The sequence below is a fragment of the Desmodus rotundus genome, chromosome 10 (genome assembly GCF_022682495.2).
Source record: "Desmodus rotundus isolate HL8 chromosome 10, HLdesRot8A.1, whole genome shotgun sequence".
Taxonomy (NCBI): Eukaryota; Metazoa; Chordata; class Mammalia; order Chiroptera; family Phyllostomidae; genus Desmodus; species Desmodus rotundus.
Window position 1 is genome coordinate 83,359,409 of NC_071396.1, and position 288,358 is coordinate 83,647,766.

Here is a 288,358-nt window from a genome sequence, read left to right on the forward strand (position 1 = left end):
GACTAAATTTTTTTCTGGGTGGACAGCTTTAAGTCAAAGGTGTCCCCTTTCTGGGAAATGACTCAGTCATCCTAAACCTTCATGTCAGTGATTTGGTACGCTCCAAGTGAGCTGGGATTACGAACCACCTCCTTTTAGATGGCACCGTGGAATACCGTCACGTGTAATGAACACATGGAACTGTCAGGACGGTGCCCAGAGCGTGTTAGCTGACAAGACAGCCTTCCTGTCAGCGGTGTGCAACAAACTCCTGCTCCTCTGTCACCCTGAGCCATAGAGGCCCCTGCTCACAGGGAGTTCTTGGCCTCCACAGTTCAACATCATTTCATGAGTTAATTTTCATAGCCTCCTCTGAAAGCCACTGTGAAATGGTCGTGAATGTTAGAAAAGATCTGAATACATTTCTCTCCCTGGAAACTCTAATCATCCTAAGAAACGTATCTATTTTCTGCTCTTAATTTCCCTCCAGTTCTGTCTTCTTTGGGCTGCCGCTGCCTGTGTGTCAGGCTTTCTCTTGGTAATGGCTTCTTGGGTCATTCATAATGCCAGTGTAAGAAGGAACAGGGGAGGAAGGAAAAGCTACAAAATGATGGCTGTGAGTGACAGAACGAGAATGTTTTCTGGGGACCATGCTATCAGTGCTCACTGACCAAGGACAGCCTACAGGTAGCCCACAGAAAGGATTCCCCATTCACTAGGACCCATTTAAACAGACCACTTTCTGCAGCTGTCACCACTGTGCTTATCTCCCGGCTAGTAAACGCCCAAGCTAAGATTTGACCAGGACCTTCTGACTCAGGAGTCCATGCATTTGACCACTGCTACGTGGCAGAATCTCTGTGAAATGAGGAAGAAATCATTGTTGTCCCTAAAGATAGTATAGTCACTGCCAGCTAGTCATAGGCGTCTCAGTGGGATATCAGAGCAGTGAGAAAGATAAACTCTGGAAACAGCTGAGTGGGAAGTTGACCTTTGGCTGCATCATTCAGGACTCCCTGGGTTGTAAGTGAAGGAGTGAACAAGTTTGTTTAAGCAAATGAGGATTTTATTGACTTGAAATTTGGACCTTGGGAAGGCTGCCCATCAAGCAGGCCCAGGAATGACAGGAATCAGAAACACACAGCCACCAGGACTTCCTCTAGTCCTCGCTTCTCCCATTCCCACCTCTCTGTGTGTGTTGGCTTTATTCCCTTCTGTGGCAGGGGATGTGGCGCTGGTGGCATCAGACTCAGGTTCTAGCAGCTCTGCCACAGACGGGATGTGGTGCTTTCTGCCTCCAGCTCCATTTGGAAGTGTTGTGGAGAAGGAGTTTGATTGCCACGACCTTAGGTTCTGTGCCAACGCCTGTGGCCAGGGGTAAGGGGTTGTGATTGGCCCAGGATGGCTCAAGTGCGCACCCTTGTGGCCAAGGAAGGGGTGGAAACATGGCTGCTGGGAAATCACTGTGAATTGGGTCCCACTCTATTATGTGCCAACTGATACTGGAATAACAAACAAAAGATAAGGTTGTGTTTTTCAAGCAGTTATGCTAAAAGCCAGATTCCGTTCTTTCACCAGTTGACCATAGAACTAGACTCATTGATTATCCTCTTTTCTACTTGAACAACAACAAAACAAGACAGGCACTGGGGAGAGAGTCGGGAGGATACCTGCCGGCCATCCTCCTTCTGCAGGAGACGCGCAGCCCTGACCCCCAGACGCCCCGCTGCTCCACCACCCACTCACAGGCCGCACGATTCTTGAAAACTTCAGATAAAGAGAAAGTAGTTAATAGTCCCCCAAAGTTGGTGACTCCTCATATATGTCCTAAATAGTTATTCGTTAGAGATTTTTTTCTAATACATTAAAAAGCTTGAAAAACTGCTATAATATTTAGCATTTGAATTTCTTATACTTGATCACATGTTGTTCTTTCCATTTAATCTTAAAAACAGTGTATATTAAGATTTGTAAAAATGAAAAAATTGCTTAATTTAGCATTGAGGATAGTCTTATTAGACAGAAAAAAACCCGCAGTTATCATTTGAAAATTTTAATGATAGTTCAGAAGAAAAAATAATTATGAAGAACTAAAAAAAGCAAACATTTGAATTTGTATGTTTGATTAGTCTGTCATTGGAAAATTTAAAGGAATCTATCAAAAATTATCAGAGGTAATAAATTCTTCTAATTGTATATATAAAATAAATTTATAACATTTATTATTTTACATGTGAATGCCATAATGCTAAAATATTCAATGATAATGAAAGTTCCTTTTTTGTACAACTGTCAAATAACTGAGAATTAACTCAGGACACACAGCATTTAAGAAAATTGTAAAATCCTCACATGAAAAATAAAGGAGGACAAGAATAAATGGACAGATATGTAATATTTGCAGTTGAGAATTTTAAACAAGGCAGATAATAATTCATAACTAATATAATACAAAGGCTTATGCATCATTGATGTATTATCAGTGGAAGTTACAACAAAATAGAAAATAGAACTTGACTTGATAGTTGTCACCTAGAGGACTAAAGGACTCCATATGCATTTACAAACATATATACATTTACATGGCATTGTTACATCATATTTGAAACATTTTAGAAAGTAATGAAAACCAGAACATTATAGTACTGGGTTAAAAGGCTAAATTGCCCAGGAAAGTCTACTTTATTGTTCATATGTTATACAATCGATCTATGACAAAACAGGTGCAATGTGACAGCTGAGGGGTAATTCTGCCCTCACCTTGCTTCTCTGCCTCCCTGCCTCCAGGTCTGAGCTTCTTCTATGCACTTGGCTAAGTGGACTCAGGGCCTGCCTGGTCTCTCTCTTTCTTACACACACACCCGAAGGTGCAGCTCACTGCATTGCCGTACCTTGCACCTGGCTAGAGTGTGGTATTGTCTCAGGTTTTGGGTTTAGGCTTTTAGCTGGGAGGCCCAAGTTGTATGCTCCAGCCCAGATTCATCACGGGGATATACTGGGACACTGGACGTGAACTCAGTTCTATCACAGTGGTACTTTCATCTTGACCAGATGGCTCAGTTGGTTGGAATGTTGTCATGTACACCAAAAGGTTGCGGGTTTGATTCCTGCTCAGGGCATATACCTAGGTTGTGGGTTTGATCCCCAATCAGGCACTAATGGGAAGCAACTGGTCAATGTTTCTCTCTTTCTTTCTCAAATCAATAAATATATCTTTGGACGAGGATTTAAAAAGTTTTCTTTTTTTTAAAGGTACTTTCTTATTTGCTATTTTCTGTAGCAAATTCCTTGGGAGCCCAGGGTAGCAGGGAAGGCTTAGAGGAATATGGCTGACAGAGGTGGATTTGAGAATTCTAGCGGAGAGTAGAATGGTGCTGGCAAAGAGTGTGGGGTGAGGGAAAGGGAAATTTCGGTCAACCGGTACAAACTTCTGGTTTTAAGATAAATAAATTCTGGGGATGTAATGTACAGCGTGATACTATAGTTTACAGTAATCTATTATATACTTGAAAGTTGCTAAGAGAGTAGGTCTTAAGTGTTCTCACCACGCACAGAAAGGTAACCATGTGAGGTGATGGTGATGGGGGTGATAACTAACTCTTTTGTGGTAATCATTTCCTAAAATACACGTGTATTAAACCATTGTGTTGTATGCCTTCAATTTATACAATATTACATGTCAATTATACCTCAGTAAAACTGGAAAAGAAGAACTTAAAGTAATAAATAGTATTTTTGTCTTTTGCCTCTCACTGCTTCTGTAGAAACTGCCACCACCTTAGAAGGCTGGCACAGTAGATTCTGAGTGTCTCCAGGGGTTTTCTTGTATGAGCTCAGCGGCCTGTGGCTTCACCCCCCACCCAGCCCCCGCTTTCCAGTTCAGCTCCCTCAGAGTTTCTCCTACTGTTACGGGCTGGACTGTGTCTTCTAAATTCATATGCTGAAATCCTGACCCCAGTACCTCAGCATGTGACTTTATTTGGAAATAGGGTCCTTCTAGAAATTAATTAAAATGAGGTCACACTGGAATAGGATGAAACCTTAATTCATTATCACCGATGTCCTTATAAAAAGGATAATTTAAACACAGATACACATATAGGGAAAATGTCTTGTGAAGATGAAGGCAGAGATCAGGGTGATGCTTCTACGGATGAAGGCCACCAAAGATTGCAGTAAACCACCTGCACGAGGGAAACAGATTCCTTCTCATAGTTCTCAGAAGGAACCAACCCTGCTGACACCTTGACCTTGGCCTCCAAACTGTGAGCCAATATATTCTGTTGTTTAAGCTACTCAGTTTGAGGTACTTTATTATGGCAGCCCTAGGAAACGTCTACACCTGCCATCATCTTGCCCTGGCCTAGCCCAGGGTCGAACACTGTGCTCAGCCAGCCTTTATTGAGTGATTGCCTGGATCTCTCTTCATGCTGCTATCAGCACCTGTAGGTTGGTGGTGCAGCTGGGGCACGGTGGCTAAGCTGTGATTCTATGCCGAGTCGGATGGCTGTCACCAGGGTGTCCTTTAACAGAGGTCACTATGCTGCCGTGGCTGTGCTAGGGCAAAGGCCTGCTTCTGCTCACAGTCACCAGCTCTGTGTGGCCGACAATGCTGGAGCTGCCCTGCATTCTCTGAGAGCAAGCTGGACTGTGTGGCAGCGTGACCCCAGTTACACAGGGATCTTAGAGAAGGATAATTCTTTGTTTTTTGTTTTTTTTCCTGTGCATTTCACTGTGTGCCTAGGACTTTGGTATGAGTTCATGACAGCTTCCTAGAGGGAAAATGCCAGACTCACTCATACTCTGCAGATCTCAAAATTCCACCTTGCCTCCCAGAAACCTGGTACTGTTTTTTAAACCACTCCTGGGCTTCTGTAGGGTGCTTGCTCAGCAGGTGCCTTGACAGTCCCTTGGTTGGCCCATCCCTCTGGCCAGCTATACTTGCTCCATTATCTCTGATTCTACAGGTGAGGACTGCTTCGGTGAAGCTTCGGTCCTAACTCACATTTCAGCTCCCCGGGGTGACTGGTATAATGGCACTGCAGTGTAACTTATGTTGAACAGCTCACTGAGAAATTATTTTCAGTGTCTGCTACTAAATGCAATTACATAATCCATTTCATCCACCTATTCATTCGTTCATTCATTCATACATTCATTCAACAAATAGTTTCAAATGAAAACGTTTTGGTTCTTACGATGATTAGGTTCATCACCTAGATAATTCATTTGCACGTGGCAGTGAATGAATAGTTCCTTTGTAGCTCAGCATACTAGAAATAGGCTACATGAAATGACTGGCTAATTTCATTGTTCTGCATGTGGGTTTGGAGTCTTATAAAATGCCAATGGATGCAACTCAACATGTGAGGAGACAATACTCTCTGAGATCTATGGAAAACGTCCAATATTCTTTCCCATGGGATTCTTATCTGTGTTATTTAACAGCAGCCCCGACCCCTTCTTTTTTGACAGCAAACTGAAGGAGAAGCACTTAGAAATCCTTCAGAAACAAAAGGAGTACATCTGTAGAAACATGGGGTATTGCTATCTTTTTAAAAAACACAGCCTAAAAATTCCATTTTTACCCTTCTGTTCAAATCCGATTGTCCATCTGCTCTGCATTTCTTGCTTCCCCATGGCTCACTTTGTACCTTTTCCCGGGTTTATTAACACTTGTCATTCAGTCATCTGTCTCTCAAATCAGCAGCAGCCGGAGTTTAATTTAACAGCTAAATGACTGGCTGTTCCTCTGGCTTTAATGTGGCTAATTTGAACAATCTGCAGTCCTGTCTCTTTTATTTGAATTTTCAGCCTTCTGTGGATGTTACCGCCTACCGCAGCAGAGGACGTTTTTTGTGTTTGAGCTCAGTGCAACAGATGCCCTGCTGATTTGCCTGGAGAGGAGGCAACCAGGAGCACTAGAATGGGGTGGTCTGGGGGGCTGGGGGAGCCGGCACGGGCCGCGTGCTTCTGTGACAGCCGCGCAGCTTTCTCCGACCTCATCCCTAGTCGGAAAACCGAAAACACAAAATGAAGAGGGGCGTGCTCTTTTGAAATACGGGATGTTGCATTAAAATGTTCAAGAACACATGGCTAGACACCGGGTTTTAGGACGATGAGGTTCCTGTTCATCTTTACAACATTCCTAACCACCCCCTCATCCAAATTCTTGGAAGCACTCAGTAAGTATTCCTGGAATGGAGTGGAGTAGATGAGCACAATTTAAGGAATGGGAAAAGATAACAGTGCCTTTCAACTGTTTTTTTAGAGAGAAGCTTGAAAGTAGAAACAATATTGAATTTGGATTATTATTACTAGCAGTAAGGCCTAAATAATATTCATGGTACATTTTTCACTTGTCTGTCAGATATAATTTGCCATTTTCTCATAGGGCAGTCCTTCCATTTGACATTCGGCTTTAGAAAATGAGCAAAACGCATCACCCTAAGTTTTACATCTTCATGAAATTTGAACCAAAAAGCCATAAACTTATGACAAAAGACACTTTTTGATAATCCAGAATTTATTTTCTTACATAGTTTATATTATTCATTGTTTAAGATTTTTATTATTATAGGTTGATATTTGGGTAGACTTAGGTCAAGTTTCAGAGTGGCATGGGCCTGGTTCTGCCCATGACTCTCGTCGAAGGCTCCGGGGCGTACTGGGGCTCATTTATGAGAGGGCAATGAGCATCCTGTAACACTCCTTCCCCCGGGGGACAATACTAGATATTGATTCAGGCCTAATATGGGTGGGGGAAAAGTCGGTGGAACGTGAAGATTCGAGAAGGAGAAAGTGGTCTGGCCACAGGCTTATTTGAGAATATCCTGTGGATTTATCATCTGTCCATTCAAAACTATCATTGAGCACCTTCCATGCCCCAGGCACTGTTCCGGGCTTGGGGATACAGCGGGGAACAGAACAAAGTTCTGGCTTTCTTTGAGCTTACAGGCAATCCGTAAAACCATTAAGAAAATGGTAAATTTTGACAAATGTTAGGCAAAGTTTATATAAAAGAAAACGACTGGGTGGCTACTCTGTTTTGAAGGTGACAATTCAGTGGAAATGCGAACACATTACAGCACTGAACACAGAAGATACTGAGAAACACCTTGGAAGCAGGTATTCTTTTGGAATATTTCTGAGCGAGTGCTTGAGATGAGCACTCCGAGGAAGTGCTGAAGGCTAAAGTCCTACTCTTGGGAACTTCTGCACTGTTCCCACCTATTTGCTATCCTCTTCTCTGAAAGTCCTTCTGGTACTTTCTGTGGGTGTGCTCTCAGCATTCTGTGTATATGGTGTCATAGAGCTGAGAGCATCGGATGCACCGATTTCCTTACGCGCCTATCTCTTGTTCTTTTCTGTCAGTTCCCGAGGGTACACTGAAACCAGAAAAAACTGGCGTTTGTGCTGCCTGTCACAGACCGAACCCTGTAAGCAGAGACAGGGATTCAGTCTTTATGGGCCCTTCATTCAGATGGCCAGCGAGCTGAGAAGATGGAGGGTTCATACTCTCACAGACCGTCTTAAATTCCATTTTAAAATGGCCCTTTTTATAAGGAGAACAAAGTGTAGGTAAGGGGTTTGGAATTCAGGGAAAAGTTAATTGGATTAAGAAAACTGCAGAATTCTTGAGCTGGGCAGTGGTCACCTCACCCAGGAATAAAATGGCTTAGAGCCCATTGTGAATTGCTTGCAGTCCCTCCTAAGGCACAAAGGTGGAATGGCTTATGGCCTCCTGGAGTCAGGGCGGGTCACACCTTCAGTTCCTGGAACAATAGCTTCTACATGCAGTGATTTCCATGCTTATTAGCTATTACTTACACTAAAATTTTCCAACTCTTCAGTCCCCTATCAACACTTCATGTCTTCCATTTTTTGGTTTTGTCTGTGGCTGGCAATCCCTGGCGTGGGGGAAATATTTAATAAATGCAAGTTCAATGAATATATTTGTTTCATCTCCACAGTTAGACAGAAAGGCAGCATTATGTCTTGTGTGATTTCTAATCTCCCTGAGTGCCCAGAATTAAGAGGTACGGAGTAAGTGGTGGGTAAAGATTGCCAACTGCAAGTTCTTGGACAGATGCAAGCTTTGCTCAAACTCCACTTGGCCTCTGAGCCTTTGTTCCAAGGGTGAAATGAAAAGTTAGGCATAGCCTAGTGTTACAGAACAGACCAGGGCGGGTAAATAGTAAATGATATACTATTACCAAAAGGACCTCCCTTTTTCTCCGAGGGTTCTTCCCCCTGCCCCCTCCCCACTAGGTTTACTTTGCCTGCCTCCTGGGGAAAGATGTCTCTCAATGCCAGAGATTGGTGAAAAGGAAAGGAATTATTTATTTGAAAGTTATACAGACTTAAAGTAATGACTTAATGTCTGCATTAAAATACTAAAGTCCTGTAGAATACCCACAGATGCACACAGTCCTTCCTTGTCCCTCTGCCCAGTCCCGGGTACCGTATCTCAGGAAAAGAAGTAGAAGTCCATGATTCAGGCTCCTGGCACCATCAGCTGTGTTGCCGCCATGATCTCCAGTTAATCCAAAGCCCTGTGGCAGCTTCTCACGGCCCACCAGCAAGAGTCCTTTCACCCCTTTTCTTCCAGGCAAAGTCTCTCCTGCTTCCTAAGCCGTGTGGCAAAAGGAAGCACCCCAAAGCTGAGTGGTCCTGCCTCTCACCCAGGCCTTGTGGTCCCCCCACTCCACATGGCTGCTGCGCCTGGATTTAAATCCCAGCGCCAGTCTTCCTCTGCAGCCCCATTTCCGACTCCCTCTACAATCAGTTACACCTGCCAGCATCCCCGTATTCTTCCAGCTTTACTGGGCTGCCATAGTAAGTCTGGGCAGGTGTGGCCCCATGGCTTGGAGCCAATCATCTCCAAGCCCTCATGTAGGCATTGTAACCAGGGGGAGTTGCCTCCCAGTTACATCTTGGGTGGAAGTCACTTCCATCCCCCTGGTTCAAAGAATGGCCACAGCTATTTAACATATCCATGAAGCCAGTTAAATGTTATAAATATGTTAAATGATCACGCCAGAGGTTAGCTGTAAAGCTGTTGCCATATAAAACAGCTCTGAATGGCCCTGCTCCATGTGTCCCTTCCCCCAGCTCAGGCTTGTGGGGGTGAGGACATCCTATATATATATTTTTTCTAATATTTCCTGGACACCGTGAGTTCTGGACCTCATTACAAATCTGTATTTGGGCCCCCTTCCCCTGGCTGTACCCTGTTACACTAGGTTAAAGGAGATTTAGACAATAGTCAGATTTTTGGGAGTGTTCATTGAAATTTTGAGTAAATCAAAGTTGGAACTTAGGGCTAGGTAAAAGAGAGAGAGGAAGGAGATGAGTGAGGAGTTTGGGGTTGGGGGTTGAGGTATTAGATACTGAATATTTGTGAAAAAGGTCAAATGATGTTTCCAAGGATAAAAAATGTTTCTAATAAAAGGCAAGCACATTTTAATACAAGAAAATGATGACACAGTAATTGTGCTAGTTTGGCTTTTTGTTTTCTTGCTAATATTACATCACTGAGTCATACAAGCGTGGTGAGGAGGGGAGAATAAAAATAAGTTATCAACGCACTATTAACTCAGCGTGTTCTTACCTATTAATAAGACATTGATGTCTCCTCTTATGCGTGTCCCATCGAGAAGCACTTTCTCATTACCTCCAAGCAGCATACACAAAATGGCTTTTTTAATATACTCATGCCTGTGGATGCTTGGTGCTAAAGACTTGTTTAAATGGTCAAAGATATCCTATTTAAAAAACAGGAAACACTTACACTGCACATTATCAACATTAGAATAGGATCTCATTATCCGTTAGCTGGTATTTGTGCAATTTATCACTCACTTTAGATTGAGTTCTGCAGAATTTCATGATCTTTGCGACATTATCAGCTGAAAATGTAGGTGCTGTGCCTTTGCTCATCAGTTTGATATTATCAGCTAGGATTATGGTCTGGTGTTTTCCATACTGCAGAAATCTTTTAAGAGATGCTGCTAATTAACTATTAAATAAATGCTTGGATAAAGTTATCTTCATAACAGTAAGCTACTTGGAAATTGCTTTCCATCAAGTGCAATGAGTTAAATTTCTTTCTATTTTTATTAACCTTTGCCTGTCTTCTCTAAATCTCAGACAGAAAACTATACTGTGTATTTCTTTTTTTTTTATACTTGTACTCTCTCAAACTTTGGAAAGAAGGAACTGGTAAAGAGGTCCTCTCTGAAAAGGCCTGTGGGAAGGAAAGATGCTTTAAATGACTCCCGATAGTCTCTTTGCATTGAGACAAATCTGGCACAATGGGTCTGGTTATTCACACAGGAAGAGAAGGAAACCAAAGAGAAGCAAATGTTTCAAACCACAGAAAGTAAATCACATTATAGCTTAGAGATAATTATATGTTCATTAAGTTGTACATTTTTTTCTTATCATTTTCAATGAGAAAAGGAAAAACTAAAAAGCTTGGAAAATTGGATGCTTTTTTAAAAAGCCGTGACAGATTATTTCATCGGACTGGAAACTAAATGTAGGCTTCAATTTTAAGTACCAAAAAGATTTTTTAAATGTTTAGGTAAATAGCTATTTAAAGACATTTATTACTTCTGGCAAACATTTATCTTCTTTTATAGAAACACTACTTAAAGAAGAGTTTGTTTTCAAAAGCATGTTTAATTTAAACATTACATTAAATGTTTAATTTGCGTAAATTCACCAATCTGACATCATTGATATTTATCAAACGTGGCCAGGGAGGGTCAGGCTGAAGGGCAAGGGTGGAGCAGGACTGAGATAAAGAAGACAGGGGAGCTTACAATCTAGTAAAAAAAATGAGAAGCTTATACCCAAATTCATCTTCTGGAGGAGAATGGCCCCTTATGGTACTAATATGAGAACACACATGCTGATTCTGAGGCAGGACAGTGAGAAGCTAGGAAAATCCCGTGGCAAGTGGAAAAGGGAAACAGCCGAACACAACGGCCGAGCACTTTACAGCCAGATACAGAAGGTCACCTCCCTGAAGATAACACTTAGGCCTCAGCTGTATTTCAGCTCCAGGCCCAAAAAACCAGCAAAACCAGGAGGGCTAGGCCAGGACCAGCTGCAGTGACTAATGACCCCCTGGCGCTGACCGTCACTGGAGACCACAGCTCTAGGAAAGGCACACCCAGAAAAGCTGATGAGTATTCTGTTGAAACCCTCCCCTGAGACCTCCCTTAAGATTCCCCTTTTCAAGAGAGAGATAAAAGCCTCAAGACAAAGGATGGTTGTGCTGCTCCCTCCTCTTCCCTCACTTCTCCCCCTCCCCACCCCCAGGCAGGCATCTCCAAAACCCCAAGGGACCCCACAGGACTTGCAATCAGGAAGCAATGGGCAGTGGCAGCTGCCTGAGAGGCTAATCATCAGAACCTGTCTCCAGGGCCCCCTGTTCTCTGACTTCCTGGTGAGCTCAGGCAGCCCAGCCTGGGCTCTCCTGCTGCTTCTTCCATGCTGAGCCCTTCCTTGTTTCACTGTCCCCAGCTTTCATGAATGTACCCACATAGTCATCTGGACTCGTGTTGTGAAATCTTTCCTACATGAAGTCAAGAACCTACACACTACCAGCTGGTCCTAGGAAGGCCTATGCAGGGCCAGGCCCCTGTGGAGTAACAGTTCAACCATTACTGAGGACAGGGCCAGGGTGAGGCATCGTGTGACAGAGACCAGGAGTAAGAAAAAGACTGCTCTGGTAACTGCATAGAGACTTCATTTCTTTACTATGATGTTTTATCCTTTCTTTCCTTGTGACTCAAACTGGCTTCGTCCAGCTCCCTGACTCACCTGCCTCCTTCTCCTCTGCACGTCTGCTCCCTTAATCATTAAGCCCTCAGGACAACGAGGTTCTGGTCAGAATCAAACAGTGTTAGGGACAGAGCCGCGGGTCTGTTGACTCCAGAGACAGAGTTCTAGTCAAATGAGAGATGACATCCAGGCCTCAGCTGAGTTTCAGCTCCAGGCCCAGAAAAACGAAATCACACAAAACGACACCATGGCTGACCTCAGGACCAGACGCAGTGATCGACTATCCCTACCCTAGCACTGACCAATCAGCAGAGACCACAACGCTGACCACAGAACTGAACATGACTCTAATTCCTTTAGTCCCACAATTAATGATTTTTCACCTATATAACCTACTCCCTGGAAGCCATGGGGACCCAGGTCTTTGAGAATTAGCTCACCTGCCTCCAGGCACAGGCCACTTCCTAAAAATAAACCCGTGTCCTTCTTTGCTGCAAACTCCTGTTGGTGTCTTCTTGGGCTCTGAGGTGTGAAGGCAAGCAGATCCCTTTAGTCTGGTAACACTCTAACACTGAAGAAGAAGATAGAAGAATCTGCTGAATTTAAATCCACCGATCAACCCAGGCAGTCAACCACCCATCAAATAACCAACAGCTACTACCACACATCCCCCACCGGCAAATCGCTGTAGAGAGTAAAGACATGAAAGACCTAGCTCCTGATTCAGAAAAGCAATCTAAATGCCAACTCTTTCCTTGCAATGAAAAGGTCAATACCCTGTTGGCTCCTCATCTTGCTATCTTACATAAAAAAAAATGAAAAAGAATCTCCTTCCCTCTTTCTGCTAATATACAAACCCCATTGCTTTTTCCTTTGGGCTTAACTTCCCTCTTTTAAATGTATGAAAGCCTGGTTCTTGCTTCTCAAAGGCAATTATATTTTTCCAATACTGTTCCCAATGACACCGGACTATCATCTAAATGACCCCAACATCTCTCACGGCTAAACTACGATACAAGCTATGCTCGCTTGCAGGAACGGAAAAGCATTCCTGATCTCAAAATGAAGAGAAGAGGGACGAGTGCAAAGGCGCCGAAGGCGATGAGGCACAGTGTGCAGAAAGGACTGTGTGCAAAGCGGCCGACTGCAGCACAAGAATAACTACGCAAACCTACAAAGAGTTTGCTCATTCCACACCTCAGCCCACAGCTACCGAAGGCTCCTTCCTGGCCGGGGAGAAGGTGCTATTAGACCATGAGCTTACTCTTCTCCATTCCTTGACCAAAGAATAAAGTTTGTGCTGGGCTTTATGAAATGGGTCAAAGTCAAAGAAAATTAGACATGGACTGTCCTACATAGAGAGGTACACTGATTCACACAGTGTGCTTTGTGGAAGACACGGCTCTTTTTTTCCCTGTGATGGCTGTTTGCCTTCCATTCATGGGGGTTGTGGTGATAACGCTCACATAAATACAGTTTGGGATGAAAGTGGTAGGATGGGGAAAGATACATTAAAAACCACTTATTTGCCTGGACCCAAGGCTAAAGAAATTAGCTCCTTTATTATTTCTGTTTCTTGCTTATACCATCATATCATTCTTGTCAACTTCCAGAGATGTCAACAAAAAATTCTAGTTGAGAAGATCTCTGACCTTGATCTGAGTGTGAGTTTTGTTCCCATTCTTAGGTGTTTCCTTCAGCGTGGAGTACTGGTTAGATTGGTGCTTGCTGCCTGTGTGTGTCCTTTGCAGTAACCTGAGTAGCTCCTATTCCAGCATTTGTTCAAGTTTCAAAAACTCCCCCAAAATTGACAAAAAAAATGACAAAAAAATTAGCAGTAGAGAAGTAGATGTCGGGTTTCATCAGTCTGTGGCGGGTGCCTGGGTCGTGGCTCTGCCTGCCTAGAGAGTATCTCTAAGTTCTGGATGAGCTTTGTCAAATTCATTCATTCATCAACCACTATTTCAACCAATCAGCCAACCAGGCTCTACTGTAGTCCGTGTATTATGTTATATGTTGAACACACGTGAATTAATAAAACATGATTTTCTTTCCCAAGGCACTCAAAGACTGGCTGCTTTAATTGTTGTACTGTTTTAAAAAAGGTTTGCTTTAAATTCTTCTTCGAGTGAGTCTAATTTCTTATTTTCACTACATTTGATACTAATTTGACATAACTCTTTCCCCAACTCCCAACTAGTAGGGGAACGGTGTTGAGATGAGAGAACACTTTTCTGTTTTAGCATTTTCTTTTTTTAAAAGATTTTATTTATTTATTTTTATACAGAGGGGAAGGGAGGGAGAAAGAGAGGGAGAGAAACATCAATGTGTGGTTGCCTCTTGTGCACCCCCCACTGGGGACCCAGACCTCAACCCAGGCATGTGCCCTGACTGGGAATCAAACCGATGACCTTTTGGTTCACAAGCCCGTGCTCAATCCACTGAGCTACACCAGCCAGGGTCATTTTAGCATTTTCATATGTTTATGCATGTCAGCAAGAAGGGCAAACATATTTAAACTAGCCAGTGACTGCTGCTTTTGAAATAGGAAAAAGCTAAAAGTATGAATCATGTATATCTGGTCTTTATCCTGTTTGCGAGAGACGAGCTATAAAGCTTGCTGGGCTCAATACAAAATAAAAATGTGGAGCTCCGTGTTCAAAAATTAATTTCAGGATGGCCAAGTGGGGCATTAACCCAAGTGTGGGGCAGTTCTAAGCATGAGGCAGGCCCTGCGTGACTGCACAGGTTGCACGCCCAGCAAACGGGCCTTGTACTTCCTGTTACATGGGGGGGGGGTGTCATAATTCTTATATCCTGCTAGCAGCTTAATTTTTAGTGAACCGCATGGCCAATAAGAACTAACATAGATAATCTCAAGTTACTGGCTTACACCAACATTTCCAAAGCTGTTGGAGAAATGTTGGGTTAAGTATAATCAAACAGGTTTCTACTGAAAGTTTCTCAGAGCCTTTCATATACTAATAGACATTATGTGTTTCCAGGAGCTGCAATAGAATATACCACATTTGTCAGGAAGTGTCGATGGGTTTGAGAGGACTGCAAATACAAGCATGAATGAGGCTGTGATCCCAGACAGATAATGACCTAAGTTCCAGAGCTGAGTTCTGTCCTCAGCTTCTGACTCCCATACTAAATATATCTCTGGCAGGATGGCCGCACACCTGCAGTCAACTTTGGGGAGGGTGCGTTTGCCTTGTGTAAGGGCCTGTGCTGATACTGCAGTTGCTTATTCAATGCCTGATCTCTTCTTGCTCAGAGCCCTGATTTGTTCTGGCTTAGAAATACTCACCTATGTGACTCCTGCAGCTTGGGGTGGACATGTGACCTAGTTTTCGCCAAGTTGAAATCTGTGGGGCAGGGCTTGTGGGAAATATGTTTCCTGATTAAAAAGAGACAGAGTCCTTTGATATGTGTCTTTTGTTCTTCCCACTTCCAAGCATGCGTTCTGCTTCCAAGTCAGGAAACATGCTGGTAGGTACAGGATCCAAGTCATGAGCATGAGGACAAACGCCACAGGTGAGGGCCTGGGAGCAGGGCACTGGCAGGACCTGGTTCCTGGGTGATAACCTTGAGCAGCTGTGCAAGTCCTAAGTTGCCTTCTTTTGGGCTTCTTGTTACTTGAGAGAAACAAACTTCTACTTAGCTGAGCTGCTGTAGTTGGCCTTTAGTTCAGTGCAGCCACACACAGGCCCCAGTGGTAAACTTGAAGAGCAGCTCACCCAAAGCTGAGGCAGCGTCTCCTTCCCTCCCTGTTCCTCAGTGTCTTTTCTATCCTGTTGCCCTAGTGGACATTCTGGATGCCATCTGCTGTCCCACCACTGCCTCACTCCTGGCATGCTGCGATCCTTCTTCCACAGCAGCTGCTGAAGGCGCTCTGGGCACAGCCGGGTGGGCTCCGCAGCCCTGAGCAGCAGGAGTGCAGCCTCTAGCACCCCTGGGGAGCCGGTCGCAGCAGCCTCTGACTTTGGGGAAATCCCAGGCATGCCGTGGTTGCGGTGGCCAGTGTGGCAGGCAATGGGACAGCAGGATACCCTAGTTAGGGATATCCCCGTAGGTCCCCACCCAGCTCATCCTCTGAGGGACCTGCGTGACTGGGTTCCCACGTCATCCTTCTAAGCAGGAAAGGGTCCAGCGGAGATTCTGCCTTGAGTATCATCATTTGCAATAAAACTAATATCCAATTATTTCTTCTCACATCTAGTAGCCACCAGAATATTATCATGATATTAGCTTTTTATTCTCCCTTCCCATATTGCATTAAGAGGGGGAGTGGTGGAAGTGTGACAAATTTATAGTCATGTGGGGCTTCGAAAAGCTTCAGGCATGGGCTTCAAAGATAAATACTAGCTGCCACATTTGATCAACCACCAAATCCTTTGGTTTTGCCCCCTAAATTTTGCTCTAGCTGGTCCATTTCTGTACATCCTCATGGCTGCTACCCCATCCAGGCTCCCGTGCCACTTGCATGCGTTTAAGTGTGACTTCCCAATTACTCTCCCGAGCCCAGGTTTGCTTCCTTTCAACCCATTTCCCACCCTGCGTTCCCAGTGCTTCTGTCTGCTCATGTCGCTTCCCTACTTCCAATGATGAAGTTCCTCTCCTGACTTCAGGATGAAGGGCAGACTCCCTTGCCTGCTTTGCAATGACGTTCATGGAGAGGCCTTTGGCTACTGCTCCATTTCTCACTAACTTTCTTTACCTGTTACACTCCAGTCTGCTGAGTAATTTCTGTAAATGATGCTATGCTTTCTCACATCTCCACCACTTCAAAAATACCATTTTCTTTCCTCAAATATTCTTCACCTTCTTCCTCCCTCCCATTCCTCATCCTAATTCTTGCTTCTCTTCCAGGTTCCTGCTTAGATGCCACTTCCTTCAGGACACTGACTGAGCTTCACGATGCCAGGATGTTCTGCCCTCCGAGCTCCCAGAGCACCTTGTACAAATCCCCGCACGACAGCGTGGACACTGGGTCAGAAAGACTTGGGTTTGAATTCAGGGTCAGTCACTTGCCACGTGACCTTGGACAAGTCACCCTTTTTGACTCAGTTTCCTCATCCACAAAAATGGGACTAACACTAGCAGCTGCCTCTCATTGCTTCTGATAATGAGACAGTGCATGTAATTTGCTATGTTACAATGCATGAAACGCAGTAGGCACTCAATAAGTGATTTTATGACTGGCCTAGCTGTCTATAAATCATCAGCTTGTGTCTTACTCAGCAGAGCAGCTTAGCACCCAGGTGCATGCTGAAAACAACATACGCTTCGACAGCCCTTGCTGAATGAATGGATGAATGGAAGGAATATGTAGTTTATTCCCACCGCCACCTTCTCCCTCATTTCTAAAGGGGCTTAGTTATATTTCAAAACAGAATTAAGTTGTACTTTGAACTTAGTGTTATTTCAAGATGCTCATATGTATCAACTCATTTAATTTTTATAACCACTCTGAGAAGTTGTCATTATTCTCATTTTATAGGTGAGAAAAGGAGGCCACAGTCACACCGACAACCAGGAGCAGAGATCTGATCCCTGTTCAGGGCTGGCCGACTCCAAAGGTGTTCAGTTATTGGCACTGAGGGTGCAGTGGTGAAGAGGCCGGTGGTTCACTATGGGCCCGTTTCCCCAGGGGTCTGAACTCTAAGACTCTGAGAGAACATGTGTCTGTAGCGTATGTGGGTGTACCTGCTGGACACCTGGAATTATAAGAAAGCACATCTGTAACTCACACTAGTGGAGCAGCTGCACACAGAAGGTTTATAGTGATGCTGGGGACGGGCGGGGACAGAGGAGGATGGAAAGTGCCTGTATGTGTATCTAAAGTGGCACCTGTTTGCAGGAGCAGCTGTCTAACCTGAGGCCATGCCCAGGACCCAGGTGGATGAAGAGCAGCAGGGGGTCAGCCTGGCAGGGCTGGGTGCAGGGGCCAGGGCTGAGAATGAGAGACAGTGTTGGTCAACCTGGGAGCCAATGAGACCCACTCTCCCCTAAACATAATGGGCGTGTCCCATAGGGGCATGCCAGAGGGCTGGGGCTGGCTGATCAATATTTTGTTGATACTAAGAGTAATTTCAAACCTGTCTTTAACATTTGTGCATGAAGTATTAGAAAGATAACTTTTTATTGCTGGGGAATAATAGTAGGCACTTCTCTCAAATTACCTCAAATAAAGAACCCACACGACCTCACACCAGCTGCCCTGGCTTCTTCCATCTGACTGTGAGATCAACCCACTCTCTCCACTGTTGTTTACCTGCTGGGTCTCTGGCTGTAAGAACAGGTGTAGGAAAATCAGGTTGGAAAATGCATTAAAAAAAATCCTCACAAGAGGACTTGCTTATTGATTTTAGAGAGATGGGAAGGGAGGGGAAGAGAGAGAAACATCAATCGGTTGCCTCTCACACACTCCCCTTCCGGGGACCAAAACTGAACCCAGGCATGTGCCCTGATTGAGAACCAAACCTGCGACCTTTCAGTTTAGCAGAGGATGCTCCAAACAACTGAGCACACTAGCCAGGGCAGGTTGGAAGCTTTAAAACATCATAATGAGCTAACTGGAAAATGAGATAGCAAAAGAGGAATTCGGGGAAATGTGAAATTTGGGCTAAGTCTGGGTGAAGATCTAAGAAGTTCTGGGGAAAGAAGTGTGAGGAGAAAGCCAGAATAGGAGAAGACAGAGTAGCCGGGGTCCTTCATTACCGTAACATCAGACCTGCCGGGGGCACTTGGGAGAGCACGCGGCTGAGCTTGGTCAGGAGATGAAGTGAAATAGGTTGGGTGACCCACAGCCCGGAACACCATGCTGGAATTGCTGAGGGCTTGCAGGGTGTCGCATTCTCATCCCCAGCAGCCACTGCTTTCCCCTTCAGAATCCCACACTGAAATCATACCCTCGCATTGGGTTACAGTCGGAAGGGACGAAGCCTGTGGATGCAAGGTGAATACTCTAGTAATGGCCAATACTGGCAACATGGTAAGGCAAAAAATAAACACCACATCTCTCAAAGAAGCCGACAAGGGTATAATAATAGCATTTTATCCCTTGAGCATTAATTCTGGTAAGATATACCTAATAGTTAATTGAATAAAGAGAACATGTACTTCATTTTCCCATTCCATATTTCAGACTGTTCCTTTACAGTTCATTATCTGTGAAAGATAAGCTAGTTATCTCAACCTTCCGAATAACAAACTGAATGATTAACTGATTCATGGACGCTGGTACTGTATAAATTACTATAATCGTGGTATTTCCATACCCCTTATTCACCAATCACTGAAGTGCGACTTAAAACAGGTTAAGCCCTGGCCGGTGTGGCTCAATTGGTTGGAGCATTGTCTGGTTTGATTCCCAGTCAAGGCACATACCTAGGTTGAGGGTTCGGTCCCCAGTCAGGGTATGAACTGGTCAATGTTTCTCTCTCACATTGATGTTTCTCTCCCTGTCTCTCCCTCCCTTCCTTTCTCTCTAAAATCAATAAGCATGTACTTGGGTGAGAATTTAAAAAAAAAAAACAGGTTAAGTATGGTTATAGAAGAATCTTTATTGGAAATTATACTGTTTCAAGATGGCAACCTAAACTAAAACTGAAATCATAGGTCATTTACTAAATTTGTAACATCAGTCATGTCCTTAAAAGTTGAACTGAAAGAGAGACGTCCTATACCTTGTCAACAACTGTGTTAGTTACTGAGAGTAGTAACAAGCGTAGAGAATGAACATATGTATGCAAAAATGCAAGTCTGACATCATCTTTGTTAGAATTCGTATTTGCTCTGTTCTTCCTTCCAGGCTCAGTTAGGCAGGCTCAGGGTTTGGCTGTGAGGTGAGGGAGGATTGAAGGAGATGTGCTTTTTCAAGCCTAACTGAACGTCAGTTTTGCTGTAATGATACTTGATCGATTTTGTTTCTGGCTGAGGGTTTTGTTGCTCAAAACCAGCCATGGAATTTAAAAAATGAGGTATAACTTCTCACTCAAGAGCTTCTGATTTGCACAATTCACTTTCAAAATTCCGGAGACTCAAACCCAAAACGGGGAAAGGCTTCTGACAGGTCAATTTTTTACTTTGAAAACCCCCTCTCTACCCTCTTCTCCATGGACATATGGCTTGAAAAACTCTATGTGCCCCACTTTCAAATTCCTCCTTCTTTGACCCACTTCTTTCTGTTTATTGGTTTCCATAACGTCAGCATTCTCATGCTTTTGGCTGACTGAAAGAAGTAGAAAAGTGATTAGTGGGAAGACAGAGACCACCAATATGACTGGACTTGAAATTTACCTCTGTGCTAATCCTTGACTCACCATTGTGCTTCATCGGAGTTGACTGGACTAATCCTGGGGTAACCTTTAGCCTGTTAGAAAAGCCTGACACCATGCGGCCATGTTCAGTACTACAGCTGCTTCTTCCCCTACGTGGCTCAGTTTGTAAATTCTTCCTAGGGGCTTGCCCTCCATCTCTAGTGAGATGAAGGTGTGTGCCCTCTGTGATTTTACATTTTACAAATCTTATATCTGAAAGCGGCATATCCTAAAAAAATCTTATACCTGTTTCACTTATATCTCCAGAGTCATCTTTTTTGATGGAAAAGCAGGAGACATGTCCAGAGCTTCCGTTTTATAAGCAGAAAAGCAGGGGAGGTTTCTCTTGATTTCCAGCTAGGACTTCCTAGGGTACATCAGTTCAAGATGGTCTCCTTTCTCTCTCTCTCTTTTTTTTTTTTTGGCCTTGGGTAGGGCATTCCAAAAGCTAAACAAACAAAAAACCCCATTAAATGTTATTTAAAAAAGTTAAAATTTGAAGAAATCAGGAGAGAGTATTTCATTGGAAGGAGTACAAAACAGGGAACCAGGAGATTGTATTTCTAGCCCTGGTTCTGTTGCAAACCTTTTGTGGTCTGGGGGTATCATGTACCCTCTATGGGTTTCATTCCTATAAAGTTAAGATGTTGGACCCAGTTACTTCCAAGGCCCTCTGTGGCTCTAAACGTCTCTGATCTGCCCATAGATGGCATTTCCTTCCACCTGCACAAGGCCTCCTGGCCAGGTGTGCTTCTGAGCACCCTGAAGTGGTTTCTTATCTTCACCCACCACTGCCTTGGTCCTGGGATCACTCTTAGCTTAGGTCATCCAACCTTATCTACTACTTTTCAATCATGTGTGTCTTTGAGGGCCAATTTTTGAGTCAGTCCACGGGAACACACTGATCTTGTTCAGTTCATCATGTCCATAAAAAAAAAATGAAGTCATTGGCTTAATCAAACCGTTAGAAGAAAAATGTATTCATTGGCAAATGATGCAAACTCAATCTGGGATCACAAGTTAATATCTTGCTCTTTTATTCTACTCATAAATTTTACGACCCATACGAGTTTCATGTATACCATTCTCTTCACTTTAACTTGTTCTTATCCTGTGGCTGCAGGATCGTGACCTTGGTGGCACAAAGACTGGCTGCCATCAGAAATGGGATGGCATTCATGCCGACATTCAGGAGAACATCCAGTTGCATTTACTCCTGAAGATGTACAGTAAAAGCCATAGGCCCTGACACCAAAGAGCATACAGTGTCCAAGGGGTCAGAGGTACGCACGGAGAGCTCTGTCGCACAGAGGAGCGACGGCGGAGCAGCCTCGGGGTGCTGCTCGGCAAGTGCTGGAGGGTGTGTGTATAAGTGAGGTAAGCAATCAGGGGCTGAGTGGGGGCAAGGGCTTAAGGGAGAATCCATTCCATGAAATAAGAATTTACCCAGTACTCACTGTTTTCAATGATTTGGCTTTTTCTCACTTCTGATATGCAGGATTTCAAACATATTTGATTCTAACCCAACTTATTTCTCAGCTTGAATTTACTTTGCAGTGTCCAGTTTGGGGGAGTCGTATGTCCTAGTGTCTATGTGATGTAAGCACTCACAGGACCGTGAGGTAGAAGATCCTTGGACGTTTTAGGCAACCTCTGTGGATCCCATAGTTTCTTCCAGGAAACTGGTCACCTATGGGTTTAGTCACAGGTGTTCTCCCTGTGGAATAGGGCAGAAGGGTTGAAGGCAGAAGTACTAAGATAGAATGAATGATTTGGGGGTGCACTGTCTAGTAAAAGAAAACAGTAAGACTTTCGTTCCAATGAGTCCCCATCACTCAGGAGGAAAAAGCAGGTATGCTTAAATGTGCCAGCTGGAGTCAGGCTCCACGCTCCTTCCATTGCTTCTCAGGCCCCTGGTTGTCCTCTCAGGATTTAGGGCAGTGGTTCTCAACCTGGGGCCATTGTGTCCCCCAGGGCACATTTAGAAACGTCTAGAGACGATTTTGATGGTTGCGACTTAGAGGAGCTGCTACTGGCATCTGGGTCTGTAGAGGCCACCAAGCTGTGAAACATCCCACAGTGCACAGGAAGAGCCCCCACAAAGAACTATCCCCTCTAAAACATCAACAGTGCTGAGACCTAGAAATGTTGGGTTAGGGGGTACCCAGTCTTCCTTTACCAATTTTATTTCTCTTACCAAAATTATAAGTAGTCGTTAACATGTAGGGGGGGGAAAAGGCTTTTTTTTTTTTCCCAGTGTGACGCTGGTGGGGTGGGCAGGGGGAAGTTCCAGCCGGCCTCGGGACATCTGATCTCAGGTCTTCCCCTACCTTCTGCCCTCCCCCAAAGCCCTCCCAATCAAATGGCTTCATACACGAACGAACAAACAAAAAACCACCAGAAAAATTTAGGGCATAAATGCTGGGAAGCTATTCGTCTCGCACTATTTGGAGTACAGTAAAAGCCCTCTTAATCAACCTCTACTTGCCATTTACCCACCTCTCTGTGCAATTTACAGATGGGTCCCACAGCTCTTGATTTTCTCTAGCACCTTCAACCATTTCTGCTCACTGGTTTATGCTAGATGTAATTACGTAACTTAAAAACTTAAACCAAAGAGATCCGGTGAGAGAAAAGCCGCAGACAGGCACTTGTGCTATCTTTCTCTGTCCGAACACGCTCGCCTTCTGTAGAGCCCCTCAGTTCATCTCCCCTGGTCCTTTGTCCTAGCTCCTGAGCCCACAGGTACCACCAGGCTCTGCTAGAAGGCCGTGGCGTTACTGCTTCCCAGCTTCTGCTCCGCACAACAGCCAGAGTTTTCAGTCTCTTGTTAATACAGAATGGACTTACTAGTGAAATGAGCCAGTCGGTGAAAGACAAATACCTGTGATCTCACTTATAAGAGGAGTCTAATGAACAAAATGAACTAACAAGCAAAACAGAACCAGAGGCACAGAAACAGGGAGCAGACTGACAGCTGTGAGAGGGGAAGGGAAGCGGGGACTGATTGAAAGAAGGGGAAGGGACTAGTCACAGAACATGTATGACGGACCCATGGACATGGACAACGGTGTGGAGATGGTGGAAGTGGGGGGGCGGTGGGTTGGGTGGAGGGGGGGGCAAAGGAAGAAACAGTGACAACTGTAACAGCATAAACAATAAATATTAAAAAAGAAAATGAGGATAATTGATAAGTTCATTACCTTAATTGTGGTGATAATTTCAAGGGTAAATGTATTTGTCAAAATTAATCAAATTGTATGCTTTAAATATGTGCAGTTTATAATCTATCAAAGTATATCTTAATAAAGCTATATTTTTAAAGGTCAAAAAAAAAAGAATCCCTTTAGACAAGTTCCCTTCTCCTTAATGAGGATGGGGAAGAGAGTCTAGAAAACTGTACACTAGGTATGACTCACTGAGGAAAAATTGCAAGAAGAGCAACTTTTAAAATTTCTTTATTTATAGACATTTCAGAACCATTTAGATCAACAATGAATTTTTAGACATAACATACCATGTTTATCTTGAGGTACACATTGGGCCCACTAGATAATGCTCTGGGAAGTAATGCAACTGTTAACTGGTAGTTAACAACTTCAGTTTTCCAAGCAAAGAAACAGTAAAAGGTTATAAGATTCTTTGAAGAGAATACACCGTTTCCATTGAAGTTAAGGACAATGCCGCCATTTTTAATGGAGTTCAGTTTTTAGGCTTAGCTCAGTTTTAGAGCATTTTAAATGGAACTTAATATGAAAGTGGGAGAAGGGGTTTATAGCTGAGAAACAATCTGAGCCCTGCTACATGAGATTGTAAACAAAGGAAATCTGTAATCTGGTAAGCTCATTACAAAAATCATAGCCTAAAAATTAGAGCAGCAAAATTACAGAAGATAGTTCTATATAGTTTTAACTGAAATCACGTTTACCTCTGGCTTTCACAATTAGACAAATGTTAAAACACCAAATTTTAAAGACTCAACGATGCGATTTGACAAGAAGTGGCCACAGAAATTCCACACTACTACGGCCCCACACCAGAAAAGCCCTACTCTCCACTGTCCCACTGTGGGCATTCCGCTCCTCTTGCCCTAGCAGCCTGGTGCATTTATATTACTAGAAAAACAGTGGGAAATGAGCCAATGGATGTAGTTCTGAGAGTCTCATGTGTCCAATATCAGAACTAACTCTTCTGGTGGGCAAAGTTAAAATTTTCTTTGACTGGTTCACGAGGTTCTTTGGAGAACTGTTTTGTTTTCCAGTTTGTTATTCAAAATGTTAATCTTATACTCTTGAGGCACGATGACTAGTGACTTGTTAACACAGTGTTTGGAAAATGAAGGACCCCCTACCATCCACACTTACCCCGAGCTCCGTGAGGAGCTACACGGACGACGTGCAGGTGGTTCTGGAATGTGAACAAAGGGTGTTTGTGGATGTGTCTGAGAACAGTTGGGATGGACTGTCATAATATTTTCCCGTAAGATTGTTGTTTTACTTCCACATGAGACAAGAATAAACACTGCAATGGAGTCAAACGGGCAGCTTGCTGCAACTTCATAAACTTAAATGGTATATGTGGGTTGAAAGCGTATAAATGTAAATTTCACAGTTCATAAAGTTGAGCCGCTCAACTTCAAGGAGAGAGGCGGTGCGGGCGTTGGCAAGATTCTGAAAAGGAGTTGACGTGTGTTTGAGTTCTCCCCACCAACCTGAGCCAGGTCCACATTTTACATTTCAGCTGCTTGGTTTGGTTTATTGCTGATTTTCTTGTCTGATGGGGCCATGATGATTTTAGCCGTGAATTTAAGGACTCCCAAAAGGGTCCCGCGTGGACAGACACTTTGCCCCAAGCACCGCGGTCGCTGCACTGTCTACAGGGAACTGACCAGATGTCCTTGGTCCTGACCTGGTTGGTTGGAAAAAGTTCTGCCTGTGGGGAATATCTACCCCTCACTTTTCATGACAAAAACCACAGCTATCAGATGGGAAAGGCTGCTTCCTTCCTACCCCTGCTCTGATTTCTTGTCTTCATTCTCTCTGGTTAAGCATGCCTTCTTTAGCCAGGGTCCAAGGTCCCCTACGGACGCACATTCAATTCAGGAATGGCAATGACATTTGTCTGTGGCTTTAGAGATGCTGGAGAAACTTATTACAATTAGAAAAAATCCCAAATCAGTCAAAGAGAATACTAGCCAGTGGGAGTCAGAGTTGCTTTCTGCCTCCAACACATTCCAAGTTGCCATTGTCTTGTGGTATTACATTTGTTTTATTCCCCTTTAATAGAGGCCATATTTCTTTCAGCCGTGGGTTCTTTAAAGACAGGACACACTTAATTCTCCATACCTCTGACTGCCTAGAGGGTTTCACGTCTCCCCCCGCCCACATTCATAGTCTCAGCAATTGTGATTTGTAATGGAAATATTATAACTTCCAAGAGGGCAGGAGCTGTGGCCTTGGGCAGCATTGCCGAGCCATGCCAGCCCAGTGCCCGGCCCAGGAAAGAGCTTGATGGATTTTGAACACACAAATCAAAGGCCAGAGTCCCTGCCTTGCCCTCAAGGAGTCTCTCTGTTGCCATCAACACAAACTCAACCTAAGTGTGACAAGACGAAAACAAACAGAAACTATTTTGTGTAAAGTTTTTGCAAAAAAAGATAAAAGCAGTCAGTGGTTTATGTGGGGTGACCACCGTAGTAAACCCAAATTCACCCTTCCTCCCGCCTGAACTTGAGAACTGTGTACAAGGGCTACGTGTATAAAAATGGATTTGGCGAGAGTTTGCCAGAAAAAGTGCAGCTTTTCAATGGCATCCTGTCTGTTTTTATTTTAAAGGGAAACTTCTGAGAGGTTAGCATTACTAAGTTGACCCTCAGAGAGAAGGATGCTCTCTCCATATAAGAGTAGCTGAGAGGCTTTCTGCCCAGTGAGTGCACTACTGAAAACTTCTATGCACAATTTTTTTTAAAAAGACATTTAAGATGGAAAATAAAGAGGTATCAATTCATCTCAATTCTAAACCATGAGATAGATTACAAATATCTTGAACACCAAGAAATAAAGCCATATTGCACAGGTATGCAAAATTAAATGGGTGGGTCTTGCCTTTCGTTTTTTAAATTTATTTTGGTGAGCAGGAAGAGTGAGTAATAAGATATAAGCAAATCCTGCAAGTCACTGACACCTTCAGTCACAGAGTGTCCCTACATCCAGAATTTGGGGACATCCTCCAAGGCTTATATGGTGACAGCTTGCTTGGCGAACGAAAACTTTGCTAAGATATATATTCCTACAAAAAGTGAAAAATGACGGCGAGGCCATTATATTTTGGAATATTTAATCAATTTGGCAAAATTTGACAGAATAATGTTCTGAAATTCTTTATAAAAGTATGGTAGTAATGTATTTTCTTTGGAAGGGAGGAATGAAGAGGTTTATGCACTAAACAAATACTCTTATTAATACTTTAAAAAATGACTCAACAGATGTGGCCCATATAGTAACAGAAGATGGTTGTGTGATATCTGAGAGCACCTAACACACTCGGGGAAATCTGTTCAGGCCTCACTTCAGAAATCAGGAGAATAAGACCCTTAAACCCGGGAAGAATTGTCATTGGACAGAAACTGGCATTTCCCCAGACACCGGAACGGGAGTATCATATGTCAAACCCAGCCCCGCATGGGCTTAAAATCAAATTTAACCCTTCCATATAGACTCTCTACTGATTCCTTCCAAGGTTTTAGTGATGAAGCTCTAACAAGTCTGAGCTTCACGGTGCAGGGTTCTGAGAACCTTTGGGCCATTCTGTCTACTCTTCCTAAGAGAGTCAGCTAGGTTAATGGCCCCATACCTCAGTGGATATTGGGAAGTGAACAGACATTATCTAAAATATCAGACTCAAAGTTATGTTTAAAACATATACATTTGTATCGTGTATACACACATGTGTGGTACCTATTCTGTTTTTCTCTTCTGCTCAGCAAAGTTAGCAGCAGTTACAGATCACTGTTGTGGTCATGGTTTGCACTATTTCTAAGGAAGTCATTTATCTTCTGTCAACACATGCCTTTTGGAAAATGCCTTCTGATGAAAAGATCCCCACCAAGCATATAACATTAAAGTGTCATTTCAGATCACTAACATTGTCAGGCACAAGAGTAAAACAATTAGCATCGAGTAATCCAAACAACAGAGCACAGAATAGAGTTAATTGTCTAAAGTTGATTCTCCCCAAGGGAAGGAATTGTTGTTCAAAAGTGTGTGGGGGGTGTGTGTGTGTAAGATTCTTATGTCTTTCAGCTTTGGCTATTTTGTAATAAATATCATACCTTCTCGCACAGGCCTATTGGGTGAGAATTACTTCTCTGAACGTGCCTTTTGTTTAGCAGCTGTTGAGTGTTGAGTGGCGTACAAGGCACACCTCTAGGTGTTCTGTACAGCATTCTTACTGACGTACAAAATAGCCTGTTCACCATTCAAAAACGGAATCCGTATAGTAAGAGTTTCTCTTATCCCTATTTACAGAGAAGGTTCTTAGTGCAAAAAACATGAAATCGTGTCCCAGCCCACCCCTTCTAGCGCACACGTGTATCAGTTTTGTTCAATGCTAGCTGGGGTTATTGGTCTATATTTTGGGCCTCCAGCCGTTAATGAACTGCATGATTTTCTTCACCTGCAGTTTGCTTAATTTGAAATCCTCTGAGAGGATTTCTTCTGTTAGTTGAACAAGCAAATTCCCATCAATCTTTTCAGTGACGAAGAACGATATGACATCTTCAGACAAACCAATAAACCGTAAGGACTTGGACACTTCTTCTATTGAGAGCCCCGAGAGGTCGGCGGGCGGCTGCCATGGGGAGCCATCACCACAGGACCTGGGGGCCAGCTGGAGGTGGAGCGGGGATGAGAAGGGGTAGGAGACCGAGAATATGTCCTGCATGCCCTTTTTAACAAAATACTGGTCCTCAGAGAGGTCCGGGGACCCAGACTTGGGGTCTTCCTCAGCACCATCGATTTTCAGAGGCAAAGGGGAAGTTCCGGAGGAGGCTTTCTCTTCCACTGGTTTGGGGGCCCTGGGCGGCAAGGCAGGGCACGAGATACTCTGCTTGGTTGTGCCGACTGCAAGACTTTTCCGATCTGTGCTCTCCAGGCAGTAGCTGGCTGACTTGGGACAACCGGAGACGCTGCTACTGGGCTCTGCAGGGGCTGGGCTGGTGGGACAGGCCAAGGGCTCAGGGCCTTCAAAATCAAAAGGTGCTGGGCAGTTTCTCTTTGGTGTGCCTGGGGTCTTCTGCCGAGGATAACTATAACTCCGGCTTGGATCCAACAGGAAGTCGCTCCTGGTCTGGCTCTCTGCTGCTCCGGAGTAATGGTTAGGCCACGAGAGCCGGGAGGAGAGCGCGTCGGCAGAAGGACTTCCGGAGGGGGACTTCAGGTCCACAGAGTCAGCTTTCCCTCGGTTACACGGATAGCAGGAAACAGGAGCACTTTCAGAAGGACTGGTGTCGCTTTTAGTAACGCTGCTTCAAAGCAAGCAGAGAAAAGAGATTAGTTAAAAAAAGAGGTCCAATCCCACGCCTTTCTTTCTCCCATAGATCTTACTTCTGATTAGAAAAATGTAGTTAGAAAAATACGTGATATTTCTTAGCATGAATTCAGTGAAGTACCTGCTAACCTCATTGAGTTTTAAAAACAGAATCTTTAAATTACTAAAAATACTGATAATTATGGATATAAACATAATGATTTAAAATGCTACAGTGGAGATAGCAAATATGTAACTTTTTTTTTAACTAGCAAGAAAATCTTTGTTAGTGGATGCCTAGATCTTTATGATGAGAAAAACTGTTAGGCCACGTTTGGGCATATCATCAACAGGCACTGTGATTGATTAGTGATGTCTGCAGGGGGTGAGGGTGGGGTGCGAAAGCAGTCTATGGTCCTCGTGCTTGCCATCCTTGCACTAGTGACATGACTGCATCACCACCACCCATGACTCTATTTCCATCCAAAAGCCTGAGGGAGGAGGAGATGCTGCAAGTACAATGCTTACACTTGCCTTAGTTTCTGTGCAGTGAGTCACAATAGCATAAAGATTTAAATGTCTGGAGAACAAAAAATACCTGCAAAGGTGAGCTACTTGAAACTGAAAAGATCAGCAGTGGAGTCATGTGAGTGCATTCAGCTCTGGGGCCATAGTTTAAGAGTGACAGTGAGGCCAGAGTATGCTCGGGGGTGGCTGACCAGACAGTGACGTCCGGGGAAACTGCTACAGGAACTGAGACGACTTACATCCTAGCTGACTTTACATTTCCACAGGCTGACAAAGAGAGGTAAAGGTGGACCTGTATTTGCTTCTCTAGACATAAGACATACTTGGAAATTACATGGAAATAGATTTCAGCTCGATGTGATGAAAGATTTCTAAAAAAAAAGTGACCTGCACTTGCCAACAGTGAAATGAGCTGCATGGCAAAGGAATGAGCTCCCAACACTAGAAGGATCCAGACCGAAGTGAATGACTACCTGACCATGATGGTCGAGAAGGGCTTCCTGTCCTGCGTACAAATTCCAAGGAGAGAGCAAGGCAAAGGTCCCTTTCAATGCTAAGTCCCAGGTGAAGGTGCTGTCTGCTTGTGTTGAAGCGGAAGTAGAAGGAACTCCGCGCTGGTGTGTAAGAACTGAGAGCGGCCTGTGGGCTGCTTCTAAGAGAATTCAGTTGGCCTCTATCACTGAATTTCTCACGGACTCTGAGATCTTTTCTACCTAGGAGACTGGCTCTTTCATCCTAGCTCAAACTCAACATGCTGTTCCAGGAAAACTTAAGACCATAAAGAACATTTCCTTTCCCACCACCTGCCTTGTGACAGCTACCTCAACAAGGCTCTCAAGACCCCATGACCTGGTCGACGAGCATGGAAGAGGGCCCTGGCGTGAAGACTTACATGTCGTGCAGCCCTGACGAATAGTAGGACAAGGTGGGGCTGGGAGAGCGAGTCTGCTGCCGCGCTGGCTTGACTGAGCGAGGAGGGATGGAGGGACTGGTGGACAAAGGCTTTGTGCTCCGGGGTGGAACAGGTGGGGCGTTCAGGAGCCGGCACTCTTCCCTGACCTGGCGCAGAAAAGAACACTCTGGGTTAGCAACAGACCAACAAGGCCACGGGGCCGGCTCCGCCCTGCAGGGCCAAGCCGCTGCTCTCCACTGTAACTGCAGGGCTGTGGGGACCGAGAGACAAGACCAGAGCAAACAAGAGTGCAGGGACACACAGCAGCTGCCGGAGGTAAAACCGATGCCTTCCATGTCCTTGCTGGGACAGAATGGTTTTAAAAGATACTGCTTGGCAAGTGCCAGCTGCTGCAGAAATTCAGCAAGTCATGTGAAATACAGCCAAGTGGAAGATGTAGTGTTAGGCGAGCATGTATAAACCAAGAGTATTAAGAAAATAAGGGCATAAGGAAATCATGATGTTAACAGGGGATTAAATTCTCCTACTCAATTCTGTTTATTCACTCTTCAGACTGAATTCAGTTTGATGTAAACCTTAGAGCACAGGGGCCTTCTCCAGGGTCAAAGCTCTTCCCGAAGTTACACTCAGGGCCTCTCACATGCATGTGGGCACGTGAATTGCTGGGGACCTTGGGAGGGGCCTAAGACTCTGCATTTCTAACAAGCTCTCCAGAGATGCTGATGCTGCTGGACCATGGACTACATACACTCCAAGAAACAAGGCTGTGACTGGAGTCACAAGGCAGATCTCCAAATCCCTCAAACAGTACTTTTCTTAATGCCTCCAACACTCTCGTCCTCCCTCCGTCTTCACATCGGAGAGGACCTAGGTGACCTGCCGTGTCCTTGGCTTCTGCGATAAGCCTGCATTCACTGCGGGCATTCAGCTTCTGACGCTTTTTAATGAAGTGGATGTTTTTATGTACTTCTCTGTGTCAGACAGCAGGGGTCAGCTTATACCTGGTTCTGCTAGATCACCCTAAACGACAGTTTGTAAAAATAGAGTCAACTGTGACTCCGTCAGAAATACCCATTGCCTGCTTTTTAGCTGTGACCCCACCAATTTCTTCACCTTTGCCTTCACTTCCTTTCTGCCCCAGAACCTCTGGGGCAATAGAGACAACGAAACAGCCAGCTCCTGTTAGCTTGGGTATTGAGTTTGCTTAAGACCAAATGAAACGAGTGCATGTTGCATTATACCTTCTCCCACCTACACTGCACATGGGGGGCTCTAACCGGCCTCCCAGGCCTGAACCATGTGCCAGATGGGAAATCAGATGGGAAGAAAAGTCATGTGTCCACGGTGACCCGGAAAACCTCAATTCTAAGTGAAATGGAAGCAATTAAAAAAAATCAGACACACTGGATTTCTTCCTGGGGCTGGGGATCACTGCTTGCACCTGGGGGACCCCGTGCCCTGCTTGTTGGGACCCACCGGTCACAGTGTTTTTATCAGGAGAGCTCCTAAGGCTAAAACAAAATACTCAGAGCGGAAGATTTTCTTCTTTTGGGTTTTCCCCTTTTGAGCTTTCAAAAAGGGTGTAGTGGTGGGTGACTGCAGAAAGAAAACCTGGGAGGAAAAGAGGTTTGGATGAAGAAGAGAAAGAATTGTTCAGCTGGCTCTTGTACCACTTTGGGGTCTTCTCAAGAAGATGAGAACCAACTAGGCCACTGGAAAGTTCTGGCTGGGTCATCCCCCTCCCTGGATTAGGAGTATATACTGGTTACAGAATAAGTAATCAATACACTGTTGTCTTGTTTCTGCTTCATTAGTGAATTGCAAAGTAACCAGTTATATTTCTTTTCTTGCTTAGGGAATGTCTGCAGAATCTAGGATAGATGGGTGTAACTTTATTATAGATGTTGGTTGCGTTTATGCTTACAGTATTAGTTATTATGAAAAATGAGAAGATGAGAAGTCTGTCAGCTAACTTTTTCATTTTAAAAATAAAGACGGAGTCATCTCTCAATGTTGGGTTAAAGAGGAACATGGGGAAAACACGGTTAATGCTGAATCTGATTTAGAACTTTCTAAAGTTTGTAATTAGTCATCTTTAAGTGCAACACTTCATCAGAGACCGCTTACCTAGATGCCAATTTTAATATGCTGAGATGTCAATTACAAGGCCCATTTTAATTTAAAGTAATCAGCTGACCTAGGTCTCAGAACACACAAAGGCCAGTTGTTGTTGAATCTGACCAATGAGAAGTCCTCTCTTTCTATTCTTAAAACCCACCCCGGGCACTCGAGGTCACTTAGACCTGGTTCTGCCACCTCCTTCCATAAACTGGGCTTCCTAAAGAGCTTTCCAGTAGGTTTCCCACATGAGAGGAGAGGGAGGGAGGGGTTGTAGTGAAAAGAGGCATTTATTGGCCACAGGACACGGGAGGTGAGCTATGGTGAGTTGGGAGTGTTTTACAGCTGAACTCCAAACAGCTCTAGAGATACAGAAAGCTTTCGGGTGGCTACACTCCTGAAAGGAGCTGAAGAATGAGAGTGTGTGTGTGACAGCCTGAGTGCATGTGTGTGATTCTCACTCTTGGGGGGAGGGACATGGCCAGCAAAGAGACAGTGATCTACAGCCAGAGATAAACTTTCTGCTGCTGTGGATAAGGCAGTTTGGGTATAATCAAGTGAGTTCAAAGGGAAAGAAGCAGGCTTATTTGAAACCCATTTTGGAGAAAAGGTAGTGAAGACAAAAAAAAAATGCTTTAACAGGGTCCCATCCGTGACAAGAACTCAGATGTCGTCCTGTCAGGGCACCGAACATGCTGCACCAGGCAGGTGGCTGGGGCCCCTGGACCCTGCGCGCACATCTCCCCATGCTACTGGTCCCTCCAGTGCAGTCACACTTCGCTGCATTTTATGGGAAAGATGATATGCTTTGGTGGGATGTATATATGTTGGGATTCAGAAGTTATAAATCGTGAGGGTTTACGGTACCATCTTACTTCCTCTTACATCCTGTAACAGTAAACATTCTACCTTCTCTTACTCCTCAGTTTGATTCAGTGTGGGACTTTATACCCAAGAAAAACATAGCTGTGCTTGAAATAAATTTTATCTAACAACAAAAGGCAGTTTACAAGACTGGACGGCCAATCACCCCATTTCCAGTTTCCTCTCATATTCAATTTCACGTTCAAGTGCTACATTTTCAGCACATTCTTTCTGAAGGTCTCAGCATGCGGCCTTCCTCACGTTACTCCCCATCGCCAGCGGTACCTCTGATAAGTGGAAAAAGGCCAGCCTGTCCAGCCTTCCACTGGGGCCCCCTGACGTCTTTCTAGCTAACTCTTCTAGCTAGAAGAAATGATTCCACCTTATTCACCTGTCTAGTTACTTTGCCCACTACTCTATATTAACACACAGGCCCACGCAATGTGGTAGATTCAGTGTCACCTAAACACCTTGTGCTTTGCCGCCACCCACTGTTTTAATTCTCACTGCCCATCCCCACAGAAATGCCAGTTCCGAAGTCCCAGCCCCAAATGCTACAGGCTCGGTCAGGGACCATCACAACTCTGGACTCTGCTGACACAGTCCACAGTCACTTACTTTCCGCGTATATTCAACTAACCTGAAAATGAAAGTGGCAGGGACTGTCATTGGTATTACTGCCCTGTGGAGGGCAGAGTTTGGGGATTTGTCACCTCTGGCATGAATATGTCACACAGAATGCTAGGCAGACATTAACAGATGCCACCAAAAAAAACCCTCCACAAAAAGGCATTTTTATTTTTAAATATAAAATATACCATAAGAATGCCTTTTGTATCTTTGTGTGGAACTTGCTATTGATAAGTCATTTGGACTGGGTGTGACTGCTTGTGTCCTCACAGTAGTGTCAGCTTAGGGGAAAAACGGTGCCAGCAGCCCTGGCACATATGACCACCATCAGCTCCACCACCAGGCTACACTCCACCATCACTCCCACCCCTGACTCAGCATTACAGTGAGAATGACAGTGATGACGCTATAAACTGGCAGGCGTGGCTTTCTTCGTCAGCAACCCCAGAGAAATTAATCACTGTTCTAAGATGAGGATGTAACAGAACCCATGTGCCTGTGGGACTGGAGTGCCTCTCTCCGTGGCCAGTGAGGCTTTTGGGGCTGCGCTCCACCTGGAGTCCAGGGAGGGAGAGGTGTATGGAGTAGCAGGAACAAACCTCCACCAGCTCTGCGGCTACACGGGGGCAGGCGTTCTGTTTTAGGGCAGGTGCTACTATGCATTGCAGGTTATGGTGACCTTCGCCTGGGTGTTTGCAGAGAGTCTCCTGGCTCCCCGTTCTGACAGGGTCAGCGAGCACAGCGAGGGTTCGGAAGGCAGCAGGGAGTCTCTGGTCTAGAGCTGGTCTTTCCAGGCACCGTACGTTCAGCATAAGTCTCTCCTCCTTGCTCCTTCACACAAAGTCTTTCCCTTGTCTAAAACACTCAGTAATTCAATTCTTACGACACAGCAGATCCCACTCCCCAGGATTAAAACAACTGTCCTTGTTTTTCATGCAGCAGTTTGCTAACCCAGGGCTAAATAGAAAGCTAATTTATTGAAAAATGATGAGTTCTGCTCTTTCTAGATCTGCAATTTTTCTTAAGTCTATGAGGCATACAGGGTGGGGAAAAAGTAGGTTTACAGTTGTTCGTATGGAAAATATACAATAATTAATCAGTAATGATACAAGAATAAACTCTGTGTTTCACATACTCACAACTGTAAACCCACTTCTGCCCACCCTGCATTCTTAGGGAGGCATATTCAGTCACTGCCACCTAACACGGTGACACAATTTAATGGTGGGGGTTTGAAGTGCGCTATAAAAGGCGCCTCTCCTGGGGGCTCCCAGCCAGCATCACAGTCACCACCCACTCCCACCATCCCTAAATTCTGATGAACATGGCCGTCACTTTCCCTCGTCCTACATACTACATGCATTCCATTTTTGCTATTGATTTGTTGAGATATACGTGGCGTGCCTGTCCTATGCTCGCTGAGTTAGTTAGTGTCGAGTACACGAAAAGGAGCAGCTCATGGAATTGTTTGGGGGACACACACATAATTGAGATACAAACTGGCTGTGCAATAACAGAAGTAGGAGCAAGGGTTAGCAGGGGCACTGTGAGTTTATTCAAGGTGTCAGAAGAAGAACAAATTCATTGGACGTTTTACTGAGAAAGTCTTGAGGAAGAGGGAATTATGGGTGTCAAAGGTACAGAGGCATGAAAAAAACCACCAGATGCTCTGGCCTGGGGGCGTAGATGACGACATAAATGCTGGGGCCCTTTATCAGAAACTTAGAAGGAAGAACAGGGCTTGGGAGACACCAAAGAATTCACTTTTGAAATTACTGAGCTGGCGCCGGACGTTCTACTGATAGAATCTGGAGTTGTGAAGGCACTGGGCTCTCGAACGAGAAGTGAAGAAGGCCAAGGAGGACAGGCAGGTGAGGAGACAAGGAAGGAGAAACACAAGTGACCACACCTTACCCCTTACAAAGAAGAACCGTTCTTAAAGGGTGTCCAAGAAGCCAGGGGTGGGGTGAGGACGGCAGGAGACAGAGTAAAAGTTAAAGGATGTCAGGAAGTCTGGAAAGGTCTGGAAGTTGTGCAATAGTTAGCAGGTCACTGCAGTTCTGAGCAAGTGACGCTTGCGTCACGTCGGGGGAGCAGAGGCCAGATTCCAGTGAGTCAAAGCTGGAACAGGAGGCGAGGGCAGAGTTAGCGAGGACAGAACACTTTTTTCAGGAATACTAGCTGGCAAGTGAGGCAGAGGTAGGTACTGGAAAGGGATACAGGATTGAGGGAGGCAGGTTTTCTTCTTTTTGACTCAGAGGAAGCTGGAAAGACGTTCCTGGGTTTGTGTTGTGCATGCACACAGGTGACCTGGAGGTCAAGTGCATGAGGACTCCTGGGCCTGTGCTCTCTTTTCATGTAAGAGAGAAAAGAGAGCACACATCTTGCGACTGCTCCCTGCCTTTGCTGTGCCATCACGGGCAAAGCCAGAAAAGTAATGGTGGCTTATTATCTAACAGCTAAAGCAGAGATGGAACACGTCCAACGGAATAAGTGACTCTGGAAAGCTTTCTATTTCTAAGTGGAGGCGGCCAGCAAAGTCAAAACCCGACTCCAGTCTGTGGTCAAATCAAATGTATCACTGAATAGGGCTGTTTTCTTTATTTTCAGAATACTGTCCAGGAAGCTTAACTTGGTGGCCTACCACCCGGAACAGGCATTTCACCTTCCTTTGCCCTCTGCACTTTATACATCTCTAGCTCTTTTTAGCTGGGAGGGAACTGAGCACACACACAGGGTAAAGGACCCACAATGTGTGAACAACGGCAGACAAGGTCTTCTCACTCAGCAGCCGCGTATTACAAGTAATGCATGAGAACCCGTTAAAAGCACAGAGCTCATTGTTGCAGGATTGGAAAACAGAGTTACACGCAGATGTTTAGAGGACATGAATTTGAACATTACATACAATTACATGCAATACAACTGGAGTATTTTATACACAGTACCTATGAAATTCCTTCCTTGTGACATCTGTGACATTAACTTTCTCCGCTCTTCCTAGGGACCGGAAGAATACACAAAACAAAACACACACATGGTGTCTATGAAACAGCACAGTGTGGGAATGGGGGCTTTTGGGTATGACAAGGTTTCTTGGAAAGTCCTTGTTTCTTGGAACTCCCTATTCGACTTCTGTGGGAGAAACGACACTTTCACACCCCTTCACTAACTGAGCCAAGGAGACAGCTTAAGCAAAGTAGATGGTCTACTTACTATGACATGTTTTTTGCTTTAACTGTCTTTAAAAAAATCAATTTCATAGCACTGGTTACTCAACTTTGAAATCAAAGGCAAAGGATCTGGAGACACCCATTGAGAAGGCCACATGCTTCCTGTCTGTAGAGCCGAGCACCCCTCGCCTGTGGGGGAAAATCTCCTGTCTCAAAGGATGGTGGGTAGTCCCGAAAGAGACCCTGGAACACTCAGGGAGAGTAAGGGTCGTTTTTGCTTCCACGCAAAAACAATTCAGGAAATACATCCACTGCACAGGAGCTTGATCTAAACTTGGACTCACCTTTATCATGAGTTTTCTTCTCTAAAAAGCCAACTTCGGGATAATGCCAGCAATCTAAAGAAAGGAGTTTTGTAACATGCTCCCTTGAACTTTGTAACTTTGCCTTCACTGGATGCCCTCTGCCCTGTATTTTACATTTCTTCCCACACTCTCTCTCCCAGATAACAAAATCATTACAGCCTTAAGAAATCTTATTTATAAAGAGGCTTTTATACAAAGAGTTCATAACCTTGTCATGTGCCCGTCAGCGATATTTTCAGTCAAACAGAAATTAAAGTTTTATAATGACAAAATGGCAGTAAACGAGCCTCTATTTGATTAATGACACAAGGGCAGATGTGATTTACAGTCACGATCCCGATTCTCAGATGCATACGTTTCTTGTTCCAATTTCCTACACTGATGACAAGGACCTAGGACAGACCTAAGTCTGAAACGGCCTCCAGTTTCCAAGCCTCAGGGGAGGGCGGCAGAGGGACTGCAGGAGGCCCCTTACTGGGAGGCAGAGGGCAAGTGGTTCTGAAAAGACCACTTGTCTGAATTCCAGGGTGCTTCCATGGGCTCTGAGAAAGAACTGTCATTGGGGCCGAGAAGAAAAAGACCTTTGCTGAGCAAGGAGTGTAATCATACATTATATGTATATTTAAATGGTCTGTAACTCTCGTATTAATGGGATTATATGCAAACGTTCTTTGATAGTAGAAATTTAAAATAAAAGCTATCCCAAAGAATATTATAATTACTTTATTAACACTGTAATCATTGAGACTTTTCATGGTCACAGGAGAAAAAAATTTCTTGGCTAGAAGGTTTCTTTTAAAAACAAATAACCTGAAGGCAATTAGTTTCAAAATTACTAAAACACAACAATAATTTAGTCCTTATTTCAATTAACAAGTGGGAACATAGGTATATGGCTTGCTCACAGAGTACTCCTCAAAAGTTGCAATTAAAATTAATTAAATGTCAAATGCCTTAGGAGACTTCATTAATTAGTGAAATCCTGAGTGAATCCTTTTGTAGGGCAACTATTTTGAAAAGTAAATAATCACTTCCAGATTAATATTATTAGTGCCAAAACTTTATTATTAATATATCAGTTTTATTTTTAAAAATCTGCCCTTTAATGCATTTTCTAATATTAATATTTGACAGAGGAAAAAAATCCAAGGACAGAATAAAATAAAACTTCAGAGTAGAATCAATTCTCATAGCCACTTTCCTCAGTTGATAATGAAACATTTTTACAGCTTGTTTTTTAAACCTTGGATAGTCACGTGAGACCCCGAACTCTGTAGGGTGGTCACGTCCAGGGCTGTGACCTCTGGCAGCACCATGACCTGGCCTAGCCACGCTCAAGGAAGAACCAGTCAAGGCCACTTCTCAGCTTTCATATTGCTGTACAGGTTTGCCTGGAAATTTGTTTGTGACACATGTTTGCAGCCTTCCAGCCTCATGCAGCTTTGTCAGAGCCACACTAGTTCTTCAAAACCCCAATACTCCATTAAAGAATTACATGTTATTCGGGTGCCCAGCATTTCTGGGGCTCATTTTTTGGTTTATCACGATTACAAATTTGGCTCCACTGGTAGGTAACTATGACATAACACCCAGCTTATCAAGTAGACATTTTGTAGTCAGCTGAAAAGAATGTTTTGTTATTCGCTGGATACCTGGCGAAATGAAATTATCACATGCACTTTGGAATGCGGGGACAACCCGCCGCTGCCTGGGCGCAGGGCCTCTGGGCCTGGCTGGGGAGGGAGATGCACCCACCCCCGTCAGCCTCTGCGACTCTTTGGAGAGGCTTTATAACTAGGTAGGAAAGAAGAGAGGAAAAAATTCCCCCCCAAATCATTTTCTGTGTGACTCTAAATCAGATTCCATCTCATATTAAGTTACTGCTCCTATTTGTTGAATGCTTACAAGTGCCAGGGAAAAATGCCAAGTACTTTGTACAATACAATAATGCAATGAAGTTATTATGCCCCCAGGAAATGACTCAGGGGTATTAAATATTTTGCCCAGGGTTCAAAGTTACTAAGCAATAGATCAAGGATTCAAACCCACACGTGGGTCTTAGACGCCATGCTATGCACATCTCTCTATGCATCATGTAGTTTGACAGATCTCCCTGCTTCCAGTTCAGTGCCACTGAGGGGAGACAAGAACACTCCCAGGAAGCTTGGTACTTCCTTTCATTTTCTCATCAATTGGACAGCCTGTCTGAGGCAGATGCAAACACACCAACTCACGTCTGTATAGCTCAACCAAGCATTCGCTGGACAAGGTCCAGTCAATATGGCATGAAATTTACCCTTCAATTCTTATTTTTCTCAAACACCAACAACACAGTATGTTCCGTTACAGGAACTTTATTTACGATGGACTTCCAGCCTTATAACAATGAACATGTGCTACCAATCTATCTTGTAACTCAATCCCCACACTCTGCTTCTCGTAGGCTTGGGGGTGGGGGCATCCCTGTCCATCCCAAAGGTTAACAAATTTTTCATGAATGCTGGGGGAAAGGCTGGTTTAAACCAGCAGTTCACAGCCTAGAGCTCCTTTTGTGAATCTCAGGAATTGTTTTGTCAACTACTAACCCAGAGTAAACACACTTGTTATTGAAGATGAAGGACATTAATCTCTGGGTTCTGAGAGGGGATCACCCATGCTGGAGACTGCTGCGCCCACGGTTTTAGAAGAGCTGTGGCCCTGTGGTTCAATAATCTGTAATTCACCACACGGACCAGAGTTGTCTGGAAGTCAAATGTTTTATTTATGGAATTTCATGGAATATAAAGTCTTCCCATCATTGCTCTCCAAAATGGCACTTCTAAAGAGGGGTAAAAAAAAAAGAACAGCTCTTGCAGACTGTCACTCACAGAATTTAAGAGTGTGTCTGGGTTACTATTTTAGACATATCAGCCAATACTCAGAAAATTGAGATTATCCCTTGTGGGACAGACGCCCACAAGGTTATGCAGTAGAGGATGTGTTTAGAATAAATGTATGAAACAATAGTGATAATCTACTTGAGAGAGACTGTCAAGTCATTCTGATTTAAGGGCACTTTGCACAATTAAATAAAATGACAATGTCACTGTTTAGTGGGCTGGGCCTGCTCCCCAGCTTCGGCTCATCTGCAACAACTCTGAGAGACACACGTGGCTGCTTCCCCACTACACCCGGGACCAGGAACTCTATACTTTTCCCTGGGACACTCCTGTTAGGAAGGGAACGCCCTCTCATATATCCTGGAGAGGTAGTGGCAATTTTGTTTAAAAAATATTAAACAATATTAAACAATCTTTACAAAAATACATGAGGATGAGAGCATAATTATGAAGCGCCATATGAAGTACAAAATATGTTAAGGGGGCTAAGCCTCTGAGGATCTCTGTTTGGCCCCACAACCTAGGGTTCTGCCCTACAATACGGGTGGAAAGACGCCCACCCAGAGGACGCCGGAACCAGGCACCCTGCAGGGAACACAGTAAGCACTATGGTTGAAGGGGCAAGATTTCGTCTCACTTATACAGACAGAAACAAAGACCGTGGACATTTGCTGCAGAGAGAGCACAGACAGGTCTTATACCTCAGGACACTGCAGCAGGGAGTGAAGAGGAGAATCGGGAGGAAATGAACGGACTGACATACACTGCAGCGGGGCCGCTGACCTCTAGATCTTGACTGGGTCACAGACTGCGGCCAGTCAGAGTTCACTGGCCCGTTACCAGCTCTGCTTCCCTTACTGTGAAAGACGTGCTTTCTCTGATGCTGTTCCAATGGCTCCAGTACCTTCTATTCCTAAAGACTGGCTTGGGGTTGTCCCCTTCCCAGATTCTGTCCCACCGGAAAGCTGATGACCATCCTTAACGACCAGGAGGAATAGCTGTTAGATACGTGGCTGTCTCTCCCCCAGGATGTACTCCACTGTAACTATCCAAAGACTTTTATTTAATTCTGTAGGAGCCCTTGAATGTCCCATTATGCCCCATTAAAGCTCTCTTTTGAAAATTACAAGCTGAAGCCACATCTAACAATTATGACGTCCTTTGGATCCCACACACATCCTAAAGATGGAAAATTCATTTCATGGTCAAGAACCAACAAAAGAAATGACTTCATTTCAAATGTCTAATTTTTTAAAGTAAATTAAATGATGTCAGGTGTTTATAAAAACCTTTATGATCACAGCATTCTATAAACACTGGACATGCTCTGAGAAGACTCTCTTACTTCATCGGAAATCACAGCTTAGACTGTAGGCCCGAATCTTTTCTTTTCCTGTAAGATTTGCTTCTAGTTTCAAATTTAGCATTTTTCTTTTAATATCAAGGTCAAGATAGGGCCTCAATATTTATGGTCTTACTCATCTTATGCACCACAGTGGGGGAAAAAATGGGTTTCCTACCTTTAGACTTGGCTGCATGAATGACTCTGGGTGTGCCCATCACGTGTGACTCAAGCAATCAGTCAGCAAACATGAGTCCTAACTACGTGCCAAGAAGGGCCAAAGTTCTATAGGAACAGCTCTGTGCTTCAAGTAGCACCCAATATATAGCTGAGTGGACAAATACCTAAAATCGCCTAGAGTCCTTGCCAGCAAGAGTGTTCCTTTACTTTTTACCTGACTTTTGGGGACCATCCTCTGACTTGAACAAAAGGACCGAGGACGCTAACGCCACCAAGACTAAGCCCAAATATTCTACAACCCCTACTGGGTGAAGGGGTCTCTGAGCTTGTGCCTTCAGGTCACTGGGAGAGCCTACAGGGAGCAGGAGAAAGTCGAGATCTGCAGTTTCTGGGGAGTTCTTATGTCCTGGAACAAGCAGACAGAAGTGGGTCCTCTCTCAGGGAACTTTGCAGCAGTGAGGGCGCTGCACGGACAGCTGGCATGACACCTGGTGCCAAGTGCGGCCTGATGTTCAGAGCTGTCCCCAACCTGGCTCCTGCCTCTCAGCCACCACTGCCCTTCATGCACCCTGTTCAACCCTCTTCCACTGGCCCAACAACCCGTCCTGGTTTTCCTCACCTGTCTCAGCCTCCACACCTCTGCTCATGCTATTTGGAATGTCCTTCTTTCTCATCTCTCTGCTTCTCCAGTTCCTATACATTCTCTCTGCTCATTTAAAATGTCACAATCTCCATAAAGACTTCTCTCATTCATCACCCCACTAGAATTTTCTTTCTCCTCTGAATTCCCACACACATTACCTATGTATAGGTCTCTTCCATTGATTAGCACATTTTAACTTCTATGAGAGTCGTCTCTTTTCATCCGTTACCTTCCCTATCATCGGAAAGGTACTAGAATTCAGAGTCCAGTTCTCACTGACGGTCATACTTCTAGCATCTCACACACTAAATACTTTCATGGTTTTGAAACGGGGTTTTGCAGAGCCCCCGGGTTTCACAGAGGTGTCCTGTTACCCCCTGGTGGGATCAGAGGTCACTCAGGGCACACGGAGACCTTCTCCTCTCAGTCTGTGCTTCAGTCAGATGGGTTTTTATTTTATCTTCTGTTTGTTCTGATTAATATAAGTTTTTTTGTTTAAGCATTCTGCTGAAGATGGGAAAAAAACCCCACTGCCATAGACACTGTCAAATAAATGAACAGAATTACACCCAATACCTCTAGTGCTTTCTCCCTTCACATACAGTGAAATCCAACAATCAAAAATGAGTAGCAAAGGTTCGGCGAGCCTGTCACTCAAAGATCATGGTAGGAACAGAGGGCCCTTTCTCCTCTCCTACACTGACCTTTTACATTAAAATTGGATAGAAGCCTCCTCAAGCTCTGGCTGGGTTACATTTAAGGAATTAATAGAATCACCCTGGCACCTGGTTCTGCTCTGGGCTGTGCATGTGTGCATGTGTGTGTGTACATGAGCACACTCACTACCAGGGGTGTCCAACTTTTTGGTGTCTCTGTGCCACACTGGGAGAAGAGTTGTCTTAGGCCACACATTAAATACATTGCGACATGAAATCACAAAAAAATCTCAATGTTTTAGTAAATTTACAATTTTGTGTTAAGCCACATTCATAGCCATCCTGGGCCGCATGCAGCCCACAGGTCGCAGGTTGGACACCCCTGGTACGCTCTGATCTCAAATGTAACTTCAGGCATGTAAGAAACAGGGACAAATTATGCTGATGTCTCTTGATTCCCCCTCCTCCCCCCTATAAGCCTACTCCTCCTTCAGTCTTCCCCATCACTATAAATGGTACTAATATCCATTCTGTTGCCCAGGGTAAAAATCTAGTTTTTCTTGATTTCTCTTTCCAATTCATCAGTAAATACCATCTACCTCTAACACATGTGCTGAAGCCACTCATGCATGTCCCCTGGCCATCTACAGCTGCCAACTGCCGTGGCTCAGGGCACCATCGTCTCCTACCTCTGTACCACCACTGCCTCTTTCTTGTCTCCCAACTTCTGCTCTCTCCTCCCTATTATTGGTTCTCTAGGCAGCAGCGAAAGTCTTATTTAAACCTCTCCTGTTAAAAACTCACAAAGAGTTTCTCATCAAACATGGAGTAAAAACCCTAACCTCTAACTGTTAAAAATAATCTAGTAAGCTTTTATATTTCACTCTGTATTAAGCAAATTTACTCATTCTGATAATCTTCCACTGGGGAGTTGTCTTCATTAGGAAAGAAAATAAATTGGTGAATGACTGAGCAGAGAGAGAGGGCTGGCAGAGCACTCAAACATAGAAATGACTTACGGCTTCAGATTTGGGAGGCACTGGAGGTGGAGGTAGGGCAATCTCTGAAGACTTCATTGCGGCTCCCAGAGTCCCAGGGACGGGAAGAGGAGAAGTTGCACATTTGGACCGGACAGAGCCTCTAAACTGATCACATCTGCTCTTCTCGCTCAGGGAGCGAGTGAGAGGCTGATGGCTGGGATTGCTTTCCTCCAGCCACAGCTCTTCATAAGGAAGTTCTGACTTTCCTGGGATGCCCGTTGATTCTTCACTAGATTCTGGGAAAAGGTAGTCACTCCCACTGTCACCTGAGTCCTGATAGGGCAGCATGTCATGAGGAAAGGGGGCCCATTCTCCGCCCAGGTTCCTGCAGCCATGGAGGTTCACCTCGCTGTTGCCATGGAGATTGTTGCCATACACACAGACCGAGAGCCGGTGGAAAGACTGGGTGAGCTCATCTCTAGCGTAGCTGAGGGAATTGGGCACATGGTTGTGGCCAGAGCACCGGCCCTTTTTGGGGCTCTTGCAGTCCTCATTCCAGTCGGTTTTTACGTCGCGGACGGCCCGTGAATATTCATCGATGTCGAACTGCTCTTGGCAGATCCCCAGCCAGTGATGGACCAGGGTTTCTGGCCATATGTCCCCCTTCACCAGGTGCTCTGGGAGACTAAACTTGGGGACAGTCAAGTGCAAAGGGAAGTGCATGGGGAGGATCTTGTTGTTCCGCAGCACACAGCAAACCACCACCGTCTTGGTCTGGATGTTCACAAACTTGTAGCGGTGCCCCTCGCGGATGAAGTGGAGGTCGTAGGGATTCCTCGGCGGGGGGCTGGGCACAGTCACATTCACAGGAAGCCTGGTTTTCTCCACGATGTTGCGGATGGTGTGTTCTCCCTCCTGCATCTGAAGTTCCAGCGGACTTCGGGTGCTAAATCTGCCCTTGCACTGGAAGGGAAGGCTAATGCTTTCATTGGTCCGGTGATTCATGCAAATGAGGCATGGCATTTTGCCTTTTCCCAGCTTGCTGATGGAATTGAGCTTCCCAATCTTTTTGAAGATTGTGTTGAGTCTTGATTTTTCCTTAAAAGTCTTTGCATAAAGGATTTCTGCCTGCCCCATGAGAGTGAGCTCATCCCCAGTACACAGGGTGATGTTGTAAACTTCTGTGTCTTCATTGCATTCACCAGAAGCAACCTACAAGAGGATAAAGCAAGTTTTAGGTTAGTTTCCTTTAGTTTGTTCACACAAAGACGCAGAGAACTTGCTGCTTAAGACATGTGCGCACACACGCACAAAGGGAAATGTGGTTTTGTTCAATACTAAATTTAGCCACTCCATTTTTAAAATAATATTTATGTGGTTAACAACAAGATGACATTCGTTTAGACTTTTAAAAAAATACACTTTGTTCTGAAGAAAAATGAAATCTGTTCATCAGAAGAAATTTGGGAAACTTAAGAGGAATAAGACAAAAAGAAAATAACATTATGAGCCTAAGTCACAGATAGCAATGGTTAATGGTTTGATAAATACCCGTCTGGTTTCTTTTTGTATTGTGGCCTATCACATGGATAAGTATTTTGGGACATTAATATTATCATTATATTTTTTTCAGTTATCAAGTTGCTTTCATAAACACTAGTATAGAAAATTTCTTTTTAAAAACCTATTAAAATTTTACTAAGTTTTTAAAAACTGGAATTGGGGCAGATAGATGTTCATTGGAAGAAATATTAGAAAATACAGATATAAAAATGAACAAATTCTATATAATCTTACCACTAAAGATTATCTATGTTCAATTTTATGTAAATAGAAAGAAAAAATGAGATAATACATACACGTGCACACACAATTTTGTTACTGAGTTTCTCACTATAACTTATTCATTTTCTTATGTATATACCATCGATCATAACAGTGATCTAACATACACCATTATATATGGATATGCCTTAATTTATTGAGCATTTCCTTATTGTTAGATGGGTTTTCCCAGTGTTTTGCAATGAACATTTTTATAGTTCAATCATTTCCTTGGAATAAAGGCTCAGAAGTAGCATTACATAGACAAAGCTGTGTGTGTGTTTGAAAGTTCTAATGTGTATGGTCCATTGTGTTCCACCCACGTTATTCTTATTTATACTTCTTCCACTTTATGAAATTACCTGTCCCCCATACCTGTGCTGAGTACGTCTAATGTTTACTAACATTAAAGGTAAAGCATACATCCTGCACTTTTATTTTGAATATCTTTGATTATTAGTATGGTGAATATTTTTTAATATTTCTATATCTGGCTATTTAGAGCAATTCCTTTGTGAATTGTCTATTTGTGTGCTTTCCCCACTTTTCTGCTGGGATGGCCATCTTACTTTTTATGTAATGTAAATATCATTTATGCTATGTATTTTTCAATTTGTTGCTTGACTTTCAATTTTATAGCTATAGTTTTTTAAAGTACCAAAGTTTTTCCCTTCTATGTAGCACACATTTTCACAATTTTCCTTTGTAATTTCATTCTTGGATACTATGCATCTATTAGTTGAGATGACCCAGATCAGTGGCTCCGAACTAGGAGTCATTTTACCCACCCCGCCCCAAACCCAGGGAACATTTGACAACTCTGGAGACATTTTTGACTGCCATGCCTGGGAGGATGCTACGCACATCTAGTGGGAAGAGACGAGGGATGTTCCAAACATTGGATAACGCTCAGGAAACTCCCTACGACAAAAAATTATCCAGTCCAAGTTCCAATAAAGCTGAGGTTGAGAGGCTGATATAATTAACCAACATTTTCTTATAGTATTTTGATGGCTTCATTTATTAACCATTTAACTCATTTAACAATTTCTTTGGTGGATTATTTAAGGTTGGGATCTAACTTTATTGTTTTAAACAGTTAACTGAGTGTCTGAGTAATCATCCCCTCCCCATCACTGATTGGAAGTGTCCCTTTTATCACACACTAAATTTATAAAACACACACACTCAAATGTATACATATATTCATATCTATTTTGGGGCCATTTTATCCTAATGACATTTCTACCTAGGTTCCCATCAAAACCATACTGTTTTAATTTCTATAGCTTTATGTTACATTTTCAGAACTGATAACAAAAGCCCTCAAGTAGGTATTCTGACACAAACCATTTTTGGGTGGTAAGAACAAGAGAAGCAATGTCAAAAGGCAAGTAACAGACTGAGAGAAAATGTTTGCGCTCTCTCTCTCTCTCTCTCTCTCTCTCTCTCTCTCTATATATATATATATATATATATATATATATATATATATCTCACAGGTAAAGAGCAAATATTCCCAGTATATAAATAGATTTTTAAAGATGATCAAAAATCCTCCAGAAAACAGGCAAAAGTTATGAAAAACCAATTCACTACAAGATGCACAATGGACTTCAAATCTATGAAAAGATGTTCAATGTTTATAATGAGAGACATGTAAATTAAAATTACACTGAGATACCATTTTTCAATGAAATATTCATAAACATCCAAAAGCTTGACATTGTACTCATATGGTAAGGCTGTGGGAAAGCAGGCACTCTTGTTCATAGTTGGTGGAAATGCAAAACGGTACAAGCCCTGTGGCAGGGAATTTGGCAATATCTAGTCACAGTAACCATGCATTTATCCCTCCACCCAGCAATCCTACTTCTAGGAATTTACCCTGAAGACATTCCTTCAATGATGGGAAAATACACATGGACAAGGTTATTCATTGTGGCATGGTTTGTATTTGCAATATTGGAACCGATCTAAATGCCCAAACATGCAAGACTGATTGAATAAACTGTGGCATACAGCTGAAACAGTACTATGCAGAAAAAGAATGAGAATGATGAGTTCAGTAAATCTATATGAAATGACTTCCAGGATATATCGGTAAGGAAAAAAAGAGAGGCAAGTGTGTAGTTTATATGGTATATTACCTTTCTGTTTAGGAAGGGAAGAAATCAGTATAGATTTCTGCTTATTTTTATTAAAAAAGCAACATAAGAAAATATTCCAGAAAACAATGAATTTGGTTGCTTAAAGGAGGTGGGGAGGGAAGAACCTGACGGAAGGGACATGGGAGGAAGGGATACCCCTGTGAGTACACCTGGCCATAGAGTTCTGACTTTTGGGAAGCATGCTAATGTTCTACATATTCGAAAGTAAATTAAGTGAACAGAATTTTAAAAACCACCTTAGAGCTGAATCCAAATAGAAACAGATGAATCCGACCATATTTCAAATGAATATACTCACCACGCTGGAGACACAGAAATGTAACTTTGGAACACTGCCTCTGACTATATGTTACCAGAAGGGAAAACCTCCCCCTTCCAACAAATATTGTGCTCTTTTTAGGTCTGCTTTGCATAGGGGTATGGTTATGGTGATTCCGAAATAACTTTATATGTACTGTACGAATGAACAAATAAGTAAATGAGTTGATATTTTGGGAGCCAGAGTTTTCACTGTGGAATGGGAGACAGAAATATGCCATTGGGGAAGGCCAGAAAGAACTCCATGGGGCTGGATTAGAATTAGTTATCAGCACTAACTCAGAAATTTAAGAAACCACACAGAGGGTGTGCGGGGAGGTAGCAGAAGGTAAAGGGGGGATAAATGGTGATGGAAGGAGACTTGACTTGGCGTGGTGAACTTATAATACAATATACACATGATGTATTAGAGAATTATACAGCTGAAACCTATATAATTTTATTAACCAATGTCACCCTGATAAATTCAATAAAAAAGAAAAAAAGGAATTTAAACACACATTTCTTAGCTTTCTTCTTTTCAAGGAACTAGAAACAAAGACTCGTTATCATCAAATTTGCCTAGTGCCCAAAATGTTCCCCACTAAAAGGAACCAGGGCTGTTTGGAGAAATGAGTGATTTCAGGGCCAGGGCAAGAATGGTACAAAGCAAGCTTGGGACATTTTCTTGTGCCAGAAAGTAAAGAAGTGCTTGTAAGATGATGGAAACATGTCAAAAGGACAGGGGAGCCAACCTGAATCAAACCCCACTGGTCAAATCATGGATAATTTGAACATTGCAATAAAGACCATAATAAATTATAATCTACTGAATAAAGCAGGAATGTCTGTATCTATATTATTAACAAAAAGATGAATGAATCAATTAAAAAATAAATAAAGGAAAAGCTGACAAATGTAGAAAAGTGGAGGGACTGGAAAAATCATAATTTTGCACCTATGATATACTAGGATCATTAATGAATTCATAGAAGTTTGATTAAGGAGTAGGTTATGTTCATGGTTTAAAGCATCTTCCCCCAGAGTGCCTGTTAATTTCAAGGAGAGTAAAAGTAACTATAGAGTGGAGGAACGGGACAGCAACTTGACCGGGGGAAGAAGTTTAACATCACTGAAGAGAGGCATACCCATGTCATGGACTCTGGATGCAACTCCCTGAGACGTTCAGAACCTCACTTTGGTAACGTTCCATTGAAAAGTGCATTACTGGAATCTAATGAGGAAATATCATACCAAGCCAAATTAAGAAATATTCTACAAAATATCTGGGGTGTATTCTTGAAAAGAAAGGCTGAAGAACTGTTTAGAAGTTTAAAGTGAAATAAATTAAAGGTAAATATAATACATTATCCTGGAATGGATTCTGTACTGGAAGAAAAAAAATGCTATAAAGTAAGCTTTTGGTACAATTGGCACACCTGAAATATAGATTGTAACTGAAAGTATCATATCACTGTTAGCTTTCCTGAACGTACTGTGTTTACATAACAAGATATCTTAGTCTTAGGAAATACGCAATGATGTATAAAGGGGAAAAGGGCTTCATGTATGCAATTCACTCTTGAATGATTCAGAAAATATGAGTAAGTTAAAAATATGAGTAAGTTAAATAACTTACATAAGTAAGTACGCATATGTTTATTTGGGGGAGGTAGGATGATTAAAAACTTTGGCAAAATGTTAAAAGTTGGTGAATCTGGTTAAAGTGTTTAGCGAGGTCTTATATTATTCTAGCAACAATTCTTCAAGATTAAAATTACTTCAAAATAAAAGTTAAAAAAACATAATAGGAAGATTTTAGATATTTTTGCCTATCTAATATTCCAGACGGACATTAGACTCATTTTGCCCACGGTATGCATTGGTAATTTTGTTAATTTTATTGGAAGTGCATCTGCACGGTGTTTTGGCAAGAAGTGGGGTCATTATAACAGTGTTTCCAAAGAGGCACCTGATAATCCTCATCGTGTGTTCAGATCCTTTATTTCCCTTATTGGTACTTAAGGGGCCTTCATTATCAGTATCTGAACGTCACTATTCATTCACAGTTGTTAAATACGGTTTGTTGCTTTTTGTATGTCCAGTTTCTTCCAGTTGATCCTCTTGGGATTTTTAGGTAATTATATTTCATTCAATCAATGAAAAATTTATCTTCACATTTTCAGTTTTTATTCCTTCTTTCCCACAAGAATGTTGTTTCAGATTTTAATATGATTATGAACATTGTTTTAATATAAACTATGAGAAATTTGATTAAAAAATTTTAAATCAAATACTATTTTTGTATTCAGTAGGATGGCTATATGTTTACTTTTAATTTTAATGCATTAATTGCATATTATAATAGTAGATTCCCAAATAATAAAATAACCCTACATTCCAGAAATAATCTCTATATGATCATGGTATACTTAAAACTATATTGCATAATTCTCTTAGATAGTATTTGATCTATGATTTATGTATTTTCCAGGTGAGATTAGTCTACAGTCCTATTATGTTACCCTTATCAGGTTAGACATCAGGAAGGGTTCTCAGGAACAACTAAAAGACACATGGACAAAACCAAGGGGAGGGTGGAAGCAAGGGAGGGAGGTGGGGATGGCTGGGGTTGGGGGGACTGGTGGGGGTAAATGCAGACAACTGTAACTGGACAACAATAAAATAATTAACAAATAGTTTGAAGAGGAAAAAACCCCTAAGATTGACTTTTTCCTTTTATGGTAATAAAAAAAGCACCTGAGGGAATCGACTGATAATGTTCATATTGCTGACTAAGTAGTAATCATCAGTATGTGCTTAACTAGGTAGTAACAATTTTTATAAACAACTTCTTACATTTTTTTTTGTCGGATTGGCAAACACATTTTTGGTGCGCCACAGAATCTTAGTACTGGGTCCCCATGTGCCAGGAGATGGAAAGGAGGGAAGTCACTGCTGCGGAGAAGTGAACTTCTCTGTAGGAGGCATCACCAGTACATACTCAGCAGCACAGTATTGTTTGAATGACAATTCAGGCTCCTAACGTTTAAAGTCCATTTTAGGTGACTTGATGGACTTGAAGTTAAGTATTTTTTAAAAAAACAATGTGCTTACTTTCAGATTTAGTATTCACCTTGCCCTCCCATGGATCCTGGGCCTCTACACTGGAGTAAGTTTAGGGATGTAAGCAAATAAATAAATTTTAACTTTTTATTTGAAATAATCACAGGTTTGCAAAAAAGTTTCAAAGGGTATACAGAGAGTTCCTGTGTACCTTTCTCACAGCTGCTTCTGTTAACATGTTATATAACCATGGTACATTATCAAAACTGAGAAATTAAGATCAATGCAATACTGTTAACTCAGTGATAAGCTTTGTTCGAATTTTACTGATATTTTTTCCTCTCATGTCCACTATGCTGTTCCAGGACCCAACCAGGATATCACATTGTGTCCAGTCCTTTGATCCATGAGTTTCTTGGTCTTTCCTTGCTTTTTATGACCTGGACAGTTTTTAAGAATATAGATTACAGTCTTTTAAAGCTAATGAATAATTTATAAATGATAATTGACTTTCTTTTCCTACAGGACCTGGAGCTTCAAGGTTTCAGTTATTTTATTCTGTTTACTTTGGGCACCAAGAGTCTGTATAAAGATCTGTTTGCTATTAATTCTAACTTTTGAGTCACTCTGCAGGCTTTTACTTTCAGCGAGCATCTAGTTAAGCTTACAACAATACAGATCAGAGGTGGGCAAACTACTTGCCCAGGTCCAAATTCAGCCCCCACTGCACTTTGTAAGTACACTTTTATTAGGACTCTGCTATGCCCACTCATTTATGTAGAGTCTATGGCTGCTTCCACTGTTTGACAGTGTCAGGAAGCTCCAACCCTGACTGTATAAAATATTTACTCTTTGCCCCTTTACAGAAAAAATTTGTTGCCTCCTAGTATAGATAAGCGAAAGTAACTATGGCCTTTGGAAATTAATTGGTACCATACTATGAATGGTACAATACTGTCAACTCAAGCACAAGCTGAGTGTATGAATCCCGCCTCTATTGTGAAATGACCTTACACGAAGCGTTTTACTTTTTTGAATCTCAGTTTCCTCATCTATAAAAAGGGAATATCACCATCTACTTTGCAGACTAAGTCAATGTATGCAAACAACTTCCCACAGTGCTTGGCATATGGAGGCTCTCACTAAATAGCGACCATTATTATTACTTTTACTACTAATAAACCATTTTAATTCTTACAACTGTTTCACACTACCTTCCACATCTCTGTATTTTCATGTTGGTTTCTGTTCCATCCGGTACTGTGTTCAAGCTCAAACCACTACTTCTAAGCACGATCTTTTTTCCTATACTGTGAATTGTTCAAGTTTTTATTGAATGTATTATCTCAGAATGAAACTTAATGTCAGAATAGTGCCTAAAATATCACTACAGTTGTATCTCAAAGGAAGTGAATGTACTAGCTTCCAAAATGCTCAGCTGCGTTGCTATACTTCCTTTTTATTGGAACTTTGTAAAAAACTTGGCAGTTTGTCCGTTTGGATCAGGAAGGAGACAGGGATGTTGAGAGACAGGGCTCTCATGAGATTTGAGAAACACACACGTTCACTCTCAAACACCAAACCATTTCCAGTTAACATACAGGGAGCCAACAGCATTTCTCAAATATGAAGCAATAGTAAAGTATCCGCGATTTAGCTCTTTAATTGATACTTACTATAATTTTCTTAATTTACCTTTATTAACATACTCTTTCCAGAATAAATAAATTAGAGGTCTAGTAAGTACCTCACACCAAGTGAACAGAAAGAGAATGTCTACGTAGCTTTTGAGATATAAATCAGACAGTGCTGTGCACAGATTAAACAGATCAAAATGATCTTTTCTAAATGTCACTCTCTGGGCACATTCAACAGTTTTGCTAACATTTTTGTGGATGTGTGTACTTCTAATGGAAGTTATTCCTATCCCCACACATTAACATGCATAACATATGTGAGCACAATCTGTAATTCCATGCTCCCAATTCTGATGTCACCATTAATGCTAACAATTAGCTCTGCCAAAATTATGAGACTAACGTACCAACCAATCTTGTGGGCACTGTCAATGGCAGATGAGGAATCTCAAAAATAAATGTTCTTCCTTTGGCAGTTGAGCCAAATAGTCTCTTCTGGTTTCTACAGATGTGATTTATTCGCATAGTTTCTTTCCTTTTTTTATTTTTTTAATAACGAAAGAAACAATGTGCTCTGTCTAAGTGCTCTGGTATGCGTGCCTGGTTAACATTTCCAGTTTCAGTGTTTCCTGAGAGGAAGTAATTCAGAGTGTGTTATCTAAACAACTCTAATAGGTCTAATCCAGGAAACTATCTGGCTTTTACTATTCACAATGCCATTCAGAGTTAATACCCCATGGTCAAGCAATGTTTCAAAACACTGATGTAAAATTTGACACACACACACACACACACACATACACACACTCTCTGATGGAGCTGGTAATAGGCAATCTGTTCTCTAAGAATAATTGTTCTAAAGATCAAACACATCACAGAGGTTAAAATTTCAACTCTTGGGCTTGAATAACAGTAAACTTAGAGAAGAAAAAAAATTTCAACTCTTGGGAAAAAAGTCAGGATTGATCTGTCTGATTTGTAAATTAAACAGATAATATTTGATTAATATTCACACATTTCTCCCCAAACTTCCGAAAATGAGAAAAGGCACCAAGAGTTCAGTAAATGCCAATCTTTGGTGCCTTTTTCTTTAAACAGGAACTAGGGCAGGGATGACACGTACAATGGGAATGACGTGATCTGGGATGCCCGAGGACTTGCCGATTGGTAGTTTTTCAGAGGAGGTCTTTAAACCTCAGATGACATAAAAAGCACCAGACTGTCTTCAAACACTGAAATAATTAACCTCACAACTGTATCCAATTAATCATTCTCAATAAATCTTAAAAATAATGACATCTGACTCATCGTAAGAAAAACATTCAATTTTTAAAGACTGAAAATAAAAATAAAAATGAGCTACCTAAATTCATTCACTTTCATGTTTAAAATTCATTCTTACACAATAAAATTCGAGTTGCATAGTAATCGACAATTCCTGACCTCTCTGCAAGAATACAGTCAGGCACCACATAAAGTTTCAGTCAACAAGGGACCGCACGTATGACCATGGCCCATGAGATTATAATGGAGCTAGAAAATTCCTATCGCCCAGCGACGTCATAGCTGTCGTAACCTCTTAGTATAACACACTACTCACGTGGTTGTGGTGATGCTGGTGTAAGAAACCTGTGCTGCCAGTCGTATAAAAGTGCAGCACATGCAGTGATGCACAGTGCATTATACTCGATAATGACAATAAAAGATGGTGTCGCTAGTTTTTCCTATACCACAGTTTTTTCATTTAAAAATATGTTTACGGTACTATAGCATTTATTGTCACTTATGACCCCTCTTGATTGCATCATTTTTCTCTTGTGCTTAATTTCACCTTGTGTCGTTTTGTGCAGTGACACGCTGTAGAGGCTCGCAGCCTCGGGTCAACAGACGACGCCACACAGCCTGGGCGCAGAGTAGGCAATACTGCCTAGGTTGGGGTGGTGCACCAGATGACGTTCGCACAACGACAAAATCGCCTAATGATGCGTTTCTCAGAATGATCTGGATCCCGTTGTTGTGTGGTACATGGCTGTATGGCCAAGAACAAGGCAGTGCGTTTAAAGGCCCCTCAGCAGCTGTTGATGTTAGTAGGGCTTAGAGTAAACCTTTGAGGACCTTAATCAGCGCACTTACTCCTAACTCATCAAATTTCTATCCAACTCGGTTGTGAGTGTCCATACCACAGTGGGATAGAAGTAAAAATTAGAACTAGAAATACAGACTGTTAAGGCAAGTATTCTAACAAACACAAGAGGCAACAAATAAACAAAAAATTTAAGTGAGACCATGAAACAGCACAAAACAGGTGGTAGGGCCTCTCCACAGAAAGGCAGAAGTCACACACATCTCAGGAGATGAGCACAAGTTTTAAATTTTGTTCAAGTACTTCTCTTTAGGATGCCAGAGAATTGCAATACATTTTAAGAAACTGAATGGAAATGACAGTCATTTTGGACAGGATTTTTGTTAAAATTTACAGCTGCCCCCCAAACTGGCTATCTAGAGTGACTCATGCTCCAAAGGCTCCAGAGAGGTGGGAGAAATGCCAGAGTAAATGATCCCTGTCCTTCCGAAAACACTGCCTCTCAGACATTGTTGCAATCTTATACCATGAGGAGATTCGTTTTCTGAGTTGTCAAGACAGAAACTAGGAACATATTTTAAACTAGTAGTGATGGTTATGATTAAACTATACTCTTAAAAAAAACCTCCCCACAGGACAATAATGTTTCAGCACCACTATTTTGCATTACTTTCCAGGATGACCACGAGCCGGCGATGAAAGTAGAAGAGGGGCTACTAGGAAGCTGCTGCTGTGATCAGAAAGACGGCAGAGAGCAGAATAGTTGTGACAGGGGTAGACCACAAGCAGTCAGAACCCCCCCATTAGTGCATCTTCAAGGCCTTGTCTGTGGTCTGTTCTGTTAAAATGAATGAAGAAAGTAAAATGATATATGTTTCATTTGTTAACTACTTTACGTAGGGAAATAAGATATAGTCTAACTAGTTGGCAGAAGGGGGAAGATCGTTTCTCCAGCACTTTTTTAGACGGCAACTTTAAGTACAGTAACTAATATGTTAAGATAAAAGGCACAAGTGTGCCTCAAGTCTATGACTTGGGGGGAAAACAAGACTGATTTTCAGTAACTTGAAAGCCTTGGGAAAAAATCCAAAAATTCAGCATCAAGTTGCATCAAGTTGCATGAATCATATTAAACTTTAGAACTTTTCCTTATTTATTCAGTAATGCATTTTAACCATCTCAGTGTATTTTTAATGCTTTTCTAAGCAGCAATGCAAGACCCAACTCTAGTCTTGTTTCTCTATTAATTCTGGTTAACATCCTGGGTCAGAATTTTACAGCAGTATTTTTGAAGGAGTCCCTTCTGACATGCTGTAATCAATCTCATAATAAACTACATTGATGCCAATAGAGAAGAAACCCCAAGTTAACCTGTAGGATTTTATTTTTAAAATATTGGTGTGATGCTCTGGTATGAAATAAGATGTAAAAATCTATATGTACAACATTCATAAAAGCTGCCAAATCCTGTGTATCAGAAATATACTATGTATAAATGTTTCAGAAATATAAAAACAAAAGGATATGGCTAGGTAATAATTATTGAACACATTTACTTATATTTTTAAACAAGAAAATGAATTAAATGTGCAAGTTATTGTGTTGATGTGAAAGGCTGTTCTGATCACAATTGGAAGCCTTATCTCGAGACCACAAATAGAATGTGAGGGAGCAGAAAGGCGACTGGATTGAATTAGGAGGACCTGCCTTTGCTGCTAAGTCGTTTTGTGGCTTCTTGTGAATCAATGAAGTCAGCTAACATCTGTTTCTTAGTTTTCTTATGTATTAAAAGAAGGAGTAGGACTACGCAATGTGTAAGGGCCCTTCCAGATTTAAAATTTAGTGATTATAAAAATTCAATGTCTGTAAATTTCTGTCCGGCTGGATTACTTGTAATATTTTACCATCTGATTCTTGATCATGTTTCTCAATACTGAGAAGCTTAGCTATCACTTAAGTTGTCTGAATCTGATATGATTATTTTCCTCTTAAAAAAGACATCCCTGACATTCTTCACCCCATACTAGCTCTGCTGCTAGACACTGACATCCCTGCCAAAAACAGGTGCCAAAGCCAGTAATCAGGAGCTGATATGCAGGTGACAGGGCTGTCAGCTCAGCTCCCGTCCCAGACCACATGGTAACGGCCTTTAAGAGGTCTGTGCACACTGAAGTGGTGACTATGCTCAGCATCTGACTGAAATCTCACAAGTCCTGAGTGGGGCACTTTCCCTGGTTGAGACAATGCAAACTTGTTATTTTGCCTCTGGGGAAATATCTATGCTGGAACAGCTGAAAGCGTGGACCTCATTACCTCATTAGCTGGAATGAAAAAGAGCAACATTATAACACCCAGATTAGGGTACTTGGGTTCCCTCTGATGTGAGAGCAGTAGGGGCGTCAGCAGTGAAGTCAAAATGCCTTTTACCCACTTAAAGAGAGTTGCAAGTTTCTCAACACCAAATCTGGAGGCTACCCTTTCTTCCCTCGCCACAAATTTCACAGTAAAGACAGAAGTTAAATGAAGACTTAATTTGTTAATCATTGTTCTGATGGCGGAAAAATATTGTGTGGGAAAATTTCTCATTACTGGGCTGAGTTTGAAAGGCTGGGAAACATTTGAAATAATTCACTCAGTACTGGTGTAATAAGTTTCCAAAAAAGTATTTAGGGTGAAGGGGTATTTTGGAGCAAAAATAACAGCGACAAACTGGTACGATGTTCTTAATATTAAGACACTGACTATAAAGCACTAAACAAAGAATAAGTGAAGTAATCTGTGGCGGGAAATTTTTTGACAATGTGCAACTTATTTTAGTGTGATTTTATGTTCTAAATCAGGGGTTGGTAAATATTCTTACAGGGCCAGAAAGTAATAATTTTTGGCTTTGTGGGATATTTGGTCTCTGCTGCAAGTATTCAACTCTGCTGCCGCACTGCAGAGGTAGCTCCAGACAACACTGAACATGTGTGGGTGGCCGGGTGCCAATAGAGCTTTCCTGGCAAAATGGGCGGCTTGCCCCAAGACTGCAGTTTGCCAACCCCTGCACTTACATGCTTAACAGCACTTCGGTCCATTACTTCATTTAAATCCCATGACAAATTTGTAAGGTGGGTAGTATCACCCCCACTTTGCAGGTGAAGACCCCTGGGCTCAAGGGGTCCTGTAGCCTGCCTGTGGCACGGTCAGTGCTTGGAGCTGGGATCTGGACTCAGCTCGGAATGCAGAGTCTGAGCCACATGCCACAGTGTGATGTGCTTTTTAGATCATAGCAGCTTATTTAAAGAAAGAAACATGCCTACAACATGTTGGTGCTGCTATTTTTCTTATTAAATAGCTGAGAAATGAGCCTTTGGTTGAGATGGTCAACTCAGAAATAGGGTATCTTTTGATTTTGGAAGTAAACATGAGGGTAGAGATGGCTGGTGAAAAAACTAAATGATAATTAAGAAAGAAAATGCCTATTATAGTTAAAAAACAAATAAGCAGGAGAGCAGATAAACAAAAACAAAATTCTACCATGGAATCCCCAAACTGGATGGGTAAAGGAAGAACATGTCAAAGAGGCAGGTGACTAAAGTTCTAAAAATATCAAATCCATTGGCTTGGACAGAGTGCAGGAAATGTACCCACGTGACGCACAAGAAGGGACCTGCCCCCGTATTCTTTCATGTTTTATTTTTGCCTTCTTATCTCCCATTTTCTGTTCTTACCTCCTCAGTTGCCAACTCAAATGACATGCTGAGATTTGAAAAAAACATCTACTCCTGTCATTTCCTATATTACTGCCTGAAGTTCAAACATTTTACACTCTACCAGCACTCCTATTTTGCACCTCATGTTCTTAAACCTATCCATTTCAGAAGCTCTATAACCCAACCCCATTGGGGTCTCCAACTTTCATTGGCTGCACTTCTTGTAGTCACACTTCCTTATCCAGTGGAGAGTCCATGCTTACCACGACCTGTCACTGTGGAGCACACTTCATCTGTCCCTTCGCTGATCTGCTACACTCATCTGGTAGAAGCCCAACTCCGTCTACTCTACACCTGCATCCAGGCAGCTGAAGATGGCTGGAAGAATAAAACGTTGGTGCTAGTAATCTCTCTTGAAGTTTACCTTGACCAAACTCTGGGACCACCCTGCTATACTTCCCTGGTTAACTTACTTTCTGGGTGCCTGAGCTGACTGTTATTTCCTTCCTGTGCAGACTACCAATGGCTTCCATTTTGCTAAATTTAATAGCCATTCCCAGTCCTTACCTAATTCAATCACTAAGTAGCATTTGACACAGGTGACCATTCTTATTTGAAACACTTTTGTCATTTGGCTTCTGGGACATGTATGGGCTTCACTGTCTTTCAATCTTACGTCAATCATGTGAGATACTCATGTCAATCACTCCTCTAGACCCCAGTGATACTCATGTCAATCACTCCTCTAGACACGCCTCTAGTGGCGGCGTGTTCCAGAGCTCAGTCCTCAGTCTCTCTTCTCTATCTAGTCTCTGGGTCAGTTTCTCAGCCTCGGCACTATTGACATTTTGTGTCGGCTCACTCTTTGCTGCAGCGGCTGTCCTGTGCATGGTAGGCCATTTAGCAGCATCCCTGTCCTTTTCCTACCAGATGCCAGCAGCACCTGCACATCAACCCCCCACCCCCGCAAGCTGTGCCAATCAAAATTATATCCAGACATTGTCAAATGTCCCCTAGGGGGAAAATCACCTGTGGTTGAGAACCAGTGAGGTGGATGAACTCACCCAATCCCTTGGCATCAAATGCCATTTAGAAGCTGATGAACTGCAAGTATATACCCCAAACTCTGACCCTGCCCCACGCTCAGACCTGAATATACACCTGTCTTCTCGATCTCATTATTTGAAGGATGTATTTGCACTTATTTATTGTTTGCCATCCCAATAGAGCGTAATCTTCTGGGAGGCAGGGAGGGGCTTGAATGATCACTGCTTACCTACAGAGCCTAGAACAGTGTGGGGCAGATGGAAGGTGCTCAAAGCCTATTTCCCGGTTAAAGAATGAAGTACTTACCCTACATTAGCTCATTTCAGGCAGTTAATCAATGGTGGGGCAATCAGGTAGATAATTTTAAACACATCAAGTCATCTTTTAAAGACATCTTGATTGGATTTCAAGATAAAAGGAATGTCTATTTTTAAATAAAGGTGCAAACAATAGTAATATGACCTATTACATTTATTCAGTTAAAATTTTGCTATAATCTTGAAAATAACAAAGGCAGAGTTTCCATTCTTTCAATACTTTTGTCCTACTCCATTTTCTTATCATGTTTCATTTCAATGTGCAGCTGTGGATATATATGAACATATAAACATATATTTCTTTGTTTCACGTAATAAATGTGCCTTTTGGCTATCATGATGCCAGATAGCGACAATTCTCAACCGCAAGCCGTTTCTCCGGTTGTTATCCCCTTGGTGCTCTTCACAGTGAAGAGTAGGAGGTGAAGTTTTCCAAGGGTGTATGAATTCTTTTATTGTTTAAAAAAATCCTTCCTGGGTAACAGCTATTTTATATAACACTTAATATGATACAGTATTTATAACAGCTATATATATATGAATGAGTTGCAATGAGTAATGGTACTGTTAGGCACTTTTTCTCCTCCAGGGGAAGAAACAACCAAGCACACCTCTTCCTCACCTCCATCTGGCTCTCACATTAAGCACTGTATGTATGTACAACCACACAATAATCTCTCCTTCAAGAACACCGACATTTACATCTTTTGGTCCAGATATTCTTTCCATAAATCTCCTTGGCTTATTTATTTACTTGGGTATTTATTCACTAAACACACAGACTTTTGTGTATTTCTTCATGCAAATTTCCCGAGGTTCCTGTATCAATTCTTCTTTGAATAGAATTGAATAATGTGTTAATGATTAGTGCAGCTGGACGTGATGGTATCTTTAAAGTCTGTAAGTAATAGACTACAGGTACTAATATTAATGTATGCATAGCACAGGGACTTAACCCAAATCCAGTCAGCTCTACGGATGTTATAAGCTTGCATTCCATACACTTATCTGTGCCTCTGAATGTTTTTTTCTTCTAAAAAAATTATGGGTAAGATACATAAAACATAAAAGTTACCATCTTAATCATTTTTAAGTATATAGGTCAATAGTGTTGAATACAGTCTGCTGAATTTTTAAATGTCATCTCTATACATTTTAAACAATACAATTATGATATTCTGTTAAAACTGTCAAAATGTATTATTTTGATAGGCTTCAGTATAATTCTTTTAATCATTGACGATTTCATATAAATTGACAAAAAATAATTGCCAGAAGTATCTCTTAAAAATCTTTTACATTAAAAATTTGCCACAAAAGACTGAATATTAAATTTAATACATGATAAAATCTTTAAAATTATACAATTTTTTAATGTTCGATCTCTCATCATCTATCAGTAAATGAAATGTTTTCAGAAATGGTTTAAAATTATTAGCTTTCCTTTCTAAATGATTTTTTCCACTTAGATAATTCTAAATATAAGTCTTAAGGAGAGATTTAAATCATATCAAGAAACTAATGGTATAGGATTTGATTAACTTCTGGCCAATGACTCTTGTCATTGTTAAATGTTTGAAAATGAATGTGTTCTCACAAATCTGCAATGTAAATGAATATAAGTTGTCTTGAATACCAGTTGACTGGGTCACTTAAGGATTAAAATTTATAAATATTTTTAATATAAGCATAATTTGTTTAGTAAAAATTGTACAAAACACAAAATCTTACCCATTTGAATAATACAATAAAGAAAGTAGACTACAGCTGCTGGATTTTAGATCTAGAAGAGAGAATGACTTGGCGTAGCCAATCACATGGTCAGAACCACTTCTCCAATAAGGCACCTGTCGAGCATCCCTCCTCTCCTGAGAAGTGTGGGAGGACTGATTCACCCACAAAGACACTGTTGCTTCCTTGGGCTAAGATACCATGCAGTCTGTTTTTCACACAGAGTGAATTTCTGAGAAAAACGCATCTCGCCCTCTAAATCTTAAACTGTTTAGAGAATGTGACTGAGTTGGACTTCCTGTTGAAAGGAGGTTAAACAGAAAATCCTTTCACTGTGGACACTTTCTAAAATGTCTGCTGTAATTGTGAATGCTGCTAAAGAAAATGCGGTGGACCTGCAGGCAAGAAGTTTGGACCTGGTTGGTGACATTGCTTCTCTGCTTAGTCCCTTTCCAATGCAGCACAATGCACACTTTTTAGTTTTCTCTGATGAACAAGGATCAGTAAGTAGCTATTGGCAACATTCTGCATATTTATTTTCCCCATATATACTGATACAGATAGTCTACAAAAAATGGAATGAACATATGCTGATCTCAGGCTATGCTCTGCAAGTCTCTCTCTCTTTAAACAAGTGTCTGGAGTAGATTATTCATGTGTCTTTTGTTTGCTCCTGTGAGCGAGCATCCAGCCTCACAGAAGATCTGGCCAAACATGTGTTACATATTAGGGGATAAAGTCCAAATTAAAAAAAAAAAAGCTTTTGATCTGCCTTAACAGTCACCTTAGAAAAAGATAGTGCTAATTAAGCACAGGTACCTGTCTGCGCACCAGGTCATCTGCAGTACATGCCAATTTTTAAAGGCCAGTTTTGGCCACTGACACCTACACATTAGGAATATGGAACTCTCCTATGAGGCCTAGATGGACACCTTCTGTGTATATGATGCCCTGAAAGTTAAATGACTTTAGTGAGGATAAATATTTGGTTCTTCTGGAGCTACCTTCACGTTGAATGTTATTTCCTCCATGACGTACACGCGTTCGGGAAATGCTTTAGCCACCTCCTCCACACTGTTGAAATATTGCACTGGCTCCTTTATATCTCGGTCTTGTTCCAGCAGCTTGAATTGGCCTAAAACACATGATAAATGGAAGAGATGTGAGATGTTTATGCTGGACAGCTGTCACCGTGGCGACAGCATCCCCATTCCTTACTCCCACTCTTCTTGTCACAGGCTTCTGATCACTATCATTAAAAAAACAAGTTACCATGGCAGAAGGTTTTCTTAAACATCAGCTTAAAAATTAAAACAGGCACGTATTTCTTTGCTTATATTCAGAGTTTATTAACAGAGGACCAAAATCAAACTGAATGGATGCTCACTTGTACTCTGATCTCAAAGTAGAAACTTCCTCTGTTGTAAGTGGTTACTCATTTTGTTTTTAACAGTAAGTCACGTTGTCATTTAGTGGTAATACCACCCGTAAACATTGTATTCTAAAACCAAGGTCAAGTGGCTTGGGGTACTAAGCTTTAAAATGAGTATTCTAAAAATCTGCAAATAGAATAAAATAATCTAGTGGACCCTCAACTTTCACAAGCAGAAAGCCTGAGCACGGAGCAGCTGGGTGGGGTAGGGGGTGAGCCTTGTCCTAATGAATGAGCCATAGGGCATCTGCAGCAATAAGTGGATTCCTTCTTTCCTTCTTATTGGCATGTATGAAATTCATGAGAGTAAACTACACTCTGTGGTATCCGTAATTTGGGGGCTTTCTCAAGAACTTTGAACACATTCTTAAAAAGGTCAAGGATCTATTGTGAAGTTTATACATTTTCAGTATTTATGATACTACTACTACAATCTAGAGTTGTTTTCAGTTTCGAATGAAAGACCATATGTAATCAAGTCAATGACGTGGTCTTCTGCAGTAGCACTTTCTGAATGCTGTTTACAATATAACACTTGCGAAACTTGGAAAGGAATTGAAAGCTATACTGACGCAGATCTCGGAGCACATATACATGGAGCATCAGGCAGAAATAGGGAAACGTTCATTCATACTCTCAACACATGAATTTTTAGTATTTATTGGGTAGAGCCATTATTTTAGATGCTGGAAATAAGAAATAGACTGGGCAAAAACCTCTGTCCTCCTGAAGCTTACATGGTAGTGGGAGACAGATGATGAACATAATAAATGGGTGCAGTATATACAGTATGTTAGAAGGGGAGAAGTGCTATTGAAAATAGGGAAAAGTGAGGAGGATGGAGAGTGCGGCGTGGCCAGAGTAGGTGTGGCTGGGGTGACCTTTGATGTGGCTGGGAGCTGAGTTCTCATGGTTACAAACATAGGCAAGAGCCTCTGCGAAGACCCTCAGGTGGATGGGTGGGTGCCTGCTTGGCATGCTGCCAGTGCGGTTGGAGCAGGGTGAGTAAAAGGTAAGGGAGAAGAGAAAGAAAGTCAGAGAAATAACAGGGGGTCAGATTGTGCACACATGTGGAGTTGTGGCTCTTCATTTGTGTGGAATGGGGAGCCCCTGGGGGAGAAGAGGTGATCAAATCTACATCACAGAAGGACCACTCTGGTTGCCAAGTTGGGAACAGACTATAGAGGTGCAAGGCATAGAAGCAGAGTTAGGGGGCTCCTGCAATAATTCAGGTATCAGGTGGCAGGGGTTTGAAGCAGAGAGAAAGTACTGGGAATCTGGCCTGAGCAGCTGAAGGGATGGAACTGCCATTGACCAGGGTAGGGTTGGAGGGGTAGGGGTAAGATCAGGCGTTCAGCATGGACAGGGTAAGTCTGGGATGCCTATTAGACATCCAAATATCCCAAAGGCTCTCAGATGGACATATAAGCGTGGAGGTCAGAGAAAGGTCTGGCTGGAAATAATAAATCCGGGAGTCATCAGCACACAGATGACACGGAAGCCACGGCCCTTTAATGATGATGGCCCTGTAGACAGAGAAGTCTGTGATTTAAGTCCCAGGAGACTGAGGACGAGTGGCCAGAAGAGTAAAAAGAAAATTCTGAAGGCTGCATCCTAGAAGCCAGGTGATTCGAGCGAGGAGTATGAACGAGTGTGACAAATGCCACTGGCAGGACTGTGACATGAGGACAGAGAACTGTTGAACGTGGCAGCTTGTATTTGTTGCAGACTTGGATACGAGCACTGGAATAGCTGGGCTGAAAGCCTGGCTGAATTAGATTTAAGAGAGACTGACAAAGGAGAACTGGGAATAACAAGAATGGATACCAGATGATGCTTTGGGGAGTTTTGCTATGGAAGGGAAAGAGAGATGGAGTGGTAGCTGAAGGGAGAGATGGAGCGGTAGCTAAAGGGAGGAAGTAGAATGGGATGTAGGGACTGTTTTTGTTTTTCTTAATATGATGGATGTGGATGGGAATGACCAACAGATGATGAGAGGAATTACTGGAGCATATCCTTGCGTAGGTGGGGGACATGGGACTGGAGGGGCTGGCCGTCACCAGCAGTTCATCTGTGATGAGTTCAGTGGCAGCTGGTAGAAGCTGTCTTTTATTGCTTCAGTATTTTCAGCAAAAGTCAGAAAGAAGGCACCAGTTGAGAGTAAGGTTGAGAGAGGAGGTGTTAGGAAGGTTAAGGAAAGAGAAGAAGACTGTAAAAAGTCTGGTTATCATAATATGACTGCTGGGCAGTCATGAATTCCCACTTGAGGTTCATGGTCGTGAATTAAAAGGAAATCAAGCAGTACAGTGTTGTGTTTTTCTCCAGCTCATGTCTGATCCGCAGGAGCTGGCACACAGCCGGCAGCGATTTGGAGTCAGCCCAGATAGTGAAGTGACCAAGTGCGTATGAGGCCTGAGAGAGGGCACAGGAGTCAGGATATATGCAAGGGAGTGACTATGACAACGGTCCATGGAACTTGACCTGGGGGAGGTGGGAGAAATGAACAGAGTAGTGGGATTAATGGTAGGCTCTGATGGCGTTGACTTCTGTACCCTGGAGGGAGGGAGTGAGCTCAAGAGCCAGGCAGAGGACAGTGGTCAGAGTGGAATGCATGCAATCGAGGTAAGGGAAGCATGTGGTTTTTGTGTTGATGTGGTGTCGGGGGCAAGTAGAGAGAAACGGCTGAGGTGGTGCGGGGCTCTAGGAACTGAGAAGCCAGAAGCATTGCAAGAACCATGCAGGTAAGCATGAAAAGAGAAGTGTTGCTGGAGAGAATGGCGGTGAGCCAGGAGTGAAAATGTTGGAGAGGCGAAGGAGGACCATGAGCTGGTAGATGACCATAACAATGATGGGGTGGTGGGTGATACAGTCTGATGAGAAGAGACTTAAAGCTTTAGGGAGGGCTGAAGTGGAATTGGTCATGTCCGTAATGAAGAGACCAATTACACCCCCTCAACTTGGGGGCCAAAAATAGAGCTGCCTCCAGGAGGGCTTCAGGGAAACCATGTTTTCAGGTGATATCCAGGTTGGGATTTAATAAGATCAAAGTAATTTCAGAGAAGAGTTTAAGGATGTAGGGATTTTGCTGGTGATGAACCTTGATGGGAGAGCTCTCAGAAGGTAAGGAGTAGGCGACAAGAACAAAAAAGAGGAAGCACTCACACATAACAACTCGGACACCTTTTAGAAGCATATAGAGGCATGAGTAATACCTGTGAAAATACAGTCAAAATACGTTAATTATAGCCTTTTCACAAAAAACAACAGAATTTTTTAAAAAATCAAAAAGATTATGGCAATTTCAACACACTTATTTAAACAAAATCTGCCACAATAACACATTAAACTTCATTTGTCCCTTACTCAGTCCATGCACAAATTGTTTTTTTTAATTTTTATTTTATTTTTTAAATATTTTATTGTAGTTCCAGTACAGTTGTCCCAATTTTCCCCCTGAATGCACAACTTCTTAATAATTATGATGAGTCTACAGTTTTCTGCTCCGTTCCTTCCCGCAATTTTCCACATTTTTAACTGTTTTCTATTCTTACATAATTACTCTGAGTTAGGCAGATGTCTAATTTCAGCGCGAACTCTGCCACTGACAAATTTTGTAAAACTGACAAGTTTGCAATCCGCCTGAGCCTTGTTTCTCTGCCTGTAAAGTGGGGACACTTCAGAGAGCTGCTGTGAGGATTGACGGAGATGACGCATTTAAAGTAGTGCACAAAGAAGCCATTCAGCAGCTCTCAGCTCCTCGCCTCTCTCTGAGATGCAGAGATTTCCTTTTCCCTTCTGGACTCACAGGTTTTACATACATTTTCTAGAGTGGGATTATTAAATCAAAGGGTATCACAGAATTCTTTGCGTTTAACACACATGGCTCTACCGCTCTGCAAAATACTTAAACCAATCTGTATCTCTACTGGCAGCCTGCGTGCGCATCCTGGGGATCCCACGATCTGCCCACGCTGAGCATTTTTTAAATTAGACAATTCAATGGGCATCAAAGAGCATCTCTTTCCCGTGTTGACTTGCAGCTCTTCGAAGATGAGTGCAGTTAAACCATTGAATGTTTCTTGTGTAAACAACTGTATAAATATATAATAAACATATTTGACACAGTCTGAATTTCTCTTAATTTCTGCAGACGTGTACTTAAGAGTCTATTGGGTATTTATACTTGTAAATCCCATTAGCACCAAATTCAACTTGTCCAAACTCAAGGAAGCACAATGCCTCACATGCAATAGGTGATTAATAAATGTTCACTGAGCAAAAGACAGAACGTTACTTTAATTCTGGGATTGGCAGACAACGAAGCAATGCACTAGTAACTGCAGCTTTTCAAAGTTATAAATAAAAGGGGAATTGCACTACTCCACACAAAGTTTGTTTGTTTATGAATGCTACGTGAACGTTTCACTCATCAGAATAAGAAGCAATGGTGTATCACTGGTCTACTTAAAAATCGTTACCTGAATACCACACAGAACCTCGAGAAATGCTTTTCAGGGACCAATGCAACCCAAGAGTAAGGTAGATAAGCAGCTGAGATTACAGTCCAGGATGAAATAGGCAGTCCCCCCAGCATCAGAACATGACACCCAAGGGGACCAAAGCAGTCGTCAGAGTTCAAGTTTTTAGATCCATTTGGTTGGAATATCTGGAACCATTTGACAGAGTCATCAGGTATTTGCCAATATGTCCAATTACCTTCAACTGTGATTTACATTTTCGAAGTTGTTAGAAAAGAAATTATAGATTTGATACCTAACATAATCCAAGCCATTCTATTACTAAACCAGGTATGATTTATGAAAACCTACAAAGGATACCTTTCTAAGAATATGAACAAATTTAATTTAAAATCTGTGAGCAATATTTTAGAAAGATTTTCCTAAGGTGGGGATCTGCATGTAATCCAAACACTCATCCAACGGTCTGCAGACGCCCTGTCTCTGAGCAGGGAGATTAACTACCTGAAAGCTGCGGGCTTACACTAAATTCCATCCTCCTTCAGAAGTGCATTCTTAGGCGGGGATGCGTCACCGTGCCCTAACGTTTCTGTACCAAATGAGACATTCCCCATACAGTAGTCCTGCCTGATGGAAATACAATGCCAGCCACATATGCAATTATGTGTTTTCTAGCAGCCACATTAAAATAGTAGCAAGAGGTAACATTAATTTTAATAATGTTTCATTTAAGCTAATACACCTAAATTCAATATGGGATATATTGATGAGTAATATATATATATATATATATATATATATATATATATACACACATATAATATATATTTTAAATCATTAATGAGATATTTTATTCATTACTGTGTGGAAAAGCGAGAGAAGTTAGAGAAAAAAGATAGAAAAAAAAAGAATTCTTTTATTTTCATGTAAAGTCTTTTAACTCGGGTGTGTATTGCACGCTGGGCCACGCTTCGGCTCACACCGGCTACATTACAGGTGCTCATCAGCCACACATGGCTGGTGGTGGCTGTGGTAGCGTGGCCCTAGACAGGGGTGTCCAACCTGCGGCCCGCAGGCTGCATGCAGCCGAAGATGGCTGCGAATGTGACCCAACACAAAATTGCAAATTTACTTAAAACATGATGAGATTTTTTTTGTGATTATGTGTCACAATGTACTTAATGTGTGGCCCAAGACAACTCTTCTTCCAGTGCGGCCCAGAGATGCCAAAAGGTTGGACACCCCTGGTAGCATATCCCTTAAAAATAAAGATCAGGTGGTAGGATCCTCTTAGGGGAAAAAAGTGTATCTCCTGGCAAAACAGGATGTTTCTGCTCATGAAATAAGAGCGTTAGAACTCATACTTTTCCTGACCCTATTTGTCATGACTGCTGATATTTTGGTTCAAATAACAGAGCCTGGGTTTCTTGTTGTAACTGCTTCTATTCCTTTAACACCATTTTTCTTCTCTCCCAGTTTGGGAGGTCATTCTTTAAGCATTCTTTATTTTTCTATTGTATTTGTGGTCTTAAGGTATTCATCAGTTTGACATATATTTCGGCTTATGGCCCAACGAATAGGCATATTTGGTATGGCTGTGGCGTCCACATCAAGTTGTACGGATTCGAAACTTCTCGTCTCACCTGTGTTGCTGTTTGGATGGGAAGAAAAACTTCGGAGTCACACACACATGGGAGCACTTAGAGAAACTATTCGGAGAACAATGAACACACACAGAAGAAAGAATAAGAATAAAAATAAAGTTAACAGCTAAATATGACCAAATGTTACAAGTTTTAGCGTTTGAACATATTGTACATCAGAAAAATTAATTTCTTTCATTCATTCTTTTAACTGTTTATTGACTATCCAAGAGTCAGTTAACTTCTCTCTCTTTTCCACACAGTTTCTGCACATTGTCCTGGAAGATTTCAGTCTATACATTTCTCTGCACATGTATATTGTTATTTTAAACATTTCCTGTCATATGTTTAATCTGCTAAAACCAACTAATTATTTTACATGTCTTACACCCAACAAATGCCTTTAAAATCTAAATACCGGTCTATCAAATGTCTTAATGTAATGCTTTAAATAATGAGTCACGGCATATATGTGACTTTTTATTTGCAGCGGTTGCAAACTTGTTCTGTAAATATTTTAGGTTTCGTGGGCTAAATGGTCTCTGTTGCAACTACTCCGGCGACTTTTCCCAAAAGCTGCCATTGACAATCTGTAAACAAATTTGATCAGCTGTGCTCCAATCACACTTTATTTACAAAAACAGGCAGGTCAGATGTGGCCCCCAGGCCACACCATTTGCTGACAGGTCCTGCTGTGGGGAGTGGAAGTACAAAACAGGGTAGGGGCAAGAAGCCGAAGTGTCCGAAGTGAAAATGATCAGGCCTTACATTCCAACACTCCTCAATAGTTGAACTCAGGTCTCTTGCGAAGTACTTGAAACCACACCCTCAGCTGACCCATGTTTACCTTAGAATGGAAGTTTCCCTTTTTAATAGGAGTCTAAAATCAAGAAACTATAATTGTAAAAATGGACTATATTAGGAGAATGATGCAAATCACCAGCAAACACAAATGCCCGTATTTTCTCCCTACATTTTACAAGACCAAATTTCTATGAACTTTTACTTAGCTTCTCTTCTTTTATAAAAGACTGTGACACTCTGCGATGAGTCAGCTTGTAGTACTTTGGGAAGGATGCTGAGCTACTGTGTTGCTCTCTCCTCTGTGGCTGCCGTAGCCCAGAAGCCCGAACAACGTGTGAGAGTCAAATTGTGGAGACAATCTAGGAGTTAAGAGCCAATTCCCTGCCAAAATGCAAAATCAATTTACATAACACATGCCCACAACCCCCACATGGAGGAACTAATTTTTTAACAGACCATTTCATGAATAACAGGGTCTTTGTGCCACCAAATAAAAACATTTGGAGATCGTCACAACATCTGTTCTGAGATGTTACTGTCAAGCTCCATTCTCGGAGAGGGAGGAAACTGCATTGTCTTTCAGCGGCTTTGATGATTTCAGAAAACGTCTCCGCCGTGAGAGCTGTTCCATCTGCAGGACTCTGAAACCCCCAGGAACAGAGTCAACACCAATGACACGTTCATCTACTACAGTTTAACTAAATTCAAGGTAATATTTAAAACACAAAGATTGGTACAGTATTTCACTGTTTTCACGTGTTTCGAAAACTAAATTACATAATAGGGTGACAAGAAATAACTTATTCAGAAAATATCCATTTTTGTGTGTCACTCAAAATAATTGGAGTGATTTACCTCAAAACGGATGCGCACTAAGCACAGCTGAGAGGCCCAGGTCCTACCTGAGGCATCTGAGTCTCAAGCACCTGTCCATGGCTGCAGGCGCTATCGTGGGACATACTGTTTTTTGCTTACATGTAAAAGGTCACTTGTTAGAAATGAAAAATGGAAGCAAGTTTTGCTAATTAAGGAAAGAGCGACAATGCCGAGGTGCAGAGAAATAACAGGGAGAGTCAGAGGTGGTCAAAGTCAAAGTCAGGCCTGCCACTGACTTTACTGCCACGTTTGCTGCTGGTGGGGAAGCCACGGTCAGTGGTCAGGGGAAATAAGTCCTGTGCTTCGGCGCAGACGGGGCTCCCTGCCACGTGCTTCCCAGGCTCCCGTCCTTGCTGGTAACAAGCAGGGTCTGTGGTAAATCCTCTTTTACAGCTCTGGTTTTGCTGTTCACTGTCCCTTCAGCTCAGTGGTCGACTTTACGTGTGCAAATAAAAAGAAACGGAATGAGAGCTGAGGCCTTCAGCATCCATCTGTGGGCCCATAACTCAAGTGAACAACAACATTCTGCTGCCATTTCCCCTTTTGCAGGGAGCAGGAAAACACCACATAAACCAGCCCAAAATGAAGAAATAGAAGAGAAAATAACAACAAGAAAAGCAGCACCGGAATACCAAAGCAACCTGAGAATGGCTGAAACGGTTAAGAAAAATGAACCCTGGAATGCTGGAAATGCCACGACCCCGTCTGTGTTATTTAGTGAGCTACCCGCCGGGGTTGCATCGCACATGGTGGAAAGTGGGTGTTTATAAATAGTGAACAAATGAACGAGTCCTCACTTTTCTTCTCTTTCACCTTTCAGAGGCAGGCCACCGACATTAAGTTAGATGGTTTCAAGTCAGTTGTGTAAATGAGATACAATCTGGTTCAAATGATTGAACCTTAGGACCATTGGGCTGTTTCCAAACGTGAAGAAATGAACAATTCTTAAGTCACAGTAAAAACAAAGCAGTTGACGTTTTTCAGAAAGCAGCTAAACCTGAACAGGAATCTGCCTCTATTGTCATGACTTAACTTTACAAATACTCTTGTATTTTTAACTTTATGTATGCACGCAGGCTGGAGTTTCTATAGGATTGAAATGTAAAAGTAGCATTGCCAGGTAAAAGATTAGCTTCTTGTTATTTTTAAATGCACCAACCAACATACGGCCATTTAAAAAGTTTATGTAAACATCCATTTCCACCAACAATGCATGAAAAACCATCAGTGTTGGTGAACCACTTAGCTTCCCTTTCTGGAATAGTGTGACGAGTTTTCAAGATTACTTAATCTATATAATTGCCAGTAGCAGAGGGTACAGGGTGAAAAGAAGTCTCCTTCCCAGTCTGATCCCAAGATCTCGCAGAGGCAGACGCTGTTGTTCCCTTGTACATCCGTCCAGACATACTACTTAGTATCTCTCTGCACACATAATCCACTGTTTTCAAAACAAATAGTGGCATTCCGCAGTGCTTTTATCATTCCGTAAAAATCTGTGTTTTTAAAGAGCTGCACAGTGTTTCACACTGTGCAAATACCGTAACTAATTTAACCGGTCCTCTGTGGATGGGCGTTCAGACTTACTCCAATCTTTTGTAGTGACAGTGATGCTGAAGGTAATATCCTTGTTCTGAACGGTTGGTGTACTGAATGCAAGTACATTGGCAGGAAATGCTTCAGAGGGGAATTGCTGGGCCAAGGGGTAAGAGCATTTTACTTTCGATAGATATTCCCCAAGTAATTTTCATAGACTTTGTGCCCACTTATATGCCTACTATCAGTGTGTTTCCTTAAGTTTAGTGACAAACTTTTAAAAATCTATCATCGCCAATCTGATACGTGAAAAATAGTATCTCATTGGTATTTTAATTGCATTTCAAGATCAATAGATCAATTTTTAATAATTAGGCAATTTATATTTTATATTCTGTGAATTTTTGTTCATTTTTTATTATCAGTTTTTGAAATTTATACTAATCGTAAGCATAATTTAAAAGTGAAAAGCCCAAACTTGAAATATCACAACACAACATTTCCTATTCTGAAGTGTGGACGCCCTACATCACTTATAGTTAGTTCCTTAAATTATGATTAGGTGGGGAGGAGAGACAGTGGAAGTGGAATTGGGAGAAAAGAAAGATAAAGAACCAATGTCAGCACAGAGGCTGAAAGCTTATAACTGCAAAGAATCAAAATTAAAGCCAAAGAACAGAAAGAAATCATCAACTAAAATATAATGAATTTTATAATCATTATCTGTATTCCTATTTATTTCTCCATCGGAGATTATATAAAACAAGTGGTCACAATTTCACCTCTGAAATTCTATCCTTGAACTTAACCAGTCTTTACTGGATTTAAAACTATATCATTCTGGGACACATATTCTAACCAGCCAACCTACTTCACAGTATGCAAACGGTTTCCTTACTTTTTGAAAATGGGAAAATTACATTTCTCATAACAGCTAATTGGTTAGTTGCTTCTTCAGAACTATCAGAAGTTTTCTGGGGCACAACGGTCGTAAACACAATGGAACCTAAAAATGGTCGTAGATGTGATCATGGTCACTAACACGTTCTGGTGGAAATCTTGGGGTCACCTTCACTTTTCTTCTCCTAGACTCATTTTTCCATAAGTCTTGTTTTTTCTTTCCCCGAACTCTCTTTGCCCTCAGCATTCAATGCTACTATTCTGGTTTCAGTCCTCATCACTCGGTGACGATAGTACTGCTTCAGATTTTAAGCCCATCTCCATCTCTGCCCTTCTATCATACCTTAGCTCACCTTAAAACACAACCTGAGTGGATTTCATCTCACTCAAGAACCTAAGTGTTCAATACACACTTGTAGACTAAAGAAACAAATAAAGTATAATAGCTATTGGATTTCTGCCTTAGCTTTCAAGTGCCTCCCTGCTCTGGTCCCAGTCTTCTGCAGACGTTCCCCACCCCCACCCCGCCACCGTGTGCAATCAGTACTCACTCTCCCCTCTGCCTTTGCTCATGTCCTCTGTGCAAAACTATGGATCCTTCTAATGACACTCTGAGTTCTGTGCATGACAGTCTTCCTCTCTTGTTCTGTTTCTTCTCCCACTCTCTCAGTTGTCCTGCGGGACCTCCTCCATCACCATGGCTTCAAGGACCACCTATAACGTGACAATATACCTATTCTCCCTCCAGTTGGATTGCTCCTGAATTCCACATTGGTCTCCCCAATACCTGGCATGTATCTCCAAGAGTCTTCCCTCAAAGATCTCAACTCAACTGCAAAACTGAACTCATCTTTTTACTTCTTGAACCAAGCAGCCACCCAAGTTAGAAACATGGGTGGTCATCCTTGACTCCCAACTTTCCCTAATCTTCCACATCCAATTGGTGTCAATTCAACTTCACTCCTTCTCCTGTATCAATTGACTCCTTTCTATCTCCACAACTATTGCAGATTCCCAACCTCATCATCTCTCACCGTGGCCAGTTTTCCTAGTTCATTGCTTTGTGCCCTGATTTCCATTCCAGGAAACCATCCCTTTACACTGCTGCTTAACATTAAAAGCAAATTGTATTTTAAATGAGGATAATGTGCAGAGGATTTATTTACAATAAGACTATTGATAATGGTATGAGTGGACTGCAGGGGAAGCACACTGATAACCTGGGGACAGTACAGAGATGAAGATGTCACCACCGAAGGCCTGAAGGGACAATAGAAAAAACTAGTTACTGGAAGGGGTAAGTTATGCAAATAAGGTCACCTTCAGAAGGGGAGATGAAGCTGTTCCCAGGTGTATTCTTCAAGGAAGAAAGCCAGGAGAATAAAGACCTTGACCTCACTCTCTCTTCCTGCCCATCTCCTGCTGGGACTATTTATCCACTGGCTGAACTCAACTGAAAATCAAAGGGCATGAGAGCCTGCTAATTTAGCTAAGTTAGGTCAGCCCCTGGGTGCAGCAGGGTGGAGGAAGTAAAGAATGGATTGCGGATGTGTGTCCTCTCAGTGCCTGATTAAAAGACTGGGTTGGCTCTCAACCTCCTATAAAGTTTAACTTCTTAATGAATACATGTCCCTCCAAGATCTGGCCATTGCTTTCCTGTCATGATGCTACAACCCATCTAGATGCACCTGTGGTGAATTATGCATCTTTCGTACTGAACTTGCTATCTGGAGCACCTTTCCTCTATTCCCAGGCTGTCAATCTATTTATCCAAAATCAATTTACTCACCACCTACACTGTAAGAAAACTTCATAGCTCAGTTATATAACTGGCCACACTCTTTTGTGATTTCATTATCTATCTATAGATTTTTCTCTAAGCATGTGTAGTGTTTTATTGTCCTTGTTTGTTTCTATGTTTATCTTTGTATACTAAATAGTAAACAAATCTCTAAAGAAAGCAGAGGATGTGTCCGTCAATCACCTTTTTATTCCCAGTACCCAATACTGTGCAAGACGCAGAATAGGAAAATCAATGATGGCTGAGTGAAGGAATGAATTTAAGCATTGGCTCAAGGCCAACACCATCCATGAGGTTTCCCTGACAACCTGGCCCCATGCTGATCTTCACTGATATTCATTACCAGGGTTTAATGTTTCCCTACTTATTTTATTTGTTTTTGTATTGTTTTTTTAGACCACAAGCAACCTAACAGCAGAAATTATGTCTTCTGTTTCTCTGACAATACAGTTTGAGTCCACACTAGGAATTTCATAAATGCTTGAATTCAGGAGTAGGCATTTAAGACAGGGGAAATAGATATTTTTTGGAGTCTCAAAATAAAATATTTCCATGACCAGATAAGTTGTGTAAATTGGTTAAATTGATAAAATAAGGGGAGAGGGAGATGGTGACCTCATAGCCCTAACACCTGTTTATTTCCAGAGGCGGGAAATATGGCTTTTATGTAAACATGTGCAGTTTTAATGTTTTAATTTCTTGGCCCAAATTAAGAAATCTCATCTAACCCAGGAACTACTTTGCATTCCTAAGAGAGGAAGGCAGAGCTGTGGTCTGACCGAGGGCTTAGAGCATCACTGATCTAGGTGATGCTCTATGTGAGTGGGTGATCATCGGTCAGGAAATGTTCAAAAAATTTAGGTGGGAAGTCCAGGCTCTTGGAGCGCTTCATTCTCCCTTAAATTGAAACCTTAAGGGGGAAGCCTATGTTTATAGCTTTTAGCAGAAACACGATGAGCAAGCTCATTTAAGATCTATACTGTTGACAGCTCTCCGCCTGGATATATCCTGAGTTCCTTTTACTTCTGGCCTGCCACATATGTTCAATCTCAAGAACAGTAGGAAAGGATGCTAAGTCTGACCGAACCCTGAAAGCCAGAATATGTTAAATGCCAGTACGAACAAAGAATTAAGGAGAGACTCACATCTCAAATAACCAGCTTCTTAAGAAAGAGACTTGATCAGAGGTGGAAAGACAAAATAGAAAAGAAAGAGGAGCCTGGGCATCTGGACGAGAGCCTTGCCAGAGTAACCTTTACAGCCAGCCTGCTTTTGCACACCCGTCAGCTCGCTCAGCCATCCACGGAGGTGGGCGGGGATTATTCGAGATTTGACCTATGAGGAAACTGAAGCCCCAGAGATTAAGTAACAAGCCTTTGGTCAGTACAAATCCAGGACTGTAATTTATGTGTTCTGACCTCAACGCTATCATGCTTCCCCAAACTGCCAATATCTCCCTCCTTAGGGTGAGGTCTACAGGGTGAGGAGCTGGCTATGCCTTGTCTGTTAACGAAAAAAATATACAAAAGTTAGTAGGAAGAAGGGTCATTTAAGGTTTATATTTGCAATATAGTCTTCTCTGACAGAGTTTGAAGGGCTGGTCAGATTGTTTCGTTTAAGCCCCAGTTGATTAAATGATAAAACATGTCTTCGTTTAAGTGTGGCTTGGGGTGACCGAGACATGAAGGGTACACGGTGTCACTGAGACTTCACCCCATTTATGGAGTCAGAACCCAGGGGCTCTTCTTAATCTTGGGCATTGCAACTAGTGGCCGGGATGAAACAGCTGCTTCTGTTAAGGATCAAAAACCTACATTAAAAAAAAAAAATCAAGGTCCTAATAAATAAAAAGCAATTCTATTTGAGGTACCATCCTTTTTGAGAACTAGAAAATGATCTATTAATCTACATAGGAAATTCAGAGCAGCAAAAACAAGACTTTAGTTTTTGTTTCTAGAATTTGAAGTCAGATATAAAAAGTGAAGAGGAAAAAAAGGACTAGAAAATGGAGAGCAGGGAAAAGAACATGAGGAGAAAGGGAGAAAGGAAAAGACATTAAAAAAAAGAATGAGACACAGAACTAGACAGAAGAAAAGAGTATTATACACAGATAAACACAATTGCAACCCAGACAAGGGAAAGGAAGACCACACCACGTTTTGCAGATGGGCAAAACACGGGTGTCACCCGGCACCAACTGTATAGCTAGGCTGTCACTGTATAGCTACAGGCAAAAATAAAGGCATACTGTACAGAACCAAAGTTGAGGTCCAGGAGTTTTCAATACAGTGGTTCTTATGATATATGCTTTTCTTTCATGCCTTATGGAAATATTTAAAAAGGAAAAGAGAGCCAAACTGCATGTCCAAAGTGTGGGGAGGGTGAGGAAAACATGCATGGATTTGAGCATTCCACCATTATTTCTCTATTGAAACATGACCCCATTCTTGGCTTCTTATTTGCTCCCTTTTCCACAGCCCGACAGCGAACTCCCACACACCAGAGGAACCACGGAGCAGAGACAATAATACAAGCAGCTGCTCAAGCTGTGGTTTTCATTAAGGGAAAAAAGTGCCTTGATTATAAGGGATTTCGTTTTTAACCTTTGGGCCAACACTAAAGTGATTAAAACTCCATGTACAGAAACACGAATGGTTTCTTAAAAGTACGATTAGAACATACTCAGCATTATCTATGGGGGCTGAGAAGAGTTCAAATTTTAACACCCACCTTGGCTCAGTGCATGAACTTGGATGTAGGAAAGCTAGCAAAAACCCAGCATACAAAACCTATTGTATAGGTGCTAAATTGCATTTCTGCAAACATCAGGGATATATTTTCACTGAATTCTTTAGCTACAAAAAGCAAGGCCACCAAACCATGAAAAGACATGGAGGAACCTTAAATGCATAATTCTAGTGAAAGAAGACCATCTGAAAAGGCTGCATACTATTTGACTCCAACTGACATTCTGGAAAAGGCAGACCTATTGGAGACAATAAAAAGACCAATTGTTTTCAGGGATTAGAGGGAAGGGAGGGATAAAACTGATGGAACACAGAAGATTTTTAGAGCAGTGAAAATGCTCTGTATGTAATGGTCAATCCATCACACTATACATTTGTCTGAACGCACAGAATGTACAATGCCAACAGTGAACCCTAAAGTAACTGTGCACTTTAGGTGCTAATGACGTGTGAGTGTAGGTTCATCATTTATAACAAGTGGGGGGGGGTTGGCAATGGGGGAGGCTACACATGTGTTGGGGCATGGTGTATGAGGTATATGGGGAAATCTCTGTACCCTCCCCTCAATTTTGCCATGGACCTAAAGTTGTTCTAAAATAATTAAGGAGGAAAAAAAAGGAAGACAACACCTTGAAGGCTTGCATTTGATATAAGAGCAAGAGCTAAGGTATGACACCCCCAGAGCCGGGCATGTTCTGTTCTCATGGCTGGGTGCTAGGGTTGTGACTCTCGATCCAGCATGTACTCATTGGTTACCATTTGCCTCCACACCGTCCCACAGCAGTTAAGTGCATAAACTTCTGGAGCTGAAATCATGGCTCTCCTTCCTATTGTGCAACCTGGGTTACATCATAATCACCTACACCTCCGCCTGTCTCCTAGTTCTATAATACAAGGGCAATAAACCAACACCAATTATTGGGATGATTAAACACACAGAAACAGTTTCACACAATAGGTGGCACATGATAAAGAAGGGCTCAGTGAACAGCAGAGAAGTCAAAAGTGACAGAGATATACTTGTCATGAATGCCAAGGAGAACAATCATGCTGTTATCCTGAATTTCTTACTGGTCAGGAGGAAAGTGTTAGTTATGTCCTATATTAAATCTGGAAAAACTCCTCCAGAAGAAGAGCCATTAAGGAGTATTCTAGATTTGACATAGTTAAAGAAGCGGCACATTTGATGGTCAAGGAGAAAAGAAGAGAGACATGCGGAAAATGGGAGTTAGGGTGGTCAGGGGCCTCCCACCTGGTTGGAGACTCCATTCTGGGAAAGACCGAGAATGGGAGAATGTTGTCTTTTCTGTGACAAGCTGCCTGGTGAACCCTCTGCTCCACGAAGAGCAGTCGCAATGAAAATGTCTCATGTTTAAAATATAATTACTCTAATATATTTGTGACCACAGTGACTGTGGGCGGGAGTCCTAGGCTTATTAGGAATTAGTCAAAGCTGCAGTAAAAAAGGAAACTCCAGTAAAATAAAAAGACCCTAGACGACTGATGATAGGCCCTCGTTCTTGTAAAATCTTCTCTTTTTAGTTAGAAAATGGAGAAGCAATAGCCACACTGCTGCCCTGAGCCTGGAGGGTTCCATTTTTGCTAAAGTGTTTGATGAATGAGCAAGCTTTCAAACAGTAAATACATACACCTTTGTCCTACACTCCCGAACCAGCTCGTGGTTTCTCCTCCACCCCCTCACTAAAGAGCAACTCTCTCTTCTTTTGTTTTCTTTAGTCTTTGCTGACAAAATGCCCCTGCTCTTGCTCCCTGCTTCCAATACTTCATTTTCATCCAAATGTCTCCACTTTTGTTCACCACAGATCCAGCTTATTGAGCATTCTGTATTGCCTTTCAGGTTTTGTCCCTATTCCATGTTAAACAGGCTGTGGTGCAAGTGTAGGACTTTGCTCAGTAAAATATTCCATCCAACGAGGGCAGTTATGTAAACAGGGCCACTCCTGGCAGGAAGGCCTGATGGGGTAAACAAGGCTGGAGAGAGAAAGTTCTTTTAGAGCGCAGTGACTCCGTCAGGGCACAGAGATACATTTCAAATAAAAATATTCTTGTCTGATTGTGTCTAATGTCAGATCAGGCCTCTAATGAACCCAAATCACTGGGGAAAATTTAAAAATGACAATTAGAACTGAGTCAGCAACTCTGGTTTTTGAAACTGTACTAAGGGGACTTTTCATTTTCTGGTTTTACAATTTTAGTTCTTTAAAAGTATAAACCAAAAATATTTAAAGTGCTAGGAATATTAAGAAGGATATTTTAAGAATTTGTAATATTTAAGAACCTGCACAGTTGCTGAATGGAAATTATGGCTAATAATCTGTCCAATAAATAAAACATGTAATTATCAGAAAATCAGAGGATTGTACCCATGTCAATGTTTAATGTTGATACAGAGGTTTATCACTATCTTCATGAATATTTGGCCCATAGGAAAAGTGATGAAAATGCAGTATTTGCTTTGCAAACAAGAGCTTATATAGAAAATTCACTATACTAAAGCAATGATAGCTCATAATGCAGAAAACAGGTATTAGGGAAGACAAACAGGAGTTGTATTAACTTAAACTGGGCACCACCTAATATGTGTGACAAAGAAAAAATAAATAGAAAGTTAATGGGTTTTGTTTACAATTTAACTGTAAAAAATATAGTGGGACCTGATATTAAGTATCTGAGCGCAAGTTCTTGGTATGAAATGCACAATGAGCTGGTCAAATATTTTTGTGTAAATATAAACACAAAATGTCCTCATTTAGCACGATATTACTTAGGTTTAATTTGCATTAGCAGGAGGTGATGTGAGTGGTGGACAACAGCCCAGAGTAGGAGCAGGCAGGTGTGGGTTTCAGTAGTAGATACGTATGTAACCTTGGGAGGAGGACATCACCTCCCTGGGCTTCAGTTTCCTCACATGTAAAATGGGAATGGTGATACCTACTTTATGGGACTTTTTCCAAGGATTAAGTGAGACCATGTATGTGTAATACTCAGCAAGGAGCAGTGTGCACTCAATTAATAGTAAGATGATTAATATTTTTACTATCAGAATTCAATAACAGAATTAAAAATATAGGCCAAGTTAGTTTTCCTCCTAATTTTAACTATTAGTCAAAATAATAAAACAATTCAAATATTTATTTACTTACCACTCTGTTCAAGGCAGTGTGCAAAGTGCTAAATATATTTCAGATACTCAGAGATTACTGGCCAGAAAATACCTAGAAATATGTTTTCTTTCTCTTTTATTTACAGATTAAAATTCTTCCAATGCCAATACAATTTTTAAGATGTGAATGATTTAGCATGGTATGTTTAGTTTGCATGCCTTGTAAGTAATTCATAAATCAAATCCCTAAAATATATAGTGGGATGGGGTCTGCATTCTGATGGCTGATATGGTTGACACCCTGTAGGTAGAATAGACAATGCCAACGAAAAATATGTTATCACACCGTATTTCCATCTAGGGTCCAGGTGAACCTTTCCAAGGCTGGGATATGGGGGTGCTGACATTGTTTTCATGAATGTTATTCTTACTAGTCATTGTGTGGCAGCTTATTCTTCTGGGCTTCTGAGTCATTTCGACTTATCCAAACATTTTTTGTGGAATGAAGTTAGAGAGGGTTAGGGAAGTGGAAAAAATCTTTATATGCTAAAGATAACTGGAAAAGACTAGTGTTTGGTGTTGGTAAAACTGACTCACTGTATGGAGAAAAACTGAAAATGAATCCTTATCTGATACCACAAACTGGCAGGGAAGGACTCCAGAAACTGACACTATGCGGCAAAACAATGACCACATTAGAGTTGAAGATTTCTGTTCAATGAAGGACACTGTGGGAAAAGTTGACGGACAGGCGATAGAACAGACCATGCTTGCAAAGCCTAAAACTGAAGAGTCTGAGACCTGAACTCGTCGATGAAATCCTGCAAACCACCAGTACAACAACGGGCTAAGAATATGAACAGGCAATTTATTAAAACTAAGGCTATCCTGAAGACTGGCAAGCACACGAAGAGACGCTGAATGATGAAATACATGAAAATTAAGAGCTATTACATCAGACCTCGTAGACAACAACATTGTAAATCCCTGACGTGGGTAAGGCACCCTGGTGGCAGCGGTGGGAGCAAGGCTGGGCAGCCATTCTGGAGAGCAACCTGGTGCCATTTAGCTGAACTAACTCGACGTATTTCTAAGACCCAGCAACCCCACTCCTGCGTAGACGTCCCAGAGAAATGTTCGCACAGACCGTAAGGGGCGATGTCATTGCAGTATGGTTTCTGTTGCTCACCCTTGGAGTCCACACAAACACACGGCAACAAAAATGAATTTTAAACCATCGTGGATCTTTAAGATAGTGCTGAATGAAAAAAAAATACCCATGAGATTTAAAACACAATACAGTATATGTAAATTTAAAATAGTCGTATGCCTTGTAAGTTGTACTTTTGTAAAAGCATATCCAAAAGAAAAAGGCACAATGAATTCATTCAAATGGTTGCCCGTGGGAGGGTGATGTCCTATCAGGATAAACCAGAGTAAAATAAAATCTTCCCTCACACTTTTATTTCCAGAGAGCAGACTCTATCACTGTATTTTTAACACTTATTTAATATACCAGGAAGGAAAGAAAAAAAGGAAAGCGAGAAGAAGGGAAAAAGGAAGGAGAAAAAGTTTTGAGCCTCTTACAGGCCAAACATTTGGTTTGATCAACAAATTAAAATATTCTTTTTTGAAACAACAGCCGCCTTTCAGCACTCTGCACGATTCCACAGAGGCCCCCACAAAGACACACTCCCACACAGCGACACCCTCGCCTTGAAGTGAATGGGAAATTCCTCTCAACCTAACCGAAGTGCTTCAGCTCACAAAGACAGCTGTTCCTTCTCCTTTTATTTTGTAATTTCCACCAAATTGATGTCATACAGAAAACTAGGTATTTTTTTACCGTCTTCAATCCTATTACTATTCATTTTAGGGATAGCAAAAATCTAATTATTTTAAGAACATTTATTCCCTGCATTTAAGAACCCCACAAATAATGGTTTTAGAGGTTGTGAAGAACGGAACGTGGCTCTCCAGAGACCTAGGGTTCCTAAGCAGGTCAGGATGAGATCACGAGTCCTACGGAAGGAGGTGGAAATGGACTGAAACAGCTTCCAGGGATGTTCCCAAATGTACATTAAACTGTTGTATATGACACTGTGTTAAAAATATGAACGTGGACAAAATAGTGGTCTTACAATCTCAAGTGTGGAAGCAAAATATTAACATGAAATATGAAATATGAAATAAGAAGATGAAGCAACACATCATTAAAATCTAAGGTAGGCAAATCGTTGGTTCTCAAACTGGTGTATACCAGGTTCACCTGGAGGGCTCATTAGAGTGCGGACTGTGGGGCCCGCCCCGGTCTCTGTGGTCTCTGTTTCAGCAGGGGTGCAGCAGGGCCGAGACTCCGAGTTTCTAGCACGCTCCCAGGGGACGCTGCCGCCGCCAGTGCCCACTTTGGGAATGGCAACTCAGAAGTGGCATAAACTATTAGAGGAGAGATAGACATTGTCGGGACAGGTGAGAAACCGGGACACTAGGATGACCCTGAAGGTGAGAATAGGGAGAGACTATGAAGGTAGAAGAATGAGAAATAAAATGGAGGTGGCGAGAATATCTGAGCACAGGTCGAGCTGTGGGTGGGAATAACAAGCAGCAGGGACAGCCCGACAAGTTTGGGAAGACAGGTGGGTGGACTTGATCTACTGCAGTGTAGCGAGCAGAGGACTGACCTGAGCAAATGGCCACCTTGGACAACCCTCCTGCCCACTGTGCATGCGCCTTATCCAGTTGCCAGTCTGTACCCGCAACTCTTCAGGCACAAAGCTGCGAGACGGGACAGCTGACAGTCCCCACCAATGAGGGCTTCGGCCTGTCTGCCACACTTGGGTAGCACTTACCACAATTCCTACTAAGTAGTAACTACAAAATGAGTTGTGTGAAGTGTATTTTCCCCAGCGGTACGTGAGAGCTGAGGCTGTATTTCTCGTGTGTTCCCCAGCTCTGCACAATACACACACACTGAATGCATGAGTGCTGGTGTGTAGGACCTCAGGCCCCGCTGTTAGCAGTCGGAGAAGGGTGGTCTCTCCCTGCCTCCCTCCATGGCTCTCCCAGAGAGCTCGGCACCAAAGCCCACTCAAAGCCATGCACTCCTCACCTGCGCCCCGGGCAGAGCCAGAAGTGCAGCACCTGGTGGAGGCACCCAGAACCAAGTCCCACCGCTCCAAAAAATCAGAGGAAAAGAGGGAGGAAAGGCACTCAGCTCCCAGTGCACAAGGTTCCCAAGGGCGTGGCCCTGTCAAGGTGACTAGATAGGTGTAATCCAATCACTCTTCCTCTTCCAAAGCTTGTGCTCTGTCCTGCGGTGTCCTGGCAAAAGCTGAGGAACAAGAAGTGGCTGTTCCAGGCGGGTGAGTGACAAATACCATATGATCTCACCTTTGACTGGAACCTAATCAACCAAAGAAAAAAGCAAACAAAATATAACCAGAGACACTGAAATTAAGAACAATCTAACAATAGCAAGGGGGGAGTGGGGAGGGGAGAGTGGGGAGAAGGGTTTTCAGGAACTACTATAAAGGACACATGGACAAAACCAAGGGGGAGGGTGGAAGCAAGGGAGGGTGGTGGGTTTGGCTGCGGTGGCAGGGGGAGTGGTGGGGAGAAAATGCAGACAACAGTAATTGAACAACAATAAATGAAGAATAAATAAATACAATCTTTTTTTAAAAAATGGCTGTTCCCATGTCTGGGTAGAGCACAGTCCCACCTACTGACCACCTGAAAGGAAGCTGTGAGGACCAAACAGAATAAGCCTGGAAAAAGCTTAGTGCAGTGCTTGCCAGTTAGTCCTTTCTACTAACTGCCTCTGAGTCCTTAATGCTGGTCCTTCATCTGTGTGCTCCAGAGGCCTGCCTGAGCCCCTCTGTGGGAACACTGGCCCAAGGGAGAAAGTATGAATGGCCAACTCGGTGGTCTAGGGCATGGATCGAGATGACAATGACAGAAGTTGACACAGCATTAGAAGGATCCACTTGAGGGCGTAAAAATAATTTTTTTTTTAGAGTTGAGGCTGAGATGATAAAATAAGAAAGTGGAAGTGTATTCAGTAGGCAGATGGAAACCAGAGAAGTTGAGATCAAACAGTCAAACCTACTGGAGGTGACAGAGGAAGCTGTGAGGGTTAGGGTTTCTGTGAAGATGGAGAGAGGGTAACATTTAGAGGTCAACACAGTACAGAATGAACCATAGAAGACAAAGAAAAAGTCTAGAAAAAGAGGGAAGGCAGGGGAGTGGGCCATCAGGGAGAATGGCAAGAAGAGTTTCAAGGACAGTTCCCACTAGGGTCTGGTGTTATGGAGTCCAGGAGCAGAAATGGAAAGACCATGGCTCTGACCATCAGACAGCATGCTGACTTCAAGATCCAAGTTTCAAGTGCAGAGGGTCGGCTGGGAAGACCAAGGCCCCTCCAGGTACTACTGGGGCTAGTTCTTCAAGTCAGAATTTCAAGAATTCTTGAGTGACGTAAATAGCTTCATAAACTAGGTACACAAACTCCAACAGAGTGGAAATCTAGTCTACTCTTTTTCATTCAAGAGCCCCAAAACTCCAAGTCTGTATGATTTCCTGCGAAGAGGTGGCTGGCTGATGGAAAGAGATCTCATTCTCTGCATCATTAGCTGCTCTAAACACTCCTCCTGGGCTGACAATGACACTTACCCCGGTGCTGATTTATTTATGTACTTATTTTTTAAATTTTGGAAATTACCTCTAGGTGAACATTATTGGTGTCAGTAATGAGGAGGCTGGGGGCAGTGTGACTAGTTTGGAGCAAAGACTCAGATCTCTGTGCATGCTCGTGTGTGATCTGGACAGAGAAGAGCGAAGGCTATTTCTGTCCCACCTAAAGTGTGAAAGCCACAGCCACGCAGGCCAGCCCCTGCCATGCTCGGGCGGATGATTCAGGGCAGGGTTCACCAGGGCTGGAAGGACCACATTGTGTACTGAACAATTAAGAACATTGTGAAATTGCAGCTAGAAAGAAGCAGGTGTGAGAGAGGGAGAAAGAGTAGGAACCCACACAAACTGTAACTGAGCCAAGTACTTTAATTCCCCACCTAATTTAGCCCCTTGCCCATCAGAAAAAAAAATCTGTAAGCGAGAGCTTTACCGAAGGCTTAGGCAATCCAACCCCGAGGGGTGCAAATTTCCGAGTGGGTTCTGATGAGTGATGAGAAAGCCCAGTGGTAAATTTAGACTCCACTGTTGGAAGAGTTTTGAGACGGATGACACCCTGAGATATCAGAATTGTTATTTTTGGGGAAATATAGCTTGCTGCCAAGTTCTTATTTACAAACACTTCTCACTTTAAAGGAAAAATAAATAGAAAAGTGCAAATACTCTAAAACAGTTACACATTGATTGGAGTGAGGATGGAGAAGTGAAAGCAAGGATGGTCTTGATGCTCCTCTAGCCCAATTAACACATGCAGAGGAAAGCTCCAATTTCAGGTGGCAGAAGGCCGTTTCCCAGAGCAGGGGTCACTTGGGACAAGGGAAGTAGAGAAGGGAGGTGACGATAAGAGAAGGTTTCATTTCAAAGGGCACAGGCTGCCCTGACATGGCTTTATACACTTACCTGTTATATATTTTTGCTAGTTTTTGTCCTCTCATCAATGTAATTTGACAAAAACTAAGGTTACCCTAATCTTGTCTTCCTCCCTTATAACATCTCTCTTAAGTAAAACAGGAAAATAATGACCCAATTAGATGATCCTTTCTCTGCCCCTTCTCGGTGAAAATCCTACAACTCTTTCAATTTCTCTCCTCTTGGAAGAAGTGGCAAATAGTTTGGGGGAGGAGATGTGCAGGAACTGTAGAGTTGACAGAAATGCTGGAGGCACCTGCAACAAAAAGGGGTGGCTGATATCACCCTCTCCTTGTCAGCTAACGCCCTCCTCCCCAGACTCGGGAGTTTTTAGGAGCTCTATTTCCACCCATTCCTTCCTTCCTCCTGAAATACAGCCACCTACTCCCACTGCCAATTTGAAAATTGGCACAATGATTAATGACCCAGGCAAGAACTTAATTTCCTGTCCAGTAGTACAAGGGTGATTTCCAATAAAAGAACTCACTCAAGACAACTATTTCCTTTCCACAGCTTCTAATCTTTTATTCAATTGTGGGCATTCTTCCTTCTCAGTGTGAAAGCAGAATCAATTTTTGAACTTCCATTTGGTGAATATTCCAAAGAATCACAGAATGCTAAAGCGGGAAGGGACCTTAAAGGCAATGTAATTCGATCTCCTCTTTTCTTGTAATTCAAACAGGGCTTAGGGTGAAGGCTTTGACGCACACTGTCCGTGCACGGTCAAGCTGCAAGGGAAGAGGGGATTACTACCATTAAAGCGCACAGCTTGGGTCCTCGCTGGTCTCATTATGAAGTTACCTTTAATGAGACAGTCTATTTCAAATTGGGAACTAATCACCATGGGAGAGTATTTCTGCAATTACGGGCTCAGGGAAAACACAACCAAAACAAGCGTCAGTGAAACCCTTCAGATACAGCAGCACAATGACTATGCTCCATTACTTTGGGGCTTTTAAATACCCACTGAAGATGTACTGAATTGTCCTGGAGAAACTACAGGTATTCATCACTTATATTTGTTTCTCAGAAATGCTTCATAGAGAACTCCACTGCTTTCTGTGAAATTAATTCTGAAAAGCAGAGGTTCCTCCACAATAGGCCAATGACTGCATAACACAGTACCTCCTTTAGATGCACAATTTCCCATAGAGAATTCCAGTTACAATTCAGGAAATGCCTTCTGGGTTGCTGCCCAAATTATCTGAAATTCACAAGTGAGGGCATGCAAATGGTGAGAAACAGGCTGGGCTGAGGGGATGAGGGATGGGGGCAGAGTGAGCACAGTAGCAACAGAAGGTGTTGTCAGCAGTGAACACTGACGTTGGTAGAAAGAGTAATGGACATGAAGCTAAAAGACGCTGGTACATGTCTAGTGCCATTGATTAGCATCACGCCTCCCCCAAGTATTTTATTTTTTCTGAGGCTCAGTTTTCTTATTTGTAAAGAAGCAATAATGAAGGTCTACTGGAATGTTGTAAAAATCATGTTAAATAATATTTATGAAAGAGTCAATCACATCACCTAAGAAATACCGGTGCTCTGTAAACACTTGCTGAATTGAACTCTCTTAATCGCTTCCTATTATGCTTTCTTCTTAGTTGAAATACATCAACTGCCATAAAAAATACAGATACAGGGGTCTACAGCATTTCATTATTAAAGTTAGTATATAGCAATGATAGGATCCAAAAAAATTGCATTGGCTCTGATTCCCATGAACAAAAAATAGAATGTGGACCATAACCACAGAATTTAATGTCATCGATCTGAACATTGTAATAAGGCGAAGCTTGAAAAGTAGGAAAAGTATGGGCTTCAGAGCAGAGGAGCTCCACAGTACTAGTGGCAAGAACTTGTATAGATTACGTTCCCTGAAACTCACCTTCCTCATCTATGAAGTGTGAATTGTACCCAAGAATTCACAGGTTGTTATGAGGATCAAACAATATTTGCAGAGATATGTAACACAGCTAGCTATAATAATCCCTGTTTCAAAGCAGGTGACTGAAAATGGTAATTGCTAAAAATATGGAGTCCAGGGTTCTTCAGGTGAATACGACTCTTGTTTCCACTTACTTTATGAAATAGTAATGACACAAGCTCTTCTACCTACTGCACAGACTTGTTAGGAAAATCCAATGAGCTAATCTAGGGAGAAGTTCAAAACTATAAAGTATTAGGTATCTCCATCTTCAAGGCAAACATATATTTTGGTATTGTCTTGGGGAAATCAATCCCTGGAAACCACAAATTTCATTTTTAACGACCTGGTTTTAGCTCCAAAGAGTTCAAGAAGGAGCCAGAACTGGGACTAACAAAGCCACATGCAGTTTCATTTGTGCAAAACCAAAGTGAACTCTGGCTGCAAGCTTCTGTGGCCCTGTGTGCTACCATTCAGCTTACCCACTTCAGGGCGAGATTGTTGCCCCAAGCGCACTGCTTCCCATCCACATTAGTCATAGGAAAGAAGGACAAGCTTCCCTCTCATGACCTTTGGGATCTAGTTGATCTAAAGTAGAGTGTTACATTTTCAAAACTAAAATCTTTACCATACTTAATATGATAATGAGTAGGGACACGAACCTTCAAAATGACCAAGAACTAAACAGCCAGAAGATATTTCCAAGGGCTACAGAATGTCTTAGCAGGATATTATTTTCAATTGAAAACTCAATCTGTGCTCCAAGCTTCCCCAGCCTGAAATTAGTGGGTGGTTTGCTCAATCATCAGCCAGTCTGCCACTCGTAAGTTGGACAGCACTTCTACCCTCGCCGGCTCTCTCAGAGACAGTATTTTGAACTTCCTTGGTTGAATGCAAAACACATTAGCTAACTAACCAAATAAACTGGAAGGAGGCGTAACAGAAGAGCCAAACCTGGCAGACTCGAGGACTGTGAAAACACTCCAGTGCTATGGGGCAGTGGGGAGGGCGACCCAGAGAGAGGGAAGGAGGTGGTTTCTTTAAAGTTTAAATACTTATTCGTCCACAAATAAAGTCACCAGAAATGCTTAACTAGAAAGGAATGGACTGAAATCCTAAATTCCTCTAACTCGAAATACCCACAACCCAGAGGGATCAAGTAAGGCATATAATCTGGTAAATTTTTAAGTTACTTTTATCCTGCATTCACATAGGAGTTCTACCATAAATACTCATATACATTTTCATATTGATTCATGTTCTCTTCCCCCTTCCTTCTCCTTTAGAAACAAGGTATCGGGGGAGGGAGGGAGAGGAAAGGCACAATTTAAAGTGAGAAGCGAGGTTCAACCCAGCCACTTAACAGCTATCCCTGGAGCCTGAGGTTGCCCCTCAGTTTCCTCATCTGAAAAACAGAAAAGCAGCATGAAATGCCGATTTCTGTGTGTGAGTGCACACACTTTGCTTCTGAAAGGCAATGCAAACTGCAAAACAAAACAAGGAAACCATGGTGCTTACACACCTCTAAAACCACAGCGAAGCTCCTGAATTAGGGGAAGGAACGAAGGCCTCTGGTTCTGTAAGGCTCTCAAAATTGTGAATGTTTTGGGCCTTTTACACTGAAGCTCCAGAGGATCAGACTCAACCCTGACCTCCTCATGGAGGCCCTTTCACAGACCTGTCGCACCGCAGGACTGTCCTGCAGCAGGCGGATGGCACAGCCAAGGCTCGCCCACAGTTCCCAGACAGTCGGTTGAACACCACTCTAGACGTTCCTGAGGAGGTATTTGGGGGGATGGGATTAACATCTAAGTTAGTACACTTTCAGTAAAGCAGATTCCCCTCCATAATGTGGGTGTCCTCATCCAATCACTTGAAGACCTTAAGAAAAAGAGATTCCCTGAGGAAGGTGGGGAGGGGATTCTGCCAACAGATTGCCTTTGGGCTGGAGCTGCAACTAACTTCCCTGGGACTCCAGCCTGCAGACTTTGGACGTGCCAGCCTCAGCAACTGCATGGACCAGTTCCTTACAGCACTCAGTCAGTCAATTTCTCTATGTCCCCCTCCCACTCTCTCTATGTTATATGCATGCATCCTACTGGTTCTTTTTCTCTGAGGAAGCCTGACTAATACAGTTTGCTTCATCCTTCTTAATTTTCTGTAACAATAAACCATGGAAGTTTATTTCATACTGTCCTTTGCTTTCAGAGCAATTGTTGATATAACTGCTAGTCCTGTGGCCTACGATGAGTGGCTGAAGCATCATTCCTACTGTGATTCCTGTCTGCCTACTATGTGAAAGCACTGTCCTAGTTCTGTAGGGAGATCTCTGAGGGCAGAGATGACATTTCTGTATAGAACAGCTTCTTTGCAGGCCAATAAGAAAAACCTTTGAAATAAAAAAAGGTTTTTTTTTTATTCTAGCTATCTTGCAGCTATCTCTTGGGGGCAAATAAAACATAAAATATCTATAGCCCAAACTAGTATTTTCTAAGCTACACATTTAGTTTAGGCAAAACAGGCAGATGGACTGGATTCCCTGCGGATTGAAATTTTCTTTGTAGGAGATGATGGGCTTGGGCTGGGCCCACAGAAAGGACTGCTGCCTGGAACACCTACCCACACCTTCAGCGTCTACTTTGTAGAGACTCGTGTCTCCTAAATCTCTCTCTTGAGCCAAGTCCACTTTAAGACTCCACTGGACAATTCCCTGAGGATAGATCACAGGCATTTAACAGATACAAATCTCATTTCATTATATTTCTCTCTAAACCTGATCTTTACCCTGTTTCTCATCTTCCCAAATGAAAGTCACAGTCACAAAGCAGTACAAACCAGGAATCCAGAAGTCATCTTCATCATCTCATCACCCCATGGCTCCACATCCACTCTGGCACTTGGCATTATTACTTCTTCCATGCCAACGTTTCTCAGTATTTGTCTGTTCCCTCTGCCCCTTCTCTGCTGCCTATGTTCTGGCCTCACCAGTGTTCATCTCTGTACTGAAGAGCCGTCTGGTTCTGCGTCCTCATCCACCCACCACACTGGGGCTGGAGCGACCGCTCTAAAATGCAACCTAATCCTGTAATTATGGCCCTGGCTGAAATCCTTCACCAGCTTCTGAAAGCTGTCTGGATTCCACTCAAAGCCCTTGTCAGAAATCACAGTATCCTTCAAAATGTAGCACCCCTCCCCTCCGGTGTCACTTCTGCCAGGTCCTCACAGAGCCCACAGTCCCCTCCATGCTGACCTGCACTCTTGCTTCTGTGAAGTACCCTTTTCCTTCTCAGCTGGGCGAGCTGCCATGCTAGGCACTGGGATGGAATGGGAGGGATATAGACATCTTGGCCTCTTAGAAGTTCTACTCAAGTGATAGGGGGTGGACAGACTGTCAGTTACTAAACTACCACTCAAAGCGATAATTACTTACAACTTGAAAAATGTTGTAAAGAAAAATTGCTGAGTCAGGGGGATCTGACCTTGTCTAAGGGCCAGGCCCTCAAGGAAGTCACTTTGACCTGAGACCAGAAAGATGAGCAGAAGTCAGGCTGCAGGAAATGAGTAGACTGGGGTGACCGGGGTCCAGGAGAGCAGTGGGAAAAAGGCAGGTGAGATGAAGTCACCAAAAGGCAGGGGCCTGTCAGAGAGACCTGCAGGCAGTAGTAAGCATTTCCCTCAGATAGCCGTGACCTCTTTGCTTTCCTTTGCTTTGAAACTTCCAAATGCATTGTAAAGACAAAACAAGTTTATTGTAACTCAACAATAGAGGAAAAAATAACAGGGAAGAAAACAGCAGCAAATACATAGTACTAGGTACTAAGCACTTTTCAAGTGTTTTCACATCACTATTATCATTACTGAGGTACAAAGAGATTAGGTTTAAGTAAACTGCCCAGACAATATATAGTAGGCAAGTGAACACTGTGTGTGGATCCAAGTAGTATAGTCTTAGAGATCCACCTCTTGGCCATCATGCTAAGGCCACCAACTGGCTCCATCTCCACTCCCGCTCCCTTAAGGACTGATATAAAGTGCTTTATATACCCCCGAATATGTTTCTCTGAGCTCAAATACATAAAAACCACCAAACAAAATAGAACTGAAACACTGGGATTTTTTTCCGCAAAAAAAGAAATTTTGGTATTTCTCTTAAGAGCAATTGGAAGCCACTTGAGTGTGTTTCTTTAACACGGAAGTAACATGATCAGATTGGTGTTTTAGGTGGCTTCCAAATGGAGAATGGGGTGGAGTGGGGAAGGGGCAGGCAGGCATGAGAAGCAACCGGTTGGGACCCTATTATGATCCCCTGAGCGTGTTGTTGTGTATTGCAGGACTTCCTTCTTTCTAAGGTTGAGTAATATTTTATTATATTTACATATGTATACACATACACACACATATATAAAACCTACTATTTTATTTATTCATCTGCTGATGAACATTGAGGCTGTTTCCACATCCTGCATATTGTGGATGGCAGCACTTCAACCACTGGGGTGCTAGTATCTCTTCGAGATCCTGATTTGAAATCTTTAGGATAAATACCCAGAAGTGAGATTGCTGGATCATATGGTAGTTCTATTTTTAGTTTTCTGAGGCATCTCCATGCTGTTTTTCACAGTGGCGGCGCCACTCTGCATTCCCACCAACAGTGGACATGGTTCCAATTTCTCCACATCCTGGCCAACACTTGTCTATTGTTTTTTGTTTGTTTGTTTTTAGTAACAGTCATCCTGACAGGTGTGAGGTGATTTCTCATTGTGGTTTTGATTTGCATCTCTCTGACAATGAGTGATAGAATATATTTTCATACATGTTTTGGACATTTGTATCTCTTCTTTGGAGAAATGCCTAATTCAAGTCAGGTCTTTAGCCGATTATTTAATCGTGGTTGTTTTTTGGGGGGTTGTAGGAGTTCCTTATATGTTTTGGAAGTGAACTCCTTGTCTGATATATGATTTGCAAATAGTGTATTGCATTCTGTAGGTTGCCTTTTCACTCTGTTGATGGTGCCTTTGCTCTGCGGAAGCGAATGTGATGCAGGCCCACCTGTCTATTGTTGCCTTTGTTGTCTGTGCTTTTGGTGTCACATCCATGAAGTCATTGCCAAGACCAACGTCCAGAAGTTCTTCCTCTATGTTTTCTTCTAGGACTTTTCCAGTTTCACATCGGGCGTTTAGTTTTTAACCAATGTCAACCTGAGTTCTTCTGCGTGTGGATATCTGGTTTTCCCAGCACCATTTGGTGAAGAGACTGTCCTTTCCTTATCGTGTATTCTAGGCTCCCTGTCAAAGATCAGTTAATTGTATATGTGTGAGTTTATTGCTGGGATCTCTATTCTGTTCCATTGATCTATACATCTTTCTTTAGGCCAGTACCGTAAGTTTTAATTACTGTAGCTTTGCGGTGTATTTTGAAATCAGAGCATACAATGCCTCAAGCATTGTTCTTTCTTCTCAAGATTGATTTGGGCTTTTCATGGTTCTTTGTGGTTCCATATGAATTTTAGAATTTGTCACAAGAGCACTCTTGAACCAAGCTAATTAAAAGAAAACCAAACCAAAACCAAACCTGTACTTCATACAACAAGTCCATTACAGATTATTACATATTTTATTATAACATATGACTGTTTGCCTAGCATGTGTTTATATCATCTTCATACGGAAACAGTGGTTGTCATCTTTAGTGCTGTCTAGACCCGTCTTAGCAGTTAGATGTACATCCAAGTGTCTGCAAGCCACCCACTTCCTGGCAGCCTGCTGAGGGCAGCAGTCAAGGATATTCACAGACACCTCCCACTCCCAGCTCTTCTGCCCAATGCCTAAATACACAGGGCTGCTGCCTGGTGCCCATGCATCTCAAGCATTGAGCTGGGGGCTGTTTCCAGTCACGTCCCAGGCACACAGGCAGTCTCTGGATTTTCCCGCTGTGTTCCTGCCAAGGCTCAGATCTCCAGGGGCCTGTGTGCATCCTGCTCTGGTCCTCTCACATCCTACCCTGGAGGATGTCTTGGAAATGCCCAGCTTGGTAAATGATATTAATATCACCTCAGCTTTATATTTGCACAACTGTGTTGCCAACACTTCCGTCCCACCTCCGACCCCATCTGTCAGACTGTTTCTTTTGAATTTGATCCTTTTTGGACCCAGATATCCAATTGGACTTAGATTGACTATATTCTTGTTGAACCCTGGTCCTGCACGGCTGGCATCCTCACAGAAATTACCAATGGCTATATCTAATCAGGCGAAATGGGAAAAAAGGAACAATGCACTGAGCTGAGTAAACAGCCATTTATTTACTATACCTAGAAATGCCCAATTATTTAATTATTTGTTTTGGAAATTAAATTATATGAGTAGAAACTAAGGTTAAGAATTTCTGATACAAAAACCATTTTCAAAATGAAACACTGCCTAATGATAAAACACATGCATGTACTTACACATAAATCTGTAGTAATGAAGTGACAGCTCAGAGAACTAGCGAATACAATAAAATAGCTTATAATCTATGAGCAAACAAGAAAGGTAAAATGTATGACCAAGTCAAATATATATATATATATACAGAATACAGTTAACTCTCTATCACCCAGGGAAAGATTAATGATAATATCCGGGCACTTGTGAAAAGGTTAAAATGACTACAAGCGAGTGAAATGTCTATCCAGGACACCATTACTAGGAGTCCAGTGTTACTGCCACGGATGGGAGGTCTTCTCCAGCAATCGCATGTCATCTAATGCAGCTCCTGAATTCTAAACCAACGCTAAAATCTGGCAATTAAAAAAAATTGATTATTACCAATATCAAATAATGATAAATTCAAGTAGAACAAAAAATATTATATGGAAAAATATAAAGGATAAATTAATTCCATTTTCATCTATACTGAGTTCTGTGAGTGGACTAAAAAGCAGGAGAAGCTTTAGGAAGTCTTCTCACTGCAACCTTGCTAATAAGGCAATTTGGTTAAACTGGCAATGAGCACAGGAAATGGCAGGTTCTGGTTCAAATTTACTGAAACAAGCATATGCTAATTTGACTCTCAGGGTGAAAAGTAACAGGTGAATTTCTGGCTGGGATTCACATTGCCATCGGTGACAATGACGCTGGGAGAACTTGCCTTGGGTCTGGGAACCAGGAGGTGATGACATCGTTGACAGAGCAGTCAGAGGGAGGGTCCAGCCCGCTGAAAGCAGATCACCTATGGGAAAGTGGGTCCTCCTCTCCTTGGTCTAAACACTGCTTGTGCTTCCCATCCATATTAAGTCTACTTCATACTACACTCTGGGCTGGTTTTATTTTAACTCTGACTCGGGTTACAGTTCGACAGTCCCCACATAAATTGCCGTGTTTATTAAAAGCTGACTACAATATCAGAATCGACATATTACTTACTTTAAACATAACTGAAAGAGAAAGTCAAGAAAGTATAGAATTTCAAATGTAACAATTTAGGGGAATGCTCACAGAAAATAAAATTATTGACTTAACTGGCTTAGGTTTCCCCATACAAACTCCCAGTACAACTGGACCATCCTTTTATGTGAATTCTTTCAGATAGTCTGCACATGTTTCATTAATATAATACAAATGCTCTTATAAAGAGGGAGATATTGTCAGAGGTAACCTGCTACATGAGAAATGTGTCCAAGCCCTGCCTGATGGACCCTTTGTTTCAGACCATATGTAAAACTCAAATTCCAACACGATAAAGGATTTGGGCTCTCCTTCGGTGGCAGGAGAGCAAGTGGTTTATTGTTCTGCTACTTTTTCCAGTGCATTAATGTTATGGAAATCAGAAAACTGATCAACTTATTACTCCCGATTGTGTTTCGGATATTGAAAAGTGAAAGGAGGTGAAATCACTGGTTTTGAAAAACTTAATAGCAGCTGATTCAAGGACTTTTGATAGGATTCTCAAAACACAGACTTAATATTAGCAGAATGTTTAACTTGAGGGGACAAAAAGCCTTGCAGAAGGCAGCGGATCTGAAAACACTGTCTCACAAAAGGGAAGGAGGTTGTGACCAGGGTTAAAGAGAGGAGACACAGTGTCCACACCATCTCAGTTCAGTTCAGTCCCCGGCTCAGCTTTGTTTACACAGCGTTTCTGTCTGGAAATGGAATTTGGAGAGGTCTGAATATAAACCTGCCCTCAAGATCCAAGTTTGGGGCCTTAATTTGTGGAAATACACGTACATTGTGTCTCCAACCACGAGCCGTGTGCATGCAACAATAAAAAAAGAAGCGATTTTTAAGACAGTTGAAGATGAAAAAAACGAGTTGAGAGAATCAAAGATTACAGTTTAGTGACAAGGACGTTAAAGACAATAAACACCCATAATGCAACTCTGGCCTATGGAAAGTGTCACCCTGGGGCCCAGGGAGGGCCCCTGTCCCTGCTCAGCGAGGGTCCCTCGGTGCTCCAGTGGGTGCAGGGGAACAAGACAAACAAGAGGGAGCTCATGCCGAAAATAAGGAGACGAGAAATATTAAAAGGAACGAAACTTTGAAAAACAACCTTTTCAAAGATAATCCGAGAGAACCGTATTAACTAGGTAGAGAGATAGTGAGTTTGGGTCAATTTGGGAAGACTTTGCGAGCAAGAATATTCCCCTTTAGGCAGTGTCACAGGATGCACAAAACTATCACACAACCAGTGCTTTAATTCAAAATTACAGAAAAAGTCCCAATCAATGTCAATTAAAAAATATGTATTATGTGCAATGTACAGAAGTAGGAAAAGGGAGTAAGCACAACAGGGTTTTAAAGACAACTCTGGTCCACAGATAGGCAATAGCAATATTTAAGAGTATAAGACAATGCATGACTTACTAGACACCTATCTTGGCTACCCTTTCATGTCAGCTAATGACCTCATTTGTTTGGGGACCTCTGTGGTATTCCATTATATACGTACGCCTTGAGCAATTCACCAGTTTTGATCTGTCACTTTCAGGAATTCCTGTTAGGAAGGCAGGATCTGGAAGTCTGCCACGGTCGAACTTCAGGTCTCTTTCTAGCTCTGCAAATTTACTCCTGAAAGTCTAGACACCATGATGAGGAGTTCTAAGACAAGACGGGAATGAAGCATGGGTTGAGGTCTGCTAATTTGAAAACTACTTTTGGAATCTGGAACCATTTCTTGAAATAGAGTTTTAAAAACCTCGGAATTCAAAGTAGATTTTAATTTGCCCAGTTTAAACTTGTTTTAAAACTTTTGTAAAAACCCAAAAGGGAGTGCTCTAGAAATTATCAAAAGGATACATTAGGCCACTAAAAGAGAAGGAAGGGCAGAGGGCCTCTTTGTGCCTGTGATTAACAATATCTCTTAGTTTTGGCTAGAATTTGTCTCAAGAAGTTCTATTATTTTGAATGAATTAAAATTTGGTGATTGAAAGAAAATTATTTATTCCTCACATTATCGTTAAGAGAAATGAAAAGTAGGCAATATCCAACATCAGCCTAGAAAGTCAACCAGAGCTCAATTAAAAAATTAATATGAAGAAAATCCCCCTTTCCTACATTGTAAGTATGTAATTTACCAACTCACACTTGAGGAGATATTAAAAAATCAAATATATTTAAGGCATAAATAACTATTAACTGGTATTTTATTTTTTAGGTTAATTAGGTCATTAATATACATTTAAGAAATCCATGTAAACACACTCCAATCTGCTTTGTATTTACAAAGAATTCTATCTGAGGACAAATATATTTTTCAAAATTTATCATGTTTAGTCCAATATTCCTAACATGTGGTTAAACTGTGCAGAATTATTTCAATTATCTACACTTTTACTTGCAAAATTTTAGACCATTTGTTCTTCAAGGACCATCAGAACAAAAGTTGTACACATTGCTTTGCGTTACATGGGAACGACTAGGTCCAAAGTAGCAGACATAAAATAGAACAGGTTTTATTTTAAAACTCTATCTGCAAGTCTATAAAACTGATCTTAAATACATTTTAAATGTTGGAAAGACTGAACTATTCATGGACCTCTTAACTTCTCCATAAATGAGAAACCCATTAAATTTACCAAGACAGGAATATATGAAGTTAAAATACCCTCTTCAACTGTAACTATGTTTCTAAATAATCTTTAAAAACTACCAGGTTTTTCTAATATTTATTGCCCATAGCCCAAAATAATTTATTAAATAAAACATGTATTAAAGACACATGGACAAAACCAAAGGGGCATAGGATCAAGGGGCGGGAAGTGGGGATGGCCGGGGTGGGGGGGAAATGCAGACAACTGTACATGAACAACAATGAAAAATATGTGAAAAAATTGGAAATAATTATAAATTAGAAATAATTTATAATTATTAAATTAAATTATAAATTAGAAATAAATAATAATAATTAGAAATTATAGCACAGTGGTTTCCAAGAACTAAGTAGAACTGTGAGATATGTGAGAATTCTGTACACTGTATAACATCTCCTACACATAAGTATTTTTTTCCACAAATAGGTAGATGCCATTGTTATTGGTAATAACCTAAAATTCAATAAAATAATATATTACAAATGAACATATTATAACATAGATATAAAATAAAATGGATATTTGTTAAATTAGAGAATACTAAATTAATAAAATTTTGATTTATTAGACTAACAAGTCTTACTGATTTCATCACCTGATAAACTTTTGGTCATTCTGCATTTCCTTAATCAACAAATACCAAATGGATCAGGTGGGCTTTTAAATTGTTACGCTGTTTAAAATGGATCCTTGATTTTGAAAAGGTAGCATGAAGTCCTGAAAACAAGGCATGCTTTTTAAATCCAACCCTAAACCTTCCATGAGCTCTACAAGGACATTTGCTCAAGTCCAGGGAATGTGGCGCACAGCATGAGAACTCTGAACATTCTTGGGAAACTGACATCACCATGACAGCTTTGGCAGGGCTCCAAGCGTCTGAAGCAGACTGAGTCTTGTTTATGAAGTGGGAGAAAGAAACTTGGGCTTTCTGATGTACACCTTGGCAACAAGTAGAGATAGTTAAAAGAAAGGGAACACTTCTTATGTATAGTAACCGGCAAGTTTCAGTGAAGAAATAGGGAGAGGAGGAGAAAAAGCTATTTGAAAAGTTAAACACTGCCCCCCTTCCTTTTAGAATGAGTCATTCAGAGTCTCTCTTCTCTCTAAATATACATACACACGGAGACATTAAAAAAAGTCTATTTATGAAAGTCATATAACCACTTTACAGTTTGGAAAGTAAGAAATAAAATAACCCATAACAGCTCAACCTCAATAGAACTACTATTATAATATACTTATTAGGTGTTTTGGTGATATTAGTACATTCCTGCCCCGATTCCTTTAAAAATAGAGCCAGGGTTTTTTAAGATATTGAATATGGACCTAAAGATTTAAATTAGACATAAGGAAGGATAAACATTTCTATTCAAACGTGTGGATGTCAGTATCTGCAGCTATACAAGTGGAACAGGTGGAAATACTGACTCAAACTGAAGACCCCTTTTCTCTAAGAAACTTGAAGGCAGCTTTGAAATGCAGCTTTATAAACAGCTTTACATGCCAGGTCAACGGATGGGTTATGGATCACTTTTTAAAGTTCATATTTGGATGTTTGTCCTTCGTTATTTAGCAAGCTATAAATGGAAGAGCTTTCATTTCTACTCTATGTAGTAAAAAGATTATGTGAGTTATAAAAACATCGAAGTTCATAATGTAAAAACAAACTGAGTGATGGCCTTCTGGTTTCAAAATACACATAAAACCAACTGGTCAAGGTTTTACATTTCTGTTCCACATTAAGTTTTATGGCATATCAGGAATGTAAAGCATGATGTTTTAATAAAATTGCCATTTATTAGGTCAGTTTCTACTTTTTGATAAATGTACTATGTTTTTGAATGGTGTGCCGATTTTTTAACTGGAAAGAGAGCAAAAAACATTAGCAAAATAGTTTGTGAGAAAGTTGATGCAAACATTTATCTGGGGACATGTATCTGAAATTAATTTCTTGGTCTTTTGGTTAAACTTCTGGTACTTCTGTCTTTTCAGCTGTTCATTTTTATGAGTCACCGTTGCATTTCCTTATGTCATTAAAAAATGTTTAAAGTCATCAACAATGCTATTTTAGTGCAAGTAGAAAGCAGTTTTCATCCAACTGCATTAAAGCAGAAAGGAATACCCATGTACCATATGAAATGCATCTGAGTGCCTTAGTCACACACCCTTTTCAATCACAATTGTGTATTTACTTTCTTGGATCTCCGATGGTTTTAAAAGGCTACTTTTAGATTTATTACTCATTAATCTGACTCAAATTTGTCCGTAGAGAAGACGCATGTAAAACTATTGATGCAAGCAACAACACAACAGGGCCTGTGTGACACAGGCTTTTCCCAGTTCAGCCAAGCTCCTGACTCACATTCACTTAGCGCAGTTTAAGCAAGAGAAATGTGGAGATAATTCAGTTGAAGGATGACCTTAAACACTCAGTGTCCTGGAAACCTGGTTAATAAATATTCTAAGTAATATCTTGAAAAGCAACACTGTGTTCCTAAAGCAATACCTTCTCTTTTTTCCCCCCAGACTTCTTACTTGAGCAAAACCAAGTATCACTAACACACACAAAATAATGCCCGCCAGGACGCGATACCACAGTTTCTCTGACCAACTACCCTACGTGAAATTTCCCAGGACATTCTTTAAAAGGTGGATTAAAATATTGGTTTCCAAGCCATAAAGAAATGTGTGCGAGCAGGAACCTTTCTTCAGTGTAGGTAGACAGCTGTTCATACGTAGATTTAGGGAATTAATGTATCTAAAATACATATTCTTCTGTGCAAATGCATTATGTCTAAAATGCTCAAATTTACATGGAAAAGTAATATAAATTAAAATGATTAAAAAGTGCTCTGATAGCTAAAAATCCCCAATGTTAAGACAAAAACAACAACCTGTTTTTTCTTTCCCGAAGCCCTTTTGAGCAAGCTGCAAGATACATCCTTATCAGAAAACAGGTAGGCACTAGAGGTTACAAACGCACAGTATTCCAAAGTTTATCAGTCAGTGCTTCAAAACTTTAATATTTTCCCTGGAAAACAAGATTACGATCAAGGATTAGGTTGCCAGATCAGCACACAAAATCTTATTAAAAACACAGTAACATTGAGAGTGCGCCAAGAGTTCTACAGCATCCTGGGAAGCTGCATCCCAGGCCGCCCTCCACAGGGCACAGGAACCTCCACCCGTGCTGCCAGCCGGCGGTGCATGGGAGCCCTGTCCTGATTGCGAGCCCAGAAGCCATTCTCTGCCAGGCACCGACGAAGGATTCAGGGGGCACGCTCCATGAGGTAGGGCTGAGGAGTGGCCTCTAAGGGAGCCATGGTTTCAGGAGATGAGGGACAGAACTGGGGTTTGGGGGGTGACAAGCTGCATGGGAACATGGGGGGAGGTGGGTGGGACATAATGGGGTGGAGGTGAGATGGAGTGGAAAGTGGAAGTGGAATAGACAGGGGAGGGGCTGGGGATAGGGATACATTAGTGGAGGCTGATGTAAGTCAAACCTCCCGCCTTATTTCTGTGGGTCTCCCTTCTCTTTCTCCAGGATCAGATTGAAAAGATCAGACTTGGGAATATCCATGAGTATGAGGGAAGGCAAGAATCTTCGTGGAGGAAGGACTGGAAGGATGGGGGTGGAAGAGAGATAACTCCAGAATTTAAGAGTCTGGGGTCTATGGAAGAGGAAGGACCCTAGCAGGGGCAGGGGACAGAGGAGTTCTCAATTACCTCCCTTCTGGAGCTGCTGCATTAAGTGGTATAAACTGAGAACACGAAGGTACTTAGAATATAAAGAACAAAATAAAAGAGTTCAATTAATTTTGTTTATTCATAAGAGACCAACTCATAATAAATCAAGCAACTGCAACTTTCCAAACCCCAATTAGATCATCTGATGCTTTTGACAGATTACCGGGTTTTTAAGAGTCAGCTGTTATTATGGAAATAAAAGTTACACTGATTTTCTATTTAGAATGAGAACCCACATGAACATCTTTTTTTTCACTGAATTTTATTCCATTAATGTTAAATTAATATTTTCAAATGTTCCCACATAAAGTAATATGCAAAAAAGTTCTAAACAGATGCTAATGAAGTCAGAAGCATTATTTTTTTTCAACAAATACCTTTTGAAAGCCAATTGTGTGCAAGGTATTTTCTCAGCATAGGAGCTATAGCAGTGTTGGGTCAGAAGAGTCCTAAATGCTACTTTTATTTCTTAGTGACATACTGCCGCATGAAGGAGGATCTCCTCAACTTTTGGCTGGCCTCTGAGTACCACTATTTATTTACATAATAGCTATTTCACTGGTGCATGGCCAACTTTTTGACCTTGGCCCAACTCTAAGACTTAAAAGAATTTGTCACACTTTGATAAGTTCTCAAGTAACTGGCATCATGTATTGAATTTCTTGCTTTGACTGCATCAAGACCTTCTTTCTAGGCTTTAACTTCTGAATTGCATTAGGTTTTACATAAAGTTTACTAACAGATGAAGGATAATAAGACAAAGGAAGGAGAAAACGGTTAATCAACTTGGCTACACGGGAATCACACCACTTTTGGCCAGTGGATTCTAAGGTGCCTACTGATTATGAAATGATTCTATGCTATTCTATCCATGTGTAAAAATGCTGGCCAAGGGAACCTGGATCATTGACTTAGAACCGTTAGAGGGCTGGAGACAAGTTAACCTAGGGACGAAGTGGAAGTAGTGGAACTTGTGAATGGAAGAAAGGAGTGAGGGGAGGGGAGGGACTCTCAACAGGCAGGAACACAAAGTTTTTCCCTTGGGAAGCTTACACAATCTTTTATTAATAAATTGATTAGTTAGAAATGAATGATTACAAATAAAAGATGTCCTGTATGGTCTATGTTATGAAACTGATGAATAGTAGTGAGGCCAAAGGAGCTACAGTTGGCATACGTGATGTGTGAATCACCTTGAGATTCTAAACCGACAAGTTCGCTAGCATGTAAGGTTGCAGTGGGAATGAAAGAATCATTTAGTACCAGAGGCTGTGCCTTTTCTGCTCCATATTCATGTGTTGCGTCCCCTCTACTGAAATTTCTATTAGTGGTGAAAATAGTATTTAACAATATAAGCAAAACACAATTAGGGAAGGTTATGTAGTTTCATGGATTTTGTGTGCACTTCTAAATATTAATAGCTCAGTTTGAAAGTATGAAAAAAATCGTTAAACTATACCGAGTTGCCAAGTTTAAGATAACTGCATTATAGAAAACATTCTGTTTCAGTGCCTAAAAGAATATCTGGTACCCAGCACAGAGTCCAGTAAATAGGTTACACGACCGAATGAATGTTAAGACAAAGGAGAGACAGCTATGGCTGGAAGAACTTCTGTTTTCATGTGGCAGAGTCCAAAATTAACTAATTGCCATGGGCACTACCTCCACTTGAAAACTTGTTTCTTTTGTATCTACAATACAAATTTAAAACTTTAGTAACACATTGTTGCTAAAAGAGAAACAAGACATAATTCTCTCAATCTCCTCTGCAAAAGGAGGGCTGACATTCTGATCATCCCAGAACGGCACAGAAGAGACCTCAGAGATAGCTGAGTGCAACTCCCTCAACTCCCTGGTTAAACCTGGCCCAGAGAGGTTAAGTGATCTGCCTGTGGTCACACAGCAGAGCAGTCATTGGAATTCTAGTCCCATGACCTCCCTCCAGTGTTTCACTAACTATGTTTAAATGTTTTGTGAGAAACCCTAAGTCACAGGAGGGAGTGACAGGAAAAGCTACTGTATTTGCCTGATGATAAATTTACCACAGAGATCACTGTGGCAATTGACTCTGTTCAATTAAATTCTACAGGCAAGATTGTCTTCATAGGCCATTAAGAAAAACTTGGGAGTCAGAGATGGAGGAAGGAAATTTTAAGAGAAAATAGTCTAAGGATCATTATTGATATTAAAGAGCACATGTCTAATTATGACATATTAAAGTTTCTCCAAAACTGTCTAGCAGTTACACAATTTTACAAATCTATGTTTAATTCCTTTAAAAAAATGATCAAGACAAGAGCCTTTTGATGAAGATCAAGATGATGTCTCCTGGAATCGTACCTTTGGATAAATAAAAGTTTCTTAGTTTGCATCTTTGGAATAGATAAATTTTAGATATGGCTAAATTTAAGATTATGGCTACTTTTCCTAGATTTTTGTTTATGATAACTAGTTAAACACTGTACTTTAAGAAATCCAGAACAGAGAGGACAGTGGTCAAAATTACTAGCTCTATTCTCAAGTTTGTACTCATGTTTACACTCGGTCACGAACAGTAGTTAGGAGGAAAATTCAACAAACATGCAAACACATTAGAATTCCTTATTTCATTTTTATCTTTTTTAATATTGACAATGAAAACTTACGGTGTTCTCCTGATGCTTATAAATATGGGGTAACAAAGGCCCTTTCCCCTAGTATCCTGCCATCCTTAGGTTCTTTTAAATTCACAGGGAGGACAAAGATGAGTGTGTTAACAGGTAAAAAAAGGATACTGTACAAAATGGAGGATTTCTAAGCAAACAGAAGTAATCAAAAGGCTATAAGCCTTCCACACTGAATAGAACTCAGGTCCACACAATCACTGAAAAAAAGGACATGCAGTACAGTGACCAGGAAAATTCCACACACACTTACTATTAAGAGGACGCTTACTTGAGAAAATGAATGTATCTGTAAGTGCTCTTCGTTGCTAGGAGCGACATCCGTACAACCACATTCTTCTCCCTGGATCAGGTCACGACTATCTCCACACAGGCCTTGCCATTCTAGAGAGGCACTTTTGCTTCCATTCAGGATTTCTAAGGAAAAGGCTTTCACCGTAGGCAACTAAACATCTGGCTTCTTGGTTTGTTTTAAGGAGCAAAATGGGAAAAGAATGAATCACCATGGAGCAGGTCAGGCTAGCAATATTTTCCCGTTTCAGAAAAAAGTTATGGTCTCCAAAAACTCTTCCTTGAGAAAATGAGTCATTGAAAATGCTCTGATAATTACATGTCAGGGGTTTTCAAATATGTCGAAGGGCCATTCACACCAATCTCCCATGTTTGCTTTCTAAACTTACATACAAGCTGTTTAACTTTAAAGTTCCACAAAGTAAAAACACCCAGGAGGAAAAGGAGTGGAATTATTCAAGTTCCACCGCTAGGCTTTCCGAGGTTTCCCACCACAAAGACAATTAAATGTATTTTTTCTTGGCTCTCCTCTTTGATTCTTGGAATCAAAATACTCTTATTTTATCCATTTCCTATTTAATAACTAGCCAGTTTATTTATTACTCTGCTCTTCTGCCCACTTATACTTGTTTAAATTCCTCAAATACATAATGAGTTGACTTCTATTATTCCCATCACCATCTAGGAGAACTCACTGGATGTCAGATACCATACAAATGTCTTACATATGTCTTTCAGTCTTCAGTGTGGTAAACAGTATTATCTTGCCAATTTTATAAGAAATGCAGGCTAGCTGAGCTAAGCCGTTTTCCCCAGGCCACATGGCTAGCAAAAGAAAAACCAGGATTTAAACCCAGGTTTTTCTAACTGAGCCAAAAATCCCCCATAAGGTGTGAAAACTAACCCCTAAGAGAACCATCATTAAGATGATATTTGAAGATCTAAGACTTATAGTTTTGCTATTTAAATCTCTTCTTCATGTATTAATAGTGACTTCCATTTCATGTATAATTTAAAAATAAAAACCGCAGTGGAGTTTTGGTTCTGGCAGCCTCTGCAGTTCAACCCCACGCACACCGCTCTCCTCCTTCCGTTCCCAGCGCCAGGAACACAGACTCTCTCTGGATTCCTTCATACAAGGAGCTTGTTCTTCCTTCAAAGTCCTCTGCACACTCTGTTCCCTGTGCCAGCAACTCTTTTCCCTAACTCACTGTTCAGGTTTCAGCTCACAAGTCACTTCCTCAAAAAGGATTTTCCTGAACTCAACCCAAAGTAGCTCTCCCTTTCCAACTCTCAAGACAACTTGAACTTTTCATTTATGGCCTTTATCTCAATGTGTATCTGATCAGTGTCTCTCTTCCCTGGACAGTGAGCACCCAGATGGCAGAGACTGACTTCACCTTGTTCAACCCTGAATGTCTGGTGTTGAGCGTGTGACCTGAGGGGTATCAAGGAGAGCCACTATGGACTGGGAAAAGGGAAGGCCTGTGTGTGGTTTCATCAGCTTCGCCTAGCACTCCACTAATGCATGCCTGAGTTAATGTTACCAGCAGTGGGAACTTACACCCTGGCAAAACTTCTTTTATCCAAAATGTAAAAAAAAATTCATCTAAGCCACAAGTCACAAATATTTCCTTATACTAAACACAGCTATCTGTAGAATGCAGCAATTTTAATGAATGAACAATTTTAATGAATAAATAAGATACAATGATAAGTAACACCTTCTTTTTGGAAATACAGCAGAACACGTACATCCAAATTGGTTGTGTCTTCTGAATGCATCATTTTGGGGTTGCATAATGACCATCGTGACACTGTCACTACCCTAGACATCCCTGATGCTCCTCTTTGCTAACAGACTTTAAAACCAACTTACTAACCAAAGAGGAAAACCTGCCTCTTCACTTTAGGGTGATAAGCCGTCATCCCTTAGCTGGCACGGTCTGCCCCAACCTTCCGTATACACCTGATATGTTCAGCCTAGCACCTACCATTAAATGTAAATGGCACCCGCCCCCACACATGCGGCAGAGTTTTGACAGGCTCAGTAGGTCCATGGAGGAAGGGGACAGGGGAGACACTTTCAGAGAGCACACCAGGCGCATGCTTCGCAAAGCAGGCCTTTGCAGTAATATTATGGGTGGGAAGCATGAACTGCCAAGTAGTGATGAGTCAGGGAATGAGAACTGCCTGCAGAGGGCGCTGCTCATTACGGGAGGTCTAGTGAGGCCAAGGTCCTTTCCCACCCCAGGGTCACCATACACTTCCTCCTCTCGAGGTGGTGGGGCAGAGTTAAGCTTTCCACTTCTCTGTGTGGGGCCCTGATATTCTTTCCTGGGAAAACCATTTAACTCAGTACATAGTTTGGAATGAAAAGGGACATGGGGCCGGGCAGAGGGAGGGATAAATGAATGGAGCACAAACTGAATTCCCCTTGGCCCCAATTCCTATGTTGAAGACCCAGTGTGATGATATTGGGAAGTGGGATCTTTGGAAGGTGATTAGGCCATGAGGGTGATGCCCTTGTGAATGGGGCTCCAGTGCCCTGATAAAAGAGATCCTGAGAGCTCCCTTCCCCTTTCAGATGTGAGGACACGGGGAGAAGGCGGCTGTCCACGAGAAACAGGCTCTTGCCTGACACCAAACCTGCCGACGTCTTGATCTTGGACTTGCCAACCTCCAGAACTGGAATTAAATTTGTGTGGTTTGTAAGTCCCCAGTCTACGGTATTCTGTAGCTGCCAGAATGGATTAAGGCAAACATCAAGAGTGAACCCTAATGTAAACTACAGACTCAGGGTGATAATGATGTCATTAAGTAGGTTCATCAATTGTAACAAACACCACGCAGGCGGGCTATTGACAATGGGGAAGACTATGCATGTGCGGCACCAGGGAGTATATGAAAAATCTCTTTACCTTCCCTCATGTTGCTGCAAACTTAAAACTGCTATAAAGAATAAAGTCTGTTATTAAAAGAAAACTTCTTGTGTCAGATGTCTTCTTTAAAAGGAAAAAAAACCAACTAATAAGACAGCAGAACAGTTTTCTGGGGTGGCATGCAATATACGACTTCCAAATGCCCTTGTGAGAAACATGAGTTTACTCTAACCCTCGTGGCTATAAGCAACGTCTGGGTGGTGAAAACAAGAGGCCACTAGAAGGTCAGGGTTAAAGGGAGTAAGAGCAACCACAGTCCGGCCAGAATCCAAAACAGTGTATCTATTAAAAGCAGGTCTGGCTACATTATTTGCAGGGCCCAGTGTAAAACAAAAATGTGGGGCCTCTTGGTCCCAAATAATTAAGAATTTCAAAACTGCAGTGGCAGAGCATGAAACCTACTGCGGGCTCTGTGACCACCTGGGGTGCAAGCCCACGAGGCCAGACCTGGGAAGAACCAGAGAGCCATCCTCAAACTGCCCCGCTGTGCCCTGAGGTCACATCCCTCAGACATTGCTATGTTGTTTCAAAATGGCATGCGGCAGGCTTTGTAAAACAAAAACAAAAACCAAACAAAAAACCTTTGCTTTCTGCTTTAATTTTTAACCAAAGTAAAACATGCCTATAGTTTTAGTTTAAACAGTCAGATGGTACTAAGTGTCTCATAATGAGAAAAAGCGGCCCCAGCCCCGCACCTTCCTTCCAACCCACTTCCTGCTCCCCAAACTCACGTGCATCATCTGATTTCCTTTTCCTGGCAGCGAGGAAGGAGGCTTTTGTTCTACCACCTGCACTCACACCACATTCTCCCCAGTCCTCCCAACTCGGATCCATGACAGTTTGGGGATTATGATCAATATTCAATGTTCATAGATTAGTTCACAGTGGCGCCGAATGGATTACGTAACATTTCCTGTGTAACATTTCATCTTTTTCCCCTCAGGGTAAATAACTGCCTCACCTCAACAGTTGCTTTGTGTTTTTTCGGTGACTCTCACTAATTTTGGTGAATCCAAAACATAAAAACCCTCTCGTTATGGTTAAACACATAAGGTAACATATCAGGTCCCTGTTAACAACGACAAAAGATGCCGACGGTCACCTCCCTGCATTCCTTTCTGGAACACCTACCTATCACTCGACACTGAGCCTCATGGAGATACTCGCTCCTTTGTTTCTGTTCTTCCCTAGACTCCTCTCCTTTAGAAAATTTACTGTCTCGGAAAGTTCCTCATCTTTAGCTGGCCAATCATTCCACTGCATTTCTTTATTTTTGAAGTATGTTTAATTTCCAAAAGAAGGGCTTGTTTCCTCTGCTTCTATAAAACAAACAAAAACAAAACAAAACAAAACAGAAACCCCCCTCTGTTTTTGTTTCATAAATATCCTCTGCCCTCTGATGTCTTTCAGGCAATCAGAGAACTTTTCCTCCGATTCCTGGATGGCATTTCAGCCAAGATTCTTTTTCCTGGTGTGCGGTTGCTCTGGACGGCCGTGTGGCAGACCGTTCCCACAAACCTGGTTGCCAGTTCTTATCTACGGGGGAGGCACTGAAACTCAGGTGAGTTCTGCGTGCGTGAATGGGCTTGTTGACTTGGTGATTTCACTGAAGGGGGGGATCCGCTGGGGAGCCTACTATTTCATCAGGGGACCCCCAAATGTTAGTATGTATAGAACTTTTGGGGGGATCACTTTCCCAAAAGAGAATTTTCCCACCTGGAAGAGTTACACCTGATGAGCCAACACCCCAAAGCCAAGTGGGGGAGGGTTCTGGTGGTCATACTGCGTGTTCTGTCTTCCACAGAACTCCTGGTTTTAGTGCTGGCATCTCATCCTCACTATGGCTCCATTCTGCTGAAATTTGATAGATTCTTGGTGAAATTTCCACAATTTACTCCAGAGATTTATTAATATTTTTCATTCTCTGTTCCTTTCTCTCCTCTTCCCTTTGTTTTTGATGGTCTACCCCCATTTGTTCCTTCACTCCATTTCCCCAGGTTTGAGGAGACAGCAAATACTAAGCACTCGTGCTGATTCCATACGATCAATCAGACTTCTCCCTTTGTTTTTCAGACTTTAAATAGAAACACTGTTATTGCGGCAGCATTTCCAGTTAGGTGGAACTGTATTTCCACTTAATATTCCTTTTAAAATGCCATAACTGTCTCGGATGACAGACTTCTGATTTTTATCTAATGGTTGGATCCTGCCACACAACCGTAAGAAAATAAAGCACAGTCCTGTCGCGTCTTTTCAGGCAGATGAGGTTTCCTTTCTTCCCCGTGGTCACTACCACCACCTTCACCGCCCCGCACGGGAGCACGTTCGTACACACACAGTCTGCTTCGGGCACCACCTGCAGGTAATCCTGGAGCCTGAGACTGGCTCCTCGCCTTCCCCCTCTTCCAACCACACACACCCGACCTACTTCTGTTGGCCTGAACCTGAGGACTCTGCTATTTCAGAACCAGTCAGGCATGGTGAGGAAGGCAAATCTATTGCCAAAAAAAAAAAAAAAAAAAAAAAAAAAATCAAAACTAGGATAATATCACAAAATTGAATTTAAATATTTTGGATATTCATTTCCCATCAATGAAATGAAGAAGGAAGAATCAACTAAATTGTTACTTCTGAACAATTGGATCTTATTAACTTTTAACAGTCTGATTAACCACAAATTCATTTGGGTGCACAGGCCAAATCTCTTCAAGTTGTGATTTTAGGTAGAAAATTAATTTCAAACAAAAGTGTTTGGCAATGTACACCCCTGCAATAAAAAAGAAAGTGGAATGAAGACATTCTCTACAAGTCTTTGTATCAGTATTTTATTATTTTCCAATATCCTGTTTAAGCCAATTAATTTAGAAAACTCTGTAAACTGTTTTGATTTCTTAGTAGAGTTTATAAAATGTACTAGTACATTTACCTAAAATAAAATCAATACTAAGAGGTTAAATTGACTGCAGATTTTCAGTTATCAACATCCAGAAGAGAGGATCCTTTTGAAGAGGCTCAGGTGACTTCCTTGAACTTCCTGAAATACCACAGCAGAAGCCCCTGACACATCTGACTTCACGGTGTACTCTGGTCAAGGTTATCTTTCTCGTACCATGAAAAGACTAATTTCAGTATCTTGTTTCCATAAGCACGTACCCCTGCCCCTCCCCCACACAGAGCTTGCAACACAGAAACAGTGTTGTGTTAGAAAAACTAAATTCAAAAGCAAGAACTATATTTATTGATTTCATAAAAGTCGGGTGTGCTAGTGTTAACAAAACAGCCTCTTGTGAAACATTTAAATTAGTAAAGGACGTTTATAAAATCCTGTTTTAGCTCATAGACTGACGTACAGAAAGCTATAAACATAAGACAAATGTTAACAATAGAAAAGTGTGAAAAAAAAGTACACCATGAGATGAATATAAGCAGATCAATGTTTTTAAATGTAAGAATGTACCATGTGCCAGGCACATATAATTGCACAAGCAAAAAAAAAAAAATCAAACCCTTTACATAATTTATCTATTAAGACTTCTCAGTGTATTATTCTGGAAATAAACTGACAAGCAAACTGATCTCTAGAATGTTAAGTTAATGAGATCACATATAAGTGGCAAAACAAAAACTCAAACCCAAGACGGCTTCAAATCCATGCTCTTAGTCCTGTATGGAAAATGGACAAAGGTCAGCGAGATAGAATTGTCTTCACCCCTAACCTCTGGGAAGAACATTGGTTCAGAACAATAACTGAAAACAGAACCAGAACCTTTATATTTACTGACTTAATTTAATTTTTATTTTGAAACAATAAACATCATCCCGATTGACTTTAACTTTGATGTTCTACTATTCTGGTAATGATAGATACTTTAGTTTATTCAACAACAACAAAAACCACTAGCCATCCCCATTGTCATGAAATACAGCCATTCCACACCCACAGCTGACACTAAAGCCACAGAAACTACACAGACAGTTCGTAGACTTTCCTGTACACCCAACATTTAAGGATCCAAATATTTCACAGGAAGTGGTAAAAAAATCTTTTAAGAGATTATGATTCAGAAAAAAAAAATTGCCGTATCTGCTTGTTAGGTTTATACTCATCCGATCGGTGTTGATCACCTTGTATTTACTTAGTCTTTCTGAATTGCTTTGTTCTGCATGGGGTTTTGCTGTGTGAACGTTTCTTACAATGTCATTCTACTGCTAGATTATTAAATCCTATTTACATTTGCTGATAAAACTGATAGGTTTGATATTAGCTCTATCATCTTTTTCCATTTTGTATTTATTGTTTATATTATATTAAAATTTCTGCTTTAAAAAAACATGGGGACTACAGGTAAATGTCATATGGGTAAATGGCCCTTATATATTATCATGTGGAAATGGGAAATGGAAATGAAGAGCTAGGGTTTGCTAAAATTCTACGGATGATGACGAGGTAATTGCTGCCTCGTCCCCACGCCCACTGGCCCGCCTCGCCCCACCCAAGTCTCCCTGCAGGACGCCTCTTGCTTCACACCCTCACTGCCTTTCGGTTATCGACCACTTCTGCGGCAATACCTTCTCAAAAGGCCTTCCTCTGAGCACTAACCCTAACTCCCTCAGGTTCCTCAAGGAAGGAAAGCAGCACCATTAAGATAATTTAAAATAAGTGTGATTTTTTCTTATTAGTATGAGTTAACCCTCTGAAGGTAATTCATTCGATAAGTGAATGTTAAATAAGGAATTCCACTCAGGTAGGGAAGGATATACAGAGAAGGAAGATTTCCAGAACTCCTTTAAATATGTTCCTTAGATGTTGCTGAAAGGCCTTAGTACAATAAATCATATATGGTCCTCCAGATCTGACTCCTGTTTATGATTCAGCTCATCTCCCCATTTTCTCTTCTTCAAATCATTGGCTCCAGTAGTTTCAAATGTAAGGTTTTATTTCATTGAAATACACTACCTGCCTAGGACATGTCTCCCCGCCATCCCACCTTACCCACGCCATGGACCAGTGGGAGCACCACCTTGTAATTCCACCAACTCTCCCCTAGCCTAGTTAGGAGACCTTTCTAGAAGATGCTGGAGCCTCTGTGTTCCCCTCTATAGTATTATTTACGATCTTACACTAGAGCAGTAAATAAGCTCCTGATTTCTTGTGCCTCAGTGATCTGTATAGAGCTTGGCATAGAAGGAAAAGTCCTCAAAAAATATTTGCTGCATAAATGAACTTGTAAATAAGGTTACGGCAAGGACCATCCCAGGAGAAGGCAAAAAGAAAGTTTTTTAAATGTATCATATTTACATATATTTGTAAGAGACTTGTATATAGTACAGAAATATTTTTGTTCACTAGGGTCCACCCATTCACAAACCTAAAGGGTTGGTAGTATAAAAAGCTGCGACAATGCAGTTTTTAATCACCTTCACCCACTTTTACAATAAAGCCTCACCACTACATCAGCGTATGAGATAAACTTTGGTTAAAGGCGTTAACTAAAACTGAGTACCAGGGTCAACTGGCAGTTACGCAACAAGAAGAGAGATTTAAATCACATTTTGCTTCCAGCTAGCTGGGAGGTCTACATACCAAAACTGGGTTGGCAGCTCAGTTGTTGAGAAAGTCCTACAAATATTCTGGAAAAACCAGTGGGTGGAGTTTAGGTCCTCAGTAATACAGCATTTACTGTCACCAGGTGAATGGAAGGTTGAGAAACCAAGTGTCATCATCATACCAGGGTCACACGCTGTGCACCGAACACCCTGTGTATCAAAACGACACTGTGAATGCTCCTCGTTCTTCTTATTTAAAACAGTTTAGAACAGGAGCTACTGATGTTAGGCTACATGGACCAGAGCCAGCTGGGAGTCTCCTTCAACAACACAATCTCCCCTAGGCCCTTCCCTACTCTTGGAGCCTCTAGCAGTGCTAATGGTCTCAATTCAAAATCTGAATTGCAAATTTTCAAATTGATTCATGTCAACCAAAACCAACAACAGCAACAGCAACAACAAAAAGCCCACACAAAATAAAAACAGTAATCACTTTTAAAATATATCTGTGTAAGTCCTTTAATATTCTGCAAAGCCCAAGAAGGTAGTCTATTTTAATAAAACTGATCAACTATTATTATCAAACAATATCTTAAAAAACATCATTTAACTGATAACAATATTCCTTGGGGTTCACATCAGATACCGATTTCTGACTGGTAGAACATTGCTCAGTAAATATGTACACACAAATAGGACCAGCTGATCTGGGTAAGAGCATCCTTTCCTTGCTGTCAATTCAGAGGAAATAAACTGGTTGTCTAAGACTAAGATAATACTTTGAGTCTAAGGCTCAGACTCAGCCTTTTCTCTTCTTAAGATATTTTATAATATCTAAGGATAGTCCAAATTCCATTGGTTTATAGAAAATATACGCCTTTGTGAAATTTCTTACACCTCATTCGGTTTCAAGATTTTATCTCACTCATGGAGCACTTTTTCCATGCGGGGCACTCCCTCAGCTTTAGAGATACAAATATGATAAACAGCGTCCAGTCCCAATCCTGAGCAAGCCAAGGAGGCACACATGAAATGTAATAACCGTATGGAGCAAAGGCTCCTGGGAAGTAAGAAGAGCAAGCTCATTCCCAGGAGGGATGATTAATTGCCTAGGGGAGCCAGATGAGGCTGCACATGGGAGGTGGCACTAATCTGGGGCTTGTGGGATAGACAGGCAGAGCCACAAAAAATATGACATGTTTGAGATTTTCACTCCTAATCAGCAACTCCAGGCAAATCCATCTACCTACTTAAAAAAATTAATCTTTTAGAGCAGTTCTGGGCTCCCAGCAACACTGAGAATGTACAGAGATTTCCCACAGAACCGCTGCCCCCACACATGCGTAGTGTCCCCCATTATCAGTGTACCCCGCCAGCCTGCTCTGTTACAACTGGCGAACTAGACACATCATCATCTCCCCAAGCCCACAGCTTACATTAGGGTCCAGTCTTGGTGGTGTGCGTTGTGTGGGTTTGGACAGATGTACGGTGACACGCATCTGTCAATCTAGTGTAATGCGGAGTAGGTGCACTGCCCGCCGCCCTCTTCCTTGTATCACGGCTGCTGGGCCCCCCACAGGGAAAAGGGTGTTTAATCAGTAACTGTCTGCTACCAACCAGGAACCGTGACCGAAAGGGAGCTCTATTTACTATTTCAAAACCGTATGGAACTGCTGTGAACCTGCGGATCTTCACATATCTGGCAGCGAGTTGTCACAGTCAGGTAATTTTCACGGAACGTCAGGCAAAAATGCTGCACGGTAGACTTAAAGAGAGTTCTAAATATTCCTTCCAGTAGCAAAAACACCAATATATCTTTTCCCCCAGAGTTACTTTCCTGCTGCCTGCCTACTGACGACCCCTGGACTGCAGGGTCTCCTCCATACAGTCTCCTCAGACACCGGGGCTAAGTACCAAGGGGTAAGTTATTCACTGTAATGCATGGATGTGGACCTACAAAGCCGTAGCCCCAGTCACCGTTCTGGCTCTTTCCTGGTCACCCCTTCTCATTCTTCCATACACTCTTCCCCTCTCCCCACCCCCACCTCACATGCACACACAGTATGATGTGGCTTTCCAACAAGAAGCTCTGCATTTTGAAGAGGAACCTGAGAAACCTAATTCCCTAGCAATGAAAAATAATAGCAAAATTAAGCGCACTAAAGGCACTGCCTGGCACTTCTGTTTAAGTATAGCTAACCAAGAAAGATCTGCTGTGGGAATGCAACGTAAAATGTAATAGCTGCCCTTTTAGAAGGTGGGCGATTCGCCTGCGTGTGACCTGCACGCTGCGCCTGCACCAGGGCTGTAGTGAAGGCAGAGCAGGGCAGGCGGGGCATCCCAACGTTACTTCTATCACTCTGCTTTTCCCACAAATAAGCTCTAAAGCGACTATATCCTGGAACGGCTGCACGTTACCAGAAGCCCTCAGAGTGAGTGAACGGCCAAACTAATTCTGAATGTATATTCACGTTTCAGGTCCCATAGGCTTCTTTAAAAGACGGCGGGTGAGGGAGGGGGAAGAGGTGGAATGCTTTTCACATCATGAATTTGGACAATGATCCAAATTACTTGAAGTCTGCATGTGCTGATTTTGGTATGTTTTAGAGAAGAGAGAGTTAGAAATTAGCCTTGTAGGGAGTTGTTGAAAGCCTACCAGTTTACCAATCTGAAACTTTTTCCTTCTGCTTTCAGCACTAACAGACACTTTGTTGATAAAGTTACTTGTTGGAGGTTATATATACATAGAGTTTTAAGATGAGAGAATGATCATTGTATAGTTGCTAATAACCAGTACTTTTAGTTGAAAAAACAAGAATTTATTTGGGGGGGGGTAGTTGGATCAGGTATCATTGAAAGTAACATCTTCTTATTTAATTATTTCCAGATGAAGTCAACCACATCACAGGACACCACATACATAAAGAAGAAACCAACTACAGCATCCGTGAATTCTCCCAACATCACTCTCACACATTGTTTTGGCACCTTTCTCCCTGGACTTGTCCACATCACCTAGAAAATAATGAGCAGAAGACTGTGCGCACAGAGGCCTGGCTGCTGGCTCTGGATCTGATGCTAACTCCGGATATGTCTTTCACTTCCTTCAGCCGTGAAATCTGGAAGATGAACAAGACAAGCCTTCCCTTTGAGCTGTGAGTTGCTAGAAGCATCCTCATAAAGTAGAGAAGGCAACATTTTATTTACATAGGTGCTAAATGAAGAAAATTATAAAAGTTTCCACTACCTGATAATTTTTACCCTACTTTGTGGCAATTTTAAAGTAAATGTGACCATACAGTTTATATCAATATGCTTATAAAAGCATACGATGAATTTTTACCCTAGCCATAATTCCCAATATTTACAATCATGTTTTATGAAATTATTTAACCCAATGTTCCTCAACTGATAAGCCACACTCTTTGATTCCTGAATTTCCACTTCCCTTGTATTTACAATTTCAAGATAAATGAAATATTGTACTGTGCGTGTAACAAGCAAGGTTTAAATATTGAGCATGCCACTTTAAAATGTTCAAGCTCCACTCCTGCCACCTTCGCCACTTGGGGTGGCTACCAGTGAGAGAAGCCAAGGTAACACTAAGATGACGTTCGAACTACCTGCTGTTTACAATCTTCGTATACCCTCGTTCGCACTAGCAATCCAAACCACACAGACACATCAGTGATCCAAACACTCGTCAGATCCTCTGACAGGCGCGCGAGATGCCAAGGGCAGTCTGTACTGGCCCTCTCAAAGAACTCAGGAGGTGCTGGGAGAAAGGTCATTGTAATGCGGCAGTGCCACAGGGAGACCGAGTGTTACAGGAAAGCACCAGGGAGGCTTCCCAGGTGACGGCTGATCCCCGCAGCCGAGGAGAGCATGGCCAAAGGAAGGGCACTGCGGGAGCAGCGCCAAACCTGGCAGAAACGTACAGGGAGGACCTGATTCACAGAGCACCGCCCTTTGTGGTACTGACTTTCGCGTGTTGGCCTGGGGATCCATGAAAGGATTTAAAGCAAAGGTGTAAGGTGGTTACATTAAAAATACCGTGTGGCTTAAATGCTGACAATCTTCTTGGCTACTGTGTAGGTAGCAAATTTGGGGGGAACAAAATTAGAGGCAGTTCAAAGGCCACTGTGGGTAAAAAGTGAAAAGGTTTTGAAATTAGGGCAGCAGGTACGTGTTTTTTTAAAAAGGACACATTTGATATGCAGAGAAGATAGAATCAATGGGATGTTAAATCACAGGATGTGGGGGATGCAGTCGTGGGAAGCCTCCCAGATGTCTGCCTTGGGTGGTGATGCCACCAAACAGGATACAGGAAGAAAAGCAGGTGGAAGGGTGGGTGGTAACTTTAGAGTCAGCTATACTGAGCTGAGTGGGACACTCCTACAGGCCTATCTCAGAGAGGAAGAGCAGTGGGCCATGGATGGCACTCTGGGAGACACACAGCACCAAGGGGCGGGTGACAGGGCGAGAGAGCTGGCACAGAGACCAGGAGCATGTGGTGACGTCCTGGCAGCTAGTGGTCCCGAATTTCAAGGAGAAAAACACTGATAGTTTCAAGTGTGGTAAAAAGACCCAGCAAGAAAAGGACTGGAGAATGTCCATTATGGAAAAAGTGGGATGCACTAAGTGCCGTAGTAAAAGCTATTTCAGAAAAGTTGTAAGAACAAAAGTCAGACCGCAATGAGTTATAAGGTAAACAAGAAGTAAGGAGCAGCCCTGGCCAACTAGCTCAGGTGATTAGAGCATCATGCCGATACACCAAGGTTGTGAGTTCGATTCCTGGTCAGGGCACATACAAGAAACAACCAATGAATGGATAATAGGTGGAACAACAAAGCAGTATTTCTCTCCCTCTTTCTCAAATCAATTAAAAAAGAAAACAAGGGACAGAGATGACTGGTTGAGGAGCTGTTAGATATAGAATTAGAGTTTGGGCAGGTTTCTGTTTTAAATCACTTGAAATCGCCCTACCTTGAGAGTGCCAACATTGCCATTTTGAGGGACATCCTTTCATACATTCCTTGGTGAGCATGTATTGAGTACATATATGTACATAAACATAAATATCTACCTACATACTTACATATATAGATACATACACAATAATGCACAGAAACAAGGAATATTTACTGTCGACAAGATTATGTACTAATAAAGTGCATTATGTCTTTACACTTACACCACCCTTTAAGTTATCAGAAACACAAAACATATACACAAAGGAAGTACAGTCTCTCTTCTGAAGCAAGACCCAAGACCTTTCAGTGATGTACACTACCCTTTGACAAAACAAATCTGTGTCTTACTCTGAGAAACGCTAACAAAGAACAGTCAGTTTAAGAATAGACACACCCAGTCCTATTGATTTTTAGAAGGTGGAGAGCGATTACCCACTTGGAATGTCTCCAGGGGTTCAAACATTCTATCGTATGAATAGAGCCCAGGAGCTATACCTCCTAGCAAGGGGGTACGAAGAATATACACCCAAAGAGTGGCACCCAGTGAGTCATCACAGAGGGGCAAGTTCCACCCTGTGAGGCTTCCACATCTGCCTCTCTCACCACCACAATGAAGAACAACACGCAAAGCTCTCCAGTGTGGTGTTGCAACGTCAACAAAGCTGGGAATACTGGTTAAACTGGCCTAGTCAGCTGAATGGCCTCTGGATTTGGCTTGGGTTTGCTTTGCCAACAAATGGGGCAAGAGGTCAGAACTGCAACACAGAAAAGGTACCCTCTGAGGACTTGCAGAGAAGAGAGCATGGCACACGTTGTTAATGAAAACACTGAGAGGCAAGTTGTGCTTTTTGTAAAGGGACAGACACAAGAAGCTTCATTTTGATTACAGCTCTCTCCTCCCCCTTACCCCTACGATCACTGTTCTTGGGCCAATTTCCCTTCTATAGAAGTCATCCTGGTAGTTTTTAGAAGAAACATGTTTGATAAAGTAAATACCTGAATATTTATTTTCAACTAAAGAATGAAAAACTAAACAGTCAAAAAGCCCAGCTGGAGGAGATACAGAAAAATCTTCTGTCAACTTGGAAGATAATCCCATTTCTTGTTTAGAATGTCAAAATTTAACTCTTTCTGTCTTAACAGACATGTTTTAATAGAAGGAAATATTATTACCCACTTAGGTAAAAACTAGGTTCCATTTGGGGGAGGGGAGATTTCTTTCCACCACCACGGGCAGACACAGGCACAGTGCCAAGGGAACTGGGGGGGGACAGCTGACAAGAGCACATGGAACCCCAAGTGCAAAGCAGTCCACTGGCAACCAACATGTCCTTCAGGGGAACGAATCAAAGGGGACATGCATGAGAGGCGCTTCCTGCTGGGCTCATCACTTCCAGTCCCCTCGGCTGAGTTCTCCAGGGAACAGAAACACTTTCACTCACAGAAACAAGTGGAAAATGGTGTAGAAGGCAAAGAGGACTTTTATCTTCTGGTTTGGTCAAATTAGAAAAAATTTTAAAAATATATCTCTATTTTCTCTTCTTTCACGCTTTCCCAAGACTCTGATAAGAACCAGTGAGAACAAGTGAATTTTTCAGGTCTTGATGATACACCTTTTTATCAGCAAAGCCACCTGAAAATAAGGCATCTGAAAGACGCAGCCAGAATGGACCAGCTGTCACACAACATGCTCCAGCTGCCCACAGGTATTTCCATAAGAAGGTCACTTAGGTTGGACACTATGTGTCATCCTCATTTGTTTTCAACCTGCAGAGATACATGAACCTGGTAATTTTCCATCATCCGCTCTACGGTGAACCAGATTTACTGTTACTTACAAGAAGTGTCCTTTATTATTTTTGTAAATCAGTCTTCAAGACTTTATAAAGCTACAGATAAGAATTTCTGGCAAATGAACATATCAGTATTCACCCTGAATAAACTGTGCAAACACAGTGCTCATTATTGATGGACAACGGACTTACAAATTTCATTTTGCCAATACACTGACTGACAGCTTTGGTGCTTAAAACCTAGCATGTGATTTCAGCAGCTTTCATACAACAGTGATGAGACTGGTGGGGTTTTCCACCAGTCTTAATGCTTTAGCTTCCGCTGAAGACGATAAGCCCAGTGTTCACGCGACGACTTCCCTATCAGGCGTTTCATGCGTGGTCGTCAAAGACATGAGGAACATTCGAATAGATGTTAGAAAGGTGACACTATGTCACCATGTTTCATAAATTCCTTTTCTGGCAGGTAGCTAATTTTGTTCCTTGTGTTCCGTCATTCACGCCACCCCACTTCTTGCTCTGTGTCTATACAGTAATTAGGGAGCTGCCTTTGATTTGCAGGTTGATTTTGTTGATACAAGTGTATGTGTTCTTGGATCAGTGACTTAACTCTCACCTTCCCAGCAAGTAACAGTCTCCTTGATGGCATGTGCCCATATAATAGGATAATACTCTGCCACTACCTTATTTAATCCAAACTGACAATAATCACTCACTTTATGCTAGACTCTTCCTTAGAGTCTGTTTCAAGCAAAACAATGAACTCCAACAGAAACAAACTTTGCATTAACTGAAATAGAGATAATATCAAGATGATAAAGGAAAATAAAAAAGAATGAAAGACACAGAGAAAATGACTGAATGATTCTAAAAACAGAAACTGTTCTGTGTAATCTGTGCCTTTGAGAACAATTCTAAATGACATGTAATTTAATACTTGTTTATGTATTCAGTTGTTCAACCATTTAAGCATCTATAATGTACCTGGCACACTGCAAGGTACTATGAAGAATGCAGAGATGAACAAAATATTATATTCAAGAGTTTACAATACAGTAGCAGACACGTGTAAAATGAATTTTATATTTTGAGTACCAGCCATGGTTTAAATAAAGCTATAGACTTGTAAGGAAGGAAAGCCCCCCTAACGGCAGAAGTTAAGGTGAGTGCAGTTAGAATGGCTTGAAGGTCAGGTACCATTTGTTTTCAGCACAAAAGACAACCAGTTGTTTCTTAAAAAGATGCTAAGTATATGAAGGACTAGAAGAACCTAGATCTACTAGAAGTAATGCTGAGCAAAAGGAGAGTTCATTACAGTTTACAAAGTTTCTATAGTCAATATATTTAACATTGACAAATATTACTATCACTATTTTAGAAGTGTGAGAACTGAGAATGGATAAAGATACTTTTTGAGGTTACAGAGCTGGTAATATAAATTGCAGAAGCAAGGCCTGAAATCTATGACTTCTGACTCAATGTCTAAAACCCAGTCCACCCCACCAAGAGTCTGCACACCTGAGATTCTACACACTGGTGGGACTGCAAATACCAGGCGAAGTGGGTTTTTCCCGGTTCATCTGAGTTTGGGGGACCTCATATCTTACTCATTTGGACCAATTAAACTGAGTCCAGAATCACCTGAGAAACCCAATACATTCAAAAGGTGCCAACTGGGGCAACCTTTTCCTTGAACTAGGTCTCATGTAGGTGCAGCACTGTCATGCTAGGCAGCCTGCCCACCTGACGGGCAATCCAACTGGAAATCATCTGATTAAAGGCAGCGGTTGGGAACTAGAGCCAGTGACCTGGAATTGCTTCCAACGCTGAACGGATTAAAAAAAGACAGTGGTGCATGTCTGGCTTTTCAGTCCAAAGTTTATACCTACTTTGTTTGGAAAGTGATCAAATAACTTGGTCACGATTCACTACTGACTTTACACGGCCCTTCAAGAATAGAACTGCCGCGACCTGCTACGGTGCAGTCCCGTGTGTACTGCCAGGCACCTTCATCTCTAGCAGGGGGTCTGCCTGTTCTTAGAGGAGTTTGAAGAAATGTGGGCAATAATCTTAAGAAAATTGTCTCATCATACCTCACCGTCTATAAATAAGATCCTCCATGTGAAGGTAGGAGAAATTTTAAATATTACAACACATCTATACATAACATTTAACATGTTTTCACATGCCAAAAGACAATCACTTTCTTACCAAATAATGGATGAGTTGAAATCTCAAGACTTAACTGTCTTTATTGAGGTCAAGAGAAATAGGTCTTTCAAGGGAAATAAGATTGTATTCTGAATGGTGCATTATACTATTGGGTTGGCCAAAAAGGACATTTAGTTTTTTCTGTACAATGGTTCTAGTAGTGCTTAGTTGTGTTTAACCTCATTCGAAACAATTTTGTTAGACTGTATTGTATCAGCTGTCATATCAGCATGCATTTAAAAAAACATCAGAATTGGTGAATTTTTGTGTAGCCATTTTAATATTGAAGATGGAAGAAAATAAACATTTTTGGCGTATTATGCTTTGTTATTTCAAGAAAGGTAGAGATGCAACTGAAACACAAAAGATCTGTGCTGTGTACAGAGAAGGCGCTGTGACTGATCGAACGTGTCAAAGCTGGTTTGTGAAGTTTCTTGGTACTATTCACATTTTGGCCAAATAATTCTTTGCTGTGGGGCTGTCTTATGCATTGGAAGATGTTTAGCAGCAACCCTGGCCTCTACTCATTAGAAGCCAATAGTGGAAGACAGCCAACATACTCAAAATATCCAAATCAATAAAGGTATTGGTGAAAATGAAAAACGTGTTTTTTATTTGATAGAAAAAACTAAATGGACTTTTTGGCCAACCCAATACTCAGTAAAAATTACATTTTCCACTTGGTTATTTCTAGTATATTAGAAACATTACTGATTTTATAATCTAATCTTACATCTGACCACTAAATTCTGATATTAATTATAATCTTTGGTTCAGTTGGTTTACTTGGATTTTCTAGTGAGACAAATCATATAATATTTCCCCCTTCCTTTCCAATGTTTGAAATTCCACTTCCTTTTTTGTCTTACTACATCAACTGCAAACCAACAGCAAGAGCAGCGGACAACACCGACCTGGCTCTCAGTATGACAACCACATGACATAGGTGTTACTATCTCCATTTTATAAATGATAAAGATGAGGCGCAGAAAAGTTAGGCAACATATATAAAAAATAAGAGAGCTTCTACAGGGCTGAGCCAGGACAATGAGCCTCCTGTGTTCATCACCATTTTGGTAGACAGCACATACTTGAGTTTTGAGTTGGAGAGCAAATTCAAGCTGTCAGGCACCAACCACTATTGCCTGAATGCCCCACCCCCAATCGTATGTTGAAATCCCAAAGCCCAATCTGATAGTATTTGTGGGTAGGGCCTTTGGGAGAGGCTTAGGTCTTGAGGGTGGGACCCTCGTGAATGGAATTAGAGCCCTTATGAGAGAGACCCCCACAGAGCTCCCTCTGTGAGGGAGGACTCAGTGCCTGACACAGTGCGAAGTCCGCCTCTGCAGCCTGGAAGAGAGCCTCCACCAGAAGGCGAGCAGAAGTGTGAGAAAATAAGTCTCTGGTGTTTATAAGCCAGGCGGTCTGTGGCCTTGTGTTACAGCAGCCCGAATGGAGTAAGTCAGCCACAGAAGAGTAGAGGTGAGAGTGGGAACACTCACCTCGTTCCTGACTCTAGTGAAATCAGGCCACCTTGTTGTTTCTTGCCATAGGGTGGGAGGGATGCATTTGAGTCTTTGCCAGGAACCCAAAGGTGTCTCCTGCCACCTCAAGATCTTGGAGCCCATGTCATTCAAGGTCTAGCTTTATTACGGGGCCAGTGTGGCCCTGCCCTACTGGTCAAGCATGAAGATAGTGGTTTGGGGATGACTGGACCCCAGCAGCTCTGGCAGACATGGTCCCTTCTACACAGCAACATGCTCAACGGCTGCCACCTGGGGACTCACCAAAACCACACTGTCATAGAGAATACAATTTCTTAATGGTTGCTGCAACAGGTAAGATGCATCATCTGATTGTCCTTCCACCACCTTACAACAAAGGCTACTCACTCGCTATTCAACAATGTGTGTAAGTGTGGGTGTATCCAGGAGGTGAAGTTATATAAGACAGGAGTTCTGTAGTCCAGCTTAAATGTCTTTATTCTTTACGTGTCTATAGCTGTCTGCACTGTTAATCCAGACACGGGGTTTTTGTTCACATAAAAGGACTGCTCTTTCCCCCACGTGTTTACACCTTGATACCTAGAAGACAGGTCTGCATGGGGCTCCCACGGAATGCGTGAGCTTTTCCTGCTAGATGAGCAGAAGGATGAGAGCTGGATGAGTGGAACACTATGTATGTCTACCGTTGACAAGAAGGTTAACAGCAAAAGAAAGATGGGAAAACAGAAAGAACAATTACTGCCTCAATTGACATGCTTTCATATGCCTGAGATTATACCCTTCTTTATGATTCACCCAGCCTGCCCGTGAGAGACTCTGGAACAGCCCCAAGGTACAACAGAATGTATTCTTTGTCATTTCCACCTTACTTATGCAATTTGCTAGTCACAAAGGGCCAGCCCCACCTGCTGCCAAAGGGTTATACGTAAAACACAAATACAATATCATGGGAGTGGACTCCCTGTTACTGGCAGACAAACCAAACCCAGAAGTTTTCTGAGAACCCTGAGACCCAGACATGGAGGTAGGTTTCAGGCTGAGGGCTCAGGATTCACAGCTGAATGGCTGCAGGTTTGAATCTTGACTTCATCATCTACTGATTGCAGGACCTTGGCTAAGCCCCCAAAGCCTTGGTTTCCTCATCTGGACAGGAACGGTTGCTAAGATTAAATGAGATCGTGGTTCAGCATGATGCACAGGCCCAGCCACCACCTAGCTGAGGCTCTCGAGTACTCACTCTGTGGGTCTCAGGTGTCACCATCCTTCCTCTCCAGCTGTCCCTCACCCTCCACACCACTGATCAGCATCTATTCAATTACTCAGTCAATGTCTGAATATGTCCGAAGACCTGCAGCAGCACCGCTTCAGGGCGTTCTCTCCCTCCTGTGTGGACTTCCTGTGCAGCTGCTTGAAGTTACAAGGTTGGGAAGGGAGAGAACTGGTGATGCTGCCATCGAGGGAGGGGGTGTCCCAGAGACTACACGCTAACTTCTTAGTCTCGGCAGCGTTTTAAGAACTGTACATTATGCTGATGTATAATGCAATCTGAAGCAGGTAGACGAGGTTTTACAATGTTGTTTTAATTCTTTTAAAATCTATTTATCTTAGGTATTTACGGATATCCCCATTTTTAACATCAAGGGAGAAGAAAAGAGCCAGGGCATTCCCGAAGAATAAAAAGCTTTGCAGCTAAAGCGATCGCTCCTTTACTGCCCCCTGAATTTTTCTGGCCTGACACATGCGGTTGCTGTTGGGCTCAGGCAGTGTGAGTAGAAAGTAATGTCAATTCACAAACTATTTAACTTTTTTTTTTTTAGAGACCAGGCAACGGCTTGTTATGCTTTAGAAATCAACTGTGATGCTGTTTTCTAGACAATGTCTGTCTGACAGCCTCTGTCCAAAAAAGAATTTTCGGTAATATAGCAGAAAATGAAACGGATTACCAATAGTAATAAAGGCAAGACAGTAACAATAATAATAATACAAGTATCCTAGTTTCTCTGCACTGTCCCAGTGACGTTGTGGCCTGGCCTGGATAACTCTTTGTTAGTATAGGACGTTCAGCAGCATTCTCAGTCTCCACCCACCAGATTACAGTAGCCCCTCCCCAGCTCACATGACAAGGGACGATGCCTCTAGTGTTGCCCGGTGTCCCAGGGAGGGGAAGGTGGGCACAAACTCTCACTTGGTTGCGCAACTTGCTTGCTCAAACCTGGTTGAGAACTACTGGTCTACTATCATTAAAGAAAGAAAACAATCATTTTTTTTTCTTAAATAAGGAAGTAACAGTTAAGAATTGTGACAAATTCTGTAACAGATGTTTTGATCTGAACAAGTCAACCCACAATACATATATTCTCCTTCATAGAGAAATTTCTTTATCATAGTATTGAAAATAGATAACCAGACTATTTCATTTGATTTATCAAACCTTCCTAGATTTTTAAACAAAAACAATTCTTACTGGAGGTAGGAAATAGGTAATTGCCAAATATAGGCAAAGCTATTAAATCTTTATGGTATCAATCTTTCAGAGCTTGAGATTTTTATACATTTCCCTCCCTATTACCTGATCCCTTGCTCCAAACATACTTGTCTGTGGAATCCCTACCTCTGATGTACCTAGCAGGCCCAAGAATTAAAAGGAAAAAGCATCCTCGCCAATCTAGAATGTTAATACCTGAGATGTTGGGGAAACTTCTACTAGAAGGACCCCAGTATCCAAGAGATCACAAAGGGGTTTTAAAAGAAATCCAAATATTTTCTTACTCATTTCTTTTCACACAGATTTTAGTTTGTTACAAAATATATTTTAAGAGAAAAGAGTTTTTAGCATAAAAGAAAATTATAGAAATAAATTTGCACCATTGGGAAAAATGTGAGTAAGCAAGTGCCTATTCCTGGGAGGTTAAAAAAAGTTTGTTTCCTTAAAAACCAGACCAAAAAAATCTCAGAACACCTTTCTCTCCTTTTTTTTTTTCTTGTTTCTGGCACCTGGAGATCAACTTCGCCTTCCTCAGCATTTCCCTCAGCCTAGTTCAGGACTTCACTATCTTTTATCAGAGCTATTTCAACAACTTTCTATCTGATTTCTCTCACCTTCCTCTCATCCTTCATTCCAAACCAGTGGGGAGGCTGGGATAGAGGTGGGGAAGTGTGGCATCTCATATTAACTTTTTAAAAGGAAGGTTATGTGAGGGACCACTCCCTCCCCAAGGTCCAGAAATTACAGTCATCCTAGAATTCAAATTCCTTCACTTCTGTTCCAAGTTAGGTTTTCAGCCTTATTTCCCAAGTACTCCTTCATCTTCTAACAAATAATTTAAATTATCTTCACTATTGCCCACAATCCAAACCTTTGTTCAATCAAGCAGGTACTTTGTCTAGAATGCGCTTTCCTCCCATGTTCACTGGAAGGCCCTCACCTCCCACTCCCAGGCAGAACTGACGTCTCCTTACCAGCACTTCCAAGGCATCTGCTTGTGCCTCCAAGAGAGCATGCAGCCGCTGCTCATACTAGCCAGGCAGGGGCTTAGAGCTGTTACCTGCCTGCTCCACGGGAATGAGAAACCAGACCTCTTCTCCATAAACCTACTCAAAAGGGTTTGTCCTTTAAAGGTCAGTCCACTTCAGTTTGGTCAAAAATATTTACTGAGCCCTTCTACAATGCAAGCATGAGCTAGCTTCTATGAGAGACAAGGACTGCCCTCAAGGAGCCTTTAGTGGAGAGAAGAGTAAGAGCAAGACTTAAACACTCTTGGGCACAAAGTGTTATAGATTCCAAAGCGGAAGAATGAAAAGGGACCTGATCTATACACATGGTGTGGAAAATTAGGAGAAGCTTCTCAAGGAAGGTGGGATTTGAGGCAGGACTTCACAGCCAGGTGGTGATTCTCAGGTGTGAGCCCTCCAAGTACTAGAAACAGGGAGGACTGGTTGGGGGGCTGAGGAGCAACGAAGAGCCCAGTGGGGGCGGGCTGGCACCCAGCAGGGTGTCTACCGTAGAGTAGTCCTCTTAGTTCAATGGAGAGACCCAGGCTGCCAGGCCTCAGAAGGGCCCTGTGTGAGACAAGGGTCTGCAGTCACACGAGGGCACCTCTGAAAAGTTGAGGTCAGTGTCAAATGACAGAGCCATAGTTGAGAAAAACTGACCTGACAACAGCACAGAATATTGACTGGAAGGGAAAAGGAGGCACTTGGGCTTTTGGAGCAAGTGAGACTCAGTGAGAAGAGTTGGAAGGGGGACCGGCTGTGCCAGGGACTGTGGAGACAGCCTCCATGAGACTTGGTGCACAATTATTGTGGGGTCATCGGGTGGACAGAAGACTAAAATTCCCACCCAAAGTGACCAGCTTCTTCACTAGAAGGAAGCCAAGATGATGAAATGGTGTAAAGGCTGTAAGGGAAAACGTAACTGGGTGTTAAACTCATGAACATACAAAAGACGCGAAGGGAGAAATGGAATATTTTAAATGTTTATGTGCTCACTGTATTTCATTTACCTACAATGTTTTCAACGACAAGAAAATGAAAGCTCTGTGTTTATTTTGCTTGTCTCACCCTCATACGGTGGCTTGACTCACTCTTAGGGACAAACCCCATTATGTTCTATTAACCACTTCCAACAAGCCGGAGGCCCTGGTGGTGTACACCTGACTAAAAATGCCACCCATGAAGCATGTGAATCATCGCTCCTCTTGCCCTAAATGTCAGAGTTTGCATGGTACACACGCTTCGTTGTTTTGCTGGTATGAGTACACCCGGCAACTACATAGACGGGTAAGTGGTTTAACAGAAGGCCAGCACACAATTTAACTGGAGAATGAGTCACAAAGGTAAGTGGTTCCAATTCTTAGAAACGGAGTGGAGTGACTTGAGGAAGTTTTACCAGCATAGCAATCAGTTTCGGGAGGCATTATTAAGTCTGTTTTTGGCAGAGGAAAAAAAAAAAAACTCAAAGCAATTCCTAAATGCTGAAAGGGAACCTTTTAAAAGGTCACACTACTTCTTAGCGGTACAAATTCAAAATGGAAATCGAATTATGAAGTAAGGCGAGCCCATCCCCACCCATGCTATAAACACTCCATTAACAGCGTGGTTTCAGGAAGCTTGTTCAAACTTTCCACCTGATGTTAATCACATTATCTCATAGGTTAAATTAGACTTGAACCAGAGTTATCCCTTTCAAAAACCCACTTTCCATTCAGCACCAACACACAAGCAGAAAAGAAATAGAAAACGGCAGCCCAGGAGTTTTGAACCTCAAACACCATCGCTGTTTTGTGCCAGAGTTTTTGTTTGGTTTTGTTTTCTCGACTGTAGGTTTTCTCTTTGTAGATGATTTGCAAGCATTCTGAGAATAAACAAGGTAAAATGTGAAGATGGCAATCGAGGGATTCTCAAATTTGTTATTCAAGTTACTTTACTAACGTGTTTAGATCAAGAAATGCCACATAGTATGACACCAAAACACTTTTCACTGTATTTGCTCGTGATCCCCTTTCCATACCTCCCATGACACTCTTACTTCAAGAAGAAACTAATAAAAGAAAATGTCTTTCTCCCCAAATCTTACACATATACACACACATATCTCTTTTCCTCCTTTATGTTTAAATCACTACCACCAACAGGGTCAGCCCTTGGAAGCTAGCCAGAGCTGTGAGTAATCAAGTCTCCCTAGGAAGCCACTAGCTGGATGGTTCCACCGTGCTGTGAAAACAGAATCGCGGCTGTCTGAGCTCACCTTTCATTGGCTGGCTTCCACACACACTGCATGCCGGACCAAAACAACCCAGTGAAAGGAGAACTTTCTTCCACTCTTACAGAAATTACTTAAGATTATAATACAAACAGGATTCAAGGGTGGGGCAGAGTGGTTTTTGTAAGACACTAAGAGTTCTACAATATATCGGTTAATATGTCAACTTTTTCCTTTTTATTACAAAAATTTTCTAACATATAGAAAATTAGCATACTGTGAACACCCATTACCCTTCACTTAGATTTAATAACTTTAACAACTTGTCCTATATTCATCTGTTTTTATGGGTGTTTATAAATTTTAATCACATTTCCTCCTAAATAATTCAGCACATGCCTCTAAAAATAGAAGTTTTCCCTTTATAACTACAATATTAGTATCACATTAACAAAATCAAAATAATTCCCTAATATCATCTCATCATGAATATCACTCAAATTCAAATTTCCTTGGGTGATTTATTCTTAAGCATTTAGAAGTGAGACTAGAAAGCTATACCAAAGGTTAATAACAATCCTTGAGTCATTCTTTTATCAAAGGCAGACACTTACATTATTTCTTTATCTCTGTTTTGAGTTACAATATCAGGTTGAATGCCCAAGTGTGAAAGGCACAGCCACCTAACCTCTGACCACAGCTGCCATGTTATATCAGCTACAGAAATAACATCATTAAGAAGTTGAGTAGGAGTAACAAATGTCCCTCAAGGGAAAAAAAAATGGCAAAGACCATTTCCCAGACACCAACCTATCAGTATTGTATTACTTAATTAGTTTCCCTCTTTTCTCTTTTGAATCACTCTGCCTAAACTAAAAAGATTCTTCTGACTTCATTATTCCTAAAAAATGAATATTAAAAGCCATTCACTCCTATGTCCTATCTCTTGGCTTCTCTTTAAAATATCTTGACAAAATTATTGAGTTGGTCAAAAAGCCCATTTAGTTTTTTGTTTTGAGTGAAGTTAAAGACAATTAAGCACTACTGGAGCCATCGTAAGGGAAAAACTTAAACACATTTTTTGGCCAACCCAATAGCTGATCCTTGCTTGCTGTTTTACTTTCTACTCATTTTTAACCCCCTTTTAAAATCTAACTTCCTTCCTTTTATTCACTTAGGTGCCCTTTTGAAAACCACCAATTCCCTTAGTTACACTTAAAAGACCCCTCCCCAGGCCTCCCTGGGTCCTCCCCAGTCCAGCAGGTGCCCGCACTCTGCCCTTCCCTCCCCGCACCGGGCTGTCCCGAAAACTCTTCCTGTCTTTGCTTTCTTCCTGGTAATTTACTCAGGGGTGGGAATGTCAGCTGCATGCAGATGACTTACAAACATGGAAAAGGTTATGATAAATATATATTTACTTAATTTTCTCCTAAAGCTAGGTGAAAGGAGAGAAAAGTGAAAGCTGAGTCAACTTGCTAATTCTGACAACAGATCTCTCTTCTCTAGGCTGGTTAGAACGCCTTTCATGTGGAAAGTGACTCCAACACTTCCCTGGGAACAAGGTGAGGGGAGCAGGCCTGGAGCCACGTATCCTGGGTTCTAGTCACACCTTTCAGCTGGGTGATATCCAGTACACGTACCTTCTCTAAACCTCAGTCTGTCTTTCTGCAAAGCGCAGATCATCCTAGCACCTGCCTCACGGGGTGGCTGTGAAAGCTACATGCAGACATACAAGTGAAGTGCTGAGTTACCAAAGTGCCTGGAAAATATTAACCACTCAATTAATTTTAGTTACTGCTAATGTGACCTAAAGATTCAGTTATGAAAAATGGTTATTTCGTAGACATCTAATATTTATTACTGGCAAAACTGGCTGGGATAATGTTCCTTAGAATACGATATTTGCCTTGGCTGGTGCGGCTCAGTGGATTGAACGCTGGCCTGGGAACTAAAAGGTTGCCAGTCGATTCCCTGTCAGGGAACATGCCTGGGTTGTGGGCCGGGTCCCCAGTTGGGGGTGTGCAAGAGGCAACTGATGGATGCTTCTCTTGCACGTTGATGTTTCTCTCACACATCAAGGTTTCTCTCCCTGTCTTTCTTCCTCCTTTCCCCTCTCTCTGAACATAAATAAATAGAATCATAAAAAAGAAGATACTATATTTGTTGTTTAGGACTACTTCAAAGAAAGTTCGTTTATTGTCCCTTTATCACCTGAGCTTTATCCCACGGAATAGAGATAGCACACACAGTGTTCACCACTAGTAGCTACTTTTGTGAACGGATGACTCATGCTAATTAAACTCACAACCCAAGAGAATACAATTAGCTTGTTTCCACAATTCCTTTTGTTCAGTAATTACAATTCCAGGTTATGTTAGATACCACATTAGTATAATTTTGCCTGAGAGACAGACACTGCACATGTACGCGTCCGTTCTTCTAAGAGCAGGCACTGCAGATCCAAATGCAGGTGCTTGCTGAGTAAGCCTTGCAGACTTCCTAAGCAGTTCTTCCCACCCTTGTGCTCCAAGTGTCACTTCTTTCCGTACATATTGTAGTGAGAAGGGAAGCACTGAGATCATCTTAGCTTGTTATAGAGTCACCAGATTTGCAGGAGGATGAGAATGTAAAAACAGAAGTGGCTGGGGTTTATCTCAGATGCTTCTGTTCCAGTAGCAATCTGTTCGTCCACGATGACAGCACACGTTCCAGTGAGTGACATGAATTTCCACACACTCAGTCAGGGTCCCAGTGCTTCCCAAACTGATGGGCCTCGGGGACACAGGCACCTCCCATCTCCTCCGTGTGTCTCTCCAGAGAGGTCTGGGGGTTGGTTTTCATGAGCGAGGTGATCACGAGGAGGTAACGTTTATTTCGTACTCATCACGTGCCAGGCATGGTGTTGAGTCATTGACACCACTCACATCCCAGAGAATCTTCACGACATATTAAAGGCAAATCTCTATTTTATAGACTGGAAACTTAGAGCTTAGAAGGGCATATAAAATTCCAGAGGCAATGGCATATCCAGGTTTTTGTGGGGCCCGAGCTTTATATTAGTTTATGAAGGAGAAAACAAAATCAAGTCATGCATTTTAAACTACATTTAAGGCCCTAGAAGGGGCGAGCATTAACGAGGGCCCTGGCACAGGAGCTTTAGCGGTAACCAGCTTGGGTAGCTTGACTGACCACTCACAGCTGCAGAGGTGAAAGGAATCTGATGAATTGAAACATGAATTGCAAAATGACAATCACGCACCTTTAGAAACTCTTGCTATAATTCAGTTGCACTAGGTTTAACGAAATTTGTTGAAACAGATTTTGTTGTTGTTTAACAAGTCAGGATAAATGGAGGGAGGAGCAGGGCGAGTTGACTGTCTGATCCGGTGCCCGACAGTGATTTAGACAGTCGGAGGCAGCAGAATGCAGACGAATTCTGATCTCTGTACTGTACATTTCTTAGGAAACATATGCCTTCTGGGGGAGCACCAAGAAGTTAGAAAGTTTACCTAAAATTTATCTGAGATGCCTTTTGAATAAACTTGTCTGAAAGCAGCAATCACTTTTCTAAACACTATGCCAATTTTTCTTGAGTGGTTTCTCCACTGTTAGCAAAATATGTGATGCTGACTGAACACATTCTCTCTGTCAGAATCAACTGCTTATTATACTATGAAAACTCTTTTTATCCAAAATGAAAAACTTCTTTTGCCAGAATGGGGGGTGTCTTTGCTTTTTTCCCAAAGCACATCTAATAATTTCAGAATTCAGAATAAGGTGCAATTCAGAGTGCAGTTCTGATAAAAACTTCAAGTCATAGTTACCTTTTCTCAAAGTTTTATGACATTATTTATTTTCACGTGAAAATTTCTGATAAAGAATATGGGAAAGCACTCTGAATTGGCAGTTCCTAAAAATGGTGAGTTTTACTACTTTGCAGCGTATGTGTGAAGAGAGCTGCCTATGGCTGCCCAGGCTGGGCGCTACATGGTACCAAGGACCATAATTTACAGGGACCACAAAGTGAGGAGTGTGGCCTGGAACAGGACACAGCCGCGGTCCAGACTGGAACAGTATACTGACCAAAAACAATGGTTGCTACCTATTTCAGAAAATAAGGACAGGCTTGACAAAAATGAAAGAGGCATATCACAGAGATACATGAGCCAGTGTGCACCCAAAGGGTTAAATTTGGGATAAATTGAGCATCAAAATAAACAAGGACAGGAATATATTATAACCCACAGAGTATAAAATCCATAATTCCATGCTGATAATAAATGAATACATAAATGGAAAAGAAGATCTCTTTCTAATAGTAGAACGACAACTGACAAATGTAAGAAGGAATGATGGCATTAAGTTAGAAATGCACCGTTTTCTCAGCTTCATTGTAAAAACTGAATCAGACAGAAAACATCAACAGCGGCTCAAGGGGTAAAGGAGGTGAGTTAGAGAAGGAACAGGACACACACTTACAGAATCTCAAAGTTCTAGTAATCACAAAGTCAATGCTAACAATACAGCAAAGAAATCTAACAACAGCTTAACCAAGGGATGAAATTAATGTCACCAATAAGGGGCCAAGGGCCATCCCATGCCCCCAGATGTGACTGCCTGAGAAGGAGCCATCGTGTATACAGCACTCCAACCAAAAAGGCATAACCTAAATCTATCTCGAGGAGACTGGGAAACCCAAACTGAAGGCTATTCTGTTAAAGAACTTGCCGATGTTCTTCAAAAACGTCATGAAACACAAGGAAGGCTATTCCACTGAAAGGAGACTAACGGACAAGAGAGTGAAATACAGGCAGTGGCCCTAGACTGGGTGGTCCTGGAGGGAAGAAATGCGATACAGGTCATTACCGGGACATTGGACAAAACTGGAACGTGGACTGAAGATTAAAGTATTAAATGCCCTGAACTCGCTAATAGCACTGGGGTTACATTAGAGGCTATCCTTCTTCTTAGGAAATACACAGAGAAGTATTAGGGGATATATGCTGCCCACGCTCAAATGATTCAGAAAAAGTAAGAGTGATGTGTGAATGCGTGTGTGTAGAGAGAGAGAAAGGGAGGATGGGAAGAAAAGAATAAGACAAACACAGAAAAATGATGTTAAAAATGTGTAAAACTAAATCAGTGGTATAAAGGAATAAATTCTTCTATTGCAACTTCAAAATAAAATGGTATAAAAACAAAACCAGCAGCCAAGACAATTTTGAGGGATATCAGTGTTCAGCTTGCTTTAATGAGCAGAAAAGTAATTCAACTTGTAAGTGATGCAAAATAGAAATAAATTTTGTTGCTATCATTATCATAATCATCACCGTGAACATTTATGGAGCACTTATCAAGTGATAAGTACTCTGAAAGGTGTTTCACTTGCATTACCTCTTTTAGTCTTCACGACTACCCTAAGGGAAAGGCACTCGAGTTATCCCCACTTTATAGATGAAGTAATGGAAGTTTAGAGAGGTTTAGTAACTTGCCCAAAGTAATACAGAGAGTAATTGGCAGAACTAGAAATCCAACTTGGTTGATTACAAGCTGGTGGGACTTATTACTATGTTAAACTTATTTTTTAATTATTTATTAATTTTCCTCAAAGAAAGATAAATCTCAACCTAAATGAAATTCTGACCGATTAGTAAAATATGCTTGGATGAAGATTTCTTCTAATTATAATTACAGAACTAAATAAATCAGACATGAATGGTATTTTTGCTCTCCATAATTTACTTTATGCTCTCTTCCAAGAGCTGAACTTGGTAATACACAAATTCTTTGAAACAATATACCCCACTATGTCCTTTGAAATGATCTTATCAAATGTCTCAAAAATCATTTGGTCCTTGCTATGGAATGAATGTTTGTGTCCTTCTAAAATGAGATGCTGAAGCCTAAATCTCCAATGTGAGGGCTTTGGGAGGCAGAGCCTTTGGAAGGTGATTAGGTCACGAGGGTGGAACTCTCGAGAATGGGAACAATGCCCTTATAAGAAGAGACACAAGAACATGATTACTCCCTCTCCACCCTGTGCGGGCACAATGAGAAAACGACTGTCTGCAAACCAGGAAGTGGGCCCTCAGCAGATACCAGATCTGTCAGTGCCTTGATCTTGGACTTCCCAGACTCCAGAACTGTGAGAAATAAATTTCTATTGTTTATGGTCCATCCAGTCTACGGTATTTTGTTACAGTACCATAGACTGAACAAATACAGTTTTATTTCAAGTTTTCTTCCTTTAAACACGTTTTCTCTCTTTTCATGAAAAGTGGTGGATCTTACTGTTTGTATCCTTTTAGTCTTGACACTTCGATTTTACATAACAAATGTTATCACTTGCAACACACTGCCTGCTTTCTCAATTCAGTGTACTATTATCTTCATTGCAAATAAAGAGTAAGCTGCTAAACATACCATAGCTTTCTTCCCAGTGGAAGTTGAATGACTATTAATCAAAAAAAGTTCAAAACAATAAAACATTTGAAAATACTTGCAGGTGTTTGGTGAAATCTTATCACCTGACACAGTGAATGTCCATTCCAGAACAAAGGATCCCCAACCGAGGCTGCATAATTTTACCACAGGAGGAGCCCAGCCCTACTCAAGACCAATGAAACCAGAATCTTGGAGACGGGACATGGGCACCGGTCATTTTAAGCTTGCTGATGACTCCAATGTGTAGCCAAGTGTGAGGTTGCTAGATCAAGCATCTACAGCCATAGAGCATCGTATCTTTTGTGTACAGAGCCAAAGGATTCACAAAAACTTGTTAGAATTGGTCTCACTAGTTAAGGAATGTACGGGCCAACTGGTGAGTGAAGATACGTGTGTGTGCAGGAAACAGGAACTGAATGACGACTGAGGACATGAGCCAAATGAACGTGATACACATCAGGGACTACGTGGGGACAGTGGGTGACTCCTGCACCCTCTGGGCACAATGACAGGTTCTGATATGAGCAAAGCTGAGGAAGGCAACCTTGGCCAGGAAATGGTGTCAATGGAAAAGTATCCTGTAGTCCAGGAAACAGTGAGGTGACTAGCGTAGAGTGGGCGGTTCACTCTTCAGAGGAGAAAAGGTAAGTGTGAAGAAGTGGACCAGAACCAGCAGCTGGAGGGCCTTGAGCAGCAAGTCAGAAAGTCCGATAGTGGTTTGGAGATTTGCAGAAATGATCGAAAGGAAGCTCTCCTTTGGGAGGACTGATATGACAGAACTATTCACGTGGGTTTGGGAGAAAAACTAAAACTCTATCTACTAAGAGAGAAAAACACAACAGATTAGGTCAAGTTCCATGGGGATGAAGTATAATCTTATACCTTCCTTTTCAGTTGTCCACAAAAGATAGGAACCAGATATTTGGGGCTGCTAAAAACAGCATGGATCTCACCTGCTGTGGGATCTACCACAGCAGAGGTTGATGGCCCGGAGGCCCTGACTCATCCTCTTCCCCTCTGGCCTGGATTGAAGCCTCACAGTAGTAATACTTTCTGCAACTGTGAGTCTCTCCTTTTCCTATAAAAGGCTACTCCTTTGGCTAAGAAATGTAATTCTAGAGGACAAAGTTTTAGGTAAGACAAATGCTTTCTTATAATTTTTTTTTTCCTTTTGGAATAAAAAGGGGTTTTGAGAAGCTGGATGATTCCAGGTCATACTGGAAATTGAAGACTTTTAGGAAGAAAAAAGGGGACCAAAACATTCATTCATTCAATAAATATTTATTGAACACGTATTAACACTATTTACTGCTGTTCTAGACATTGGGAAGAAATACAGCAAGGTCCCTTTTCCAAGTAGAAAACTCTGTGGGTACTGTAGAGGTATCACTCAAACATAATAGCAGTGTAAGGCTACACAATTCTTAGCGAACTGACTAAAGTGTCCTGCTACAGAGCTTAAAAAATTGAATAGGCAAGAAAAGGTCAGGATCCTTTATATAATAAACTATAAGCACCACAGAAAGTATAGGGTAACAAAGCATTTATATAAGTATAATCAAGCCACTAGATGTATCCTAACTTCCAAAGCAGTATTAGCGCATACATGTGCTCGATACAAATTGAATGGCGTTGTTGAGCAGAATGGAGTCCAAGGCGAGGTGAGAAGGCAGCTATTATTCTGATTTAACAAAAGCAGTGAGGTCATCTCAGCTGTCTGTGTTCTAAACGCCATGTTTGCAAAGAAGGGCATGTCTAGGTATCTGAACCTCCGATCCAAATGCTTTCAAAACCAGACAAGTGCTTGTTTGTGAAACAGTGTCTTATGAAACCCTGCCATCAAGTCATTCACAAAAGCAATGTTCAAGTGTGCCCAGGGTAATTCAGAGACTTCGAAGCGCAGAGGTTTGCTACACGTACCGACGAGGGTCATTCCAAGATTGTGGAGAACATGTTTGTGTTCGTAAAATTTTCATTTTATAAATATCTAATAAGAATCCATGTTTAACCACATGCATTAGTTAGAAATACCTACGACAAAATGAATCTCAGCTTTCAATGACTGATCAAACAACCACACAGAAGTGTTTGATTCTTCTTTTTCTGTGTAATTATTCTCCCTAGTTTATAGACAATTCCTATTTTCTCGCTGTGGAGAAAAAAATCAGCTTACTCAAGTTCCCTTCCCCTCCCCCCTCTTGCCCCACGAGAGGAGCCTCACCTGCGTAGTGGACTGGAATCTCTATCTTCGGCCCGATGACGTAGTGGCCCTCCTCCAGGCTGTGGGCGGTGATGGTGGTCCACTGCCGGCAGGAGTGAATCAGAAGGTAGTCGTTTTCCCGCAGCCCTTCTATGCATTCTCCTGGAAAATACAATTTTACACGAGAAACTCAGAACTAGTATATGCTTACTCCGCACTCTGAAATAAAATTTCATTAGGTAAGACTTCACTAGTGCGGAAGTTAATGGTTCATCCCAAAAGAAGATAAAGTTCGCTTGTGAATTAGCAATAAAAAAAGCATCCCATGCCAAGTTGACAACTTCATTCAAGATCCCTTAGAAATGATTCTTAATTATTTAAAAAGAGATTTTCAAATACTTCATTTGTCTAAATAATTATATTTCAATGATTATAAAACAAATATTAAGTGCTTACAGTAGATAAGCATATGTTATTTCATGTAATAGAGCAACGTTATGAGGAAGGTATTATCCCTTCTTTACTAGTGGAAGAAAATCAGTGTTCAGAATGGTAAATAACATGTCTGAGCCCACAGATCGAATACGCGTTGAAGTGATTACAAAGCTTATGCTCTTAAATACTAAAATATAACTATCAAAGATAAATAATAAACTTATCTCTGTTTGAAACAGTACCTGAAAATGCCTACTTCTCCTTTTAAATTTTCCATATTTTGCCAGTTCTCTCTGGCTTCTTACCTAACTTCTCAATCAATTAAAAACAGTGAAGTTTAAAGCATACCAACGAAATTACTTTTCATTTTAATAACTTCTGATATACACTTTTAGCATTTGAACTGATGACAAACTATTTCAAAAGAGAAATCCATTTCCTGAAACTTAAAGATGGTTTTCTAGATGCTAAAATGATCCATCCCACTAATCCTGGTTTAGTAAGTTTAAATGCTCAAAGAAAATACCTCAAAAAGGCTAATTTCTTTATATAGAAAACCAGCAACCTACCTTATTTCTGCTGTTTATTATATTGCAATAATTGAAAGAGGTATTGGAGATTTAACTGTATGCTTTGATATGGCATTTATAGATCCCTCAAAGATTCTTAAAAAGTTTCAGTATTTTTTCAATTAAAAAAAAAACAAGCAGAGAAGACTGTAATGATCAACTTGGTTATCACAACCACAAACTATCAAATTTGTTCCCAAACCAATAAGGCTATAATCTTTAATATAGTCTTAATGCAAGAATATGCTACGTTTGTTGCAAGAAATACTAAGAGTTAAAAAGCTTTATTGGGGGGGAAGGGCACAGAAATAGGCTTCGAAGTGGAGACAGCTTTGCAGGAGGGGGAGTGTCCTGTTGGGGAAGGATATATTTTCAAACCGGACTCCCCTGCCCCTCACACTTTGCAAGGGCCAGGTTCATAAAGATACCATCTGGTGAGGCCAGTGGCACTCACCAGCCCTTTGCATTGCTCAAGCATGTCAGGGCAGGAAAGAAAGATCTAGAAGCACTGTCCATAGTGTAGCCTCCTCAAAGCTCCCCAACAAGGGTACAGGGTAAGGGCACAAACACAGCAGTTGAGAGTTACAAGCAGGGACTTCAGAGTCCAGCAGACCTTGTGTAGCTATAGCTCTGCCCCCCAGCACTGTGTGGTCCTGGGCAGGCACCTTCCCTTCACCCAGGAGATGCAGCAATAACAGTACCTGCTTCACAGAGTGGTTGTAAAACTAATTGCTGTCAGTGATGGGAACTGTGGAGCATCAGCTCTGTCATATCATGTTAGGAGTGATTAGGAAACATTAGTTATTTATTTATTATAGATTTTTTTGCCCCCTAAAATTACACTGGAATTTAGGTCATATTATCCTTTTACAGGTGAGGAAATGATCTTCAGAGCAGGCGACCAACTTGCCCAGAGCTACACAGCTAGTAAATGGCAGAAACTGACATCAGGATCTCTCTCCCTATGTCTACATCTCTCTCCTGCTCCTCCAACCCCACACCGTTGGCTTGAAAACCATCAACGGCAGCCCTGGCAGATGTGGCTCAGTTGGCTGGGCGTTGTCCTGCACACCAAAAGGTTGTGGTGTCCTAGTTCTATTTCTGGTCAGGGCACATGCCTGTTGCAGGTTCCGATCCCAGGTGGGGAGCGTGCAAGAGGCAACTGATCAGTGTTCCTCTTTCACATTGATATTTATCTTGCTCTCTTTCTCCCTCCCTTCCCCACTCTCTAGAATCAATAAAAGAAAAAAAAGTTAAAAAAAAAAAAAAAGAAAGCCATTGACAATAATCCAAGAAACAGGGAGAAAGTGCCCTTTGCCTTCAAGCCTCACTAGTTCACTGGCAAGCACTGTTCCCAATGCTTGGGACACACATCAGGAAACAAAACTAAAGATCCCTGTCCCAGGACACTCGCTATCCAATGCAAAGGGGACAGTACCATTACCAAGAATGGTCAAATACGAATTAATTAGAAAGTGAAAGGTGCTTTGGGTAAAGGGTGAGAGGATCAGAAGAAAAGAGAGAAGTTTGCAAGTCTGTCATTTTATTTACTTATTTTGTCTTTAAAAAATAGTTTTGAAATATAATAATAAATAAATGTAGATATTTAATGTGTATAATTTGATGATCAACAAACACATATTGAGTATCTTGTATGCACAAACTGATGGGGTAATGGGAAAAAATATGATGACTTGGTCTCTGCATTCAAGTCAACATTCTTGTCAGGGAGATGCACTCATATGTAATTTCATAGATGGTAGGTAGGATGCGATGAGCCCTGTGCCAGAGGAAGAAGAAGTTTAGAGTGGAGATGAGGACTTCAGCAGAGAAGATCAAGAAAACATTAACAGGAATATAAAGCATCAGGGCTTATCCTTTTGGGTGGATGAGAGGGTCTTAGATGAGAGGGAGGCAATGGGGAGCCACTGAAGAGTTTGGGATAAGAGAATGGCCAAAACACTACTTTGAGAAAATTAATCTGGTGGTGCTATAAAAGATGAATGGGAAAGGAGAAACCAGAGCTATGCAGTTCATGCAGGAAACTCAGAGAGAAAACACACTACCATTCAGGGAAAAAAGAAAAATGTCATTTTCTGCAACTAGGCTGTTATATCATAAAAACTGTTTTAATTTTATTCCACAGTGGGCTCTAAAGAGGCAGCTAAGAAACAATTGCAGTCAAGTTAATCAAAATGAAAATTTAATGTTAAGTCCTACTGCTAGCTGATGTAGTAAACTCTATCAAGAGGATTCAGAATGATTTTCAAAGCTATAAAGTAGTAAGAAATCAAGGCCTATTTTTGAGCTTATGTCTGTTTTACTTTTTTAAACAGTGGAACCATGTGCCTGCTTTAGGCAAAAGAAGTTTCACAAAAATTGTCTAGAAATAAAACTTAATATAATCACTTAAAATATCCTAGGGTAGGCAACTAATAGAGAAATTACATTAAATGAACTCATAAAGTAAACAATTCTTCTGTGATATAATTATCTTGTTGCTTGACTGCTATGTATAACATACTAACTTATATATTTAGTTCAGTCATGTCATAATAACAGAAGTCTGGTAGACTTCTAACGGACTGAAAGAATTAAGTGTTAAATTCCAAAACATGGTAATGTCGTCCTGAAATTTCCCCACATCAAGCATGATTCTGGGATATACTTTAACTTGTCTAGTATGAACTTGACCTCTTCAACATTAAGTTTTATATACCTGTTAACATTTTTTAATGCTACTAGAACACTTAAAATCTATGAATCCTTGAAAGTAAGTCTGCTTAAAGAAAGAAGACTCGATCTCAAATTTTTTAATAAATATTTACCACCTGGACATACACAGATTCTGTTTGTTTCGCTGCTGGGCCTGATTATTCTCCTTATTCCCTTTTCTGGTCTCTCCCTGTTACTCTCTCTCAATTTTCCCCCCTTTACATTAGCTGTGACTCTAGGAGGTAATCAAAGTTCCACCCTTAGTCTCTATACTTATTCTCTCCCCTTTATAATCTTATATGCCTCCCAAGGATTCAATTAGTTATAGAGAGCACTCAGGGCCCCGTGACCTGGTTCCAAAGGGTCTATGACCCCATGTCCCCACATCACACATTAGAGCCCAAAGAACATGTTTTGCTCTCACACATTTGTGCCCTCCCCTCACTCTCTTTGATTGGCCGAAGCCTTTATCTCCCAACCCCAATTCATCCAGTCTTGAAAGAACTCAAATGTCATCTTCATGCATGTCTTCTTGATAAGATCCTTAACATTTTAAATTTAAAGGGCATTGATTCTGTAACTTTATGTCCTGTGATAAATTTATAAATTTCTTTTAGAGCTCTGAGGAGCATAAGGAACTTAGACTTTTTAATGTTTACATATATTTAAATAACATTATAATAAAAACAACACTGTGAAAATTACATGCAATTTTTTCCCTTTTAAAAAACTTTCCTTGTCTATATACTCATCAAGTTTGAGAAACATGGCTCTTGAGGTTAAGGAACCAAGATATTCAAGGTCATAAATGTTGTCGGATGAACTTGCTCTTCCTACCAACAAGCACAGCAATGTAAGGAAACAGCCTGGAGTCACTGCCGCCTCATGGTTTCGCTTTAATGTTCTAATATAATAATTTATCTTTATTTAGAATATTTCCCCCTGGACATCGAATCTTATGTTTTTTTATGCTAAACTGCTTTAGCTTTGTCTGAGCTATACATTCATCACAGTTGAACGAATGAGTGAGCGCACAACTGTAGTGGCTTTCATATGAACTGCTCAGAAGCTGTCTGAATCAGTCCATGGGTTATGATTTTTGGCACTAATAAATTTAAATGTTTTTGGTTTTCCATATTTATTTATCCTTGTTCTTGGGGTTGTATTTCACACCAAAGTAACAAGCTCAGTCAATTTGGGGCGTATCTCTGGAGGTGTGCGCTTTTAATCTTTTCAACTCTTAGAATACCTGAATTTCCACTTTGCATAGCAAATATATAATTTTATCATGCCAATTAATTTTTTTAAAGTATGCTTTGATCCCCAATTTGTTTGGTTTCTTCTCAGCATATTGGTAGGACCCTGTCTATGATGGATATTCACATATTTGTTGACTGGTTAATAAAGCCCCATGGAAATAATTTGATTTGTTAATACATGTGTAATGAGAATCAGATTTACTGATTATGATATTGTTTTTAACTGTTATTCACATAAATTGTTCCTTGGGTCATAACTAAATCTATCAACAATGGGTAAACCAATAGTTTCTGTGATATGCGTTCTCCTTACTACAAATCTAATTTAACAGTTGTGCATTGTTTTATTTTACAAACGCTGAAAGCTGGTCAAATGATAACATTTTACCTGTGCTTCCTTACTGTTAGTAAATAGGGCTGCCTAATTTTAGTTATGTGTTTACTTGATCTTACAATCCTTTCCATGTAGACAGGAATCCTAGTGAGTTTAATACTCAAACCACTGCATTTCTCTTACAACTTAAACATTTTAAAAAAGACCTTCAGTGGCAGGGCTGACTACCAGATAAGATTCCTTTTCTCTCCGACTTCCCGTACAGTTCAATGGTGCCATCCCACCGAGTTCTAACCAAGGGTGTGTGAGCAGAAATGATATTTCCCACTTCCTATCCTGGTCTTGCCCATGAAAACTGCCCACAAACCATCCTCTGTGCTCTCTCCTCAGCCAAGGGCCGAATATTGATTCCCAGGAAGACCTTGGAACAAGCCGAAGATAGCACAGCTGCCAGCAGTCTGGGTTCCTTAATTAATACATAGTGGAACAAACTGCCCGCCTGTGCCCTGACCACACACCAGGCTGTGATGTGAGAAGTGCACTTTGTGACATTATGCCAATGGTGTGTTGCAGTTTCCCTTTTTGGTTTCGGTAGTTAGACTACCTTAACAGAAACATCTCTGTGCACAGCCTTCAACACCAGCCATGTCTCCTAATTATAATAATCAGAGAGTTCTGTCACAGAGGTTATTCTTTCTAAGTACTCTTCGTAAATACAAACTTACCTTGAACTTATGAAGGTAGATAGAACTAAAAATTCTTCTCATTCTTTTAGTTACATTTTATCCCATAAACTGACAGATATAATTAAATGTTACTTAGCATTCTCAAACATTTTCACATTTTCAGTGAATGAGGTCCTAGTTGTTTTAATGTCTCCCAAACAAGCAAGAAATATTTACTGGGAGAACAGAACATTGCACCATGATAACATTTCCTTGTCCCAAAGAACTGCAATCCAAATGACGCGGTGAGTAAAGAAAGGTTATGTAAGGAGAAGGAGGTAAAGGAGATGAACAGATAAAGTCATAGCAAATGGAACAATCATGAAATCATGAAATTAAAATATTGTCTGCAGTGAAAAAGCAATAAGGTGCTCCAAACAGGAAGCATTAGCAGGGGAGGAAAATCCTGAAAGAAACAATTAATTAGCAACTAACTAATTAAAATAGGGAGAAATTATAAAGTGTTCAGGAAGAATATGATTACAGGAAATCATTAAAGTGCTGGTAATAATTTTGAATTCAGTGAAAAAAAATTATTTCATGGGAAAAAAAGCTCTAGGAATAGGAAAAGAAGTTGCTTTTAGCCTAATGGTTGAGGTATTGTAAGAAAGTGTAGGACTAAAGAGGGTCAGAAATGAGTAGCAATCAAATGAAGGTATCTGAAGACACGGTGACAAGAGCTTCTCAGAAAGCACAGAAGGGGGGAAAAGATAAAGTTCTGGCACAGATGCCAGACATGCAAAGGGAAGTGAGTGTCCTCAATCTGGGAGACGCAATGAGTAATTTTGGCATCCTACAACTCACCTGTAACATCCCCCTATTTCAAATGTTGCACAATAAAATCCTCCAATGACGTGCACACATCTGCACCTCTCTATTCATCTACTTCCACAGGAGAGTCCATTTCTCGGTGCTGTCATTTTGTGAGCACTAAGACGTATCTAACGGCACAGAGAAGGGGCGGGGGAAGGGCAGAGGGCACTCCAGCCAAGAGCAGCACTGCTTGAGCTCAGCTGTTGTCCAGTTCTGACAATGAGGACATGACTGCTGTCACAGGTCCCCTACCCTTCCTTCAAGGGCTGATCACCCCTGTGTGTGAGGGGAGGGGCCTGCAGCCCTAAGGAAAACACTGGTTCTGACTCCAGTCTGCACGTTCATCGTAATCACAGGGGGACTTGGAAAAGCTCCCATGGGCAGGTGGGGCTAGGGCCCACACCAGACCAGTGAAATGGGAATCTCTGGGAGTGGGACCCAGGTACCCACAAGATCTGAAATTTTCTCCGGTGTCCTAATGTGTAGCCAGGGTTCAGGGTACAACTGAGGCAGTGCAGAGCACGAGCCCTGGAGAGGCTTCGCTCCACCAGGTGACTCAGTTCTCGCATCTGCTATGAGGAGGGAACGAGCTAATATTTAAGCAAGTATTCAACCATCCAAATGCGGGTTAACCCAAAACTCTTATCTGTAATTATGTACAAGGAAAGAGTTCTATTAAATGTGTGACAGAATATTTTTAATGATTTTTGAGTAACATTCTGGTCTCCATGAAGTAAATTTGTAATAATATAGTCTCTACAATCACAAATTAGTCAGGAAGCTTGATGAATGCTGTTTTATGTAAACCTTGTGGAATTATTTTAAAGTAAAAAGTATATATATTATATACCAGACATTGTTTATATTTTACAGCCAGGATCCAGGCTTAGGCCTGGATCCTTAGAGGGTACTTTTAATATAATTGGTTTTTAAAAAACTCAAAAGCAAAAATTCTTTTATTCTGAAACCAATTTATATATTGTGATTGAATCATGCTGGCACTACATTTCTTACTTTATTCCACTATGCCTGTATTTTTTCCCACTCCCCCATTGGTTTGTGCATAAAAGATACTCAGTAAGTGTTGGCCATCAAATTATACACAAAAAATACCTACTCTTGCTATTACTATAGCTCAAAGCTGTTTTTTAAAGGCAAAATAAGTAAATAAATGTTTGCTGGATAAAATGACAAACTTGTGAACTTCTCTCTTTTCTTCTGATCCTCTCACCCTTTACCCAAAGCACCTTTCGCTTTCTAATTAATTCGTATTTGACCATTCTTGGTAATGGTACTGTCTCCTTCCCACTGGAGAGCAAGCGTCCTGGGACAGGGATCTTTAGTTTTGTTTCCTGATGTGTGTTCCAAGCACTGGGAACAGTGCTTGCCAGTGAACTAGTGAGGCTTGAAGGCAAAGGGCGCTTTCTCCCTGTTTCTTGGATTATTGTCAATGGCTTTTTATAATTTTTTAAATTTGTTCTAGAGAGAGGGGATGGAGGGAGAAAGCAGGAGAAACATCGATGTGAGAGAAAAACAAAATAAGTGTGGCTTCGGCTCTAAGTTATTTATGAAACCAAGTTAGGTGTGTGGTCCTAAAGGGGTAATATCAAAAATCCTTATTGTAAAAAATCGTGCGGAATATAGATGAAACAACTTTCCTAGAATTTAACATTAACAGAAGAATTTAGTGTCAGCAATAAGGGCCTCAGAGACATCACGTGGTGAGTACCACGGAAAGGAGAAGTCACTCCACAGCCTGTGGATTATGCATCCGTTTGACCATTACTAAGAATGAGGGCCCAGTAACTGACTCTCATCTCCTCTACTGGCACCTCACTTTGGCCATAAACCTGAAGTGCAGAAATTCTAGTGTAACACACAATTAGGAGCTCCCTGTTTTCTGAAAATGGGTAAGAATGTAAAGGAAGCAACTTAACTCTTTAGAGTAAAATCTATAATAATATGCCGAACGAATCAGAAAGGATATTTTATTTTTTGGAAAATATTCTGATTAAATTAAGCCAAGTATCTGCTGCCAGAGCATGGTGACTAATGTAAGAGTGACTGCCAATCCCTTTCCTGACTAAAAGCATTAGAAGTTTAGAATGGAAGGAAGTATTTAAACCCCCATAACACCTCTCTCTACTTAGAGTGAATAGAAACAAGGAGCCCTTTGTCCCCTCTACTAGATCACCAAGTCTTTAGGCCCAGCATCACCTCTTTTTCTGCTGTCTGCATTCCACCAGATGCTGAGCACAGAGTAGGTGTGCAATAAATGCTTTCTAAACGAGCAATCTGGGGCAGAAATTGGTTGAGTATTCACAAATAAGTTCAAGCATAAATTAGCCACTCTGACCTTATTCAACACTTAAGGCACTCAAGGAAAGCAGAGTATTTAGAAAAAGCTATATATTTTTTTGAGTATGTTCGACTGATTCCTTCCTACCCTCAACAAACACCCACAAATCTACACCAAGTCCCTGTTTTAGATGTACACTCTATTCATAGGGCCCAAGGACTATGATTTTGGGTTCTAAGCAAGTGAAAGAGTTGTGTTTTTATGTTTTATGGTTTACCGTGAAATCCCAACAAGAATAGAACGAAGCAAAGATTAATTTAGACAAAACATTAGTGATAATGAAGTCAAAGAACTTCACGGTGAAATCTAAGCAAAAAGGAATATATGAAACAAAAGACAAGGATGTTTTAAAAAGAGAGATTAGGGATATATTAGTACCTCTTTTCAAATGAATCCTTGGACAAAAGGACTCTATTTCAACAGTAGATGTGCCAGTAATAGATTCTTGTTCTAAGAAACAGAAGTATGCCTGCTTAAGTTAAATCTGAAATTTTATGCTCTGAAATACTGAATTGGACCTAATATTTAAAAGACAAGAATTCTAGGCCAAGTAATCTTTTAAAAAACAGGTGAGTAATTGCAGTATCAGTATTTCTACAAACATTCAAAACACAGCAAGTCTCCTGGCACAGTCCCCAACACATACCATGGAATCACATTACTGGCAGGTGAAGGAAGGAGCAGAGATTTACATGAGAAAAATATGCTTTGGCAATCCAGTAAAAGACAGTTTATACACATTCCCCTCCCAATAAGTCTGATTCATCTGCTGTGTCCTCCAGGGTTGGACAGTGAATGTAAGATGACACATTTGGTCAATGTGATGTGTATACTTATCACAGTGTGTGAGATGTTCACACCATAAAGGCATGCAGAGACCAAGGGCAACTGAGAACCCTCAGGAGCAGGGAGACACCATCTCAGGCTCTTCCAGACAGTAAGGCAGAGGCTAGATCCCAGGCATATTTCCTAGGATCTCCCCCTTCCAGCCCCCAGGTCTCTGCTTCCACTAATTCAGATGAATATATGATGACTCTGCATGTTAGGTAGGAGGCTGAGTGGGATCTCAGAAATAGTCTAGGGTTTGGAGCCAGATTTAGGTTTGAACTGTGGCTCTAATATTTATTAACTATATGCCCATGGACAAAATTAGTTCTTCGAGCCTCAGTGTTTTCACATTTAAAAGGACAGTAATACTAACAGAGTGAAATGCTTGACCTCTCTGACTCCATCTTGTCCAAGCCTGCTATGTTCCCATGGCCTTCACGCTAAAAGCTTCTGCTTCGTCTTGCATATAGACACGGTAATGGTTAGAGGAATTCTGCTTGCAGCTTGAATTTTACAAAGAATAGCCCCTTACCAGAAAACGCCTCTCCCCAGGAAATAAGGGAAGTATGCATGTTTATCAAAGGTCTGCAGGGTACTTGGGACCAGACTCACATCAACCAGTCTCAACAGACTAAGCACAATCTTCCGCCGACGACGCTGGCGCCCAGATGTCCATGCTCATCAAACAGTAAAACTTCCCTTACTCCAACTGCTGACGTTTGGAGTTCTGGCCTTTGGAAGCATCGGGTACACTAACTCTGGACTGGTAACAAGTTGGGGTATTTGAATGAGAATAAGTATGAAGGACTGAAGATAGTACCGTGTTTATAGAAAGCTCATGAAAAATAAGGCTTTAATTTTATTTTCTTCCTCCCTTAGAGACCTTTCCTTTATTAGCCCAGCTCAGGTACACAGTACAGTATTTTCGTCCAATGAGAAGATGCTCTACTAATGTGTAGTGGTTTGTATTGTACACATCACTTCAACTAATAAAATAAAGGGGTGATTTTCCAGGTGTAAATGTCCCGTTAGGCCTAACAATTTTATTTTAGGAAGAAACACCGAACAACAGGTCAAACTTATAGGATTTTTCATTGTCATTTTTAGTTTCAAATTTGATCTGGATTCATTCTTTTGAACTTTATTATGTGGCAAATAAAACAAACAAAATACTAAAAAATATGATTCACAGTTATAGAAGTTACACCAAGAGATATATTCTTAAGAAAAATATTTGAATTATATATTTGACAGGTTTTAGAATTTTCTTACTTTAAGTAAATATTCTGCAAAGCCTTAAATGCAAAATTAGACCAGATTCTAAAAGAAACAAAGGCTCACACATATGCCGATATTGAAATATAATGATGCTTCCAGTATCAACACACAAAACTACTGTTTTAATATTCTCTGTACACATAAAAGAGGGCTAGTGAGAAAAATGCAGATACAAAAGACATCTGAAGATGAATTTTTCCAGGTGGGTGGACCCGAAAGCAGAAGCTAGATAGCACTTTACCTCTCTGACTTCAAAATACATACAATAAACAAGTTCAGCATGAAAGAACATCATACTAAGATATGAGAAATAAAGGGTCAAAAATGTTTTAAAATATCAGATTACCAAATTTTATAGACATCTCTATAAAGACACAGTAGGACTAAAAAGAAGTACAAGGTGTCTCTGATGAATAGGTTGCAACTTCTCAAACAGAAGCGGAAAAGAAAACAACATTCTTCCTTTCTAAAAATGTAAAAAAAAAGCCCCCCAAACAAATAACTAGGACTTTAAAGATACTGATCAAAAAATGTCATCAATTAAATTGGTACTGTGGTTAGTTACATCCCCTACCCAATTATATTCCTTTAGATAAATGTAGGCGCAACGTAACAAGAAAAAAAAAACCACTTTAACATTCGATCCCCTGTAAACAGGGCCATTTCCTAAATGCACAATCTGAGACATGGAATGTTCAACTGGCTTGAGGAGAGGCAAGATGTAGTTTCGAGTGTTCTCAAGTGTATTATGTGCACATACACTTTTAAAAATAAAGTGTCTGTTCGAATGGATCAAAATCATGTTGGCAATTATAGACAAAAGGTCATTATTTGCAAAGTTTAGATTATGTTGAATGTAAGTAACATTTTAAAGGTTTCACAGACATTGACAAATAAGGGATTGCACAGCCTGGCTCAATAAATGAGGGGGCTCCCCCCACCAAAATGTCAATGAGTTTCTATGTGAGTGTAACCGAATGACTCGGAGTGTTCTTTGCTCAGATAGACATTTAGTTGGAATATAGTTAATCATATATAAATACATTTCTTTTTTTCTCAGATGAGGGTAAACCTAAAAGAAATTCACCTGAACAATGTGGAAACATTAAAAATAAATATGGAAAACTTTCTACCCCATCTTATTCTCCCTTCCAACTCAAATAAATAAATAATTTTACAAATTATCCCATAGACCAGTGTCTAGAATGTTATTCCACTAACTCCAAAAAAAAGAGAGCATTTTCTTCCATTTCATTTTTTTCTAGATGTAAGAGAAGTAGTAAATAGGGGGCCTAAATAGAACCAAGGAGACTAAAATAGAACAACAGGCATATATAACAGAACTAACAACCTGTGTTCTTTTCCCCCAAGTGAGACATTAAAGTGAGATACTTCCTCCTCAGTGTGCTTATGGATTTCACTGGTGGGACTGTGAGGTCAACTGCTCCTTGTTGCTGTGTGCATAAACACCTGCCGGACCCCCCACCCCCCACCCACACACCCTTCTGTTGCAGGTCCCAACCCTACCTCTACCATGGGATAACAACACACGGCTCTTCTGCTTGTTTTCTGCACGTGAAATGGAACAACCGACCCACTGCAGTGGATGACGTGATAAACATACTCTGCAGCATGATATAACATTGCCAAGGAGTAGTATATCAGCAAAGTCAAAAGGAACAGAAACCTACATATGCAAATGACTATAATCATGATGATACTTTAACAATATAAACATGGAGGGATTAAGGCTTTCCCTGCCTTCCCCAAGAGGCTGAGACCTATACCAAGCATCACGATAAGATAAAAACAGTAAGATTGGGCTCAGGGTTTTAAAAGAGAAAAGGGGAAAAGAACTTGGAGCCTCCTCAATTCAATGCAATCGTGGTTATTCAGGCAACAGATGGAAAACATTCAGTAAGCTTGAGAGCTGCTAACACTGCAACTCTGAAGACCAGTAACCCATTATTAGCAGAAAGACAGGGAGTGAGAGACACTAACGCCAGGGGATGGAGCTCAAAGGGACCATCCTAGAATCCTACCCCCAGAAAGCAATACGGGAAGGACACCAATTATTCTAGGACAGAGCAGATACAGACTTTGAGTCAAATATTATGGGTAAACTTTGTGCTTATATAGTAACTTTTAAAGCAAGCTGATGTGTAAAAGCAATTAAAACCAATTGGAACTGGAGTTATTAGGACACAAGCATTGTTACATTGCCCAAGGTGAGTGGAAGAGCCACGTGGGAGTGCAACTCTGCTTTATTTTTAACATCTTGAGTAGGCCAAAAGCACATAGTTCACTTAGTCTCTGGAGACAAATAAAATCTTATGATCAGATAAATTTGAGAAATGAATGCAGCCAAAACTTATTAGTCTATAGTTAAGAATAAAGTTTTAGATAATTTCCAACAAATTCACTTGGCTTTTTATAGTCAACTGGATGTAATTATCACAGCTTTAAATAGTTTCAAAATTATTACTCTCTATGTATGATACTTAGGTATCAAGACTTCTTTGCTATGCGCCTTTGTATTTTTCAGCCCTGGAGTAGAGGTGGAAAGAAGAGGGGAGGCATTTTTCTGAGAAGAGAAGAGCCAGTCACCGACACGGGGGAATATGCACTAGCATGTAAACTCCATGCACCTCTACCTCCTGGATGCGTCCTGGGCACTGGCTCCTGCTGAGCCCTCTGCTCCTCAGATTTCACCTTCCTGACCCTAAACTGCCATCCTCGCTGAGATGAAACCCGCCCACTGGCTTATCCATTTAAAGAACCACCAGGAAACCACATACCTTTTGAGAGGTTTGTAAGGAACATTTCCATTTGCACTGTAAAGGATGGAATCCAAAGCTGGATGCAAGAGAGCTACATAGCACTTAATCACACTGGTTTCATGAACACGAACAGTACATGCTGTGGAGCTGTGTTCGTTCCAGAGAATCCAGGGACCCTGGGCTCCTCAGACTATTGCCACTTACACGGCTGCATGTGCCTATGTAGAGAAGTATTTACAAATATTCCTGGGAAGATACAGGAAGGGCATAAAGAAATGTTCTACCCCGTGTCCTTCAGATAGAGGGCAATTATGGAAGGAATAGGTTGCCTCAGTCCACATACCAGAAACTGCCACTGCCTGGCTTTATATAGAACTCAGTAAGTTATTTAATGTGTCTGTGCCTCAGCTCTCTCATCTGTAAAATGTAGATAATAATAATAATAATATTTATTTCACAGGGTTGTTGTAAGGACTAAATGACTTAGTAAATATAAAGCACCGACACCAGGCACCAGGTACTCAGTAAACACTCAATGAATCTTAGCTGGTTATTACTGTTGGTGTTACGCTAATTCGGTATCTCTCAGCTCAGTACCCCTCTTATGTCCCCTCTGCTCTTAGCTCATCCAGGCGTCCCGTAGCTCTTAGTACAACCCGTAGCTCTTAGTAGAACCCTTAGCTCTTAGTAGAAATATTATCAGGGTGTCCCTGTCTGGGTTCTGGCACCCCTCCAACCTAGCTTCCATTTTGCTCCAATTAGAGTCTTCCAAATGCAAATCTGCCCTCATCACTACCCTGCCTGGAAATCTTCAATGGCTCTTCCATGCTCAGAGAAGGAAAGTCCACACTCCATGTGCTACAGCAGGAAACCCTTTCTGACATGGCCATGGCATTCACACTGGGCAAGCCTGAGGGGTGGGAGGGCCGAAGAAGGGCCTCCAGACAGAGACTAGCCCAGCCCCCTGTGCTGTCTACCTGGGGTCTCCAGGGTTTTCTCAAGCATATCCTGTTGCCTGGAGTGCCCTGTCCCTTATTACTTGTTCAAGCTAGACATCTCAGAGTCTAATACTGCCTCCTCTGTCATCTTTACAGGAAATCTGTTCTTCCATACTTTCTTAAAAAAAAAAAAAAACCTCCTTAATGCCTAGGATAGTCTCAAGTCCATTGAAGACTTTCCAAATGAGATGCAGGTTACCTTTCCAGCAGGTCATCCTTTAGCACGTGACACAAACAGAGCTACCAGAGATTCCTGGAAGCAGTGTCCTTAAGGCCTCTGCTTCCTCTGTACACTGTTCACGCTTCCTTCTGCCGAGGATGGTGTTATCCCTTCTCCATCACGTAAAGCCCCTTTCTTGGTGAAGTCTTTGCTGGTACATCCCTTCTGTCTTCCACCCCACAGACAGAACTGTTTCCTTCTCTGGTCTCTTGGCACTCTGTACACATCTTTCCCATGGTCCTTCCAACTGTGTGCCTGCCCTCCATGCTAGGATGGGAGCTCAAGGTCTTAGCAGCCCAAGCATTTAATATTAATGCTCACTTTACGTTTGCTGAACAGATTCTTCTGTGGAACTGGCGTTCTGCTATAATTTCCCATTCTTCAAATTCAAGATGAGCGCCTTATCCTGACAACATTTCTTACAGAGAAGAATTTGGTACAAGAAAAGTTTTCTCAGAGTCCCCATAAAGGGGCTCTGTTATTACACTATCCAAAACTCAAAGCTTATCAATCTCTGGCAAAGACTATTAGGAAAAAATGCAAAAACAGGGGCTAATCACATGAGGCAAATAATTTTTTAAAGCAACAATTCTGATGAAACAGCAATAATTAGATTTGGAATTACAGGAGTTTAGAATGAGAAGGAAGTCCGGAGAGCCAATTGCCTTCATGTTATAACTGAGGAAATGAGGACGAGGCCTCTGATCAGCGAGGCAATGGAGACCAGAATCCAACTTCCTGCTGCTTAGTCTTAAGCTGCTTTCTCCCATTATGCCAGATGAAAAGGACAACCAAATCGCCTGTTCTACAAGTGGGATACTCAGATTTCACATGAGCACATGTGCAGTTCACCTACATTGTAAATCTCAGCGTAGTTTCAAAGCAAACGCAGCCCAAGCAAGTTCTGTGAAACAACAGCTGGCTTTGAAGTCTTAGTGCAGAGTTTGAATCCTGGCTCAACACTGGCCGCGTAAACCCAGTTAAGTCACAATAATCTCAGAGGCAGTTTTCTAATTGAACTGCGAAGAACAGTACCTCTTTCATAAACTGCCGTGAGGATTAAATGAGAACACTGATGAGTGTATTCTATGAATCATAAATGCCACACAATTACCAGATATTAATAAAGTAAAATGCAAGGTAGTAGTGGAAATTTTTTTTTTAGCATTGAAACAATAATTGCTAGTTAATTGTTCTGTTTACCCTTATATCCTTCTCTTTCTTTCTCTCTCTCTTTTTAAAACTCTGGCCCTTTTTCTGCTCTTTGGAATTGCACTAGCTCCTAAGTAAGGAAAAGAAAGGAAAGGCATTATTTGAATAGGCAAAATTTCAGATTTTCCTTGAGCTCTACTGCCAGTGACTAAATAGAACTATCTCTTCAATAAAGTATATTCAATAAAGTAAAACTGTATTACACATATTGCTATTTACCCACATATTCAGACAGACTACAGGTCTTACACAAGTTCAATGTCAGTGAAGTACACAGTCTTTAAGTTATAACGGGCATTAGCGACCATCTAAATCCTGTGTTTTCTTTAAAGCACATTTAAGTGAGAAGCCTAACTAGAAAAAAAAATCAGAAACTATACTTTTATGTACTTTAACACACAAGGTATTTCATAGTACTTAAACCTGACTATAGGTTATGCATGTCTGTTAGTAAATTGAACTACATTTTAATGTCCCATGGAAGTACCTTCATACATATTGAAATCTATGATAAATTAAACCTGAGATAAATACTTAGCTTGTGATACTGAAATGTAAATAGAAGTATCACACTTTTGACTATAAACACTTTTGACAGTTATTTCTCCTTTGGACATTAAATCTCACTGACATTTACTACACTAGTACATACACGGATACATAAACATCTGAATCACAGTACAATTTCCATTGAGGAAGGAAACCACAGTTACTTATTATTATAAACTAAGATACTAGGATAAGATCAAAGTCAAGGTTGACAACAAGGAAATAATCATAAATGTGTCCCATGTTACAAAATCAGTATTGCATGAATTTGGTTAACATAAATCAATTTGTCAGGACTTGGTATATTTCAAATAAGGAGGGCAAAAAATTAGATTCTGAAATAGCACCATGTTATCAAAATATCATATATATTTAGAACCAGATAAAATCATTTTCTCTCAGCAGACATATTCATATGTATTGAGTAAAATTTAAAAAATAAAGCTTTAAGGGCGGCTTTATACTACTATCAAATATAAATAGAACTTGTAAACATCAGATGTTTTACCCACTTTCCTTTGTGAAACATCCTTATAACATTCTCTTAATTCAGCATGTTGTCCAACAGGGCTTGTTAGGCACTGTTCTCAGCAAGTGAGACAGAGCAGCCCCTTGTTCTGGGCTGTAGTTTGGCACAGACGCCACCCGCACAGGCCAGCCTTCGGAAGGGTATATCAGAACTGTTCTAAAGAAAGATCACAACAGTAAGGCCCAAGAAAAAGGCACTTAAAATTCTGTACCAGTCCCAATTTAGCGTTTGTAACAGAGTGAAGTGTCGACCAAATGATCACTCGGCTCCTCCCCTCCCCAATTTTTACCCCAGTGGGCTGGCACATATTAATTCATTATCACTCACTGATATATTCCACTATAACTGTACATAGGATTTTCTACGTACTATTTCCCTTTTAAATTCTATTGACTGAGTAGCTCCCACTTTTTTTTTTTGTAAAAGAACCTTTTCCACATTTAGTGATAGAAAACACATTTACTTAACCAATTTACTATATTATCATTAGGGCAAAAAATTTTATTTGGAGACTCTTTCCTTTGACAGTTGTGAAAATTTCCCTAGAGGTTTTCCATTTTTAATGTAATTTACTACTGTCTGAGGTAAAGAGTAATGCCAAGCACATAGATAAAATATTGTGGAGGGAAATTTGACTCAGTAGTCTGCTAACTGATCAGGGCCATGGAAGTCTCATTGGAGCAGAGAAAGAAAGAAGGGAGTTGGAGAAGCCAAAGAGAGGGACTAACATGCATGACAGAATCAACACATACATGATAATACACGAGAAAGTGTTACTTTTGTGGTCAAGATTCTAAGTCAACAATAGATGTTCACTGAAGGCATGTGGCTGGCCTCACAAGAACAGAGCCAAGCAGTCAAGGACCCAGGGCTGGCTAGTGCAGTCACAGATATGCAGAGCAAGTCTGGCTACAGAGGGAATGCCTTGGATTCTTCTGCAAGTTTGAGTCTTCAAATGAATTACTACTGTTTTCCTTATCCTACAGAAATTACTCTTTTAATTCTACTTAGAGCTTTCACAATTTAATCAACTCAATCAACTTAATATTATCTGAAGAGTTAATGAGCTTGCACCTTATTTCATCAGTTTACTCCTAAGTTCGTATAACCCTCATTGCCCCATCATCCCATAATAGCTTCTGGAAGCTTCGAGGTTTGGAAAGTCACATATAGTTACCACTGCAAAGCGACAAAGTAGATAACAAGTTAACTAGGATAGGAATTTTTCATTGGTGAATTTATGTTTGGCAAGAAACACATCATTTACTAAGAATTAATAGTAGCTACTACTATTAGTGAGCAGCAATACGTATTGTTTTTAACGGTCAATAGCTCTATAAACTCTTTCCCCCAAATTTACAAATGAGAAAAACTGAAGCTCAAAGAGGTGAAATAATTAGCCTAAAGCCTCTCTGTGAGTAAATAAAAGAGCTGGAGAGTGAAGAAGGAGTACCTGCCCCCCTAGTTGGATGTGGACACTGAGAGCTCAGTTCTCAAACTGCGACAGCGGTGAGACGCAAGGCAGCTCTGGTCTGGGTGGAACCACACTCCTGTCAGGCATGAACAGAGCAGCTGGTACAAGGAACATACTTACCACCCACAAGTGCACATGAAGATTTCTACTCCAAGGGCCTGTAATGTTATATTCTGGCATATCATAAAATTAAAATCAGGCATATGGAGATAAGTGGTCCTCTGTGTTTGAATTAAGCATATAAACTTGGAGGGAAAAGCTGGCATTGAACTCATAGAAAACTAAAATGACTCACAAATATTTCCAATTTTCCTTTCAACCATAAAAAAAATGACCTTTCAAAAATGCCATATCATTTACTGACATATTAAAGCTATATTTTCTAAATACAAAAGTTAAATTTCTTAGGTCTCATAAACATTCCAGTACACAGCAGCATGAAGAAAAGGAAGGAAAGGGGTCCAGTGAAATTTAGTAAAGTTGCATGAAAAAATGATTATATATGGTGCAAAACTGTATTATAGAGAGTCCTAAAAATGGTGATGGGTTATGTAAGAAGGAAGGGAAGTCATCCCTTTTAAAAATATATAATCCCATTAAAAATGCAGTGACCTTTGGGACATAGAGCAGCCACCTAGAGGGAAGTTGTTAGAACCGTATGAGAGCGTATGAATGAAAACAACTGAAAAACTTATTTGCAGGTACGATAAATTTTGTACCCTTTCTAAAGGTTACAAATCATTAGAAGCTTTAATTGTAATACACCGGAGAACTAAAACACAGTATCATAATAGATCACCTTTGGGGGGTTCTGTCTAGTTTAGTCCTTCACCATTAAATGCCACCCCTTCCCCTCAGAGGAGGAACCCCAGGTACCACATTTAGACTACATGTCCAACTTATGTGACCCCAGTGAGCCAATCTGCCCATCTTCCATCTTTTCCATTCCTTGTTTTTATCCTTTGCTGCATTCTTGCCCTTAGATTCCATGACACTCCTGCATTACCCTTTGCTGATTAAGTAGCTCAAGTTTGTATAAGTTGCAAACCCCTAGTAAAAGTTTACATTTTCAAAATCATTTATAAATTTGTTTCTTTGTATATTGTCCTTTACCCTCAAAAATAATCTTCTAAAAATGAAGCCTGCGATGATCACTTCCTTTTATTAGTCGGGGGGAGGGGAGGACAAAGTCAATTTTGGAGATTCTAATCTATTAGCCATATTCTCATTTACTATCTGTCAAAGAATAAAGGGAAATTCTTCATTTCAAATCTGTATTCCATGTTGACCTTTTGGTATGTTGATAACAATCAGATTAATTATTTGGGGTTTTTGTAATAAACAATTAAAAGCAATAAATTTAAAAATTTAAAATGTGTGCCCTAGCGCCAGTATACGTCACTTAATATAAAATCTGTAGAGTTGTGAAATCTTGAGCCCTGATCATTACATATATTTTTTAATTTTTTGTTTCGCAAACACCAGTTTATCCCTGCTTCAATTATTTATTGCATAAAATAGAGCTTTTTCTTATGACACTTAAAAAAAAACCCTATGTATCATTCTACACTAGCTATTAGAAATTTATTCCTCTTAGGTCTCCCCAGTGATGTCCTAAATCATCTTAATGACTTTAGTACCAATGATCTACCACTTAGGATTATTTATATCATGAGAATCAAATATAAAAAGTTCATTTTAAAAACTTAAGCATTCTGGATAACAATGTCCACCTCTCAGAAGCACTGCCATTGGCACTCAATGACCAAACCTAAAGCTTTGCTCCTAACAAGACAAATCCTTTCTTCAAAGCTAGTGATAGTCACCTCCAAAGAAGCTCATGCCATTCTGAACTCTGTGCTGCCACGATATTCTGAACCTGCCAACCCAGTACCATCGAACTCTGCAAGTGGACTCGAGCTGTGAAGATGTGAGAGCGAGAAGCCAGAGAGCGATTCCATTTGTCGGCTGTGTTTCCGGCTTGGGTTCTTGATAACATTTTAATCTACGCTGCTAAAAGACACTTGATGTCATTGATGAAAAGCACGGATCCAACTAGAGGTGATCTTTAATTCTAAATAAACAGTCTTTCCAGCTCACACCTTCTTGGTGCAGGTGAGGAGTGACATTGTTTAATCTTAACTGCTGTTGGCCTACAGTATGCATGTAAAAACGTAAAACAAAACAAAACAAAACACATAAATACTTGACCACTTTCTATACCACAAAAGTTGGTTAACATGTTCAGTGAAGATCAGAAGTTATGGTTTGTCATGGACAAACCAGTAACATAAGACTGAGGAACATGACATAGTAACAATTTGGTTTCAAACACCACAACACAGCATTATGTCATCATTTGAACTCGAAAACACAATGGCTGTCACACGAAGTTTTAATGAATTTTTAAAAAGCGTTGTCCTTTTCTGTTAGCAAGAACGCCATAGGTCAAATGTCATGGCAGAGTCACCGGTCAAGCCCTGGAGTACGGCTTACATACGAGTACTATAGTACTGCGATGAGAGTGGCCAACGGTTGTCGCTGAGTGGGGTCGGAGAGGAGAGTGGGAAGTGGAAGGAGCAATTACCACTGAAGTGCAACTTCACTGCTTTCAGACCCAGGAAACAGGCCAAAGACAATCATGTCACAGAGTTCAGGGAATCTTAAAAACGTGAGATCCAACCTTTAAAATGTTCTTTCCAAATGACTTTAACTGTATTACAAATGAATGGTGTACCTAAATATCCTGAAAGGGGTGGAGGGAGCTGGCCCTGCTAGCTTTGAAAACAGACTTTTTGGCTTGACAATGTGATGTAAGAGAAAAAGACCCATAACATAAATACTGTACTCCAGCTGCTAAATGTGCTTCTTACAGGGGTGTGAGTTCAAAAACTCCAATCAATCTTTCTCTCACATGCACACACATGCACACACAATGGATGAACAAGTAAATATACTGAAAGCAAGGACCTCGGCCTGGCTGGAACTCTCAGAAAAGCCACGGACTTTTTAGTTTCTTTTGAGACTCCAGATAAGATGAACTCAGTATGCTACGCTGCCTCCCCACTGAAAGCAGTTACAAGTCCCAACAGAATGCATGGAGCAGCACCCTGAGGACTTCGAAGAGTAAGTGGTAAACAGATAGGGGAAGGGGACAAGACTCTCGCATAGCAAAACAGCTGAGTCTTCAAGCAGTCCAGTGGCAGTGGTGGTTGGTGGTGAGAGATGGGCAGGCCCCTAAAACTCTGAGGAGGGGAACCCTCTGTGACCAGGGAAGTGGCGGTACCAAGACAATGGGCAAAGTCACTGTTGCTTTTGTCTCTCTGTCCTCTTGCAACATGGTCCTAGGCACAGATGCAATTGTAGGAAGTGCAGGGCAGAGAGCAAATCTAGAGCTTTGGACTTTTGACCAGATGGGAAGAAGGCCCAAAGGAGCCAGAAAACTCCAGTGAGGTCACAGAGAGAAGGAAGCTCAAGGGAGCAATTCCATGAAGTTGTATAGAACTCCTGGGCTCACCTCAGAGATGAGCATCGATGTGACCTTCAACAACCTACCACACACTTTAAACACTGAACTACAGTGTACACCACTGCCCAGACCCAGACTGGCTACAATGTGGGGCACTTGGAGGTCAGATCCAGGTAGCACGGCACAGGCTGTGAAAGCTGAACTGACACTGGAACCCAGACGGCAAGAGCAGGTTGAAATTCGTAACCTGAACCTAACCTGTTTGAATGCCTGCTATCACAAAGCAAAACAAAAGATCAATTTTCTGCTTAAAATTTAAACAAGACCCTGGGTTTCATAATAGAACATTCAACATGTCCATTACTTGGCATACAAACAGAAAAAGACCAACTTGTAAGGAAAAGATAGCCACCAACCCAAATATTGGAATTATTAGAAAAAGATTTTAACATAGCTGTTGAAACTACGGTTTAAGAAGGAACAGTAGCTCTGGCTGGTGTGGCTCACTGAGTGCCAGCCTGTGAACAGAAAGGTTGCCGGTTTGATTCCCAGTCAGGGCACATGCTTAGGTTGTGAGCCAGGTCTCAGCCACGTCTCCAGATGGTGGCCTGTAAGAAGAAACCAATCAATGGAAATATTGATGTTTCTCTCCCTTTTTTTTCTCCCTCCTTCCCCCTCTCTCTATAAATAAATAAGATCTTTAAAAGGAAAATATAAAGAAAGAGCAAATAGAAAGGAGAAAGAGCATGATGCTGAAAAAAGATTTGTATAAAACACAGATGATATGAACTGGTATATATGAACTTACAGATTCAGAAGTCTTGGCAAATACCACACAGAGTAAGCGCACAGAAATCCATACCCTGACACATCCAATCAGACTTCTGGACATTTAAGAAAAGACTAAAATCCTGAAAGCAGGCTGGTTATAATGACAGGAAAAAAAAAAAGGATTGAAGAGGATTGATATGATATGACTGTTGACTTTTCATCAGAAATTATGGAAGGCATTAAGAACAATATTTTTCAAGTCATGAACAGAAAAAATTGTCATCCAGTGAATTCTATATCCAGTAAAATACCCTTGACAAATGAAGGTGAAATAAAAACATTCTCAGATGAAGAAAAATTGAGAGAAAATTTGTTGTCAGTGGATTAACTTTAAAAAATGCTAAAGAAAGTTCTTCAAACAGAAGGGAAATGATACCAGAGGGTAACCTGGACCATCAGGAATAAAAAAAAGCAACAGAAATGGTAAATACCTGGTTAAATATAATAAACTATTCTCTTAATTTCTATAAACTGTTTTTGATGCTTAAAAGTAAACATTGTAATAATGTCTTGAGTTTTCAATATATGTGAGATGCTACTAATGTAGTGATTAGAAGGATACTTATAATATTAAATGCTTGTGTTCGAAAGGTCTCAAATCAACAATCTAAGCTTAAACCTTAACAAACTAGAAAAAACAAAATGAGATCAACTCAAAGCAATCAGAAGGATGGAAATAAGAGCATAATTTTTTTCTAAATGTTAAAAAGAGGAAAAAAATGAGAATGTAATCAATGAAACTAAACAGAAAAAAGAAAAAAAAATCAATCAAACCTAAAGCTAGTTCTTTGAAAAAAATCAATAAACTGATAAATCTTTAGCCAGACTGACAAAGTACAAAAGAGAGATGTAAGAACTATCAGTAGCAGAAAAGAGGGGTTATCAGTGCACATTCAGCAGATATGAAAAGGAAGACAAAGTAACACTTAAGACCAACTCTACACATGTATATTCAACAATTTAGATGAAATGGATTCACTCCTCAAAAATCACAAACAACCCAAAACACACTGAAGAAAAAAATAGGCTGGTTAGTCCTCTACTAAAGAAATTAAATTTTTAGTTAGAAAACCTTTTCAAAAAAGAAATCCCAAAGCCCAGATAGTCTCATTGGCAAATTCTACCAAACATTTAAAAAATAACACCAATTCTAAAATCCCTTTTGGAAAACTTAAGAGAAGGAAATACTTCCTAAGTCATTCTACAGGACCAGAAATGCCCTGACAGCCGAACCAGATGAAGATAGTACAGGAAAAAAAATTACAGCAATATCCCACATAAACCGAGAAGTGAAAACCTCACCAAAACAGCGTATTAACATGAATAGTAATGCCCCACTCACATCGTGTTAGATCTGTGGATCTTGCCTGCAGCAGTGTCGTAGCAAAGAGTTTATTGTGGGAATTCACTGCTAGATTAGTGTGAAGTCAACTATTGTAATTCGCCACATTAGTAGGCTAAAAAAAGAAAAACACATGTGATCATTTCAATTGATACAGAAAAAGCATTTCACAAAATCCAAAACCCATTCATGATTAAAAAAAAAACTTTCAGCAAACTGGGGAGAGAAGAGAATCTTTCTAATCTGATAAAAGACATCTAAAAAAAAAGTCTGCAGAGCTAAACTGTAGATCATAGTAAGAGAACAAATGTTTTCCCCCTAAGATCCAGAATAAGGTAAGGATATCCATTCTAGCCACTTGAATTCAGCATAATCCTGGAAGTTCTAGCCATTGCAATCAAAAGAAGAAAACAAATTAAAAAGCATACAGATTGAAAAGAAAGAAATGAAGTTGTGTCTGTTTGCAGAGAACACGAATAGCTACATAGAAAATCCTAAAGAATCTATGTAAGTCCTTTGAACTAATGAGAAAGACTGAAGAGTATCAAGTTAACTCACAAATTTTCAATTTCTGCATTGTCACAATGAACGACTGGAAACAGAAATTTTGAAATGTAATACCACTTAGAATAGTCGCCAAAGAAAGAAACAGATAAGTACTTCAATCTAACAAAACAGGTACAGGATCTGTAGGCTGAAACTAAAAAACCTTTGAAAGAAAATCGAAAGAAAATGTAAATAAATGGAGAGACATAATATTCATGGACTGAAAGACTCATTATTAATTAAGAATATCAATTCTCCCCAAAATTATTTATAAATTTAATGTAATCACAATAAAAATCCTGGCAGGAGTTGTTTTTGTTGTTTATTTATTTGTTTATTTATTTATTTTCAATCCTCACCCAAGTACATGTTTATTGATTTTAGAGAGGAAGGGAGGGAGAGGGAGAAAAAGAGAAGGAGGGGGAGAGGGGGTGAGGAGAAGAGAGGGTGACAGAGAGAGGAATATCAATAGGCTGCCTCCCATATGCTCCCTGATGAGGGATCTAACCCGTAACCCAAGTATGTTCCCTGAGGAGGAAACGAACCCACAACCTCTGGTGCATGGGATGATGCTCCAACCAACTGAGCCACTCGGCCAGGGTTGTTTTTGTTTTTTGTTGGTAAATATAGACAAGTTGATTCTGATATTTATAGGAAAATGCAAAGAAACTAAAATGTCAAAAGAATTTTGAGTAAAAAAAAATAAAATCAGAGGACTCACCTACGCTACCTGATTTTAAGATTTCCTGTAATTAAGACTGTAGTGTCGGTGAATGTATAGGCACAAAGATCAATGGACAGAACAGAGAATCCAAAACCAGATCCACACAGGTATGGTCAATTGGTTCCCGGTAATGAAAGCCAGTGTTCCACTGCTGGAAGAAGAAGTTAAATGAGCGAAGGAAGAATGTTAACACGTACCCTGTGCTAGGTATGAATCCGAGGTTATATAGTATGAACCCCAAGTTCACATACAGTTAGGTGGATATGAAAATGTATAGAGATATGTGTGTATATACATTTGTCAGCTTCCGTACATAGATGTGCAAACTCTGCTGAGAGGCAGCCCAGTAGCAAGAACATACCTCTATTAGAAGGAATCAGGCTCCTTGGAGAAGTGGTTGATTCTAAGGCTAAGACGAGGAAAACAGAAAATGAGTCTGGAATATCTCGTGGTGTCAGAAAGTAAGAAAATGCTTTAAAAAAAGGATGGAAACACAATGAAGGACACGGAAGCCAACATGAGAACTCCCTACGATCAAAGCTGGAACAATTTGGGCAAACAAACAGTGATGATAAGGAGTGTAACCCAAAGGGTAAAATATTCACGATTCCGTGCTCACATAAATTAACGATAATAAATCAACATGAAAGAAAACAAATCTTCCTTCCAGAGGAATCCCAGTGCGTAAATGTAGAAGTGATGAGGAAAACAGGAAAAGCACTGTTAGAAGAACACGGCTGTAACACTGCCACAGGCAAGACCCGCCGATCTAAAACGAGGGGGCAAAGCTGAGGGAGACACAGGACACAGGCATAGTCTCGAAGTGTCTCCCCCGAAGCATCTGTCCCTTATAAAGGGAACAACAGTAACTTTACCATGACGAAACCTGGCTGGGACCACCCTGCCCAAGGGATGAAGACTACCATCACCAGTCACGGCCTCGCTGACATCATGCATCCCTGACACAGCTCACCGAGACCATTCTCTCTGCCGTACCCTTCCCACAGCACACAGCTCCAATCTCATCGGGAGAGAACGTCAGACAAGTCCACATTGAGGAGAATTCTACAAAATAAATGAGGAGGACTTTTCGAAATTGTCAAGATCACCAAAGATAAGGAGAGACCAAGGAACCGTCACAAATTACAGAAGCCTAAAGGGACGGGATGACTGAATGTAACGTAGGATCCCAGATTTATTAATCTTGGAATAAAAAAAGGACAATAGAGGAAAAACTGGTGAAACCCAAAGGAAGTCTACAGTGTAATTAATACTATTGAACCCATGTTACTTTTGCAGTGTTGATAATTGCATTACAGTTGTTAGGGGAAGATGGGTTAAGGTTATATAAGAACTCTCTGTACTACTTCTGAATTGCTTGTAAGTCTAAAACGATTTCAAAATATAAATCTAAAAAAACAAAGCAAAGGTTTTCTTGCCAACACTTATTGTTAAATTGGCTGTATGAATATTGGATCATTTTATCTACAGGAACATTGTATGTGGTGGTTGGGTTTACAGGATATCCAGCAAAGTCTATTTAGCCAATAATGAGATTTGTTTAAGAGAAGAAATCGATGTAGTTATAATGGAAGTAATGAAACAAAAATAATGATGACATAGAATAAATATTTGGTTTTCTAAAACTGTTGTTAAGAAAAAGCAGTACATTTTTAAGAAAAAGCAGAGATGGTGTTGCTGCAGATGCAAAGCGTCATGAAATTGCTTGAGAGTTACTATGCCTCATTTCACAAAGGAACCTGGCGAAGGACTGGGATAAGGGGTTCTCACATTTGAATTCCTACAGTGTGCCAGGCACAGCTTTAGGTGCTTTTCATGCATGATCTTAGCTAATTTTTCTTAGTACCTGTGAAGAAGGTATTACCAGCCCTCTTTTACAAGTTAAAAAAATATATTGTCACTAAGGTCTCATGGCTACTTAGTTAAGTGGTAGAATCAAGTTTCAATCTCACGTCTGACGAATCCAATGTCTCTTTCTGTATCTAATGAAAATTGAGAGTAATTCTCCTCACATAAAGGATACAAGTTCAAAGACTGAGAAAAGGAGTTAAAGGCACCACAGGGGCTGAGTATAACATGAGAATAAAGAGTTACTGAATGACAAAGGAACAATGCTGGTGGAAGAGGTTTAGTGTTCTTCACACACGAACTTCAGGGCTGGGTAAAGAAGGATGTAAGAGATGCAGAACCAGCCTATGTAAGAGCTGCTGTCTGAAGGTCGAGTAAGTAGAACGTGGAACAGGGAGCCATTGCAGATTTTCACTCTTGCAATTACTGTAGCTCTGCTTTACTGTTCATTCAGGTGTGTGTGTATGTATGTGTGTGTCTAACTTTCAATGTTTTAAATATAGTGATTCGCAAGTAAGAAAAATAACTATTACAAAAAGAGGACATATTTATCTATACCTTTCTGATCTAAAAGAAACACTTCAAATTAATAGCTGGAACATGAATTGTGAGTAAAAGTTTACAAAATTAAAGCACAGCCTCTTCTAACAGGCAAATATCAATGTCTTTTCTTATCCAACTGACTAACCTGACAAAGCAGCTAAAGTCAGATGCCAGTTCGGTGACTTCAAACGGCTTCATGATTAGGGCTCCATCGTGCACTGCCCTCTTCATTCCAATAGTTTCCCTCAAGTTTTATTTTTAAATTAAAGCAAAGCAGATAATAGTTTTATTCTGATTAGACATTTTCAGATTTAATATTGATGAAATCTTAAGTGTGAGGGGTTTATTTATTCCGAGTACGCATTGAATAACTGTGAGGTACTGAGAGGGCATAGATTTTTAAAAAAATATTATTAACATTTTACTGTTGATAATCCCACCAGTAACATCTGACAGTTAGGTGGAGCTATGTTAGAAAATCAGGAGTTCCATCAACCTAATAGAATGCCACATAAAAATGCAGTAAATTTTAGAGCCTGTCTATACAGGTGATTGGACTGGGGACAGAGATTTTTAAGACAGAGAAACAATTTCAAACCCTAGCTCCCTGACTCATTAGCTGTGGGCCCTAACACAAAAACGACATCGTTTGAGCCGAGGGATGTGAAGGCCACTTTAAAGGGACCAAGAAATGCCACAGGTATCTCCCAACGCTGCATCAGCAGACAGTGAGCCTTTAAGATACAGTTGAAAGAAAGTAACCATATCGTGTACCTCATGGTTCTTCATTTCACACATGGATTTTAAACCACCACAATGATATATTATCATTAAAATGACAAAAGTGACAGCTGGGCAACAAACAAGTTTAACCAACCAAAGCAATGTGTTATAGTTAAAATAGCACCAGACAGAGCCAGAAGACACGGGCTTTAGTTATATTTCGACTGTTCCTCAGCCAGTGACCTTGAGACAACATCACCTCTTGCATTTGTCTCCTCCTGCTGCCTCTCCCATCACATGAAGGGGAGTCTCAGTGTTTCCTTCTAGCAACAAAGTTCTACAGCCAGACATGCTGGTGGGAACTGACTCTCTAGAGTGGCCAGAGGTAAAGAAGAGAGTGATCATTGGGGAGATGAATGTGAAGCATGATGATGACTTGTAACAGGTTGCCAAGCTGAATGTCCCTGAGATGTCAACACCATCTCGCATCTGTGGAGACAGATTTACCTGCAACAACAAACTAGGGGACTTTCAAACACAGGGAATGGGAGAAAGAAGGACACTTCGTTTGCTCTATCTCCTTTGATCTTAAGAATCCAATATAAATAATTCAAACACATACTTTAAAGAACGTTTCAGTTTTAAATTATCTGGAAATGCGCTTTCATTCAGTCCCCGTGCCTTTACATTCTTAAGCAAGGCTGAGCTTACCTTTATGCAGCGTTTATTATCTTCAAGTTTCCCCTAAAACATGGACTGGTTTCTTTAAAACTAAAAACTAATTTCCAACAGATCAAAATAACCAAAATCTACCTTTTTTAAAGCCTGGAATAAAAACAATTTATTGAACAAATTACTGCTCCCAACAAGAATATGAAGAACTAAACATGTCCACCCCTACACCCCCACGTCTATATTCTTTCTTAGTTGGAAAGAAATGAGCTTCAGCTGCCATTTCTACTCTAAGCAAAAAATAAGGAAGGGAGACAGCCTGTAATATACAACTAAATAAGAGACAAAAATAAACACACTTTATCTGGCAGAGAAAGTCTGATTGCTCTGGTCTAAACCTAGGCTCACACGTAAGCTAGCAGTCTTGGGGTGGCCACCAGCCCTGTGACTTCCACAAGCTCTTGCTGAGCCCTCACTCTTTCCCCACCTTGGCCCCTTGCCTGGCTCCCATGATGAGAGTGATGAGAGCGAGCACTCCTCTACTGGCCCCCAATACCCTAGGGGCAGCTGAACCCCTTATTCAATGGACTCTTCTCCTCAGGGAACTGTGACTCACTTGCCCTGATGCTGAGAAAGGGAGTCAGAAACATCGGCAGCCCCCCATTCTTTCCTGATGGGAATAAAGCAAGTCAGGAACAAAGGCGTCTCAAATCCTCACCACGGTAAATCACACTGGAATACAAAAACAAGGAACTGACTTGAGCTGATTTTTAAGTTTATAATGGAACGTATCTTTTACCTTTGGGCAATTACCTAACTGATGGATTCCAGTCTTACTTATAAAATGAAAATTGCTCATAACAATGCTACCTTCCAAGACTGCTTTTGGGATATCTATGGCCGCCAATAAGGATTTTAAAGTAATTGTACTAAAATAAGTGTAACGCTTCTTAACACTTGGTATCCACCAAGCAAGAGCTTCAGGGCTGGAGGGTAGAATGAGAAACGGTACAGATCTAGGCTCATTTCAGTAAGGACACTTGTGGAAGGGAGTATATATACCATTGAGAAAAGGTGCCAAATTGATCCCCACTCCCACTCCCACCCCTGCTTTAACAAAGCTGGGATATCTAATTGTGAGCATGTTTTATTGACTTCATTGAGCTGGCACAATTATTTGCAAGACTAAGAGCTTAAGATAAAAGACTGCAGAGAACCCCCACAATAGCTCATTGGAGTAAATACTAGTATTTGCACTTGAGAAACAATAAACCTGAAGCTCTTCAGGCTTGCCAGGCACTGGAAGGCCGGTCTATAGAACTCTAAAGCCCACTTTTCTTCATCTGTAGTCGCAACTTCTGTTATTTAACATGAGGGACTGTAGAGAAGTGAAAGTTGAGTTCTTCCCCCAAAAGAATATGAATGAAGAAGGTAGAACTGTGGAATAAGATCCTTGGTTCTGCCCTAGGCTGACGTCAGGTAAGCATGGATTCAACCAACAGATCAAGAACCCAAATTTGTTTGTGTAAGGAGAAACTTCACTATTACTTAGGTACATTTACTTCAGACACTTCCTCCAGGCCTGGGAAACCTATCCAACTCAAGAGGGCTCAGTAGATTCACAACCCTGTGGATTGGGCCTTATCCTGGGTCATTTCTGGACCAAAAGATACTTAGGAAGCAGTTTAGATAGTTTGGTTGCTAAGTCACAGAATGACCAAGCCATCGTCGATCATAATAAAAACTTTAAAAGGTGGGGTTATTTTTGGTAAGAACACTCCCAGTCAGTGGTAGTGATGGCAAGGGCAATGCTGGGTGGAGAACCTTAGCACGCATTGTTCCCAATAACTCCCCCACCCCTGCTGTCTCCATCAGCCCCCATTCTGAAACACGTGACCTTTATTTACACTCAGGGAAAGTGCTATTTAACGGAAGGTGCAGGCCCCATCTCCCACTCCCCAGACCCCAGCCCCACCATGGGATTCCCATTGGTGGGCCCTTCTAGGAGGGAAGGAGGCACTCGAGGCCAGCAGGGGCCATGCCCCAAAGATCCTGCTCCATTCTCCTCTCTGCTGGCAGGCCTCTGCTTACAACTTGTTCCCTACCTTCTAATGATCTCAGTCATTTATTTGTTTATTCACTAATTAATTTTACACAAGTAGCACCTACCAGCATGTCAGGCAATGTTTTAAAGGTGCTACAGAAATTAGCTCATTAGATCAAAAAATTCTGAGGTGGAAACAATCATCCTTATTTTTTTAAGATGAAGAAAATGGAGCACAGAGAAGTTAAAAGTAATTTGCTTAAGATCATGCAGCTTCCACATGGCTATAGTGGGCTTCTGGTACCTCTCTCCATCACGATGTTTTAGCTTCAGATCCCAGGACTGTTCCTATTTCCTGGTTCAAATTCTCAGGAGTGATTAACCAGCCAGCCAGCTTAATATTATTAGCAGCACATTGCCTGTACTCTTGTTACCAATACCAATAATTAGCACAAACACACTCAAGAGGTGAAATCATGAGCCCCATAAAAAGTGATGCAGTTAAGAAACCTGGGCTTTTGGTTTTGTCTCTTCCTTTGATAGCACAATACTATACTTTGATTCTACAATGAATCTACAAACTTGGGCAACATCTTACAATCACTGCTGGCCAGGCGGTGGTTGTGATATAGCCTCATTTCCTGCGCATGCCCATTAGAACTTGTCATAATTTGGAAAAGAATTCTGGAGAGAATAATAGAGGATTCCTAAGAAGTGTCATCTCAACAATGCTCTGAACTGCACCAAGAACCATACTGTGGAAAAACATGGACACTGATGGCTGAGTGAAAAAATTAATGCAGAATAGCTCAACGCAGAATGTAAAGAAGAGTTAGAAACACCCACGGGTGAAGATGTATGTTTAAGTAAGTCTCAAAGAGCTTCTTTAATCGGTAAAAAATTGTTTAATTGATAAAAAGCAGTGTTAGGGTTAATTTGGCATCTGTTTTCTTTCTTTCTTTAGCTATATGTAAAATAATAGTGCTTCTTAACACTGATGCTTTTGTAAGATCTAATAAAACACAGAACTATACTCACGAGTAGCAGGAGCTGTCTCAGGAACTTAAGGGACCTCAGGGCCCCAGGTCTTAGAGTTTCTTTGAGAGGGAAAAAGATCCCTGAGGAAGCCTGGAGGTGCAGAAGCAAGCTCCCAGGTAATATGCCCTTAAATATATGGAAAGCAGTATCTTTATAACTGTGATTCCTTAAAAATTTTTTTTATGCAGAAGTTCATGAACGAATTTGGGCTCTGGAAGCCCAACCCCTTCATTTGCCATTCTCCTCTGTGAGACAGGGATACCAACAGAGCTTAACTTGGTGCTGCTGGTCCTGTGAGGATTAAATAATCCGTCTAAAGAAAGCACACCACTTGGTACCGCGTAAACACAGTGAATGTGAGCTTCTGAATAGCCACCGATCAAGTAAACACAGCCTTTCAAGAAATGGGAGAGGCCGATGAGGAAAGCTGCTACCTGTTGTACTCTAGCATATGAAGGTCATGTTCTCTATTTAATGACTGTTCACTCAGACACCAGCAATTTTTAAACAGACAGCAGTAGCCTTTCCTTATATCCAGAAACAAAAGCAGCCCCCACTGCAGTTTTATTTCTCCGTTTCTGTAACCAGATCTGAATCTCAAAGGGTTCCTTCTTCAGACACAAGCCAACCCACACAGCAAATCCCTCTGTACAGAGCCCACCCTCCCAACCCTGCACAGAAAGAAAAGTGTTCTTAGAGTCTTCCAGAGAGACAATGTGCCAATATTTTTACTTGCATTCCAAAATACAGCAAACTTCCTGCTCCTGGTGCAGCCTACCAAGTTCCTCGGAAAGGTCACCGTGACAGCACTCAAAGCGATTCAGTTCGCCCCAGGATCCAACTCCATGTGGCTCCGCTGCCTCTATCCATTTTCAAGGCAGGTGCACACTGTAATTTCTTTCTGCAGAAGAAATCCCTCTGAATAGTCTAGAGGCGCTTTTGCCAAACACTAAACTAAATTATAGTACTGCTACATGAAAATCACTACTCATCTATCATTTAAAAATAAAAAGCAGCATTGAAAACTGTTGTTTTATTTAATACTTCTAATAAACCATTTTATGGCTTCAATCATGCCCAGGATCCTTTATATGACAGTATTTATCACAGGTCTCAATTTTTATATTCATTAACATAAAGGGTGGAACTAAGTTATTATATAACAAAATAATTTTTAACAGCCTGAAAAGCTAAGTATATCAAAATAATAACTAAAAATAGAAACAAATTATATGACTTTAGTGCCAAACTCCCACTTCAGCTTTTTATTCAATATGTGATATTTCAGGATAGCTGAAGCTTTAAAAAATATAAACTATATTGTAAGAGATAGCGATACCCTTAAATTTAAAACCCGCTCTTTACAGAAAAAGCAGTATCACTGAATACTGAACAAGCCTATTGAATAACTAAAAATCATCCTGTTTTAATGAATAACAAAAACAACGGATGACTTTACAAGAAAACTTGGTAGAATGGACTGTGAAGTTTCTCAGACTCAGCTTCGATACAGATGTCAATGTTCAGCACTTGTACCATATGGGATGTAGCAGTTTCCAAGTCACCTGCATGTCTTAAGCTTCTGCCCTCTACTCAGTGGCTTTGTTCATTGTGCAGATAAGAGGCCGATGGGAAGAGAGATGCTTTCATTGAAAGATCCCAAACAAATGTTCTCAGAAAATGAAGACATTGTTCTAGAACAGAGACCAACTGTTCAGGTTAACAGAGCAAGAGTCTTCAGAACTGTGCTGACTTGTAAAAGAGAACATGTGTATTCTTCAGCTCACGACAGCATTAGGTTAAAAAAATGAAATTAATCATTGTATGGCAGTAAGTAGCTTCCCCCAGATGACCAAACGTAAGACAGAGAGAAGTGAAAAATGGAGTTTTTCTTAAACTTTTCATGTAATTTCATGTGGACTAAAACACAAGCAAATAGCTGGAAAACACTGAAAAGTCATCATTTAAAAGTAATCTATACAAAAATCAACTCAAAATGAATCAAAGGCATGAATGCAAGAGCTAAAACCAAAAACCTCTTAGAAGACCACATAGGAGGAAATTTTTGTGACCTTGGATTAAACGATTGCTTATATGTGACACCAAAAGTACAAGTTACAAAGTAAAAACATAAACTTGAAATCATAGAAATGTAAAACCTTTGTGCTTCAAAGGAAACCATCAAGAAAGTGAAAAGTTAACATACAGAAGGGGAGAAATATTGGTAAAACATATATCTGATAAAGGACATGTATCTAGAATACACAAGGAACTCTTACAATTTGACAATAAAAAGACAACCCAACGTTAGATTATTCTTAACTTCAATGTGTCTGGTTATATTTTGTTTGCTTTTTTCTTCTGTTGATTATGTTCCAGTTACAGGTTCGGCTGGGGCGGGGTGGAGGGATGGGGAGAAAAGGCATACAACTGTAATTGAGTAACAGTAAAAATTCAAAAAAAAGAAAAATATAAAGATCTTACCACAAAAAAAGACAACCCAATGAAAAAATGGGCAAAGAATTTGAATAAACATTTCTCCAAAGAAGATACACAAATAGCCAACCGGCCCATGCTCAACATCATAGTCATTAGGGAAATGAAAATCAAAACCACAAAGATACCACTTCACATTCTCTAGAATGGCAATAATCAAAAAGGCAGACAAGAGGATGTGAAGAAATTAGAACCTTCATACATTGTTGATGGGAACGTGAAATACGCAGACATTGTGGAAAAGAGTCTGGCATTTCCTCAAATGGTTAAACACAGAGTTACCAGATGACCCAGCAATTCCACTTCTAGGCATATATCCAAGAGAAAAAAATATATACGTCCACGCACAAAGTTGTACACAAACATTCCTATCAGCAGTATTCCTCAGAGCCAAAAGTGAAAACAACACAAATGACCATCAACTGATGGACGAGTACATACAATGTGACAGGTGCATACAGTTGTGCACTATGCAGCCATAAAAAGAATGAAGCGCATATACATGCTACAGCATGGATGAACCTTGAGAACAGAATGCTATATAGAGGAAGACACTCGCAGAAGGACACGTAATGTTTAACAAAAGGAGACTGATAGTCCCCAGGGGCTAGGGAGAGGGAGAAGAAGTGACTGCTAATGGGTTTGATAAATATGTTCTGGAATTAAATGATGATGATGGTTATACAACTCTATGAATGTAATAAAAATCTCTGAAAGTATACTTTAAAAGAGTAAATTCTATGGTTTGTAATTATTCCCCAATATAGCTGTTGAGTACACTTTTTTTTTAAGCCATCTACTCTCTGCAAATAGCATGGGGCTCAGAGGTATGGGTCTCAAGTCCCACTCTGCTTATATGCGCAGACTTGCTAAATGCTAGTGGCTCTCGGACCTCAGTTTCTACATGTGCCAGCTGCTTGGCCTGGGTTCTAGGACAGAAGGCCCTCTCTGGTTTCAACAAAGTGATTCTACAATTATGCCAGATCTCAAAGCACAGTGACAATCCCATTGCATATTTGGGAGTCACTAAACATCTCACATTCTATCCTGATTAAGGTACAGTCATCACATAGTGGGGGGAGGTAATCGTCAAGAGAGTAAAGATTTCCAAAAACAAAAAAAAGATCCATAAGGACACAGTAAAACCATCTGAACTAAAAGTAAGTAAAAGCCACCCCTGGGAACACCAGCTACCCAGCAGTGCCAGATCCCACTCCAGTTTTTCCAACCTGCCCTGATGAAATAACCTAGCACTGGCAAGGGAGAACTCTCTATATTCCTTTTCCTAGTTGGGCTGGTCCAGAAAATTGTGTATTGAATGCATATGTTCTCATGGCACAAACATTTACAAGGGTGTAACTTTCAGAGATTAACAGAAGGCCACATCCAGGGAAGAGGTGTTTGAGAACTAAAGGAAAACAGAACAGCCCTCCTACACTGGCTAATTCCTATCTGTCCTTCAAGACTCAGCCCAGGAAATAATTCCTCCTGGAGGTGTCGCCTGCCTGCCTTCCAAGTCACCAAGCTGGACCCATTTCCTATATGCCATCACAGAACACTTGTGTCCACGGATGGGAACAAGCCACTGCCTGGGGGACGTCTCCCCCCGCCCCAGACGTTCCACCAACAACTCAAGCTTAGCACATCCAACTCCGGCCTTATCATCTAGGCTCTCCAATACCCACCCCAAGCCTGCACCCTTTTATTTCTCATTTTGGAGAGGGGCATCCCTATCTATACAGACTAATGGATGCAGGTAGAAAAATCTACACACAATAGCAAAAAGAGTAAACTATAGAATTTTAAAAAGATATGTAGCTTTCATTCAGGATCACACAAAAATGCCAAAGAACTATTATAGATAGATGTTCCCGAGCATCTTTTAGGAACAGAAAAGAATTTACTCAGAAGTAGCACACCTATGATCTATGTGTGAAATAGTTCAGAAATGCCTAACAGCAGCCTGCTCCTCAAACGGAGGTATATATTCCCCCGGAGCACCATTCACATTGTTATTTGGGAAAACAAACAAACAAACAAACAAACAAAAGGAAAAGCAATGGTATAAATAAAAAGTCTTGGCAAAATGATTGCATATGGTAATACTTAGAATTCATGAGTTAATAATTTCTTGCCTTTGAATATAAACCAGAAATCTTCCAATGAAAGATGACTAAGTCAAGCTGAATGGCTGGAGCTAAAGACTCCTAGTTTAACTTGCCTAAGTTCAAGGTACGAACATAGTTGAGTTTGTCTGCAGGATTCAAATGCAAAAGTAATCATCTTACTATAGCATACCAAATTATTTCCACCTCCTAAAAATAGTTGAAAACCCCTACAGTAAATTCCAAATACTTAATTAGCATATATAATAATCTCAGAACCAAATCACATGGTATTAAACTAGATTCATTCTTCCAGGAAAAAATAGGAGACCCTAGTAGCATGACAGAAATTACTCTCACCAATTATCATTTCAGAGGCAAAGCCATGTCATCCCAGGAAATGTAATGTTGAGGTAAAAACGCATGTGGCTTCAAAGGAATTGCTCTAAATTTTAAATGATGCTCTGCAGAAAGGGTACCACTGCCTTCAAATTAACTCAAATAACAGATGGGGACACTGCTGTGCAGTAAAAATCTCTAATGACATAAATATAGGAGTAATTATTCCCTTCAAATTACAGAGAATTTTGATTACCAATACACAATAAATGGTTACCAAAATAGTCTCTCCCATTCACAGACAGCAACTTCCTCATAGTATATATTTTGTATAACATATATACATGCAATAAAATTATTCACCGCTATTACAGAATTCAAGGTTACCTACTGTAATAAAAATTTTATTTTGTAAACCAAAAGGATTGAGCTATTGATTTCCACATTATTCCATATAATCACACATCCATACTATCTCCATTTCACCTGTAAATAGGATGTACATATAACATATTGCCCCAACCAGGACACCTCAATGAGAGAGGGCACTGTTATTAATTATGCTGGGACAAGAAGCGCAAACTGGGTCTTCCCTAGACAAAGCTGGGATCCTCGTGTAGCGAAACAAATTCAGAAAGGCTCCTTAATTTCCCAAATTCACACACAGGGTCAATAGGGAATTAGGATGGAGACCCATGTCTGAATGGGGTCCAAATGAAGAGTAATTTCCCAAACAAAAAACGAACAACAAAAGTAAGGCGGAAGTCAACAAATACAGTACCAGTGCTTCTATATTTCATATACTACTATAATTGTGAGCTCATCAAATGACTCATAAGAGGCTTTTTGAGTCAATTCTTATCGCTTCCACCAACACTTTCTCAAATCCACTTGCAATTCCTATAGTTGTGTCAGGCAAGTACACGTGGGAGTTAAAGTTTCAAGACATGGGGAAGATGCAACTCTACGTAGTGCAGAACGAAAACAGAAAAATCCAGCCCTGGCGAGTGTTACCAAGCACAGTCTCCCAAGAGTAACTGGCCAGCAGTGTCTTATTAAGAGACGTGTGCTGTATACATCAGCCCAGCAGGCTCGACTGCCCCAGCCATCAATGGCCCCGATTGTACTGTATCCATAGAGAGCAGTCAGTCCATGCTACTTGGCTGCTTTTAAAACTCTATATGCTGTTCCTGGGACAAGCACGCACAAAGAGCAGTCACAACTGCTTCTCATAGATTCACAGCTTCCGTCGCTATCTACTTTACATTCAGTAGGAAGCTGTGAGTGGGTTTCTGATAATTCATTTACATTTACTACATAAATTATTCCTTCATGTTTTAAGCCAAAGAATCTCTGAATATGTATTACCAAATTTAAGGGTTTTTTTTTTTTCTGGTTGGAATTTACTATGTATAGCTCAATAAGAAAGCAGTTAACTTAGCTACATCAAAACATTCAACTAAATTCTCTATTTTCAAATTTTACTTTTGCATATTTAAAAGATTATGCAAAACCAATCAACAAATAAATTTCTAAGTCATAGTCCTATGGGGAGGTGTGGTGTTATCATATACACTCTTCTCCTTATTGTCAATATAAACAAAAACTTCCTTGGCTTTAGAGAAAGCTTTTTAAATGGGGAAAGATAGACACATTAATGCAGCTTTTTCTTATCATATCCTATCAATGAAATGGTGAGCAGAGAAAGCTATACTTGTCTTACAGAAAAGCAATAAATGATTAATAATACCTCTCAGGACTGGTATAGATTCAGTTCCCTTTCTTAAATTTCTCAAATCTACTGGAATGGTTATAAAAAATGATACAATGTTAGTATGAAAAGGTGGACAGCACAGGCCTGATGCTTGTCTGTTCTTCCCATTTGCTTTACACATCACAGGCATGCTCCCAAAACTGTGAGGTCTATTTCTATAGACATTTCTTAGTGACACTTATAAAAGGCAGTCTATGGATAATACGAGACCACATAATTTAGAAATAATGTTGAAGTTCATTATATGTGGTTACTGAGGTGGGTTGACTTTCCTGATTCTAAACTATGTAATGTTACACTAAATAACTCAGTTTGTATTAACTAGGCACAGTCTAAGAGGGCACTGGAGATTCTGGCCTAAGATACAAATCAAGCCATTTTACAAAGAGATAGGGACACAAATAATAAAGAGTCACTATACTGTATGTCCAAAGGGGTTTATTTTGGGAACAGCTCTTGACCCATTTTCAAAGAGCTAGCTACCATGTATTAAAATAATGTTACATGAGCATCCAGGAGGTTGGTTTATGTCCACCTTAGTTTCCCAGCATCTGCAGATATCTTGGCTTTCATCTACATAAATAAACATTTTTCTCAAAGAAAACTGGGTGAGAACAGATGGCTTAGGACTGGGTTGGCAACCTTTGTTCTGTCAAGTGGCAGAGAGTAAAAATTTTAGGCTATGTGGGCTCTGCAGTCTGTCAGTGAGTCAGCTCTGTGCGCAGAAGCAGCCACAGGCATCATGTGATAACACAGGTGAGACTGTCTTCCAAAATAAAATTTCGTTTACTTAAACAGGCAGCAGGCCAGATCTTACCAATCCCAGGTTAGTACCCTGGTTAGGCAAACTCACTGCTCTCTGGCGATGAGGGTCGAGGAGTGGGGGCACTCAGGAAAGGAAAATCAGATTTGTGTGAACAGCACATTTTCATTTTTGAGAAACCTTCTCTGTTACTTCCCACTCCGGGACACTGTCACCTCCCCATTCCCTCACTGATGACAAAATCCCAACCTGCTGAAAGCCTTCTGATGAACTCAAGGTATAAGATAAAATACTGTAACGGGACGTACCTTTCTATCCCCAATGGCGTTGGGGACCATACTCTGCCGTGTGGCTACTGGCCCCACAGTAAGGCAGTGTCCCCACGCTATGCAGTGACAGACACAGTGACAGAAGCTTGGGGGTCAGCATCCTTGGCTTTGGGCAAGGGGTTGCGCAGGGGACGAACACTTTGAAACTCTGCAAAAAACTCTGTTTATGTACATGTTTATTTGCAGCTTTCATCAGATCTCCAAAAGATGAAGCTTCAAGAATCACTGCTCAAGTTGTTTTACTTGATACACAATGTAAAAATGTTGCCAGTAGAGAGAGATACGTATTACGGAAAAAGGCGATTGCCTGTTGGTGCCAGAGCCTAAGTGTGACCACATGCCCTGATCGTGCCTCCTGTGTTCTTTCTTGTCACTTTTCATGGTACTAGCCCATCTTGGTCTCCATAGCGTTTGCTTGGCTTCCATAGTGTCTGCTATTTCACTACATGATCATAAAATACACTACTCCTCTGTTAAAAGAAAGGATTCGACTACAAGCGTGGGCTTTGTGACTAATGTACATCGGAGCAGGGCCTTTCTGGAAAGAAGGCTGAAGTTTTACCAAGTGTTGCCCCAAGGTAAGTGAAGGATATTATCAAACATGTGGGTTTATGTGTAGAAATACCACACATATGTTTGTATATACCACTGAAGGCGATTAGGAAACAAGCATTTTAAATGCCAAGACAGAAAAATGAAGACAGTTCCTATTTTACCTTTACATGTCACCTTCCACCCCAAGTCTTCCTTCTTGGGCAGGATGGGGCAGGAAGACAACATCTAAAATGTCTAGTGTAGTTCCCGCCCCCTATGAACAGTTCTGTGGGGCCCTGTGGTTTCCTTTACTTCAATTAGTGCCGCCAGGCCTTTCCTTTGTATGCTGCCTATCAGTGGTTCAATTTTTAATAAAGATAATTAGCAAAAGAATCTCTCATTCTGTAATGTGCAATATGAGAAAAAATATTCCTTGCTGGTCTGAGAGCTGAGAGAGGCAGGTCATAGATGGGCAGCCCTCGAGAACTGGCCGGCTGCTGGCTGCTTCCACTTCGCGACCTTGAGCAAGGTATTCCCTGTCTCAGCCTCTGTTCCTTGTGGGGAGCCTTATGTCACAGAGTTATTGTGAGACTTAAATGAAATAATGCATATAAAATGTTGTATAACAGCCAGCATGAGCTTTAATCCTCCATAAATGTTAATAATAATTATCATCCAGGAATAAACACCAGTGGCTTTGTTCAGGGAATAAGGAACAGTTACTTCGAATAGTTTTACGTGCTTGTGTCAAGAAGGAAAAGGCTGTGGCTTTCTTCTTCTTAATTTTTTAATCATTCACACAAGGGTGCTATCAAAGAGCAGTTCAATGAATACGTGTTCACTTTGACTATGAAGACCAACATTGTCATTTTTTACCGTCACTACTATTCTGATTCAAAGAAATAATGGTGATAAGCACTAAAGCAGGTTTGCTTTTTTCTTTTTTTCATTTTCCTGATAAGTGCATTATCTTAAAGGGAGGAGAATTTATTTTGGGTAACTATATACATCCAAATGAAAAGTTTAAAAAGTGAGACCCCCTATGGAGTTCGGGCAGGCAAAAGCACAAGAACCTTTTAAGAGAATGCAGAATAGAAAAAGCATATCTCCTTATGTTTTTACACTGGCCAATAGGAAAAAGTGCTATTAATTGCCTCCCTTTGCCAGTAATTGGAGCTATAAAAAATATCATAACAGCAAGGTTAAGCCTTCATATTTGTCTAAGGCACAATCAGTCAGAAAATGTTATAAGGTATTCTAATTTTCTGAGTACTCAGCAATCTGAATATCTATCAACTTATACTGATCTTCAGTTTAAACTACTATGGCTAATATTCTTTGCAATACTTTTTCTTCCCAACTGGGTCAGAAAATTGGCGGAAATTCTAGGGCAAAATCTAAAGGTACCTTTTAAATTACTAAATGCAAGTCAGCAATTTTGGAGTCTGAAACAGCTAAATTCCGTTTAAGTGATTAATTCCACTCCTATGCCAACAGTTACTTAAAATTATTTAAAAGTTATAATAAGCTGCTGTTAAAAAATATGGGCTCGGAGTTGCCATATCTGTAACCACAAACTTATTCACCTTGATCTTTTACCATCATTAGAATAGGTTCTGTTCCCTCCTAATCACAGTTATTCACTCCTGTGGCTTGTTTTATGACCATTACATTGAAATCTTCCAATACTATTTCTGTAGCCCTGAACTCTCTCAGGATGCAAGCCCAGATTTCCAATTCCCTCTGAACTGAACTTCCCTTCAATATTTCATGCTCAGCGTATCAACAAATGGACATGGTGCCTTCCCACACCCCCCACCACAATCGTCATATCCCTGGCATAGGGAAAGAGTACCCGTCTCTACCCTCTGAGAGTTAGGTGTGGCCATGGCATTTGCCGCTAACAATGAAGTGTTAGAGGGAGGTTAGGTGTGTCACTTCTGGGCAGAAGCTTGAAGGGACCAGTGTGTGATCGTCGTATTCTCTCTCCTGCCTCAGCAGGGGTGAAGCATAAACATGGTCCTGCAGGCCTGGGTCTTGCAGTGAGGATGGTGACATAGAGCAGAGCCCCCCCGCCTCCCCCTGCTTGTGCTAACAAGGGAGAATGCACCTCTGCTGTTTGAAAGTACTGACGTTTTGGAGTTGTTACCGCAGCCTAATCTAGGTTCCTCTGACTAATGCCCCAACTGCAATCTGCTTCTCCATCTGTTCTTCTCTCTGATAAGGGCATCAGCACCCAAGCCAGCAACCTCAGGACTACTGAGTGCTTCCTTCTTTCTCATAACCCACACCAATCGTGAGTCCTAGAAATCTCACCTTCAAAATAATTCCAATTCACCCCCTCCTCTATATTCCCACTTAACTAGTTTTGGCTAGAGGCCATCTTTCTTCCTAACTATAACCCTACAGCTTCCAAATATTTGTCATTCTATAATTCCGTATTTCTCCTGCTGTAAATGACCTTCCCAAATGGCAGCAGAAACTAAATCTGATTGGTCCTTTCCCATTCTTAAAGCCCTTAACATTTTCTTGTGGCTCATGTTAATACACATTTGAGGAAAACTTTTGTAGACAGGCCCTGTACTAGGAAATCTCAGGAGCAAAGATGAGTCATATGTCTATACACTCATCTTCAAATTGTGATGTGTTGATGTAACTATTGTAGACGATGTTGTTCAAAAGTAGTATTTTGTATAATGTTAAAGTTTGTGAAATAGTTGAGTCTTAAAATAAAAACTGGAGTGAATTCGTTTCTCTATGAAAACTTGACTCCCATCCAAATTCTAAGGAGAGAGACAAAGAAAGAGAGAGATAGATAGAGATTATCATTAGCTAGGCAAGGAAGGAAGTACCCAAGCCCCAAAGATTCTACACTGAGCCCCTTCGGAGACTGCTGCTGCTATTAGTGGCTCACACGTTATTAGAACTCATATCACTGTAACTCATTGTTTACTAATTTTTGTATGGAGTCCACAAAAATTTGGGACACAAGTGGATTCTGTTGCAGCCTATCCTAACACCATCTGTTATTTCCGTCCTGGAAGTGGGGGGTAGGGATTACTAGAGCTGTCAGCTTAGCTCCACCATAAAGGTCAAACTTCAACATGTTACAGCTCTTCTCCTATCATCCAGCCCTCAGATGCCTCTGCTCTGTACATTCCTCTCAAAAATAGCATTCTCCCTCTTCCAAACCCACCAAACCTCTACTCGCTCTTCAAGAGCTAGCCCAGTAGTAGATTAACGTTTTCTGTGATATCTGCCTCAAGAACTCTCGGCAGCATCAACTGGCCTTTGGAGTGAAGCATTTTCAATGCTAACTACATAATGATAGTTGTCTAAAGATCTACCTACCCAGGGGGCCTCTGAACTCCTGGAGCACAGGACATTTACTCACCTTTGTGTTCCCAGCACTCGGTATTGTGCTTGTGAGAGAGCAGGCGTGAGACCCACAGCTGTCACAGAACAGTACTGTGGAAACCACATTCCACAGTTCCACTTACCCATCAGCCTATTGTTGGATGCTGGGGTAAACTGTATTATTTTGAAAATTCAGAAAATAAAGTTATATATTCATAATTTCTAATTTAAAAAATTACCCGGCATTTATTTAACTTTAGGCTAGCAAAGTGTGTGTGGCTGTCCACATATGTGTGTGCTTCTGTGCATGTGTATACGTGTATGTAGTACTTTCCCCTGGCTGCCATAATACATTTCCATAAACTGAGTGGCTTTTAAAACAACAGATATTTATTCTCTCACAGGCGTGCTGAGAGAATAAATCCAAAATCAAGCTGTCGGCAGGCCTGCACGTGCTTGGAAGGCCCTAGGGGAGATTCTGCGCCCGGCCTCTTCTGGCTTCTGGTGGGCTCAGGTAAACCTTGTCGTGTGGCTGTATCACTCCAGTCTCAGGCCATCACTTCTTCCGTCTCAAATCCCCCTCTGCCTTTCTGCTCTTGGCATGATACCTGTCACTGGATTTAAAGCCTACTCAGGTAATCCAGAATGATCTCATTTCAAGACTGTTAATTACATCTGCAAAAATCCCTCTTCCAAATAATGTAACAACCTTCCAGCAATTCGGACATGGACATTTATTTTGGGAGCTATTCTTCAACCTACTACACGGTTCATGTGTGTGTGTTGTATACTGTGCCAAAGAAGAGCCCCTAAATGAGACTCTGTGGAACACCGACGTGTTGCCAAGGTGACAGTTTGGAAACTGCGTTCGGCGCTGGAAACATGATGATGAACGTGAAAGACACGGCCCCCGCTCTCACGGGCGTCTGAGTCTCCTGGGGGCACAGAAATCAAGTTGGTCTTTGAGGTTGAGGAAGGTACAGTGAGGAAAAAGCATACCATGTGTGTATGTAACAGGGAACCTTGCTTTCTCTTTTGTTAAATTTTAAAGGTACCCTCATATTTTCTCAATCGGAGATTCATAGCTCAGAGAATACTCCCTGACTGAGTTTAGATTATCTCCCACTCTGTACTGGGACATTCACTGAAAGTCCATGTCTCCCTTGTGTGCTTTTCAATTATCTGACTCCAAGGTACTCTGGAACTAGCATACTTCGTGTCATGTAGGATGCCATCATTACTTTAAAACAACCAGGAAAAAATAAATACAGCTGATTCAATCAGGTCATGCCATTAATTATAAGATGCATCCCAATTTCAGAGATATTAAAATGCACACCTTAGAATCAGTGAAACATGTTCATTTCCATTTTGAAATATATTCTCACAACACATCAGGACACATTAAACAGCTTGTGACTGAATAGTACAACCAAATCTCAGTGCTCTACCAGCAAAATTTTAATGCTGAGTTGGCTTCCCTCAACCTCAGAATAATTTTCACCTTCTTTCCATGAAGTCAATACATCTAAATATAATTCAGTAAGTCCTAAAATAAGACATACATATTGTGTCTCTTCTAGGCTTGAGATAATTTGAGAAGTCAGAGATTGGGAAAGAGCTTTAAAACTCCTGAGTGGAAGCCGGAAGGAGGGGCTGCTGGAATTACGTACTTTCTTCCTTGTCCGGAACTTGCTCAAAGGTCAGAAGGTGAAGAATAGACCATGTGCACCTGTAGAGTCTGCAGATACTTAAGAGATAAGCCAGAGTATCTGAGGCCCCCGTGCGCAGGTATTCAGACCAGATTTCTGATGCTCTAGTGCAGTGGTCCCCAACCTTTTTGGCACCAGGGATCAGTTTGGTGGAAGACAATTCTGGGGGTGGTGGTGACAGGAGGCAGAGTTCAGATGGCTTTGCTCACTTGCTGGCCCCCCTCACTTCCTGCTGTGTGGCCTGGTTCCTAACAGGACACAGACCCGCAGAAGGCTACTGGTGCTCGGCCCGAGCCCGGGGACTGGGCCCCCTGGTCTCCTGTGAAACGTACACAGAAAGAGAAGAAAGGATGCTGGCTCTCAGACGGCTTAGAAAGATATATCTAAAAGACAGGTGATAGAACTTTTATACACAACTGACTCCAACCTAATAAAGTCCCTCATTAAATGCAGGATTGAGATTTTGCTGTAGTTTTACACACGGTCATGCAGCAGGAAAACATCTCAGAGAATAACCAGTGTTATGAGTTCTCTCCTCACCCTATTTCATCTCTACTTATGTAGACGGTCTGGGTTTGGACATTGAGATATAAGTTCCACATTGCCCTATGGTTTTCCTAAAATGATCTAATTTTGGTCCTCGTATGCAAAATTAAAAGGAATCAGGAAGACAAAGCCATCAAAGACTAAGGACACAGTAAGGAAAATATAAATTTACTTGAAGTCTTCAAAAACAAACAAATGTGGGTCTTTAGGAGATTTTTAAAATAATAGATATATTCAATTAAAGTAGTAAAGTTAAGTGCAACTTGCAAATGCTTCTTAAATACTGAAAGGCTCTCTTACACACACACACACACACACACAGGAACAGCAGCTTAGTAAAGTATCATTTTAAAACAAATTCTTCCCTGGAGAAAACTTATTGCCAAAGCATCTGGACTCTACTTCCAGAAGGCATTTAACAAGTTACTATCATTTCCCAGACTCAACAGGGAAGCACTGGTTTTAAAATGAATTAAAATTTATTTAGAAAAACAAATCTCAGGCCTCCCACAGCAATTGAGGGGGGGAGTAAATCAAGATTAGGGATTACTTAGTCACAGCTTCGGGGAATAAAGAATTGTTTTCAAGTTTAATTAACCATATGTGTCCTTAGATCACAGCCCAAGACACTCCCTGAAAGACAGGTGTGGCTGAAGTATGCTTTTTCTACTGTTAAAGAGCAAAATAAATTTGACAAGCATAGTGCAATTTGGTAGTTAAGCATTCTTTTGAATAAATGGGCTGGCGCAACAACAGTCTGGACGAAAATAAAATTCTTACATCATATGCAAAAATTAATTCCAGATGGATTAAAGACTTACATTAAAAAAAAATTAAACCTTTCTAGAATATTTAAGAGACTACATGTACAATCTAGGGGTCAGGGAGACATGTTTTAGCCAAGAGTGAAAACACAGGAAAAAAAGACTCGTCTATCCAGGTCAAAATTAAAAATTCTGAAATGGAAAAGACATAAACAGAGCCAAAAGATAAGATAAACATAAAATATCACTATAATATACATAGTATCTAGAAATTGGCGAGAATAAGCCAAGAACCGAAAAGCCAGTAAAACAGTATAATTTTAACTTTCAGTAGAGCAGTCTAAATGCTAAACAAACATATGAAAAGGGCACAAAATCACTAATAGTCAGGGAGATGCAAATTAACATAGCAACTTTTTAAATTCTGCAGTACCTAATGTTGACATGGATTTGGAGGAACAGTATTCTCACACATCAACGATGAAAGTGAGAACTGTTAAAGACTTTCTGGATAGCGTTTGGTACATCTATTAAGTCAATTCCTCTTCTGTGAATTGGGTTTTGATACTGGGATAGAAGAGCCACTTCTCCCTATTTTTATCTAAAAAGATTTAAGTTTGGTCTTCTGATCTGAGGTAAAGAGAATAAGGAAGACAATGCTATCAAAGATGTTTTGGGGGAAAAGTAAAATATATGAGATAGAACCCATAGACTTCTTAGAAATAATAAATAATTAGAAACAAAAACTAAATTAATGACATTATGTAATGGAGGTTTAATGATGTGTAATTCACAGGGGCCGATAACCAGAAACAAAGTGAACACAGATCAACATAAGAATACGTATTTCCACATCATGGAATATTTTGCAGCTGTTCAAAAGAATGAATTGGTTTTATACCAGATAATTCAGAAAGATGTCTATGAGAGATATAAGCAAGAGGCCAAAATATATATAATGCAACTCCATTTTCACAAAGCAATGACAGCACTGTTTCAATACACGTCTCTGTGTGGTATCTAATGTCAATGTAGGATTATATGAGTACAGAGAAAATACGGAGGACACACAGCGGGTTATCAAAGTGGATCATGCAGGTAGGCAGGGTTGGGTTGGAGGAATGAAGGTTACAGTGAAGAGAGAAAGTGATAAAGAAAAGCAGTACCTAAAATGCTTCATTTATATAACATTGAGAGAGAGAGAGAGAGAGAGAGAGAGAGAGAGAGAGAGAGAGAGAGAATATGAATGAGTGAATGAATGAATGGAGGACACATGGAAGGACTGTCACCAAAATATCGATGGTGGTCATGATAGGGTATTGGAACTTCAAATTACCTTTAGTTTTAAAACATTTTCATGGTTTCAAATTCTTCATAATGAATTATTAACATAATAAATATATTAACATAATAATATTCATTATGTTCATAACCAGGGGGAAATAAAGTATTGTTTCATTGGGACAATTTAAAAAACTGGATAGACTATCAATGGTATTTCCTTCCTTCCCTCCTCTCTATTCTCCACTGATCAGCATGAAACTCCTACGGTATCCCACTCACAGTGTTCAACTGCATACGATCTACTCAGACTGGTATCTTCACAGTTGCGTCAAGACAAAAAAAAAACAGAAAGAGAAGACTCGGAGGAAGGGTGAGTACAATTCATAAACTAACTGATCTATTATAAGGTAAATTTAAGGCTTCTTCTTTGGCACTAAAAAGCTTAAAGCCGTTTAGTACTTCACTTTTAGCAACTGTCACCTCAACCCTCTGATAAATATCATTTATAGTCCTCAGGTGTCAAGTTGGCAAAGGAGATGTATTTTATTCCCTGTCAATCAAAGCCTATACACAGAAAAAGAATTAAACTGAGCTTTTCTTCTCTTATCTCTGGTTCCCTTCTTCTTAGGCGTTACATTGAAGTTGACATTTACAAAGATATTCAACAGAAGAAATGAAATGACTTTCAAACTCTCACACTTGCTTCTCTCCCTGTCTGAAAGTTACCTGTGGATCTCTACTGTGTATTGTTTCACATTAGCACTCAGATTCTCAGTTCAGCAGCCTCTGAAGTTGTTACAGCCCATCCCTTTCAAGAGAATAAGAAGTGGTGTAGAAAACTTCACCAGCACAAAATGTAGCACTTAAGAGTTCATTATGGATTACATGTAAAAAGAATAAAATGTTTTTCTAAACATTTTTAGTCTTTAAAACCATAGAGTGATGGACCTAGTTTATCAGCTGAGTTTCACACATTGCACAGGACTTGATCAACAACGAAGTATCCGTGGGGACGTCTCTATGACGCGAACTATAATCATAGCAGTAGATACATAACACGGCTTAACTCAGACATGCATGAGATTATTTTACTGTCTACAATGGAGGAGGATTCCTTCTTTCCGAGGACTGGCCACAATGCAACAGTGGACATAACACTTGAATCCTATATCCAGGTTGATAAAGAAAAGTAGATTAATCACAATTATTTGATCTCAGAAACAGAAGTAATACCTAATTATGAATAGCACCTGACGAAAAACAGAAAGGAAGTTTATGAAGAGTAAATACCCATGAAACCTGGAGATTATTTATAAATACCCTGCAGAAAACCAAGACAAAAAAAACACTAGTATTTAATTTTTATTCCAGGAGCTTTGAAAAACAACTCTAGCAAAAATTGAACAAAGTGCTCAGAAAAGTCACAAAAGAAATATGATAAAATTATCGATCCTATTCTACTAGTAATCAAAAAATACAAATTAGAAAAAGTGCCAATTTTTAAAATGTCTAAATTAGCAAAGACTAAAAAACACATATGACATTTATCAAGATATTAATGATACACTAAGTGATGGGCTTACTTACTCACTCACTGGTAATGGTACAAACTTCCCTGGATACAAGTTAGCAGTGCATATCAACAATCTAAAAATAATACAGTTTGAATACTAATCCCGTTTTCAGGAACCCAAAATAATGAAATGATGTAAAACTGACAAATTTAGGTACAAAGATATCCTTCAAAACAAGACACTGTAAACAACCGAATGTCTAACAACTGGAACATAGTCACGTGAATAATGGCTTACTGGTTATCGGAGAATTCCACTTGCTCGTGACAACTTTATTTGTAAAGAACATTAATAATGAAGGAAAATGCTCATGATCTAATGTAAAGTTTAAAAATCAGTTTTATATATAATTTGGTCCAATTTCTAGATATAGTCTCTATTTCCATGCCATGCACGTGTAACAGGAAAATGTTAAAAGTGGTTGTGTAATGCGCTCATTTCGGCAGCACATGTACTAAAATTGGAACGACAGAGAGAAGATTAGCATGGCCCCTGAGCAAGGATGACAGGCCAGTTCGTGAAACGTTCCATATTTTTTTTGGCTGGGGTGGGATAGAGGGGTGGGGCGAAAATGCAGACAACTGTAATTGAACAACAATAAGACAATTTAAAAAATGGTTATGTAACAAGTTATATAAAAGTTTGCGAGCCAAAAGAGAAAGTGAGGAGTGCCTTATAACAGTAACTCCTATAAGTACACAACTTTTTATGGCTTACTTATAAAGCACTTCCACCTCTAATCAAGGGCCTCTTCATATAGAACTGCTTCTCATGCTCAGGGATGAAGGAAAGGAAGTCGGGGCAAGAAGTTCATACTATCTTGGCTGAGGAAGAACCTGTACGAAGAGATGTCAAGGAATTAGGGCCCAATACACAGTTGTTTTAGTAAATTTTGAATAGGAAAAAAAAGCGAAGATATCAAAGTAAAAATCTGAGCAGAGACTTTTAGGGGGCTTGGAATATCCAATGCTCTCCTCTCCTGCAGCGACAGTCCCTGGACGTTGTGCCCAGTTAAGACTTCAGTTGCCTGCCTTCCCGCCCATAGAGGAGTGTAATTCCCGACCAACGAGATAGACGTGATGTGCATTATGGAACTGGTGTAAGACAAATCCTTTAGCCTTTCCTGCTGTCTGGGCCACAGACAGGAAGGCTGGAGCTCCAGCAGCCATTAATTAAGGACCATGAAGAGAAAACGACTGGCTGAGGATGACAGAGCAGAGACACATGAGCAACCTGGGCCCTTGATTCTGTGGCTCTGCCACATCAGTCCTGAACTGTGCACCTTGACTTTTTTATACGAAAAAGCAAGAAATCTCCATGCTGCATGTGTAAGCCACCGCTTTTTAAAATTTTAACTTTTTTATTAAGCCACTGCTTTTTTTGTCCTGTTATGCACAACTGAAATTAACCTTGACTGATGTGCCTGACCATAATGAGCTCGTGAAATTTTCTTCTGGTCCTCTCCGCTGTCAGTGGCTCCCTTTCTTTTAACTGTCCAAAAGATGGGACAAAAATAAACAGGAAAAATATAACAGCAGAATATTTGTATAAAGCTTTACGTTACTTATTTTAAGTAGGTAATCTGAACTTTCTAGGGCTCTTTCTCTTTACATATCACTAATTAAACTGTTTTTAACTTGGGTCTAGCAGTTGACTGATTTTGTGTGTCAGTGGTCCAAGGTAAAAATGGACCTTGCATCATTTTAAATGTTAACCTGAAACAGACTGAAGTTGAAGATCTCGGTACATAAGAAAATGAGGACTAGGAATGACCATGGAATAGATGTTAGTTCTTTGACCCCAACAACCACTGCTTGCTTGCTTGCTCAGTGCTGCTAAGGCAGAGAGAGGCAATTGAGAAGGTAAATGTCAATCACAGAATATAGCCTCTGCACTGATGGATGTCCTGGAGTTATTCAAGTGGGCTTCCTTGGGCATTTCATTAACCTCTTGTTTGAAAGGATGACAGAATCTGTTAGAACCGGTGTTTGCTAATTACCTACAAGTTAACAGATATGCTTAAAAATAGAAAAGTAAACATTTACCTTTTTCTGGTTACTTTTGATATTTGAATCTAGTTCCCTGCTAGAAGGAAAATACTGTCAATGTGAACTAATAATTAAGAGCAAGTTTTCATTTCTAACATCCTAAAGTGTGGTATTAAAAAAACTGTCATCTTCTAAAAAAAAAATTCTGACCAAGGAAAATTTTCTCTACTGAGTGGAGAAAAACAACAGTATATAACTTATTTTAAATCTTCACAGGGATACAGAAAGAAGCACTACTCACAGATGATACATTTCCTTCTAGGCCTAATCATACCTTACTGTAGGTGTTAAATATTAACCTGAAGAGCACATATCTTTATAACTGTAAGACTTCACATTGCATTTTAAATTCAGTAACTAGGTATTTATTAAACCACCATTAAGTCATCAAAGTCCAACTGTATTTAAATACTTCAACCTAGGTTTAAGAATTAGCAGAGTCAATTAAAGTGACTTGCCCTATAATTATGAGTAATTCATCCACAGAACTGGAAAAGGGCCTGGGAACACTGTTTTGTCCTTCTTTTACTGCTATGTAATACTCCTGCAGTGGCATAAAAGGAAACTCATTGTCTGGGATTAAGACACTAAAGTTTCAAGTCAATCTTGGGGCTATTCTAGGAAGATGACAACTGTACCAAATTAGCAGTTGTAGTTTTGTAACACTGTTTAAACCAAGAGGCTTGCACTGCTTAGAAGTAAAAATCTCTGGTGCTCTGAGATGAGACCACGGCTAACCAATCAGGCCTTTCTTTACTGTAGTAAGAGTTGAGTAGTTCCAAAGATTTATGGTATTCTAGTCCATCTAAGGTTAAAAATTCAATGATATAGCTACATGCCACATGTAAAAGTAGTATCTTAATTTTAGAATGAAAGAACTAGCAAGAAAGCAAGAAATCCAAAAATAAGTCATAATTTCTAGAAGTAATTTATTGAAAATATCAATAACTGGTGACCCTAAGAATCATCATTTCATGGTGATGGCCCACAGGTCTCTATTTTTACTAGTGCTAATTTTAGGACTGAACGTCTTAGTTCCAGTTTATATATTTAAGTGTATAATGTCTACATGAATGGAAACAAAAGTGAAATTCTATTTCAGACTTGCAGAGATCACAGATAGCATTAGTAATAAATTTGGACCTTAAAATTTTTAATACTGAACTTTACTCATTCATTTATGAAACGCTTTTCAAGTGCTTCCTACATACTAAAATATTTTAGCGGATATTTTCTATTTTGTCAAGTATGACATAATAATACATATGCCAGGGATGAAAGTTATTTTTTAAGTTGCATAGGAGTATAATGGCCGGTGTTCTTAAGATTGATAGTCCTGCTGAATACGAGAAGGAGTTTATGAGGTTTCCTAGAACTGCAGTTCACTAAGTGAAAAGACATATCTCAGTAACCTCAAACAAAAATAAAAGAGTTTGCAAGCTGGTTTACTAGAACTTCCTATTTCAATAAAGCAGCCAAATGAATAAAAGAGACTAAAACACTCTCCCCTTAAACTATGATGCAGCCCATCAAAATGGTCAAACCAATTTTTCTTTTGCAGATGAACCGAGCATCTCAAGATTTGTACTGGCCATATACATACTCATTTAAGACTTTCAAAGCAGCCACTGTACTTGAAAAGCAAAGGAGTTATGTCCAACGCTTGTCTTGTGGGGGTATATGTTTTCACCATCCCTTGTCCCCTACAAGGTTCTCTCATATTTTTGTAATCTTTAGGTGGGGCAAATTGTAATAGGTGATAACTACAGGAAAGTAAAAGTAAATGGCATATAAAAGAGTATTTAAGAAACTTTCTTCTTCACCTACTATGTGTGTAATATTATAGTAGGTACTTCTTCCCTCCTAACACTTATGTGAGTATAAGTGCTCAGAAAATCACCACTGACTCAGTAAGAGCAGCAATGAGCACATGCTAAAAAGATTCAAGACTCTTTGTAGCATTAGATCAGACTATTGTGATTGTGGATTCAGTTAAAAGTCCTTTTTCTAACTTTCTGCTCTGGTTTCTCCCAAACTCAATATTGAGTTAGTTAGTTCTTAACACTTTCTCTCTGATAAAGACCTTACTTATATCACCTTTTTATAACCTGTGGATCAATAACCTGAAATACTCAAGATGAAATACACTAAAGTCACCCAGAGCATTTCCCTCAGTTTCTTTATCTACATAAGGATAATAAAACCTATTATCAATGGAATTCTGTTGCCTAAATGATAAACTGTGAAACCCACCCCAAGCTGGTCAGCACCTCCACCATGCCAACCTTACATGTGTGAAGCATTCTGCAATACACATGTATTTTACATATACTATGGCATTTAATTATCATAGGAGGTAGATCCACAAGAATGTAAGTAACATGAGGACAGGGGTTTTGTCTTGATCTGTTCAGTGCTGCAGTCCCAATACCTGTAACAGGCCTTGACACAGAGTAGGGACTTAATAACTATTAGCTGCTTAAACAAAAAAATTGGTGAATAACGATGAGATACATTTAAGTCTAATGTCTGTCCACTTCTTCTGCATGAGAAAACTACGAATCAAAGGGATTAAGAGACCTGACCAAGACTGCATGGCTATGAAATGGCAATAGCTGTGACAGAGCACAGGCCTCTAGGGTCCACATCTGGCAGCCTCTAAACTACCACCTCTGTCACCTGGGGCATATGTACCCTCTTCTGACCCAGAATGCCAGGGGAAATGAAGCCACACACAAACATAGTGCATTTTCCTGGAGCAAGATTTACAGTTAGTTACTTTAGAAAACATATTATATATAAACATATGTATATATAACATCAATCATGGAGTAGATTTCTGAGCACTTACTTTAATTTCAATGATAAAACATGGATCTAAAAACACTTCTGACATTTGCAAACAGCCATGTGGAGCTCTTTTGATCTGAATATCCATGTTTCCAGGCACTTAAGCGGTAAAGTGAGGGAAGCAGAGCAGCACAAAGCAAGGACCAGTGTTTCCCCAGGCTCATCCCAGCTGGGGCTTAGAATCAGCTCTGATCCCCTGTGCAGCTAGAAAGGAGAGATAGCTGCTGATCTGTCTAAACAGCTGCCTCCAGCTCCTACCATCTTCTTCTTTTCTCTGTCCCTGTTAGCCCATTCAGCGTTGGTCTTCCCCTTACTTTCAGCAAACAGGGCCATAAATTCATCTTTCTCTGCTCCAAATTGGCGTTCTTGAAACTGGGGTACATGTCTGTAGTAAAGCCAACATTTTTCAAGGGGTTCACCATCACACCTGTAAGAGAATCAATCTCCAGAATCCCAACTTCCAAGTATTGTCTTCCCTAAACATTGATCTGCTTAGGACTGTGAGTGTCGGAGGGACTCCATCCCTTGATGAATGGAAGCTGTCCTTCAACACCTCCCCTTCATCCTGGACGTTCAGCCAGGTTACAAAAGTCGTGCATTTGCATTAAGGTCCTCAGATCTTTCTAAACTGCCAGGGTGTTAAGACCCAGGGTGACAAAGGAACCAATAAAAATGCTAATATGGAGGAGTGAAAAATCTCTAGTGTTTGGGTAACAACTCCTTTTGTAAGTCAGGTAATTTCCAATTTGTTTTAAACAACTTGAAATATTTAAACACCAAGAGCCTCATGGTCAAAATAAATACAAAACCGTGGGTTTGAATTTATATACATTTTTTGTTGTTGTTATAGAAAGTACCACAGAGTGATCAGTAAGACACTTTTAAACATAAAAATATATTACCTTGGGACAGAATTCTGTAGGAGGAAGAAAATGTAAATTTAAGGAGAAAAAGAAAACGTGTCAAATTTTTAACTGAAGAATTTATTAATGCATTTAAAAATGATTGCTACTGAGAGTCAAATATAGATCCTATTAGAATTTTTTAACTGATGGAACAATTTAACTTTAAGTAAAAGGTCAATATTTATAATATGCTGAAAAATGACATCTTTGCATCTATTTAAATTCAGGATGAAAAGTTTGAGGAATTAGCTTAAAGATGTGCCTAGGGTACAGAGTTTTACAGGGTCTTTCAGGAGCACCAGGCGCATATACTTGGAAGAACACTGCTCTAGACCAGGCCCTTGGAGGCCTTCCCAGACGAAACACTGGAGAGACAGAGAATGAGCAATTTCCCAACTAGGCAGTTTGAGCATTCTCTCCACCCACTTCCTGGTCATAAACACGTTTGCTGAACCTGAGTCTACAGTCAACAGTTTCTGAGATGGGTGATCAGTTTAAATATCTGATCTTAATTGCATTGCTGACTGCCGTTAGACTTGGCTGGTGAGATGTATCTCACTCCTTAGGAGAATCGCTAGAGTACTTTTGAGTTCTCCAGAAAGATTCATGAAGCAATACCCATAAAAGCTCACTAATTTTGCATTTATCTTATCATCTAATGACAAATTTCACCACAGGGGATGCATGTAATATTGAATGCATCCATTTGACTGGCATTTCATGAGTGACAGGCATAATGCAAAGGACTAGAGAGTTCTTACTTATTATGTAGTTAATATTCTAAGTATGGCAAATGTATTGTGGAATTATCTCAACATGTCTACATACCCAAGGCCTCAGACTCCACTTTTTTCCTTCTTTCTCTGATTTCTTACTCTCTTCTTCCCTGCTGCTCCTTACCTCTTTTCAGCCACTCATTTGGGAAGTAGAAAGTTGTCTACATATGATGGATGAGGCCCACACTTAATTCGATGTCTACACTGTTTTAAAAATATTGACTTTCTGGTCCTCAGGCTCTCGGAGAGACAGTGGGGCTATTTACAGCAGATGTTGGACCTACTCTAAACCTACTCCTACTTAGTCTAAAGGGTAGTAGTTTGAGGTAAAAGGTTTGTCTTTAGAGTCCAAAAGCCAGCTAGAAATCCCACTCCACAATTTACCAGGTATGTTGATTTCTCTGAAACTCACATTTTCAAAGTCCTTAAGAGGGGGTTGCTGAGGATTTGAGGCAACACACATCAAGCACCTAGAAATGTACCTGCACATAGTAGGCCTTCAATAGTCAACAATTATGAAATCAGATATTAAATGCTCTTTAATGATTGCTTAAAAGTAGCTAATAGTTTTCTCTTGGCAAAATGTCAACTAGTAGCACGTTTTTCAATTTCTTTCTAGTCTCTTTTAAAACAAGTGATTTGGAAAATGACTACCTTTCTCATCTAAGTACAGGGTGTGTGTGTGTGTGCAAAGTATACACATATTTGCAGTACTAAAACCAATAAAAGGACAAACACGGGATAAGGACCGCACGAAACTTGAGATTCCCCATGTAGCATTTATAAACATGGCTGCGTGTCCCAAACATGTTCTAAGCGTTGCTGTGAAACCCTTAGTTTAAAAATAAAGCATGGAATCTTTGATCGACTCTTTTAAAGTCTATCTGAATTTAATTGGTAAGCTAACCCTTTCCCCCATCAAACTAGCAAAGGTTTTTGTTATTGTTTCTTTCTAAGATAACTAATTCTGTACGGTTGCAGGAAGAGCGGTACTCCCACAATTCTCGTGTCAGCATGAGTATCACCTTTAGTCTCTAAAGCAGTTTGACCATATGTAGTACCAAGGACTTAAAAAGGATTCACATGCTTATTCAGCAAGGCAGGAATACGAGTTATATCCTAACCCAAACTAACAGATTTATGTACAAGAGCATTAATTGTATCACAACTTACAATAGTAAAAAATAAACCAGCTTGATGATCACCATAGGAGACTACATCTTATGGGATAGCCATCCCATTGGATATTATGTAGCGATTAGAAACAAAAAAGCATTTAAATAAGATGGGATTGTTAAGTGACAGAAGCAAGGTATAATGCACCTTGGCTGTGATTCCACATTTGTGTGTGCCATTGTGATTCCCAAGCGGTAATAAGAAATTTACAGTAAAGAACTGGAATTACACATAGTAATCAAGATCCATTCCGCAGCTTGAAAAGACACAGTGTTAGGACTTGCTACCCACGTCCTCATTGTAAAAAGAAGTGTGGGATGAGTACACTGCTGATTCAGATCCTTTTTATGAATGGTGGGGCGATAGGAGAGTGGATAATGAAGCTAAAAGTCAAGTCTGCAGCTGATACTCAGCCTCTTCAAACTTTCAGTTTGATGAAGCCTTCCGGTGACTTTTACACCACACGCACCAGTGCTCTCTGCCCAGCTTAGAAGTTTTGGTGGAGTGTACAGAGATGAGACAAGGCTGGAAAAGGTGAGGGCTCACAGCCTTGCAATGTACACAATTTTGCACAGTGAAAGAGGAAATGAAACACTGGACACACACACACACACACACAGATTCAGATCTGCAGATACATATTTAAAGAACAAAACACTTTCTCACCCCCACTCTAAGCAGAAATGCCTGAGAACACCACCTGTCCCTTCCTGGATTGATCTGTATTTCTTTACTAGTTTTAAAACTCCTAGTTTACTCCTAAGGCCTGCCACTACCACTGCCAACCAAACAAGGCTATCGAGCTCGCTGAGATTGTCTTCCAGCTTTCATGAACTTGCCTCCATTTACTTTTCACATCAGTACTTCAAAGGTCTAATCTGACCCCACAGATAAGGAACAGAATAAAAATGCCTTTGGCCATTTATACATCTCATATTACGCACTCTTGCACTCGAGAAAAGAAAGAGTAACCCAGTTCCTTGTGACTTGAAATGACACCTTTCTGCTGAGTGCTCTTCTAACTGGGCCTGTGTGACCAGAGCTCTATCTGCTTGCGTGCTGGCCAGCCTGGGCCCAGGTGCTCCCAGCAGCCCCGCAGCAGAGCAAACGTCTTTCTGCAAACAGCCTGAAACATTGATAGTATGAAGCCAAAATCAACGGAAGTTACTGTGAAAAGACAAAAGACAAAACACACCTAAATCACCACCTGATATGTCACTACTCTCAGGCTGGAAGGTGTCTGCTTGCTTGACAGCACACCTACTTGTCTGCAGATGTCACACTGCAGAACCAACAGCTGGGGGGAAATTCGGTTAGTTTCTGGTGGTCAGTTTCAAGAAATATCTACAAGTATTTCTTAGTTCTGAGCTCAGGTTCTATCTATATAGGTTTGGGTGACTTAAATTATTTCCAGGCTGGAAATGTGCTAATAATTAACCTTAAACATAGCATCACTTCTGAAAAAAAAAAAAACAAAACCATTTTCTACACACAGCCCTAAATTACTTTCAATTCAGTTAAACAAAACAGACAAGTTGTAATAAAAGATCTCTGAGAAATGTGATCCCTTTCATTGGTCACCCTGGAGCTTTTCCTCTTAAATCGGCTGCTTCTCGTTGGCGGGGGAGGGGGAAGAGCGTATGCATCCAAATCACAGATGCCACCCAAATCACAATTATTTTGTAAGAAAGTTGCTTAAGATAACTTTTCAGGGTTTCCCAGGTTGAGTAATTGTTGCAGGCGGGAGGGAGGGGTAGCTCGCCTTCAAGATTACTATCTGCAGAGGTTTCCCCTGTGTTGGGTTTTTCTTTTTTTTTTTTTTTTCCGGCGTCCTTTTTAATTACACTGCAAGGGCTTTGATTTGCACATCTCTAAACTGCTGCTGGGGAGAGTTGAGAGCGCCGTGCCAGGGCTGCGGCAGCCGCTCGGGCCAACTCCAGCGCTGGGGGGCGGGCAGCCCACTGCCCACCGGGTCCCCCCCTCCCCGGCACCCGCGCCGAGACTGCGGTCCGCGCCCGTCTGCCCTGCGCAGGGAGCCGGGCCGGGACTCACCGCTGTCCAGCCTCGCGATCTGGGGCAGCCGGTAAGTGCTGACCAGCAGGTCGAGCGGAACGGCCACCGAGCTCCACTTCACATCCTTGAGGCTGCAGCCCAGCGAGGGCGCCGGGTCCATCTTCCCCGCCTCCTCCTGCCCTGCGCTCCCGCCGATGCCGCCGGCACCACCCGCGCCCCGGCGGGCGCCTCCGCTTGCGCTCGAGGTCTGGGGCGCGCGAGGGCGCCGGGCACTCCGGCCACTGGCAGCCCGGGGACCCGGCGGCTGGGGCGGCCGGGAAAGAGGGCCCCCGCCGGGCTCAGCTGCCGATGCGGGGCATGGCTGCCGCGCCCCGCGCGCCCTCAAGCCCCGAGAGGACTCGCAGCAGCCCCGCGGCGGGCGGCGGCGGCTCCCGTTCCGCCTCCTCCTCTGGCCCCGGGTCTGCAGCTGCGGCGGCCGGCTCGCCTCCTCCTCCTCTTACTCCTCCTTCCCTCCGCCTCGAGCGAGTGAGGAGGAGCCGAGGGTCTGAGAAACGCCATAGCAGCGCTCCCAGCACTGACTAATCAACAAGGTGCGAGCAACGCCTGCGCAGCTTCGGGAGACACCGCCTCCGCGCCCGCCTCCCCGCCGCCGCCCGCTCCGCCTCCCGCCCGGCCTCCTCCTCCTCCCGGACCCGGCGGGCACGGCCCGGCTTGGGCTTCCCGGCCGGGGCCGCCGGCGCCGGGCTCGGCGCGCTGCTCAAGCTTTAGCTCTCGCTCCCCCGTCCGACCGCTCGGGCGCCCTGCAGCCTCGCCTGAGCCCGGGAGAGGCGGCTGAGCTCAGGAATGGCTTAGCCCTAGAGTCTGGCACCCTCCCCTCCTGGAGTTGCTAATACCGGGCACTAAAGAAATCCGTATTGGTGCTCACCTCTAAAGAGGCTGGGAAAGGCAGGTGTGGAGCACTCCTTGGCGTTTCTCCCCAAACCTACAGCTCTGCAGACGGAGCTGAAAGTCAATCCTACAAAGTCTAGACTTTGGCTGCTAGACAGAATGAAAAAGGCCGAAGCACCGAGAAAGGTGATGAATGATCAGTGCCCACTCGAGGGAAGGTGACAGTTCTGTTTAGTACCTTTGTTGAATGAACAAGCTTCGGGAGACAGCAGGCCCCGAGGCCACCAACCACCGTAGAAACACCCAGAGAGAGGGCAAGCTAGGGTACTGGGGGCCCGCTGGGGCCAGCTGTTTTCACATCCTTTTCCCACCCAATTCTCTTCCAATGTTAAAGGTTGCGGTAATTTCCGTTGTCCAGATAATGCGTACCAAGACATTAGGTAGTCTGGTAAGATTACACAGCTCGTAGATGGTCGTGCTGGGATTCAAACCCGGTTTGCTTTCTATGCTAAATCATTATCTGTTCTCCTCAATATTGAATAGGGCCTGCTCGCTGCGGACCGAGCTCCGAATGGAAAGGTGGCTGTGAGGTGGTTTCTTTTGGCAGATCCCGACTTTTGTGTGCTAATCTTTGTTTTTTAGAATTATTTTACACTAGTACAGGTGTGGGGCTGTCAGGTGAAAGGACTGCGAATCACTATTTTTCAACATGTATTTAGTGTTCGGTGCATGATAAGGCTAAACAAGCCTGTGTTTTACCCACTCAAGGGGACCCTAAAACATCCCACCACCTTCCAATGGGCTGACCCAGGTCTGTGCCGATGAAAAAACCATTCCAATGATCAACTGAGGAAAAACACGGAGGTTCTTCCACACCCACCTTTCTTGTCCCCTCACTTTGAAGCACTGGCAATAATTTCCACCAAATTCTTTGCTGAAAGTGTTGACCTCTGTGTCATTCACATTAATTGTTTGAAAAACACTGGGAAAAAAGGTGAAAAACATTTTAGTACATACTTGGCTCAGAATCACAGGTCCATAAAGTTCTGAGACTGGTCACCTATAAAAGAATTTGTCAAAACCATAAGAAGCTAAGTGCCAGCTAATTTTTATTCCATCTAAATAATTCATTGTTTCTGGAAATAAAGCTCAGACTCCGAAAACAATATAATAAACATTTTTAAATGGCCAGGGCCAAGGGTCCTTCAACCAGTAAGTAGATCCTAAAACTTTATACAGTAGATTGATTTTTAAAAAATAGCTTTCTGCTACTATTATATCCTTAAAAGCTTCAAGGAATAAAAGCAGTTCCCTCTTATGAAAAGGATTGGTGACTTATGGCCTAAAGACAAGATAAAAAGGAAAAGGATTAATGCAACCAACTTATTTTAATCAATAAAGGATTTACATTAAATGTTATTGCTAACCTGGCAGAAAGGGTTTCATTTCACTCTTGAGCGTTAAAGGGAAGAAATTTTAATGAAGTACAGATTCTTACATAAATCTCACGTTCTGGAGGAACTCTTACAGAAAGATCTTACTTGTGAGACGGAGAGTGTTTGGCTGAACGGTAAAAACCAGCAGCAGAGAAGGATAGTTTTTCAGTCTGGTTTAACTTCACTTCCAGACGTGGTGTGAGGAGGTGTTGGCCCAGGGAAAATCATGTACATAAAAGCATAACAACTGGATGCAGGGACAGAACTTACAGGACTTCGCAGTTTGTGAAGAAGGAACATTGGAGAAGAGTTTTCTGTAAGTCGAAATTTGATGTGTGGGTCCTTTGTTCCTACTGAGTAACTGTTTTCTTTTCTTTTCAGATTATATTTATTAAAGCGTGAAACAAGGAAGGGCTTAGGATGGGAGAAGCAACAGGTGAGAGCCCAGGAGGGGCTGCTTTGGCTCACTGAGAAGTCTGAGAAAAGGAGCCCTGCAAACAGGTTCAGGGGTTTTGCTACTTGCTGTTCCCCTGGTGAAAAGTTTCATGGGGACCACCATAATTTTTTTTAAAAAGTGCATGCCCAAGAGAAGGACACAGGTGTGCTCCGAGGAGGGCACACCTACTGGGCACCTTTTTAAACTGAGATTTGTGGGTGGAAGCATAATACGGTGATTAAAACATTGAGTCCAGAGCTGGATGGCTTGGGTTTGATCGGTAGCTCCGCTCCTATTTCAAATCTAGGGCAACTTGTTCTTTCCTCTTCTGAAAAATTAGGAAAATTGCTGGAGAGTGAAGTTTGTGTCCCCCCAAAATCTTATGTTGAGACCTAGTTCCTAATGGGATAACATTCGGAGTTGGGGCCTTTGGAAACTGGTTAGGTCTACGAACTAGGGAGCAAGCTCTCACCAAATGTGAAATCTCCTGAGACCCGATTTTGGACTTCCCGTCCTCCAGAACTGTGAAAAGTAAACTTCTATTGTTTTTCAGCCACCCAGTTTATGGTATTCTGTTACAGCATCTGGAACTAACTATGACAATAATAATAGTTCTCACCTCATAGGTTTGATATGAAAATTTAATCATTTAATATATGTTGAGAATTTAGAATAGTATCTGATACATGTAAAGTACTATGGAAGAATTTGCTTTTATTATTCAAAGAAGTGTTGGCTTCAAAGGGGCCAAATTTAGAGAAAAGATAAAAAGACAAAGGGAGCTGTGAGGTAATCATTAAAATTGGAGGAATAGTTATATCAGACAAGGAGTAGAGGGACTTACCTCAATGGGAGCAGAAACCTAGGTGTCAGCTCCCACCTGTAAGACCACACTCTCCCAATCTAGAGCCTATGGAAGGTTAACTTTTTCCACAGTGAGCCAGCCCTGCTACCCAGCAGACCCAGGCAGTGACCGCCACACCTCTCCCTAGGCTGATCTAATGATGCTGATAAGCCCCAGGGTGAATCAGGCACATGGTACTGTAGGACTCATGAGGGGCATGTCACAGCTTCCTAACTGTGGAACTACTGTTCATACATACATAACTTGTTCATTCTCTGCCTTATCAGCTTTGCAAGATAAAAATACTACATGTTCGTTTTCCTAATATCAAAATGGCCTGCGTCACATAGTGTACTAGTGGTCAAGTGTGATATCAAAGTTCGCAACCTCAGTTGTTTTCTAGGTCTCCAAACACCTTTCTCTTTCAGTTAATTTCCACACTGTTACTCCTTCACTAAAGTCTTATACAGTATTTGTATCCTCATTGTCTGTGGAATAAAACATAAAGCCCTCTCTACATACAGTATAAAAGCTTCTTTCCCTCTGCGGAAAAAACTTCATTTCCATTGAGTACCTTCGACACCCTACAATCTAGTAGTAGTACCTTCCTGTAGTTGCTCAAACATGCCTTGCTCATACATGCCCTTAAAGAGGTGCTTCTCTCAGCTTGGAATGCCTTTCTGCCTTTCTCCTCCAATGAAACTCCTATTCCAGCTCCCACTACTTGCATTCCTTGAAGTGCTATGTATCCTTCAAGGAGCTGATTATATGGGGCAAACCCCCTTTTAATTGTGCTAATTGCACTACGATTTATTATCTGTTCTTACGTTAGCTTCCCATACTAGGCAGCAATTAACTGTGAACGCCAAAACTATATTTTATTCACATTTGTTTCTCTGGCTCCTGTTAACAATGCCTGGCACATGGAAAGTGCTCAATTAATGTTTGTTGAATTAAGCAACCAATGGCTGAGTCATTCTCTCATCTATATTATTTCTTAGGTTACTACACTTCTTGATTATAAACAATTAATGCTCATCAAGTCCAGAAATGTTCGAGCTATTTAAGGTTCCAGTCTCATACAACAATGTTTACGATTAGATTGGCTCTCAATTCTTTTTATTCCTCTGAAAAATTAAATTTCATTGAAATCAAGATTTGCACTTTTGTCTGAACTAAAGATGTACCTCTAGACTATTAGTTTTAACACTTACAAAAACTATTAGCCTATTGTTAGTTGATTGTTTGTTAGCTCATTTGTGATCTCCCATACTAGGACCTTACCCTCAGAGGGGCTTGCTTTATCTTTGCATCTCCAGCACCAGGCGTCTCCTTCTCTAGATCTCTACCTGTAGATAAAATAATTGTATACTGTATATACCATGTAAGTACCTTCAGGAATGATTTATAAACATATTCAGAATCTTACTTTGCCTTCCCTTCCTTTTTGCTTTTGATATAGGAGGTGTCTTTAAGTAGATCATCACATAACACATAAATTACAGTGCTAATGTATGAATATTAAGGAAAAATATCCCCAAGTAAAAATCAGATTTCATGAGGCATGTTTGCTTTTCCAAACCATATACATCATATCCTCACTTAAAAATACACATCATATCACAAACCAACACACACACACACATATAAGCAAAATAAAAGTTTTACAAAATACTACTTTTTGTGTGCTTTTCATATGTACTGTATTCTGATCTTTTAATCCATTCTTTTATGTTTATTTTTTAATGTTAGTGCCCACTAATTTTATTTCACAACCTATAATATAGAATGTTAAAACCTCTATATTAAACATAGTTTATTTTGTGTGCTAGGTGTTTACAATTCAAGAAAATGAAATATTATGGCTGAAGTTGTAGAAGTTCTAAAATTTATAAACAATCAGAAATAAGGCAAGTAATAATGTAATTGTTGAATTTACCAAAACTATCATATGTGTGTCTGGATGTGTATATATGTAACACTTTATAGGTTATAGATTATATATTTGGATTTATAAAGAAGCTAGCTCTTCATAAACGGTGTTTGTCCTCCCAACCAAGCACAAGACCTCAGTTTGAGAAGCTACAGGTATTGAGTAGCAGTGCCGAGTCTTGTGTGGCTTTATAAATTATGTGTAGGGCTTTCCAAAGAAGTGGTTAAGTGAGTCATACGTTAACTATATAATTCTGCAGTTTCGAGAAATCCTTTACTAAAATGAAGCACCATAACAGACTAATCACTAATTATTCACTTTGCATAAATTAATACACTGTTTTAATGATACATTTAAAGCATTGGTTAAAGAAATAGACAGCTTAGACTTCTGGCCAAGATGGAGATGTAGGTAGATACACTTTGCTTCCTTGCACAACCAAAAGAAGGATAACAACAAATTTAAAAACAAAAAATAACCAGAACTACCAGAAAATCGAACTGTATGGAAGTCCGACAACCAAAGAGTTAAAGAAGAAACATTCATTCAGTTGGTAGGAGGGGTGGAGATAGGCAGCTGGGGGTAGAGAGGACTCGCAGCAAGGCAGCAGCTGGTGGACCAGGCTAGGTGGTGGCTGGCAGAGCTGGTGGTCCCACATTCTTGTGCAGATAAACTGGGAGGAACAACTGGGGAGTGAGACAGACCCCACAACCCACGGTTCCAGTGCAGGGAAATAAAGCCTCAAAATCTCTAACTGATAAAACCTGTGGGGGTTGAGGCAGCAGGAGAAACTCCCAGCCTCACAGGAGAATCTGTTGGAGATACCCACAGAGTCCTTTAACGTACACAAACCCACTCACCCAGGAATCAGCACTACAAGGGCCCAATTTGCTTGTGGGTAGCAGAGGAAGTGACTGAAAGCCAACCAAGAGCCAAGCAAGTGGCACTGTTCTCTTTCGGACCCCTCCCCCACATACAGTGCCACAATGCAGTGACAAGGGTTGCCCTGCCCTGGTGAATACCTAAGGCTCCGCTCCATACTACATAACAGTGTGCCCAGAGAAAAAAAATATATGGCCCTAATGAAAGAACAGATCAAAGCACCAAAAGTAGAATAAGCAATGAAGAGATAGCAAACCTATCAGATGCAGAGTTCAAAACACTGGTAATCAGAATGCTCACAGAAATGGTTGAGTATGGTCACAAAATAGAGGAAGACGTGAAGGCTATGCAGAGTGAAATGAAGGAAAATATAAAGGAAACCAACAGTGAGGGGAAGGAAACTTGGATTCAAATCAATGGTTTGGATCAGAAGGAAGAACAAAACATTCAACCAGAACATCAAGAATTCAAAAAAATGAGGAGAGGCTTAAGAAACTCTGGGACAACTTTAAACATTACAACATTTGAATCATAGGGGTGCCAGAAGGAGACAAGGAAGAGAAAGAAATTGAAAACTTATTTGAACAAATAATTAAGGAGAAGTTCCCCAATCTGGCAAAGGCAATAGACTTCCAGGAAGTCCAGGAAGCTCAGAGAGTGCCAAAGAATATGGACCCAAGGATGCACACACCAAGGAGGCACATCGTAATTACATTACACAAGATTAAAGATAAGGAGAGAATCTTAAAAGCAGCAAGAGAAAAGGAGACAGTTGCCTATGAAGGAGTTCCCATAAGACTATCAGCTAATTCCTCAAAAGAAACCTTACAGGCAAGAAGAGTTGGAAAGAAGTATTTGAAGTCATGAAAGGCAAGGGCCTACATCTAAGGTTACTCTATCCAGCAAAGCTCTCATTTAGAATGGAAGGGCAGATAAAGTGCTTCCCAGACAAGGTAAAGTTAAAGTTCATCATTACCAGGGCCTTATTATATGAAATGTTAAAGGGACTTATCTAAGAATTAGAAGATCAAAAATACGAACAGTAAAAAGACAACAGAGACACAACTATGAATGACAGAACCTAAAAAAACAAAAACAAACTAAACAAACAACTAGAACAGGGATCACAGAAATGGAGATCACATGGAGGGTTATCAGTGGGGAAGGGGAGGAGGAGAATGAGGGAAAAGGTACAAGGAATAAGAAGCATAAATGGTAGGTAGAAAACAGACAGAGGGAGTTTAAGAATAGTATAGGAAATGGAGAAGCCAAAGACCCATGGACATGAACTAAGGGGTGGGGAATTTGGGTGGGAGGGCGGTGCAGGGTGGAGGGGATTAAAGGGGAATAAGTGGGGCAACTGTAATAGCATAATCAATACAATATATTTTTTTAAAAAAGCAAAAAATAAAAATGAAAGTTGAAAATGCAAAAATCATGTAAATATAATTATGATTTTTAACGCTTTTCTTTCTCATACAAGTTTCTTCCCTTAACTTCCTACATGAAACTGCCTGTTGGTCAGAATCAATTTTGACCTTCTCTGTAGTATTTTGGGTAACTATTACCACAACTCTAACATATCATGGTTATCTGTGTGCCTTTCTTACACCCCTTATTAAATAATAAATGTATTGACAGCATTGTCAAGAACGGTGAAGGGCCCTGGCTGGTGTGGCTCAGTGGATTGAATGCAGGCCTGGGAACCAAAGGGTTGCCGGTTTGATTTCCAGTCAGGACACATGCCCGGGTTGCAGGCCAGGTCCCCATTAGTGGACGCATGAGAGGCAACCACAGACTGATGCTTCTGCCCCTCTCTTTCTCTCTCCCTTCCCTTCTTGCTAAAAATAAATACATAAAATCCTAAAAAAAAAAAAAAAAGAATGGTGAAGTTCTAGGATTTTAACTACTTGCAAGCTTACAAGTTAGCCTGCCTCTGTTTAATGGATTCTGGAAGAAGACAGGAGACTTCTGGGTCTGAGACAAAGTATTTATTACTCTTAACATATTAGGCAGCATGAACTTGATGCTCGCAATTCTGGTTCTCCAAATCCCATGGGCACTCAGAGTGGCCCAGGTGAATGCTGTGCACACAGTGTTTTTGTGTTATAGTGAAAACCCCCTAAGATTAGAGAACCAAATATTTAACAAGCAAACCTGACCTACCTCTTCCCCAGAAGACGGTATTTTTATTATACTCAGCCTTACCAAAACTGCCCTCTGCTCCAAAGGGAGACATTATCTCTACCTTCTAAGGCTGTTCGCTGTACGTTCGCTGTGTCTTTGAAAAAAATGGTCCAGTACAAAGGCTGTTAATGTCACTGCTCGCAAGATTTGCAGAAACAGAGACCTCTGGAAAGTTGTCTCTTTGTAGACACACTTAATGTCTTGTATATTTTGTGTACCCCTTGCACCTTCCATGTTCGTGCCTTGCATATGACTGGTGCTAATATGTATTTGTTGAAGTAATGATTTAGAAATAACATCAACAGCAAAGATACTTTAGATGACACTCCCTAGAATTATTATAATAAGCCAGTATAAAGATTGCTTTAAACTTCTATTATATGCTATTTAGATAAACAGTTTAGTTATGACTGTAACAGCTTTGAGAACAACAATGTGTATTAAACAGTTTTTGCTTCCTAGAGTCTAAAACAGAGCGTAGCACATAATAAGAGGTAAATAAAGATTTTTTAAATAAACTGAAATAAGTGGCAGATCACACAGATCCAAATGAGGCAGGATTATGAAGTAAACCACTTGCTTTTCTTCAGCCCTCCACTACTCATTGGTGATAATGCTAGCAGCTTTTGCACTCTGCAAACCATCTGGAGTAAGGAAGTTGAAAACACTAATTCCTGCTAAATGCTAGTAACTTGGTAGATTATGGGAACAGTATGGATGCTAAGCGTATGATAAAATGGGCTTTCTCATATCTTGTTGGTGGGAATGTAAGTTGATATAATCTTTAGTTATGCATTTGGTCATTTTCAATGAGGCTTTAAATGCCTACCCAGCAATTCAATTTTGGAGAAACTGCCCCAAATAAATTAACTACAGTAAAGAAGTTTTATGCAAAAGTACAAGTATATTAAACCCAGATAGGTATTTGTAATAGCATTAAATTTAAATATTTTATTGAACTTAAGATGGACTTGTACCATGAAATTCTCCCATGAAGGTGAATCTCTATAAAGACCATGAAAGAAATTGCCAAGCTTTCCTCCTTGGAGATCCTTAAGAGGAATAAATTATCATCACTCCTAGACAACTTAAATATTGGTGTCAACTGTCTTTCTCAAGGTCTTTCCATTTCATTTAGTCTAGGTTGTATGATCTATACACCCCTACAAGAAAAGGTAATAAAGTTTTTAATTGCGTCTCATGTTATTCGGGGTGGATCTTTTCACACAGTGATACTCGGCCGGGAGTTGAACTCCCTGGGAATGCATATTCAATATTAAAACATTTTATACTTTTAACCTGAGAAGAAAGTATTGACTTCAAAGTCAATTTAGAGTCCAGAAAGTTGCTTTTTAAATTTTATTTTAATATATAAGCATCCAAAACTATTTGTATCTACTGAAAGACATTGAGGAAGTCAAGTGGAATCTTATCAATTTATGTCCTATTATTCTGCCCCCCAAAAGTGTCACCAATTCAGATAAAATCAGGAAGCAGTAGGCAGAAGATAAGAATACTTACTTCAGGCTTATTTCATGTAAAATATAAAATCCTGACGAAATCTTGTGCTTTCAGAATTTTGTTAAATTAAGTATTGCGACTGGGTTGTGCAATATTAAAACGCAAATCCCACATCTGGAGGGAAGATGACAATAATTTAATAAAACATCTGACTTTTTCATATTAGTCATATACTTGAAATAGTATACATTCTGTTTGCTCATTGCAGGGTGTTATACCCATCCATGTGTGCAAGCTTATTAATTTTATTGTCGAAATATTTTCCATTCTCTTCCTTTTCTTTTGTTTGTTTGGTATGTCTGTTTCTGATAGACATGTATTAAAGTTGCCTGATACGATTCTGGATATATCAATTTCTGCTTGCAACTGCATATTTTTTGTCAGCTCACAGAAGTTTATGATTGTCATATCTTTTTGGTGGCTCATTCCTTTGACTATTATGTTACCCTTCTTCATCGCTATTTCTCTTATTCTCTGTTTTCTCTGCTTTTATGTCCTACATCAGCTTTCTTTTTTTTCCATTGTTCTTTATATATTCCTATGCTGTTATGTTGTAGGGGTGTCTCTTAAAAACAACGTATAGCTGGATTTTCAAAAGGTATAATCTGGTCTGAGAAACAGGAGAGCTGCCTTATTGTGGAAGAGTACCAGGTTTACTTAAGCCGTTCCAATTCGTTTATTGTCTTCATCTCCTTTGTCTCTTTGGTATAAAATTTCTTAGTGAGAAATACAAGACGCCTCTGCCCAATAGTTCCAAAACAGCTGAGACTGCAGCTTGCAGAGTAGCAGGTGAAGATGTCCGAAGCAGGCAATGAATCCAACACTTAACTTGGTTTCCTTGTGCGTGTCCGGGAATGAGGATAGACATGTCCTGCAGGTACCCTAAAAGCACAATTTAATACATTCTACTTTGCTTTCTATTATTTCCCCCTTAAGTTTTTATAGAAGGTAAATCTTGGAAAGAAACTTTGCCATATCTATGCAGATAAATGATTTCATTTCATCCCCCCTAAATTTCAAACTTTTAAAAGGCAGACCTATCTTGTACATGTTTGTATATCAAGCATATGTACAACTGAAGCTCAAAAGTCGACCTGAACTGAAATCTTAATTTTACAGAGTAAGAAAAAAAAAACCAGTGGAAATTTGTAACATAATTTATTTTGTGACAAACTATTTTGAAAAATGGCAATGTTGCTAGAATTTTACTGCATTTTATTAGTGATCTGAGTTATGGCCACAGTGACCATTAAAAAACATAGCCAAATACTATAAAGTGTTATCAATGTTTCAAAAAAATAAGTGATAAAAAATGTCAGGATGAAAATGCAAACTATTCCCCTGTATCAATCACAACACTGTAAGGTTAAAAAAAATGGTTTATGCTATTACAGTTGTTCCTGCTTTTTCTCCCTGTCCCCCCCTCCCCCCAGCACCACCCCCTCCCTCAGTCAGCCCCCGTATTGTAGTCCGTGTCCACGGGTCTTGCCCACAAGTTCTCTGGTTAATCTCTTCACCATCTCTCATCCTGTCCCCCACCCTCAGGCAGCTGCCGTACACTGTAAACTTCACGAAGAAAGTGCCATGTCTTCTCATTTTTGTGACCTGGCATGTGGTAACAGGCACACAGTAGGCTTTCAATAAACATCTGAGTGAAAAAATAGATGGTTGTTATGCAGATTAATATTACATCATCTTACCTGCCCTGAAAACTAAAAATGTATCATTTTTTTCTTACCTTCAAATATAGGTTGAAATTTTACCATTTCTGCAAAAGATTTATGACATCTCAAAGAAAGAATTAACCATCCCTTTGTGTTCCCACTTTGTCCATTCTGTTAAGATAGCACTTTTAATATTACATTGTAGGTAGCTATTTACACATCTGTCCCCATTCTAGCCTATGGAAGATTGTTTCTTAATCACTTTTTAAATGTTTTGTAGTTACTGCATGTTATGTAATAGAAGACTCAGCAACTCTTTCTTGAATTGGATTTTAAAGGAATGAAAGTTAAGTACCAATATTTGTTGAACCCCTACCATATTTAGACTCTGCACAAGGAAATTTAAAGAAGTTTTTCCCTTGGTTTTTATACTAATCTCATGAAGTATTATTATTAATCCCTTTAAATGTGTGAGAAAACTAAGGGCAGAGAGATTAAGCCAGTCATCCGAGGTCAGGCATTCAGTAAGCAGGAGGTGCGACTAACCCATGTGCCCCTTTCACCCACCCTGCTACCCCTTCAGTTAGTGCCAGAGCCCACGGAACTCGTAATGAAGTCTGCACATGTGCCACTCCCCAGTAGCCTCTGAAAGCACACATCATAATGAACACAGGACATCACTTATTGTCACTGGGGCCTCTTTAGGATCACACTGTTTGCCTCAGAATGTACTCCATTGTTTTTACTTGAGATGTGCTCACCTCTAGGGATGAGTATTCCTCCTAGAATCCAAACATCTAGAAAGTAGGGATTATGCCTATTCTACTAAGTGATCCCCCATCAGTTAGTTGTCTAAGCATTCTTGGATGTGATATTTGGGCTACAAATCTGCCCTCTAGGTGCTTTATAATCTATGAGAGAATTGAAGGCAAACTCAAGGCTGATAATGAATATTAATGTACATGATAATGATGATAAAGAATACTCTTAACATCTTTGGGCTTTGCAGCCTGATACTCCCGTGGTCAAATCTCTGTTCTAATTCCTTGCTAGTTGAAGACTTTGGGAAGGTTACTTAATCCCTGCAGGCCACAGTTTCCTCAACTGTAAAACAAGAATGAAGATAGAGGGCTTCAATAACATGGTACCCTTCCTATGAATGGTAGCCATTATTGTTATTATTACCCCCAGAAAAGCAAGTTATCCAAAAACAATGAGTAAGTTAGATTTTTAGATATGGGTTAGATGACCCTAGCTAATACCTATTTATTTAATACCACATTTTGGCCACTCCCGAATCATACAGAGAGAAGTGGGTAGAGATTTAATGTCCCAGACAGAGATCAAAGAGAACACAAATGTCATTTCCTTTTATTTCTTTGTAGTAGATTATAAGGGCATTAGAGCAGGATGAGACATAAATTTGATGAAGATATTGCACATTAAATAAGTATACATACTATTATACTCCATCTCAAATTACAGCAACATCAATTATGAGCATTACCTGTCAGTCACTATTACTGGGGCTCTGTCTATAAACAAGCTCAAAAGTCCTGTGGTGTTCTATTAGAGGTTTTCTGTATCCTTCCTCCACCCCTTCGGATCCTCTTAGGCTCTTACGAGCAAACTGTTGATCACGACTAAAAGCAGTTAAGTGCATTCTTTCTTGGTGCTTAGCAGTTTCTCTGGAAGTCAGCAGACAATAATGTATCCCTTAATACAGACTCAGACCTAATTTCATGGGTGGGGGAAAGAGCGTGACATAAAGTTAAGGAAACATGGCCTTTTAAGAGGACAAATGAAGACAAATATTTTCAAGGTGACCTTTAAGTCACATGGCTGGGAATGTTTTCCTTTACAAATTTCCTTCATAAATCACTTCTGAACCTTCAATCCTGCAGGAATAAGTACTGAATGAAATGGAAGGAGCTAGTTGCTTAAATGACAGCAATGGAAACTTGTAAGTTGCACATACCAGATATTAGCTTGTAAGATGATAGAAAAAATTATTCTAAGTCCTGAGATAAAAATAAGAGTGAACTCTGAAATGAATCCCTTACTGCTCACTGTGGGAGAAAGATCCCTTCAGTAGAGGGGATCCCTGTCTTTTCTGAGTAGCCAGCCAGATGGGGCAGTGCAGGCAGTTTCCTTGCCTTTTCTGTGGCTGATCATCCACTTTGACACTGTAGTCACTATGGACGTTTGGGTTAAGTTCCGAAGAAACACATTATTCTCTCTTTGGATTGGTGAGTTGTTTTCTTTCTCCCTGACACCTAGTAAAATGGTATTGCTCATTCTACTACTAATTTAACTTTGGGTATAGAATTGCACAATTAGGAACACAAAGATATGTCATATCCATGTTAATATTTTTAAAGTAAACATTATATAGCTGATTTATTTTATCAGTAACATATATTAGAAAAATAAAAGTTCGAGTGAGCCCTCAATTGATTTTGTTTTACTTTAAAAATATTTTTAAATTGTTTGTTTAGAAGTTGCATTTTCTCATAGAAACAGGATGTGGTTAAGGGCCTTGGCCCACAATATGTTTAATGGATACACAGCCTGTGTGTCCTGGGGCTCACCCTACTTTGGGTACAAATTATGGCACATCCAGTCTGACAACTGCTAGGCCATGGTTTTGCCCTCACTGGCTCCGAGAGGATATTCAGCTTCCTAAAGACACTTCCTCAGAATTATCTGTGGAAGCCCTCCAGGTACCTTTTAAATGTACCCATGGGATGTTGATATTGCTATTCCTATTATGTTGCTGCATATCACAGGAAAAATCAGGTATGCTGGCTTATTTTAGTATAGTACTTGGATTTTGGAATGGGAGAAAGAAAATATGGCCCTAAGGGAAAAGAGGTTAAATAAAATCCCTATAGCCCTGATTTGATTGGAAGTATCCATATGAACTTAAAAGAACATATTTTTCTAATTCCATCCTCTGAAAAGATTGAGAAACAATGGTTATCGCAGTGACAGTCAGCATCTTTGACACTCAGGTTGTGGTCTCAAAACACCGTTTCCCATGAGAAGGAAGCGTATATCCTTGGTGAAGTGAGTGATTACAGGTCTGGGACAGGAATTTTACAAAATGAACCTGTAACATCTCGTCATATCAGGAAGCAAGGATGCAACCCAAGATTCGCAAGGGTGATAAGGATGCTTCAGAAGGACTCAGGAGTCAATCTGGTAGGCTGTTCCTGCCCAGTTTGAGCACCAGTTTCCGAATTGGACTGAAATATATCAAATAAATTCATGAACAAACTCACTGGTCACCATTAGAAGATACCAGAGAGCCAATTTAATATTTTTTAGGTTGGTAAATAAAGACCAAAAAATCAGGCATACTGCCTATTTTTAATACAAACTATATCTTGGAGTAAACAAATAGTTGAAGAAGTATCCCTTAATAGAAATATTCCAACTAGCCAGCAAACAAGGACTTTTAATATCAATAATCTTCAGGGCAGCCCTCCACATTATTCCCTCCCTTTCTCAGTCCCAGGAACAGTTCCTTCCTCTCTACCCTTTGGGCCCAGACCTTGTGTTAGTTCTACTACCCCTTGTAGTTTTTCTCCATTTACCCACACCTTTGTGAATAGTTGCTTTATTAAACTCTCCTAGAATTATCCTAATCTGTGTGTGTCACCTGTTTCCTGTGTGGACTCTGATACTGTAATTCATTCCATAATTGATCTCCATAACCAGCCCTACAAAATAAAACTTTGGGGCTGGTTTCTATACATTTCAGGAGTACAGGAATAAAAGCTTTTCCAGGGAGAAATGGGCTATGAGTAATCAATAGCACGTGGTGCCTCATGGTTTTCACATGTTGCTGGTGGTCGCAGAGGGCGGAGAGCAGTGGAAGACAGGGTGGAGCACAGCAGATGGCTGTGGCACGTGGCTGCCATTGCAGAGCCACTTGGCTTCTTCTGGCCCTACAGAGCATGTGTAGGGAAAAAGAGAAGCTAAAAGCTTTGAAAATTCAATGAAGGATATAAATGGAAATATAAATGGAGAATCCACCATGGCATCTTTAGAGCAGTTCCTTTCTTATGGTTGCATGGCAGATATTGTTGAGGACCAAGCCTGGGCTACAATTGTAATAAGGGCACCATTGGGTAAGAAGTGAGACCTTGAAACAAATATGGGCATATTAGCATTATGGGTCTGAGAACTTTGATCCTCACAAATTGATGCCAATTCTTCTCATTTCTTCTAAGCCCCTAATGAGAGTTAGAGTCCAGCATACCATGGAGGGAGACGTAAAATGCTCGTGCAAAGAGGCTAGATACACTGAGAGAGTCACAAAAACTTTCTAACCAGAGAAGCTTGGGGAACTTATACAGCAGTGCTAGACCAGGAGAGATGGATTCATTTACCCAGGACTTTGGATTTAATGTGTCTTGAGCACCTAGAAGTAGCATTAAAGTGTGGACTCAACCATATCCTATAGATAACTAGTTCAAAATGCTAGAACATCCCTGGCATACTATTGGGAAAGCAATGAGTTCAAAGGCTCATGGAACTGGGAATGCTGACATAGAGCTCCTCAGTCACTCCCTAAACATATCCCCTGGGCGAAGCCAGAAAACATTCCCATCATCAGACACTATGAGATGTATTGGGGGGAAGATCACCATCTTTGAAGAGTTCTGTGGAAGTTGTTGCTTTAGGCCAGAGAAGATTGTGGGGGTTCAAGTAAATTGAGTTCTCTGGTATCACTGGGAATAATGGAACTCTGGGTCTGTGGGCCAGGTGATTGGGCTTAACTTCAGAGCTAAGATAGGCACAATTATCACATTAATACAATATTTAGAGTGTTTTGAACTGTAGGGATTTGTTTTAATGGCTAATTGACCAGGAAGTGTCCCTAGAAATAAAATAAATAGGTAGATACTTCTTGATATATTTAGGCAGAACATTCTAAGAAATCTACCTTGAGTCTCTGTTGTAGGTATTTATAGACACCTACCAATTTCCTATACCAAAAGTAGTTCATATACCCAGAAGTAATTGTCTGAGAGGAGCTCTGCTATGTAAACACAGGTATGTATCATGAATTTTCTCTTGATATTTACCCAGAGGAACCTGTAGCCATGATGATAGACTTTGCATTCAAATTTTATGCTAGGGAAGAAACGAGACCTCAGACAAGAAATGAGAATATTTGGGCAGACACTAATGAGCCTAAGAAATTAGAACTTCATCACTAATCCCTGGAGACCCAAAATGCAACTATGATCTACCAGCAGGATGGAAACTAATGGAATTTAAATGATAGATAATGTCTTGGTTCTAATTTGCTTAATAGTGTGTCCAGTGGGACTATTGACCCATTCTGTGATTTTCCTCCCAATCTTAGAATTTATAGCAGCAATATATACTTAATAAATGGCAGAAGCCCCACATTGATTCCCTGACCCGGGGGGGGGGCATTTATATAAGGAATAGAGGAAGCCCCTCAAACTGGCCTCTCAAAATAACAAGTACAAAGCAATATTGCCTTCTGAGAAAATTCCAGATATTAGTGCCATCATAAAAGACTTGGGAGATACAGAGGTTGTGATTCTTACTACATAGAGTATATCTCACCTGGGTCAAAAGCAAGGTAGGCTACGGGAAACGACAGCAAGTTGTTGTACACTCAATCACACGGTGGTGCCTGGCATAGCTGTGGGCCCAGGTATGCTGTCTTCACTGGCGCAAATCAACAGATCCCAAGGCACTTCATATGAAAATACCATCTTTTCTATTTCCTTCAGCAAGTAAAACCAGAAACAGCTCGTGTTTACATAGCAGGGGCGACAGTGTGCCATTAGAATCTTACTCCCGGGAGTCACAAATGGAGTCCTCCAGGAAGTGCACTCTGAGGATTTTGGTATTTAAAATGTTTATTAGGAATAAACACCTATGGAAGGAATAAGACGCATGCTTGCCAATGGTGAGAGAGAAACTCTGTGAAAATTCAAGGGCCAAAATATCAGTGAAGTTTATAGGGGACCAATGGTCTAAAGCTTAGCAAGAGAGAAGCTGTTGTACTTTTTATCACTCATGCTTTGTAATCCTTTTGGGGGTTTTGAGGTAACGTATACCATAATTAGGCATGCTATATCAACCTATATCCTGGGTACCTCCATAAGCTGGCCACTTCTAGTGCGACCTAAAATAGGAAAAAGCTCTGAAACAGTTCGGGCTGCAGTTCAGTAGTCTTGCCACGCGGACCCAGTGACCAAGCAAAGCCACTGGTCTGCTCTGTCTGTTGATGGCAGATAGAGATGCCACACAGCATCTGGCAAGCCCCAATGGGAGGATCACAGCAGGCGCTCTGGAGCTTTGGAATAGGGCTATGTCCTATTCTGCCAACAACTATTCATTACAGAAGAAGATCCTGACTGGCTTCTGGTACTGGAACAAATTGAATTCTTGACCATAGGGTATCCAAATTGCCAAACTTGTGTTTTCTGATTCACTGAACCATAAAATTGGATATGCACAATGCATCCCATCATAAAATGGAAGTAGTATATATATCAGGGGTCAGCAAATTTATCTATAAAGGGCCAGAAAGTAAATATTTTAGGCTTTGTACAGGCCATATGGTTTCTGTTGCAACTGTTCAACTCTGCTGCTCTGGCTCAAAAGGGGCCATAAGCGATATGAAAATGAACAAGAGTGGCTGTGTTCCAATAAAACTTCATTTATTGACACTGAAATTTGAATTTCATATCATTTATGTGTCATGATATATTATTCTTATCTTGGTTTTTTCCAACATTTTAAAAATGTAAGAAAACATGCTTAGCTGGCAAAGAATGCAAGCTAAAAAACGCAGCAGGCTGCATTTGGCCCATGGGCTGTATGGTTTGCCAAACTCTGAGATATATGTAACCAGGCCCAAGTAGGACCAGTAGGCACAAGAGACTGCCTGAGCAGAGCCAGTGGATGAGGCTCCCATGGTGCTTGCTCCTACGGCTGTTCCTTCTCTTCCTCAATGCTCTCTACGATGTGTAAACATAAGAGAAAAGGGTGTGGGCTCAGGTCGTGGGTGGGTCTGCATGGTATGCTGGCGGCAGGAAGACACGGATGTCTGCACCACAGTCTCACTAGCAGTGCCTAACTTTGAGCTGTACCTATGGTTGCCCACCTCATCTGGGGGAGAAATCACTCAAGAGCAGCTGATAATAGGTTTTTATACTTAGGAACTTGGCAAGAACACTATTGGAATATTGGTTACAATGTGGAAATGGGGAGAGGTATGCGGATGGACTTCTTGGAATGAACAGATTGTGTAGAAATTTGCATCCCACGTAAATGCCCATCAGAGGCCATTCAGAGTGGAAGAGGCTCTCAATACTCAGGTGGACAAGGTGACTCATTATGTCACTGGTATCTTTCTTTGAGTCCCCCAGTGCATGCTTAATAGGCTATGGTGGCAGGGACAGTGGCTGTGCACAGGCTCACTAGCTTTGTCTAACCCTGATCAAAGTTGATTGACAACTAACATTTGCAGAGTGGGCTGGACATCAGACTGTGGTTGTTACACTTGTCCATTATTAGTTAAAAGCAGCCAAAGGAATGCAAGGGATGCCACAGTGGATCACTTGAGTGACAAACATATTCTATACCAAAATTATGTATTTTTATAATAATTAGGGTTGATTATCCTTCCCAGAATCTTAGCCCTTTTTGGTCTACTGGCACAGAGATCCCAAAGTGACCAAGTGCCAGCAGTAGCTTTAAATTTAGTGGGGCTCTTAATGTGTACCCTAATGAAAGCACACCCCCACCGAGACCCAGACTCTGGAGACACAGAGCCTATCTTAGTTCGTTTGGGCTGTTCCAACAAAATACCATAGACAGGATGACTTCTGAATACCAGAAATTATTTCCCCACAGTTCTGGAAGCTGGAAGTCTAAGGTTATGGTGCCAGGCATGTTTGGGTGAGGGCTGTCTTTCAGACCACAGACTTCTTGTGTTCTTACCTGGCAGAAGACGGGGGGCAAGGGAGCTCTCTGGAGTCTCTGTCATAAAGGCATTAACCTCATTTACAAGAGTGTGCTTATGACCTATCACCTCCTAAAGTCCCCACCATCACATAGAGCATTGGTACTTGAACATGAATTTCGGGGGGACACAAGCATTCAGACCATAGCTGAGCCTAACGTTGCAGAGATGGGAAGTGTGCATTCTTCAACTGACTCATTAGGAGTAATGGCGAACAGGACCACCTCTGTTTTTACTTTCTGAAGCCCTGACGCATATATTCTATTGGGGAGACACTGTAATACAGTGGCATTGGTTTAAGGTACTTCCTCCCTCCTGAAGAACATAGCAAACATAGCATCCTCCTGGAAGAATGTCTTCTCTAAGGTGGTGCCTTAGCTTCACCTTTCAGAGGCCACTCTCGTGTTTTACCAGGCTGGCAGGCTCTGGATAATGATGGATGTGATAAGGGCAATGGAGTACATGGTCATGTGCTCACTGACCTACCCATCTCCTTTGCCAGAACATGTCCCTTGACACGAAGTGATGTAAACCAGAGATAGATGTCTCAGCTCAAGCAGAGAGAACAGATTTGTTCTTCCTCTGTCTTTTTGTCCTTTTTGTCCTCAATGGATTGTATGATGTCAATCAACATTGGGGAGACTATTTGCTTTACTCAGTTTACCAATTTAAACACTAATCTCTTACAAAATCAACCCCACAGACACACCCAGAAATAAGGTTTTTACTAGCTACCTAGGCATGTTGTAGTCTAGTCAAACTGACACGTAACATTAGCTATCACTCCAGGCATGTTCAGATGACCCAGGTCTACTTGTATCATATCACGATAAGGGGTGAAAGAGCTGGAGAACAAGGGCATGAGTGTAATCTCTTGGCCACTCCAGTTAAATCTGAACTGCTACTGATTTTTCTTTCTTACGGATATTTAAACAAATGCGTTCACTAGCGAAATGCGTATCAGAAGCTGAAACTGGAATTCCTCCTTAGGTAAGTTTGTGACAGTTCACTATTATCTGTCATGGCCTATCCATTTTTTCCAAGGGTCAAACTGGTAAAAATAAATGGGAGTGTAACAGTTGGACTAATTTCTACCATTGTCCCAGGATCTTTAGGTTATTCTCTTGGCCGAAGCTAGGGGATAAATCGGAAGCAGAGACTGTCCGCTGAATCTTTTTAGCCTCCTCATGCCACTGTAATTGATAAGGGAGGAGGTTGTTATTGTCAGACATACACACACACACACACAGAGACAGAGAGAGAGAGAGAGAGAGAGAGAGACAGAGAGAGAGAGACAGAGAGAGAGAGACAGAGAGAGAGAGAGAGAGCTGCCAGGTTTCAAGATGATCAATTAAGACGATGAGCCAAACTGAAAGTAAGAAGCTTTTACTGACTTGCTGTGATGTTATAAGCAGAGACTAAACAGAAAAGGAAAACAGCTCCCCAGTGATCTATTTTCCTCATGGAATGGCACTGGGCAAGGGTCAGATGCAGACAGGGGGACTGTGTCACTTGTTGAGGAAACCGAAACAAAAGGCTCCTCTAATAAAAAGCCCCTCAGGCTGGGGGAAGGAGAGGATAAGAGTCTCAAAGTGGAAAAGTACTGAATACTGGGTCAGAGCAGAAAAAAGTGTTGAGGGCCACCTCATAAGGAGGTCTTAGCAGAGGCACTTGAACATCTGAACAGTGTCTGTCCCAGTGAAGAGGCTTCCCAATGGAGGTTCCTAAGCTAGGAGTATAGGTATGTATGCTTGAAAGATGACTGGCCCACAGGGGAGCTGAGTCCTTGACTGCAACTCCCTCCTGAGACTTCATTGTCCGAGTGTGCACCAAGTCTGGTGTGGGAAGGGTAGTTCCTTCACCCTCAAGCCTGTCAGATAGAATCTTTGTCATTGTCTGTTGTTGGTCTTGAAAGGTCACCTGTAGCATTTTGACCTTCTACCGACTGGTTAATTGGCTACTGGAGAAAATTGGGTGCTACTATATCATGGAATAGGAGGGCTATGTGTGAAGCTGAGAAGATTTAATTCTAGAGGGTGTGCACTCCCTTTTGCTTAGTATTCATTTTTCTGATAGCCTTATTAATGGAGAACTGAGACAACTTAATAGAGATAAGACCACCAAAGGCTCATATCCTACAAAAATGAAGGTTTGGGTCACCCTATCAGAGAAAGGAGCTCATCCAACTGAGATGCTGGCAGAGAGTGTGAAATACGTATTAAAAGAAGGCCGTTATTCTTACTAGCTTAGACCCTACACACACACACAATAGCAGCTGTTATGCTTATACTGTGTAGCTCTTCTTCTGCCATTTCCCCCAGACACTTTATTTGGAGAACACTGGTAGAAGCTAACAGTTAAGTTCAGATGGCTGTATGACAAAGGTGACTGCATCCTGTTATGATTTAGCGGATGAAGGGACTCCATGTGTACTGTGGCTTGAGGACATAAATTTTTCAAATGGAAGAAAGAGATCAGGAGATCCTGAAGGGCAAAAGGACGTATGTTGTGCTGGATATCTTCCATTTGTCCCTCCAGATCCACTCTTCACACTTCCCATCCTACCCTTTGCTCCCTGAGTCAGTTCTGTAGTGACTACATCAGAAATCCTTCTTGCCTTCTGGTTTCCGATCGGTTTGGCCAATGAGGAAAACAGGCAGGAGATAGGGGGATACAGGAGGGAGGAGAGTTGGGTGAATGTATGTATTCTTTCTGCTTTTTTCAGGCAGGTTTGTCTTAAGTTGGATGTGACCCTTGATACAACTTCAGTGTACCTCTCAAGGTCATGGTTCCTTTCAGGGTGGTCTCTTAACCACAACACCCCCTTCTGAGTTTCCAGTGACTGCTCTCTTCCCTCATCCTTCAGTCTAGGGATGGTAACAACTGCACTGTTACAAGCCCCTGGGTGCCGAGCTATGCATTATATCTTCCTACATCCTGCTCATGACTTTGTAAATAGTCCTTTTGCTAAACCTGCTTTGAATTATCTTAGTAGTGTGTGTCTTCTGTTTTATGTTGCAACTCTAATTTATAACACCCCCCTTTAATAAATTATTCTAAGCTTGGTGTCCTCAAGTATCAAAGCTTTGCAGTTACTCATTCACAGTGATCAGTTAAGAGTGAACATTTCAAGTTGGTATCATTTATGACTATGTGTATCATTTACTAAGATGCTTGGGGTGGGCCATATTACTCCAGGTGATATTTCTGAAGGCAAATTGTAGCAAATCCCTTCTCTCCCTAAAACCTTTAGTGGCTGTCTGTCACCTGCAGAATGATGTTTACATTCCTTGGCATGCTATGCAAGGGTGACTCTCCAGTCTATTCTGACCTTGCTTTTCCCTACGAGCTGGGCTATCCAGCCACGCTGAACTTAGGGTTTCCCCATCAGAGATTCTCAGCACAAATAGCTGACTCTTCTCTCTGCTTTTCAAACCATTTCTTCTTTTTTAGAACACAGCTCAAGTGCCATCTCCTCTCTGCAAACTTCCAACATGCCAGCATACTCCCCCTTGTTCCCACAGTATTACATTTTATTTAAAAATTTAACACATCAATTTAAAACTGTTTATTTGATGCCTCTCAATAAACTTAATAATCTTTAAGGGAGAGAAATGTCCTTTTGGCTAAAACATAATAAGACTTCTGAAACTGTTGGTTTAAATACTTGTTTAACATTTTTAAAAATGAGCTATGAGTTTCTCAGTGGCTATAGTCAGCCTCTTCTTTTGGCTTCTGAGCAGCTGGTCTTCTTGTAAATCATCCTACTTTTGAATTAAAACCTTCCTTTCTCCCCTCTAACGCAGTCATTTGCTCTGAGCTTATATTCTTACTTCTTCTCCCTACAGAAAGTCCCCCTCAGGAGAGGGAGCAAATCTGATTCTGGATTTTCAGATTGACACGATACACTAGAGACCTGTAGTAACTTAATTATTTCTCTGATTCCAGCCAAACCCTCAAGAAATCTCTGAGTAAATAAATTACCAGGTTGACATTTTAAGCCACACACTTATTTTAATACACAACATTAATTTAAATTGATTTTATCCAATTGTAGAACCTATATAAGCTAAATAAATCAAATTTTGCATATCATCACATATGTCCTACAAATTAATTCCCTATGATTTCCTATAAGCTGGTCTGCTGCTTTTAAAACCCTTAAACTGATAGAAAATAATAACCGACTTAGGCCAAAAGAAAGTTAGGTAGTTAGTTTCATTTGCTAATCTCCTAAATTATAGCACATAACATACTGACAAAAACATCCACTAATTGCTTAAATTTTTAGTTTGGGTTGTAGTAGCCAGGGAAGCTAGCATTAAGGGTGACATGCTGCTCTGTGGCCCTAGACTGCGCCCTGACTCTAAAGAGAAATTTCAGAATCCTAAGATGTGTGTGTATAGATGCAAAGAGAATTAGTGCATTTTCTCTTTTTTTTTACCCAAAAAACATTACCAGGACCCCCCAAATAGTAACAGTACATAATAGCTCCTTATAACAATCATTTTTCAATTTTCTTTTCAAACAAACTTCTGAGTTACCTGCCTTGTATTTCCATGGACAGAAATTAGGAAACAAGCAAAACAGATGACTCACTTCATTATATGCGACTTAGAGTTGGTCGGCTTCACCATAAGATTAATCTGGTTTTCAGAACAAATACCTAACGCCAGGACCAATCTAAGTAAGGAAACACACTTACATTAGTACCCTATCTCTTGTTTCATGTGATTTGAAAAAAGTGAAGGAGACTGAATTACTTGCTGGAATTCAGGGAGAAAATGTCCATTTAACTCAGTGCAGTCATTCAACACGAATTCTGTATTGAGAGAACAACATATCCTATTCTATTCCAAGTAATATTTAATTGCTTTCTGAACCTCTTCCAACTTCAATTAGTGTTAATTTAGTGTGCAACTAAATACATTACCCTAAAATAATTGGGAATGGTACAGTGTCGTCCATAACATGTGATTTGTATTAGCAGCCTTGGTTTGGAAGAGTCTCACACAGGGAAATAGACACAGAACCTATTTTCTCAATATGATCTGTTCTCAACCACACAGACTTAATTAGCAATAGTTTCCTTTTGTTATTGGGGGGGCACAGCTGTGATGTTATATAGAACATAGTCCAAATGTCTTGGTCTGCTCTACCAGCTCCTCCATGATACGACTTCTACTTCATCTTGGGTCATGTGTCCCACACTTCAATTCCATGAATTTGACTTTTTTTTTTAATACCTCTGTGGTTTTGTTTTTGTAGTACTTACCAGTTAAAGTGCCCTCCTAACTGAGCCACACCTACGCACATTTCTAAGCTCATATCAAATGGTATCGTGTGGGGCAGTCCCCATTTGCTGCCTCTAGTTCTACTCCTCACCCTTTCCCTCTCCGCTCTGCCCCATGGGCTGATGTGTGAGGTCTTCTTCATCACCCTGCCTTGCAATTGAGATTGGTCAATAGGAGGCACCAAGAGAAGACTGGAGTCAGGAGAAAAGAGAAGTCTGGGTATTTTTTCCTTCCACTTCCACACGCTTTCATCCCCACTGGACTGTGGTTTGGCAGTGGCTTTGCTCCTCCAAACAATGCCACAGCTCCCAGACTACAGTTCTCACTCACACTGGAAACAAGCCTTCCCATCCCTTCCAGCCCACACATGTTAGCTTCCTACCACTCTTGTTCACCCTCAGCTCTTCATCATCCCTTCGCCATACCCACACCTCTGTAAGTAGTCCTTCTGGTAAACTCTTGTCATTTACACCTTTGAGTGTGCCTTCTTTCTCTTGCTGGGGCACTACTACAGTTAGCCTCTTTATCATACCACTACCTGGAATAGAATTAAAGTTTTGTACTCTCACTGAAGCCATTGCAAACTTACATCAAACGACCTGGCATGCGTGATTGCACCATTTACTTCAAAGTTTATTTCTTTCTAGAGTCAGAGGATTCCCTCTCAGTATCACTTGGGTGGGGCACAGTGCTAGGCACATATTTGGTCCTCAGTAAATATTGTGTAATAAGTTGATACATATCATGACTGGTTGGATTATTATTAATAATAACATGTTTTTTGAATATTTTATGTGGTAGCTTTCTTACATACATTATTTTATTTAATCCTCACAATAATTCCATATGGTCAGATTAATATCTTCCTTTTTACAGATGAATAGACTGAAGCCTAGGATGTATAAATAATTGCTCTAAGTCACAGAAACTGAAAGAGTAAATCTGTGTGTTTTTTTAAAAAAATTCCAAAGCCTGTTGTTTTAACCATTATGCTATAATGCTTGAATAGTCATGGATTTCTACAAAAACCTACAGTGCTTGGCCAAAGCATTAAAACATTTTTGAGTGGTTTCCTGATTTTTCCTAAGATGCCTTGCTCAAGGGCAAACATCTGAGTATTAGCTGCATTACCATGATTGTTTGCAACTATGAAATGTTAGTTTTGTGTTATTATATGTGAATTTTGAAAGATGCAATAGAAGAAACCTCATAAAATTTATACACTTAACTCATGATTTGTCAAACTAATTATTTAATTTTTATTTGAAAATGCCTATTTTTTTCCCCACAGTGGGTGGGGTGAAATGGGATCCATCACGGACTGGGAGGGATTGGGGAACAGCCATAATCCAGGCGAAACAAATTTCAACCCTGGAATCACAGTAGAAAGCCACACATTTTTATACCCCTGCCAGGATCTACCGAGAAATCAATGTATTTAAAAGGGTTATTCCTTGACCCTTTGATAGTTGCTGCACGGTTTGTAGGGTTCAGGTTATACACTAATTGCTTTTGTTGCTATTTAAATAAAAATTACTGAGCTCTCTTACTGTGGACCCGCTCTGTTCCTGGTTTGTGCCCCATGACGCTTGTAGTCCTTACCAAACAAATCACCCTAATTTTTAAAATGGCAAAAATAGAAAAGTGTCAGAGGAAGCAAGCACATACAATGCGCTAAAGACAGTCTAGTCAATAAGTGGGGTTGGGCAATTGCACAGATACATGCAGAAAAATGAAGCTAGACCACCTTCTTATACCACATACAAGAATAAATTCAAAATGGATCAAAGACTTAAATGTTAGACCCAAAACGATAAAAATCCTTGAAGAAAACATAGGCAGCAAAATCTCAGACACTGCTCATAGCAATATTTTATCAGATATATCTCCTCAGGGAGGGGAAACAAAAGAAAAAAAAGAAACAAATGGGACTATATCAAACTAAAAAGTTTTGCACAGCAAAGGAAACCATCAACAAAATAAAAACACAACCCACAGAATAGAATACATTTGCTGATACATTTGATAAGGGGTTAATATCCAAAATTTATAAAGAATTTACAAAACTGAACACCAAAAAACAAAGAATCCAATTAAAAAATGGGCAAAAGACCTGAATAGACACTTTTCCAAAGAGCCACCAGACATATGAAAAGATGCTCAATGTCACTAATCATCAGAGACACGCAAAGTAAAACCACAGTGAGGTGTCATCTCACACCGGTCAGAATGGCCATCATGAATAAATCAACAAACAAAAAGTGCTGAGGACGACGTGGAGAAGGGGAACCCTTTTGCACTGTGGGTGGGAATGCAGACTGGTGCAGCCACTTTGGAAAGCAGTATGGAAATACCTCAGAAAATTAAAAATGGATCTGCCTTTTGTCCCAGCTATCCCACTTCTGGGACTATATCAAAAGGAACCCTAAACACTAATGGGAAAGAACATCAGCACCCTATGTTAATTATAGGGTTATTTACAATCACCAAGATACAGAAGCAGCCCAAGTGTCCATCAGTAGATGAGTGGATAAAACAGCTATGGGACATTTACACAATAGAATGCTACTTAGATGTAAAAAAGAAGAAATTTTACCCTTTGCAATAGCATGGATGGACCTGGAGAAAATTATGCTAAGTGAAATAAGCCAGTCAGAGAAAGACAAATGCCATATGATTTCACTCATATGTGGAATCTAATAAACAAACTGAAGTAACAAGGAAAATGGGGACAGACTCACAGACAGAGAGCAGGATGACAGTGGGGGGGAGGTGAGGGGGTGGAGGGATTGAGCAGAAAGTAAAAAGGACTCATGGACATGGACAACAGTGTGGTGATTGCTGGGGGGTAGGAGTTATCAGGGGACTAAATGGTAATAGAAAAAATACAATAAAGATTACAATTTTAAAAAGCATAAAGAAGAGAAATGTGTTGTGGATGCATTATTAAAGGATTATTTCTAGTGCAAATTTTTAAGAGGTAAGAAAAAATTAGACACATTTACTAACTTTGAGGACTTTTTTTTGAAATGTCCTGGTTATGAAAATGAAGGCCTTCATTTAGAATTGAATGTAGTTTTCATGATATAATCATTCTAAATACATCTGTTGGTTCTTCAAAATGTGAGCCAATCGGACATTTCCATTCATTTGTTCGATACATATTTATTGAGCATAGACTACAGACTAGGTGTTCCTAAAGCTTGGGATCACCAATGAACACATAAAAGATCGTTATGCTTGTGGATTTTGTGTGTTTTCATGAAAATGTAGTCAGTAGATATGGACAGCTGAAGAGAGGAATTTTCAGAATCATAGCCTACCTTTAATTTTATTCTCTATGTCCAAAGAATTTAAAAGAGCACAGAAGAAATCTGTATAAAGTACCTTTATATTTATAGCTAACACATAATATATACAAATTGACAGACATACTTTACATGTATTAACTGATCTAATCTTTACACAAACCCTATGATACTATTTTCACTACTGTCTTATAGAGGAGGAAACTGAGGCCTGAAAAGGTTAAAAAAGCTCAGGTGACACCAGATAGCTTTATTTCTAGCAGAGTTGGGACTTCAACTCAGATATTCATTCTCACTTTCTTTGTTCTAACTAACCACATGAGCCTGTTTTGCTGTAATTAATGTTTAGGCAAAGGCTCACAGAAGTTTTCAGTATGGATACAGATGTATAAACTCACTTCGTAAAACATCTTGTTCATTCAGGAATCGCCCAAGTAAAGTACTTCCGAGTAGAATAACTTACTGCCTTGAAAACGGCATGAGTAGAAACACATTCCTGTACAAATTACTCTCTCAGTTCCTGGTTCTATGTTGAAAACTCTATAGAAAAGTATCATGTCTCCTGTATAGAACAAACCCCTTCAACCATGGGGAGACAACCGTCATTTCCCTCCCTCTTCCTCCTATCCCAAAACATTTAATGATTTCTTCTGTATTTGTGTTTAAGAAAACCTTCCTATTCTACAATTATCTAGAAGTAAAAAATAAAATAAGTGGAATGATGAAAACTTTAGGTCATTCTTTTCAAAGTCATTTCCAGCGCTGCATTAAGAAAAAAAAAAATGAAAGAAAAAGAAGACAGCCCACAACCACAACAACAAATGAGGTATGCGATTTAATTCTGGGTATTACAGGGAGGCTTAATGAAGCAGAGAAGTAGATTTCTGGAGAAGAAGAGATTAAAATCTGGAAAGACCTGTCTGGGGATGAAAAAACAAACAACTTTAAAAGGTCAAGGAACCTAGAAAGGAAGCTCATAAAGGTAACGTGTAGAAACTTGAAGTAACTTAAGGTGAGAAAATTTAGCTGAAAATGGAATTATTTACATAAAAGGTTGCCATGAAAAATCATTTGCATTGAAAAAATAATTTTCATACTGAGGAGCCAAGGACTAATTATTAGGGTGGTTGTAGTAAAACTAGATCGGGTTTGTATTTCAGGGCCTCTAGAGAGTAGTTAATTCTAATAAAACAATAGGTGTTAAAAATACCTGTATAACAATTTGATTTTTGTTCCATGTAAAATTTTAATTTAGGTGGAATAAAAATTGCTGTGTTTTTGTATCACATAACAGGACTAATAAAATGTTAAAGCCTTTTATTTCAAGCCCACTTTAATTAAAGTTGTAAAGTTACTTGGTAAACCTGAAATTATGGGTTAAGATGGGAACATATCTGTTTAAAATTTTTCAAATATTTAAGGAAACCCCAAAGAAAAGATGAGTATGTAGGCTCTGGGGTTTCCCAGGCGGTGCAGGCCAAGGTCAGTCCCCACCTTTGTTTTGCCTGGGGACACCCTGCCTGAGCTATAAAGCAATCTGAGACTGCTGGGCTTGGAGGTTCCCAGGTAAAGCCAAGCTGTGAATCTAGGCTGTTTGCTGCTAGTATCAGGTCTGGTGCCACTGTACAGGGGCTGGGGACTCGAGGCGGCTGAGGAGGCCGAGGAGTCTGGCTGTTGCTTGTTTGAGAGGATTTAGGAAGCTGTGAAGCAGGAGCCAAGACCAGCCATTCATATGGAAAAGCAGCTTGGGTAGGCTGATAAGATGGGCGGTACAGAGTCTCAGGGGATCTCCAGAGCAGGGAAAACAACGTTAGCCAGGTTGATGGAGTCTGAGATACTACACCAGCCTGCTGGTTCTGTGGCTCTGTGGGGGAGGGTTCAGAAAAGGGACAATGGCCTCTGCCTGCCTTTCTGTCTGGGAGAAGGCTGTCCTGCAGCTCTCACCTTGATGCCAGACACTTCAGTCCCTCCCTGTATGCCATGGTGACTTTCAAGCTGCTACCCCGGTGCTGGAGCTCAGAGGAAGTGAGTCTGATTAAGTCCACGTGTGGGGTCTGTGGGAGGAAATGCTTGGGATTCCAGAAGTTTCTTTCACTGACTCAATACCTGCTGGTTTTTGCAGCCAGAAGTTATGAGGGCTTATCCTGGCACTGGAACCCTGGGCTGGGAAGCCTGATGTGGGCCTGGGACTCCTCTATCCCAATACATCCCCTCCCTAATTTTTATGTAGATGTGGGACCAGCCCGTTCCAAGTCTCCACCCCTCCTACCAATCTGGATGCAGGTGGTTTCTTTAATTCCGTAGTTGTCAGACTTCCATTCAACTCAATTTCTGATGGTTCTGAATGATGGTTGTTCTATATTGTAGTTGTAATTTTAATGTGGTTGTGTGAGGAAGTGAACCGTGTTTACCTATGTTCTTTACTGGGTCATTTATTCACTATTCTAGAAATGAGTAAGGAAACAAAGATAATCTCTTCAGCCCCAGTTTGTTTTGCTACAATGTTTGTTTCAGAAATAAGAATTAGCAAAATTAGCTAATATGAAATTGGTAAAGAGGGGAATGGTGTCAGTAGAATACCGAAGTCTCCAAGGTTTATGGATTTTCTGAGCATATTAATGCTGTGCACTTTCAATGAACAGCAGCTAAACATAAAGTAACAGGGCTTAGAGCAGGCTTGTTTTAAATTAAACATGTCTTTGCATTATAAAAGCAGGAATTCTTTTTAAGATAAACGCACTTATTAAAGCATTAAATAATGGACTTGTATTTAAGAGGAAACTGAATTTATAGTTCTTAGGTAGCTTTTACTTTTTAATGAAAAAATCCTAACTAATTTTTTCAAGAAAGAATAATAGTGATTTAATAAAAATATGTATTTAGTAAGAAATTTACATAATTTAAGACACTCTGAATTCTTAGAAAGAACATAAAAGGCATAGTTAAAATGAACTTGTAGATTTTATGATACTATGGAAGGATAAATTAATAAAATGTAATTAATTATTTCACAATTAACTTCTTTAAGCCTGTTTCCTCATCTGTAAAATGAGGATAAGGATAGGTGTTACCTAAAGCATTGCTGGGGGGGGTTGTTAAATGAGATAATACTGAGCATGTAATAAAGTACTTAACACAGTGGCTGGGCCACAGTGTGTCTTCATTGAATGTTGGCAATTATTCTAATTGCCATTGGTTAGGGCAGAGTGCATTCACTGGCCCCAACATTTCCATGTTTGAGTCATATACTATACATTGTTTTGGCTACTACAGGTGTCACTTTTTTGTTTTTCCCTGAAAGTGATGACAATGGTGAAGGATAAAATCAAAAACAATATGCTGAGAACCCTTTCTAGGTGAGGCCATGGGATAAGCGAAGTGAATGCAAAGCAATGCAAACTTCACAATCAAAAGTTTACCATCTAATCTGACAATGAAGACATAGAAAGTAACAATTTCATTTTCAAGCAATGTAATGTTACTTATATGACTCTTCAATTCACAAAACAGTTTTTACCTTTTTCTCCACATAAAAATTAACCCTTTTTTAAGAACATGCTCTTTATCAAGTTTAGTATACTATTGTATATAAATATTTTACCTACTGCAGAGGACCCTAAATTGTAATGATTTGGTGAGTCTTAGGTGAGAAGATAAAAGAAAGTTTAGAAGATATGGTCTGTCATTACAACATAGTATATGCCTAAGACCAAAAGGCATGAAAGGCCTCAAACAAACAAGATTTTATTGGAGTTCTGATTATCTTTCACCTACATTATTATAAAACTCTATGAGTTAGTCTTGCTAATTTTAATCTCTTCTGACTCCAATTAATTTTATACACAATTGCTTAGGATAGATTTTTTTCTCCTTTGCTAGAACATGAAGAAACTTTGTGGTTAGAACCATATCAGATTTAGGGTGTTTGGTTTATAATCATGACATTTTATTAAACAGTGAATTACTCCTACATCTCACCTATCTTTCCCTACATTTGAATAAATGTAAGTTCTGTGAATTTCCTACTAGATTAAAAAAAACTATTAAAAAGAGAGACAGAAAGAAAAGGAAGAAAAAAAAGAGGATAGGAGGAAGGAAGGAAGGAAAGAAGGAAGGAAAGAAGGAAGGAAGGAGGGAAGGAAGGAAGGAAGGAAGGAAGGAAGGAAGGGTCTCAGAGCCACACAGCAAAGCCCCATGAAGAGCTGGCATGACACTTAGTACTGTTACCAGATGACAATAGATCCAGAAGGCCACTGGCAGCTCTGAAGATCCAGCAGCAACTCCAGTAGAGCGCATGTTCTCTCTCTCTTTGTCTCTCTCTCTTTCTCTGTCTCCCTCCAATGTATCTTTACCACTGGACTATTTGGAGATTTGGGTTTGGATAACTAACTATTTGGACTACTAGTTTTTTCTTCTCGTTTGCTCTTATGTTTTAAATTCACCAATAAAGAGTGAGCCTATGTAACCCTTGACCCCAATGAAAGAAGAACCCCAGGCCTGTTTGTGTGCCCTCTTTCTCTCTCTCTCCCCACAGCCTCACCATGTGCCCCCTGGCACATTTTTTATTTTTTATTCAAAATTTCCTAATGGTCCTTGTTGAAGGGCATCTTGTAATCATAATGGAATCTCGGCCCAGTTGTAACATCAGTTTGAAAAGGAGAGCTGTAGGTAGGAAGCTCACTGGGGCCCAGGAGAGGCCCACGTTCATTCTAACACCATTACTATCCATAGACAGACCTGCACAATACAGTAATGCATTGCACCTTGATCTGACAACAGCCAAAACATTAAGTAATAGGAATTGTTCAGCTCCGTTGTAATCTTACGGGGCCCCCATGGTATGTGTGGGCTGTCAGGCAGTGCCTGACTGTAGATTTCTTTGGGTAGGGATGGCAGAAGAGAACTCAGGTGGGTTATTATTTGCCCAAATATCATCCACTGTGGAGGAATAATAAAAGTATTTTTATTATTCCTACCCAGCTACCCCCACCATATACCCATACAAGAGAAGGAAGCCATTTTTCATAGAAAGGGTAGATTTTTGCTGTGGTTTCCAGAGGTAGAATAACCACAAATATATGAAAGATGGACCATCTCTTTTCTTCTCAAGATTTCCTTAGACTATCCTTTTAATATAGAAAGGCAAAATTAATCATATAGTAATTTAGCTCTTATTTTGCAGTGGGTACTGTACTTTTTAAATATAAAGATAAAATGCATGATTCTTATAAATAGATTCACAATTTATTGAGTAATATAATTTAATTTTTGAATCTTTAAGCCCCTTCATATCCTTTGGTTCTACCCTCAAATGTAGGTGTTTGTGCTGAAACACTCACTTTTTTCCTTTAACTTGACTTAAAAGTGGCTTCTGTCCTTTTCTCCTCCAGAATAACCTTATCTGTAAATAACAAAATGGCAGAACAATTCTGAATAAGAAGAGCATTTGGACCAGCCTGGTCTGGTTATTAAGATCGTGTTTATACCAACCAAAGATATATATAGTAATAACACATTTGTGGTCTTGGCCTGCTTGGATGCTACCATATGACAAAAGACTCTGTTTTTCATTATTTAAAAATATTTTTAAAAATAAAGAGAAAAATATTTATATGTGGTTTTTAAAAGGCTACATTTCCATTATAACTAGGGGTCCAAATAGAAAAGCTAGTTTGACAATCTTCACTTGACCTTTATAATATAGAATGTCTCCTCTTTATTGTACAACTTAGTTCTTTTTATTTCTTTGTAATCCATGTATGGCCCATCTCCTTTCTTTTGTTACAGTTCTTGCTTTTTAATTAGGCTAGTGCACGCTAATGCACAGCTGATTGTAGGGGAATATTTGAAGTTTTATTTTAACTGCAATAAAATAGTCATGCTAACTATTGGCAAAGGTCAAAATTTTCACATCAAAAAGGCACTTCTATGGATAATGAAAGGATATATTGAGTTACTTTTTGCATACCTAGCACTTGAGAAGCACTTGGGAAATGTGTTGAGTGATGGAAACAGTGAACATAGGTTGAAGTTTTCTTACAATAATGTTGTCAGTTAATTCAGTTAAGCACTTACTGTGTGCATTCTTTGTGCCAGGAACAGTGTAATGGATAACAAATTAACAGGATATGTTTGCTTGCCAATACCTCAAAGTCCAGGAGAAAAGACCTACTTCTAAACACACGTCTGCAATGAACACGATGGTGAGAATGACAGTGGCATATACCACTGCTCCCAGAAAAAACTGGGGTTATCTAACCCAGACTCTGGTTAATTACAAAGTAAATTAACCCCACCTGAGAAACAAAGGCATTCGTATCAATGGGTGAGGAGAACAAGGAAAGGAAGGGCACAGAGAAAGCAAGAGTAAAGGCACAGAGAGGTAAACGGTAGAAAAAGCATCAGTGTGAAAGGGAAACATGGAGGAAGAAAGGCCAGGGGGGATCCTCGTAAGTCCAAATCATTAGTCTGGGATGGAAATGTAGGGGTAACGACAAGAAAGGGACACACGGCACTTACTTCCTACTCTGCTATTCTTCTCCCTTGGGAGGGACCTCAACACCTGCAGCTGACCTTAGGCTGTTAAGTCCTGGGGTTAGGGAAGAAGGAACGATATTCAAAGGAAGTGAACCCCTGGGAGATGGGTGCTTTCCCTCATCTGTGTGCTCTACCCCCCGTGTAGAGGCCCTGGTTACGGGAATGTCAGAGATCCCATCAGAATGCTCCTCTCTCATGGGGAGAGCTCCTCTCTGAATTGAGCTCCTCTCTGGATTATCTTCCTTTGGTGGTTGCTTTCTTCCTGCCCTCAGTCTGGTCATTCTCTCCTGCTTCTGATTCAGCAAGGAGCACTTGGGCAGAAACATATCTCCAAACTGTAGCAATCTGTGGGAGTCTAGGCTAAACTATAGATGGGCAAACTGATTTGCCTGTGTGGTTTGGCTGAGATCAATATATAACAGAGTCAATGGGTGTTTGGGAAATAAGTAGTTATAAAATATGTATGCCAGGGCCTCATTTTTTCCCACTATGCTCCAGACACCTTTGAAAGAATAAAAACATATTTACCCTCTTTTCCCCACCTGAGGATTATCCAGGCCTTTGCTGACTAGGGGAGCCACAGAGAAGGTAGGAGGAGAGGTCATAGAGTTTGCTTTATGACGAGGTCTAAGGAAAGGCTATGTGATTATGTGACCAAAGTGAAGGGAAGGTAAAGGTCATTGGAGCTGAGGTCAAAAAGCTATGTCAATTTAGGATATTGAATGGGTTTTCCATGTATAGGAGCCAGGATAGAGAGAAACTTAAATTTCAGTTACCAGCATGCTCAGATTATTGTAGAATAATCTGGGAAGAGGGCTGAGGAAGGTTAAAGGTAGTGAAACTGAAAGTGTGAACTTTATAAAGAACAGATTTTTGTTGTGTGAATGTGGAAGAAAACTATTTGGAAGGAGCTAGTATGCATTTGTTTGCTTACTTACTATGTCTAATACATATTGTGCCCTTACTAGGGGTGTTAGTTTGCTAGGGCTACTGTAACAAAGTACAACCAACTGAGTGGTGTAAACAAAGAAACTTATTGTCTCATGGGTCTGGAGTTTTGAAGTCCGAGATCAAGTGGTCAGTAGGGTTGGTTCCTCCTGAGGACTGTCAGGGAGAATCTGTACCATGCCTCTCTCTTAGCTTTTGGGTTTTGCTGTTAATGTGTGGGGTTGGTAGGCTTGTAAAAATATCACTCTGATCTCTGCCTTGATCTTCACAGGGCCTTCTCCCTGTGTCTGTATGTATGTCCAAATTTCCCTTTTTTATAAGGACACCAGTCATATTGGATTATTGCTCACCCTAATGACCTCATCTTAACTAATTACATCGGCAATAATCCTATTTCCAAATAAGGTCAAATTCTGTGGTACTGGGGATCAGGATTCCTATAAATCATTTTTGGAGGGGAACAGTTCAACCATAAAACCATCTTGATTTTATTTTATGTATGTATTTATTTATTTTTAAGATTTTATTTATTTATTTTTAGACAGAGGGGAAGGGAGGGAGAGAAAGATCAATGTATGGTTGCCTCTTGCATGTCCCCTACTGGGGACCTGGCCTGCAACCCAAGCATGTGCCCTGACTGGGGCACATTGAACCGCAACCCTTTGGTTTGCAGACCGGTGCTCTATCCATTGAGCCACAATAGCCAGGGCTATTTTATGCATTTATTATGGAGGACACATGGACAAAATCGGGGGGGATGGTGGGGGTAGGGGAGGGAGGTGGGTTCAGCTGGGGTGGGGGGGAGAGAAGGGGAGAAAAGGCATACAACTGTAATTGAATAACAATAAAAATTAAATAAATAAATAAATAAATAAACAAAAAAAAACTATGAAAGCAAAAATACTATCATTGACAATTGTTAGAACTAATGACATTTAAAAGAGATGTGACCAGTAAACTCATATTATTGAAAAGCCTACTTGCAGACTGACAAAGCATCACTCACCCATATTCCATCCACCTACCCACCCACCCGTGTATTTTTTCACCTACTATGTAAGCTTCGGATAATTAAGACATGGTTCATGTTCTAAGAAATTCACGATTTCAAGAAGGAAACACATGTAAATAGTTACAGAAAACCTTGTGATAAGTACATGATAGCCTTCATTTCCTCATCAACACTTCATCTTTTAAGAAACTAGTTCAAACCTTGATATGAAACTTATGAGTGGAAGGTATAGCTCAGAGCAGGGGCCATGGAGGCATTTCTGCAAGGCTGTTCAAATTCTGTACAACGGAATGTTCCTCCACGTTATTTTAAAACTGGAAATTCTGTTAAAAGAGAGTGCTTATTCATTGTAGCTGAATGAGTGGCTATTTTGTTGATGCAAGATCACTCAGATTTCGATATGCAGATTATAAGCTGTCAGGAATGTATATATTCCTAGAGTTCGCCAACCTTGACCTTGCTGACACTTTGACCTGAATAATTTTATTTAATTGTAGGGGGTTGTTCTGAGAACTTGTAGAATATTTTAGCAGTGTCTCTGGCCTCTACCCAATAGGTGCCAGTAGTCTCCCCTCCACTTTGTAACAATTGCCCCCTAGTTTGTGACACCGGGACAATATTGCTGTAGTTGAGAACCACTAATGTACACTTGAATGTCATGGTCCCGCTGCGTCTTATCCAATTTAAGGTGTGCAATATCGATTGGCTTTCCTAGACAGCCCACCTTTCAGGAAGCAAATAGGTCTACTTTAGTTAATTGTTAGTTTTCTTGAAGAGGGACATGTGGATGATTAATATTATTCTTAAGTAATTGTACTAATACCTAGTAACTTGGGCTAGTAACTTTCACTAAGTTCTCTAAATATCTGTATGATGGACTCACATTTAGTACAGGGAATGGGAGCAATGAAGAAAACTGAGAAAGGAAGGAGACAAGTTAGACCAGAATGGTTTCAGTGCTCATCATCTTCACTTAGGGATGAATGTTGGGGCTTTTAGGAGGTGAAAACATTGGGGAAGAAGAACTTAGTTCATTGGCCAGTGCCTCCTCCGGGGCCCTTTTCCTTCTCCCTACATCCTTACCAATATTCTATCAGCTTAATCTCAAGTTCTTAAAGGGATTCTGGGAACTCCTGAGGCCTCAGGTCGCCCCCGTTTCCCACTCTGTGTTATGGTCAGGGATATGAACATTAGACTTGAGACCCTTCCCAAGCCCGTTTGCGCAGTCCGGTAAAGATGCTGGCACCCGTAGCCTTCAGAACTGAGACCTAGCTTGACTATGAGAACTTGTCTGATTTGCTGACAACAGCCCTAGCACAAATAGTTTTCAACAAGCAGTTATTTTACTGAGCTGAACTTTTTAAGATATCAGATCATTACTCTTAAGTACAAATACATAGTCTTAGTGAAGTAACGGGGCATAGCCTGTATTGGATTTTGATAGTTCTGGCATTTGGTTCAGCAGTAGCTTGACCCTGAGTTAATTAGTCTGACAATTCAATTCCTGCTGGCTGTTTAATCAAAATACTGCAACTTTCAGCTTCATCAGTAATTTAGTTCATTTGTCTTTATTATGACTTCATGATTGTTTCTGGTTGAAGGACTAGTATTTTTGATAATTGTAATTAGTGATGAATGGCAAGAATAATGTCTGTGTAAAGAATATGCATTAGTATATTTATAATAACATCACGGGCTTTAAAAAATAAATTTCTTTGAGGGAAAGGAGATAGCAACTGTTTAACACTCAAACTAGCTTTCCTATATTTTGATAATTTAAATTACCATCATTAATAAGAAAGTATTCCATTCAAGAGGAGAAAACACAATTTTATTCCAAAAATAATTTTAACAATTTTGAAAATTATACAAATGACATTACAAGAAGTATAGAAGTGTTTTTTAAAAAACACTCCTCTAACCTACTTCCTTAACAAATCATTTATAGTTTCCTTTTTTTCCCCAATCTTGTTTGCATGCATAACCAATTTTATACAGTTGTAATTATACAGTAGATTCAATTTCGTATCCTGCTTTTTTCATTTAGCATTATTCTTCCATAATAATTTAAAGAGAGTCTTATTTATGGTTATTTCAAATGTAGAGAATATAATTTTCTAAACTGTACTTAAGTGCTCAATTTAAATATTTTAATGGCCAACCCAAATCATCAAATGTATTCTAGATAAGGGTGCATTATAGTTAATGCCTAACATTGCAGGAAGCAACTTGCATATACATTAGATTAACGTCAAATGTTATATCCAAGTGGAAATAAGGATATTAAAGGCTGGTTGTTTTTATGTATTTGGAAATTTTTCTACAGTCAGATGTGCTTCTAGAATTGGTTAGTCTGGGTGCTAAATTCTCATGCCCTGAACTAATTCAGCCAGTTGTAAAATTGTACCTTTCTGCAGATGACTTAACATGTGCACCTCATTTATCCTTGAACTTGCTATGATTCAGATAGCATTATCCTAAATGATGTTAAGAAATTGTTTATTTTCTGTGTCAGTGAAAAATGAGAAAAGGCCAACTACATTTCGCCCAAAGAGAATCATGTCAGAACTGACATCTTGGCAGATACAAAAATGCAAGTAAGATATTTTAACAGGGCACACTAAAACTAATGAACTGAAGACCAATATACACTTCTGCATTGTATTAAAGTGGCATCTACTGAATTTACAAATGTTAAAAGACATGCTTTATTAGTTGCTGTGAGAGTCCTGTTTCATTTTAGTTTATCAGTTAAAAAATAAATTTCCTTGCCTTTTGTGCAATTTTAACCCTTATTTTAAAATGTGGTTTGAGAACGTAAGTTTAAAAAATGAAATATTCTAATGTAACATATTAAAGAGAAATCCAACTTTTTATTTCTATGTGTGTATTGAAGAAACAAAATCTGAACAATATATTTTTTGCTTGTCAGTGTAAGTAGCCTAGTGAGGCCTTTCATAAGCAATATTATGCTTTGATTTAAAAAGCTGATATGATAACTTGAACATTTTTAAGCTATTGGGCAATTTGCAAGAGCTGGGGAAGGCTATTTCCACTTAATCCACTGTCTACTAGGCCCTTATTAACATTTGGTGTCCAATTTTAATTTCTATATTTATACAATGATTTTTTTTTACCCAGAGAATTGAGGGGAAAGCAGTGTAACCGATGAAAGAGATACCAGTTAGTAGATTATATCTGTTGGGTTGTTTTTCCTGGAGGAGAAACTAAGATGCTTACTCATTACTCTCTTCAGGTGTATTGGTTATTATAATTGTCAACAAGAGCAGGTTCAACTAGTCGCCTCAATTTTATTTAGAATAGATGCTCTCAAAGTATGGTCCCCAGACCAGCAGCAGAAGCATCACCTGGGGCTCTGGGAAATGCAATTCTCAGAGCCCACCCCACCCTCCTATATCAGAAACTCTGTTGACAGAGCCCAGCAATTGGTTTAAACCAGCTTCTGTGTGATTCTGATGCACATGAAAGTTTCAGAACTAATGTTTAGAAGTAGTTTAGGGAAAGAACAGATATTAAAAATAGGGACCGATAAAAAAAACCCCGAAAAGAAACAATATGTATGTGTTTGCTTTTACCTTAGAAGAACCTTTCCAAGTATTGTGATTATATAGTACATTAGGGGAAGTTTCGGTATTTCTGAGCAAGTGGATACAATACTCAGAAGAGAAACCAAGAATTACTTTATTGAGTCAGACTCATTGTGTAGGCAAACAGTCACTCTGTGTTCTGTACTTAGTCGTGTGAGTGGATAGACAAGGTTGTTCTTGAGACTGCCTCAAGTGGAAGGGTGCCCCCCCTGAACAACTTAATTAGCTCCATCGTTACTTTATTGAACATTAAAAATTTGCACATCATTTTATTCTTCTTAATGCCCTCCTTCAAGATGCCTCAAAGATCTTTTTAATTTCCATCCACTTGTTTGGGTAGAATAAGTAGTTTCCAGTCTGGAGTTGTAAAGTTAATCAGTTCTTCAAATTCCTCCCCTCTTTTTGATCTTGTAAAATAACATACAGAAGGGCTTTGAAAGTGAAAAGACACTCATTCGTATGTAAAGTGAAAATGTAAGAAACATTATTAACTTCTTTCTCTCACCTTTTTTTTTTTTTAAATCTCAGAAGGTACTGTCCCCAAGATGAGAAAGGAGATGATTTTTCCTCCACTGGCTTCCTCAGGGTGCCTGGGATTACTCCTGAAGAAGGGCTTAAGTGTTGTCTGCAGCGACGGGTCGGTTCCTGGTGATGGGAGATGATGCGGGAGATGGGCTCAGTGAGGCAAGCACTAGGTATGCCCACCCCTCTATTGGCCCTGCTGCTTATAAACTCCTGGAGGACATGGGCCACGTGTGTCCTCCCTCCGCTGGTAATATCTTGGTTTGTCTGCGGCACTGTAGCTGGGACCTCCACGACTACATTCTCTGTGAGTGAGTTGAGGAGGGCCTGATGGGACTCGGGAAAGTCTACTCCATTCATTCTTTCAATTTACAACCTGCTCCCCAGCCCTGATTTCCCTTCCTGCTGTGTTTTCCCCCCACAGCAGTGGTCACTTCCTAACATTTCACATCATTTACTTATTTAGTTTATTTTTATGTCCCTCAGTCCACATGAGGAGAGAGAGTTTTTGCTTGTTCGGTTCACTGCTGTATCTTCCCCAAAGACCACCAAAACCAGTGTGGACGGATGAACAAAGGAAGCAGGCAATAAATAGTAATTGAATGACTGAGAAATTACTGTCACAACATTCATTCAAGAACTGCTCATTATGTTGTATGCCAATACAATGTTCTCTGTCAATTGTCTCTCAATAATAAAACAAAGAACTATTCATGAGCGTGGTTTGCTGTGTGTAGTGCTAAGGTAGATACTGAATAACAGATTTGTACCCATTCTCAGAGTTGACGGTTTAGCGTCATCCTCATCCATTCTAAGTGCTGCTGCATTTTTTTCAGCCGTGGGGTAGATGTGCCTGTTACAGTTGCGATTCTCTCATGTAATAAAGTATGGCCCAGCAAAGTCTAGAACAGTGTCGTCCCCCCAACCCAAGGTGTTATCTGCAGACCAGCAGCGGGAGAAGTTGTTAGAAATACATCTCAGACTCCATTCTAAAATAGCAAGATCAGAAACTCTGCGGGTAGAGGACCCAACGATCTGGGTTTTTAATAACCCATCCTGGTGATTTTGATACACTCTCAAGTTTGAGAACAACTACAATCGAGGACTGAATTCTAAAGCTATCAGGGGAGTACCTTAGATAAAGAAATTGAGGCTATTTATATACTGGTAATTCCGCTGTTCAATTCATGTTATGTGGCATATAGTGCTTCCAATACCAAGGTGTCAGGAAAACAAAAAGATCCCTGGCTGGGTGGCGAGCTGGTTGGAATGACATCCCGTACACCAAAAAGGTTGCAAGTTCAATCCCTGTTTAGCGCACATACCTAGGTTGTGGGTTCTGTCCCCAGTCTCCCTGATACATACTGGACACAACTGATTGATGTTTCTCTCTCATATTGATGTCTCTCTCTCTCTCTCCTTCTCTACCTCTCTTCCCCCCTCCCTCCCTCCCTCTCTCCCTGCTTTCTCTCTTAAATTAATAAACATATCTTCAGGTGAGGATAAGAAAAAAAAAGGAAAAGAATAAAGGGTGTTTGAACTGGTTTTTCCATTATTCTTGAATCAAATTGCCACACACCTAGTGGTTTAAAACAACATGAATTTATTATCTTTTCATTCTGGAGGTCAAAGGTATGATACATGAGGTCTGTCCAGAAGGTATCCAGCCACATAATAGGAAAAATAGAGGCATTTACTGAAGCAGATGCAAGAAACATTGTACATAGGACAATGATGCCTCAGTCCTCTTCACAGTAAGAACCTTGGGACCTCACACAGTTCTCCCAATTGCCATCAGCTGCCCCATTGTATTTTCCTGAATCTCATCAATGATCTGAAATCTCTTCCCTTTCAAAGGTGATTTTAGTTTTAGGAAAAGCCAGAAGTCACAGGGCACCAAATCTAGGCTATAGAGGTGCTGAGTCACCTGGGTGATTTGATGTTTCACAAAAAAACCTCTGCATGAGACATGATGCATGAGCAGGCTCGTTGTTGTGATGAAGCTGCCAGTCACCAGTTGCCCATAGCTGTAGGCTTCTGAATCACCCAGATAGTTTCAGTGGAGGAATGTTCAAGCTTAACACAAAATTTGATGCAGATTCATTGCTCTACTCACTCAGTCATTTTGAATGCAATGGCCACACAGTACACATGCTCACTCCATGGAGTGCACTGAGTCTACTGTCCCCACTGACCAGAACAGTGAAGTCGTCATTATTCACACATGCACGTTCAGGTCCACTCTCCTTGGCTACCAGGTTACATCAATGTCATGCAAACAAACCTTTCTCGTTATATTAACAATGGCTGGACTTTTTCAGGACAGACCTCGAATGCTTCACTGGGCTAAAATCCAGATGTAGACAGGGCTGCTGTGTTCTTTCAGGAGGTTCGAGGCAGCTTTGACTTTTCCCGGTTATAGAGGCTGCATTCCTTGGTCTGTGGCCCTTTCCTCCATTTTCAAAGCCAGCAGTTCTCTGACTCTGCCCTTCTTGCCTTCCTACTTCACTTATAAAGACCCTTGTGACTGCGTTGGGACCACCCAGATACCCGAGGCCAGTCTCCCCATCTCAATAACCTTATATAATCACATTTGTAGTCTCTTTTGCTGTGCAAGGTACAATAGTCACAGGCTCCGGGGATTAGGACAAGGCCGTCTTCAGGGGACCATGACTGCATCTACCGCAGTGCTCTCTGGGTAGACTAAATACCAGGTAGCTCATGTCTTGGGGATGCCAAGGCATTTGCTTGAGCAGTGACAAGAAGCAGCAATTATAGGGAACTGGACAGAAGGAAGGTCTTTGAAATCTACTAAAAATCCATTAGAAATAAAACATTTCATGTCATTAGTTATAAAAAAAGATAAATACTTGTATCTACAATATTTTTGGCCACTGAAACCGCAGCATAAGGGTTTGTTCTATGGGCAGGTGTGGCAGCAGTTCACTTCTGGGTGGCCATGACTGAGATTATTTGGGGGGTTGTGGGAAGACCCCGCTAATCTAAAGTACCTCTGCTGACACCATTAGTGAGCTATTTATCTGAACATGTTTATCTTTAAAGTGGAGAAGCCCCTGGAGAGGGCCGTCTCTAATTAAGGCCTAAGACAGTTTTTTTGCTTTAACATAATTTATCTCTGAAATTCAGTTAAAATGGACTTGATTGATTGCCTGGAAGAAGTATAGCCACAGATAGGAAAGCCCGAAGCACTATTTACTGACTGTATGAGGCTGAGTTTTCTTTTCTGTGAACTCCAGTTAATTATTCTTACGTCATAGAATTATTGTGCAAATGAAAAGATATAATGCATCTAAAATACTTATCACAAAGTTTGGAATACAGTTAATTGTTCAATAAGTGTACTTACTAGTGTGTTATTGTATTTATTATTTTTTTGAGTTCAGTCCTTTTTGGGGAAGATAAATGAAAATGCTATTGCCTTCCTTTGTTTTGTCACTGGTGATGGGTTTTCAAGTCTGCACATATGCAAACGTTTTTATTTAGCAGTGTCTTGGGCAACTAGATGTATTTTCTCCAACCTACTTATCGAATCTCAATGAGCATTGAGGAGGTGAGGAAGAAGAGTTTCAGGGATAGGGAGGGCAAAAGGGTTACAATTTTCCTCCATAATTTTGCTGAAGGTCAAAGTAGATCGTCGACTAGCCTGTGAGTAAGTCCTTGTCATTGTGTCTTTGCACAGTAAAGTGCTCAGTAAATGTTTACCGAAGGAGTGAATTCTGTCCTCTCATGGTTCGCACATACTACATTCTCAGTTCACGGACTCCTATGGCTACACTGAAATCTAGGGTAGCCCCATGTCTATCTTCAAGTCCAAGGGACTAAATATGCCACTTTCTCAGTGAAGTATTTCCTAAGATCTTCGAGATAGAATTTGCCACTCTTCTACTCTATCCCTGGTTTACACACTTTCTTTATATAATCTTATCAGTTTTTACCACTGTAAAAATAACTCTCTCTTTGTGTGCTTCACCGTCAACCCATCAAAAACAAGTATTATTTCATTCATCTTTGTATCAGTATTTCCAAGCCTTAGCACAAAACCCAGAGTAGGTTTCAATAAATATTTTTTTACTTAAAAAATGAATGATAAGGTTTCAGTAGGGGATTTAGTTGTAGGGGTTTAGACTACAGTGTTGAAAGGATCATTATTATGGGTGATACAGTCCACAGAAGTCAATGAAGTGGGTGACTGTAAACCAGGGCTGAATCCCAGAAGTCTGCAGACTTACCTGTCTGTTGGTTGGCAGTGGTAACAAAGGTGGTAAGTAGAGAGAACGGGCTTTAAAAGAAAAGAGACAGAGAAAACAATATAGATGCTAAAATGAGAACAAAGAGTATACTGAGCAATCATTCCCTTCCTGAGGAACGTCCAAAATCATACCCAGGAGGAAGGGTAACGGAGGGATCACGAGAGACTGTTCAAGACCATTCATCTTTGCAAAATCAAAGTTTCTGTATTTTTACTCACTTTCACCTCTTTCCTTCTTGTTTCAAAGGAGTATGAGCTGCTCTTTCTTTTCAAGGGCAATTTCTCCACACGTGTTTCTCTTCTGTCCTCTTGTTCCATTGATTATGCACCTTTTTTCTTCCACTTCAGTTTTCTGTTCTGTTCTTGCTCCTTCTTCCCCCAACAAATATGGCAAAGCTTTCTTACTATAAACTTAGCCTTTCCTTGGATATTGCTATCTCCTTAGAGCTTCGCTCTTAATTTTTGGTTCTCTTTCATTGTTAATCATATTGTTGACATCCCTGCCTCCCTTTCTTCACCACGGAACTCACCTACTTTGGTGTATCGCTGTGCTGAAGCTGCTTAGCCACCACCGATGGTCCTAATCACAACATACATTATAATTTCTTAGCCCACAATGCCCTAAATTCCTCTGATACATTTCATGCTGACTTTTTGCCAAAATGTGACCATCGACATTTTTATCTAGAAATACTCTCCATATTAATTGGTTAATTAGTTAAACAAATATTTGAGTGACTACTGCAGAGCAGCACCACTCTAAGGGAAAAAAGTGGTGAACAAAACAGACTAGGTCTGTGGACGTGATGCAGGTTACAGTTTAACCTGGGAGCAAGGCAGTTAATTGGTCACATAGGTGGCATGACGTTGCAGTAGTGAAAAGAGCTACCAAGGAACCCTCCCGCAGGGAGGTATAACCTCGTCAGGGAGGTCGGGCAAGGCTGCCCCTGTGGAAGTTCACAAGGTTGAGATCTGAAGGGTGTGTGGGAATTAACCAGGCTAAAGGGAAAATGGACGAGTGTTTAAGCAAAGGGGGCACCATGCTCAAACTGCCTGTTGTAGGAGGAGGTGTGAGGAGTGTGAGAGACTAAGAATAAAAGGCCTGTTGGCTGGAGCCGGGGGTGAGGAGGGGTTGGTCAGTAGAGGGTTCTAAGTAAGCTTGGGAAGGGAGACAAAACAGGAGATGAGTTGCTAGGGCTTTACAAACCATTGTAAGCAGTGAATCCCTGGAAGCTATTACTTTAAGCAGGTGGGTGACGAAGCCAGATTTATGTTTGAAAAGGTTCTGGCTGCAGCATAATAAATGGGGTTGGGACGAGGGGGCAGATTGCAGGGGGTTTAACAGCCAGTAGAGAGGCTGCTACATAGTGCAGGCAAGAGATGACGGTAGCTTGTACCAAAGAAGTGGTGGGGAAGGAATAAATAAAATAATTGATTTAACAGAGTGTGGTACACAAGGGCAATCGGGAAAAATGAACATTCCTTCTCTTTATTGGTGAAATTTTCAGTAGTCCGACTGCATTCACGCCTTTGTCCACCATTTGTGATGCAGCTGCGCAGCTGCATTCCTCTCCCCCCACGGGCGTCTCCCCCTTTATCTGATTTATCTGATCTGCAGCCTGCGCTCGTTCTTTGTACCTTTCTCTCTTACACATTTATTACACTGCACTGCATTTACTAGTTTGCTTGTGTATCTCCTCCGATAGAACATGGGCTCCTTAAACACGGACAATATGTTATACCAGTGGTTCTCAAAGTTAATTGTGTGCTAGTCACAGGGGGATTCTGTTCAAATGCAGATTTGACTCTTTAGGTGTGGAGTAGGGTCTGAAATTATTAAGACTGAGGTGATGCTAATGCTACTGGCCTACGGGGCTCACTTTGGGTAGAAAAGTCTTTATTTGAATTTTTATCCCCAGTACTTAGTAGGGTTTGGGTACACAAGAGATTTTTGACAAACGTCCATTGAATAAACAATCTAGTTACTTTTCCAAACTCACCTACTAGTATTTGTCTTTGTGTACGTAAATCTCAAGGCACTGTCTTAACATCCATCACCCCATATTTCTAGTTTCCCAAGTCAATTTCCTCACTCCCCATGTTGCTCACACCTGGAGAACTAGCTCCCTTTTATCTCAAGTCGAAAACAATTTTGCAAATCCATCTCAACTCCCATACTCTCTAAAGCTTTCTGAATTGTCCCGTAGAGGGGTGACTTTTCTTCTCTACCCAGTTGTACTGCCTTATAAAGAAAGATAGAAAACAGACATATCTCTTTTTCTATTTTTCCTACATCCTGTCTTAGGTTGTGTTTGTTTCCATTCAAATCTTGCTTCGCTTTCCCACCCCCAACCCAGAAGCTCCAGACACACATGCATCAGGGGGAAGGGAGTCCAAATCTTTCATTTCCTAGTTCCTATTAAGGTGAGATTACCCAGTAAGTATTCATGGAACAAATGAGTCAGTGAGTGTGACTGAATGAGTCAGGCAAAACTTTGTGGAAAGAGAGACGACCTCAGCTTTCCTTCTTGAAGTCTCATGTATGGGATGGCTCAGGGGACGTTTTCTTGTCATACCTATCTTCCAGACTCTAGGTAGGCCAGGGGGTGACTGGGCAATTCAGATTGACGAGTGAGAAGCTTTATCCATGATGTGGGGGATGTTGCCGTTTGTATATTTAAGAATGTGAAGATGGAGTGAGGTACGTCATAATGTCGCACCTCTGTCATAGTGGTTGTTCCTTTGAGAACTCAGGAGGTACCATCACCCTGAATCATCCTGACACCTGTTTTTGTGCAAATACTCTATGGGGATATAAAAACTGGTGTTCCACAGGATGATTAAGTCTTTTAATCTGCAGTCATCTAAATGAAGGTCAGGGAACTTGGGAGTTTCCTGGATGAAGTGACTTTGTCGCTTGAGATATAGTGTCCCAGGTTCCAAAACGAGGTAACTACAAGCTACATACAAATTTAATCTCAGAGCACAGCAACATACATATTGCATATAAATCTAGAGTATATGCTTTTAAATTAACAAAGAATTCTATTTAACCTGATTTTTATTTTATTTATAAATAAGAGATTGATGGTCTGAATTTAAAAAAAGAACAACAGTCCACCACTGGCTCATTTCATGACTGTGTTATTAACAATCGGCTATGAGTTGCCCATTTGAAACTTAGACATGTATGGTTGTTGATAGCTGAGCAAGGTGACCTCCTGCTTCAGGAGGTCAAACAGTGCTTTCTTCAGCTCTGTTTTACATTATTAATTTCCTTGCCATTTAAAAGAAATAAATGACAGGTAAATTTCTCAAGGTTCGATTGATCACAATTTCTGAATTAGTGGGAATCTAACTTAAAGGGCTTTGCACATTCATCCACCATCCGCCTTTTCCAGCTTGGATTTCCACACTCATATCAGTAACCAGGTGAGCCAGCTGAGATTGAATCTGTTCGCACAAATAATATAACTTATAAACACCTCATATGACTCCCTTGGCTTTGTCCCCAAGACAGTATTCAAGGAAAAATGGAGAGTGCATAAATAATCAAATTATTTTACTTTTCTTTGAAATAGAAAAGAGTATTTACTCCAGCTTCCTCATCAGAACCACCACCAACAGAAAGTTGAGCCGGAGCAATCGAGACTTGCCAGCATTTTGAAAGCTGCGTCCACCATTGGACTGAGCAGGGTTCAAAGCACTGAGAAAGGCGGCAGGGGCCTGCAGGCGGGGCGGCTGGACGGCAAGGGCAAGGAGATTTCTGTTAATGCTAAAGTGAACAGGGCACTTTGGGCAGAGCTTCTTCCAAGAAGGTTGTTTTAGAATCTTTACTACTCCTGTCTCCCCACTTTACCACTCCTCCTTCCCAATTACCCTTAATTTGTATGAGGTGCACTGTGATAAACCGTCTTGATAAGGATCTTCGCAGTTTCTCTGCACACTGCACTGTCGGTGTGTTCGCTCCCGGCAGTCGCTCCAGCGCCACTCCCTCCTGCTGCTCCACCCGCCCCGCCCTGCCCTCACTTCTCTGTGCTGCCGGTCTCGCCACTTCCAGCTCTCTTTCCACCCACTTCTCATCTCCCACAGCCTGGCTCTGCCCTTCACTAGGGTCTCATGGATGGGCGGAGCCTTTAGCACTCCTACACGTGACAGATGCTGCTGGGTACTTGACATCGGACCTTGTGTGTTCCTTCTCCGTGTTTTCCCTCCCTCCATGTCTTGTAAAGAAAATGCCCTTTAAAAATAATCAACAAAAGAAAAAAGCAAACAAAATATAACCAGAGACATTGAAATTAAGAACAATGTAACAATAGCCAGAGGGGAGTCGGGAGGGGATAGTGGGGAGAAGGGTCTATAGGAGCTACTATGAAGGACACAAGGACAAAATCAAGGGAGAGGGTAGAGGTGGGGGAGGGAGGTGGGACTGGCTGGGGTGGGGTGGGGGGATGGGGAGAAAAATGCAGACAATTGTAACTGAATAAAAATAAATAAATTTAAAAAATGCACATGGAACATTTTCAAAGATAGACCACATGATAGGACACAATTTAAGCCTCAACAAATTCAAGAAAATTGAAATCATATCAAAAAAAAAGTGTTCGTTTGTTTTTAAACCTATCAACAAAATGCTACTCTTACTAGTAGGAAAAATTGCCATCTTAATTCGGATACAATTTTAGGAGTTATCATAGAAAAAAAGCAAGTCTTATTTATGTATTTATTTATTTATTTTTATCCATCTCTCTTCCTTGCTATGCTCACCCCTGACACCTCTGTTTGCCCTTGGTAGACAGTTCTAGAAGTCTTTTACCCACTTCCTCCAAACTTTGTGATTTGACTTTCAAAGTCTAGTTTTCAGTGAGGGAAATAAATAAATAAGAAGCTTGTTTATTATTCTGTCATTATTACTTTATCATCATGGCATGAAATACTAAATAATGAGAATGCAAACACCCATTTTATGAGCCTATTGTAATCTTCCCTGTATAATTAATATCTATCATTAGATGAAAGTCATATCATTTGCAATTTGATGCAGCCTTCTTTAGAATTTCTTGATGACTCCAAGGTAGTTTATATGCTAGTGCACCTGTTGCTCGTAATCAGGTTTTATTAGATAAATAGGCATCTAGCTCTTTGTGTGCTCTCCTTCACCACTCATCTTCTCAAAAGGCCACTTGCGGTGGTGAAAAGCGGCCTTCATTATAGCTGCTTTGCATAATGAGGCAGTCTCTGCCTTCTTCTGCCTCCTCCCCTCCCACCAGAAGGAAATATGGCATCTGTCTCACTATAAGGGCATTCAGACTGGATGGCCTTGTTATAAAGCACAGGAGTTGGAGGCATATAAATCTAACACCTATCTGTAAAAATAACTCGTCTCAGGCTAGGCTCAGGACACCCTGCTTGAGCTCTCTGTTCTATCTTATTCTTGGAAACATTAAGAACACAGCTTCTTATAATAGTTTCTTATCTCTTCTCTTAATTGCACAGACAAAGCCAGCGAGAAATTGGGTCACACACTCACAGGGTTTAAATTTACATGGGAATGTGCTTTTCCTTCGTCTGAGGATCCAAGGTAGCTGTGGTTGTTGTTGACCTCATGTACTGTGACAGCACCGCCCCTTGAATCCCGGGCGTCCCCAGATGACTCGTCACTGCTCACAATGAGAGAGGAGCCTGTGAGCACACAGAGATGGGTACCGATCTATCACCACTACTGAACCGGCAGTGTCACGCCCTCCTGTTGGTGGGTCAATGGCTCTGACCTCAAGTGTGAAGGATGGCTCATCCCTTCATCTGACAGAGCTCTCCCCTGACCCAGAACACTGAGGATGAGTAATCTGAAGGCCTGGTTGCTAAAAGCCTTACCACCACCCACACAGTTCATTGCACAATTTCCTTATTTATACAGCTCCAGAGTCCTCCTCCTTTTCCTCCGAAGCTGCAGGGTTTCACTGGTGCAACAATTAAGAGAAATGAGACAATAAGCTAATGGACATTTCTGTGAATATCAATGAATGAATTGTTCCACGTATTTGTGGAGGAGTCAAAAATTCCTAGTTTAGCAGATAGTTCCTTTTTCTTCTCTCCCTCTTTTTCGAAAATTTACATTTTGTATCTTGCACACTTAAGGAAATTTCTCCCTTGTTTTTGTTGGAACAGAGATGATTTAAAAGTGTTTCTGGGGAGATAGTCCATCAAGTGGTTAAGAGTACCAAAGTTGGACTGCCTGGGTCTTCATCTCTTCCTTTGCACACTTAACAGACTTGTGGACAAATTACTTAATGTCTCTAAACTGTATTTTTCTCACCTGTGAAATGAGAACGATCATGGCACCCTTATCATTAAGATGTTCTCATTCATGACTCAGATGATACTATAGAAAGTGGGAGCTTTGGTGACAGACTTGTGGTTAAATCTTAACCTGTCCTCAGCAAGCTATGTGATGTTAAGCAAATATTTGGTCTCTCTGAGCCTCAGTTTCTAAATACAAATGGGGACACTACTTCTGGAACAGGTTTTGGTAAGGATTATAGGAGTTAATATAATATATTTGGGATATCGTAAGTGCTCCAAAATGCTAGTTTTCTCTTGTATTAAGTTGTTGGAAACAACATGATAAAACTGAAAAGCATGAATTTGGGATAAAAACTGATTTGCAAGTTGACCTAATTTAACAGCAATGGGGCCTCATCTTGGACAAATGATATCTGTTTTAAGCTGCTCTTTCCTCATCTTTAAAATTTTTAGAGTGCTGTGAAAATTGAATGTAAAGACAAACCCATTATATTCAAATGAAACTAACATCTCTTGTCAATATAAGTTCTCTCCTCCTTTCTACCTTTGGCTCCTAAAAGTCAAGTGTTTTTTTTTTTTTTTTAATTAAGCAAAGCTAAAACAAAGAGCAATAGCAACACTTTGAACTCTGATAGTATGAGGAGAAAGTTAGAATAAAAAGACTATCACTTCTTTTCTCAGATATAGGAACAGCAACCAAACCAAATCCCCAGAGATCTGTATGTAAAGATTATTATAAAATGCAGTGGTGACTATTAAGGGATATTATTAGGAATTGAACTTCCCATTTTGACAAGCTTTCAAGAAGAGCTGAGGACAGCTGCTGGTTTGACTTGTAGTTTTAACGTCAGAAAACGACAAGCATTTCTTCCCTTGGGGGTGTGACAGTGTCAGAGAAACCTGACTTACGGGAACAGAATGATATCTTTCTAGACTTATAAATGGTCAGTAGGAGTCAAACAGCCTCACCCTGCTTGGCATGCCTTGGTACTGAAAAATTTCCACTTTACATGGAACTTGAGACCTTATCGTGAAACCCTGCATTAGAGGCCCTATTCTTTTAAAAAATGTTACAAGAAATTATAGGGGGAGCTTGCACAGCTGGTGACTGTTAGCAAACAAATGGAACCAAGAAAAGCAGGCCAACATAAATTCTCACCAGAAAACAGAGGGTATGGGTGGCCCCTGGCCAAAGAAATTCAGTAAATCTAAAGCAAGGGAGGAGGGGACAGAGATTAATTTTGTTAAACTCTTCGAGTTTCTCACTTCAACTTTACAAATAAAATTTAAGCCTCAGAGACCCTTTTATGTTATGTCCTGGGCCCTCACCCTGAGTTTCTGAATGTTTTTAACGAACATTATACATGACCCCTTGATATTTACTGCCCTATATTGGATTCCTTATGAAAACAATGGGATCTTCAAATTGTCCTATTGCAGAGGGAAGGGACAGCTCCAGATTGGATGGGCTTCTCAGAACCAAACCACCAGGGCTTTGAAAATGAGTTGAGGACCAGACACACCTATCCTTTATTATATGACCTATACTTCTGGTGATATCTTGCAGGAGGAGGGTAAAATGTGGGAAGCGATAGGTATATCTTAAATAAAAGTATGTTGTTTATATGGTCAAAGTATTCAGCTCATTTTCAAAAGTGTAGAAAGTGAGGAAATACAAAATCCAAAGTCTCGCCATCCAGTCTATCCGGTCTCTCACTGTTAACGTTTCGGTTTGCCTTCCTCCAGCGTCCTTTTTGGAGGCTGGGGGAGTTCATTGATTTATTTTTTCTAGTTATGATCATAAAAATTAAACATTTTTGAATTCTGATTTTTATTATATATATTTTACCATATTATAAATTCTCTACAAATGTAATTTTAATGACTGCTTTTCATTTGGTAAATCAATTTTTCCTCTTTATGGAACTTTCATACTGTTTGTTCATAGCAGCTATACCATTTTACATTTTACCAGCAGTATACAAGGGTTCCAATTGCTCTGCATCCCTGCCAACACTTAAAATTTTATACACACACACACACAGATATACACACAGATGTGTGTGTGTGTGTTTTATATAGGTATCCTAACTGGTATGAGATGGTTCTACATGCTTTATGAAGTGCAGTACTATCTTTTTGGAGAGAGCCATCTAAGGTTCCCACGGGTGTCAGCTCAAATATGCTCACAGTAGTAACCCTTCAGCTTTCTGGGTCTGAAAGGGCCACCTTTAAGATGACTAGGAGTTGGGTGGGGGAAGGGGTGACAAACTGAAACTACTGTACTACTATTCTACTCAACTGTAGTGACTACTAACTACTCAGCATGTTGAGGTTGAAGAAGAAAGAGGAAAGAATGCCAAGGGAAGAGAAATAGCCCTTTCTAGCTGCTCTCTGGGAAACACTATCATAACATGTTCTTTGCATTTATCACGGTGAAATGAAGTACTTCCTTGGATGACTTAGTTTGTTTTCTTTCCTTTCTTTTCAACTACAGGAGTCCCGAGGGCAGGAGCTGGGTTTGTCTGGCACTCATGTTCCCCATAGTACAGGCACCTGGTTATTTCACAGAACAAGAACGGGCATTCCAGGTGTTTATATGGAACCACAGAAGACCCCAAATAGCCACAGCATTGTTGATAAAGAAGATCAAGTTTGGAGGAATCATGCTACCTGATATCAAACTATACTACAAGGCCATAGTAATCAAAACAGCATAATTCTGGCATCAAAACAGACATGTAGATCAATGGTACAGAATAGAGAGCCCAGAAATAAACCCACACCTATATGGTCAGTTAATATTTGACAAAGGAGGCAAAATCAAACAATGGAGTAAAGACAGTCTATTCAATAAATGGTGTTGGGAAAATTGGACAAATACATGCAAAAAAATGAAACTAGACCACCTTCTTATACCATACACAGAATAAACTTAAAATGGAATAAAGACTTAAATGTGAGACTTGAAACTATAAAAACCCTAGAAGAAAACATAGGTAGTAAAGTCTCAGACATTACTTGTAGCAATACATTTTCTGATATATCCCATTGGCCAAGGGAACCAAAAGAAAAAATCCAACAAATGGGACTACTTCAAACTAAAAAGGTTTTGCACAGCAAAGGAAGCCATAAACAAAATAAAAAGGAAATCCTGATTGGGAGGACATATTTGCCAGTGATACATCTGATAAGGGTTAATATCCAAACTGTATAAATAACTTATAAAAATCAACACCAGAAAACCCTCCAAATAACCCAAATTAAAAAATGGCAAAGGACCTGAATAAACTTTTCTCCAAAGAGGACATACAGATGGTCCATAGACATATAAAAAGATACTCAACATCACTAATCATCAGAGAAATGCAAATTAAACCCAGAGTGATATATGACCTCACACATATCAGAATGGCTATCATCAATAAATCAACAAACAACAAGTGCTGGTGAGGATGCAGAGAAAAGGGAATTCTCGTCAACTGTTGGTGTGAGTGTAGACTGGTGCAGCCACTGTGGAAAGCATGTTTGGCATTATCTCAAAAACTCAAGAATGGAACTGCTTTATGACCCAGAGATTCCACTTCTGAGAGTATATTTGAAGAAGACTGAAATACTAATTTGAAAGAATATATACAGCATTATTTACAATAGCCAAGATTTGGAAGCATCCCAAGTGTCCATCAGTAGATGAGTGGATAAAACAACTATGGGACATTTACACAATGGACTACTGCTCAGCCGTAAAAAAGAAGAAAATCATACCTTTTGTTACAGCATAGGTGGACCTGGAGAGTATAAGTACCAATGATTTTATTTGAATGTGGAATCTAATGAACAAAACAAACTAACAAAGTAAAAACAGACTCATAAATATAGAACACGTAGCGCTCAGAGGGAAGGGGGTTTGTGAGGCTGGGAGAAAAATGTGAAGGGATTAAACTCCCCAAACTCACAGGCACGGACAATAGCATGGTGATTACTGGAGGGAAAGGGGGTCGGGGAGGTAGAAGAATGGGGGATAAGCCCTAATGGAAGGAGACTTGGGCTGGTGAACACACGGTACTATATACAGATGATGTGTTACAGAATTGTACACTTGAAACCGATGTAATTTTATTACCCAATGTCGTCCCAATAAATTCAACAAAAAAATGCTATTTTAAAAGTTCTTAAAAATAAATAAATATTAAAGCTATTTAATACTAAGCACCTTTGTCTAATTCTGATAGTTAACACTGATACATAATAAGTATTGTGAAAAATTATTTTTATTAAATAAATATTAAGGAAAAAAGATCTTAAATTTTTTTTGTTCTAGCAGTCAGAATTGTGTCAAAGTTTGAGAAGAAGAAAAGAACATGTTTGCCATCTCTCAGAGAAGGGTTAAATGTGCTCAGGATACCACACACTGCAGTCCACCAGGCGCCCCCGGCCTGGGAAAGCATTCAGGAGGAAGCAGGCGCCCTCAGGAGCGGCGTCAGTGGCAACCACAGAGAATCAGGGTGCCTGTGTGGGAGCCAGTGTAACTCTGGCAACCAGGTTTTGATTAGAAGTCAAGGGTCAGGGGCTCAGAGAACCCAGCGAGTATTTTCTTTCTCAGTGTGGACAAAGACATGCAGTGGAAAAGGGCCAAGCACTGGAAGAGCATCTAGATGCCAAGATTTTCTTATAAATCCTGGCTGGAGTGGCTTGCCTAAACCTCTTAATTAGGGGATTTAATCCCTCAGCAGGTGAAAAGGACCAAGGGCTTTTTCCATGGAGATCATTGCCAAATTCTAAGGTTAAGCACACAGTCCACAGGCTATGAGTTTTCTGCCAACATAAGAGTGAATCACAATTAATATGAGGGAATTCAAACCAAGGCTAGATTAAGTTAAGAAATAATTAAAAGCAATTTAAAGGAATCAGGAAGTTATGTGATGTGTACCTAAGTCACTCTTTTTCATTGTGTTGTTTCAAATAACGTACACATTTTTATTACTGTCAATATGCATATGTGAAGTGGTTCAGGTTTATTCTGTAGAGACTGTTACTTTAGTAAGATTATCATATTATGGAAAGCGGTGTACTGGAAACAAAACTCAGTGCTTAGCACTGAGAACCCCTAGACCTGGGATCCCCTAAGAGGCAACACCACCTCCTGGTGGCCTTTGATGATGTAGCAAGTTCACAGACTGAGGAAGACTTGAACTTCTGGGGAGCACTTCTTGCAAATGCAGGTTCTTACAGTGAAAATGACTGTCACAGCTGCAATACTGTCAAAGATCTAATATGTGCAGAGCGTGTACTTTACGACAGCAACTACTACAGGGGCTCTGCTCAGCTCATGCTCCCAGGGTTGTATATACTGCCCTAATCACCATTTCGCAGATGAGGAAACGGGGGCAAAGCCAGATTAAATGACTTGGCCAAGGTCAGGGTGCTCAGCCTGCTGGACCTGTGGGTTGAAATCAGAATTGCCTGACCTCAAGGAATATGCTCTTTCCACTACTCACTGTCTGATTTTTACATAACAAAGAATAGTATGATGGTTTGTTATTTTTTAGGGAGTGATCTTGAATTTAGACCCGAAGCTAGTATGTTCATGTGGGTCGCATTTAAAAATGCGTATTTTATCATACCAGGTCAAGATATTTGCAGAAATCTTAAATTCTGAGACGAGATTCCAATTTAGAGACCACTCCACCTGGTGGCAATTTACCTAAATTGCAAGGACCTCTTTGGTGTGGGTAACGGGTCTCTTCTTGGTTTCTCTGTTTTTACTGGATCCTCTTTCTCTAGCGTGTTTTGTGGGTTTCTCTTCTTTTGCCAGTTCAGTAAATATCGGAGTTTCTTTGGATTCTTGGCCCTCTTATTCCACTTATTTTCTTTGGTGGAGGGGGAACTCATCTACTCTTGAAACTCAAATACTACGTAGGTGCTGATAATTCTCAAGTTTTCATCTCCAGTGAGAATCTCACCCCCGATCCCCAGCCTGGGCCACCAAGTACTTTTAAACAGTCTGGGCCCTTCCGTGGGAGACATTCTTATCGCAGTCCATGCAATTGGCGCCCCCTAGTGTTGGGCAGTATATGCAGCAGTGTGCAGTAGCCTTGTTTAGGAACGCAAACTGAACTCAACTATTTATTCTTCCGGATTTTCATACCAAGGGGTGAAATACCCCTTGTTCCTTTGTCATTGTTGGCTCTTCTCCTCCTGACTAGTACCCCATCTGCTCAATGACCAATCCTGTGGATCCTACTACTTAATAACACTTGCGACCATTGTCTCATTTCCGTCTCAGCTTTCTTACCTAAGCTCAAGGCTTCAGTATCACCAACCTCCAGCCTTCCAACTGGTTTCCCTCACTCCAGTTTGCCCATCTTTAATATAATCTCTACACTGCTGCCGGAATAAACTTTCTGGGATACGTATTTGGTTCTGTTATTATTCTATTGAAAACCCTATAATTGTTTCTCATTGCCTAGGGTTAAATTTCAGTTCCCTACGGTAGCTTTCAAAGTCCTCCAGGACTGGGCATTGGTTTCCCTTCTAGTTCCCTTCTCCCCCTTTTGCCACACCCCCATTCACTCTTTGTTTTGGAAGCAGTCCTCCAGGTGAAACACACCACCCTCCACCCCAGAGCCTTCACTTACCCACTCGTCTCAACACCTTCTTCCTCCTCCTTTTTGCCTGGCTAACCTCGATTAGTCTTCTAGGGCTCAGCTGAGCCAACACCTCCTTCGGGAAGCCCTTCTTTACCTCCCAAAGCTGGGTTAGGTGCTCTTCTATACTTCTAGAGGATACTACTGTCCCCTTTACAAAGCCTTTATTTTATTGTATTTAGCTGCTCATTCTTCTCCCCCCACATCAGATTTATCTCCTTTAAGGCCACAGACTGCCTCTTGTTCACAATTGTATTCATAGTACTTAGGATCCATCCGGGTACATAGTAGGTGGTCAACATATATATATATATAGTTTTGGGAATGACCAGATAAATCAAAAGAAGTAAAGAAAACCTCATGAATCATTTCTTTGCAGTTCTAGATCTTAAAGTGATGGCAAATGCCAGCAAATCAGAAGGCATGGAGTATACAGGCTGGGATCTCCTTCCAGAGGGGCGGGTGGCAGGGCTCCTGCAGGGTGGACTAGCCTGCTGCATGGCTAATGGCTTAGAAAACATGGGTAGGGTATAAGGGTGGGGAGGTCCTCTCCACTGAAACATCTTTTCCACATGCACATCTAAAATTCTGATGTAGAAAATTCAATCTTGTAGTTTAAAGATTAACTTTCAGTTCAACTGGAGCAGCCTTTGCCCCCAAGCCCACACATTGAAAACAATCAATTATACTCTAACGTGAATTAGTCTCAAATATTCTTCTGAGAGGCAGTAATAACAGGGCATGGGCATGTATTTAGGGCACATGATAGGGAGAAGAGGGATCATTTTAAAGTTGGAAGAAATGTTCAAAACTAAGAGGCCAAAGCAATAGAGATAAAACTTGAATATTTCATAATTTTGTGCGGATTGGCCTTTGTGCGTGTATTGTTGAAAATCCATCAGCTCTAGTGAATGTCCTTGGTACCCAATTCTCGTGACACCCAAAGAGAAACGAATAGAATGAGTCAGCAATAGTGTTTTAGGTGGTATGATTCTTAGTGTAAGAAATAGCATGGGCTACAGAATAAATTTATTGCTCTAAAGTTGTCACGGTTAAAATGGTATGTCAAAAAGCAAATTTGAAATTCATAATTTAAATTAATTTAAAGATACAGAAACAATGAAATTAAAAGGCTAAAGATTTTTTTTTTTGTCAAAAGCTAAATTTAGATTATTGTGTTTAATAGTTTCCCTGGATATCACTTTCCAAAGTCATAGTTTTTAAAAAAAATATTTAAGTCAGCTGTGCAATGGAGTTTCAGCTATTTCAGGAAGCTATTGATTGCTTCCACATTCTTAAAAGAATTCCTGAAACTCAAGAAACCATTTTGTGGTATTGGCAAAGCCTTGCAAAATGTTTTCTTTATATACGGGACTTCAGTCTACTCTAGGCCCCATGAAAGATGGAATTGCTTAGGGCAAAAGTAATGATTTTTAACTTTACCTTTCTATTAGTTCTAGTCTAATTCACAGGAAGGCACAACTCATTTCTGTAACAGTAAGAAAGAGAAAAATATGTGTGTGGGTAGACGTCATCAGTAAATGCCTTTGGCTAAATAACGCACAAATGATTTAAAGGACATACACCTGAACGGCCTTTCAGCGGCCCAAGGATGGAGAAGAATGCATAACTGCCAATGTTCATGGTAGAGGGGCTCCTTTCTTTTCCCATCCTCTCCCCTTCCTCACCGCCACTGTCCCCGTTCCTCTCCTCCTCTCCTTGAGGGAGATAAGGGATAGAAGAAAATATATGTGGTAATCGGAGAGGAATGAAGTTCCACTAGATGTTAGAAGACATAGGTGGAGGTGCAATTAACTAAATTAATTAAATAGCACAAAGAAACCAAAACGAAACTTGATGAGAGGAAAAGGGCAAGAGAAAGAAAACATTTGAATCAATGATAATAAGGATGAAAAAACTAATTTTTTGGAGGACTTTGAAATGAAAAAGAAGCCAAATGATTTCCCTCCCTAGTGGCCATTGTAAGAGTCAGAGTTTGGTTGAGGTAAAGGTTAGCACAATTTAATAAAGTTAGTCAACATTAAATGGTTCACACAACAAAACCAGTAAGCAACTATGGCTGGAACTGCAACACACTGTCAAGCAGATGTATTTATGATGTAGAACTTACAGTGTGGGAAAGTCATTATTAAGAGATGAAAATATGGTTCATTACATGTTTAGGGGTGTAGTTTTCTTAGCCACAATAACAAAAACAACACCATGAAACTAGCAGCTGAAATGTCAAAGTTGTACCAGCCCGTCTTGTTATTTTAATTTTAACATGTTTTCAGTGAGAAATCAAAATGCTATTGTGTTACTTAAAATGTGTTGATGATAAAGTGATGTTTAGAAGTTAGTTGTAAGCAGATGTCACCGAGCAGAAAAAAATGCATCACAAACTTGAGTCATGTGGTATATCCTAGAGAAATATACACATCTACTATAAAAATACATTTCAAAAGCACTACATTTTGTGAAAAAAACATCAACCCCTCAGGTTTGGAGTTGAAGAATGAGTCACTTATGAAAGCAGGGAAGTGCTTGTGACTTAGCGTTTGAGCTCATGAGGAAGGGCTTTACTCAGAAGAGCCATGTAGATTGAACAAAATTGGAATCTTCTTTTCAGGATTCCTGAGCAAACTGGGCACAGTTGAGGCTTAAGCTCTTAGTCAATGAATGTTGTGAAAAGCAAGCATAAGACCATAATGACCTTTCAAATTGAAATGATATGAGAGGCCATCAATAATCCAAATGTAGAGATAACTGTTGTGTGTAGGTGGAGTCTAGCTGCTGGTTTGGTTCAGGATTGCTCAAGGGTTGGGAGAAAGGACTTAGAACACCCAGTGAAATGAAGCTCACCCCTGACCCGCTTGAACTCCCTGACTACCAGCTCCATCCCGCCCTGCTTTCCACATTTTTAAGACTTTATGGGACATTCGCCAGTCTTGACCTTCCTCACAAGATTAGCCTCATAAAAGCAATGACCTAGTCATAATTGTGTCCTCCAAACCACTATTGTCCAAGGTACCCAGACTCAAAACGCCTGAGTCTTCTTCGATACCTTCCGTGGTCTCATCTCCCATGTCTTGTCACTGTGCCTTCAGGTTCTTTTTGGGAATGGCTGCACGTTTTCTCTTTTAAGTCTGAAACCATGTCAGTCTGAGACCCAATTATCTCGTGTCTGGAGCTCTAAAATAGCTTCCTGCAGGCACTCTGCTATGACAATAGAAGTATGGCCGCAAATTTAAATTAAAGTGTTTTTATTACCCTTGGTGATAAGTCTGTAAATGCTAACAATTTTATGCATTAAATTATGTATAAAATTATTAGTTGTATTAACTTAATCACAAGCATATAAATGTATTTTAAAATTTGATAGTTATTAAATATGAAATGTAAAGTCTATTAAAAATGCATCTGCTGTTGAGATGGATGAAGCTGGATTTTTTCCAGTTTATGAATCTACAGATACATATTACTTATTACTAGAATATGACAGAGTTCAACTTCAAGTTTCTCTCCCTCCCGCCTTCTCCCCTCTCCTTTCCTCTCTCCTCCTTTCCCCTTCTCTCCCTTTCCCCTCTTTCCTTTCTTTCTTAATCTAGATGTAGGTACCAAGAAAATTTGCTGACAAAAGCTGCTGCAGATGGAAATACTTTTAATATCGGAATATCCTTAGTTATTTGAAGCTCTTCTAAGCTGCGTGTCAAAATAATATAGTAATCTACAATCAACAATATTTTAAGTTATTTAATACCCAATGACTTCATAATGATCATTGATTTTGTAAAAGGCAAGAACTGAAAACCAGCTGATTTGCAAAAGAATCTGGGAAGTGTATTAAAAAGACTTTAATATAATTGGTCAGCTATTATTAATTTTTAACTCAGAGATCTGTTGTTTATGGAGCTAAAATTACATAAAACTGTGTTAAAAATAAACCCGAAAAATTGACTCTTGTACTTTAAGAATTTGCTCATCATTTCTGACCACAGATCTATACATTAATACCAAATTTAAACTATCTAGGAAGTCATCTCAAAGTTTTAAAAAGTTATTATACTTAAAATTATTACATAGAAATTATAATTTTATTTTATGATGAAAAATAATCGTTTATAATTACATTTGACATAATTAAAACATATTTAAATCTGCAAAAGAGGAGCCCATGCTAATTAAATGAATCTGGTTTTTAGAATTTAAGATATATCTTAGAATATACTTTAGAAACATTATGTCTCACATTTCCATATAAGAGGATGATCTGTTTTTAAGATTACAGGTTTACATTTTTGTAAAAATTGGCACAAAAAACTATATGGCCAATATTAATTATAGGGCATATAAATTATACATTAATTTAAAAGGTGCATTATATTAAGTGATGAATTAAATATGGCTACATTCATGATTTATGGTGGAAGTCTATAACATAATCTACTTTAATCTTCAGCTTAAAAATATATGGAATAAATAAACATAGGCAAATGCAGACAAGTGGGAGGTTTGTGCCTGAGTTAAAAATGAATTGTGTTTACAGTAGCTAATCTAATGTGGAGGTTAATGTAAAACAAAGGATAATGAAATGTTTTCTCTATGTGGGTAAATAGTATAAGAAAATATAAAACATTAATGTACTTGTTACCTACATATCCTTTTTCTTTAAAGATATACTGTCACTTAATAGAAATAACCATGGAAATTTTTACTTCTTTTAGAATCATGCAAACTATGCAAGCAAGACACTCCGGCCTGGGTTTCCTCCAACAGTTGAGCCTGAAAGAAGAGCTTGCCTGCAGGTGGCTTCTTTTGAGAACCGATCCCGGAGAACCAAGATGGCGGCGTAGGTAGACACACTGCGCCTCCTCGCACAACCAGAACTGACAGAGAATCGAACAACAAGGGGGACCAACACCAAGAAAATAGAAAATAACCATTCATCCAGACTGGTAGGAGGGGCGGAGACGGGCACCGGGGTGGAGAGGACTTGCGCGGCTGTGGCGGGACTGAGACTGGCGGAGTGTGGGACAAATGGCGCAGGCAGTCCGAGCACTAGCAGACCCTGCGGCCCCACATCTGCGCAGATAAACCGAGAGGGCCGGACTCAGAGTGGTGGAGAGCGGGGCAGGCAGAGCAGCGGGTAGCACCCCGCGCGGCACCAAATTCGCCCACAGATAAACCTGACGAACGGCGGGCAACAAAGCAGACTGTGCAACCCAGGGCTCCAGCTACAGGAAATAAAGCCTCAAACCTCTGATTGAAAGCGCCCCTGGGGGTTGGGGCGGCAGCAGGAGAGACTCCCAGCCTCACAGGAGAGGTTGTTGGAGAGACCCACAGGGGCCTAGAGTGTGCACAGGCCCACTTACTCGGGAACCAGCACCAGAGGGGCCCAGTTTGATTGTGGGTATCGGAGTGAAAGATTGAAATCCGGAGGAGAGTGAGGCGGGCGCCATTGCTCCCACTCGGCCCCTCCCCCACGTACAGCGTCACAGCTCAGCGACCAGCATTACCCAGCCCCGGTGAACACCTAAGGCTCTGCCCCTTAAAGTAACAGACGCGCCAAGACAAAAAAAAAAAAAAAATGGCCCAAATGACAGAACACTTCAAAGCTCCAGAAAAAATACAACTAAGCGACGAAGAGATAGCCAACCTATCGGATGCACAGTTCAAAGCACTGGTTATCAATATGCTCACAGACTTGGTTGAATCTATTCGAAAAACAGATGAAAAAATGAAGCCTATGCTAAGAGAAACGAAGGAAAATGTACAGGGAACCAATAGTGATGAGAAGGAAACTGGGACTCAAATCAATGGTGTGGACTAGAAGGAAGAAACAAACATCCAAGCAGAAAAGAATGAAGAAACAAGAACTTGGAAAAATGAGGAGAGGCTTAGGAACCTCCCGGACGCCTTGAAACGTTCCCACATCCGAATTATAGGGGTGCCAGAAGGAGAAGAGGAAGAACAAAAAATTGAAAACTTATTTGAACAAATAATGAAGGAGAACTTCCCTAATCTGGCAAAGGAAATAGACTTCCGGGAAGTCCAGGAAGCTCAGAGAGTCCCAAAGAAGCTGGACCCAAGGAGGAACACACCAAGGCACATCATAATTACATTACCCAAGATTAAACGCAAGGACCTACATCCAAGATTACTGTATCCAGCAAAGCTATCACTTAGAATGGAAGGGAAGATAAAGAGCTTCTCAGATAAGGTCAAGTTAAAGAAGCTCATCATCACCAAGCCCTTATTATATGAAATGTTAAAGGGAGTTACCTAAGAAAAAGAAGATCAAAAATTGGAACAGTAAAAATGACAGCAAACTCACAGTTATTAATGGCCACACATAAAACAAAAACGAGAGCAAACTAGGCAAACAACTAGAACATGAGGGTTGTCATTAAGGGAGTGGGAGGGGGAGAGAGGGGGAAAGGTACAGAGAATAAGTAGCATAGATGATAGGTGGAAAATAGACAGGGGGAGGGTAAAAATAGTGTAGGAAATGTAGAAGCCAAAGAACTTATAAGTATGACCTATGGTCATGAACTATAGGGGGGGAATGTGGGAGGGACGGGGGTGGGCAGGATGGAGTGGAGTGGGGGGGGAAATGGGACAACTGTAATAGCATAATCAATAAATATATTAAAAAAAAAAAAAAAAAAGAGAACCGATCCCAAGGATTAGAAGTGGGAGATAAGGAAGGGTTCAAAGAGGGCAGGAGGAGAAGCCAGGCCGAGGGCTGAGTGGCATCACCACTGTGGATGACTGCTGCTCAGTCCTGCTAAGGACCCCATGAGGAATCATCTGAAATAGGCCTCAAAATTGTCCACTCAAGAAATATATTGGAGGAGCATTAATCCTCTGGCTCTTATTTCTGTTGGTGAAGGGTCACCTCATAGAATAGGAACCATCACCCTTCCAGGTTTGTGCATGTGTCACCTCTGGGAGTCCCACAGGGCAGCTGCAGAGAGGCCCTGGGGTAGAAAGTGAGAAATACGAGGTACTGCCAAGGTTACATCAGTGTGTGCCCTTGGTTGGCTAGAGTGGGCCTAGAGGATGAGAGGTGGGGCCCAGAAGTGTCTGATTTACATCCTGATACCCAAATGCTATTATTACTAAGAATGGTGAAAGTTCAGAGAGGCTGGATTTGCAGCAAATTGGTGTCTACCAGCATGCTATTCATTTTGTTCTGCTTTACAAATACTAGTCTAAGAATCATAGATAAGGCTCTTCAGATTTTTACCCATATTTGCTTTCCCATGACCCTCCCTCAGAAGTGCTTGCATCCTTTGAACCTAATTCAGGGGCAGAAGAGGTGAGACTGTTAAGAAAATTGTTTTCACTTCTGCCTCCCCATCAATAAAATGAATATGACGATCCAGGGAGGCCTTGCCTACATCCGTGTTTGGAAGTTCTCTGTTCTTCGGCATCCTGGAAGGTTTTCACCGTCGTCCCATTCACAGTGGGTGTGAGGTTAAGACTTTCATTCTGGAAGTGGGAGCCCTGCAGGGCAAGGTAACTGTGAAAGGGGAGGCTGGGAAAGGAGAAGTAAGGTAATCCTTCCGGGTCCTCAGGCAGGTCAGCTTTAGAAAAAAATACAAATGGAAGTTGAGGATATGAAAATTAATTTTTTACAACTATCTATATCTGTGGACACCTCAGAAAGTCTGTCTCTTTTGAAGATTCTCTCACCTTAGTGGGATACCTGAAGTACATGGCATTATTACCTACTCTGCTGTTGCTTCCTGCGGCCTGGCTAAAGCCCCATGGCCACTCCCTGGTAGTGAGCTTGCATGGGAACCTGGGCTGGGGAGAAGATTTCTGAAGTGTGGCGGTCATTTTCTTTACCAATCATCGTGTTCTGGAACTGACGAGTGAATAGAAGCAGATAGCCTTGTCTTCGTGCTCAACGGCATGGCATTTGAACGCTTGTTCAGATTCTTTCCTGGAACTTGTTTCTCAAACAGTCACAGGAGGTTATTCACCAAAGTCAATGAAACTGAAATGTTCTTTGTCAGCAGGAGAACATGACTAGATGTGCTCTCGTTATAGCCATTGGAAGCATTTCCCCTGATCCTCAAAATATATTATTACATTTCGAGTGACATTTAGAGATAAGCCTTTAGTCATGGAATTCCAGTAGGAAGGGAAGAAATGTAGTTTTGGTTATTTTCATGATTATTGTTGTTAAAATGTGAATCATGCCCTTTAGTTGATGAATTCTCATTGAAGCTTCAATGAAAGGGGAAGATGAAATAACATAAATGATGGCTATAATTAATTTTATACTAAGCTTCCTTGATGAAATTAATATTGTCAGATGGAAATGTAATTTAAGCGAAATATGCTTATAGGCTCATGTAAGCTGAGTTACACATTTGTACTTTAAGAAAAAAATCACTCTTGCCTTTCATAGAACTGCTTATAAAATGATTTGGCTTAATTGTTTGTACAGCTTTCTAGACATTATAGCTCTTTAAAGGAAATAAGGGCACAGGAGACGAAGGGGCAAAAGACAAAGGGTCATTTTAAATGTGCTTTTGCTGGAAAAATCTATAATGCAGGTTACTTCTAATTTGCAAAGAAACTAGTTTTTAACATATATGTCAATATAGTCTAGCAGTAATTTTCTATTTACAAAAAAGGAAAAATTCTGACAATTTAAAACAATTTAAATCTAAACTAAAATAAATTATATTGACTTGTTAAGTAAACTTCAAAACATATTGACTTAAAAGGTCAGCAAATGTTAGTGAAAAATATACAAGTCAATATCCATTGCATGCTTGAATTCTTTGTCTTTATATGACATTTCAAGCAATTTTTGTAGCTGGTCAGGAAAAAGCAAAAAAAAAGAAACATCAAGACAGCTCACTGATTTCAGATAAAATCTTCCATGTTCTTGAAAAAAAAACAAACCCATGAGCATTATAAACTGACATTGATTACTATTCTGAAAAAAATCTACAACGTGTTTCTTAATATGAAACCAAACATTATATCATTAATAACAAAAATTCAAAATATCAATCATCAATATTTCTTCCCTAAGGAGTCTATTTGTAATATAGACTATAATATTTATAAATACAAATAGTATAAATTATTATCGAACATATATTATATTATATATTATATAAACATTAAGTATTATAAATTTATATTATAAATATAAATATTATAAAGAGTCTATATTATAGACTCAGTCAATATAATATTTATTAAATCAGCTAATTAGGAGAGTTAAGAGCTCATACGTGAGGATACAGAAACTGTGGTTGATGAGCCAGAAGAGAGGGTGGTCTACCGGCCAAGTCACATCACTCTCCACAGTCACATGTGGGAATACATGATAATGATCCATCTTTCTTCCTCCAGAATGAATTGAATTTAGACAGCTGTGTTAAATATAGGACGTATTTATGAGACTGTAAAGGCCTCATAGGTGACATTGCACTAATTTTTATGATTAAATGTCTGGACTGTGGGTCTTGCTCTTGACCACTGCGAGGTACTTCCTAAACACAGTGGAGAGTAGATGTGTCAAGCAAAGCTTGGTCCTTATCCTCCCCCTATGGCCATGTAGGTTGGTTATAAAATCTCAGGCAACAAGAGCCAGTAGGAGAAAGAAAAGAAACCAGCATTTATCTAGGGTTTATATTGCAAGCACCATAGTTACTTTCCATGTGCGGTCTCATGTCGTTCTTTCAACCACTTTGAGATGTGGGTATTATTTCTATGTGTAAACCATGAGGAAAACAAAGCTCAGACAGATTACATAACCAAAATATAGTGGAATCAAGATTTTTCACCCAGGTTTACCCATGTCATTGCAGTAATTACTTCCTGCATCTCTGATCATAAAGACCTCATCTTCCTTTTTGTTACTGATTTTTCTCTTCTAGCCTTGCTGGATCTCTAACACCTCCAATTCATGATGTTCTTTGGAACATTATTCATTACTTTCCTTTCCAAATCTGCTCTTCCCTTGCATCCAGGCTCCCAAGATAGAAATCTTAACTACATTCACCTCCTTCCTCTCATCTTGTCCACTTTGTATAAACACTCTTTAAGCCTATCAACCTCTTGCTAAGTGCATCTTGAATTATGTACCTTAATATCTTGATCAAGCATCTAGGTGCCAGTTTAGCTTTTCAACAAAGTAGTTTACCTAATTCTAGTTGACATCTGCCCCATATACTCAATGAGCTTTAATGTAGCTAAATAGAGACCTTGTTACCCTGTAGGGACATTTTTGTTGCCAAACCTCTAAGTAGCAATCCAAGTCTTGAGGTATTTAAGAAAAGACAGCCAAACATTATTACAGATGTTGTTTGGGTGACCTGAGCAATCACTCCCTTCCTAAAGCATTCCTGAAACACTCACCTGAGTATCTCATGGTATGTAGATTCCTGGGTCTCTGCCCCAATCCCACTATTCTTGCCAAATACATGCAGGAAATAGAAACCTTCCTGTATTTTAAACATGAAGAAATATAATATAGAAATTTAAATGCTTACAAAAATCACTGAAAGAGGAATAGAAATAGGCCATAGGCTGGGACTCCAAAATGAGATAGAAGTAACCCAGCACGGGAGCTACTACTGCCTTTAAAGCTGACACAGGAGATCTGAGTTCAACAACGCATGCTGTAGGTAGCACCCAAGATCAAGCACTCGCTCCTGCTGCCATGGTCACTGCTGTAATGGCCTCTTGACACCCAGGAAGCAGCGAAGTAGACACCCGTTCCCCATGAGCCATGGATTAAAGAGCCAGAATCAAGAATCCACTCCTGGGCCAGCTGCCGCCACACCTGCATATCAACACCAGGAAGCTGGAATATTTCTGCAGAAAAAGCTTCTATGACCTTGCTTGCCAAAAGAAACAAGATGGGCGGGGAACTGGCCTCTGCTTCACTTGTACTCCCAAATCTTGTGTAAGTTCCCATTTGTATCTATAGCCTCATTCATACTGAGAACTCTAGTGGTTTTAGCTTTCCAAGCTCTCCAACTAGAAGGAGGCTGAAAGGGCTGTTGAGAAAGCCAATCTACACTGTGGCTGAGTTTTGGTGCAAACGTGTGAGTGACTTTATATGATAGATTTCTAGAATTCAAAACTTGCCTGTATCTAAAATTTTGTTAGCTGTTGTCAAATTGCAAAAGCAAAAATATTGTAGCAAAGTATCTTCCTATGAGTGGTTTAGGATGTTCTTGCTTTGATATTTATTTTTTCACTCTGGAGAGTGGAAAATAACATTTCATTACTTAATTTGCACTTCTGGATTATGAGTGATATTGTCTCTTTTTGTGTTTTTTTGGTATTTGCAGTTCAATAAATTGCCTGTTCCTTTACTTTACCCAGTTAAAAACTGAGTTGTTATTTTTCTATTCGTTTAAGGAAAATTTTTTGTATTATAAATAATATTTCTTTGTTATTGGTTTAGAATATTTCTCATAATCTGTCACCTTGTAATTTTGTTTTATGGTATCCTTTTTTATTTTGCACAAAAAGTTAACAATTTTATATCATCAAATCTAACCACCTTTTTCTTTATATTTTCTCTATTTGAGTTGTATTAGGAAGGTCTTGATTATCCCATTATTAAAAATATCTTCCTCTGTTTCTTTTTATATGGTGCAATGAGCCTGTCAAACTCAAGGTCAGGGGCTCAGTCCTCTGCAAGACTGTCTTCACTTCAGATGTCAGCTGCAAGTTTGGAAGTGTTCCTACTTGTGACCAACTGGCTACAAATTCAGGGGTTCCCATGAGAATCCTCAAGTTTGACAATTCACTGGAAAGACTCAAACAATTCACTGAAAGTGCAGTCCTTACGATTACTATTTAATTATAGCACAAAGACACGAATCAGAACCAGCGAGAGCAAGACATGCATGGGCGAAGTCTGGATGGGGTCCAAATGAAAGCTTTCAGTCCCCTTCTTCCTGTGGAGTCCTGGTTGGTGTTAGCGCCTTTCAGCTATGATGTATTGCCAACCAGGGAAGTTTTCTCAAGCTCAATATCCAAAGTTTCTTTTGAAGTTCCAATATGCAGGCAGAATTAATGGAATCACTGGCCACGTGGTTAAACTCAATTTTCAACCCCTTCTTCTGGGAGATCAGGCTGATACAAAGTGGCTCCAAGCCCCAATCCTTCAGTCATATGGTTGGTCTTTCTGGTGTGTCCATTTTCCCTCTTGCGTTATCTCCGCTGTACGCCCTATCCACCATGAGTAGATGTCCATCATGGATATCTATTCTGTCCATTTATATGTATTTTATACCTGCTCCAATATTGCACTGTTTGAATTACTTTAACTTTATAGCATTTTTAAAAATAATGTGTCGGTAACTAGTATATCAAATTCCACTTAATTGTTCTTTTCTAAAATATCTTGACTTTTGTGAATTTTCCTCTCCAGGTAAACTTTATAATTTTCTCAGATATCACAAATAAACCTCAAAGGGATTTCAATTGGGATTTTATTGATTTTATGAATTGCTTTAAGGAAACTGGTATCATTAAATTATGAAAATTTCTCACTCAGGATAATGGCATGCAATTTTACTAATTCATTCCTTTTAAAAATGCCTTTCAGTAAAATATTATTTCGTGTTTATGTTTCTTGCATGCTTTTAAAGATAATTTTAGGCATGTTACTTTTTTGTATGTAATTGTGCCTGGACTTTGTTTTCTGTTCCTATTTATAATTATTGCCTTCATATATAAAAGCTGTGGATTTGTGTCTTAAATCTAGCACATTATTACACTATATTCATTTTAACAATTGTTTAATTTACTATTTTAAATAGATAATTATGTCATCTACATAATGATATTTTCCCCTTCTTATGAATAAATATTGGAATACGGGGGCGCAGCAAATGTGAAATAGAAATATTGTTCACAGACACCATTGTCCAACTCCTACCTCAATGTGAATGCTTCTAATATTTTACTTTTAAGTAGGACATTTATGACATATTTCTATATTATGTCCTTTGGCAATTTTAGTAAGTTGCTTCTATTTCTAGTGTAGTATATGTTTTAATCAGAAGTAAGTGCTTAATTTACAAAGTGCTTTGGGAATTTACCAAGATCACTTACTGTTGCTTCATTTGTAATTTGTTATCGTGGTGATTTACATGAATACATTTCTTAATATTAAAGCATTTTTTAATAAAATAATTTTTCTATTAAATCGTAGTTTACATGTGAATCATGTGCAGTTCTCTTTACTACGCGGAAGACTTAATTTCCTAAGGTTTGCTTTGGATACTCATAAATACTTTTACCAGTAAGTTTTTTTGTGACTCCCTTTCCTGGAGTCATCCTTAGGGAACGCGGTTGGAAAGCTCCTCACAGTTTCCTATGTTTTGGAACAATTTAAATAATATAAGAATTATGGAATTTTTTTTAAGCTGGTAGAAATTAAAGCCAGCCAAGATGTATGCGTTTCGCAGGAATAAAAATTTGATCAGTTTTTACATTTTTTCTCTGTTGATCTATTGAGCTTTATGGTCCTTTTTGAGTCATTAGTTTGCATTTTCTTTGAAAATGGTGACTTTTATATAAATTTTCAATTTTTCTTTTTGTCCCTGTGTATTTCCCTTTGTTACTTCAAACATTTCTTTATATTTATACCTATTTACCCTTTCTTACTTTTATTGTTTTTTCTAATTTGTATCTTCTTTCTTTTTTTCTTAATAATGTGAATATATTTGTAAAAGGCATATATAACTGCTCTTTTCAAAGAACAAACCAGCTTTCAATTTTTAAAATCAAGTTTACTTAAAAAAATTCTATATCTTTAATTTATTTCTTTACCATTAAATCCATAAATTTTCCTCTTTGTCCCCATCTTGCATGTTTGGATCTGTAGTGTTTTTATTTTGTTAATATCTAAATAAATTATTATTTAGATATTAAGAGTTATTTAGATTTGGTTTGAGATTTTACATGTGATTGAGTTTGCTAATTTTTTCTTTTATTGCATTGTGATTAACATGTAACTCATATGATTCATGAACTTTTTATTAGGGTGTTATTTATTTATGCAGGGTGAGGCAAAAGTAGGTTTACAGTTGTTCGCATGAAAAATAACATATAATTAATGAATAAATAAAACAAGAATAAACTCTCTTTTGTGGATGCACAATGTAAACCTGATTTTGCCCCACCCTGTATTTTCTTTTTGGACTAAGAACATTATTTGATTGTAAAAGTATTTAATATGAGATCTACTTCTTTTACAAATTTTAAGTGTATGATATAGTATTTTTAAATATAGGTACAATATTGTAAGATTTCTAGAACTTATTCCTCTTGTATAACTGAAGCTTTATTCCCATTGAATAGCCACTCTCCTTTTCCCTTTTCTCCAGTTCTGACGTCTGTCTCTCTACTCTCTGTTTCTCAGAGTTTGACTCTTCTGGATGCCTCATATAAATGGAATCACGCAGCATGTGTCCTTCTGGGACTGGCTATTTCACTTAGCATAATGTCCCCCTGGTTAATTCATCTTGCAGGGTTTCTTTCTTTTTAAAGTTAAGTAGATTTCCTTTGTATGTGAATACTGCGTTTCCTTTGCCCATTCCTCTGTAATAGATATTTAAATTGATTTCACCTCTCGGCTATTGTGAATAATGCTGCAGTGAACATTGAAGTGCGAATATCTCTTTGAGATCCTGGTTTCAGACTAATATATTTTTATGGGTATTGTTCATGGGTACTTTTAAGAACAACTGAAAAACAGAAAAAATAGATGAGAAAAACTGTAGGTAGAGAAGGTTTGGGGAAAAATGAGGAGCTCAGTTTTGGACATTTGAGTTTGAGGTATCTTTTAAACATTCAGTGGAGCTACCAAGTAAGTCTGGGGCATAGTTTGGAAATCTGGCCTGGAGATACAAAGGTGGGAACCTTCAGCTTATAGGTGGCATGATTAAATGAGCTCACCAAGGATGTGGCTGTAGATAGATAGAGAGGGGAAGAAGATCAAGGACTGAGTCCTGGGTTTCTTCAACATTAAGAGGTGGGAAGAAAGGTGGAGGAACCAAACAGAGAGATTAAAAAGGAGCTACCACTGGGGAAGATGAGAACTAAGGAACTGCAATGTGATTAGGCAGGGTTTCTACTACTGCCTGATGTATATATTTTAACTTAGGGCCATCTTGTACACCTTCTTTATTCCCCTCTATTTATCCAGTGTCCTGTTTCTTTCCTCCCTTCCTCCCTCCCTTCCTCCCTCCCTCCCTCCCTCCCTCCCTCTCTCTCTCTCTCTCTTTCTTTCTTTCTTTCGTTCTTTCTTTCTTTCTTTTTTTCTTTCTTTCTTCTTGTTTTATCTATCTATCTATCTATCTATCTATCTATCTATCTATCTTTGAGTTGAAGTATATTTAACCTACTGTTTTGTCCAAAGATTTGCAAAATTGTGAGATGGAGCTAGAGGAGGAAGAAAATTCACTTGAAGAAAAATACCTCCATGGCATCACCTTGAAAAATAGTAGCTAGATATGACTTAGGATTACCCTCTGTTGGTGAGAGGTACATGTGATTATAGCTTTCATATGGATACTCAGAACATGTTATACACACATACCCAACTTTGGAATTGTATATGCTAGGGCAGGGGGATGTGCCAGATACATTGGATTGATTGCGTTCACCCATTCTCGAGAACCCACTTCACTCACAGCTGCTGGTTGGAGCAGCCACACCTAACACATGTCACTTTCCTCATCCATTCCCCATTGTGGCTAACTAAACCAGGATTGGCAGTCTGCCGAGGCCAGCTGATCCTGTGACTGACCAGTGACCAGTGAGACTCCTTCCTGAGAACTGGAGTTAATGTTGTTGATTGGTTCTGGAACCTGGAGCTTTGAGTTCATGTAGACTCAGGGACTGTGGGAGCAAATATTGGGCCATCCTCAAGGAAAAGGAACCTACTGACAGAGAGAAAGATGAAGATGCTAAGAAATGATGAAGAGAGAATAGTGTGCTAAGAGATGGTAAAGAAGGTGCAGAAATGCTGTGGGGAAGAGAAAGACAGACATGGAAAAAGGCCGGGGATAAAAAAGACTTCCCAGAGAGATCAAGACTTGCCTTTGTGCCTCACATTTCAACTCCCAACTCCTGCCCCCAGAGACATATTCTGGTATCCATCTCACACAACAAAATCATCTCTGTTCTCTAGAAGCTTATAAATGAGAGAAAGCAGCACTGAGATGAACTATCACATGTGGAAGATTGACACACTGAAGGCAGAAGGATAAGTTCAGATAAGGCAAAATATCTGTATTTATATATAGTACAGACACTATATAGTACAGATACAGTACCAATATAATACATTGGAAATGATGTTCTAGTTTACCTGTGCCCTTAGAAAATGTGAAATTTCTTTACATCCTTTAAATAAGCCCTTTTTACTTTCTTAATTCAGCATAAGAGAGTTTATAGTCTGTGTGACAGAAAGAGACTTGATTACAGTATGTCACGTGATGAGAGACGTTTTCCAAAGCTTGGTGGAATCGACTCATCAGGATTCTAGATCCTTGTGGGGTCAGAATCCACAGTGACTTTATTATCTTGGAGGAAAGATTGGAAGTACGGACAATGAACAGCAGTGTTAACATACAGAGGAAATAAAAAAACAACCTTACAAAAAATAACAGGAAGACAAAAGCCAGGCTGTATGACATATGGCAGAAAAGGCAGAAGTTGTGGAATGGAGGCTGGATGTGGGCCAGGCAGGTAGCCAGGTGGTTTAATAAAAAATAAAAGTAGTTTACTAACAAACAAAAGCAGAGCATATTGGCACCGGAGAAAATGTTCCTTTTTTACTTACCATTGCCAAGTTCAGACCAACGAAGTGTAAGTCAGTGCACATTTGCCTGTGGTACTCTTCTAAAAAATACAATTTCTGGTTTTCACAGTCTTGTAGGCTAAAAGAAACAACAGTCAGATTAGTTTCTACATTAAGAAGACCTGAAGCATTTAATGCAGAAGTTGAAGTACACGTAAAGTGTTGTAACGCTTTAGAAAAAATGTTCTGTTAATTTTCAAAAGCACTTTCAACATCTCCCTTGTTTTTAATGACAGCCGAGGCAGACCTTTGAGACAGATGGGTTCAGAGCAGCTCCCCTGCTGGAAGCCCCTGGACAATTCAATTTGCCACCGTTGTCACCATTCCTTATTGACTTGTTTTCTTCATGTCCGGGAGCCTCTTTGTGCATTAAGGTGCACGACCACCTGGCTAGAGATGATCACAAGAGAACTTCAGACTTTATTTGTAGTTGAAAAATACATGACGCAATGTTGAAGGAACCAGGGGCAAAAAAAAAAAAAAATGTGGTGCAGTGCTAACCCTGGATTAGCTCACTGTGTGTCCTTGGGCAAGTCACTTGACCTCTCTGGGCTTTGGTTCCTTTATATTTTAAGCTGTGCTTTGAGAGGGTGGGGTAAAAAGGAGAGGGTAGTTGCTTGACATGATTTTTTATATCACTTCCAGCTGTAATATTTGATACTTGCCTAAGACCAGGAGCAATTGAATTTTTCTTTGGCACTGAGGGCTTTTTACACAAAAGACAATGGCCAGCTTTAATACATCTTCCTTGGGGATAGGATTAGAGGAAATTGGACAAAACCTCCCTTGATTTAGGTTTGAGATAAGGAAGACTTTCCAGACTGTTGAAATTATTTGTTGGTGTGAATTAAGAATGAAGGATGGAGAGCATTATGCTAAGTGAAATAAGCCAGGCAGTGAAAGACAAATACCATATGATCTCACCTGTAAGAGGAACCTAATAAACAAAATAAACAAATGAGCAAAATATAACCAGAGGCCTGGAAACATGGAACAGACTGACAGTGACCAGAGGGGAGGGGGATAAGGGGTAAAAGAAGGAGAAGGGTCTAATCAACGAACAGGTATAAATGACCCATGGACATTTACTATAGGGAGGGGGTTGACTGTGGGGGAGGTGGGCAGGGCAAGGGAGAGCAACAGGGAAAATTGAGACAACTGTAATAGAATGACAATTAAAAAAAGAATGAAGAATGGAACATTCTAGCAGGATAGATTTCTGTCTCTCCCTGGACAAAGTAAGATCCTGAACATGAAGACTAAGTTTCCATTTAGTGAGGGAGGGTGGAAATGTTGGGGGTGGGGAGAGGGATGAAGATTTTAGTGGCCTTTCTCTACCAGCCCACCGTCCTGTGAATGACTTGCTTACTTGTAGTCCTGGGTTGCATGGAGTTAATGCTCCTCGGAGTGTACTGAAAGCTTGGTGACTAGCAGTGAGTCACCACAACTATCTTGTTCTTTGCATTTGGGACCAACAGGAAGATATGAGTTAGTGCCCAAAATAGAACTAAGTATTATTTAATAGGGCTAAGTATTAAAATTTCCAGTTTGTTTTCAAGGTCATGGTTGAAAAGATAGTAAAGTTATAGAGGATGCTAATGTTCTAAAAGGAGTGAATCTGGGGCTGACAAAACAAAACAACTGTTCTTCCAAGGTCCCAAACTGAGCAAGCAAAGCATCTGGGTGTGTATGTGCAAGGCCGGGGAGGTGACCCGACAGGAGAACATCCTGGGGCTGACGGACAGGACGCAGAGACACTGTGAGCTTCAGCCTCACAGGCTGTGCCGTCAGCCTCTTGGTGAAGGACCCCCATTCCCTCATGATGATGGCAGTTTTGTCAGCTGTGTTTAGACCAGATAATGACCGGGATGTTGTTTTTCTGATCTTCACTTTGTATTTTTTTATTTCCTACTGTCCCCGCGTTCAGTTTCTCTATATTCAGTCTCATGGTCTGAGCTTGTTTTGTTGTTGTTTGTATGTGTCTTGCATGATTGCATTTTAATAGAAATTATTTCATTGCATTTGAACGCATTCTTACATTCACCTATATGTGGATTATTATTTTGTGTGCACTCCTCAGCCAATCTGATTTCAACTTGGAGCTACTGTAGCCCCACTAGGGGGCCACAGTGGCTGCTCTTCCAGCAGAGCTCTGGAAAGTTATACAGACACACACTTTAGAAAAGAAAAAGCATGGCTGTGACTGACTATGTTAAGCTACAGATCCCTTTGTTCTGATGCTGTAGCCGATTGTATCATCAGAAAAGAATGAGGGTATTAAAGAAAAAAAAGAACCCAGTTTGCTGTTTTAAGTGATACTGGATACTCAGGAGTATTGTTTTCTTTCAGAAGCATAGAGGAAATGTCAGGAAAAGACAGTACGTCTCAGCAATGTGTGGCCTTGTGAGATGCTTGAGAAAAATTGTTCAGGGCTTTTAGGATGGGTTTGTATGAATCTTTCCTGCCTCTGTGCTCTCCCTATTTCAATTTATCTGCTCCACTACTGACAGATTAATCTTCCAAAAAACTCTACAGTCATCACATCATTGCCTATCTCAGGAACCATCAACAATTCCACATTATCTGGACCTAAGCTTCCAGTCTGTTCGAGTAATAAGGACTCCTTTTAATGTTAAAAAAAAAAAGGAACAGGCCCATGACATTTTTAGAGTTAATTCATTATACTCTTAAGTGAATTTGCATTCAAGTATTTATGACAGCATCTATGTACTTTAACAAATGGGAGAAAGGATTTATTCCATTGTCTTATCTCGGATCACCTCTGGATTCCTGAACCTCATGTAATAATGACTCCAGGGTTCTAGGAACTGTGGGTCAGAAGGGTTAACATAGAGGACTGTGCTCTAAGTACTGCCAGGATGTTTCATCAGGCAGTAGTAGTCGATTCCATTGGCTTTGCAAGGGTAGATGGCTTTCTGGGAGTGTTTCTCTCATTCTTCTCTGTAGCCTCTTGGACCATTCTCTAGCCATGTATTTCCAATTCCTCCCTTTTCATAGACAATTTTCTTGCAGCCCCCAAATATGCTCAGTAGCAAGTAATTTAAGTTATCCTCCCTAATCCTGCCGAGGCCAGTGTGGCTCAGTCAGTTGGAGTGTCCTCTCATACACCAAAAGGTTGTGGGTTTGATTCCTGGTCAGGGCGCATGTGCAGGTTGCAAGTTTGATTCCCGGTTGGGGTGCATAGGAGAAAGTAAGCAACCGATGTCTCTCTCTCTCTTCCCCTCTCTCTAAAAGCAATGAAAAAATGTCCTTGGGTGAGGATAATAAATAAATACATAAATAAATCTCTTAAACCCTAATATGCTTCCTAACTCCCGGCTAGCCAGTGCTCTTATTTTCTCTTCTTCACAACCACTCTCCTCCCTCAACCAGTAAACACTCACCCACACTTCTGTCTCATATCTCCTGCCTTATTTTAGCCACTCATCAGTTTACACTTATTGTTTCCAATTAGAAATTTAGATTGATGCCTATGTAATCATTACACTATCCTTATAATAGGTGTAACATATAAAAACTTTATTAATGACAGAGGCCAGAAATAAAGAGTCTTAAGAAAGCAAGAATCCCAAAACACCAATTTAAAAGAATTTATGCACCCCTATGTTCATAGCAGAGCTATTCACAATAGCCAAGATTTGGAAACAGCCTAAGTGCCCATCAGCAGAGTGGATAAAAAATCTGTGGTACATCTACACAATGGGACACTGTGCAGCAGAAAAAAGAAGGAATTCCTGTCTTTTTGCTACAGCGTGGATGGAACTGGAGACTATTATGCTAAGTAAAATAAGTCAGTCAGTGAAAGACAAAAATCATATGATCTCACTTATAAGGGGAATCTAATGAACAAAACAAAGTAATAAGCAAAATAGACCCAGAGGCATGGAAATCATGGAACAGACTGACAGCTGTAAGAGGGGAGGGGGGAAGTAGGGATTGATTGAAAGAAGGTGAATCGATTAAGCAAAGAACATACATGAAAGGCCATGGACAATGGTGTGGAGATTGACTGTGGAGGTGGGGGAGTGGGCTGGGTGGAGGGGGCGAAGGAGAAAAATGGGACAACTGTGATAGCATAAACAGTAAAATATTTAAAAATAAAAAAAATTTAAAAAACAAGCAAGCAAACAAAAAACTTTAAATGGTGAGATAATTATAAGGAAAAAATGAGCTTACTTGGTTGGTGCTTCTCTCAGCTCTCTGCTTGGTGTCTTTGGGTACTCTCGCCTGCACAGGATTGCTACATCTTATCTGCCTCTATGGGTTTCCAAAGCACTGTGTTTTCAAGCCTCTAGAGATGACCATTTTGACAAACTGAAACTACTTACTATTTACTATTTAAAAACAGCCTTTTTAATGATCAAAGTGTATTTCCCATAGTGCCATTTAATTTTGGCAAAAGGAAAACGACAAAAAGTGTCATTGTTTTGGGTACTCAATATGTATTTACCAATTGTGGAACAGCAGTTGACCAACAACTATGCATATTCTTTCAGTTGCTACCTGTGTCCTCATTTGTTTATTTGGTTTTTCAACCAATGACTACTGAGTGCTCATTCGGTGGCAGATGTTGTACCAACAACAAGCGTACTATACATGGTTATGATCCTCAGGGATCAACATTCTGGTGGGTGAGACAGATGGGCAGTGAACAATTATTATACAGCGAGTTATGGTAGAGGAAGGGCAGAGGCTATGAGAACAGTTGGGGAAGTCTCTTAGCTGAAATGGGAATGGGAAGGAGTTCAAAGGTTTCCTGGAAGAAGTGCCATCCAAGCTCAAGCATGAAAAAGGAGTAGGAAATGTAATTGTATTTAATTTGGAATGGCGGTCTCCAAAGAGTTATTATAGATTTGAGTTATTGGGCTTATTAAAAGCTTTAGAGAGGTTGCTACCTGTGGGAGGGAAAGATGGTGTTAGAGATGACTCAGGATTGCATGTAATGAAGAACATTGATTCTGATATTGGTACTCTGGAAACACAAACCTACAAACTGAAATTTAAGAATTTAATTGCCAAGAGTACCAAGAAAAAATTACTTTCTTACAAACATCGCTGAAAAAAATGACCTCTTCTCTTTCTCTTATTCATGCAGAAGCAGTTTCATTATTTCCATTTAAAAAGTTCAATAAATATTTTTGAATGAGCAAGTCCTTTCTTGACTATCTCCTTAATAGTTGCCTAATATGTAAATCTTGCCTTTCTATGTCATCCTTCTAGCTTTTTCTTCAGAACCCTGCCAGGAGACGCTCTCAGCGATCACATGTAAAAGGGGCATAAAGAATCGTCAGGACAAGGCCCCGCCAGGTTTTGTCTCATCGCTCCAAGCTCCCCTCTGGCATACTTGCAGGCCCCCAGAGACCCCGTGATCTTTCTTGTCTCAGGATATTGAATCTACCCCCTCGGTCTGTAATGCCCATTTCCCCTCCACCGCAGTCCTCATAGATCTTCAACTGCACACCATGCATCTCTTCAAGGGTTAGTTGTCCATGTGTACAACTACCCTCATAGAACCCTATGCAATTCCCTCTCAAGAGTCCTTAACCCATTGCATCGCAACAAGCCATTTGTTTCTTCCCAAAATTAGAATGGAAGCTCACTAGAGTAGAGACTGTGTCTTATTTGTCACTGAACTCCCAGTGTGCCTGGCAGATAGCAGACACTCAATATGTATTTAATTACTGAATAATAATTGGATAACAAATTACATTTTCATGGGACATTTTTACATATATTATCTCACTGGCTCCTCAGTACAACTCTAAGTAGTATTATTACCATTTCACAGTAGAAACCTGGGCACAAATAGGTTAAGGGACTTAGCTAAATTTCCATAGCTACCTTACCTATAGCTTCATTCCCAATTAAGATGTTGTCATGGGTAATTCAGGAAGTGGTTGCTTTTGGATATCTGGCTGTCTTGACTATGACATCTTATAGTAATCAAGAGTTTATTCTTTCCCCAACATTCTAAAAATGTAAAGTATATTCTAATTCTAATTCTCTTTGGAATAGTCTTGAGCTATGTTTACTGTCAAAGGGGGAAGGATAGAAATATCTTCTATAATGAAAGTATCCTCCATCACGTGATCAAACCAAATAGTCCCAGTAAAATAAAATGGTGGTCAGACTCTGCCAGAACTTGGATTACTTTATCTGTGAGCCACAAGCCCTGAGCAATGTTGAAAAACAAAGCAAGTACCTGCCTACTAAAACAAGTGAGCGCTCTAAATAGTAATCGAACTGACAATAATCTGAAAAAATCTAGTTGGCTAATTTTATATTGCTAAATCTGAGTAAAGCAGAAAAATTTGGCCATGCTCCGGCTGAACACATTTTGTGTCAGAAATAGATCTATAGATGATGGTAATTTACATAAAGGAAACTGAAAAAAAAATTCCCTTCAGAATTTTCCATTCCCACTTCATATTCTTTTTGCTGCTTTCCAGTATTTTCCCCCTTTCCAGCTCCAGCTTCTTGTCCTAGGTACTACGGGTATTGCTATTCTCAGGGAGCTCTGAGACATCTCTGTTTCTAAAGATGCTGCTGTGTGTTTCATTTGTTTATTATGGGTGTAAATGACCCAATCTATCTTATTTTCTGAGACATTTTAAAGATGATGGTTTAGAAAGAGATAACCCGAAGGCATAGATCTCACAAAAGTGAATTTTCAAGCACTTTGCTTTGACAGGCAGTGATGGTTTAGGGTCAGGGGTCACTCTGTTACCCTTTAATTGATAGCATGTCAGTGACAGCCCATTCTGAGTATATGTAAGGGAAGGCCTTTACGGGAATATGAATACCCTCTATTGAAATTAGGACCAACCCAAGGTGGGTCATAATCTGGAGAGTGTTCTGAAAGCTGGAATGCTTGGGGACTACCAAGAAGGTGAGTAGCATTTTATAGATGGAGAAGTAAATCCATGTTCACAATGCCTCAGTGGTGGGGCTGGGATTCAAACCTATACGGTCCATCTCTTAACAAGTGCCCTGCACTGCTTTTCCTGATTTTTAATTGTTCTCAATAAATACTCGATAGGTGAAAGAACAAAGAGCTCTGACATTGGGATGGGAAACTCTTTTTGATGGCCATTTTACATTTGGGGAAAATGAGTCATCATTGAAAGGAACTAAGGCCTGCCTCTCTTGAGTCCTATTGGGGCCCTTTTTCCATTATGCAACGCTTACCTGTGGGTCAAAAATAGAGGCAATTATTCTAATTTGAAGTTACGGTAAGGTTGGGGGTTCATCTGCATTGAAACATTTTAGAGAACTATCTTCTTATTTAACAAATAAAAAATAAAGTAATAATGAGAAAAGCACCTAACATACAAAAAATTTCTAAGCATATTTTCCTCAAGAATGAAGAAAAGGATTAATGTGGTTGAGGGGTGATCAGTTCTCCATAAATATAGCAGGTGGCATTACTTAGGTTGTTATATATCATGTTAATAACTTGAAAACAAGCTAAACTGAATATAAACTATTTCTTTTGTTTGCAATTTAGAAAGCCTAGAAAAGGGGGCTCTTAGACAAAGATAGGCCATGTTCTCCATGAAAGATTCCTGGAAACTGAAAAATAAGGTCTTTTAACATTTTGTGATATAACTGTTTTTCTTGGCTTAAGCGTAGGTTTTAAAAAATGGTGCTCATTGTTTTGCTTCTAGTTCTTTTATGCATGGACAACTGCACTGATGATGCATTCAGTTTAGGAGAATTTTCCAATTGAAAAAGTGCTCTGGAGAAGTTTAAGCACCATGAATCACCCAAACCTCATCTAAGTCTCGTGAAGGCAAAGGCTGTGAAAGGCAGTCACAGCGAGAAGACATATTGTAGTTGTGCTGCCTGATTCAACTAAATAGAAAAATATTTTGTAAAGACATGAGAATTTCAGGCATCTGACAGAGTGGTAAGGATAAATGTCACATTCTGTCAGAAAGGCAAAAATGAGTGACCTGCCACTCACCCTTGCCTCCTCTTCTTTCCCCTCAGGAGGGCAGACCTGGAATCCCAGTCTGACTCGTACCTAAGATGCAAACCTAAAGTCTTTCGGTTCCATGAAGGAAAGCACTCCAAATGTAATGGGGCATCTCCCCCTTAATTGTCTCCTAATGACTTTGGGACATCAGAAATGGTTTTGATCAGGTTGATAAGTCAATACATTGTTCCAGTGTGAAGGAAGTGGATTGCACATAATAATAATAATAATAATAACAATTACAGCATCAGCATCAGCAAATATATTGTTCAGAAGGGTGAGCTGTCTCCATCCTCATCTGTCCAGGTAAGACCAGGAACATAGCAGGTACAGCTTTCCTGTTTGGCTGCTTTTCAAATCAGCGTTTAATTCTGAATAGAGTACATATTTTACCATTTCTCAATTATAAAGGCAGAGTAAAAATGCTTGATACCTGGGCCTTCTTCTTCTCTCTTCCCTAGAGCCTATGCTGCTGTACACAGCGGTGCTTCGCAGGCTTTGAGCCCTTCTCATACCTCTGAGTTCTAGCACCATTGGAAGGGCATTTTCAGTGCAGAACAAGATCCAAATGGTGTGGGTGAGCTGATGGCTTTGGAGTCTGCAATCTCCAGTGAAGAGTTAGACAGCAAAGGGCTTTACTTGTCTTTCCAACTTTCTCTGTGTCCACTCCATTCCGGTTTAAAGAAGGAAAATGTGGACAATATGGTCTATTATACACTTGACCTGAGGACAGATCTGTAGTCTTTTAGAAATACCTTTCTTTCCCTATTCCCCTCCCTCAGGTAAGCCAAAAAAAAAAAAGGATCCTGGGGTAATTTTACAAAACGTCCAGTGCCTCTTCCCGAATTTTGAAGGCATGTTTCTGAAGGTGCGTGTGTGTACAGGGCTATGGAAATCCCTACATCCAGTATGGCTGCATCTCTTCAAGCCACTTCATTTTGGGGCTGGGCAGGCAATGGCACAGCTTATGAGTGGAGGCTGACAGACTCAGTGTGACAAACACTAGCTCATTCTCTTTATTTCGTTTATTCTTCTTGTTTGCCATTAACAGCTATTTTCTTATTATCATCTCTTAACTCATAGCAAGTAATTTGATTGTTTCCAAAGAACAAATAAAAATAACATTGCTTTAAATGCAGTTTTGACTGGCTGTAGGCAATCATTGGTCAGGCAAATGTGGCCTTGAGTCTACTTAGGGAACCTGGCTCCCTAGGATTACTTGGGTACGCCATGAGAGCAAAGCTAAGGCCTACAGAGGTATCTAAACATGAACCAAAAACGTCTGGTTGAGTAATAATTATAGGCTGTGGTTACAGGCAATAAAAATGACGTTGGGACTTTCTCCCAAAGTTCTCTGTTGATTCTCTTGAACTCCCCATTTTTGGCATGCATCCTCAGCACTAAAGGACAGTGTGGCTGTCTGCGTGTGCATACACACGTGTACATGTACACATGTGCTCCAAACTGCCAGCCTGATTTTCCTTTGCCAACAGACAAATCACCACTCCTTCCAGAATGCGCTTCCAGTATGCCTCAACTGTGAAACAATTTAAGCGGCGATGATTACATAGCACTAATTTTACCCTGTTTTATGTATGCCGGCTTTGTTTTCCAACATGGATCCCCGACCTTTTTGGCACCAGGGACCGGTTTTGTGGAAGACAACTTTTCCCTGAACCAGGGGTGTTGGAGGCGTGGGGAGTAGTTTCAGGATGATTCAAGAGCGTTAAGTTCTCCTATGAGATTCTCCTATGAGAATCTAATGCTGCTGCTGATCTGACAGAAGGCAGAGCTCAGGCGGCCAGTGATGGGGAATGAGAGCGATGGGGAGGGAGCAGCTGTAAATACAGATGAAGCTTTGCTCACTTGCCCACCACTCACCTCCTGCTGTGCGGCCCAGTGTGGTTCTGTGGCCTGGGGGTTGGGGACCCCTGTTTTCCAAGATAAACTAAACTTCTTCTAGTTTCCTTTCCCCTGCCTAGAGTTGGGAATAGAGTCTGCCTGTGATAGGTGCTTATTGAAGAATAGGATGCATCGAAGTTGCTGTATGTGAAGCCAAGACACACACATTTTCCTTTAAGGACTTAGTTTTTTTTTTTTTTTTTTAAACAATAATCCAGTTTAACAGATTATAAAACTGAGGTCAAGAATGATGCACTAATAAAAGGGAGGAGCAGAAAGGGCTAGGAGGACCACAGCTTACGTGGAAAACCATGGTGTGGCCCTGAGAGCAAACTGCCTCAAAGGGTCCGCGTCAACTCCCCGTGGTGCCCTTGGCAAGCCCTGAGTCCTGGTCGACGTGCTCCTCGTCAAGGCTCTCGATTCCTCATTTGGGAACGAGATGAGACCACTCCTTATCTCAGAGTATGAGTCCTAAGTGCTGAGCAAATGGAATAATGCCCATGGAAAAAACTCCACAAAATGTAAAGTATACCACATTTGGTTGTTAGGATGATTATTATTGGGATGCTCTTTGTCTAATTGTTCTTTGGCTCTCATGCCCTAAGAGAAATCTTTTGTATCTCTAATAGGAACTTGGAAAAATTGAAAAGCTATTTCCAACCATAATATTTCCCATTCCTCCTCACTAATGTCTATTCCTTTCTCCTACCCCATTTCTAAAAAGTAAAACCCACATGTTATTAGAGAGAACCAACAGGGTTTGTGTGAACTGTGTGCCAACATAAAGGCAGTTGATTCTCATTTTTTTTTGCAATAGTTATGTTTTGTAGAGTTGTCAAGAACAGTAAATTAATGACTACTGAACCATTGCTTCTACGGGAAACAGAGGGTTAGGTTCCTGTGAGCCTCTGGTCATAACATTTTTTGTCAACCGACAATACACAAACTTATTTTGTATATGTATATTATTCGACACCTTATTTATTATGTATTGTTGGTTCGTTAACATTGAACTCATACCAACAAACAGCACTACAACTCATTCTTGAGCAAAATTTCTCTAACACATGTATTTTCTCTAACACATGTAAGGCAAGTCACAAGTTGTTTTCACTTAGGAACACTAGACAGCACTATGCTCAGTGGATATTTTCCACAGTAAAATCACCAAGAAAAACCACAAAAATATAAAAATGTGACTGCGAAAAGAACTCGTATACATATGACAGTGGAAACAAGAAGGAAGAGCATTGTCTTGTTTTCTCTCAGTCGGGGATGTGTGTTTTGGGTTACTCAAATCTTTTGCCACTCTGCACATGTCTGCAAATGACCACGGAAGTGTTGGGGGCTCTGATTTGGGGTATACAAATGCATTTTAAGTGAGTAGGTAAACTTGCAAATAAGAATCCACAAGTCATAACCACTGGCTGTCTCTCTGGAGGGCAGTGTTAGGACCGACTCATGAAAATTACAAAACGCTCCAAAAGAGCGTTTCCTGAGAATTAGAATTGTCCAGCAAAGGAACAGTCTTGCCAGTGAGTGCCAATCATTGCATAGGTTCTAGTAGAAGGGGCGTGATTTAGACCGACTTGGGACAAGAATATAGGGCCTGAGAGGAGGCCACAAGCCACAAGATGAGTGATGATTAAAGAAAAAATTTTTAAAAAGCCAAATACAGTTACCATTGGTATTGATCATTCCCTAAAATCAATCTCCATTCTCTCATACTCAAAATGGAATTTCAGTTGGGCCAATATCTAGCGCTTGAAAAAAAGCATTGACCTTTTAAATGGAAATATGTGCATAAGTGTGCTTTATTCTTGCAAGCTGTCAGACGTCAGAAGCCACAAGCAGCACTTAGTAGATTACAGCAGAGTGATGAAGAAGATGCCAAGAGATAGGTTAGCGTGGAAGAGTAAGTTCTTTAGTAAATCATCAGAACATAAAAGACAGGAAGATCTCTGCGAAGAAGTTGCTTTCAGAAATACCTCGCCAAAACAGGAAGGGAGGGGGCATCTCCACAAAGGATTGAGGTATGTAGAGATCTACATTAATCACAAATAATCTGTGTCTTTTTGCTTACAAACAAAATACAAAATGACACCCCCTCCCCCAAGTAAAACAGATTGTTTAATAATGAGGAACTTTTAGGACATGCGGAAAATTTGAGGGTTAAAATGTATTTGCAGAGGTCAAGAACATCTTCAAATATCTTCTCCCCTCCAGGTCCTGCAATAAGGCAAGGGAACTTTCACCTGAGAGCTGACAAATTTTTAAGCAGAGCCAAATAAGGTAGCAGTAAATTCCCTCATTTCTGCCGCAATCTGGCTTGTCTTCCTCCATTGGATGGAGGAGGTTCTCCTGTGGGGCTAGTTCTCACTGACTTTTCTGGGATTTTTATAGATTCTGGACTAGTGGGGAGTTGGCCCATGTCCACTCATGAGGTTGGGCTGCGTTTCTGACTTGTACCCTCTTTTTTCACTCACGTCTCTGGGCAGATAGCCAGCAGCCATGCAGATTCTGTGAAACTGACTTTTTTTTCTTTTTAATTCCACATTGAGAATCCTTCCTGGGTTTCATCTTGCCCAGTTTTAGGTGCTTCTAGGCTGTCCATTCAATACTTTGCTTTAAGTTCTGTTTATTTCTGGAAGTTAGGCTTTCTTTTTCTTACTTTCAAGCCTAATATTGAAGAAAAAAATTAATCCAAAATTTTTATATATTTAGAGTGGGAACTGGGAGGACTTCCACTCTTGCTCTGTCTGCCATAATGAACAGAAGTCAGGAAACGATACTCCCCAACCCAAATCGTTAATTGTGAAAAATGTCAAACTCTCAAAATAGTTGAGCGAGTGGCTCAGTGACTACCCATACTCCCTTCACCTAGATTCACCAATTGTTAGCGTGTTACCTCATTTCCTCTTTATCTATATTTATATATTGCTTGACTATTAGAAAGTTGTAGAAATCACAGCACAACTCATAATAGTCCAGCAAGCATTCTTCATAACCAGAGTACTATTATCACAAAATTGACAATAATTCTATGTGTTCTGATATATAGTCCATCTTCTAATGTCCTCAATTATTGCCCAAATATCTTTTATAGCCTTTTTAAAAAAGGCGTACATTTGATTTTTGACAAAGTCACAAAAACAGTTCCATGGTGCTGGTGTAGCTGCACACCTGTAGGCGAAAAACATGAATCTTGACCTAAATCTCACACCTGCCACAAAAATTAACTTACAGTGCATAACTGACTTAAGCAAAAAACACAAAACTAAAACTTTTAGAAAAATCATTAGAGAAACTGTTCAGCATATTTAAGAAAAGAGTTGTTAGACTTGACCCAAAAAGCACAATCCAAAAAAGAAAAACTTAATAAATTGGACTTCATTAAAACTAATTTTTTTTGCTCTGCCAAAGACTCTGTCAAGAGAATGAAAAGATACAGACTGGAAGAAAATATTTGCAAACTATATTTCTGACAAAGAAATAGTATCTGCAGTATATAAAGAAAACTCAAAACTCAACAGTTAAGTAAAAATGATTTAAGAAACCCAATACAATAAAATGGGGAAACTACACAAAGAGATATTTCATTAAAGAGGATACACAGAGGGCAAGTAAGCACATGAAAAGATAATCAACACCATCAATCATCCAGGACATGCAAATTCAAACCACAATAAGAGGTCACCTGTCGGAATGACTAGAATGAAAAACAGTGACAATACCAAGTGCTATTGAGAATATGAAGAAACTCGATCACATACATTGTGGGTGGAAAAATAAAATGACATAACCTCTCTGGATAAAAGATTTATGGTTTCTTAAAAAACTAAACATGCCACAACCATATGACCCAGTAATTGCACTCCTGAGTGTTTATCCCAAGAAATGAAAACTTATATTCATATAAAAACGTGTACACACATGTTTATAGAGGCTTCATTCACAATAGCTACAAACTGAATACAACCCAGGTGTCCTTCAACAGGTGAATGTTGAAACAGTGGACACATGCACCCCATGGAGTACTACTCAGCAATAAAAAGGAATGAACCATTGGTACATATAGCAACCTGTATAAATCTCCAAATAAATATGCTGGAGAAAGCCGATCCCAAAGAGTTACATACTATATAAATCTGTTTATATAATATTCTTGAAATGATGAAATTACAGAAATAGAGGTGAATGTAAAGGGGTTGCCAGTGGTTAAGGAAGGGGCATAGTCATGAGGAGTCCTGGAAGTGCTGTAAACATTCTGTATCTTAATGGTACCAGTGTCCATGTTCTGGTTGTGATGATGTACTGTAGTTTTACAAGATGTTACCATGGGGAAACTGGGTAGAGGGTGCGTGGGACCTGTGCATGTGGTACAGTTA

The 288,358-nt window shown here is 40.6% G+C and overlaps 1 protein-coding gene and 1 non-coding gene across 4 annotated transcripts; one reads left to right on the forward strand and one right to left on the reverse strand.

Moving 5' to 3' along the window:
• Positions 1-23,542: 23,542 nt before the first annotated feature.
• Positions 23,543-199,519, reverse strand: GAREM1 (GRB2 associated regulator of MAPK1 subtype 1). 3 transcript variants are annotated; one of them, XM_053913335.1, is made up of 6 exons: positions 198,979-199,519; positions 138,738-138,878; positions 62,772-62,902; positions 43,939-45,111; positions 30,049-30,215; positions 23,543-28,623 (listed from the first exon to the last, which is right to left on the reverse strand). In XM_053913335.1, exons 1-6 carry the CDS (start codon positions 199,097-199,099, stop codon positions 27,729-27,731), a joined length of 2,628 nt encoding a protein of 875 aa, XP_053769310.1. In that variant the 5' UTR covers positions 199,100-199,519; the 3' UTR covers positions 23,543-27,728. The 3 variants fall into 3 exon arrangements, with proteins under 3 accessions (XP_053769310.1, XP_053769309.1, XP_053769311.1); XM_053913334.1 differs by having other exon boundaries at positions 23,543-28,626; XM_053913336.1 differs by lacking the exon at positions 198,979-199,519 and adding an exon at positions 69,321-69,386 and having other exon boundaries at positions 23,543-28,626; positions 138,738-138,873.
• On the forward strand, positions 189,602-189,708 carry LOC112323076 (U6 spliceosomal RNA). The gene has a single exon (XR_002976704.1). It is a non-coding gene; the product is annotated as a U6 spliceosomal RNA (small nuclear RNA).
• Positions 199,520-288,358: the final 88,839 nt, after the last annotated feature.

Coding starts and splice junctions, on each gene's coding strand:
- GAREM1 (XM_053913334.1), bottom strand. CDS start 199,099: ATGGACCCGGCGCCCTCGCTGGGCTGCAGCCTCAAGGATGTGAAGTGG. Junction 30,216..43,938: donor TGCCTCCCAAATCTGAAGCC/GTAAGTCATTTC, acceptor TTTCTGCGCCAG/GTCAGGGAAGAGTGCCGGCT. Junction 28,627..30,048: donor TCGTCAGGGCTGCACGACAT/GTAAGTCTTCAC, acceptor CTTGCTTTGAAG/CAGCGTTACTAAAAGCGACA.